Consider the following 266,075-nt stretch of genomic DNA (forward strand, 5'->3'; position numbering starts at 1 on the left):
TTTAGTTAATCACAATAATTTTAAAGCAATTTATCTCAAAAAGCAGAAGTCAGGATATCTGTTCAGATCCCTAGTCTACTGGAATAGAATCATCCTCAACATGATAAGGTATGATTATAGAAAGCTACTGTTTTATAGCACTGGTCTATGAACCACATTCATCATCTTGTCTATACAATGCCCTTAATAATGGATGCAAATTAAAGAGGAAGAAGGATATTCTAGAATACATGTTCCTAATCTGGTGCCCCCTGATTCCTTTCTTGGTGCCCACTAAATGTTTTTAGAAAGTGGGCAGGACCAGTTGGGCTTTTGCTCAGCAAAGAACTTATTTGCATAGTTTCTGAGCTTAATGCTGTAACTGATTTTATTATTATTTTAGCTGTTTTAATTGTTTGTTTTATTATCATATATTTGACATAGTCCGCTCTGAGCCCCCATGGGAGACTGGGTGGAATATAAATTAACTAATAATAATAATAATGATAATAATAGGTTTCTGATGGGCCATGGAAGACTTGGTTGGGTCTGCAGATTTTTAAAAACTGCTTTGGCAGCAGCTTTCACCACAGCACAAGGATCTTCAGAATGTGACTAAAGTTAAACTGTGGCAGCTATTTGTGGCTGGCTTCACTTCCTATGGCACCTGCTTTGTGGCAGCCATTTTGTGGATGTGACTGCCATGCTGTGTCAGAATTCCAAAGGTGCCCACAGGCTCAAAACTTTTTTTTAAAATCAGCACACACTTTATTTTGAAAAAATAATAAATACAATAAAAAATAAAGCAAACTGCAATTATCAAAATTGTATTGTACCATTACAATATTTGAAATATTCAGGAGATACACTGCAACTAATACCAAGTGGAGGGGGAGGTATATATATAAATATATGTTAGTGGTATGTATCAATCAGAGGTGGGTTTTTCAGGTTGTATATAAATTTAAAAAGTAACCAAGAGAGATTCTGGCTCAAAATTCACTTTAGAACAGATCCTAACAGTCTTCTTGATTGTATGAAAAGAGACCCATATATTTATCCTGGTCAGCAGTTCTTATGTCCAGACTTAACCAGTTGGGGATAGAGGTTGACGATTTTTTTTATTTCTGATGAGTCATATATCTTCAGATGTATTAAACTGAGATTGTTGGAGCTGGAGGAAACAAAACTACATCCAACAGACCCTTATATTTGCTCCCCTGCTTCCTTAGGTCTTTATGCTTTCTGCGGCAAAATGCCCAATTATCTATCAGACTTAACCATCCCAAGTCATCGCAGGGCATTTATGTTGACTAGACTAAATGCCTTTCCCTCCAAGGTTTTACAAGGGAGATATCATTGAATCCGTTTAGGCGACAGACTCTGTTCCTATGGAGCGAATATTCCCAACTTAATTCAGCATATATTGCTTGATTGTTCCTTTTATCATAATCTCTGTAAAGATTTATTTTGCAAATCTCCCCAGATTTGTCTGTTCTGCCTCCCTGTTATTATTTATTGAATGATACTGAGGGGGAGGTTAGTGAGGCTGTGGCAAAATTTTTGGCTGACATCCTTAAATTTAAAACTGACCATGTATGAATGTATCTGTAAGCTTGGTTTCATTTTGATTTTATCTCCAATGTTTAAATTTTTATATTCTGTGTATTTTTATTCGCAACTGCTATGCCATTAAAGGTTTGGTATGGTAAATAACCAAGAATGATAGGAACGGTAAGAAGGAAGGATGTTTGTTCCCCAGTGCTCTCATAGTTGACCCGTCCATCTGTTCAAATTGGATGGGTCAACTATGAGAGGGGAACCCTGTACCCTAGAAACCCAAGCTACCCCCGTAGGGACGGAGGAGCACTGGGGAATAGAAACCTTCGTCATAGCCCCGTCTTCCTCCTTTGACGTGGTGGTGGGAGCAGGGTGGCTGGCCAGGCACCAACCGGACATTCGATGGGCCGAGCAAATTGTACGATTCCCGGACTGGCGGTGCGAACACCACCACTGGAGAACTGAATGGGGCCCGAAGGCACCTCCCCAGAACGAGAGACTCTGCCTCACCCTTGAGGAGATAGGGTCGATCCCCAAAGAGTACAGGGACTTGAGGAAAGCCTTTAGTGAGCGGGAAGCAGACGAGCTCCCTCCACACCGCCCTACAGACTGTGCCATCGAACTGATCCCAGGGCAGGCGCTACCCAAGGCAAAGCTGTACTCCATGGGGTGGGCAGAGAAAGCCGAACTGAGAAAATTCATTGACAAAAATTTGAAATGGGGTTTCATCCAACCGGCCACAGCCCCCCACGCCGCCCCGGTCCTATTCCGCAAGAAAAAGGACGGGGGGCTTAGACTTTGCACAGATTTTCGCGGGATAAACGGGATTTTCATGTCTAATGCTTATCCGATCCCACTGATAAGAGATCTATTGAACACCGTGGCCGAGGGTAAAATATTCACCAAACTCGATCTCCGAGACGCGTACTTTCGCGTACGGATTAAGAAGAAGAAGAAGAAGAATTGCAGATTTATACCCCGCCCTTCTCTCTGAATCAGAGACTCAGAGCGACTTACAATCTCCCATGTCTTCTCCCCCCACAACAGACACCCTGTGAGGTGGGTGGGGCTGAGAGGCTCTCACAGCAGCTGCCCTTTCAAGGACAACCTCTGCCAGAGCTATGGCTGACCCAAGGCCATGCCAGCAGGTGCAAGTGGAGGAGTGGGGAATCAAACCCGGTTCTCCCAGATAAGAGTCTGTGCACTTAACCACTACACCAAACTGGTGACGAGTGGAAAACGGCATTCAACACACCCATGGGACAATTTGAGTATTTGGTGATGCCTTTCGGGCTTCAGGGGGTGCCGGGGGTTTTCATGAATTTCATTAATGAAGTACTGAGGGAATTTTTGTACAAGGGGGTGGTGGTGTACCTTGATGACATCATTATCTATTCTAAAGATCTTGAATCACATGTGCCCCTGGTGAGAAAAGTGTTGACCACCTTGTGCAAGAACAAACTGTATGCTAAACTGTCCAAATGTGAGTTCCATAAGACAGAACTAGACTACTTGGGATTTCGAGTGTCCGGGGAGGGACTAGCGATGGATCCCGCCAAAATTCAAGCGGTTCTAGATTGGGAACCCCCTCGAACCCGACGGCAGTTACAATCATTTCTCGGGTTCGCAAATTTTTACCGCGGATTTATTAAGGGGTTCGCCCGGGTAATGCTCCCCCTCACGGAACTCCTCAAAACGAAGGGAAAAGGAGATGAGGTGAAAAAATCCGGTGCGCGCCTAACGTGGACGCCGGAGTGCCACCGAGCTTTCAAAGAGCTCAAACAACTCTTCACCTCTGAACCAATACTGGCTCACCCCAATGAATTAAAACCCTTCGTGGTGCAATGCGACGCCTCCGACGTCGCCGTAGGAGCCATATTGATGCAGAGGAACGAGGAGGGGGAACTCCGTCCCTGCGCCTACATCTCACACAAATTCTCAAATGAACAGAGGAACTGGTCGGTCTGGGACAAGGAGGCTTTTGCAGTAATGTTTGCTCTCAAAACATGGAGATCCTGGTTGGAGGGAGCCCAAGTCCCTTTCGAAATTTGGACCGATCACAAAAACCTGGAGGCCCTCACCGGCCGATGCAAACTGACTGCAAAACAGATCCGGTGGGCGGGATTCTTTGCTAAATTCGACTTCGTGCTGAAACATATCCCCGGCACTAAAAATTTTTTGGCTGACACACTATCGCGCATGCCTCAGCACGAGAGTCAGAGGGAGGAAGTGATTGATTCCCTCATTCCTCCCTCCGCCATCGCGCGGGGGGGGTCACCACCCGTTCAGAAAAACAGACCGGGGCCCCTGACCTGCAACAAAAGGAACGTTTCGCAACAGAAGCCGAATTAGAGGGAACGGAATGACCAGAGGGGCTTGAAAAGGGGGAAGGGGGGCTTTGGTTTCACAAAGGGAAAATCTACGTGCCTAAGTCCTTAAGAAAAGAGGTCTTGGAGCAAAGCCACTCTAGCCGCCTAGCCGGCCACTTCGGGTATGTTAAGACCCTCAATTTAATCACCCGACAATTCTGGTGGCCCAATCTAAAAAAGGATATCTCTGAATTCGTGCTCGCCTGCCCCACTTGCATTATGTCTAAACGGAGGGGGGGGAAAGCCACCTGGCCACTTAGTTCCCCTCCCCACAGCGAGCCGCCCATGGGCAGTAGTGTCAATGGACTTCATAGTAGAGCTCCCCCCTTCGCAAGGGAAGACAGTGATATTGGTAGTGGTGGACACGTTCTCCAAACAAGCCCACTTCATCCCCTGCAAGAAACTCCCCACAGCCAAGAAATTGGCCCAGCTCTTTTTTAATCACGTGGTCCGCCTACACTCATTCCCAGAGAAGGTCATTAGCGACCGCGGCCCACAGTTCGTTGCCAACTTCTGGCGGGAGTTTTGCAAACTGGCCGGAATTGAGCAGGGGCTTAGCTCCGCGTACCATCCGCAGACGGACGGACAGACGGAGAGAGTGAACGGGCTTCTCGAGCAGTACTTGCGATGCTATATCAACTACCAGCAAACGAATTGGGTGGAACTCCTCCCCTTCGCAGAATATGGGTACAATAACAGTCTCCATAGTTCCACCAAAACCTCCCCTTTCCAAATAGTCAATGGCTACGAAGGAAAGCCATTCCCCAATCTCCCTCTGCCATCCGGATCCCCGGAGCCCACTTCATGCCAACAATGGTGGGAAGGAATATGGGAGGGGTGGAGGGTGATTCAAGAAAACCTGGAGGAGGCGAAAAAGGAGTACAAAAGGCACTTTGACAAAAAGCATGCCCCTCAATGGGAATTGAAAGAGAGAGAGACAGTGTTCCTGTCCACAAAGAACCTGCCCCTCCCGCAGGGGTGTTGCAAACTCGCTCTGAAATATCTGGGTCCATTCAAAATAAAAAAGGTTATCAACAAAGTGACTGTGGAGTTAGAGCTACCCAAATCTTTGAGTAAGATCCACCCTGTTTTTCATTGCAGCCTTCTTCGCAAAGATCCTGGAGCTACATCATTCCATCCTCGCCCCCCGGAGCCGCCTCCGACACTAGTGAAGGGTCAGAGTCACCATGAAGTGCAGGAAATTCTGGACTCCAAAGTCCAAAGGGGTGTGTTGTACTACCTTATCAGGTGGAAATACTTCCCCCCGAGCTGTGATGAATGGGTAAAAGCTAGCGATGTGTCTGCTCCGCAACTGCTCAAAAGGTTTCACCTACTGTACCCACACAAGCCCAAGCCGAAGAGCTTAGGGGGGGCAGTATGTCAGAACTTGTAACTTTTGCTTTATTTGCCTTGACCAAACCGACTCCATGCTGTACCTCAGTAATAACATAGAGTGCCTGACCACTGCAATTAACCCTGGCCCCTGTGCTATGCCAAATATTTAGGGCAGTAGGGCAGGCGACAGATAGTCTCTGCTTAACATCCACAGGTGCCCTTTGAAGACAGGCCGTTTGGCCTTCACAACAGGGGAGCATCCTCCCTTCTGATAACGGAGGCTGGGAAGAAGAAATGTTTGTTTGAGACCGTGTGAATGATTGCTTTATTGTGCTTTGCTGATGGCATAAAATGTAACCAACTGTCAGGAATTGGCATTACTGTTATTTCGTTGCTCTAGTACTGTAGTTCTTCAATAAAGATCCTAACTTGTAACAAGTATTGGACTCGTCTGAAGTTCATCCAAGTTCTGACAGTTCCGACATGAAATTTAATACAGCCCCCCCCAAAAAATAAATTTGTTGTAAATTCTTTCCAAATCAGTGAAGTTGAGATGTAAACTTGTTATTTTTATACAATAAGGTAAAATCAAAATACTTCCCCCCACTTACTCCACTGGAAAAGATTGCTTAAATATGATGGGTTTCTGTTGGATGCTGCTTGCCAGGGCCAGATCTAGGGGGAGGGGCAGAGGTGGGTGCTTGCCTCGGGTGCCGACGGAGAGGGGCACCAAATTTGGCATGGAGTCAATTGTATTCTATGGGACCATAAGACAGAATGGCCCATAAGGGGGAGTCATTTTTTAATTTTGCCCCCCCCCTCAAAAAGCATGTAGATCTGGTCTTGCTGCTTGCACTCAATGATCTACGGTTGTTTGAGGGAGGAGATAACTCAAGACTTCGGTTAATTGCCTAGCTGCTTTATCTCCATGTGAGAAGCTTCACTTGCTTCATTTCTGTATGTCCTGCTGTTGTGAAAGGCAAAGGGACTGGGCCCATTCAGTTCCATTCAAACTTATTCTTCTGGCATTTTTTCTGAACAGGGCTGGCTGTCATCATAATAATGTTAGAATCATTTAATAATGTGGGATTGAATGAAAGCAGGAGAAAGATCCAAATCAATTCCTATTGATCATTAGTGGCTTCCACCTGGGGACAGACTTTTGTGGTTTCCTTGTTGCTGGTGTAGCTGGCAACAGAGAGCAGTACAGTGGCAATAGGGCTTCCATGTAGCAAATTTCTCCACCATTTCCCTGCTATAATCCTTCAGCAGTGACCATTTCCCTTCCCCTGTGCCATTCCCCCCTCCATTTCTAAACCTGAAGATTTCCTGGGATTATAACTGATCTCCAGACTATGGAGATCAGTTCCCTTGGAGTAAATGGCTGCCTTTGAGGGTGGACTCTATGACATTAGATGAAGCTGAGGTCCATCTCCTCCCCAAACCCTGCCTGTAATGGTTCATGCAGACCCCACCCTTTTCCAGAAAGTCACAAAGGCCAGAAACTTGGACCGATTTTGCACTCGGCTTACCCCGCGGTCACAGTCCTCTTCTGTGCAGTGTCTGTCAGATTTCCCACTATCTGTGCCAGAGTTACAAGAGGTGTTGCGGCTTTCACGCAGCACACGGAAACTGGTTTTTAGTGGTTTCCATGTGTGCGAAGGCGTGACACTTCCTGTAACTCCAGCGCAGATAGTGGGAAATCCAACTGATGCTGCGCAGAGAAGAGGACCGTGACTGCAGGGTAAGCTGAGTGCGAAATCGGTCCAAGTTTCTGGCCTTTGTGACTTTCTAGAAAAGGGTGGGGTCTGCATGAACCATTACAGGCAGGGTTTGGGGAGGAGATGGACCTCAGCTTCATCTAATGTCATAGAGTCCACCCTCAAAGGCAGCCATTTACTCCAAGGGAACTGATTTCCATAGTTGATCTTGACTAGAAATCAGTCTTGAAGTACTACAGTTCAGGTGCTGTTTTAATTAGTCACTCTCTGTTCTCACCACAAGGTGTCTCTCCAAGATCAACAAAACCTCCACTGCTAAAAAGCTGTGCAAGCACCAGTCATTTTCAACGCTGGGGTGATGTTGCTTTCACATTTTCATGGCAGACTTTTTACGGGGTGGTTTGCCATTGCCTTCCCCAGTTATCTACACTTTGCCCCCAGCAAGCTTTGTACTCATTTTACCGACCTCAGAAGGATGGAAGGCTGAGTCATCCTCAAGCCGGCTACCTGAACCAGCTTCCACTGGGATCGAACTCAGGTTATGAGCAGAGAGCTCAGACTGCAGTACTGCAGCTTTACCACTTTATCCACAAAGCCTCCACTGCTACTCTACTGCAAATTACTCAGTTTGTCTGTTCACCAGAGTCTCTCACCGGAGTTGCCTTTCTGTTTACAATTGTCTCAGTCCTCGTGACCCTTTGACATCCTCTCCCTTGATGCCAGTTCCTTCTCCTGCAGGAAGACTGATGGCTATCTTCTTGGCTGGGAAAAGTCTGAGACCAGTGGCACCTTTAAGACCAACGAAGTTTTATTCAAGGTATACGCTTTCATGTGCAAGCACGCTTGCCCATCTGGATCTATCTTCTTGGTTGGGAGGCATATTTTAATTAGGCCTTCTCTGATAATGCCAAGATCTGAGCTTTTCCAGCACCAGGCTCCTGGCTATTACTGCTGCATTCAAGATTCCTGTCACCTCCTGGACCTTAATCAGCTATCCCGTCTCTCTCTTGCATGGTCTTGTCTCCTAGCAGATAGACTCCAGCCCCATCTTCCTGCTCCCCACATGTTTGACACTCCTGCCCTTTACCATTATAACAACATGGTAACTCCTTAGATACAGGTGGACAGCCATGTTTGTCTGAAACTATAGACCAAAGCTGGAGTCCAGTAGCGCCTTTAAGATACAGGATAGCTCCTTGTATCTCCTCAAAGGAACTTACTTTAAAGAAAATGAAAGGTGGGAATATATGTTACATATATGTTATAACAGTATGTTGACTTAATGATATTCAACAGCCAACAACAACTACCTCCCAAAACAAAATAACCTCCTGGTGGCATTAGGTGGAAACAGCTGCCATGTGGAAAGGGTCAGGAGGAAAATCTGCCATCCATGCTTTACTGTGATCTTTCCCAAAACATCACAGCAAAGCAGGTTTGACCAAGTTTGGAGGAAACCTTAGGAAATCCCAAAAGGTGCATGAATGCACTGTGATGCTGAAATTAACACTGAAGGAAATCTGGACTTGTCAGCTTTCTTGCCATTTTCCAAGTAGGCAAAAAGCAGTTTGGTTTCTTGCAAGTTTTTCCAGTGAAGATAAAAACAACTAATGGATGGCTTTTTTCAGCAGGAAAAAACAAAAGGAAGGAAGAGGTAAGGATATTACCTCCCTTGGAATGGTTCTCCCCCTCAAAAAAAGCAGCCTCAGCAGCTGCATTTGAAAAAAAAAAAATTGCTTCACACTGCCAGATCTCTTTTGATACTAAAGACGCAGTTTGTAGAAGAGAAGAAGAATTGCATATTTATACCCCGCCCTTCTCTCTGAATCAAAGACTCAGAGCGGCTTACAATCTCCTATATCTTCTCCCCCCACAACAGGCACCCTGTGAGGTGGGTGGGGCTGAGAGGGCTCTCACAGCAGCTGCTCTTTCAAGGGCAATCTCTGCCAGAGCTATGGCTGACCCTAGGCCATTCCAGCAGGTGCAAGTGGAGGAATGAGGAATCAAACCTGGTTCTCCCAGATAAGAGTCCACGCACTTAACCACTACACCAAACTGGCTCTTCCTACTTCTATTACCCTAAAAGTACCGGGGATTCTGTAATAATGATTATGACATTCCTGATAGCATTAAAAGGAACTTCATGGTGTAGAGTGGTAAGCTGCAGTACTGCAGTCCAAAGCTCTGCTCACGACCTGAGTTCGATCCTGGCAGAAGCTGAGTTTAGGTAGCTGGCTCAAGGTTGACTCAGTCTTCCATCCTTCCGAGGTCGGTAAAATGAGTACCCAGCTTGTTGGGGGGAAAGTGTAGATGACTGGGGAAAGCAATGGCAAACCACCTCATAAAAAGTCTGCTGTGAAAACGTTGTGATATGATGTCATCCCAGAGTCGGAAATGACTGGTGCTTGCACAGGGAACTACCTTTACCTTTTAATAGCATTGGTGGTTTATATTTTCCACACTATATACGACTCTGTTCAGCACCATGTACACTAACAGAGATAAATAAGCAGGGAACACATGTGGATTCCCCCTCCCCACACTCTTTTTGCTTTCTCTCCCCTGGCAGTCCCCTCCCATTCCTCTGCTTCTTTCTCAGTCTCTCTCTCTCTCACACCAATCACACCTTTTATCTTCCCAGCCAATGTTCAGTGTTCCCTCTTTTCCTCCCCCTGGCAATTTCTGCCCACTTCATCAGCCCAACTACATCCTTCTGTTCTCCTCCCTTCAATTTCACCTTCTAGCCTTCCTTTCCGCTGCTTCCTTCTCTCCTTTCCATCTTTTGCCTTTTTTCAGTCTCTCCCACTACCTACCTTTGATGAACAGAAACAAAGACTTGGAAAGCGTGGCAATATTGTTGTGGTTGTCTAACAACCCTCAAAATGGCCAACAAGATCTCAGTATGTAGTCTTGGGAGGGTGGGGGGAGGCTTCATCTTTTAAAACTACAGATGTTTCATCTATTTATGAGGGTGGGTGGGTTATACTCCAATATATTTTTTTAAGGTTACAGATTTTTCTACAAACCTGACTTCCTGCTGATTTTTATAATCCTTCCCATCTGCCCCCGGCTTCATTGTGTGGATTGTTTTATCTACATTCTATGGTCCAGTTCAGAATTATATATAACTAGTAATAAAGTCCATTGTGAAGAGAAATACAGTGGGCTCTAAAAATTTGCTGTGGGTGAATGTCATGGTGTTGGGTGGGGTTGGGGAGAGGAGGGGAAGGAAAGATAGAGGGAGGCAATGTATGTTGAGAAGGCAGCTGTTGGGAAGGGAAATGAGAAAGTGGGGGAATGTAGGATACATTATCAGAGAAGGGGGTAGACTGAGAAAGAAGGGATGGGGGTAAAGAGATAGGGGTAGATTGCTTTCCATCTCCTCTCACCTCTCTGCAGCCTCTACCTAGGAAAAGAACAGTATTTCTCTGCAGTGGGGACCAAAGTAACTTACATCATTTTCCTCTCCCCCTTTTGATCTGCACAATAACCCTGTAAGGCAGGTTAGGCTGAAAGTATGTGACTGGTCTGAAATCACCCAATCAGTTTCCCCAGCAAGAAGCTGGATATGGCAGACATGGCCAACTGCCATGTCACACTGGCAGTCATAGGGGGATGACTTCAGCAGGATATAATGACTCAAAGTATACCATTTCTCCAGGGGAACCAATATCTGCCCATCTGGAGAGCAGTTGTAATTCTGAGTGATCTGCAGGCCCCACCTGGAGATTGGCAACAATGGTTCCACAGGAGGAAATGGTTGGTTTGGAGGGTGGAATCTATGGCATTGTACCTGTATGAGTTCCCACTCCTCCTCAAACCCCACCCTATCCTTGCTCCACACCTCAAATCTCCAGAAATTTCCCAACCTGGAGTTGGTAACCCTCTCTCCTTCCCAGCCAACCATCAACCTATCTTTATCTGCCCCTCTGACTTCAACTTTCCATCTTCTCCCCTCTCCCTGCAATCTCTACTTAGTTAAAGGACAGTCTTTCTCTGCAGTGGGGACCAAAGCAGCTTATATAATTTTCCTCTCCCCCTTTTGATCCGCACAACAACCTTGTGAGATAGATTAGACTGAAAGAATGTGGGTGGTCCAAAATCATCCAGTCAGCTTCCACAATAGGAACCTGAGTCTGGCAGACCCTGCTCTGAAACACTGACTGCCACATAACAGTGGCTGTCATAGGGGGGCTGCTGCTGAACAGGAGCAAGCAGCCAGGTCTAGTTAAATCATGCAGTCAGGTGGCATCAAGTCACCCAGAGGGTGCTGCCAGGCCTAGGGTAGGAAACTTTGGTGATGGCTGAAGATCTCCTGGCATCAAAACTTAACTCCAGACAACAGATCTCTTCCCCCCACAGAAAACAACTGCTTTCGAGGGCGGACTCAATAGCAATATATTCAGCTGGGGACTCTCCTCTCCCCAAAATCTGGCTGCCATAGACTCTACCACAAAATCTCCAGGAATTTCCCAAACTGGAGCTGGCAACCCTAGTCAGGACTGGCTCCAATGAGTTCTCCCTCAAAGGCCAAAAGAGGTGTCCCCCCCGCTGCCTTTTACTGACAGAACCAAGCTTGGTTGTAGGATTGCCAGGTCCAACACAGAAAACACCTGGGGACTTTGGGGGTAGAGTTAGGAGACTTTCCCATTCCCTAAAACAAACAAATAAAAATACAGCAGTGCAGTTCCCCTAAATACAATCTTCATTTCCCCATTCCCCAGCAGATGGCTGCACTTCCACTAAATGAAAGTGAACACACCCACACTGTCACAAGGCAGGCAAAATAAACACAGTTTGCAAGTACACCCTTCTGTGATCTCACTGGGGCAATTTACTCACTGAAGCTGGTGAATGTAACCATCCGTTGTATTTCAATCAACTTCTTCAGACTAACAGGAAAATGAAAGCAGGGCAGCCTAGGGGGTGGGATTTTCTGCCAAACAAATAGAGGGACTCTGCTTGTTTGTCTTCCTTTTACACACTCACCAGGAAGACCCAGGTGGCTCTGCCTACTCACCCTACCCATTCAGCTTTTCTCTTGGTCTCCTATCCAACTACTAACCACAGGATTTAAAGGCAGACACTGTCCAAAACACAGTGTCCTGCTGAGATATAAAGACACATGGTGTCTGTTGGGGGCAGGGCTTCCCCCCACCAGCCAGCTGTCTGGTGATGGGAGGAGCCTGCAAAACTGGCAAGCCTACTTGGTTGGCTAGCAACAGGTACTGAGGGGAAAAAGAAGAAGAATTGCAGATTTATCTCTTGTCCTTCTCTCTGAATCAGACTCAGAGCGGCTTTCATGGAAGCTGCCTTTTCAAGGACAACTCCTACGAGAGCTATGGCTAACCCAAGGCCATTCCAGCAGCTGCAAGTGGAGGAGTGGGAAATCAAACCTGGTTCTCCCAGATAAGAGTCCACACACTTAACCACTACACCAAACTGGCTCTGGAAAGCAAAGGCAGCTTTCTCAGTGGCCCAGTTTTAAACACAGGACTCCATATTCTCTCTCTCCCTCTCCCTCTCTCTGTATGTAGAATAAAACATTCTACGTTGTTCTGCTGCCAAGGGATGCCATTTTTTTTGTCAATGTCTCTCTGGCTGTTTGGTTTCCCCAGGGGAAGGAGCCCTCAGCCAACTGAGGGAAGGCTTTCTGTGACTGTTTCCTGTGTCCTCCCTCCCTCAGCCAACTGCTCTGTAAAGCAGTTCCAATTGAGGGAAGGCGTTCTGTGGCAGTTTCCCTCCTCCCTGAGAGAAGCTTTCTTTCTGTCCTCTGTGAAGCAGTGCCTCAGTCCTTAGCCAATGGAATGCAACAAACCTTCATAGGCAGAATGTTTCAAAGGTTGATGGAGTGCGCACCACAGTCAATGGAAGAGCTGGAAAGTGTCACTACCATAGGGCTTTTATATATGTAGGATAATTGGATGATATTGTTATTTCATAGAATCATAGAGTTGGAAGGGACCTCCAGGGTCATTTAGACCAACCCCCTGCACAATGCAGGAAACTCACAAATACCTCCCCCTAAATTCACAGGATCTTCATCGCTGTCAGATGGCCACCTAGCCTCTGTTTAAAAATTTGGAATGGCTGTTCTGAGTCTTTGACATCACTGGAGGATTTTTCAGCTTGATAGACAATTAAATTTTAGATGTCACTTTATAACACTAAGGTTAATTTTCTGGATGTTGAAGTTAGGAGAGTAGGTTTGTTACCCAAAATACCTCTGCCTGCTGCAGGCATGCAAAGGGCACTCATGTAAATTAGGTTCTTTTACTCCTATATATACATATATATGAAAGCAACGTCACCCCAGAGTCGAAAACGACTGGTGCTTACACAGGGGACTATTTTTACCTTTTTTATATACAGAGGTCAGACCCAGAGAGCTTACTAGCAGGAAGGAAAGAGGTATTTGAATAAAATCAAGGGTATTTTTATTGGGTATAGAAGAAAGCACAGAAACAGCATTCAATAAAACAATAAAAATAGAGAATCAAACTCACAGTACTAAGAAATAAAGGATGATCAATAGTGACAAGAAGAGGGTTGGTTTGCAATTAGGGTGACATTCACCTGACCCTGAAGCCTGGAATCCACATGAAAGAAGGAGCGGGGGAGACATGGCTGGCCAGCAGTTCATGTCAAAGGCTCAGACAGAGTCTTAGGGTACACTCTTATGGTCCCCAAGAGATTTACAAAGTTGGGGTAAAATATGCTTTGGAGGGTTAGGGGTGGGCTAGCCTGAGGTGTCATGGGTAGCCAGATTAAAAGTTGTGTATGCATAGGATGCTTGGCAGGAACTTCCGAGGTCTGGAAATCTGCCAGTGTTTGGTGTTTCTATGTGTCAGTGGCTCAATGTTGAGTGGAGGGAGGTGCTAGACCTCTGAAATTACTTCAAAGCTGACAGTACAGTTTGCCAGTCAGGGAAGATGGGATCATGGATTAGTAGGAAAACAAGGCTGGCTGTCTCTGTTGATTGTAGCAGTCATGAGATGCTATGTACCTGCTTGCTCTTAGCAGTTCCTTTTGGTTCACCTTCTCCTGGGTCTGTGAGGCTGGTTCAAAGATGCAGTCTGTGTTGGCTCCACATAGTCTGACTTTGACAGACCGCTATGAAATGGGAGGCCTGTTCTTACTGCCTTTCTGGCTGCCAGGTCCCTTCACAGCTTGGGGAGAGTGAGCTTGATGCAGATATATTTGGGAGAGGGTAATAGGTTCATGGATCCGTACTAACTCTTACAGAAAACCTACAGCTATCAACTCTGTTTAAACTGGAGTTCGTTTTTATCCTTATCATTTGAAGAAAAATATCCCTTTCTCTCAGTTACTGAGGTTGAGAAGGAACTGTAATCAGGATTCAGATTTTTACAAATATCTTGATGGGACAGTTTAAGACTAGAGGATATTATTCTAGAATCTTAAAGTAGCCATTTTTAAGGTTAGAAATACTAACAGGATGTTTCTTCTAACACCAAAAGAAAGATGCAATAACAGTGTACACATAATGGTTGGGTTTTTGACATATAATGGGGCATTTAGTTACTTTCTGAAATCTGACAAGATTGGGCTAACCTATTTATTTATATAATCGAGAGTTATTGAACTACAGCCTATTTCTTCAAATGTAAGAAGTGTGTCCTGTACAGAAGAAGAAGACCGCAGATTTATACCCCATCCTTCTCTCTGAATTAGTCACAAAGTGGCTTACAATCTCCTTTATCTTCTTCCCCTACAACAGACACCCTGAGAGGTAGGTGGGGCTGAGAGAGCTCTCACAGAAAGCTGCCCTTTCAAGGACAACTCTGCAAGAGCCATGGCTGACCTAAAGCCATTCCAGCAGGTGCAAGTGGAGGAGTGGGGAATCAAACCTGGTTCTCCCAGATAAGAGTCCGCATACTTTAACCACTACACCAAACTGGCTCTCTGCTACGTGTGTGTGTACAAATATAAGATTTTTTAAAATATATATACATATCAGGATTATTTGTCTGGGATCTACAGTTATCTTGTTTAGTCAAACTGAAACCTGCTGCTTTTGCTAGATTTAACTTTGAAGCCACTATGAAGAGGATGACAACAAACAATTGCATCATTGCCATCAGAGTTTTAAAAGATTTTCTGGGATCTTGCCAAGTAAAGACTATACACAAATGAACACATTTGTACTAGGAGGATAACCAGGACATTTTTTTTTGTAGAAAAAGCCCAGCAGGAACTCATTTGCATTTTAAGCCACACACCCTGGTATCACCATTGTCTTGCACAGGACTTTTTAATGGGAAAAGCCCAGCAGGGACTCATTCGCATATTAGGCCACACACCCCTACACCACACCAGCTGGAGCTGTGTTCCTGTGCGTTCCTGCTAAAAAAAAAAAAAAAAAGCCCAGAAGATAACATTATTCCAGGATTGCATTTTCCTGTCTTATTTTTTGCCCCCAGTTTCAATATATGTGTTGAAAAACAGTTTCACCCTTGTCAGACTGCTTGATGTAACTCAAAATACAATTAAAAATCATCAAGAAACAGCAAGATGGGAAGCCATGGCAGTCAGTCTGTAGTCTGTAGTCTGTAGCAGTAGAAAAAAGCAAGAGTCCAGTAGCACCTTAAAAACTAACAAAATCTGCGGCAGGTTAGGAGCTTTTGTGAGTCAGAGCTCACTTCACTGACTCACAAAAGCCCATACCCTGCCACAAATCAAGAAACAGTTTAGCATTGGGTACCTCATAGATCAAATCCCCATGATTACAAAATGTTATCTTCAATCTGGAAGCCATCAATACGTCTTTTATAAATGTCCAGTTGATCATATCGGATACTTTTTCAGCATTTGCACTGTTTGTATACTTACAAAATTCTTATCCTGCTTCCCTCCCTCACTGGGGCTCAAAACAGCTTTCAAAATGAAGCTAACGTAAAAATATAAATTACAAAAATATATAGCCATCTCAAGAAGCCCCCCCCCCCGCCCAAAATGCAAACCCCAAGCAGGTAATGGACCACAAGAACACCCCATTGTGGTTCCGGTTCTGACAGCAAGGCACACAGATGACCACAGGCTATAAACCAGTGACCAACAGTCTTTTGGCTTGCCCAATCTCTAAATTAGCTGCAGAAAGGGAAGTGCAAATGTTCAGGCCAGGTCTAATTTAGCTAGTTCACTGATCCTGCCCCTGATTTCTTTTCCAAGATAATAAGGTTACTCAATTCTCAGAATGCCAGTTTAATTAATGTCCTTTTAAAAAATGATAATGACTCAATCAGATTATTATCTTCTCCTACTATGTAATTTTTGCTTTTATATAATGTTAATACTTACACTGTGCTTCAACTCTGGGTGGTTTTCCAAAACTCTACAAGTCAAATGCCCATTGCATTGTCTTTTGGATAGCCCACTCTGTTGATGGCACTGGTTTTTTCTATGTATTCTAACTTTTAAAAAGGTAAAGGTAGTCCCCTATGCAAGCGCGAGTCATTTTTGACTCTGGGGTGACGTTGCTTTCACATTTTCACGGCAGACTTTTTTTTTTTTACAGGGTGGTTTGCCATTGCCTTCCCCAGTCATCTACACGTTCCCCCCAGTAAGCTGGGTACTCATTTTACCGACCTCAGAAGGATGGAAAGCTGAGTCAACCTCGAGCCAGCTTCCGCTGGGATCAAACTCAGGTTGTGAGCAGAGGGCTCCGACTGCAGTACTGCAGCTTTACCACTCTGCGCCATGGAGGTCTTATTCTAACTTTAGTCCCACCAAAAAAGGCCAACTATAAATAATGTAAATAAATAAATACCATAGAGTTTGAAGAAATTCCTAGAACATCACGGAGGATGTGACATTGCATCCCATAAATTCCACCCTCCCCAGGCACTGCCCCAAAATTTCCTGGAATTTGACAGGGCTTTATTAACAATTAGTGTGATAAATAAACCTCTATAATCCATTTGACAGACAAACTCCTACTAGCAGTAGCTAAAGAAAAATGGCCTTCCTGAAAATCACATAAAAATTGGTATGGAACTAGGTAGCTGAGCTTACCTAGAAGTTCCATAAGGTGGGTGCCACTAACAGGGGTGTCGAACTCATTGGTTATGAGGGCCAGACTGACATAAATGAGACCTTGTTGGGCTGGGCCGGGCTGGGTTGGGCCGGGCCATGTGTGTACCTATTTAAGATTAGGCAGCTGAGATATAAACTTTTTAAAGAATATAGACAAACATGACTAATATATATATATTTAATCTTAAATCATGTTTAAAACATTAGCACTTGTTGGCCTTAAAAGTGCTTTCTTTGTATTTCTCCCATGGGGTCCTGGGAACTGGGTGAAGGAAGCTCTGACTCTTTCCCTCCCTCCCCAGGGGACCAGAAGAAGAAGGAGCTTCAACCAATGGAGAAAATAGAGGCTTTGCTCTGTAGCTCCTGTGCAAAGCAAGCTGAGATGCAGAAGGAAGCAAGAGAGAGGGAGAAGGAAGCACACAAGAGCCAGTTGCTCAGGGATCTGATAGGAGCTTTCTGGGGGCCTGATTCAGTCCCCAGGCCACATGTTTGACACCCCAGTCTTGTAGCCATCCAAGAGACTCTGGATGATGGAGTTCTTATATTTGAGTCTCAAGGAGTATAAAAAAGTAAGAGAGAGCTTACCAGAGCAGTGTATATGGTATCCTCTCTCACATGATTTAGGATATTATATAAGAACATCTGTTCCATTGTGCTTTTGGGGATCAATCTCCCGTTTACACAATTATTACAGCCTTGGTTTGTGTTATTAGTTTCCTCATAGGGTTTATGAGTCGACTTGAGTTCAAGTATTTGTTGACTTTGAAGGCTAGTTCTTTTGTGTGATCAACAGTCAAACGCTGAGAGAAGCGTATCTAGCTAGACACAATATGGACCTTAAAAATAAAGTTTGGTGTGGAGAGCCAGTTTGGTGTAGTGGTTAAGTGTGCGGACTCTTATCTGGGAGTACCGGGTTTGATTCCCCACTTCTCCACTTGCACCTGCTAGTATAGCCTTGGGTCAGCCATAGCTCTGGCAGAGGTTGTCCTTGAAAGGGCAGCTGCTGTGAGAGCCCTCTCCAGCCCCACCCACCTCACAGGGTGTCTGTTATGGGGGAGGAAGGTAAAGGAGATTGTGAGCCGCTCTGAGACTCTTCGAAGTGGAGGGCAGGATATAAATCCAATATCTTCTTCTTCTACTACTATTGTAGCTCTAGTATGGTCACCAGTTGTGAACAATACAGTTGATCTTTGGACAAACTCATTTGATGAACATGTTAATGTCTGAACATTTGCAATTGCACCCCCCCCCCCCAAGTGAGTGTGTAATCCTTTCCCCATTAAGCCCTGGTGGGTATATTTTTTTAATTTGTTAACAAACTTTAATTCAGTAACTTTGCACTGGGTTCTTTCTTTGAAGTTCCTTTGTAAGAAAACAGTAAGAGTACAGTGATGAGAAGTCATTTCACCACAACACTCTTTGTCAATAACCTCATGAGAGCACTTCCGGCTTTCATATATGAAATACATGGAAATAATGCCTTGTAATTATATTTTAAATGTCTGCAGTCCTGCCCTGATAATCGCAATATGGTGGGTGTTCCGACATAAAACATAATTAGCAGGTAATAATTTTGCTCAAGTAAAGAGATGCCATTATCTCCAGTCATAGAAATCATAGCTTTTATTTCAAGGAAAAGATTTTAAACTGCTTATGTTAAACAGATGGGACTGGATGGTAGGGCTATACTGGCAGGGAATTTTCCCTGCAGTAGGTGATCTGTCTGTGATCTACTACTGCACACTGATTGTTGTTATGACTCTGCTAAAACAAAGTACTCCTTGGCTGTGGTCAGATGAGCAGTTTGATCCAATGTTGTTGCTGTTCCCTTTTGGATTTAAAGTACATGATCAGACAGCGACATCTGCCTCCTGTCCCCCAGTCATTAGCACCCTGGTCCAACCTGTCTTCGAATTGGAGTTATTAGGCACCAGGGAAAGTATGGTTTTTATGGATGTCAGCGCTTTCACCTCACATTTCTGGCTGTCTGAACTCTCCTATTGCAAAGTCAATTCATGTGAGAAGTCTGAACTTTCATTTCTATTTTTGCCTCCTTTAAAAAAAAAAATCAGTTCGCAATGGACACATATGCCCCAATGGGGCACAATGCCCCAGGGTTTTGAATCACCACTTGCATATTTCTGCACCCAAACACTCTGTCAGGCTTGGGAGCCCCCAAGGGAGTTGTTTTTGAGTGACAACCTCCCCCCCCCAAACCCCCCTCTCTACTGTTTCTTGGGGTTGGAAAGCTATGGAAATGGTCTATAGTTAGGTTCCCATTTTTTCCATCTTAAAAGTTTCTGTTTGAGAACATGATTGACACAAGAGTAAATATACTGAAGTCAATGGGGCTACTGTCATGTAAATCTGCATGATGCTTACACTTTCCCCCAAGTATTCCAAGGAAAAGAGGCACAGGGAAGGAGGCTGAGAAGGGCTGCAGTGCTTGATTGAGGGATCATGGAGCTGTTAAAAATGAGATAGTGCTTCAGCTCTGTGCTTATGTGCATGCATAAAAGGCAAACAAACAAAAAGGATGCCACCTGCCTGGCTGCTCTGTGGTTGAAGCTCAGCAATAATCTGAATGATTGACCAAAGAGTTGAAGCTGGTTCAGACTGAGATATCTGACCAAAACTTCCCATTACAAACCAAAGTGGTGTTTATCAGAGGTGTGGCGAGACTGTGTCAAGCCTGCCGTTTGACCCCAGCCCATCAGAGCCTTCTTTAATTATAATTCAAAATCAGTCATTTATGCCATAAAATGTTGCTGTTACCTGGGGTGTACATCTAGGCATGTTAAGATTAGAATTGTGCAGCATGGGAGTTGCATCTGTTTTAGGAAGAAAAATGCTCTGTTGGTTGGTGTGCTTTTTTGGGCCCATTTATCAGTATAATTAGCTTTGTATAATATTTGCTGTGCTGTTTATTTTTATTTTATTTTATTGAATTTATATATCACCCTTCCTGTGAGTAGGCTCAGGGTGAGTTCCAGCATATATGTACAACACTAAAAACACAACATTAAAAGTTCCACTTCAAAACTTTAAGAAAATTCAGCAACTGTAGTTTATGCTTCGACAGATACAGTTACAGTTTATCATTTAGGGCCCTGGGGCCTAGGGGATGCCTAACAACAAGGAGATGCCCACTGCCTCAACTGAAGGCCTGACAGAAGAGCTCCATTTTGCAGGCTCTGCAGAACTGTAATAGTCCCACGGGGCCCTGATCTTTAATGGAAGCTCATTCCACCAGGCAGGGGCCAGGGTCAAAAAGGGCCTGGCCCTAGTTGAGGCAAATCAGACATCCCTGGAGCCAGGGACCACCAGAAGATTCTGGGCCCCTGATCGTAGGGTCCTATGGGGTTCATATGGGGAGAGACGATCCCAGAGATATGCTGGCCTTTGGCCATCAGGGCTGCCCCTAGGGTGCATGATGCCCCAGGCAGATCAGTCACCCGCCGCCCCCTCCATGGCACCGCCCCCTCCATGGCTGCCCTCACCCCTCTTGTACTTTGGCCCCTGCCATCAGAGAGGGGTGGAGAGGGCTCCTGGCTGGTGTGCAGCCTCAGTATCACTCCCTGAGTGTCCGAGGATGCTCAGGGAGTGATACAGAGGCTGTGTGCCAGCCAGTACCCCTTGCAGGGCAAAATTTGGGCATTTGCCTATGGTGCCGGGCCAGGAGGGCCCAATTTGGCACCCTCCCCAGCCCGGTGCCCTAGGCAAATACCTAATTTGCCTAGTGGGAGGGGCTACCCTGCTGGCCATGTAGGGCTTTAAAGGTAAGCCCCAGCACCTTGAACCTGATCCAGTAAGCGATAGGTAGCCAGTGCAGTTTGTGCAGCACAGGATGGACCCATGTCCTCATAAATGATGATGTCAACAACTGCACTGCTGCACTCTGCATCTGCTGCAATTTCTGGAGCAGTATCATGGGTAGCCCAATGTAGAGAGAGTTACAGTAATCCAGTATGGAAGTGACCATTGCATGGGACAGTGCAACCAGGTCACTGGGAAGGGTGGGGGGGGGGGTGAGATATGGAATCAGCTGCCTGATCTACCTGAGATGGAAAAAGGTAGATCTGGTAGTGGTGGTGACCTGGACCTCCATAGTCAGTGGGAAATCCAAGAGTTTCCCCAGGCTCTTCATCCCCACTGCTGGCACCAATGGAGCCTCATCAAAGGCTGGTAGCTTGATTCCTGATCCCAACCCCCTGCAGCCTAGGCGCAGGATCTCCATCTTTGATGGATTCAATTTCAATTGGCTATGTTTCAACCATCAAGCGACATCTTGTAATGCTCCACTCAACTCTTCTGGGGAAGAGTCTGGGCAGCCATCAATCAGTAGATAGAGCTGGGTGTCATCCACATATTGGTGAAAGCCCAGCCCATACTTCCAGATAATATGTTTGAGAGGGTGCATATAGATGATGAATAAGATGAATAAGATTTGTCAGTTAGCATTATCCATTTAAATTCCTGCTACCATGACATTGCATCATTTTTTTTGCCTCTCACCTTGAGTGTAGCATCAGGATTGCATCATCTATCATATATAAGCTAATGACATCAGGCTTATCGTACTGCTCAGTACTGAAGGGACATTGGCTCTCATAAGGTGTTCTACACCTAGACTTTCTGGACCAAAATTGGAAGGTATTTTCCTTATATTGAATTTTACCCTGTTAAGGTATAATTTATTTGACATTTGGCACAAGTTAATATTAGAAAACTTTCCCCCCTCTTATTTCTAGTCACACAATAGCAATATTATTCAACTTGTGAGCATCTTTATTTGACATTATTAGGCTAGATCCTAGGAGGCCTCATATGAAATATTTGTCTTGTGTTTTTTTATTTCGTCCTTGAAGTAAGTGAAATAATTTTGGCTTTTTACATAATATATATCATAATTAGACATAACGTTTCAAATATTATCCTTTTCTTCCTTAACAGCACTCCTGTTTTGGTACTATACCTACTTCTGCATTGGCTTTTTGTTGTAACAGGAACCTTTTTGTACCTTCCATTTTTTGACCTCTGAGGAAGGCTCTATTGGGTTGAAACATGTTAGGCCACTTTTATTTTCTCTTCGACACATGTTACTTTTAGCTGTATTATGAGGCTTGTGTTGGACCCTGATATGCTTTTAAATGTTTTTGTAATAAATACATGCATTTTAATGTACAACTAGGGTGATACCAGATGGACATTTAAAGCTGCCCAGGGGACGGGAGGCAGGCAGACCAAAAAAGCGTGGCCACATGCGCACATCTGCCTGCCGTCCCCGTCTTGCCCCAGTCCCATCCCAGGCTTGCTGGGAGCCAGCTCGAAAAGGCACCACTTTCAAAGTGGTACCTTTTCACTGGGGTGCCTCTGAGGTGCTTCCCCGGCCATCTGGAAAGCCAGGAGGGACCTGGAGAGTGCCCAAAGAGCCGCGGACAGGAAGCAAGAGTGTTCCAGACGCTCCCTGGTCGCCCACGGCCTGCCCCTTTTCTGTGCGCCATCCGGAATCTCCAGGGCACTCCATTTCCGACCGACTCTCTTTGGGATGGCTTAAAGCCGACCCAAACCGGCTGTCTGGTATCACCCCTAGTTTATTTATTTATTTCATTTCATTTAGTTCATATTTAGTCTTAACTTTTGGCCCTGCTTTTGCTTTCTAACTTACCTTCCAGGTTCTTGATTCAATTTTGTTGGGTTGGTTAGGGTTGCCAGCCTCCAGTTAGGGCCTGGAGATCTCCCCCTTTTACAACTGATCTCCAGCTGGCAGAGATCAGCTCCCCTGGAGAAAATGACTGCTTTAAAGGGTGGACTCTGTGGCATTGTACCATGCTGAGGCCCCTCCCCTCCCCAAACCCTGCCCTTTCCGAGATCCACTCCCAAAGCCTTCTGGTATTTTTCAACACTGACCTGGCAACTCTAGTTAAGTTTTCTATTCCCTTTTTTCTATCGTTGGCTACAGCTATGGTGAATGAGGGGAACCTCCATGTTCAGAGTTAGTCAACCTCTGAATCCTAGTGCCAGGAGGCAGCATCAGTAGACGGTCTTGGCATCTGTACCCCATTGCTGGTCCTCTTAAGGAACTGGTTGGCTACTGTGTGAGACAAGATGCTGGACAAGATGGATCATTGGTCTGATTCAGCAGGGCTCTTCTATGGTCTTAAGTTTGCTGAAAGATGTCTAGTGTGGTTTTTTTTAATAAAAAAATGTGGAGAATATCTCCCTCGCCAAGTGGGCAACACTAGCTTGAGCCTGCAAACCTTTTTGTCCTGCAGGTTTCTTCTCTGCAATCCTAAGAGTTCACCTTCTTCCAATTCATCATCATCTGATTTTTTAGAAAAATATGCGCAGACAGGAAAGAACTTAACAAGAAAGCATGGACTTCATTTTGCTTGAACTGCTTCTGATATGCACAGGCATTTTATTGATTATTTTTCTCACAATTTACTTCCTGTGGCCTTCAGCTCTGCTTAAGTTTGGGATATGGTAAGTGATTATCTAGGATAGGACCTGGGCATTTTTTCAGGCCTTGTTTATGGGCTGAAAGCTCCTTTATAAAATAGTGCTATAAATATGTTCTGAATATGTGATTATTGGTACATGTGCAAAATTGTGGGCCATGCTGCAGTCATGAAGTTTGGTTATTTGATCTTTGTGTCTGTTACTTCTAATGATGTTACCAAGTTTGGTGTAGTGGTTAAGTGTTTGGACTCTTATCTGGGAGAACCGGGTTTGATTCTGCACTCCTCCACTTGTAGCTGCTGGAATGGCCTTGGGTTAGCTGTAGCTCTCACAAGAGTTGTCCTTGAAAAGGCAACTTCTGGGAGAGCTCTCTCAGCCCCACTCACTTCACAGGGTGTCTGTTGTGGAGGAAGAGGATAAAGGAGATTGTAAGCCGCTCTGAGACTCTGATTCAGAGAGAAGGGTGAGGTATAAGTCTTCTTCTACTACTACATCTGTCCCTGTGAGGCCTGTTGAGATATATTTGCCTAAATAATATATCTGCAAGCAAGCTGCAGCATTTTGTTTTGGCTGAACCTTCTAAAACATCTTCATAGATGTCATAACTAAGCCTTCAGAAGCAGCTGTTGCAGTGCCTAGCTGCTGTGTCCCCTAACATGCACCATCAAAACACCAGACCAGGAGTATACACCTGATGTATACACAACTCACCATTTTGGCAAAGTACATCTCAGACAAAGAAAAGATAGAAGACAGCTAGAACATTCATTTGCTTTGATTAAGAAGCCTTCCTTTCAATGTGAAAAGTCATGCATTTTGCTTCACATCTGACATCTTGAGGCCAAACATTGTTGAGGTATTTTATCTCTACATTCCTGGAATTCTTGAAGTCAAGAGCTTGGGAGGATGCTGTCCCATTCCTCTGGTCCAAGGGAACTCAAACAATTTTGGGGGTGAACTCATAGGTAATATTAATGAGGGTCAGGGGATACATAACAGTGTTGGGAAGGCAATGATTGATGGGGAGTACCCTGGCCTCCTGACATACAGGACTTTATGGGTGTTGCACCAGTACTTGGACTTTAGCTTGCAAACAGACTGAGAAACCAGTGTGGAGTTTAAAAAAACTTGGGATATATCTGCCTAAATGATACATCTACAAACAAGCTGCAGCATCTTGCTTCAGCTGAACCTTCTAACATCTTTATAGATTTCATAACTAAGACTCCAGAAGCAGCCGTTGCAGTGCCTAGTTGCTGTGATCAAGCAGATGCAGCAGATCAAGCTGGGACTAACTCCAGATAGGATGTTTGTTGGGAAGGCTGATGTCTTGGAATGGATTTGACTTACCAACTTGAGATCAAGAGTATGGCTCTCTTTTGCAAGTGATACTACGAGCTTAGGGTTTGGATCAGTTACTAGGCGTGACTTTTTCATCTTTACCAAGTTGCTAACTTGCTCTCCTTCTGGACCCAGCTTATCTGGTCACACTGATACATTCTTGAAAATCCTCTAGACTAGAGATTCCAAATGTGGCTGCCCTTCAAAAAAAACTTGGAAGGGTAGCATGCAGCTGCCTTAGTTTTGACTGGGATGATATGCATATTATGTTAGTTTTAGTGCCAGTATAACATGCTCTGGCTACTTTTATGCTTCCAGGCTCAATTCCAGGTGCTCTTTCTTGCCTATAAAGCTCTTAATGGCCAGGGCCAGCTGAAGGTTGTCCTGAACACCCTCCTCCATTTCACCTCAAGGTGAGCACAGGAACTAGCCATGGCCATTGCTTCCCTCACACCCATTCTGCCTCTTGGGTTACTTGGGTGGCAAACCGGTCTAGATCAAGGACAGGGGCTGACATATCTGACAGGCTGCTTCTCCTTACTTGTTCCCATTTACCAGTTTTGGCCTGTGAAGCAATTCCTGCTCATGATGCCATCTTTTGGATGCCACATGTTTTAGATGCTCAGTCAGGGGCTTTTCTAGCATACCACCCAGGTTAGGATTGAGCTCCCAGAACCCATCTGGAGGGCATCCTGATTATCAGCATACTTTATGCCTGCATTAGGGGTGTGCAATCAGATTATGCTGACTTTATATAATCCTTGATATTTGCAGCATTGGATTGGATCAGCAGTATTTGACAGCACTAAAGCTCTTCCCAATATTCCAAGTTCTGGTATTTCACACCTGATAAATTTGAGCAATGAGAGTAGTGTCACAAAAGCTGCATGAATGACTGGAGGAGTGAGCACATCCCAGCTGGTCCACATTTCATTGGCCTTTCAGATTGTAAAGGGTCATTATTTTCAACAGGTTGTAGACCTGGCTTCACTCTCTCTTCCTGCTTCCACTGCCTCTTGAAGGTAGGGTTGCCAAGTCCTAGCGTTGTCCAGCGGGGGATCTTCTCGCACGCGTGACGCAATGACATCACCCACAAGTGACCTCATCGTTGGCAGCCCTACTTGGAGGGGGGACTTCAAAAATTACCATTTAAATTTATTTTAGCAAGTTCAGAAAGTGCATGATTACTGTTTTCACTGAGTTGAAAGCAGTTCTTCCAACATTTTTAAAAATGCATTTCCCCCCTAGGCACAACTTTCTAGAATGTTAATACTCCTAATATTTAATGAAAACGATAATGATGCCCTTCTCAACCTTCTGATATGGAACTAAAATAATTTTTGAGGTGCACACCGTTAGTCCATATAGCTGGGTAGTTTCAAGGTTACAGCCAGCCACTTTGGGTAATCAAGGTTCTGCAGTGTTTTATTTGGGTTTTTTTGTACTTTTTGAAACCTTGATAGTGGCATCTGCTGAAACTGCTGAGTTTGTAATATAATTTTTCTTGGAATTTGCCTTGACCTCTGAGGAAAAAGCAGGTCAGAAATAAACAATCAAATTAAATAGGGCAAGTGTGAACCAGGGCCAGGTTGAACTTCAAGTGCTTCTTTGGTGGCGGGAGTGTGTGTGGGAGGGATAAACACAGGAAGATGATGCTTGGAATAGGAAAATGCCCTGAGCCTTTGACTCCTATGACTGATGACTCTGCACAGAAAATTAGGTGTCAGTGTGAAAAGAGTCATGGCCGCGGTCACACTCACCATTAAATCCATCCCTAACCCGTCACCATTATACCCCGCAGCTTTTTTACAACGAATTTCCTGATCAGACATGCCTCCATCCTACAGTTCTAAGCAGTGTTGGTCCCGTCGTTGGTTGATCAGAGGTCTCAACTGGACCTCATTTTTTGAGATGGCATTCCACACTCGCACAAGCACAGTCCCGTGGGATATCGTGCTTGGCTTTTTCTTTTAAAAGGTGCCAGGAAAGGTGGGCGATCTGCTCCCCCCCCCCATTTAAACACCCGGAAAGGAAGGGGAAGCCCAGGAGTTCTCTTTGCTGTCTCTCCGTCTGGTGGGGAGACAGCAAAGGTGGATCATCTTCCTCCCCACCCCCATTTAAACACCCCGCCGTGGTGTTTAAATGGGGGGAGCAGAGCAACTCTCTTTGCTGTCTCCCCAACTGGCGGGGAGACAGTAAAGGTGGGTGATCTTCCTCCCCCCCCATTTAAACACCCCGACGTGGTGTTTAAATGGGGGGGGAGCATGGCAACTCTCTTTGCTGTCTCTTTGCCTGGTGGGGAGACAGCAAAGGTGGGGGATCTTCCTCCCTCCCCATTTAAACACCCCGCTGCGGTGTTTAAATGGGGGGGAGCACAGCAACTCTCTTTGCTGTCTCTCTGCCTGGCGGGGAGACGGCAAAGGTGGGTCATCTTCCTCCCCTGGCAGGGAGACAGCAAAGGTGGGCAATCTGCCTTCCGCCCCATTTAGGAAAGGTCCCCTGTGCAAGCACCAGTCGTTTTCGACTCTGGGGTGATGCTGCTTTCACAAAGTTTTCACAGCAGACCTTTTATGGGATGGTTTGCCATTGCCTTCCCCGGTCATTACACTCCCCCCCCCCCCCAGCAAGCTGAGTACATATTTTACTGACCTCGGAAGGTTGGAAGGCTGAGTCAACAACTGCTGGTGCAATGATATCATTTGGAGTGGGCTCTCGTAGGGAAGCGGATGTGTGCTTGCGACGAGTCGGCTAAAATGGAACATTCAAACATAGAAAGTACACGCGGGAGTTGTCGGAAGCATTCTTATTCCGGATTTAATGTACTATCAAAAAAGTCCACGTCTCAGTCGTGGCAGTTTGGGACACGAATGAGTCAATGACCATTGCCAGATGCTGATGTTTGGACAACCGCATAAAATCCGACATGCATCTGGCTTTCATCCATTTTTTTTTATTTTTTATTTTTATATCCCGCCCTCCCCCGCCAAATCTCCATGCCCATCTCGTCAGTTTATGTGCGTCTGACCTTGGCCCTAATTTAGCATAGTATTTTTAAAAAAATATTTATAACATTTTAATGTCACCTTCTCAACCAGCCAGGGACCCCAAAGTGGTGAACAGAAAAACATTAAAATGTTAAAACAATTAAAAACAGCATTCAAAATGATAAAATAATTCAATAAAATAAAAGCACCCAAACAAACAGCACCAAAACCAGGGAGGAGGAGCAGTAGCTATTACAAGGGGTAGATTATAGCAAACAAAAAACGATGGCCAGGATGAGATCTTGTCCATTTATCCTGTCCTCTTTGCTTTTAGGTTTGGTCGAGAGATAAATGGGTTGCAAGTGAGATATGCTGAGCATAATGGCTACAGGTTCTGCTACTTGTCCTGTGGGAAGCCTGGCCTTCAGCCCTCCATGCTGTTGCTTCACGGGCTCACACTCAACAAAGACATGTGGTTAATTACCCTCACGGTAGGTTTAAACTTTTGTTGGGGGAGGATCATTGTTGAGGACAGTGCCAGTGGTCAAGGAGAGGTTCACCTAGGCAATTAGCCATTTGCTTTCTCCGCTGTGTTAAGGACCTGCATTCAGAGGTGTTCAGAGTTGAAAGCATTTTGCCTGTTCATGACTTCACCCTACAAACACATTTTTAACCTTCAACAACCAGCAGGTATCAGTTCTAGTGGTTGGGGGGCATCAGTTCCTGTCCTTACTTGGGTATTTTTTCCTTGACTTCTGCCTTGCTCATCTGCTCCTACGGCCATGCACTGCCTTCCTCCTCAGCTTCAACATTAAATGATATCATGAATGGTTACCAGAAAGTTCTCACAGACATAGGACTAAATTAGAAGTGAAATTTAAGCTTTCATTATATCACTACAGTGTAGAAAGTGTGTGATCATAGGGTTGCCAACTTCTATAAGAACATAAGAGAAGCCATGTTGGATCAGCCCAATGGCCCATCCAGTCCAACACTCTGTGTCACACAATGGCTAAAAAACCCAGGTGCCATCAGGAAGTCCACCAGTGGGGCAATGTTCCCTCTAAGCAGTTAGTGTGAGCTAGTTTACGATTTTTTAGCCTCCAGCTCACACATTTTTGTCTCAGCTCAGGAAAAATGGCCCCAGAGCAAACTAATTTATACAGTAACTCACAACTTTAATGCCAGTAGCTCACAAAGTAGAATTTTTGCTCACAAGACTCCACAGTTTAGAGGGAACATTATGGTGGGTCCAGGACACTAGAAGCCCTCACACTGTTGCCCCAGACAGACAGTTTCAACAATACGCTGTGGCTAATAGCCACTGATGGACTGATGGTGGTGGCTGGAGATCTTGGAATTGCAACTGATCTCCAGGCAAGAGAGATCAGTTTTTTTGATGAAATGGTAGATTTGGAGGGCAGACTCTATGGAATCTCCCCTCCCCAAATTCTACCTTCCACGGACTCCACCCCTCCAAATCTTCATGAATTTCCCAAGACAGAGGTAGCAACCCTAGATCATCATAATATATGCTTCTTGCTTATCTTCTTGCAACATGCTTTGAACTTTGAAAATGTCTCCTGTTTTATAACATAACTTAAACATTCTTTTGATTGTGAAAGGGAAATTATCTGGAATCAGTCTCCACCCCAGTATTATTAGATTTGCATGGGAATCAGTGCAGTGTAGTGTTTAGACTGTTGGATTATGATGTAGGAAACTCAGGTTTAAATCCCTGCTCTGCCATGAAAGCTTGCTGGGTGAGGTTGGGCTAGTCGTGTACTCTCAGCCTACCCTACCTCACAGGATTGTTGTGAGGATAAAATGGAGAAGAGGAGAATGATGAAAGCTGCTTTGGTGAGAAAGACAGGGTACAAATTATGTAAACAAATAAATAAAAATAAACAGCCCCCTTGGAAATGTGATATTTTATACGTATGTTCAACCCTCCCTCGCCCAAGTTAAAAAGTCTTATTAGTGAAGATTCCTAAGCCTTTAGAAGTACAAAAAACTAATAAGTGAAAAACCCAGATGCAGGTGGAGGCAGTGACCAAGGGATGTAAAACGTTCCAGCAATTTCATGATAATGAGGTTGATATGTATCACCTGTGTTTTCATTTCTTGAGACCCATATTTCTGGTGATGTTATTTTTCCCCTTAAGTTTTTTCCTAAGAACATCCATGTGGTTGCTGTTGATATGCCTGGTCATGGGGATACCACTTGCTTGCCAGGAGATAGCTACACTACGATTGATCATGTGACAAGGCTACACCAGGTAAGGCCTCCCTTTGGATCAGTGATTCCTCAAAATGGTACTTGTGGGCATTGTGACACCCACTGAAAGGTTTCTTGGAGCCCATTTGCTTCTTCCCCAGAACATCTCTTCTCCAAAGCAAATAGCTGTTGCTGCCTGTCCTCTACCTCATTGTAGCAGGAAGTGTTTCAGAAGAGCCCAGAAGGTGACATTGCCTTTATCTCTGCAGGGAGCAAGTATTAGAAATAGTTGTCCCCATCATAAGATGAGGCTGGCTGGAATCTTCCAACATTTTATGATTGGTTCCATTACCCTGTGGCAGCCAATTTATGATTTGGGTCTGATACCCAAAATAGCCATTTTATTGTGCACTCAGTTCACATTCTCAAAGTTCCAGAAGTGTCCACAGTCTCAACAAAATTGAGGACCTCTGCTCCGTAAATGTATGCAGATGTTTCCACATTAGGTAGAGTGCTTGCTTTTTGGCCAGAGATTTTGTCAGATCAGCTAAAGGTTGAAATTATTATGGCTTTCGGTGAAGATGTAATGGCAGGGTGACACCTTCACGGGAATGTGAAGAGACAACACAGCTAATTACTGACAAGGAGTGCTCTCTGTTTGGAAAAAAATTTCCCTGGATTAAAAGGGAAGATCTAAGAGATTATCCACGTGTAATTGATCACTACTTCCTGGGTGTTTTCCGCTGAAGCGGATGCTTTGCGTCTTAGCTAATGGAATTTGCAACTTAGAAACTCCATTTTTTTTTTTTTTTGAGATTATCCACGTGTAATGGCAAAGAACTTGCAAGGTATTTGGACTTTATGGATGTGAGAGAAATGCAATATTTTTCTGAGACTAAAAGCTATCGAAGAAGAAACTGACAAAAAGACATCAGAAAGAGGATCACACTACTTTTAGCAAACTTTCTACAAAGAGAGGAGATGGATATGCAGAGGGTTTTTTTCTGCCAGAGCCCACAAGAGCGGAGCTCTGCTTGGACTGGCCAGGGCTCTGGCTGGCCCAATCTGCCATGCAGCAGCCACACGCTTCCAGGCTAAGTGGTGTGACCTAATATGCAAATGAACTCCTGCTGGGCTTTTTCTACAAAAAAAAAGCACAGTGGATGTGGAATTTGTAGAAGATTCTATAGACTAAATTATAGCTGTAATCTGAGTCTGTTATGTTAGATTTAATGGAGAATCACCTGGAAAGAATGATTTTGACCATGGCAATGGAAATGATCCATGCATAGAAATGAAAAAAAAAATTCCCACAATAGGCATAGTAGAAAATGGTTGGAGAAGTTGTGAAACTTGGTAATTATGATTAAACTTATAATTAAGAAAAATATAATTATTTTATTTATTAGAGATTAGACTGAGAAACTTAAGGATGATTTTGATTTGGTTTTTAAAGTTAGGAGTTTTTAAAGCTTTCATTAAATAAGAAGTTTGCTTAAGGGGAAATAAAAAGAGAGAGGATTCTTACTCTTAATATATAAGGAAGGAAACCTTTGTAATCAAAATTATATTATAGAGAAAACTGGAAGTCTTTTGTGATCTTTCTTTTTTACCCTTTTTATATTTTTATTTTTTTCCTCTTTATATTTTTTATTTTTTAACCTTTGTATGCTTCTTGCTTTTATTTCTTTAATAAAATTAAAATATAACACCAATAAGAGAGAAATTATTATGTCTATTGTTGCATGAACCCACATTAAAGGAGTTGCTAAGCAGAACCCTGTTATCCATTTCTGCAATAGTTTTTAAAGCACTTGCTTTTCTGCTAGTCCTATGGATAATAAAATCTTGGATAAAGCTGTTTGTAGATCCAACTGTGATTAAATAACTATCTCTCTGCAGCAATTACCTCATTTAGGAGACAGATACTTGAATGAATCATTGCTGTACATCTTCTCCAGAGTACTGGACCGAGTTGAATTTGGATTAATCTCAGTTTCAAAATGGAAGCTACTTTGGTCTCCTTTTAAATGACTGGTGCTGGTGACATGCATGGGGATGGAATCCTTTTTGAGTCTCCTTGGCTGCTTAGACACTCATAAAATAATCAAGTGCGGTATCCTTCTGGACTGACTAGCTGAAATAAATATTTTGGGAACTTCCACTCAGGTGGCTTAATTCTTACCTGGCTGATTGGTTCCAAAGGTGGTCCTGGGGGGTGCAGATGAATGGTTCCATTTATATTAATATTATTATAAGTAAATCCACAAGGCAGCCTAAGGTTTAATCACCCACACTAAAACTCTATTCAGTGTCCCTCTTTGGGCATCAAAATCGCAACATTTTGTCCTGGTGGGACCCACCTTGCGACCAGTTCTGGTGTGAATAAGTCTCTTGTGTTGTCTTGTGGCCAATCCACCTCCTTACATGGCTATCTCAGGTATACAGAGCCAAGATATTTCCTCTGTTAATTGTTTGCATATGATGTCATGGCTCCTCACTCCGAAGTGAGGTGGTATATACTGGGTAAAATGTTTAAAATATATCATTTGTTAACCCCACAAAAACTGGCACACGTTAGTTCAGTAAGTCCATACTGCTAGAAGGAATGTGGACAACGTGGAGATTATCTGCACTGTTGGCTCACCTGTTCTTATATTTGCTCTTTTTGGAAGTTCTTAAACAAATGGACACAATAACTGGTACTGAAATTCTACTTAATCCTGAACATCTTTTCCTCAATGGTTGGAAGTCTGATTCTTGCCCCTCATTTAGATCTGAAGCTATCTCAGTTCTTTTATTCACACTAGAAAGTCAAAGCTCCCCAGATTAATCACTACAGTGCAAGAAGGTATGGGACACATATAGTATGGCTGAACTCTGACAATTTATCATTTTTCATTTCTCAAAAAATTTCATCCAATTTTGAGGCAACCTGGTTTCCCATAATGGAATATTTACCAAAATATGATACCATGATATTCTCAATTGGATTGATATACTCTGTTTATGGTAAACTTTACAAAATTTTAAATTTCATAGACTATAGTCTCTTTATTGAGAGAGAGTGTTTGAAACAGCTAAATATTGCAAATTTCCAGTATATGTTTAAAAGAGAAATATCTTAGTTAAAATGCTATATTTTTATTACTGTCTGAGTATTAATTTATAACTGTTGTACTGTATTTTGTTATGTTTATGTTGTGAAAATACAATGCATTGTGTATATATGTGTATGTATGTGTGCACATACAATTTGCCTTGGAAGCACAGGAGCTTTATGTAGTATCCCTAACCCCCCACATTGTTTAGTTAAGGGGAAAATGGTGTTCAAACAAATTACAAAGATGATCTGACTCCGGTGGTAAAAAGGGAAAGGAATTTTTCTTACAAAAATAGAAGCACATCTTACACGACATATTCATGTAGGTACATTTAACTTGCTGTGAATGGATTAACTTCAAAAAGTTAACTTGCTACAGCTCCAAGCCCATGTAAGAGAGGAAAGGAGAGGAAGAGAGGTCCCGAGTGAGAGAATTCCCTTAACCTTTCCCTCTCAGATCCTCTTGCATGCAGAGTTACAATATCCACCTGTTTAATGTATGCCCTGCTTTACAGATATTCTGGGAGCCTCTGGTTGGCCACTGTTTGATGCAGGATGCTGGGTGAGATGGACTTATTTGTCTGTTACATAAGGTTCTTATGTTTCCCTTGTTCATGCTGCTTATTTCAGTTTGTTGAGTGCACTGGCCTGAACAGAAAGCCTTTTCACTTGGTTGGCATCTCCATGGGTGGACTGTTTGCTGGGGTTTATGCTGCTAACTATCCATCTGAAGTCTGTGGCCTGTCTCTCCTTTCTCCAGTTGGTGAGTATCTAAATTCACTTAATTAAAGAGAAATCCTAAAGCCAGCCACCCATGATTTTTTTCAGCTGTTGAAAAGATATGTGGATGGCAGGGAACAAGAGGAGCTAGAGCTCTGGACTGGGACATCATTACAGGGTTTTTTTAAACTACAGCTGCTTCTAAAATGGCAATGGTGGCCATCTCATGGCCACCAGAACATTTAGTTGTGCCCTCAGAATGAAGTTGCCAGGCTATCTGGTTCAGTCTAGATAGGTCTGCTAGCTTCAGATTGGGAAATACTTGGAGAAAAGTTGGGACAAGTCAACAACTTTGTGCAACTCCTTCCATCTTCCCAATCTAGTCTCTGGCATGTACAGAGCTCTCCCTTCCCCATAGCCACGGTGCTGATCCTTCTCAACTGTGCTGATCCTTCTCCTTAGGCGTGAGGTGTCCAACAGAAACAGAGATCATGAAGCACTTGAAGGAGCTGTGTAGAAACCATGTCACGGAGAACATTCTTTTCATTCCTTGGACTATCCCACAAGGAGAAGAATTGCTCAGAATCGGTGCATACAATCGCATCAAGATACCTAAACAGGTGAAAAAGTGAAAAGTGGGAAAGTGTCACTGAAAACTCAAACAGGGAAATAGATCCAAGTGGGCAGCCATGTTGGTCTGAAGTAGTTGAACAAAGCAGGAGTCAAGTGGCACCTTTAAGACCAATCAAGTTTTATTCAGAATGTAAGCTTTTGTATGTTCTCTAAGCACACTTCATCAGATGAGGAGATCAGGTACGGTACAATAGGTACTACAGAGTTTTCCACTCCCAAAAGGTAGAGCGTCCAGGAAACCATAGAGTTTTCCCAGAATCGCCTAGAGCAGTCACTGCATGACATTACTGGTGTGATGGCGTCACTTCTGGGTGACGTCATCGTGCCGTGCATGCTGGTGCGCACATGAGGAAAGTCCCCCGTTGGGGACGATTTTTATTCCAGCACAACCTCTTATAGACTAAACCCCACTTTTTCTGATACATTGAGTGGGCCCTCACTACACTGTGATTTTTATGTATTAAGTGACTCCATAGTGAAAACCCAGTCAGTGAGCTCTAGTCCATGAAAGTTTTTGTTGGAACAATAATAGTAAAAATGATTAGACTTTACGGTACTGGAAGACTCCTGCTTAATTTTGCTACAACAGATTGAGCACGGCTACCTCTCTGGAACCCTGAATGAACAAAGAGAGACAGTGTACCACTCAAGCTCAATATCATCCTATTCTGCTTCTTGATTAGAAATGTTAACTTATGCATGCCATCACCCTCTAACTACCTTGCACTTCCTGTGACCTGAAAGAGATTCTTCTTTTTTCTCTTAGTTCACAAAGGGAATTTTAGAAATGCGGTTGCCAAACAATGATTTTTTCCTGAAATGTAAGTGATTTATTTATTTATTTAGACTTATATTCCACACTTCCTGCAAGCAGGCTCAAGGCAGATCACAAAAACCATTTTACAAGATCATTAAAAACAATTACAGTAGTTAAATAGTCAAAACAATTAAAAACAAAACCGCCAAGGCAGAAACCAGACTGGGTCAAGGACAGATGCGTCATCCAAGAAGGCCTGTAATTGTTCAGCCACTGTCCTCTCAACTACCTTGCATTCTCCATCCTGTTTTCTGCCTTGGCTTGGAGAAGTGATTTAAAGAGAGAAATGCCTTTTCCAAGTCAGCCAAGGGGGCAATTGGGGCTTTGAGAGCCACACAATATGTGTAAAAGAGCCAAGTGTGGCTCCCAAGCTGCTGTTTGGCCACCCCTGGGCTAGGCTGAGTGGGGCTCAAATAGTTTAAAGGTACCATTTGAAGAAGGTGGGCTTTCCAATAGTGCCTTAAGGGTCTGAGATTGATGGGTATGAAAAGGTATGCCAGAAACAACTGTATGTCTGTTTCTTTTATTATTGAAAAGATTTCTTCGACACGTTCAGTGATGAGTCCTTGTACAGCCTTCATGACAACATAAGCAAGATCAAAGCTCCAACACAGATAATCTGGGGGAAAAATGACCAGGCAAGTACACTTCGGATATCTATATTTCTAGTCTTTGGAAATGGAGATGAGAGCAGTGGGCAGCTGCAGCTGCTGCATCCCCCCTTCTCCTGGCTGAAACACTCCCCGGACTCTTCCCCAGCCTCACCTGAAATGCCAAAGGAAAGGACACTGCCAAAGGAGAGGGGTAGAAAGCAGCAGCACTTTGGTAAGCCCAGAGAGGCAGGTGCAGGAGGGGGGACTGTGATGGGGACCCAGCCTGGCTTTGCCCATGGATGGTGAGGCCTCACCTAGGGAGCCAAAAAGCCTGGTGCCAGCCCTGATTCCACCATCAAAATCCTTGTTCTGTTCCTTGTAGGCGAGGATCATAAGGGTTGCTAACTAATCATTTCTTGCAACCTTTAAACTCCTGTAAATATGATTAGGCTACTTCAACATGGTGACGTTATCCATGTAACAATCATTACCCTTCTCAAGTGCAGAGGCAATTGCGGTGGCAATAGAATATTTCCATAAGAACATAAGAGAAGCCATGTTGGATCAGGCCAGTGGCCCATTCAGTCCAACACTCCGTCACAAAGTGGCCAAAAAATCCATGTGCCATCAGGAAGTCCATAAGTGGGGCCAGGACACTAGAAACCCTCCCACTGTTGCCCTCCAAGCACCAAGAATATAGAGCATCACTTGCCCCAGACAGAGAGTGCCATCTATACCTTGTGGCTAATAGCCACTGAGGGACCTCTGCTCCAAATGTTTATCCAGTCTCCTCTTGAAGTTGTCTAAGCTTGTAGCTGCCACCACTTCCTGTGGCAGTGAATTCCATGTGTTAATCACCCTTTGGGTGAAGAAGTACCTCCTTTTATCAGTTCTAACCTGACTGCTGAGCAATTTCATTGAGTGCCCATGAGTTCTTGTATTGTGAGAAAGAGAGAAAAGTACTTCTTTCTCTATCTTCTCTGTCCCATGCATAATCTTGTAAACATCTATCATGTCACCCCTCAGTCATTGTTTCTCCAAGCGAAAGAGCCCCAAGCACTTTAACCTTTCTTCAAAGAGAAAGTGTTCCAATCCTTTAATCATTCTAGTAGCCCTTTTCTGTACTTTTTCCAATGCTATAGTATCTTTTTTGAGGTGTAGTGACCAGAATCTAACACAGTACTCCAAATGATGCTGCGCCATTGATTTATACAGGGGCATTGTGATACTGGCTGATTTGTTTTCAATTCCCTTCCTAATAATTCCCAGTATAGCGTTGGCCTTTTTTATTACAGTCACACACTGCTTTGGCATATTCAGTGAGTTATCTACCACAATTCCAAGATCTCTCTCTTGGTCAGTCTCACCAGTTCAAAGTCCATCAACATGTATTTGTAGTTAGGAGTTTTGGCCCCAATGTGCATTACTTTGCACTTGGCCACGTTGAACCTCATTTGCCACATTGACACCCACTCTCCCAGTCTCAACAGTTCCCTTTGGAGTGCTTCACAATCCTCCCTGGTTCTTACCACCGTGAACAATTTAGTGTCATCCGCAAACTTAGCCACTTCACTGTTTACTCTCAACTCCAAATCATTACTGCATATGGACCCCATGGCAATTTCCTCTATATTTTCCTTGCCTCAGCTCCCTGTGGCTGTCACCCTCCCCCTAGTGTTGAGCACAGGGGTCCCCACCCTTTTTGAGCCTGCGTGCACCTTTGGAATTCTGACATAGCATGGTGGGTGCAGCCACGAAATGGCTGCTGCAGAAGGCAGAGCCAGCTAGTGTGGTGTTGTGGTTAAGAGTAGTACACTCTAATTTGGAGAACCAGGTTTGATTCCCCACTCTTCCTCCTTCTAGGTGACCTTGAGCCAGTCTCTCAAAACTCTCTCAGACCCACCTACCTCACAAGACTGTGAGGAGAGGAAGGGGAGGTGATTGTAAGAGCCTTTGAGACTTCTTAGGGTAGAGAAAAGCAGGGTATTAAAAAGTTTATTCTTTTTCAGCCATGAAATGATTGCCATAGGTTTACTTCAGTCCCACAGTGAAGACTCTTGTGCTGTAGTACAGCTGTTTCCAAAGAAACTTTAAAAAAAATCTTCACAGCCAATCAGATTTTCAGTAGCCATTCATAAGGCTTGCTGGACAGAAGCCCTACCTGGCCCCACCCACTTCCTAAAAACTTTTTACGGGTTCCAGAAAATATGTTGGCGGGCCCCAAGGTGCTCACAGGCACTATGTTGGTGACTCCTGATCTAGTAATTGCTGATTTTTTTTAAAAGCCTGAACAAAATCCCTGGGATGGATTGGTTTGGGATAAAATGGTGGCCATGGGGGAGAAGGAGGAAAGGAAAAAGATGCTAATGTGTGTGTGTGTGTGTGTGTGTGTGTGAAACCCTAACAAATGTGCACTTCCTAGTCCACAAAGCATACAAAGGCCTTTTGACTACAGTCTTTCAAAAAAAGATCATATGAAAATAGGTTAGGGAAAGATCAAATTAGAGCAGGGGAAAACCCAGAAAGTGGGTGATTAGAGGATGACATAGTGTGAATGGTCCAAAAAATGCCCACTTCAGCTTGGATGCCAAACTGGAGCAAAACCTACATGTGGAAGCAGTGATGGATATGGTATATATATTTTTTTCTGTACAGGTCCTGGATTCATCTGGAGCAGCAATTTTAGCTGCAGGCATTCCTCATTCCCAAGTTCATATGCTGGAGAAATGTGGACATGCCATACCATTAGATTACCCCAAATCATCTGCACAGCTCCTGCTGGACTTCCATGAGTCAATTTCGTGTGTGAAGAATAAGAAACTGGCATAAACTGAAAACTACACACTAGAATATTTTCCTCCATTTGATCTTGTTACCTTGGGTATAGAAATACTTGCTTATGTCTTTCTTTCTGTCCATGAAAACTAATGCTACAAGAAATAATCACCACTTTATTTATGTTTTCAGTTTCTAGCCTGCCCTTCCCACAAGTGGGTTTGAGCATAGGTTTCTTCCTCAAGCTCCTAAACTTGTTCCAGCTATGTTTTCAGTCCCACGGGACTTCTTTTTGACAAAAAGAAAGTCATGAATCGTGGAACAATCTGACATAGCTTTAAGAAGGACAGGCTAATAGTTCATTTACTCTCACCATGAACATTTTCTTGAAGTTTCCTGTTTTTTTTTTTAAAGGTAAGGGTAGTCCCCTGTGCAAGCACCAGTTGTTTTAGATTCTGGGGTGACGTTGCTTTCACTACGTTTTCATGGCAGACTTTTTATGGGTTGGTTTGCCATTGCCTTCCCCAGTCATCTACAATTTCCCTACAAATTATAAGGCTTTAAATAGGGCTTGTTAACATTTCTAAGCAACCCTAGTTTCTAATGTGCATCCCACAGCTGCAATTTTTAGAATGTATTCAGAGGGTTTGAATCTTCTCCAGGGCTTTTTTTGTAGCAGGAACTCCTTTGCATATTAGGCCACACACCCCTGATGTAGCCAATCCTCTAAGAGTTTACAGTAGGCCCTGAGGGTGTGGATGGCAGGGTGGGCACCGTGAAAGAGTGCTGTGGGCAGAGGGGTGGTGGGGTGGGGCTTTGCGTAAGGTACCCTGCACCCTAGGGCTGCCCCTGCTCTGGAGACTATTGAATGTTTGGAAAATGGTGCATGGGGTTGAGTCTCCCTCTCTGTAGCCCCAAATCTTCTTCACTGCATAGGTGCAAAGTGGCAAATACAAGGATGCTCAAATTTTGAAAAGCACTGGTCTTGTGGATATGAAATCTGAATATCATTCCCAAGTGACTTTCAATGTCATTCCCAAGAGTTTTCTGCTACAAGCCAACTTTATATTAGCATCAAATTTAAAAGACACAAACCAATCCTTTTTATGCAATATAGTCAGATTGAAGAACTTATTCCACTTCAAGCACTGTACACTTCATTCTAGCCACAGCTTTGCAAACATATCAAAAGAGAAAACCTGATTAATCTGTCCACATATTTTTTTTTTGTTTTACTTTGGGCCTTGAATATAGCAGATACTCCACATTAAGTAGGAAAATCAGTGAAATAATATCCCCCAGCATGTTTTTCTTGTGGAAAAAATGGTGAGGAGGGAGGGAGGTGCCCTTCCTCCCCTTGAGGTACTGTTCCAAGCCTGTTTGGGCTCTCATTTTTAAAGGCTAGAGGGAGCATGGGAAATAGTGACACAAATAGGCAAGGCAAGTAGCCTGGGGAAGGGGAAAATGAGGGAGGGGGGTGGAGCAAATAGTAGTGTTGCCAATCTCTGCTCAGGGCCCAGAATTATAAGTGACCTTCAGACTAAAGAGATCAGTTCCTCTAGAGAAAATGTCTGCTTTGGAGGGTGGACCCTATGACATTACATTTCTGTAGTGGCTCTCCCCTCCCCAAACATGCTCTCCCCAGGCTCCACCCCAAAATCACAGCAAAAAAGTTGACAACCCTAGAGGACAGGGAAAAGAAATTCTGGTGGGTGGGTGATCAGGAGGGGGGGAAAGACGCTCTGTGGTGCGAAGTGATCTGGGGGATTAGCCTTTTCTCTTAGGTCAGAGTAAAAGGTAAAATGAAGTTATCAGCACTCTGCCACCAGGTACCAAAAGGATGAATTGAATCAGGTGTCTGCACTGCCCTCTAGTGACCCATTCAAGAATAGAAAACTATTCTTGTCCCTGGATGGAGAAAAGAAGGGAAAGATACACATGCAGACAGGGGAGATTAACTCATCAGCCTGCCATTCTGGGTAGCTTGCCTATGTGGTTTCTGCACACATTTCTGTGTCCAAAAGAAAAGCAAAACCCACACCATGGAGAAATGCTGCTAAGATATATGAATTTACTATAAATTTAATCACATTTAATACCTAATAGATATTACCATAGAACTCACTAATGTATAAGAGAAAAATTAATAAATACTTAATATTATGTAAAACAATATATCAGCTTATCCACATGGTTAAGAATAGTTCATGTGTTTGCAAATTTACAATCTCATTGGTACTTCAAATAAGCAAATTCAGACACCATAAATGTAATGGGACTTTATACAGTCAGCTGTAAAGCTGTGTATGACCCAATCTTCAAATAAATCCCAATATGATCCAACAGATAGCCGGTTCTGTTGTGTCCATTTCAAATAATGTCCTTACTGACTGGTGTGTGGGGGGGGGGAGGAATGGAATTTCCTTTCCACTGTGACTGTATGTGGGTCATCCTGTAATACTTACTAGTTATCATGTAGGTAGAAATGTGAGATGAAATCCAATCTCACATAAAATATAAAGAATAATAGTGCTCAGGTTTGGAGCTAGATGTCTGAACACTAAAACTCCTGAAATTCAGGGTTAAGTGAACAGGTAGTCTTTTCTAGTCACCCACCCTGCACCATTGTACTAGGTGGTGGAGGAGAATAATTTCCAATTATTTCTGCATCATTTCCCATGACTACTGACAGGTCACCAATTTGAGTCACTCATAGAAGGATGTTGCTGCCACACAAACCAACATCAAGGGCTGAATTACAGTGCATGCCTGAATCAGAAACAAGTAAGTGGAGGAAAGCAGCACAAGAAGAAATGGACACACTGCATGAGAATGGTACATGGAGCCTCACAGAAGAGTAAGAATGCTGTGGGTGTAAGTGGATCTTTAAGACTAAGCAGGATGCAAATGATGATGTTGAGAGATACAAAGCCAGAGAAATGGCAAAGGGATTATTTTAAATTTATGGATCAGATTACCGTATGACCAAACTTTTGGACCAGTTCTACAATATTCCATAATTAAGATGCTACTAAGCATCGCAGCTTCCAGAAACATGCAAACAGAACACTTATATGTTAAGACTGCCTTTTTACATGGTGAAATGGAGAAAGATCTATACATGCAACACCCACCAGAGATTACAGATGAAAAGAATAAACATCAAATTGGTAACCTTAAAAAAGGGCTTTATGGGTTTAAACAAACGGCAAAATCATGGTAGGACAAGCTGAAGAAGAGATTAGATTTAAACTGAGACTGCCAACCACTTATAATCCCAGATGATTGGGATATTTACTACTCAAAGGAGTTTCCTAGGCCAGTGCATGGGAGTAGGCAGCTGCCTAGGGTGCTACCCTACCCTTGGGGGTGCTGCCAGGTGCCCCCTTACTCCCCCTTCACCTTGCAGAGCGCTCCTCTGAGCATGCCTTGAAGGCAGGATTGGAGCAGCGCTACACAGTGCAGTATGCTCTTTGGAGGTTTCCATCAAAGTCTCTAAAGAGTGCACTGTTTTAGCTGTGCTTGGCCGCTTTCAGGTTTAAAACGGCCAAGTGGTGCCTTCCCATTGTGCATCAGTGCAATGGGAAGGCTCCCCTTGGCTGCTTTCAACCAAGAAGTGGTCAGGCACTGCTAAAACAGTGTGCTCTTTGGAGACTTCCAAGGAAGCCTCTGATGAACGTACTGCAGGGGAAAGCAGCACTCTTGTGCACCGCCCGTCGCTCCCTCATCCCCTGCTAGCCCAGCCTGCACAATGATGTCACTTTCGGTGATGTCATCGTGCCACGCGTGCATGATGATTTCAAAGGAGGGAGCTTCCAAGGGCAGAACCCCTAGCCCTGGGGCTGGGAGTCTCAGAGAGTTTACAATCTCCTTTCCTTTCCTCTCTCCACAACAGACACCTTGTGGGGTAGATGGAGCTGAGAGAGCTCTCCCAGAATTTCTCTTGAGCAGAACAGTTCTGAGAGAACTTGTGACTGACTCAAGGTCACATCAACAGGTGCATGTGGAGGAGTGGGGAATCAAACCTGGTTCTCCCAGATAAGACTCCGGGCACTTAACCGCTACACCAAACTGACAAAAATGCTACTCAATCAGGTCTTCAGACAAGGCAATGCTGACCCTTGTCTTTACAGTAGACATAAAAGTGGAAGATGGACATTTATTCTGACGTATGTTGATGGTCTGACTATTTCCCTTGAAAATCAAAACAACTGTGCAGAGATTCTATGCCAACTAAACAAAGAAGTAGAAGCCAAACACCAAGGCAATGTTAACTTTTACTTGGGAATTCTGATTGAATGGGATTCATATGGAAGGTATCTTCTTAATCAAAAGCAGAAGATACTGGAGCTATTGCAAACCCTGGGCCTGGAAGGTGTTACTCTAATGCCCACACCAATAGAGTTAGTCTTCTACAAAAAACCTCAATGAACTATTGCCAGAGAACGATAACTACAGAGCTGTCATAGGCAAGCTTCTATACTTAGCTATGACAACAAGACCCGACATTGCAACAGCTCTAAGTATATTATCCAGATGCGTTAGCACACCCACCACAAAGAACTGGACTGCAATTAAAAGGGTGATGAGGTAATTCAAGGTATTGCAGACTTTAAACTGAGACTGCCAACCACTTATAATCCCAGACTATTGGGATATTCTGATGCAGACTGAGCTGGAGAAAGATATTAACCCAATATCACAATATGAAGTCCATCCCCTCCACACACACCACCCACTTCAGGCTCCACACCCATAATCTCCAGGTATTTCCCAACCCAGGACTGGCAAACCAACTGAGATTCAAAGTGGATTACACCATATAAATCCATTCAATAGGGCTGTCAGCTCTGGGATGTGAAATACCTGGAGATCTGGGGAGTGGAGTCTAAAAAGGAAGAAGAAGAATTGGTTTTTATACCCCACTTTTTTTCACCCTAAGGAGTCTTGGAGTGTTTTACAATCCCTTCCTGTTCCCACCAAAAGCACCTTGTGTGAGGTAGGTGGTGTGTGAGAAACAGGCCTAGTGGATTCTTTCAGGTCAGCCTGGGACGAATTTCTGACTGGTGATAGCAGGGCTTTTTTTTGAGCAAGAACGCAGTCCCGGCTGGCTTAGTGTCAGGGAGTGTGGCCTAATATGCAAATCAGTTTATGCTGGGCTTTTTCTATCAAAAAGTCCTGGGCATTAGTAAGCAGGCCATCTCAGCAGCACAGGTACCCAGGATGAGATGCTGAAATGCATTCCATTCTTATTGGTAATGAGATTGTTTATGGTAATAGCTTGGTGTGAGAAGAGGGGGTTTCATTTCCCTCTACAGCTGGTTTTGGCTGGTCATAAATCTGCACACGTGCATTCAATTTCATAGTGCCCCAACATTTGTTAACCAATGAAATTATGCTACTGAGGCCTTACCCTATAGGAGAGCTTCATGTCAGGCAGGTATCATGCAGATGCTTTTTGCAATGCCATTGTTATGAATAATATATCCAATTGTCTTGTCTATATGCCAACATGTACCAAGATGTCATTTAACGTACATAAGGCCATGACCTCCTGGAAACAGGGTGGCAGCTTGGTATGCAAGCTTTGGCTTAGCTCTGCTGTCTGCCTTTATTGCTCAATAAATTCTATTTCCTTCCTCCTCCACTGGACTTCACTGAGCCTTTTTATTGGTCAAGAACACTTGGAACACAGCATTTGTGCTACAGGGCTGAGAGAGTTTTGAGAGAGCTGTGACTGGCCCAAGGTCACCCAGCTGGCTTCATGTGGAGAATCAGGGAATCAAACGTGGTTCTCCAGATTAGAGTCCACTGCTCTAATGGCCTGGAGTCTACAATCCAAAGGGGTCATTTTTGCCAGGTGAACTCACCTCTGTCACCTGGAGATCAGTTATCATAGTCGGAGATCTCCAGCCATCACCTGGAAATTGACAGTCCTCAAATACAATCAGTATGAAGAGACATAATGGATAAAAGGATAAACGGATAAAATGGATAAACGGATAAAAGGAAGTACTTCTTCACCCAAAGGGTGATTAACATGTGGAATTTACTGCCACAGGAGGTGCTGGCAGCTACAAGCATAGACAGCTTCAAGAGGGGATTGGAGATAGATAGATAGATAGATAGATAGATAGATAGATAGATAGATAGATAGATAGATAGATAGATATAGATATAGATATAGATATATATTTTTGGCCACTGTGTGACACAGAGTGTTGGACTGGATGGGTCATTGGCCTGATCCAACATGGCTTCTCTTATGTTATGTTCTTACGTCTAATAAGCATTGTGCTATGACTAGGATTACAGAAAGCTGAATAAGACTAGCATATTAGACATGACACAGACTGAAAACATATTGAATAAAACAGTATTATATCAGAAGAAAACTATGCAGTGACAACTGGGTAATATGTGCAGCAAAGAGATAACACATCCTGTATGGGAAGAGTCCCTAATTTTGAGCTTAATGGCACCTTTAACAAATGAGAAAACCAACCCTGCAATATTGAGCCATATGCCTGCTGTTTCTAAGCTATCTTCTGCGCCTTACCTAGGCATTTTCTGCTGTCGAGATCATAGACATGTTAGAATCATCTGCCTTCTCTGCTTTTCCTAGAGACAGCCTGCCTCTCTGGGGAAAAATGTATCTAATTGTGTCAGCAAAAGATAGCAAGTGGATTGGCTTATCACCACTGAAGGTCACTTCTTTGCAGTCCGGATCTAGGGGGAAGCAGAGGGAGCACTTGCCCTGGGCACTGCTGGAGGGGTGGCACCAAATTGGATATGGAGTCCATTCCATTCTATGGGCCCATAAAATAGAATGGGCCTATAAGGGGGTTTCATTTTTTAATTTTGCCCCCCCTCAAAAAAACATGTAGATCCGGTCCTGCTTCTTTGTTACAGAAGAGTAAGGGTGAGATCACATGAGATTACACATTGAGCAACTGCTGTTGACACGTGATTCCATGAATTAGTCCATTAACCAGTAATTTGCAGATCATGCGAAGAGTATTCATGTTGTAAAGACAGATAAGCATTTAAGGCTGCATGTGATGCAAGTTGAATGCTGCAGCAATGAGGCTTGCTTCTGGTAACGAGGGTTTGTTTGTTTTCCCAACTTGCCAAGAAAGAAGACATCATATCAAAGATTCACGGTCACCAGGGCTTTTTATTTGTTTGTTCGTAGAAAAAGCTCAGCAGGATCTCATTTGTGTATTAGGCCACATCCCCTGACACCAAGCCAGCTGGAACTGCATTCCTGCTAAAAAAAACCCCAAAACCCTGATGGTCACCCAGCTGTGGTGCCTGCCTGGCACCTTCGTAGACCTACAATTTAATTGATGGATGTACATAGGAGAATTCAAAGAGTTCACCCTTACCCCTGCACTCACAGCCCCGTCTTGATTCTGGAGGGTTACCAGTGTGACACTGGAGCCACTACTTGCTATCCTATCCTATGCTTGCTTTCTAGAGAGGGAATTAATGACAGAAACATCCCTCAGCAATGCACTGAGGGTATGGCAACTGAACCAGAGTAGTAGCCCCACCAGTGTCCACCAATCACAGAGCAGTGTGTCACAAATTTCTTCATGAGTGGTACACAGGAAGCAGTCAACTAATATAGGCTGATGTGTTCATGACACCCTGATGTCAGGCAGCTGCCACTGTACACAAGGCACAACAAGGGAGAGAAGAGCTCACTTCTCCTGGAGATGTGAAAATTCAGAAAAAGTGGAATTGAATGAATGAAAGACTGAGGGTTCTGTTATTGTACCAATCATCTTGGCAAGTTTAGCTAAGCCAACATAGTTGTTATGGATAGGCACGAACCAGCTGATAAACTAAAGTTTGTCACAAATTTTGGCCAGTTTGTGGTTCGCAAAATGATGTTCGTGAATTGAAGAACCGCAATGAACTTCCATGACCTTTGATGCAGTTTGTAGTGGTTCACGGTGGTTCTTCACTTTCTGCTCTTCACAAAAAAAAGCTGAGCAGCAGGGAAAATTAGATCCCTGCCTCTCCTAGCTAGATAAATCATGCCAGAAGAAACTGGGGACTTCTCTTGGCAGGACTGTAAATTCTTCCTTGGTGGAGTTTTGAAAAAAGATGATGAATTTAAGACATTGCTCTAATCTGCCCATTTGGAAGTAACTGTCAAATGGGGGTGTGAGGTGTGGTTTTCCAGGAAGTTGTTAAGCTGGCCATCTGCAGATGGGGTAGAGAGCCACCATCAATTTAAGGTTCTAAGAAGAGAAAAATGGATCTAGCTGATGGATAAAATTAGGGTAACAAGCAGTGCGGGTAGATCCCGAGTGGTTTTCTCTGCCAATGAAGCTTAGCCATAGGAAGGGAAAATTATCTAGGGAATCTAGCTTAGATAGGAAGGTGGGAGCCACCCACAGCAAGTCCAGAGCACTGTGTGCATGCAGCTCTGAAACAAGGCAAATAACTCTCTTCATGGCCATTTTGATTTGGGAAAACAGCATGGGAGGAAGGCAGGAGACTCTCCTCCCTCTAGACCACGGTCCTAAGCAGTGTTCCCTCTAAGCTGAGTTAGTGTGAGCTAGCTCACAGATTTTAAGCCTCCAGCTCACACATTTCTGTCTTAGCTCAGGAAGGATGGCCCCAGAGCACACTAAGTTATGCAGTAGCTCACAAATTTAATGCCAGTAGCTCACAAAGTAGAATTTTTGCTCACAAGACTCTGCAGCTTAGAGGGAACATTGGTCCTAAGGTGAATTGAGCTCCTACAGACTTTTACTGATTCCTCACTTGCAGCCGATCTGCCCTGGGCCTCTGCTTTCCTTGGAGCAATCAATCAATTCCCCCACTAGTCACTGCAGCTCCCTCCAATTTTCCCCACAGTGACTAGGTCTTGTTTTTTGGATATCCTGAAGCCACAAGGAAAATTGGAGGTAGCCGCAAGTCAAAATGCAGCCACACAGCAACTAGTGGGAAATCAGTTGCTTGCTCTGAGGAAAGCAGAAGCTTGGGGGCAGTGTGACTGCTAGCGAGGAACAGGTATTTAAAAATGACATTCTCCTCAGCGGCTATACTACTGTGGCAAATGTACTGCATCCAGAAATCCAGGACTCATATCATTAGAAGATGTATTGTATAATTTGGCCCTAACTGGCAAACTGCTGAATTCAGCCCAGGCAACACTGTGACGTTGGCCTAGCAACCTCTCATTGTGGCTGAGCTTTGATCATACCTTTCCATTTAGTTGGGAACAGAAACCAAGCAACACCTCTTTCCCCAGCCAAAGATCCAATGCAGGTTTTTCTCCGCCTCCATTGTCCTGGTGGTGCTTCAGAGGAATGTAAGAAACATCACCTTTGTGTCTGTCCAGACAGAACAGCTGGCCTGGCTTGGAACCTCCCAGCATTATGTGACTGACCTTCCCTCCATCTTTTTAAGATGGCCTCCGCTGAATGCTGAGCTAATGATAGATTCGCTGCTGTTGTATTCCGCCATCAATTTATTAAAAACCTGTAACTTAGCACCATAACTGTCAATTTTAATTGGAATGTTGTTTTAAATGATGGTTTTATAACATAGTATTTATTGAATTATGTGATTGTATTGTATTGTATTGTATTATATCGTATCGTACTGTATTGAACTAAAATGTTGTGAGCCGCCCTGAGCGTGCTTTGGCGGGGAGGGCGGGATATAAATAAAAAGTATTATTATTATTATGAGTAGTAGTAGTAGCCATTTTGTTGTAGACCCCGTTATTCTCTCACTACCTTCCAAAGCACTTTGAGGCTGAAGATCAGTGTCTCCTCTCACCCTTCAAGGACAATCATCCACCCACTTATGTGCTGTGTTGATGGCCAGCATGTCCCAGTAGGCCAGATGGACGGCTGCTTAGGATGCCAGTTGGCCACAGGGGAGGGCCACACTGACCCACCACGCCAGCCTCCGAGTACTTGCACCACCTGGCACTCTTGTCTGCCTGGGTCTGTGCAGACCTGGGCAGGTGAAAGCAGTAGAGCAGCCATGTGTGCTCTGCTCGGTGCCTGCCTTCTGCACAGACACGGACAGGCAAAAGTGGCTGGACAGAAACATGTGCTCGCCCACAGGAGTGGGGTGGGGCTAGCGGCCTGGGGCACCAACAACCCTGGCACCAGCCCTTGCTATGTTATCGTCTCTTGGTAGGTTTTTTTTCATTTGAAAGCAGACCATGCACAGCCCCGCTTCACAGCCACATGACCTATGCTTTTTGTCCTGCCAGGCAGGGCAGGGTAAAGTTGTCCTCAGAGCATTAACAGAGTGCATACTAAACATCATTCCACCCAATCTGCAACTTTGACTTTGTTTGCCTTTGGGATGAGAAGTTATTTCACCACAAGCCTCTCTGCTATTAACCCCATGAGAGGCTGGTGAAAGACCTGCTTCTTGTTGCACCTGGAAGGGTTAAACTGGAGCCATCCTTTTGCATGTGTACAGATCTTCAGTTCTCATATACAGCACAGCATTGTTCATGTCAAGTTTAATCAGAAGATAACACTTCCGGCTCAGATAAAACTTCCCATTGCCTTATCATAGCAATAGGAATTAGATTACTAGTTTGATGGCCCAGTCTCAATCACAGTTTTGATCGATGATCCATACCAAATTTAACCACATCATATATAAGCAAACCGGCTGCCTATGTGCGTAAGTGGCAGTGCTCGAAGGAGAACAGTCACAGGTAAGTGGCTTTCATCTTCTATTAAAAATTCAAATCCAATGTATTATTTATTTCATTTTATTTATTTATTTTCTACCTTGCCTTTCTTACCAATGGGGACCTAAAGAGGCTTACATCACTCTCCTCTCTTTCATTTTATCTTCAATATAACCTTGAAAGGAAGGATAGGCAGAGGTTTTGTGACTGGGCTAGCCAGCTTCCATGGCAGAGTGGGGATTTGAACTTGCATCTCCTGGATCCTGCTCTGGCACTCTACACCACAATACCCCACTGATACTAAAAAAAACAGAAATAGAACAAAACCAGCAATTACCAACATTAAGCATCAATAGCAGGTACAAAATAAACATTAAAAGAATCAGTAGTGAAACCAATACAAAATCACTGGAATTTTTTTTTTGAGACACATGTCATTGAAAGGTAGCTTTACAGTACACTTGTTGGTAGACTGTGTCCAAAGAGCCCTGTTGATTCACAGATTTCTTTCACGGGTATCACTGGATGCAACTTACGTTCAAATGAGTAAGGTCAGAGTGAGATAAGGTCTAGGGATGGGCATAGATGGGCTCACAAACTAAAGTTCATTACGAATTTTGGCTGGTTCGTGGTTCACAAAGAGAAATTTGTGGCAGGGTGACCAGCATGAATTTCCCACAAACTTTCAAGCTGTTTGTGGCAGTTCGTAAAAGGATACATTTCCAGACAATCTCTGCTCAATTAAAATGTTTACCAAACTTCAAAGCAACGGGGGTGGGGGGTAGAATTATCCAGCCTTGGAAACACCAACAGGGGCCCTCCAAAGTGTAACAGGCACTGTTGACAGCCAATAACAGAGTTCCGATACCCTCAGCTCAGCTCCACACCCTCTCGTCTATCGGCAGTTAGACAGAGAGGCAGGGAACTCGTCAAAAGCAGAGCACGTTCATCATTTATTCCTGATTGTGAACTCCTCTCCCCTGCTGGGGATTGGGTATTAGGTGGACTCAGGGCTCTGAGGCACCCCATCTCTCTGCTCATGCCAAACAATAGGCAGTGTTCCCTCTAAGGTGAGTTAGCGTGAGCTACCTCACAGATTTTTAGCCTCCAGCTCACACATTTTTGTCTTAGCTCAGGGGAAATGGCCCCAGAGCACAATAATTTGTGCACTAGCTCAGAACTTTAATGCCAGCAGCTCACAACTTTCATACCAGTAGCCCACAAAGTAGAATTTTTGCTCACAAGACTCTGCAGCTTAGAGGGAACATTGACGATAGGGCTTAGTTACTGGATGCCTTGGCTGAGGACCCACATTTTATACTTTCCTGATTGTGAACTCCTCTCCCCTGCTGTGGTTTGGGTGTTAGATGGACTCAGGGCTCTGAGCCACCCCATCTCTCTGCTCACATTGAGTGGTGGGGGCTGAGAATATCTCTAGACACTGGTGAGAGGGCAGGAGAAGACATGCATGGCCACCCAAGAGAGGTCAGGCCAGGTGACAGCTTGAATGACCAGTACTCTAGGGGATCATCAGAGGCAGGTTCAAAGGACTTGGCAAGGTATTCCCTCTCCATCATCTCTGCCAAATCCTCTGCCATTGCATGCTTGGTATCCTGGCACTGCTGACCTCTCAGTTCACCACTGACAACCAGTAGTGGGGCTTCTTGGCTGGGCTCTTTGAGAAAGAGGTGCTGGACTGAGACTCCTCTTCTTCTTCAGCCTCTTCCACCCACTGTTTCCTCTGACCACATCTGTTGGCATGTAGCCTTCATACTTTTTTTGCAGATCTCATGCTTCCATTGCATGAGCTCTGCATTCAGAAGAGCAATGCTGCCTTTTATTCGGGGGTCACAGATATAGGCCAACTTCTGCTTCCCTTTCTTGCAACCTGGTGGTGATGCCTACCTGCAATCTCTCTGCTAAGCCCTTAACCCATGGGAGAACAGCCGTCCCCTCGGGACCTGGTTCTGGTGCAAAGACCAGCACCTCATCTAGCCCCAAGCTGGCCATAGGGGCTCAGAGCATGTCAGTGGTGTCCTAGGAAGGCCTGAGGACATGCACCATTTGGGAGAGGGTCAGCCAGTCATTGGAGTTGATGCTGAGCTCCTCTTCCCTATGAAGGATGGTCATGGAGGATGCTTCTGCTTCACCAAACGCACAATCATGGCGTAGGTGGAATACCTCATCCCTCTCCCCCTGCCTCTCACACAGCTGCACAAGAAGTGGGCAGTGTCACATTCAGGGCCAAGCCTGGCACTATTGCTCATTCCAGGATATACAAATGCAGTACCAATAAGGCACAATAATAGATACAGAGGCAAGGTCTACAAACCAGTCTGGAGTCAGAGATCACAGATCCAGTTGCACTCCAAGACTCAGAGCAAGGAGGGTCAAGGGTCCAAAGGTCCAGTTCCAGGGCTGGGGAACAGGTGCGGGATGCAAGGTCTGGGCTCCAGGCTGTATGAGCAAGAACAAGTTACCAGCAACAAGGTACAAGTCAGAGTGGAGCTCTGTGCCAAGCAGGTCAGCTTTACAGAGGTGTGGCAAGCAAAGCTGCTTCCATGCCAAGCCTTGAACAATGTGTTCCTTTTATCTCTCTCTTTTACTAGTTCATTTCCTCTGAACATGGGTGTGGCACACTTGGTCCACTCCCACACAAGGGTCACTGGGGAGGGTGTGGAAATGTTTCCAAGCTGTGGAAATGGGACCCAAGGATTGGAGAAGGTGGGAAGCACAGCTGCTTTCTGGTGCTGGGCTGAGAGAGGCCACGAAGAGGGGGTACTCAAGGCAGGAGCAGTAATAGGGAGTTGGGATGTGGAAGGGCAGGATGCGCCCCCCCCCCCCTCTGAATCACTGCTGTCAGAGTCTTCCTCTCCAAAGAGGGTTAGCAACTGTTGGTATCTCTGGGCTGCACTAACAACATTTTTGCCTCTGTGGAGAGCCCCAGGAACAGATTGGAGTAAGAGGTTCCAAGATCCCTAATGATGCCCTGCTAAGGCTGGGCTCTGGTGGGCTGGCAGGATAGGTTTGGTGCCCAGGGACAGGAGGTGGAGGTCTTCCCCCCCCCCCACAACAAGCATGCTTTGCACCCACTTTCACCTTCATGGCACACAGAGGTGTTCACACTCAGGAGGGGGGGGCGGTATAAGTGTGGGAGACATTTTTGGAAGGTCTATAACTGGGACCCCAGAAAGGTAATTCACCCCCAACTTGGAGATATTGTAGAGGAGTAGGCAGAATGGCGAAGTTCCCTGTGTGGTCTGCATCCCTCCCCTGCACATGGAGCAGAACCACTTTTGTAGCCCATTGGCAGGACTGTCAACTCCTGGGGCACAGGGAACCTTGCAGGGGGTCCATTCTATACACTTTTTGAACCTGTACCTGATATTTCCCCCAAAAGCACTTTCCTGGGAGTATAACCAGGGGTGGAATTCTAGCAGGAGTTCCTTTGCATATAGGCCACACACCCCTGATGTAGTCAATTCTCCAAGAGCTTACAGGAAAAAAGCCTTGTAAGCTCTTGGAGGATTGGCCACATCAGGGATGTGTGGCCTAATATGCAAAGGAGCTCCTGCTAGAGTTCCATCCCTGGGCATAACTCAGACCTCTCCAAGTCCAATTTGCACATAAATTGGAGGGCATGTAGAGGAGCATCAGGGGGAGCTCCCCTGCAAGTTTGATGTCTCTAGCTTGCACAAAGTCCACTCTATACACTCCTAAACCTTCTGAACCTACACCCGTCATTTCCTCAGAAATGCTCTTTCCTGGGGGTACCATATCCAGGTGGGGAAACTCCCAGAGATTTGGAGATGGAGCCTGGGGAGGACCAGAACCTCAGCGGGGTACAGTGCCACACAGTCCATGCTCCAAATCAATTTTCTCCAGGGGAACTGATGTCTGTAGCTATAATTCCAGAGGATCCCCAGGTCCCACCTAGAGTTTGGCACTCCTGCTCCTGCCCCTCTGGAACTCCCTTCCCCTTAAGTATTTCTGACCATGGGATGTTACCCAGCATAAATTTAAGTCTGTTAAAAATAGCTTTTCTGAAATCCAACCTATGTCTGACTGCATTTTCTCTTCCCAAAAAACTTGAATTCCAAAACCACATGGCCATTACTACCCACTACTTTCACCTCACCAACCAGTTCTTCCCTGCTGGTGAGAGTCAAGTCCAAGGTAACACACCCCCTTGTTTCCTTCCTCGCCTCCTGGAAAATAAAGTCAGCAAGACAAATCAGGAATTTTATTAGACCTTTCATTTTTAGCAGAGTTTGACTTCCAACAGATAGTACGGTAATTGAGATGTGTAAAATAATGAGGTTGCTGAAATGCACTTTTTTCCTTGTATGAATTCCATTTTGTAATAGTATTTTTCACAGAGTTGTTTGTTTTATTTGGTTGCAATCCTCAGGTGGGGGCAGGGGATCCCTCAGTTTGGAGGCCCTTCCCCCACTTCAGGGTCATCAGAAAGTGGGGGCAGGGGGAGGGAAATGTCTGCTGGACACTCTATTATTCCCTATGGAGACTGATTCCCATAGGGTATAATGGAGAATTGATCTGCGGTTATCTGGGACTCTGGGGTATGTGTGTGTGTTTTGAGGTAAAAGCACCAAATTATCAGCATAGCATCCAGTAAACACCCTTCAAATGGATTGGTCCAGGGGTCCAATTTTATGAGCCCCAAATGAAGATGCCCCTATCCTTCATTATTTCCAGTGAAGGGAAGGCATTTAAAATGTGTGTGGTCCCTTTAAATGTGATGGCCAGAACTCCCTTTGGAGTTCAGTTATGCTTGTCACACCCTTGCTCCTGGCTGCACCCCCAAAGTTCCCAGATATTTCTTGAATTGGACTTGGTAGCCCTAAAACAACCCCCCCCCCCCGATAAAAATAGGGTGTAGTGTGGAATGTCAGTTTGGGACAGTATTGAACCAGGATTAAACTCTAGAGTGGACAGGGCCTATGAGTATAAGCCAGTGGCTATGTGTGATCCCTTGGTGTCTAGTAGTTCTGTCCTCAGTTACACACCGATCACCAACTATGCCCAGACTGATATACACTGATAAAGAATTGGCTTTCACTGAAGGAATTTCTCAATAATGTGTAAACCTTTATTATACAACATGTATCTTCTTTTCTTTAATCCTGAGTATTCTCCTTGTTCCAAGTTACCATTGTCTGTTCTGTGTATTTGCTATATATAGGTGGGAAAGAACGTAACAGGCAAAGATGGATTTCATCTTGCTCAAGACACCTCTGATATTCATAGGCTTCTTGTTGATCACTTTTCTCATAATCTACTTCCTGTGGCCTGAAGCACTGGTTAGGTTTGGGCGGTGGTAAGTCATATATACCTAGGAATGTATCTGGCAAGGTTTCAAAGCCTTATTTTTAACAGGCACGTTTGTGAACAAGAAACATTTATGTTGTGAAAACATGCTTGGTATTGAATCTGTAATTCTGGGCTGTACTTAAGTAATGGAATTTGGTTGTTTGATTTCTATTGGTGATGCTAGCTTGTGGGGAGCAGGGATGCAGAACAAACTGGTCAAAAACTCCTGATTGTAAATTATGAGAAGACCAAACAACCTTCTAGCTATAAATGGTCTGTGCAAGGACAAGATATCAAACATATTTTAAACAGTTGGAAGACATGTTCAACTAAGCATGTAAGAAAGGGCCACGAAAACTAAGCACAGATGCAACCCTTCCTGCCCTCCTTCTCATGATCTGCCTAAGTTCACAGAATCAGCATTGCTGTCAGATGGCCATCTAGATTCTGTTTAAAAAGTCCAAATAAGGAGAGCCCACCACCTCCCAAGGAAGCCTGTTCCACTCTGTCAGGAATTTCTTCCTAATGTTTAGTTAAAAACTCTTTCGATTTAATTTCAACCCATTGGTTCTGGGGCAACAGAAAACAACTCTGCACCATCCTCTGTATGACAGCCCTTCAAGTACTTGAAGATGGTGATCATATCACCTCTCAGTTGTCTCATCTCCATGTTAAACATACCCAGCACTTTCAAACTTTCCTCTTAGACCCCTCATCATCTTCATTGCCCTCCGCTGGACACATTCCAGCTTGTTTATAAGTTTCTTAAATGGTGATGCCCCAAACTGAACTCTAGGTGAGGTCTAACTAGAACAGAGTAAAGCCATACTGTCAGTTCACACAATCTGGACACTTTACTTCTATTAATACAGCCCCAAATGGCATTTGCCTGTTTAGCTACTACATCACACTGCTGACTCATGTTCAGTGTATGGTTCACTAAGACCCCTAGATCCTTTTTACACATATTACTGCCAAGACAAGTCTCCCCCATCCTATAATTATGCATTTGATTTTCCCAACCTAAATGCCAAACTTTATATTTATCCCCATTAAATCCATTGTATTTGTTTTAGCTCAGTTTTCTAGTCTGTCAAGATCTTCCTGTATCCTGACTGTTTTCTACCATATTTACTACCCTTCCCAATTTAGTATCATCTGCAAATTTAATAAAAATTCCCTCTGTTCCTTCATCCAAATAATTTATAAAGATGTTGAACGTAACAGTGAGGCACTCCACTTGTCATTCCTCTCCAAGAGGATGAGGAACCACTCACAAGCACTCTTTGGGTGCAATCTGTCAACAAGTTATAGATCCACCTAATAGTAACAAGATCTAAACCACATTTTATCAACTTGTCAACAAGAATTGTATGTGGAACCTTATCAAAAGCCTTACTGAAATCAAGATAAATTATGTCTACAGCATTCCCCTGATCCAGCAAGTAGTAACTTTCTCAAAAAAAGAGAGAAAAGGTTAGCCTAACATGACGTCTTCATGAGAAACCCATGCTGGCTCTCAGTAATCACAGCCGACCTTTCTAAATGCTCAAAGGCTGACTGTTTGATTATTAGTTTAAAGCTTTTCCAGGTATAAATGTCAAGGTAAGGGCAGTAGGTACCCAGATCCTCTTTTTCTCCCTTCTTGAAGATGGGGACAACAGTTGCCTGGCACCAGTCTTCTGGCACCTTACCTATTATCCAAGAATTCTCAAAAATAATGGCCAGAGTCTCAAATTATGTCCATGAGTTCCTTTAGTACCCTTGGATGCTGTTCATCTGTCTCTGAGAACTTAGCTTCATTTAAAGAAACTAGGTGTTTATATACTACCCCGATGTTGATCCTGGGCTGCAACTCCCTTCCTTCATCATGTGTTCTGGTTTTGCTATGTTGGGCACCTTTTCCCTCACAAGAGAAACCTGAGGAAAAGTAGGAATTAAGCAGTTCTGCCTTCTCTTCACCAGTTACAATGTCACTTTCCTGCCCCTGCAATGGGCCTACCATGTCCTTGCTCTTTTTCTTACTCTGAACATAAGAAAAGAGCCCCTTTTTGTCATTTTTTGCATCTCTTGCTAGCCTAAGTTCATATCATGCTTTTGGTTTTCTAACAATCTCCCTGGTTATTTGTTTATATACATCCTTGTTTATAAGGCCCTACTTCCATTTCCTGAATGAGTTTTTTTTTATTTCTCAGGTCTTTAGAAAGCTGTTTATGGAGCCACATTGGCTTATTTAGGCTCTTCTCATATTTCCTTCTCATAGGAATCATTTGTGATTGTACCTTCAATCATTTGTTTTTAAGAAACTCCCATTCCTCTTGAACTCCCTTCTCCTTGAGTATTCCTGATCATGGAATTCTACCCGGCATAACTTTGTCAAAATTTGCTTTCCTGAAGTCCAACCTATATGTCTGACTACATACAGCTTTTCTCTTCCCCAGGACTATAAATTCCAAAATTGTATGGTCACTACTACCCAGGGTGCTCACTACTTTCATCTCGTCAACCACTTCTTCCCTGTTGGTGAGAATCAAGTTCAAGATAGCAGATCCCCTTATTTCCCTCTTCACTTCTTAGAAGATGAAGTTGTCAGCAAGACAAGTCAGGAATTTGTTTGACCTTCTGCTTTTAGCAGAGGTGGACTTCCGACAGATATCCAAGTAATTGAAACCTCCCATGACTACTGTGTCCCTTCTCTTTGAAAACCTTGTAATCTGCTTTAGAAGTACTTCATCCAAGTCCTTTGCCTAGCTTGGTGGTCTATAGCAGACCATCAGGGTTTTGTTTTTTTGTAGAAAAAGCCCAGCAGGAACTCATTAGTATGTGAGGCCACACCTCTGACATCACCATCGTTTGCATACTAGGCCACACCTCTGACATCACCAAAAGTGCTATAATATCTTTTTTGAGATGTGGTAACCAGAATTGTAGTATAATTCTGTAGTATAATTGTAGTATAATTGTACAATTCTGGTCACCACACCTCAAAAAAGATATTCTAGCATTGGAAAAAGTCCACAGATATATAGCCATATATATATATATATATATATATATATATATATATATATATATATATATATAGCCATCCCAGAAAAAAAAAAATCAAATTCCAACACACTACTTGATCACAAGAGCCAGCATGGAGTAGTGCTTAAAGAAAGAAAGAGAAATGAAGCAAATAGAGAAAAAGACTGACTGACAGAAAGAGGGAGGGAGGGAGGGAGGGAGGAGAGGGGTGGGAAATAAGGCAAACAGAGAAAAAGAAATATTTACAGAAAGACTGACAGAAAGAAAGAAAGAAAGAGTAGGGGGCGGGGTGGAAAATAAAGCAAATAGACAGAGAAAAAGAAAGACTGACAGAAGAATGAATGAATGAGGGAGAGAGTTGGAAAGAAAGAGAGAGAGAGAGAGAGAGAGAGAGATGGGGGAGTGAGAAATAAGCCAAACAGAGAAAAAGAAATATTGACAGAAAGAAAGAAAGAGTGGGGGAGTGGAAAATAAAGCAAATAGACAGAGAGAAAGAAAAAATGACAGAAAAATGAAAGAAAGAAATAAGGAAAGGGAGGGAAGAAAGAGAGGGAAGAAAGGGGATGGGAACAACTTACCTGAACTCAGTGCAGCTTTGCCTCCTGAACCCTGCTGTTGTTGGGAGGCTGCCGCATTAGTGTGGCTGGGCCTCCTGACCCCCGCTGGCCCCCGAAGCTCCCTGGTCATGCTGGTCATGCCGGCCAGAATGGCATTCTGGTGCGTTCCGGCTCAAAAAAAAAGCCCTGCCCACCATCATATCACTATTATTTCTTACTCTTTATTTTTACCCAGGGATTCTCAACTGAACTTCCATGCTCAGATTAGGGTTGCCAAATCCAATTCAAGAAATATCTAAGGACTTTGGGGGTGGAGCCAGGAGATTTTGGGGGCAGAGTCAGGAGACATTGTGAGTGGAGCCAGGAGCAAGGGTGTGACAAGCATCATTGAACTCCAAAGGGAGTTCTGGCCATCACATTTAAAGAGACTGCACACCTGTTAAATGCCTTCCTTCCATAGGAAATAATAGATAGGGGCACCTTCTTTTGGGGCACATAGAATTGGACTCCCTGGTCCAATCTTTTTGAAACTTGGAGGGTATTTTGGAGAGAGGCACCAGATGCTATGCTGTGAATTTGGGGCCTCTACCTCAAACAACAGCCTCCCCAGAGCCCCAGACACCCACCAACCCATTCTCCATTATTTCCTATGGGAATACATCTCCATAGGGAACAACAGAGTTCCCAGCAGACATTCCCCTCCCCTCCCCACACTTTCTGATGACCCTGAAGCGGGGGGAGGGCCTCCAATCCGGGGGATCCCCTGCCCCCACCTGGGGATTGGCAACCCTAGCTCAGATTGACATATTTCCTCATTATATCCTTTAGATATAATGCTGCAACTCCCCTGTCCTTCCTTATTTGTCTATCCCCTTTAGATAAATTGTATCCCTCAGTCCTAACATTCTATTTGTGAGTGTCATCCCACTAAGTTTCAATAATGCTTATTAGGTCATAGTCCCCTTCCTGTATTAGGACTTCAAGTTCCTCCTGCTTGTTTCCCATACTCTGTGCATTACTGTAGAGACATCAAAATCCATGTTTTACACTCCCTGAAGCTTTTGTTTCTGTATTTACCTGCAAATTAATTTGTCACTCCCTTCAAAACGTTAGCATTCTTACCACGATCTCCTGATAGAAAACCATCTCCTTATAGAAGAGCTTAATCTCAAAAAATCCATACCTTTCCTGAGGACGCCATCTACATAGCAAGTCATTTATTTGCAGTATTCTTCTTTCCCTTCCTAAGCCACAGCCTTTGACAGGAAGAAATGACGAAAACACAACCTGTGCTCCCAGATCCTTCACCTTCTTACCCAAAGCCACATAGTCTCTTTTAATTTGTTCTGGGCTGTGCCAGGCAGTATAATTTGTTCCCACATGTACCAGCAAGAAAGGAGAATAATCTGTGGGTTTGATGAGCCTTCTAATCCTTTGTTACATCCTGGATGAATGTACCTGGTAGACAGCATACCTCTCAAGATGACAAGTCCAATCAGCAGAGCTTTTTTTTTTTTAGAAGGAATGCAGCTCCAGCTGGCTTGGCATAATATGCAAATGTGTGGCCTAATATGCAAATGAGTTCCTGCAGGACTTTTTCTACCAAAAAAGCCCTGTGTGAAACAATTGTGTCATTAGGGGTGTGTGGCCTAGAATACAAATGAGTTCCTGTCATTTGGTACACATTAGCCTCTACCCCTCTCTGTAAGGAATCCCCAGTTACAGCACATGCCTTCTCCTATATTGGGAAGGAGAAGCTGGAGTCCTCTCATCCATGGAGGCCTGAGACATTTCCTTCAAGCTTTGTGGAGGCTGGGTAAGTAGCCCTTGTTGCAGTGGTCCAGAATCAATATCTATGGGAAGATCCTGGAACCAATTGCTTAGCAATGGAGGCTCAGAATGTCTCCTGACTGTCCTGCTTCTGTAGGAATGCCAGAAAAGCCACCCTGAGCCTGCTTCGGCGGGGAGGGTGGGATATAAATTTAAAAATTATTATTATTATTATTATTTCCCATGTGCCCTTCTTCTGTGCTGGGTGTTCTTTCATTTGCTGAGGTACCTTTTCCTCCTTCTCCTGTTGCCCTCTCAAGAGCACTTTATGTGTTCCATTATAAACTTAAGTGTGGACAAGCATGCCTCAGGTTTCAGTATCTTCTCCTCCAGTAGGGCTACCAATTTACACTTGCTGCAAGTGTAATTTCTGTTACCCTTGGGTAAGAATACAACTTGCCATAGACATTGCATGCCACTGCCTCTGCTCCTTCACCAGCCATGCTGCTACAATCCATTTCAGATTCCAAATGCAATCCAAATTAGTTCTGTTTATCATGTACCTCCCTGATAATTGCACTGCCAAACTGCCTCCCAAGACTAATTGTGAATAACTACTCACCTTCCTACAGTGCCCCCGGGCCAGACCCCCAGCCTAAGAACCACAGGGCAAGAGCCCTTGAGCTCTTGCCCTTCAGATTGTGCCTCTGGCAAGGAGGAACCTTACACAATAGAAGCCTCACCCAGCAGAGGGTGGGGCCAGCAGTCAATCAAATCACACTCAGGCAATCAAATTTCAGTCAGTGAAATTACACCCAGGCAACAGAGACTAACAGAAACCACACTTACTTGAACAGGTGTCACTCTCCAACAAACTATACACACCCACACTCCCTCAGATACTCTCCTCCCACACAGTAACCTCAGCTAAATCTTCTCAGCAGTCAAGGAAAAGCAAATAAATTGATAAATTCTTATCCCCCTAAGCAATATTTGCATTTATGAGGGAAGAGGCAATGTTGTATCCTATATATTATACTGACCATTATATGATGGCCCAAGAACAAGACCTGAGGTGTGCTTCTGGTGGTAAGAGATCACATGATTGTCAGTGAGAAGACTGTTAATGTAGCAGTTAATGAATGCCAGAAAAGTAAAATAATGATGGCAATGAATTCTTGTAAATTGATCTTGTCCTTTTTGCTTGTAGGGCTCTCCCAAAGATTCTTGGCTTACAAGTGAGATACGCTGAGCATAAAGGCTACAGATTCTGTTACTACTCCCGAGGAAAGCCTGGTCTTCAGCCCTCCATCTTAATGCTTCATGGGTATTCATTTGATAAAGACATGTGGTTCTTCATTGTCAATGTAAGTTTTGGCTTTTTCAGATAACAGTAGTTACTGATGGAGGGTGTTGATGTGCTAGTGAGTACAGACAGGTTCAACTATGTCTGTTACCTCTCTGTTCCTTCCCAATTACTTTAAGAACCTCCTCTTCAGCTTCAGCACCAAGCTACTTCTTGAAAGGCTACCCTTATTGAGTCAATTGGTTGCATAGTAGGTCTTCCACTTTTCCTACTGCCTTCAGCTCTTTGCACCATTATTGTCTTTTAAAGTAAGTCTAGATCTTGGGCTCCAGCAACATATGCTTACATTTAAAAATATATTTTCTTGTTCCTTCATGGCTGCCCTTCCAAGTCTCAGTCTTTCTTGTTTCTTGGTTGCAGTCTCCCTTTTAGGTGATGATTGAGCTTAGTGATAGAAAACCTTTAACAATTTCAACTTCTTCATTATCAGTATTAGTCATTCTGTTTTGCCATATTCTGTCCATATTCTGTATTGGCTAAGTGTGTGGACTCTTATATGGGAGAACCAGGTTTGATTCCCCACTTCTCCACATGTACCTGCTGATGTGACTTTAGGGTAGCCATAGAGCTGTTCTGTCCAAGAGCAGTTCTGGGAGAGCTCTCTCAGCCACACCTACCTCTAGTCACAGGGTGTCAGTTGTGGGAAGGGGAAGGGAAAGGAGATTATAAGCCACTCTGAGACTCCTTCAGGTAGGAGGGTGAGGTACAAATCCAATCTCTTCTCTTCATCAAAAAATCAGATTTTGCATAAAACTTATTTCTTTCAAAACTATCCATAGCTTTTAATGAGCCACATGGTCAAAAGCTTTGCTGTTATCTATAAAACACAAACTGATTTTCTTCTGAAATTATCTGGTATGCTCCAGTTATCAGTGTCAATTTGCAATATGACCTCTAGAGCCTTTTTCTGAATCCAGCTTGAACATCTAGCATTTCTTGCTTCATATATGGTAAGGTCCTTTGTTGTAAAATGTTGTGCATTACTTTGGTTGTGTGAACAATTAATGTGCTGGTCCAATACTTGCTGCAATGTTTGACTTCTCCCTTTTTTCAGCATTGGAATGTAGATCAAGTGTTTCCAGTCTGTGTGCCAATATTCTATTTGCATATTTTTGGCATATTCTTGTTGAGATTTTTATGGATTCAGTTCCTGTAGCTTGAAATAGCTCTATTGATATCCCATCTACTCCTGGTGAATTTTCTTCCAGTGTATTGTTTGCATCTTTTTTTGTTATGTTGTCCTGATCAGATAATTTATTTTCATGTTGATCTTTCAGCATCCTTAGCTATGGTATGAATTTCCCTTTGTTTTTCTGGATCCTGTGGAATCTTGTTCTTCCTTTTTTGTTGTTTTCTTCTATTTCTTTGCACTGGTTGTTATAATAGTTCTCTTTCATAAAATCATAGAGTTGGAAGGGACCTCCAGGGTCATCTAGTCCAACCCCCTGCATAATGCAGGAAACTCACAAACACCTCCCCTTAAATTCACAGGATCCTCATTGCTGTCAGATGGCCATCTAGCCTCTGTTTAAAAACCTCCAAGGAAGGAGAACCCACCACCTCCCAAGGAAGCCTGTTCCACTGAGGAATCACTCTAACTGTCAGGAAGTTCTTCCTAATGTTGAGCTGGAAACTCTTTTCATTTAATTTCAACCCATTGGTTCTGGTCCTACCTTCCAGGGCCACGGAAAACAATTCCACACCATTCTCTATATGACAGCCCTTCAAGTACCTGAAGATGGTGATCATATCACCTCTCAGCCGCCTCCTCTCTAGGCTAAACATCCCCAGCTCCTTCAACCTTTGTGTGCAAGTTATTGAAAAGCAGCATTTTGAGTTCTGTTTCTATTTTCATTTTGTTTTACTTTTGCTTCTCATCTAGCCTTAGCAATTTTAAGAGTCTCATCAAACATTTACTGAAGGGTTTTCTTTCTTTTGGCTACATGAATAGTCTTTCTGCATTCTTCCCTGATAATGTCTCTAGTTTAGGCTTCCCAATTCCCCCGCCTTGGCGGGGGACCCCCGAATTTGCAGCCTCCTCCCCCGCTCTCCAAAAATCCAGAAGCGGGGGGGGGGAGAACATGCGTGTAGGCATCATGTAGTTGTAGAGCTTCTGATCCGTTTGTAAAATGTGTGCCTTTAAGGCTGCACAGGAAACAGGAAACAGGAAGGGCTTCATTGGAAAGGGTCAGTAATAGTTTCCTTGGAGAACGGCCCCTCCCTTTCTTTTGCTTTCGTTTTCACATCAAGTAAAGTTCAGCAGGAACAAGACCCAGTAAGTATTTGTGTGTGTGAGAGAGGGATGGGGCAGGGGATTCCCTGGTTTGGAGGCCCTTCCCCCTGCTTTAGAAAGCGTGGGGGGAAGGGAAATGTCAACTGGGCACTCTAATATTCCCTATGGAGAACAATTCCCGTAGGGAATAATGGGGAATTGATCCATGGGTATTGGGGGCTCTGGGGGGGCTATTTTTTGAGGTAGAGGCACCAAATTTTTAGTATAGCATCTAGTGCCTCTCCCCAAAATACCCCCAAGTTTCAAAACGATTGGACCAGAGGGTCCAATTCTATGAGCCCCCAAAATGGTGCCCCTATCCTTAATTATTTCCTATGGAAGAAAGGCATTTAAAAAGGTGTGCTGTCCCTTTAAATGTGATGGCCAGAACTCCCTTGGAGTTCAATTATGCTTGTCACACCCTTGTTCCTGGCTCCACCCCCAAAGTCTCCTGGCTCCGCCCCCAAAGTCCCCAGATTTTTCTTTAATTGGACTTGGCAACCCTACTCTAGTTTCAACCCACATTTCTTTGCTGTTTATGACTTAGGATGTGAAAACATTAAGAAGTTAATGTAAAGTAAAAGTAATCCACATTTCTTCTAGTTCATGCTCAACTGAATTTAGTAATGCATATCTGCTCTTTACAAGTTCGTTAAATTCTCAGGATTGTTATCTGGATTATAATATGATTTTTTTTACTGTTTTTCTTCAGCTTTATTCTGGTTTTTGTTATTAACAATTCATGGCCTGAATTCAGATGGCCAATTTGGGCAAGCACAGGCACTCTCCATGGCTGGATTAAAATGGTGCATTCAAATGCACACATCTGGGCCCCAGGCGGCCCTACCTCATACTCTGGTGCCTCTATGCCACTCCAGAAAGCCACCAGTTACTAACAGGTGGCAAATCTCTGAGGCTCTTCCCTTTTGTCTTTCCTGGCCATCTAAACAGCCCAGGAGTAGTAGGGTAGTGCCTCCCAGGTGCACAACCTGTGTGACATCTCCTCAGGGGTGTGCACAGCCCGTCCCTCTTCCAGTAGTGGAGCGCACACTGTCTGACCACTCTGTAGTGCCTCTAACTATTTCAGCTTTTTCCTGAGCCAGAAGGCTGCCGATTCCAAGCTGCCCATATGTACCCAGCCATGGTCTGTTCCACAGTCAGCTCCTGGTCTTGTTTAAGCAAGTGACCGGAGGTTCTCCATCTTCTCTATCCAGTTATGCGATCTATTTGATTTCTCTATTCCCCATCCAGTGATGTCCATGTGTTTAGTTATGTATTCAGTTGCCTGAAAGATCTGTTTGCAATGAACAAAATTGTTGGCTTCACAAAATTCTGAGTCTCTCTCCTGCTTCATTTCACAATCCTAGTTCAAATCTTCCAGCAATATTTTATTCTGCTTTATTTCAAGAAGGCACCCTCTTTGTATATGCTTCCTTTTTCTGTCACATCTTTGGCACCCTTTTGATTTAGAGTGAGAGTTAATGATACTTTTAATTCCCATCAGATTAGCACACAGCCACTCATCAAAAATATATGGACATTTTCACACAATCATGTTATTTTAAATATTTTATTTTAAATAAATATTTTAAAACAGAAATATAGATGGAGACAGTGGCATGGGTTGTAAAATGTAGATAAATGGATATGGTAGTGAGATTGGTACGTAACATCTGAGCTTTTACTTAATGTAAATCTTTGCTTTCTAAGAGCCTCAAAACCTCAAAACCAGCTGTTTTTCCTCCCTTCTAAGTTCCTTCCTAAGAATATCCATATGGTTTGTCTTGATCTGCCTGGTCATGGGGGAACCACTTGCTTGCCAGGAGATAGCTACAGTACGTATGATCAGGTGAAAAGGCTACACCAGGTAAGGCCTCTTCCTACATGTACTCAGATGTTTTCCATTTCCTGCATTGTACCCCTGTGTTGACCCTGAGGTGAAGGTTGTCTGTCAAGGCAACCAAGACAGTTTCAGTTCCAAGCTGCATTGTAATGCGTATAGATATCCTGTATAATCTAAGAATGTCTGGAATTGTCTGGCTACTGTTCAAGAAGCATCCCCATTGTTTATTGAATTGAATCAAATAAATAAATAAATTTATCTAACAATCGAATGAATGAATGAATGAATGAATGAATGAATGAATGAATGGTAGTTGTTAAACTCATTCGATTCCAGGCATTGCTTTTTCAATCTCAATAGCAGTTAACAGCGATTGCCTGCTCTTGTATCTTTCATATCATCCTCAGATGCTGCATACATTAAAGGTCTTCCTTTAGGAAATAGCTCAAGTCAGTATGGTAACACACGCCACACTCTCTCTCACGTCATTCACACCTCTTTTTCTAGTTTGTCCAGTGCACTGGTCTGAACAGGAAGCCTTTCCACCTAGTTGGTATCTCCATGGGTGGAATGATTGCTGGGGTCTATGCTGCTCAATATCCATCTGATGTCTGCTGCCTATCCCTCCTTTGTCCAATTGGTGAGTATTAAAATGTAGTCAAGGGGAGCTCTGAAGCAGCTTATGTCAAAATTAAGAAGTCAGGGTATCTGTTCCATTATCCACAGTATGGGGTTAGAAACATGATCTGAGTATCATAGTTGATTGCAACTACCCAAGATAATTAAACAGAACCTCCATTTCCAGAGGAGTTGCATTTAGAGTTGCAACAGAAGCACTCTCTAAAAGCAAGGGCTGAGTGACAACATGAGGAGAAGGCCATGACCTCTGTGTCCCGTTGATCAGTCCTCCAGAGCACAGAGTGTGAAACAGGATACTGGGGTAATGTGATCCAGCAGGGTACCTCTTATTTATTAACTCATTTCACTATGTTTTTGTCCACTGTTTTCTACAAGGAGCTTGACATATGTTGTTTATTGTTCTCCATCCATTTTATGGTCACAACAACAGCCTTTGTTTGGAGCCAGCTGTGATTGGGCCAGTAGAGATGCCAACTCCAGGCTGAGAAGTTCCTGGAGATTTAGGGGATGAAGCCTGGGGAAGGTGGAGTTTGTGGAATGAAGGGCCTTGGTGGGTTATAAAGCCATAGGATCCCCCCTCCAAAGTAGCCATTCTCTCCAGGGGAATTGATCTCTGTAGTCTGGAGATTATGTGTAATTCCTGGAGATCTCCAGGCCTCATCTGTGTTGCACAAATAGACAGTCTCCATTTAATTTGAGGAAATCAGTTTGGAGACAGAGTGAAAGGTGGGTAATTGGGATCTCTACCGATGTATACCAGGATTTTTCCCTTTAAGAGAACTGTCAAAATAAACCAGACAGATGTTCAACTGGAAAGATTTTTTAATTAAAGGAATGTTTTGTCCAGGGATTTGGAATACTGTGTGCAATTCTGGTCACCGTACCTCAAAAAGGATATTATAGCATTGGGAAAAGTCCAGAAAAGGGCAACTAGAATAATTAAAGTGTTGGAACACTTTCCCTATGAAGAAAGGTTAAAACGCTTGGGGCTCTTTAGCTTGGAGAAACGTCGACTGCAGGGTGACATGATAGAGGTTTACAAGATTATGCATGGGATGGAGAAAGTAGAGAAAGAAGTACTTTTCTCCCTTTCTCACAATACAAGAACTCGTGGGCATTCGATGAAATTGCTGAGCAGTCAGGTTAAAATGGATAACAGGAGGTACTTCTTCACCCAAAGGGTGATTAACTTGTGGAATTCACTGTCACAGGAGGTGGTGGCGGCTATAGATATGGCCACTGTGTGACACAGAGTGTTGGACTGGATGGGCCATTGGCCTGATCCAACATGGCTTCTCTTGTGTTCTTATGATCCTGGAGGGTTTTTGCCATTTTCCGGGCGTGGTCACTGGAGGTGTGGGGGAGAAGGTATTTGTGAATTTCCTACATTGTCCAGGAGGTTGGACTAGAGGACCTTGGATGCTCTGTATTTTTGGTGCTTGGGAGGGGCAACACTGTGAGGACTTCGTGTCCTGCCCCACTGATAGACCTCCTGATGGCACCTGGTTTTTGGTCACTGTTCGACACAGAGTGTTGGACTGAATGGGCCATTGGCCTGATCCAAGATGGCTTCTCTTATGTTCTTAAATGCATTCTGTTCTCCTAATCCTTAGGCTTGAAGTGCCCAAAAGACACTGACCTCATGAAGCGTCTGAAGGAGAATCGAAAAAACCATGATGTTTCTCTTGTTCCTTCGAATATACAGGAGGGACTACAGATGCTCAGACTTGGTTTTTTCTGTCCCTGCAGAGTTCCAAAACAGGTAAAAAAGTGGCATTGTAAACATGGGAAGATTGTGATAATCTGATTCAGGTTAATACTTGTGTTCATATTGCAATGTAAAGTCCTAAGAAACACAGATCGAAAGACCATCTACATTATGAACGCCCTTTCCAGGGATTATGTTTGAACATGCATATGATGAGAATACTCTAAACACATTCCTTTTAACAAACTCAATTGTATTTCCTCTTTAAGAAGCAATGCATATGTATTCTAGCTAAAGAGCATATGTTCTCTAGTATGCATGTCCCGTGTCTTAAAATAACAAGTGTTGCTTGTTTCAGACAAAATGATCACACATATCAGGAGAACTACAAGCAGCACATTTTCTCTTTAACAACCAGAAAGGGCTCTTCCTTTCCTTTCCATCGCATTCGTCAGTATGGAAAATACTTTATTGTTCTTAGTTTTGTTTAATCTGTGAGTTGAATTAAGTTTTGTTGAAGTTCATGCAAAAAATGCCATGATGAATCATGGCTATGAACTTTGGCTTCTCGCTGCTCTCTTACTAGTGAATCACATCCAGTCTGTGAGGCACTTCTGTATTAATTTAACCCAACCAGATTAAGAATCATTTACACATGACGTTTTGTGTCTCCAGTATGGTCTCTCTCCTGTTTCAAGTTTGAAAATTCAAGGAAACCGGCAAGGAAATGTCTGTCTGTTCCAAGGACCGTCCCAGGCCCAGTGGAATAATAACAAACATTTCATGGGGAAACAGCCATCAGAGAGGTTCTAAACATTTTCCCCAAAAATGCTTTCTAGTATATTTTCCCTGTGGAGCAAATAGAAACTCCTGGAAACACTGTATGTGGGAGGAAAGGGTTAAATCTTCTCTTATATTCATGGTAGGGGTGCCATCAAATCACAGCTGACTTATGGTGACCTTGAAGGGTTTTCAAGGCAAAAAACATTTAGATGTGGTTTACCACTATCTGCTTCTACATAAAGACCTGGACTTCCTTGGTGGTCTCCCGTCCAGGCTGATCCTGCTTAGCTTCTGAGATCTGACAAGATCAGGCTAGCTTGGGCTATCCAGGTCAGGGCATATTATTGCCGTGCCGCCAATGGCTGTTCTCTGTCTCTTAAATCCACACAGGGTTTTGTTCATACATCTTCTGTTATTACATCTAGTTTGTCTTCTGGGGCTTCCGGCTTGGTGTCATGGAGGATTGACATGCTTCTCATAGAGGAGCAGACCAGAGTCTCTGTTATGGGCAGAGAAGGTGATTTAAATGCCTGCTGCCAACATCTTCTAGGCAAGGAGATGGCCAAGACATGCTTATAAAATTCTGAGAGGATTTACTTTGGCTAACGAGGGATCCCAGTGGGGTTCCTTTTTGGCTTTGAAGAGTCCTTGGAGAAGAATTGCATTCCAACGTCTACAGAGGATTTCTGGGGTCGTTAAACCGACTTAAATTCATCATGATCCAAGACTTCTTTGGGACTAATTAATTTCTACTTTGGAGAAGAACGGTGCTCAAAAGGATCATGATCTTTAAAGGTAAAGATCTTTATCCATCACTCTGGGACTAAAATAAGATTTATTTGGAGAAAAAACAAAGCTGTACTTATCTATATTATCTTAAAGTAAAGAAGAAGAAGGAGGGGGTAAATCTGAGACTAAGAAAATTAGAGAACAAGGTTAAAAAAAAGAATTAATATTGTTTTGCATACCTGCGGCTAAGCAGCCCCCTCCGAAATAGAACAGAACTGCAGATCAACAAGACGTCACAGGAAGTGGCGTCACTGAAGTAATGCAAGACTTCTCAACTATAGAAAATGAGACTTCGTGGCAAGAAAGGAAGGAAGCGGCCATTAAGAGAAGGGAAAATTGTTAGCCTTCTAGCCCTCTCTAGGACTATAATCATAGAGAAACATTGGTGGCCATTGAAAGAAGGTTAAAACTTTAAAAATTGTTAAAAAGAGAACGGGACTTTAAAAATTAGCAGAGCTGGCAAATATCATCATTAGAAGCCTAAATTTACTGGACTATATGACTTGTATTAATTTTGGAGCCTTATAAAAGAAAAAGGAAATTTTTTTTAAAAGGGGGCAGAAAAGTCACGGACGCCATTTTGGACAGAATAAAACTTTAAAAAATTAATATCTCAAGCTAGGAGTATCAGGGAAAAGCAATTTTAGGCTCATTGGAAAGGGCAAGCTTTAAACTATAAGACAGTATAATTAAAAACTGATTTGGTGAGGTCAACTTTAAAGGCTATTTTTATAATGGAAAGGCAGTGATGTCTATCCATAAACCAGGTGAAAAGCATAGTCATACGAGGGCTAGGACACTGAAGGAAGTGAAAAGGTCTAAAATGCAAGAACAAATGGATGCCATGGAGGCAAGATTGATTAAAGTGATTAAAGAGTCAATAACTGAATGCAAGAAGGAACTTTAAAAAGATATAGAAGTGCTCAGAAAAGACTCTCAAACAGTGTTAAAGAAAATGCAGGAGGTTGAAGATAAAGTGAAAGACCATGATGTAAGAATTAATACAGTGGATTCCACTATTAAAAAAAATGCAGGAGAAAGCAGTACTACAAGATTGCAAATTAATGGAAAACCAGATATGTCTGAGAGGGGTGCCTGAATCTGAGGGAACTGATTTAAGGACATATAATAAAAATCATTGCTGAATTTTTGGGAGATGACCGTGATGAAACTAGTTATTTTTATGGATATATTTATAGGGTTAACTCAGACCATGCAAAGAGAAATAAACTACCCAGGGATGTGGTAGTGAGATTTGTGACAAGAGATTTAGTGGGCATGATTTTAACAAACAATTTGAAAAAAAAATTGGAGGTGGACGGCAGTAGTGTCAGAATCATGAAAGAATTGCCAAGGAAAGTCATAAGTGACAGAAGATTGTATAGAAAAACTGACTGACAAGTTGAGAGAAAGTGAAATGAGATACAGATGGATACTTCCAGAGAGCTTGGGTTTTGAATTTACCATCACAAGTACACAAGATATGGAGGAACATAAAGAATTTGGGGGTACAGATTAAAATCAGAAAACTATGATGGATTACAAATTAATATCTTAGAATGTAAACGGACTTAATTCACCACAAAAACGGGCAATTTTTCATTGGATTGGGAAGCAAAAATGTAATATAATTTGCCTACAAGAAGTACACATCAAACAAATGGATGATAAATTTTTATGGAATAAACAACTTGGTGTGGAATTTTGTTCATTGGTTAAAGAGAAAAAAGGGGTGTGGTTTTTTATGTGAAGCAAGAACTAGACCCTAAATTGATTATTTTAAAGATGATGATGGTAGATTTATTGTGGTAGAAGTAATGTTGAATCATAAAAGAACTTTGTTATTGGGATTGTATGCCCCAAATGGAGCAAAAGATTCTTTTTTAAAGGACATTAGATCAAGTGACATATGAGCAAATTATGTTAATGGGAGATTTTAATTGAACAGTTAAGAATATTTTGGATAGATCTGGGGAAAAAAATAATGAAGGAAAACTTCCAATGTCTTTTTTTGAACTAGTCAAACAAGAAAGTTTGGAGGACTTATGGAGGAAATTCGACCCTAAAGAACGGGACTACACTTTCTTTTCAGCAAGACATAATTCTTTCTCAAGAATTGATATGTTATGGACCACAAACAATTTGAGACTTATAACGAAAAAAATAGAGATCCTTCCTAAAATAGGGGCAGACCACAATCCATTAATGTGGTCTGCAAAACCCACAAAAAAGACTTTAAGATGGCGGATAAATGAAGATTTGCTGCAGAAAAGGGTGGTAGTAGAGTCTCTGGAAAAGGAGACTAAATCTTTCTTTCAAATAAAATAAAATGAGGGCATTCAATTTCAAATGGTATGGGATGCATATAAAGCGGTAATGAGGGGCATTCTAATTACGCTGAACAATAAAGATAAAAGAGCCAAGGAGAAACAAATGATAGACTTACAAAAAGAGATTGGAAAGAAGGAGAAGGAGCTTAAAAAGAGGCCTGGAAAAAAGAAAAATATAAGGGAGATTACAATACTACAAAATCAATTAAGACATTTGTTAAACAAAGATGTGAAATGGAATTTAAAAAGGCTTCAACAAAAATCTTTTGAAGGAGCGAATAAGCCTGGAAAATACCTGGCCTGGCAAATGAAAAGAAAAAGGAAGAATAAAATTATTAATAAAATTATTTCTGGAGGTAAGGAAATTGTTGATCAGGAAGGAATCAAAAGAGAATTTTATAAATATTATGCCAAGTTGTTTAAAGGTCATGTGGTGGAAAAGGAAAAGATTGATGTATATTTGCAGAAAATTAATGTAAATCCCTTAACTGAAAATATGGAGAAGGTATTAAATGAACCAATTGGAAAGGAGGAAGTTGAGGTGGCAATTAAATCAATGAAACTGGGAAAAGCACCCAGACCGGATGGTTTCATAGCAAAATTTTATAAAGTCCTCATGGAGCCTCTACTACCAAAACTTTAGAAGTTGATGAATACTCTAAGAAAAAATGGGAAAATACCTAATACTTGGAAAGAAGCAGTAATTTCGTTGATACAGAAAGAACATAGAGACGCCACGAATGTAAAAGATTATAGGCCAATTTCACTACTTAACAATGACTATAAAATATATGCTAGAATATTAGCAGAATGCCTGAAACAGCATTTGAATAATTTTATTAAAGAACAGTAAACAGGATTTCTTCCCAGGAGGCAAATTAGAGATAACATCAGAACGGTGATAGACATTATTGAATATTATGAGAAACATCCTGAAAAAGAAGTAGCACTATTTTTTGCGGATGCAGAGAAAGCATTTGATAATGTACATTGGGACTTTGTTTGCAGTGATGGAGAGATTGAGATTGGGTGAAGATTTTATAAGAATGGTGAAGGTGATTTATATTGAACAACAAGCAAGACTCTGTATAAATGCAGACTTGACAGAAAAAAATGATACTCAGCAAAGGAACAAGACAAGGCTGCCCTCTATCAACATTGATATTTATAATGACCTTAGAGGTATTGCTTATGCGAATTCAAGAAGATAAGGAGATAGAGGGACTGAAATGGAAAGGTTTTTCCTATAAATACAGAGTGTTTGCTGATGATGTAATGTTTATAAATGAAAACCCAACCCAAGTTATACCATTGCTGCTTTGTAAGATACAAGAATATGGTGAGCTGGCAGGCTTCTATATAAATAAAGAAAAGTCAAAAATTTTGTGCAAAAACATGTCAAAGAATAAACAGGAAAAACTACAAAGCTTAACAGATTGTGAAGTGACTTCTAAAGTAAAGTATTTAGATGTAGAAATAACAACAAAAAACATTGACTTATATAAAAAACAATTAGGAGACGCTCTGGCAGAAAATTGATGGCAATTTATTAAAATGGAATAGGTTGAACTTGTCTATACTGGGCAGAATTTCTGCAATTAAAATGAATGTGCTACCAAGAATTATGTTCTTGTTTCAATTCCAATAGTGAAGGATGACAAACAATTTAATAAGTGGCAAAGGAAACTTTCAGAATTTATATGGGCTGGCAAGAAACCAAGAATTAAAATGAAAATTTTAATCGATGCAAAAGAGAGGGGAGGCTTCCAAGTGCTGGATTTAAAATTATACCATGATGCAGTATGCTTGGTGTGGATTAAGGAATGGATAAGTTATTAAATAGAAAATTATTAACATTAGAAGGCCATGGAAATGTTTTTGGTTGGCATGCATATCTGTGTTATGGGAAAAGTAAGATGGATGGCTTTTTCTTACATCATTATATAAGAAGTAATTTGTTAAAAACCTGGTCAAAATATAAAAGATATGGGGATGAGAGGAAACTGTTTTGGATTGTGCCAACAGAAGTAATAAAGTTATACTCAGATATTAATGAAGAGAAATGGTTATCATATAAACAACTGTTAAAAATACACGGCGGTAAGGTGGAATTGAAAACGGCGTAAGAATTGGAATATAAGTATAATTGGTTTCAATTGCAACAAATTAAAAGTTTGCTTGAACAGGATGTCAGAAATGATGGATAAGACAAGATCAAACAGAACTGGAGAGAATGCTGTTTGGCGATAATGATAAATTGATTTCAAGAATCTATAAACTATTATTGAAATGGTCTACAGAAAATGAAGTGGTTAAGTCTCAAATGATAAAATGGGCGATAAATATAAATAAAGAAATACAGATGGAACAATGGGAGTACTTATGGAAGAACTCTATGAAAATATCAACATGTAATAATATTAAAGAAAACTGTTTTAAAATGCTTTACAGGTGGTACATGACTCCTAAGAAACTGTCGAAAATGAACAATCAGGTGTCGGATAGATGTTGGAAATGTAAAAAACATGAGGGATCTTTCTACCACATGTCATGGACTTGTGAATTGGCAAAACAGTTTTGGCAAATGATTCAGCAAGAGATTTCAAAGATTCTGGGTTATAACATAAAGAAGGCACCAGAAATCTTTTTGTTGGGATTACAAATGGAAAGCTTTCCGAAACAAGATAGAACAATACTTTGGTACATGCTTTCAGCTGCACGGACACTATATGCACAGATGTGGAAGCAGGACAAAATACCAGAAAAGTGGGACTGGATTATGAAAATTATGCATTGGAGTGAAATGGACAAACTGACAAGAATCTTAAAAGAATATGATTTAGAAAAGTTCAAAAATGAGTGGGGGAAATTTCAGAAGTATGTTGAAAAACAATGGAAGGTGAAAGCACATTTAGTGATTTTTGACAATAGTTAAATGCTAGAGGAAACATAAATGGACTATAGTTAAAAATGTGATTATGGGACTATACCCTTTCTTATTTGTTTTCAACCTATATTTATAAGGATTATAGTTAAAGTGAGATTATGGGAATTTATATTTCTTCAATTTTATTTTTATTTAAAAGATTGAGGACTAAAGGAGTATAATGAAGATGGATAATAATCATAGTTAATGGTTTTTTCCTTATTTTTAATTTACTATAGCTATAAGGGTTTTTTTTTAATAAAGATTCTTAAAATGTTAAACTACCTTTTATTTCTTTTTAGTACTTTAAGTAAAATGCACCGGTGGAGGTCACGAAAAGGGGGGGGAGGGAGGTGGAAAATGTGATGCAATGTATTGGTACTAAACATTTAATAACAGTTGAATGTTACTATAATATGCTGCAGAATAATAAAAATTTGTTTTACAAAAAAAATCTAGTTTGTCTTCTCTACTCTAGGTTGTAGAGTAAGTAACTGGGGGGGGGGCACTCTAGGAAGGAGCATCAGACTCCTACAGGATCAAAATTGCTCCCAAAGTTGCTGAGAGCTGTGTATCCTCTCTCATTGCCACTATCTCCTGTGGCCTGTGCTGTTGGTATCAAGAGAACGCATGAGCTGGGAAGAGGTTGTTTAACTCCTACTTACCAGAACCACCTTGCCTTCCTGTTCTCTGCCACATGCAGCAGTCCAGATATTTCTCTTTGATATGGGGTCCCTGGGAAAGAAGAATGCAGCACAGACTCATCTCCATCTCTTTTGTTTTATGTGTGCCATGATCTTGTCATGTACTTTTTGTGATCAGATTCTTGTTTTTCCTTGTAGATCATAAAGGGTTTCGCGGTAGACTGGCTGACAGACAACAATTTTTTCAGAAAATGTAAGTGCTGCTGTAAGAACTGCTTATGTGCCTATATGCAAAGCTGAGAGGGGTTTGTGGACACTGTGTAGGGCTGCTGAGGTTCTGAGCTCAGATTCAGCCTCTGCAGTGAACTCCAGGTTGTTTCATCTTCAGGAATTCCATCTGTTCTTATAATCATGTCCCACAGTACTTCTCTGGCTTCCTTCACACATAATCCCAGCATCACAAAAAGTGCTTCTACATCGTACACTGCAGAAGTGCATATGTGAATATACAATCAGGGGTCATTTTGTAGAAAAAGAGGTGCCAGAGCTCATTAGCACAACTCATTTGCATATGCCACACACCCCTGTCATTACCGAAAGATGTACTAAATTACACCAGCTCAGCATCTACCTTTAAATGCTTCTTGAATTAAAATTTCCATAATAAAACCTTACTCCCATCATACTTTTTAAATGTCTTCCTCCTATGTGGCCACAGTGGCACAATAAAGATTTCCATCTGTTTGCTTTATATGTTTTGTTTATTTTCCCTTTTTTTGTGGGGGGAAAATATTAGAAAGCTTGTCAAATCTTATTCAGCAAAATACTCACAGAGAATGGAGCCCAGAAGTAAGTATTCGACGGGAGGGGGGTAAGAAAGAAAGAATATAATAAAAATCAGAGGTTCCAGAGCTCTGCTCCTGTGATCTCCTGCCCAAAATGAGGCCTGAATACAATCAAATTGGGAGGGCAGCATAGTATGTTTCATTCTCAAATGTGTAGCACCAGGGGTAGAGGGAGGTACCCACATCAGAAGAAAAACTGTATTATTTAATGCGGAATTTTATATGCCTCCTCACAGAAGACTTGCTTAAGGTCAATCACAGTGGGAAAACAATACAAACAACAATCATTAAAACATATTATTGTCTTTGCCCACATAGCTTTGCTACTCACACAGATTTCTTTATTTTAAAGGCTACTTAGACATCTTCAATGATGAGTCCTTGTACAGCCTTCAAGACAACATGAGTAAGATCAAGGTTCCAACACAGGTCATCTGGGGAAAGGATGACAGAGTAAGTACACTTTTCATTTATGTGCACCCCATTTCTCCAAATGTTTTGGCCATGAAAACATAGTAATCAGGGGTGGAATTCTAGCAGGAGCTCCTTTGCATATTAGGCCACACCCCTATGATGTAGCCAGTCCTCCAAAAGCTTGCAAAAAATGTCCTTGTAAGCTCTTGGAGGATTAACTACATCAGGGGTGTGTGGCCTAATATGCAAAGGAGTTCCTGCTAGAATTCCACCCGATAATAATGATCTCACAACGTTTTCACATGTCTGTTTGAGTATCCAAGACTTTCCACAAAACCCCTTACTCAGTGAGTGTTCTCTCTTGCAGCATTTCCAAGAAAACATATGATAATGTAGCAGCACAGTTGCTTTGATATCGATGGCTCCACTTAGAAATCCCTCCAAGGAATGCAATATATTGGGCTTTTCCTCATTCTAGTATTTTTTGCTTATGTATTTCTGCTGCTTCAGGTTTCTTTGCTTTTTCTTTGTGGTCTACATGTCTTGCTCCCTTTAGTGGTCAATTCAGTATTACTCCACTTTGTTGGGCATATCTCCCTACAGATTTAAACTGCAGGATTTTTTGCTGAACATAAAGTTATGTGGCCACTAGAGGGAGCAAAACACATACAGAACAGAACACCCTGCCAAGCAACAGGAACACATAAACAAGGAATGTAAGAAAGCCAAGGATCAGCACTGGGGTAGTCATGGCTTTTTTTTGTAGCTGGAACTCATTTGCACATTAGGCCACACACTCCTGATGTAGCCAATCCTCCAAGAACTTACAGTAGGCCCTGTAATAAGAGCCCTGTAAACTCTTGGAGGATTGGCTGCATAAGAGGGGTGTAGCCTAACATGCAAATGAGTTCCTGCTACAAAAATCCCTGTGCATAACCCTAAAAACACAAGTACCAGCTTTGAGTGATCACAGTTCTGCTTCTAGTGTGACAGTTTTTCTGTTTTGTTTTGATGCACCCAAGAAAGCCAAATTCTGTATGATTTCTAAGCAAATTGAAATGGGAGAGGGTGTAATGAAGAAAGGGTAGAGCTGAAGGGGAGAGGCCAAATGGAAGAGGGTGTGGTTAGAGGAGAAAGGGGCCATAACAAAAGGGAATGGGGACCTGGTTCTGCTCTATCACCCAGGGTCCACAAGCACCTGGAACTGCTGTTGATCAGATCTGTTGTTGTAACACAAAGAATAGGTGTAAAATAAACTGCAACATATTTTGTGTCCTAAATGAAACTCTGATGCAGGACTTTTTTTGTAGCAGGAACTCCTTTACATATTAGGCCACACACCCCTGATGTAGCCAATCCTCCAAGAGCTTACAGGGCCTACTGTAAGCTCTTAGAGGACTGGCCACATCAGGGGTGTGTGGCCTAATATGCAAAGGAGTCCCTGCTACAAAAAAAGCCCTGGATGTAGGCATGTCTTGTTTTCCACCCTTTACATCCTTGATCTAGTTGTTATAAGGTGGGAGTTAGAATTGTCAAGTGCTCTGTTCCCTTTATCTTCTCTGCAGCCTATTTATATATTTAAAATATTTATGAACCACCTTTGCCCAACAAGTTAGCCTAATGTAGTTTTAAAAAAACAACAACAACCAGATATCATATATGTATATGTTAAAATTTAATTTTTTGTTCTATAGTATATAGATGTATCTGGGGCAGAAGTTTTAGCCAAAGGTATTCCTCATGCCCTGGTGCATCTGATCGAGAAATGTGGACACTTCCAACCAACTGACGCCCCCAAAGAAATTTCTCAGCTCCTCATGGACTTGCACACTTCTTACGTGAAGAATAAAAAACCTGAATAACTCAAGAACCCAAAACAGCAAGGGTGTTTCATGTGACTTTGGGAAATAAGATTTTTTTCCCCTTTAATGGCTTTGTAGATGTCTGTGGTGGAACAGTACGGCTCTTCAGCCTTTCCTCATAATCCAAATGAGGCCACACCATAAATCTATACCAGCTGGGTGTTACAGTTTTGGTCATTTTATTCTTAATCACTTTCCTAATAACCCCTAACATAGAGTTTGTCTTTTTTCACTGCTGCAGCACACTAGGTTGACACTTTCACTAACTATCCACTATGTTCCCAAGATCTTTTCTCCTTTCCATCTCAGCAAGTTCAGACCACATAAGCCTATACCTGAAGCTGGGATTTTTTTTTGTCCCGATGTGCATCACCTTACACTTAACAACACTGAACTTCATTTGCCACATTGTCGCCCATTTACCCAATTTGTGGAGTTCTTCTTGGCGCTTTTCACAGTCAGCCTGGGTTTTCACTATCCTGAATAATTTTGTGTCACCTGCAAGTGTGGCCACTACACTACTCACTCCTAGCTCCAAATCATTTATGAATAAATTAAATAGTACTGGCCCTAAGGCTAATCCTTGTGGGACCCCACTGCTTACCTCCCTCCATTATGAGCACTGTCCATTGGTTCCTGCTCTTTGTTTCTTGTCATTTAACAAGGTTTTTTAATCTGTAAGATTTTTATGTCATGACTGCTAAATTTACTCATGAGTCTTTGGTGAGATACCTTGTCAAAAGTCTTTTGAAAGTTCAGATGTATAATGTCTACTGGGTCACCATGGTCTACAGCGCTGGCACTAGAGTGCATGGCGCCCCAGGCAGGCTCCCTGCCCGGTGCCCCCCTGCCACCTCCCTCCACCGCACCACACTCTGTTGAGCACGCCCTCCCCCGAAGCTTGCTGCAATGAGGCTGGGCCCTATCGGCTTTGAGGCAGCTGCATGTTTTTTTAAGCCAGTGCAGGAGGAGCCTTCTCCCCCCTCCTTTGTCCCTCTATTATTGTTGTTGTTGGTGGTGATGGTGGTTAAATTTATAGACTGCCCTTCCCTGAAGGGCTCAGGGTGGTGCACAACAGGTTAAACTACAAATAAATTAATTTCCATTTACATACTTAACAATTCTATCTTTGATCACAGTTTCTACTGATTTGCCTGGGGCAGATGTTAGGCTGACTGGTTATTTCCTGGTTCCTCTCTGGATCCCTTCTTAAAAATGGGAGTCACATCTCCAGTCTTCTGACACAGAAGCTGAATTTAGTGATAGGTTATATAGATGGGCTAGTAGATCAACTATCTCGCATCTGAATTCCTTAAGAAGTTTTGGATGTGTGCCATGAGGACCTGGAGACTTATCAGTTTTTAATTTCCCCATGAGGTCTAGAACTTCATCTCTGCTCACCTCAATTTGGTTCAGTTCCTCAAACTCCCTTCCTGAAAAAAGGGGCTGTGGCATGGGTACATGCCCCACACTTTCCACAGTAAACACAGAAGAAAAAAAGTCATTGAGCTTCTCTGCCATCTCCCCATCTTCCTTTAGCAATCCCTTTATTCCTTTGTCATCCAAAGGCCCCACTGCTTCTCTGGCTGGTTTCATGCAGGGTGGTGCACACTGCATGAAATGATCAGACACAGAATTAATCTAACACCTTTGAAATTCTGACACAGCGTGGTGGGCACAGCCACAAAATGGCTTCCCTTCAGTCACACCAGTCACACCATGGTGTCACACCAGTCACACCATGAAGATCTGTGTGCTAAGGAGGCAGCTGTTCCTGAAGATTTGCACAGCCAATTAAGTCTCGAAAGGCCAATCAGAAGCCTTGCTGGGCCAAAACCCAATCTTGCTCCACCCACTTTCTAAAAACACTTGGCAGGTACTGTGGCACCCGTGGACACTAACACATAATCTGCCCTTTGTAAAGTGCCTTCCTGAAGCATTCTGTGATTGCAATCAGCTCAAGCTTCTGTGGGTGCCAATCTGCAAATGGGCAAAATCAACAACTATTTGTACACATGTTTTCTCCATTGTGGTTCCCACCATATAGAAGGCAAACAGTAGTAGTATCTCCTGGCCCTACCCTTATGTATTTGACAGTAGTAGGTAGAAAAACAAGCAGTACACAGTAGAAAAATCACCATACAAATACAAACTGTGTATAAACACTTAAAAGTGAATTTATCAAAATAGAAAAATACTAGAGCGCACACACAAAAGGACAATAGCTCAAAAAGCAAACAAGAAGTCTCTAATGGTGCAAAATTCACAACTGGGCAAGTGGCTTACAAGTCCGTGTTCTCACTCCGTTTAAAATGTCTGTATAGATGTCTTCTTGAGGATGCAATCCTTCACTGATAAGCCCACAGAAGAGGCACAAAATTCAATTTCCAGTGCAATAAATGATGACGGAATAATCTCCTTCTCTATGTGCTTGCCAGATAATTACTTATCGCATTTCGGGGTAAGCAATTTCCCTCTCCATTCTGTTCTTGAAGTTCCTTTGCAGCAAAACAGCACTGAGCTGAATCTTCTGTGTGGATTTGGTGGGGCAGAATGAGAGTCCACGTGATAGAAATGAGCTCTCTGAAGGGCTGTGTTGTGACAGGTTAACAATATTCTTGGAGGAGTCCTTGTAGTTGTGTTAAGCAGTCTGCAGGTTAGAGAGTTTTTTATTTTTCAATGTTTCAGCAGTTCCAATTGGGAGTAGTAGATGGCTTGTCTTTTTTTGTAGAAATTTTGGCAAGTAGGCTGATTCCTTGTTAAAATATCCAGTTCAGATAGTTTATCCTTGATCCAATATTATATATGCCATTAAATGCCAACAATGCTCTTTAATTCTCTACATAGGGCAAACAGGACAAACACTATGACAAAGGATAAATGAACATAAAACTGACATCAGGAATCACAAAACTGAGAAACCCATAGGAGAACATTTTAACCTTTCAGAACATTCAGTGGGTGACCTCAAAGTTGCTGTTTTGCTGCAAAGGAACTTCAAGAACAGAATGGAGAGGGGAAGGTATGATGGTGGGAATAGACAGAAGTGTAATAGAAGGAGGCGGAGACAAAACAGTGCTCAGCCCCCTTCCAGTCTACTTCTCATCCCAACAGTGACAGGTAGTGGGGCCAAGAGGAAGTGCCCGTCTCCGTCATTGGTGTTATGCAATGTCAGGTCCGTGAATAATAAGACCTCAACCCTCAGGGAGTTCCTGCTTCGGCAGGACGTGGACCTGGCTTGTGTGACCGAGACCTGGGTGCGAGATGGGGAGACAGTGGCTCTTTCCCAGATGACCCCCCCCCAGGTTACTCGGTCTTTCATCAATCGTGGACTAGCGGGCGGGGGGAGGGGTGGCGTTATTCATACGGGAGGGTTACTCCTTCTGGGCTCTCCCGGCCCCAACGATCGAGGGTATTGAATGTGCTGGTCTAGCATGGGATGTCGGAGAGGGGTTGGCGATTTGGCTGGTGTACCATCCGCCTAATGCACCAGCCAACGCCTTACCATTCCTGATGGAGGTGGTGGCAGGCTGGGCATTGGAGTACCCAGGGCTTATGGTCCTGGGTGATTTCAACGTCCCCACTGATGACACAGCCTCCAATCAGGCGATGGATCTGGTGTCGTCCATGGTGACTCTGGGACTCTCTCAATTTATCACAACACCCACGCATCAGGCTGGACACACGTTAGACCTGATCTTTGCATCCAGGATTTTGGTGAACGATATCGTGGTAGAAGCGGTACCATGGTCGGATCACCTAGCCCTCAAGGCCCATATGGAGACACTGCCTCAACCCTGTATGGGCGGAGAGCCTATTTTGGCTCACCCGCGGAGCCTAATGGACCCGGAACGGTTCCAAATGGCCCTGCAGGATCCCTGGCCCCCTGGTGATTCCCTTGATGACCTGGAGGAGGCCTGGCAAAACTGGCTATCCAGGGCAATCAACGAGATCGCACCTCGACATCCTCTACACCCTCGCATGAGGCTGGCACCATGGTACACCTTGGAGTTACGCCAGCTGAAACAAGGGCTCAGACGACTAGAGAGGCAGTGGCGGCATACTTGTGACGAAGCGACGAGAACATCCTATAGAACATTTATGAGGTCTTATGAGATGGCAGTCAAGGCCGTGAAGAAAGCTTACTTTGCGGCAAGGATTGCGTCTGCAAATTCGCGCTCAGCTCAATTGTTTAAAATAATTGGAAGTCTTACTACACTGCCTCAAGGCAGACCAAATGTGAGAGAATTATAGATAGGCTGTGAGGCTTTTGCGAAATATTTTGCAGATAAAATCATGTCGCTTCGCCAGGACCTGCTTATCACATTGAATACAGTACAGGAACTTGAGGCTTCGTGACTGTCTTCTGATTTTGTTCTGGATCACTTCGACCCACTCAGCCTGGAGGAAGTTGACAGAATTCTCTCTTCTGCACACCCAATAACTTGCGATTTGGACCCTTGCCCCTCTTAGCTGATTAAATCTTGCCAAAGGGAACTTAGATGTCCTCTACAGGACATCATAAATAGATCTTTCTCTGAGGGGTGCTTTCCAACACCCTTGAAAGAGGCCATGGTCCACCCCCTCCTGAAAAAAAGTACAGCAGACCCGGCCAAATTGGCAAATTACCGACCGGTCGCCAATTTACCATTTCTTGGTAAAATTATTGAGAAGGCAGTGACGTTGCAGTTGCAAGGTTTTCTGGATGACGCTTCCATCCTAGCCCCTTGCCAGTCCGGCTTTTGCCCAGTTGATGGGACGGAGACAGTGCTGGTTGCCTTAGTAGATGACCTCCAGCGGCATCTGGATCGAGGCGGCATGGCGGTGCTGATGCTACTAGATCTGTCGGCCACATTCGATACGGTCGACCATCAGCTACTGACCCGCCGCCTCGCCGACATAGGGGTTAGGGGGCTAGCCCTGCAATGGCTTTCCTCCTTCCTCAAGGGACGGGGACAAAGGGTGGCAATCGGGGGTGAGCTGTCCCAGAGGCACACACTATATTGTGGGGTGCCGCAGGGAGCAGTTCTCTCCCCGATGCTATTTAACATCTATATGCGCCCCCTTGCCCAGATTGCCCGGAGGTATGGGCTTGGGTGTCACCAATATGCAGATGACACCCAGCTCTATCTGCTAATGGATGGCCGGCCTGACTGTGTTCCAGGGAATTTGGACCTGGCATTGCAGGCCATGGCAACCTGGCTTAGGCTGAGTGGGCTGAAGCTGAACCCGATGAAGACAGAGGTCCTTTGCATGGGCCGCGGCGCCCTAGGGAGAGAAATACCTCTCCCGGTTTTTGATGGTGTGCCGCTGAAAGAGGCGCACTGGGTCAAGAGCTTGGGAGTCCTACTGGAGCCTTCATTATCAATGGAGGCCCAGATAGCAGCCACTGCCAAGTCTGCGTTCTTCCACCTGAGGCGGGCAAGGCAGTTGGCTCTCTTCCTGGAGCGCCGGGACCTAGCAACAGTGATCCATGCAACGGTCACCTCAAGATTGGGTTACTGTAATGCCCTCTACATGGGGCTGCCTCTGTGCCGAACCTGGAAGTTGCAGCTGGTACAGAACATGGCAGCTAGACTGCTATTGGGGCTCCTGAAGTTGGAGCACATACAGCCGGGGCTACGCGGACTGCACTGGTTGCCAGTTACTTACCGGGTTCATTACAAAGTGCTGGTTATAACCTTTAAAGCCCTATATGGCTGAGGACCTGCCTACCTGAGGGACCGTCTTTCCCCATACGAACCCCAGAGAGCACTGAGGTCAGCAGGGAAGAACCAGATGACTATCCCCGGACCAAAAGAGGCCAAACTGCAAAATACTCGCACACGGGCCTTCTCTATTGCAGCTCCACACCTATGGAACCAGCTCCCGGAAGAAGTGGGAGCCCTGAGGAGTCTTGACCAGGATGGCCTTTGCCGGTTGAGCGACTGATGTTGGGTGACTTTTGTCAGCACTATTTTATGAATGGAATTAGCACCTGAAATTTTTGTATTGTATTAGTTAAATTGGAATGTTTTAAAACTAATGTGATTTTAAACCTTTGTATAATCATATGAATATGTTGTTAGCCGCCCTGAGCCCGCTTCGGCGGGGAGGGCGGGATATAAATAAAATTTTATTATTATTAAATTGTTGAATTACAAATTATTATGAAACTTGGAACAAACACCTCCCCAGGACTGAACAGGGATATTGGTTTTTTATCTCATTACGTAGATCCCAGAAATCAATGGTATTGAATGTGCCGGTCTGGCGTGGGACATTGGGGAGGGGTTGGCAATTTGGCTGGTGTACCATCCGCCTAACGCACCAGCCAGCGCCTTACCATCCCTGATTGAGGCCGCAACAGGCTGGGCATGTCGGAGCGGGTGCGTGCAGAGTGAGCGGTGTGATGTGTACAACAGTGAGCTCCAGTACAGAAGTAAGCCAGACACCTGCAGCTAGTGCTAAAACAGTGTATTTACAGATTATATACAACGTGCTCACTAGTGCAGAGATATACATCAACTACAGGACCAAAGTGCTCCGCCAGCATGTGACTCCTCGAAGAGAGACCTGTGCATTGCTAGCACAGTCCATATATAGTTCCATCAGCCAATCCTGGCAGTCCACAGTCATGCTGACTCAGCAGGTACTTTCCACCTGTCCCTTACCGGCTAGAACCGGCTTGTAGATAAGGTCACTGTGACCTAGCTTGCCAGCTAGATCACCTGCTGTCACATTAGAGCTGTCAGACTGTGTAAAGGTAGATTCAATACTGACACACCTCCTAATCTACCGTACACAGTAAACCTAAATATTGTACATAGTTTTCATAAACACTTGACAACTTTACATCATACACAATGTTATGCAGTGTTCACTCACATGCCTGTACATTGTTCTCTGGACAGCAGTATCACATTTGCATCAAACATTTGCACTTTGGTATTTACACTTCACAATTTCCAATCCAGGCTTTCATCATCACTGTCCTGGTCAGCCATTTTCCTCTGGCGTTTGGCCTCAGCCTCCTTGTTACGTGCCTCACACTCTGTAACCCAGACCTTCCATGCTTCAGCTTTTTTTCTCAGCGTTTCTTGAAACCCTGGTGGATCTGGTTTAGTTATCAGTGTCACATATGCCACTTTATACCTAGCTGGAGGGATACCCTTAGTGGCTTTGGCAGATACTCTAGGCCTTGCACTAGCACTGGGCTCGTCTTCTCCAGACTGACTGCTTGCCACCTCCTGGGCTGGCTCCACCTCCTGGCTTAGAGGTTCCTCCTCCTGACTCGGCACTTGAGGCTCTGTGCCAGCATTGGGCTCACCTTCCACTGCCTCCTTTGGTGCTATCTTTGGGCCGGGAGATTTTGGTTCCTGCTTAATCTCCCTTGGCAGGACTCCAGCACTGTTATCAGTACTTGGCAGCAACACAATTTCCCTTTCAGTACCATGTAATACAGGCCAGCTTGTATGCTCGTTAAACCTTGCTGTCTGACTGAAAGTCAGCTTGGCCCTCTTATCACAAAAGCGATAAGACCTGGTTTCTGGCTTGTAGCCCAGAAAAGTTAGGCGTACTGCCCGGCCAGCTCCCTCCCTTCTGTTATCCGAGGGGACATTAACCCATGCCTGCGTCCCAAAGACCTTTAAAAATCTTAAGTCAGGGACTTTGCCATATAGCCTTCTATAAGGCATGTCATGCACAGCCTTGCTCCAAATTCTGTTATACAGATACACTGCGGAGTAAATGGCCTCGGCCCAATATGCAATTGGCAATCTGGCATCCTCTAACATACTATACATCAAGTTCTGCAAGATAGCTCCATGCCGCTCAGCCATCCCATTCTCCTGGGGCGTGGCCGGGCTTGCTAATCTGTGAGCAATGCCTTGGCTCTCCAGCCAACGTTTATTTATTTATTTATTTGTATCCCGCCCTTCCCACAAGTGGCTCAGGGCGGCTTCCAGAAATTAATCAAACATACAATTAAACAATATAAATATATAAGCAAACTGTTTAAACTCATTTGAAAGAAACTCACCCCCGCGGTCAGTTTGGATTGCTTTGATATGCAAGTCCAACTCCCTTTCAACCGCTGTGGCCCATTTAGTAAACAGCCAACCGCTGTGGCCCATTTAGTAAACAATTTGTACACCTCGGACTTGTGCTTCATGGCAAACACCCAGGAATACCTTGTATAGTCGTCGGTAGCCACTAGGCAATACTGTCTCCCTGACAGACTCTTGGGAAATGGGCCAATAACATCGAGGTGAATCAGCTCTAAAGCACGCTTACTCTCTCTGGTGCTTTTCCTAGCCACTGCACAAGCCCTGCTCTTGGTCTTTTTGCAGACCTGGCAGTCTAAGTAACACCTGCAGGGCTTCACCTTCAGACTTGGCACCATCTGCAGGGTCTTTTTCAGTGCGTGAAACCCACAGTGCCCAAGTCTTCTATGTAACAGATGGATGCATTGGTCGTGCACTGGCACATTAGACACTTGTGCAGCCTGGGCACAATCACTCTGGACCACATACACATTTCCATCTCTTTTACCAGTAGCAAACAGCTTCCCCCCACCTCCTAAGATCTTACAACAGGTTTTCTTAAATATCACCTCATAGCCATCATCAATTAGCATGCTGACACTTAGTAAATTAGATCTTAACGAGGGGACACATAATGCATGCTGGAATGTACAATTCAAAACAGGAAAATTTACATTCCCAGTACATGTTACAGTCGTGGTAGAACCGTCGGCTAATCTCACATGAGTGAGTTCAGGAATGTCAACATCTCTCAGCAGCTCCTTGTCGCAGCAGAGATGGCTTGTTGCACCAGAGTCTAATATCCACAAAGACCCGGTACTTTCTCCTGAAGAAGTGACCAGCCGGGCTTCTTCCTCACATCTGCTGGTGGTCCTCTGCCCTCGCTGCCTCCGTCCACGCCGCTTCCCTTTCTCTGGGCAAACGCGCAAAAGGTGCGAGGATGAGCCACAACCAAAGCAACGCCTGACCGACAGTGCAGTCGGCTCCTCTTCAGCCTTTGGTTGCCTGCTAGCAGCACAAGCCGGCTCCTGCTTGGACGCCTTCCCAGACGAGCCGATAGCCACACGCTCTCCAGCCGACACTCCCGGATGGCTCACAGCTGCAATCCTCTCCTGGAAATCATGCAGGTGGGCACACACATACTCCATAGTCAGAGTAGCCACATCAACCATTTCCAAAGAGGTAATTAGTGGTGTAAACTCCAGTGGCAACGAAGACAACAAAATATACACTCTGTCATCAGGAGCGACAGTTTTGCCCCGAGCTTCAAGCTCCACGAAGCAGTCTGTCAGCTTCTTGATGCGCTGCCTCACACACCCTCCAGCCGGCAATAAAGTGCGGAACATTTTCCTGGTCAAGGCCATTAGGGAGCCTGCAGTGGTACTAACGTATACCCCACTGAGTGCGTCCCAGGTAGCCTTGGCAGTGTCCTTCCCACGCACATATATCAACTGGTCATCTCCCAGTGCTAGCACAATATTTGCCAGCGCCTTCTTGGCCAACACAGTCTCGGCAGGAGATAACACGGCAGGGGGATTACTTACAAACAGCCATTGACCCTCACGCTTGAAATAGTGTTCCATTCGTAGGCTCCACACCGCGTAGTTGGCTGAGTTAAGCTTCTCGATGGCCACTGCAAGCTGCTGGTGAGCCATGACGCCGACTCCTCCAAACAGCTGGCTGCCGTCCTCCCTCTGGCTCTCAGATTGAGATAGCTGGTACTCTTTGTCCTCCAACGGCATTCCTCGCCTCCGGCTCCTTCACAACTCTCGGTCAGCTCAACACTCACGTTGCTCCTCCGCGCAGCGGAACCGCGGGTGTGTGCGGAGTGAGCGGTGTGATGTGTACAACGGTGAGCCCCAGTACAGAAGTAAGCCAGACACCTGCAGCTAGTGCTAAAACAGTGTATTTACAGATTATATACAACGTGCTCACTAGTGCAGAGATATACATCAACTACAGGACCAAAGTGCTCCGCCAGCATGTGACTCCTCGAAGAGAGACCTGTGCATTGCTAGCACAGTCCATATATAGTTCCATCAGCCAATCCTGGCAGTCCACAGTCATGCTGACTCAGCAGGTACTTTCCACCTGTTCCTTACCGGCTAGAACCGGCTTGTAGATAAGGTCACTGTGACCTAGCTTGCCAGCTAGATCACCTGCTGTCACATTAGAGCTGTCAGACTGTGTAAAGGTAGATTCAATACTGACAGGGCATTGGAGTACCCAAGGCTTGTGATCCTGGGTGACTTCAATGTCCATGCTGATGACGCGGCCTCTAGTCAGGCGATGGACCTAGTGTCATCCATGGCGACACTGGGACTCTCCCAATTTGCTACATTGCCCACTCACCAGGCAGGGCACATGATAGACTTGATCTTTGCAGCCGGGGTTATGGTGGACAATATAACTGCAGAGGCGGTGCCATGGTCGGACCACTTTGCCCTCAAGGCTCGTGTGGATGCTCCACTCCAAACCCGTTTGGGTGGCGAGCTTATTATGGCTTGCCCGCAGAGTCAGATAGACCCTGAGCAGTTCCAAATGGCTTTATGGGATCCCTGCCCCCCTGGCGATTCTCTCGATGATCTGGTTGACTCCTGGCATGGTCAGCTTTCCAGAGCCATTGATGAGATCGTGATTCGACGGCCTCTGCACCCCCGCATTAAGCTGGCACCATGGTACATCCCGGAGCTGCAACAGCTGAAACGAGGACTCAGACGGTTAGAGAGGCAATGGCGGCGTACTCGGGACGAAGCAACTAGAACATCTTATAGAGAGTTTATGAGGTCCTATGAGATGGCAGTCAAAGCCACAAAGAAGATTTACTTTGCGGCTTAGATTGCGTCTGCAAATTCACGCCCGGCGCAATTGTTTAGGACAATTCGGAATCTTACAACACTGCCACAAGGCAGGCCAAATGTTAAGGAATTAGAGATAGGCTGTGAGGCTTTTGCGAAATTTTTTGCAGACAAGGTCATGTCGCTCCGCCACAACCTCCCCGCCACATTGGATACAGTATGTGAACTCGAGGTCCCGTGCCTATCTTCTGGTTCAATCCTGGATCAATTGACACACTCAGCTTGGAGGAAGTTGACAGAATTCTCTCTACTGTACGCCCAACAAATTGTGATCTGGACTCATGCTAATTAAAGCTTGCCAGAGGGAGCTAAGATGTCCTATATGGGACATCGTAAATAGATCCCTCTTGGAGGATCTTTTTCCAACACCTCTTAAAGAGGCTGTGGTCTGCCCCCTCCTGAAAAAGGTTACATCAGACCCGACCGAATTGGCACATTACCGGCTGGTCTCAAATTTGCCCTTTTGGGGCAAAATTATTGAGAGAGCAGTGGCGTCACAATTGCAGAATTTTCTGGATGACGCTTCCATCCTAGATCCACACCAGTCCGGCTTCCGCCTGGGCCATGGGACGGAGACAGTGCTTGTTGCCCTCATTGATGATCTCCAGCGGCATCTGGATCAAGGTGGTTCGGTGGTGCTGTTGTTGTTAGACCTATTGGCTGCGTTCGATACGGTCGACCACCAGTTACTGACCTGCTGCCTCGCCTTGCAGTGGCTTTCCTCTTTCCTTGATGGTCGGGGACAAAGGGTGGCGATTGGGGGAGAACTGTCCCAAAGGCACCTACTTAATTGTGGGGTGCCTCAAGGGGCAGTTCTCTCCCTGATGTTGTTTAACATTTATATGCGCCCCCTTGCCCAGATTGCCTGGAGGTATGGGCTGGGTTGCTACCAGTATGCTGATGACACCCAGCTCTATCTACTGATGGACAGCCAGACTGACGATGTCCTGGAAAATCTGGACCTGGCGCTGCAAGCCGTGGCAGGTTGGCTTAGGTTGAGTAAGTTGAAGTTGAATCCAGCGAAGACAGAGGTCCTTTGCCTGAGCTATGGCGGCCTAGGAAGGGAAATTCCCCTACCAGCTTTTGATGGTGCACCACTGAAAACAGTGCACAGGGTCAGGAGCCTGAGGGTGCTACTGGAATCTTCTTTGTCAATGGAAGCCCAGATAGCAGCCACTGCTAAATCTGCCTTTTTTTCATCTTAGGCGGGCGAGGCAGTTGGCTCCCTTCCTGGAGCTTGAGGACCTGGCAACAGTGATCCATGCAATGGTCACCTCGAGGTTAGACTACTGTAATGTCCTCTACATGGGGCTGCCCCTGTGCTGAACCCGGAAACTGCAGCTAGTGCAGAACACAGCAGCCAGACTGTTAATGGGACTCCCTAAGTGGGAACATATACAGCCTAGGCTACGGGAACTGCACTGGCTGTCAATTGTGTACCGGGTTCATTACAAGGTGCTGGTTATCACCTTTAAAGCCCTATACGGCCGAGGACTTGCCTACCTTAGGAATCGTCTCTCCCCATATGTTCCCCAGAGAGTACTGAGATCTAGCTCGCAAAATCTACTGACCATCCCTGGGCTGAAGGAGGCCAAATTGAAAGCTACGAGGGAGAGGGCCTTCTCAATTACAGCTCCCCACTGGTGGAACCAGCTACTAGAAGAGGTACAGGCCTTGCAGAGCCTCAATCAATTCTGCCGGGCCTGCAAGTCCATCCTCTTCCAGCTGGCTTTTTAATGTGGAATTATTGTGCCATTGCCATGAAAACTATGTTTTATATCAAGATCGTAGCACCAAATCAAATTGTGGTTTTAAATTGTTAGTTTAATTGCTGTTTTAAATGTAATTGTATATTTAATTAACTGTTATGAAATCGGGGTATTTTATTGTTGTATTACTGTAACATTGTATTTCATGCTATGTAAGCTGCCCTGAGCCTGCTTCGGCGGGGAGGGTGGGATATAAATTAAAAATAATAATTATTATTATTATTATTATTATTATTATTATTATTATTATTATTATTATTATTATTATTATTATTATTATTATTATTATTATATACTAAACCCACTTTCACCAAGTATAGCTATATATTCATAGTAGTCCAATGTATTTCTCTTTTGGAATAGTGTATCAGAATATTTTTTTTTTTGTATTGACATACTCAAATAAGGGATATTGGCTGTTTATCTCATTACATAGACTAACCAATCTTCCGCTATATTTTAATGTATTCTTTTTTCTAATGGCAAACTAGAATTATGTTTCTATGTTTGTTTCATGTTTAAATTTAATCTCTGAGAAACCGATGCCCTCATAAATAGATCATAGATAGAATGAAAGCTTATATTCTAAATAAAAATTGGTTGGTCCTAAAGGTGCACTTTACTCCTGCTATGTCCTCATTTTAACCCAGAGCTAACATTACAACAGACTCTTATTTATTGCATTTCACACCCAGGATATTTAATGACATAGACATCAACCTGTTATTTTGACGTATATTACCCTTCGTTGTTTCAGCCCAGTCAACACAAAATAACAAACACCAGACCCCAATTTATGATTCTTTTAATCTGCTAAAAAATATTTCCATGACTTTGCATACTAACTCACTGCCCACTTTCTCTATATTTAGGACTGCTTGCCATTCCATACTATTGTCTGATGAAGTGTGCTTCTAGCACATGAAAGCTTACATTCTGAATAAAACTTTGTTGGTCTTAAAGGTGCAACTTGACTCCTTCTTTGTTCTATAAGTCACAAGATGTTAGCATTCCAAAGTTGTTCAGCAAGCAAAGTCCAACTCTCTCCAGAGTTTGCAGGAGTCTGACTCATGTCAAGCAGGTTTCAAAGAATGCATCCAAAATCAAAGGGCAAGAGGCTACTCATGCCTTGCCAGTTGCTAATTGCTAGTTAGAAAGGACACTTAAGACCAGAGGATCCAAGGTGGTTTGGGCCCATAAACTGATCAGAACCGTGGCTCATGAGCAATGTTCCCTCAAAGTTGAGTTTGTGTGAGCTAGCTCACAGTTTTTTGGCCTCTGGCTCACATGTTTTTATCTTAGCTCAGGAAGGACGGCCCAGAGCAAACTAATTTATCCAGTAGCTCACAACCTTAATGCCAGCAGCTCACAAAGCAGAATTTTTGCTCACAAAACTCCACAGCTTAGAGGGAGTATTGCTCATAAGGTCAGTGCTAGTATGACCTGTTACTAAGGATGTAGCCTAAGGATAGGGTTGCCAAGTCCAATTTAAGAAATATCTGGGGACTTTGGGGATGGAGCCAGGAGACTTTGGGGGTGGAGCCAGGAGACATTAGGGGTGGAGCCAAGATCAAGGCTGTGACAAGCATAATTGAACTCCAAAGGGAGTTCTAGCCATCACATTTAAAGGGACAGTACACCTTTTCAATGCCTTCCTTCCATAGGAAATAATGAAGGATAGGGGCACCTTCTTTCAGGGCTCATATAATTGGACCCCCTGGTCCAATCATTTTGAAACTTGTGGGGTATTTTGGGGAGAGGCACTAGATGCTATACTGAAAATTTGTTGCCTCTACCTCAAAAAACAGCCCCCCCCCAGAGCCCCAGATATCTGCGGATCAATTCTCCATTATTTTCTATGGGAATAAATCTCCCTAGGGAATAAGAGTTCCCAGCAGACATTTCCCTCCCCTCCCCCCGCTTTCTGACGATCCTGAAGTGGGGGAAGGGCCTCCAAACCAGGGGATCCCCTGCCCCCACCTGGGGATTGGCAACCCTACCTAAGGATGATGGTGGAGGGGGGGGCTATCTGCAAGCTAGTCTGACCATTTCTCACAGGTGCCAATTATGTCTAATTGAATGGAATGTGGCTAATTGGTTACCATGGTGTCAGGGTTTCATCCTTGGGATGGAGTTGGAGATAGAAGTGTTCTTCCCTGCTCTTATCTAGTCATGAGGTCAGCTTTGCTGAATCATCCCAGCAACAGTTATTTTCCCACAAAGTTTTCACTACAATTTGAGGCCTAGAGTCAGAACTAAACCTGAACCCCAATGTTTGAAAGAACAAGGAATGAGGCAAGGGTCTCAGTTCCTTGACAGGCATTAGCAACAATTTCCAGGAGTTTGCCCGCCATTTGTGGGCACCTGGTAAGCCTACCTCTACCCTTTACATGAACTGTAATAAAGTGTTAATCTGCCCCAGTGGTTATAAATGTGGGACAGAAGTTAGAATTCCTTATTTCCCTTACCATTCCTTCCCATTCTTTCATTACCATTCATTTTAAACACTGTTCAAGTAATAAGTTCTTATTGTTGTTGTATTGGCAGGGCATGTAAATATTTTTAAATGCTACTGTGCTACTGCAGGAATTAATTGATGCAGGCGTCTTATATGGCAAATTCCACAAACTTTAAAAAATATATATATCAGCAAAAACTATCCCAATATTCTCGTTACTTCTCACCTACCCCCACTACATAACCCATTTTGGCCCTGCTTTTGTTCTAGGTAAAGGTACAAGGCTAAACAGGAACAGTTCATACTGATTTACATACTAAAGATGTATTCTTAATTGTATTGTGACATGAAGCTTTTGTGAACCAGAGCTCACGTCATCATTTGTAAGACGTGTATCCTATATTGTAAGACCTATATATAAAATTAGAAAGCCCCGTGGCGTGGAGTGGTAAAGTTGCAGTGCTGCAGTCGGAGCCCTCTGCTCACGACCTGAGTTCGATCCCAGTGGAAACTGGTTTAGGTAGCCGGCTCCAGGTTGACTCAGCCTTTCATCCTTCCGAGGTCGGTAAAATGAGTACCCAGCTTGCTGGGGGGAATGTGTAGATGACTGGGGAAGGCAATGGCAAACCAGCCCGTAAAAAGTCTGCCGTGAAAACGTTGTGAAAGCAACGTCACCCCAGAGTCGAAAACGACTGATGCTTGCACAGGGGACTACCATTTATATATATATAAAATTACAAAATTAGATAGATGACTATACAGTAGGGTTGCTACTTCCATGCTACTTAACTGGCTTCCTGTGGGAGGGCTCCTGGGTCCATTCTGGGATGCTCCTGTGAGCATGTGGCATGATGACATCACCTGAAAGTGACATCATCACACTGGGTAAATTGCATGTGGACGCTCTAGCATTTCAGCCAATAAAATTGGCCATAGAGTTTTAGCCTAAACATTAGAGCAACCACAGGCAACGTGACTGATATGATGACATCATTTCCAAGTGAAATCATCACATCAGCAACTTCAATGTGAGAGGAGCTGTTTAGGGGTGGGTTCCCCTCACTAGTTAGCTGGCAAGTGTCAGGTTCGAGCCCCTAAAATTGGAGGAAACCTTTCCTGGGTCAAGAGGCTGGCAAACCTACTATATTGAGAGGCTGTGCAAACACTTGTGAGATGTTTTAAACAGTGAGATGAGGAAGACCTTTTTGGTAGGAAGAGCTTAGCTAGAAAGAGGTGAGGAAAGCTAGTCTTGCTTCTTTTAGCAGTTATGGATAAAAATACTAGGCACGTACGTGCTCACAGTATTTAAAAGCTGTTTGAATGCTACGTGAGCAATTCTTCCTCCCGCCAAGAGTTACAGCAATACTTGATGAAGGAACAGCAAAAGTGATAATCCTCTTTTGGTGAACTAGGAGCAAAATTAGTTTTGTCATGTACCACCTTTTCCCTAGTGGGGACTCACAGCAGCTTTCACTGTTCCCCTGTCCTCCATTTTATCCTCACAACAGCACTGTGAGGTAGGTCTGGATTAGAGTCTGTGTCTGGTACCAGGTGACCAAGCAAGCATCCTTCCAAGGCAGAGTGGGGATTCAGGTATTAGAGACAAGCGACAAGTTGCTTCAAAGCTCTTTTATTATATGTCACCTATGACAGACATAACCATATTCAGGTGAATAGCTGTGTTAGTCTGAAGCAACAGAACAAACCTTGAGTGCAGTGGCACCTTTAAGAGTAACTGTTTTATTGCAAAGGAATTTCAGAAGTTGACTAGCATGGGAGATTGCTGAATTACACGTTATTACAACACTCAGGACAATGAAACCCCCAGGGCTTAACAGGGATATCAGGTTCTTGTCTCATTACACATGCTAAGTCATTTAGTTCTCACATATCTGTGTTAACTCTTTTATTAACTGTATGCTGATTTGCTGCTATTCACAGGTCTTACAAACTGCTTCAATCCAACCTTATCTCAGTATCTTGACTTCCTGGCAACTTACCTCCTCCTCACCTATATGTAACAGTTGGTTAAGTCTGTTTCAATGTATTTGAAGAAGTGTGTATGCACATGAAAACTTATTCCCAGAATTAAACTTTGTTGGTCGTAAAGATGCCACTGGACTCAAACTTTGTTCTATAACCTGGTTAGGATATTCCAGTTCCCTTTGGTTTTGACTCTAAAAAGGTAAAGGTAGTCCCCTATGCAAGCACCAGTAATTTTCAACTCTGGGCTGACGTCGCATCATGACGTTTTCACAGCAGACTTTTTTTTACGGGCTGGTTTGCCATTGCCTTCCCCAGTCATCTACATTTCCCCCCCAAAAAACCTGGATACTCATTTTACCAACCTCAGAAGGATGGACGGCTGAGTCAACCATGAGCTGGCTACCTGAACCCAGCTTCCGTCGGGATCTAACTCAAGTTGTGAGCCGAGTTTAGGACTGCAGTACTGCAGCTTTACCACTCTATAACTCACATAAACAAATAAAAAGTTAAAAGCCTGTCAAAAGAACCTTAGCTTTTATTGCAAATAGCACCAGAGAGATGGGTCTGGAGACCTGGACCAATATATTCAAGTTCCCTTCCAATGTTCCCTCTAAGCTGCAGAGTCTTGTGTGCAAAAATTCTACTTTGTGAGCTGCTGGCATTAAAGTTGTGAGCTACTAGCACTGAAGTTGTGAGCTATTGCATAAATTAGCGTGCTCTGTAGTCAAAAGACTAAGACAAAAATGTGTAAGCTGGAGGCAAAAGAGCTAAGACAAAAATGTGTGAACTGGAGGCTAAAAATCTGTGAGCTAGCTCACACTAACTCAGCTTAGAAGAAACACTGTTCCCTTAATTTTTGACCCTGGAACTCCCACAGTCACCCTGGGGTTGATGTCCAGTTTTTAAGTCTCCTAGCTTTATTTTCCAATGAGTTATGTCTGCCACAAATGGACAGATTCATATTCGCAACAAACCAAGTGATTTGTTTGTTGTGACATTTGGTTGGGATCACATGGAGATGTCCCGATTAAATCCTTGTCTGGAGCCCCATGGTGGCTTTCATCAGCCCTGGGAAGTAGGGTTGCCAGACCGCCCTGGCCACTGGTGGAGATGGGGTGGGAAGGGGCCCCCTCAAGAGATCATATGATAGGAGAGAAAAAGCATGAGCACTTGTATGCCTTTGGATCAGCATTATATTTTATACAATATGGGTTTTATATTATAATACAGGGGGCAAAAATTCTCAGATCTGTGCTTCTTCCCTTTAAGGTGGTCAGGAGTCTGACCTATTCATTCTACCATAATGAACTTCCACAAACTTTTAAAGAAGCTTGTGGGTAATTCATGGTGCTTCATGGATAGGGCAGAAAGCAGGGGTTAAAAGTGACTTTCTGTCCCCCGCAAAAACAGCAGAGTAGTAGGGAGCCAGGACCGAATCTACATGTTTTTTGAGGGGGGGAATTAAAAAATGACACCCCCTTATGGGCCCATTCTATCTTATGGGCCCATAGAATAGAGTGGACCCCATTCCCAATTTGGTGCCCCCCCTCTAGCGGTGCCCACGGCAAGTGTCCTCTCTGCTCCCTGCTAGATCTGGTCCTGCAGAGAGCTGGTGTTCTTTGCTACTCAGCTGTTTTTTGGGCTTTCTTGCGTACTACCTTTAAACTTTACAAGAACTCCACAAGACAGCCTGAAACAGCTGACTGGTTTTTCGGGCTTTCTGCAAACCCCATTTAAAGGAATTGTGGTCCCTTTCAATGGGATTTGTGGGGCCACAAACTGATTCAGTTCGTGAATGAACCTTCCAGTTTGATTTGGTTTGTGGTTTGCCTATTACATCATGTTCCTCTATTCAGATTAGAAACTCAAGGTCCTCCTGCTTATTTCCCATAGTATGGGCATTAGTATACAAATACCACAAGTCTCACACCTCAGGGGACTGACATCACCTGACATCATTTTTGGGTTCTCCATTTGCTTCCCATTTGTATCCCTCTTATAAAATCCCCCTCTAAATCCAAAGCCCCCAACAGCCATCTCCATTCCCCTCCAATTCATGCTACACTAGACAGAAACATGCCTTAGAACTTTGGTGTTGACAATGACAAAGCAGGCTTTCTCTGGCACTGTCATTAAAGCAGCTGAATTACATCATGTGGTTTAGGTGTGATTTGGAACACTTATCTGTGATGCCTTAGCTGATAAAATCTCTCTGGTCCAGTCAGACTGGTGTCTTTGACCCTGTGGATCATGTATCAGAAGTTGTGAAGCACTCATGAGATGTTTAAAAATAGCTTGGGGTTGATCTCCCTGATGTAGAATGGATTCTTGGTGCTATGACAACCATTGCCTAGATTAGATCCTTGCTATTCCTGGCTAGATAAATCATACCAGGAGAAACTTGGGGCTTCTCTTGACAGGACATTGGAAAAAGATTTTGTGAACCTTAGATGTATTTCTAATCTGCCCTTTCAAAGTAACTTGGTCAAACGGGTGCGTGAGGTGTGGTTTTCCAGGAAGCTGCTAAGATGGCCATCTACAGGTGTGATAGAGAGCCACCTGCCACTTGAGGTTCTAAGAAGAAGGGAACAGGTCGTGCTGATGGATAACAATTAGGGTAACAAACAATGTGGGTAGATCTCAAGTGGCTGTCTGTACCCAAGAAGGCTCAGCCCTAGGAAGGGCAAGCTATCTAGGGAACTCAGCCTGTCAGAGTAGGAAGGCAAGAGACACAAAGCAGGTCCAGAGCATTGTGTGCATGCAGCTCTGAAACAGGACAAATAACTCCCCCACGCATGGCCATTTTGATTTGGAAAAACAGCATGGGAGGAAGGAAGGCCCCTTTCCTCCCCCTGCACCATGGTCCCATGGTGAATTGAGTTCCCACAGACTTTACATATAACATTCTCCTCAGCTGCTGTATGGCTGCAGCAAATGTGCTGGCTCCAAAAATCCAGGACCTGACTCATTATAAAATGTTTAATGTAGTTTGGCCCTAACTGGCCAACTGCCAAGTTCAGCCTAGGCAATGTTATGTGACTTTGGCCTGGCAACTTCTCTTTGTGGCTGGGCATTGATCATACCTTTCTCTTTTATTAGGAACAGAAACCAAACAGCATCTCTTTCTAATGTATTTCTAATCTGCCCTTTCAAAGTAACTTGGGGCGTTTTCGCACTGACCTTACTCCGGAGCGATGTCCCTCTTCACCGCGCAGCGTCTGTGCGGATTTCGCACCAATTGCTCCGCAGAACCTGGAAGAGCCACAAAGTCCCGTGGCTTTTGCGTCGCAAATGTAAACCGCCAAAACCCAGTTTACATTTGCAACGCAAAAGCTGCGGGACTTTGCGGTTCTTCCGGGTTCTGCGGAGCAACTGGTGCGAAATCCGCGCAGACGCTGCGCGGTGAAGAGGGACGTCGCTCCGGAGTAAGGTCAGTACGAAAACACCCTTGGTCAAATGGGTGTGTGAGAAATGGTTTTCCAGGAAGCGGTTGAGAGCCTGTTTGATGTAGTGGTTAAGTGCGTGGACTCTTATCTGGGAGAACCGGGTTTGATTCCCCACTCCTCCACTTGCACCTGCTGAAATGGCTTTGGGTCAGCCATACCTCTGGCAGAGGTTGTCCTTGAAAGGGCAGCTGCTGTGAGAGTCCTTTCAGCCCCACCCACCTCACAGGGTGTCTGTTGTGGGGGAGGGAGATAAAGGAGATTGTGAGCCGCTCTGAGATTCGGAGTGGAGGGCGGAATATAAATCCAATTTCTTCTTCTTCCCCAGCCAAAGATCCAATGTAGGTTTTTCTCCACCTCCATTGTCCTGGAGGGATTTCAGAAGAATTTAAGAAACATCACCTTTGTGTCTGTCCAGAGAGAATAGCTGGCCTGGCTTGGAACCTCCCAGCATTATGTGACTGACCTTCCCTCCACAGTAGCCATTTTGTTGTAGACCTGCTATTCTTTCACTATCTTCCAAAAGCACTTTGAAGCTGAAGAAGATCAGAGCTCCCTTCTCAGGAAAACCCTTCAAGGACAGCCATCCACTTTAATTTCATTGTTCTCTGCTCTTAGCAGTTTTTCATTGAAAATCAGAGCATGTACACATGAAACAGAGCATGTACAGAAGCTCTGTTTCACAGGCACACATCCTATGCTTTTTGCCCTGCCAAGTGGGAAAGGGTAAAGCTGTCCTTGGAGCATTAACAGAGTGCAAACTAGGGTTGCCAAGTCCAATTCAAGAAATATCTGGGGACTTTGGGGGTGGAGCCAGGAGACTTTGGGGACAGAGCCAGGATACATTGGGGCGGAGCCAGGAACAAGGGTGTGACAAGCATAATTGAACTCCAAGAGAGTTCTGGCCATCACATTTAAAGGGACAGCACACCTTTTTAAATGACTTCCTTCCATAGGAAATAATGAAGGATAGGGGCACCTTTGTTTGGGGCTCATAGAATTAGACCCTCTGGTCCAATCGTTTTGAAACTTTGGGGGTACTTTGGGGAGAGGCACTAGATACTATACTGAAAATTTGGTGCCTCTACCTCAAAAAACAGCTCCCCCAGAGCCCCCAAAACCTCCAGATCAATTCCCCATTATACCCTATGAGAAACGATATCCACATAGGGAATAATGAAGTGCTCAGCAGACATTCTCCCCCCCCCCCCCCCAGTTTCTGGTGACTCTGAAGAGTTGCAGCCAGTACATGTCAAAAGCAATAGCCTACTCACGAGTTGCAGCCAGCTTCTTCCAAGTAATACAGACACCCCATCCCAAGAGAAGCCTTTCCAATCGGAGACTGAAGCCTCTGGAGGGGGATAGTCACATGGTGGCTTTGGGGGCGGGGCTTCCCCCCACCGGCCAGCTGACTGGGGGCGGGAAGCAGCCTGGGAAAGCGGAAGAACCCCCGCTGGGACCTGGGGATTGGCTAGCCTACTGCAAACTAAACATAATTTCACCCAATATGCAACTTTGACTTTGACTTTGTTTGCCTGTGAGATGAGAAGTTATTTCACCACACCCCCTCTGCTGTCAACTCCATGAGAGGCTGAGGGAAGAACTGTTTCCTGTTGCACCTGGAAGGGTTAAACTGGAACCATCCTTCTGTGGGATTTGTACAACACTTCTGCATATGTACAGTTTTTCAGTTCTCATTGCATTGGTCATGCCAAGTTTAATCAGCAGATACTGCTTCCGCTCAAGTCTAGAGGTGTCATTACCTTGTCAAGAGGTGTCATTACCTTATCATAGCAATAGCAATTAGATTGTTATTATTAGTTTGAATTTTACCATCTCATATATAAGCAAACCTCTATGTGTGAATGTAAGTGGCGCTGCTCAAAGGAGAACAGTTGCAGGTAAGCATTTCATTTGACGTATTAATTTCTTTTTCATTGAGTTCCAGGCCTGGCTTTGGGACAGAGGCTGCTCAAGCATTTAAGGTCAAAGTGAGATAAGCTCAATACATCTCAGTTGATTCTGCCTGACTTCTCCAGTCCTTCTGACATGGTAGACCACTCAGTTTCACTGGAAATGTACTGTGGGTATTCAGGGTATTGTGTCAAAGTGGTCCCAGGCATATTTATCCAAGTGAACTCAAAGAGTTTGTGAATGACTCAGAGTCAGTGGTGTACATGGGCAGAATTTAATTTTTGGATTTTAAATCCTTTAGATCAGGGCCCCCAATCTTTTTGGCACCAGAGACCGATTTTGTGGGAAATTTTTTTTCCATGGACCAGTGGGGGTGCTGGGTTTTTTGCTGCCCCAGGCTGCCTACATGCCCACACCTCATCCCTGCCCCCCTTCCTTGGGGGTCTTTAAATGAGGAGCAGGTGAAGGTCTCTGCCTCACTCTGCGGCCCAGTTGCTAACAGGCCACAGACTGGTACTGGTCCACGGCCCGAGGGTTGGGGACCCCTGCTTTAAATCACCAGGATGTTTTTCTGGTGGGGGAAAGCTGTGTTCTGCTTTGATCCGGCCATCCTGGTAGCACTGTGGAAGTTAGGCACTGTTCGCTTCCTACATAAAAATTCAGCAGCTGGTTCAACCAGAGTATAATAGATGGTTCAATACACACTGTGGCTGCATGGCTTTTGTGGTCACCAGCAGCATGCGGGGAGGGGCAGAGGTATGCATACCAGGCAAGTACGCACAGTTCATAAATGTGCCTTAAAGCCATTTGTGTGGGAAGCAGCCTTCTGATCATGCCCTTAACTGGGGATCCCCTGCCCTTAACTAGGGAATTCTGTTCAGGTTTGCATTGGTGAATGGAATGTATGTGATTTTGCTCTACAGTCCAACAGTGAGCTGCTGTGAATATTGAATAAAAAAGAGAGAGAGATGAAAGACAGAGGGAGATGGGGAGGGACTGCTTTGTATGCCAGAAAGATGCAGGTTCAATCCTTGGCATCTCTAGTTAATCAGGGCTTTTCTTCTGGGGGAATGTGGTGGAATGGAGTTCCAGAACCTTATCATCATTTCTCCCAGCTTGGGGCTATCTCGATAGGGTTGCCCGGTCCAACTCAAGAAATATCTGGGGACTTTAGGGGTGGAGCCAGGAGCAAGGTTGTGACAAGCATGATTGAACTCCAAAGGGAGTTCTGATTATCACATTTGTAGGGACCATGTGCCCTTTAAATGCTGTCCCTCCATTTGGAAATAATGGAGGGTAGGGGCACCTTCTTTTGGGTCTCATAGAATTGTACCCCTGGTCCAATCTTTTTTAAACTTGGGAGGTTTTTTTGAAGTGAGGCACCAGATGCTATGCTGAAAATTTGGTGCCTCTACCTCATAAAACAACCTCCCCGAGCCCCAGACACCCACAGATCAATTCTCCATTGTACCCTATGGGAACTGGTCTTCAGAAGGTATAATGGAGTGTTTAGTGGACATTTCCTCCCCACCCCTGCTTTCTGATAACCCTGAAGCAGGAGGAAGGCCTCCAAACTGCGGAATCCCCTGCCCTTAACTGGGGAATTCTGTTCATGTGTCTGTATTGGGAGTACCATGAAAATGGTCAAGACACTTGTGTTGGAACACAGATCGAGATTGAGGAATTCTATAGCTGATGCTCCCCTTGTGAAACATTATTTCTAAATTTGGGCATACTCCTGACTCTCTTAGATTCTTTGTTCTTCAAAGGTTGCAAGTGTGTGATGTTAATCAGATGACAAATGCCACCAAATTACTTGCACAGAAAGAGATGAGGTGGATCTTTTACTTAAAGGCTTTAGAACCTGTTGGTCTTAATAATGAATGGGATTTATTGTCCTTTTTGTAAAATTATCATGCCTGTTGTACAATAGTCATCTGATTGATAGTGTTTAGTGAAACATTACTTTAACGGGTTGGAATGCTGCAGTTACAGCTGCCGTTATGCTGCTGTTACAGCTGTATGCTGCAATATACTTGCACATAGCTTTGAAAGAATTGTGAATCACCAGTTGTAAAGAAACGGACTGTTCTGTGAAAAGCTGGTTTGTGATTTGCACTATTAATCAGGGAGAAAACTGTGTCTATACCCACTTTTAGCTTTGTGCTATCAGTAAAGAGACTGGAAACGATTGAAGTCGTGTTTATCGCTTTATTGGAAGATACAGATTTAGTGATTTATCAAAGCAAAAGAGGCAGTAATTACATGAAGCCTTGTGCCTTTTCTCCAGTCCTTACTGGGGATTGGCAGCCTTATAACCCCAGGACCGCGTGTTTGCTTTTTAGTGAGGTATATCAAGCACCCCAATGGCAAGGTTGAAGAAAGGCTGCAGAAGGAGTGCCTCTCTGTTTATCTTGCCTTGAGTGTATCTGAGGTGATGGCAGTGACATAACAGAAGGAGTGTACCTCCTCTTTTTTCTTCTTTTTTCTTTTATTTAGTTTTTTTCAATAATTAAAGTCCCAAACAGGAAAGAAATAAAAAAAATAATATTAATGGTGGCAAGTCTACATCTAAGCATCTTTAAAAGGTTTCCAAAATATGTCCACACACAATTGTTGTCTGAATGTTACAGCTGTATGCTGCAATATACTTGCACACAGCTTTGAAAGAATTGTGAATCACCAGTTGTAAGAAAATGGACTGTGCCTGTGAAAAGCTGATTTGTGATTTGTACTATTAACCAGGGAGAAAACTGTGTCTATGCCCACTTTTATTATCAAATACTGATTAGGTTGTGAGATCCTCCATCCACTGAGTTATGGGTGGGCATTTTTCTTTCCAGTGTTTTAACCTAAGTCTTCTAGCAACAGTATGGGAACAGAGAATCCATTTTTGTTGACCATCAGCTTTCAACAGACAGGCAAATTGTTTTAAAGTACATGAGCATCCTCAATGATCAATGACTATTCTAATACAAAATAAATATGAGTAATTGCTTCCTCCCAAAAAGACCAAATAACCGAACAGGCCCAAATCATATACTTAAGAGATGCATCTTGTAAGTTAAAACATCAATAATTACAATTCACTTAGTCCTTTACTAATAAATTGCTGCAGGTATAAAGCTTAGGGTCATATTCCACTACTTTGGCAAAATAGGGCAGTCTTGCTCCTCCCTCCCTGCCTCCCAATTTTTATATCTGGATTGGCCCCTAATGTTAATGCAACGTTAAAGGAGTACATCTCTCCTCTTGTGTTCAGATCTGACCACCCACTCACAGTGACTACTCGTGTGCTAAATTGGTGGCAGGGCAATGACATTGCATTGAAGAAGTCAAACAAACACAAGCCTTTATTGGCATATATAAACAAGGCAAAAAAAGAGATACAGAAATAACAAAATAAACCAGTCATATACAGCTATACATTGAACAATTGATCCTTGATTACCATACTCAGGAATAAAGCAACCTTTTCAGTTATTTCAGATGACAAATCATTCAGAAGCCGGCATTGAAGAAGTCAATGTATTAGTATATACTCCTTTTATCTGTGATCTGCACAACTATCCTGGCAAACCTTTATCAGGGAATTGCTCATCTAAGAAGATGAGTAAGGCAGGAGAATAAGTAGCAATAGGCTACTTTACATGATTTAATTTTGTTAATGAGGTACAATGGCTAGCAAGTTTGTTTGATGGTGGTGTGCTCCTGATATTTAAAAAAGCCCAGCTAGGAACGACTCAGTCAAGCATTTCCAGTTCTGTGACCCTTATTCTATGCATTTTGGTCCAAGCAACATGTGCCAGGCTTTAAGCACAAGACTCACCATTGACTTGTCTAACCAAAGAACCCTTGGTCAGGGTCGGATCTAGGGGGGAACAGGGGGGGCACTTGCCCCAGGTGCCACTGGAGGGGGGCCGCCAAATTGGGTATGGAGTCTATTCTATTCTATGGGCCCATAAGGGGGCATCATTTTTAATTTTGCCCCCCCTCATAAAACATGTAGATCTGGCCCTACCCTTGGTGACTTCACCTTCCAATTTGAAAATTTTTGCACCTTGCTTATCTCTAAGCCCTCTCCTTCCTGCTTCCCTTATTTAGAAAATGTTATGTATGTGCCTTAAAATATGTACTTCCTACCAACTCATTGGAGCCAGGAAAGCAGAGCTTGGGGACCGGATAACAATGGGTAGTGGGATCCAAATTGCCGCCCTGCGCCAATCACAGACCCCTGCCTGTTTGAATGAACCAATGGCAGGCTAGCGCGGGAGATTAGAGTTGTACATAGGTTTGGCCCACAGGCCCTTAGTCAGTCTTTGTTGGAAGCAACCTTCACCATGCTTTCCGTAATAAAGAGCTGTCCTCACTATGAACTTGTCTCTGCAATGCTTTGAACCCAGCAACTGGCAATGCACTGCGCCTTGCAGCAAGCTCCAGCTCTGCACATCTCACCATCATGGCTCACAAGGGTCGCCGCGCCAGGACAGGAGATGAGTCAGAGCCAAGCTTCCAGCTCTGCCAGCGCTGGGGAAACAGCTTCTCTGAGGGCCAACCCCAACCAGGCCGCGATGCCCGGCCCCCATGGGCAACTGCTGGAGTTCAACCCCAATGAACCTGAAAGGTGGGACCAATGGGTGAAGCGATTCAACTTCTACCTCCTCTACCACGACGTAGAAAACGAGCGGAAGCAGAAACATCTTTTGCTTTTTCTCTCTGCGGAGAAGACACGCTAGCGCTGGTAGAGAACCTGATGTTGCCAGTGCAGCGGACCGATGATGCTGCCACAAGGTCATCTTGGAGAGGCTCACTGAGCATTTCTCACCCAGGCCGACACTCACGGCCCTGCTACTAGAATACCACAAGAGGGTACAGAAAACCGGCAAGACCGCTTCGACCTTCTTAGTGGAGCTGCGCCACCTGGCCCGAGATTATGATTTCGTGAGCCTTGACAAAGCGCTGCTGTGCCATTTCGTGGTGGGTCTCTGTGATGAGAAACTACAGGCCAAACTGACGAGGCACAAGAAGCTTACACTGGTGAACACCCTGGACGAGGCGGCCACCTACAAGAAGTTACATAAGGAGCGGCGTACGACTGCAATGAACCAGGTCGCCAGTGGGTCCAACTCGGAAGACTCCGGTGACTTCAGACATGCCAGGCCCCGAAGCGCTCACAGCCACATGCCACTGACCCTACCTTTACAGGAGGATGCGCCAGCTGCGGGGAAGCCCACGAGCACCATTCCTGCAATTTCCGGAACGTCGTCTGCCACACTTGTGGAAAACCAGGGCATCTCACATGGGTGTGTCAGTCGAAGTCATAGTGACCTGGCGGAAAACCGCGACAGAAAGATGGCCTCTGCCATGAGGTCACATTTGTGGAGAACACCCAGGCGCTCACTGAGGTGAGGGACCAGGTATGACAGCTTCCCATGCCTTCCCCAGGCAAGTTCAAGGTGACTGTGCTCATAGTGGGCAGGCCCTGCCAGATGGAAGTAGATTCGGGGGCAGGCCAGCCGGTAATATCGGCCCGGACATTCAGGAAACTTCCTTGCGGGGTACCAATACGGCCTGTGCTACCGACCAGGGAAGGCGATGAGCCACGCAGACATGTTGAGCCAACTGCCGCTGCCTTCCATGGACCCAGATCCTGCCCTGGCTTACCAGATCATGTTGTTGGACTCCCTTCCGGACTGCCAGGTACACTCTACGGACATTGCTCAATGCTCCAGGAAAGACAAGACCCTCTTGCGGGTCCTGGACTAGGTGTGGAGGGGATGGCCGGTGGGCCAGGTGGGGTTGGAATTTTCTGTGTTTGTATCCCGCTGGGATGAATTGTCGGTACACAAGGGGCGGTACACCCCTTGTGTACTGACAATTCGTCCCGGCAGGATACAAACGCAGAAAATTCCAACCCCACCTGGCCCACCGGCCATTCCCTCCACACCCAGTCCAGGACCCGCGAGAGGGTCTTGTCTTTCCTTGTTGAGTTGGCGTTGTGGGGAAACAGGGTAGTGGCACCCCCAGTTTTAAGGCAGCGGGCCCTCAATGCACTACACGAGACATACCTTGGTATTGTGCACATGAAGGCGCTAGCCCGCAGTTATGTCTGGTGGCCAGGGATCAATGATGCCATTGAGTCCTGGGTAGCTTGTTGCCAGCCATGCCAGGAGGTGCAGCCAGTTCTGCCTAGAGCCCCAGGTCAAAAGTGGGAACGCACACGAAACCTCTGGTCCCGCCTGCATTTAGATTTTGCGGGGCCCTTCCAGGGACAAGTATTCTTCTTGATCATAGATTTCCACTCCCAGTGGCTAGAGGTAATCCTGGTAGCATCCGCTTCCACCAGGGCGGCACTAGGGGCACTCCGAAGGGTTTTCGCCACACACGGGTTGCCAGACACCCTTGTTTCGGACAATGGGACAGCATTCACTTCGGCCGAGTTCCAAGACTTTTATGGCCTAAATATAATAAAGCCTATAAGGTCTGCTCCCTTCCATCCCGCCACAAACGGCCAAGTGGAGAGGATGATGCGGGCTATCAAAGAATTGCTCTGCCTCATTGTCCAGGGCAACTGGGAAGCCCGCATAGCCGAATGCCTGCTTGCCTAACACTACACACCTAGTACGGTAACTGGCCGAAGCCCAGGAGAACTGCTCATGAGTAGGAGGCTTAACACATTACTAGACCTCATGCACCCGGACCGAGCCCCAAACCTACACAAGGTACTGGAGACGGTCCGGGCATCTAGAGGGTTCGACACAGGGGCCTGGTGTTCACTAAAAACTTTGAAGGGGGAGCAGCATGGATACCGGCCTGAGTCTCCAGAGTACTGGGGGTCATAATGTATGAGGTCACCTCAGAAGAGGGATTCATAATGAGGCGTCACATAGACCAGTTACGGACCTGCGAGGCACCAGGGAGCAGGGTAGCAAGCCCCAATGCCTTCCTGGCCGGCGGTCCAAAGGTGGAGATGGAGGAAGTGACTGTCCCAGCGGCCGTGGCTCAACAGACACCTGTGCCGCAAAAGGAAGCAGAACATCCAGCTAGGGTCGAGCATCAGGAAGACCCCAAACCATTGGCTGAGGCTACAATGCTACTGGGCCCCCAGCCTGCTGCAACCAAGGCCGCAACCTCCCCACCTGCAGCCCCGGAACTCAGAAGGTCAACACGCGAGCGGCACAAGCCAGCGTACCTACAGGACTATGTACAATAGGGCTTGCCAACTTAGAGGGGAAGGATGTTATGTATGTGCCTTAAAATATGTATTTCCTACCGGCTCATTGGAGCCAGGAAAGTCGAGCTTGGGGACTGTATAACAACGGGTAGTGGGATCCAAATACCTGCTGCCCTGCACCAATCACAGACCCTTGCCTGTTTGAATGAACCAATGGCAGGCTAGCGTGGGAGATTAGAGTTGTATATAGGTTTGGCCCACAGGCATTTAGTCAGTTGGAAGCAGCCTTCACCATGTTTTCCGTAATAAAGAGCAGTCATCACTATGATCTTGTCTCTGCAATGCTTTGAACCCACTATATTATAGAAAACCACCATGAAGTCTGTTCTTGGACATGCTTCCTCCATGCCTGAACACTTCCCCCTGACCTGTCAGAAGACTTGGTCCAGATTTTATCTGGACTTCCTCACCTCTCTCCTAATCCAGGAAAATCAAACTTTTAAAAACTTTTGCTCTCTAGCTCGGCCTATAACAAGAGCTGCCTCCAACTTGCACTCAGCAGGCATCATAACCGTAGGTCTAGCTTGCTTCCTGACTAGGGATGGACATGAACCAGCTCATGAAATGAAGTTCATGATGACTTTTGGGCAGTTCATGGTTTGCGAACAGACGTTCATGGCAGGTCAACGGGTACAAACTTTCCACAGACTTTTAAGCAGTCCATGGAGGTTCATGCCGGTTCAGGAATGGATACATTTCCAGTCTCCACTCAAACAAAATGTTTGCAAAACTTCAAAGCAATAGGAGCCTTGGCATTCTCCACCCTTGGTTGTTAGTTAAAAATTAGTCAGGTCAGCTTCAAGAGTGTCCTTATCCCCTTGCTTCCTTTGTGCTCACTTCCAATTTTCTTGCACAGAGTTTACAAATCCCACCCACCCCTTTGCTTGGATTTGTGTCTCCATGCTTTGAGATCAGTCCTTTTGAGCTTGCAATGCCAGTGGCAATGGGTTCTGCTGGGCATTCCATGATTGTACTGGCACTGTTGGGCACTCTGTACATTGTACTGGTTCTGCTCGGCTTGCAAAAATGCCCCCCTTGCTTGAACTTTGATTGAACTGGCATTGCCACATTGGCATTGTGTTCTGCTGGGCACTAATACATTGCACTAGTTCTGCTGGGCTGGCTTGCAAACAACAACAACCTTTGCTCAAATTGTGATTCTGTGCTTGACATCAGTCTTGTTGAGTTGGCATTGCCACATTGGCTTTGGGTTCTACTGGGCAGTAGTACATTGCACTGGTTCTTGCAAAACTGCCCCTCATCTTCAGTTTCCACTGCAGAGATTCTCTTATTTGACCTTTGTCCTGTTCAGTTTGCACTGCCGCAGTGACGTTGGTCTTGCTGGACTTGCAAAATTGCTATACACCTTCAGTTTCTACTGCAGAGATTATCTGCAACTTTGATTCTGTACTGCTGGGCTTCTATTGCCCTTGCTTTTTTGGGTTTTTTTCCTCCATTGGAAACAATGGAGGATGGGGGCACCTTCTTGGGAGGGGGTGTAAATTGGAACCCGTAAATCCAATCCTCACCAAACTTTGAGGGCAAGTAGAGGAGTTATCTGGACATGTTTGGGCTAGATGACCCTGGAAGTCCCTTCCAACTCTATGATTCTATGTTTGGTATCTCTAGCATGCCAGAGGGTCATTCTACCATGTCACAAACTGAACAAGTTCATTTAGCTCTTTAAAGTTTGTGATGGTTCATGGCTCATGAACCAGCCACACCATGAACTGAAATGAACTGCATTTTCCTGGTTCATGCCTTCTCCCTGTTGCTGATCCCAGTCTTAAATCACAAACTTTCCCTTTTGGTGTCCTACAAACACCTCCCCATACTTTTGGCTGTTCGAGTGACAAGTGGAAGAAGTTTCTCAGCTCTCAGATATATTAAGAACAGACTGAGAGGTACTGCAGGTGCTGAATAATTATAAGTAATCTTGCCCACAAGTGGAAAGGATTAGTAGCAATTATTAATTCACTGAATGAAAACGTGAAACAGAAAAGTAGTACTTATAAAGACAGGCAAGGAAAAGACCAGTCAATGAGCATATGAGAAAAGTTGTGTATTAGTTTACATGAAGAAGTTTTTTTAAAAAAAATTAGCAAATGTTGGATATAAAGGAGAATAAATTTTAAACCATGTAGGGATGGTATCTCAATTTGGACAGGCTAGTTAAATTTTTAACGTCAGTCAAGTCATTTATCTTATACCAGCTGGGGAATGTATGGGAGGAGTGGAGGCAACTGATGCCACCAACTGCAGAATTAGTTTGTTTTTAGATTGTTATATTGTTTTTAGATTGTTTCATTATGTGAATCTTATTTTAACTGTGTATTATTGATTGTTGTTACCTGCTCAGGACTAATAATAATAATAATAATAATAATAATAATAAGTGCTGGAGGTGCAACAAGCAATCAGCATATTCTCACCAATGAGAAACTCAAACGATCTCCATTTGCTGGTCCTTTGATCAGAACAAACTTGATAAGAAATGATTTCCATTTAATCCTGCAGATTAGAATTCTTTATAATTGATTTGAAGTTCTGAATCAACCTTTTCCTGTGAATTTGCTTGCACTGTTTTTAAAATACACATACTCCTGTATTTCTGTTTTAAGAAACAGAGAGTCATTATATAGTCTATCCTCAATCCCAGTGTTCTAGAGAAGAAGATAGTAATCCTGAAGTCAAAACAGGGAAGCATGTCATGGATACAAAAGTATATTGATCTACAAGATCACCTGTTTACATTCCACTTTCAAATAGGTATTTCAATATCAGTTCATAACTGGAAATGTCCATCATATTTATTTATCTATATATGCTTTAATTAGGTAGCACTCAGAATGATGTTTGGAAATGAGTTATATTACAATCTGATGACAGACCTGGAGCACTGAAGTCCAGCAAAGTCCAGGGAGGAGTCCAGGGGAGGGACGGTGGCTCAGTGATAGAGCATCTGCTTGGGAAGCAGAAGGTCCCAGGTTCAATCCCTAGCATCTCCAAAAAAGGGTCCAGGCAAATAGGTGTGAAAAACCTCAGCTTGAGACCCTGGAGAGCCGCTGCCAGTCTGAGAAGACAATACTGACTTTGATGGACCAAGGGTCTGATTCAGTATAAGGCAGCTTCACATGTTCATATGTTTAAATGAATATAGGGATCTGAAATTCACAGGGAAATGTTCCTAGCATTTCTTCTCATCTCAGCCTAAATCCCTGACTAAAAAGGCTTTTGTTTTTTTCGGAGTAATGAAAACACTAGGCTTTTCTGCATTCTCATTTTCCATACTTGTAAATTCCTGTTTATTTTTTTTTGGGGGGGGGAGGGAGGTGTCTGTTCTTCATGTGTTTTATTCCTTCTAGTGACTGATTTAATATTACCACGGTTTATGTCCAGCACAAAAATGTGCAGTTTATATCTGCAGGGAAATATGCCTGACATAAAGAGTGGCCCAATCGAGACATACGCGGCGGAATTCAAATTGGCTTACAATAAAAGCAAAACATTATTAAAACAAAATTAAAAACAACTGTTATAAACCCTATTGCAGAAGTTGCAAAACCTGATTAGCTGGGTTCTTGTGCACACACCACTAGTACACAGAGGCAGCAGTCTTAAGGATACTTTCCTGGAAATAAGTTCCATTGAAAAAAGTAGGGCATCCTTCTTAGTAGATCTATTTAGGATTGCTACCAGAAGCTCATTAAGTCTCAACTGAAAAAAACAAGAATTGAAAAAGGCAACAGCAGACAGTTTGCAGAAGATGACAGGTGTGAGAAAATTGTGACATTATGTGAGAAAGCCATGTGATGATGCAAATCAGATGCATCTGAATTAAGTTGGAGGCATCTCAACAGCTTGCCAAATAATCAATCAACTTCCTGCTTGTAATCAATGGGTTGGACATCAGCTGAACCAGCATGATGATTTAAAATCCACGACTCTTCTCTGACTAACCTCACTAATGACTTCAGAGTGTAGGTAGAAAATGTAGCCCTGCAATTATTTTTATTCTACTTCCAGAAACATTTATCACTGTCCTTGAATTGCTTGCTGAAGGAAATGATGGATACATCCTCATAGGTGCATTAATGGTTTCCAAGGGCCCTTGTAAATGTATTTACCTGAAGGCTTTTCTTGGGAACATAACTGGCCTCCCTTGAAACAGGTAGCATGTTTTATTTATCACTGCTTAAAACAGATCAATGAATTGGCTCCTCAGATCTGGAATATCATAAATATGAACATTTAAACCTGTATATTTGACATGCCACCTGGATCTATGCCTAGTAAAATATGCCTAATGAAGTATGCTCCAGATCAATATCACAAGCTATATCTGATGTCACTCTTAGGGCAAAGAATGTAAGAACATAAGATAGGCCATGTTGGATCAGGCCAGAGGCCCATCTGGTCCAACACTCTGTCACACAGTGGTCAAAACCCAATGGACCCACACCCACCAGAAGAATTCATGAGGAAATTTTAGAATAGATATCTGCTTATCTGCTGTTTGACTATGGAAAGGAAATGTCCCCTGTGCAAGCACCAGTCCTTTTTGACTCTGGGGTGACATTGCTTTCACAACGTTTTCATGGCAGACTTTTTACGGGGTGGTTTGGCATTGCCTTCCCCAGTCAATTACACTTCCCCCGCAGCAAGCTGGGTACTCATTTTACTGACCTCGGAAGGATAGAAGGTTGAGTCAGCCTCGAGCTGGCTATCTCAAAACCCAGCTACTGCTGGGGATTGAACTCAGGTCATGAGCAGAGCTTAGGACTGCAGTACTGCAGCTTTAACACTCTGCGCCACGGGGCTCTTCTTGTTTGACTATACTGAAAAGTTGCATTTGGAATTCTGATTCTATTTCTGTCACATTTTACTTTTGCTTGTTGTCTATCAAGCAATCTTAAGAGTTGCGCCAGTTACCCATTGAGCCTTTTCATTTCTTTTGGGAACAGGAGTGGTCTTTGTAGATTCTTGCCATTGGGCGTTTTCACACTGACCTTAATCGGCAGCGACGTCCCTCTTCACCTCGCAGGATCTGCGCGGATTTCGCACCAATTGCTGCGGAGCACCCGGAAGAGCCGCAAAGTCCCGCGGCTTTTGCGGCGCAAATGGAAACCGCCAAAAACCAGTTTCCATTTGCGCTGCAAAAGCCGCGGGACTTTGCGGCTCTTCCGAGTGCTCCGCAGCAATTGGTGCGAAATCCGCACAGATCCTGCGCGGTGAAGAGGGATGTCGCTGCCGATTAAGGTCAGTGCGAAAACGCCCAATATCTCTAGTTTCGGGATAATATGTCTATTTCAACTCATATTTCTCTGAGCTCCATAAAAAAGGGCACAAAGGAGGACAAAAATCCTACTGGAGGAATGTCCAATTACCACAAGATAAAGTAATTATCCCCTGTAATAACTAATTAAACAGAGATGTTAACAGCAATGCTATATCCTGTAAAGCTGGCAAAACGGGTAACACCTGATGGCACACCATCATCCCCACACTGACTTTTTCCAACAGGAGTTTGCTTACTTTGAAGGCTCCTAGGCTGGAGCAAAAGAGGCATAAATAGCCTGCTGGCAAAAAGTGTCTACCCAGCAATCATACAACCAGATCACACAATTATGAAACTCCAAATGGGACCTACTGTCAACTGCAAAAAAGTGAACCAGGGCCCAAAAGCATGAAATGAGGACCTTATTGTCAAAAAGTGGGATACAAATTGAATACAAACAAATGCATCAATATGTTTTGATGAAAATATGACCATCATCATCCCACATATCTTTCTGCATCTCTCCAGTATTAGTTAGATGAAAGAGGTCTATGGCATTGCTTAGCCTGTATAATGTTTCCTGGCTCCTTCACTATTTAAATGGCCATCACCCATGAGAGACAGAGAATTGTGGGGTGTGATGATAGGGGTTGCATCCTCCATCTTGTTCACCTCTTCTTGGTGAGTGCACAGTGGGATGATGACAACCATGGATAGTTTGGACTTGCGTGAATGGCCTGCAGCTAATGTTCTGGTTCAAACAGCTTCTCTGTTCTGAACAGCAGGGGGGGGGGGGGACTGGAAAAGCAATGTAAAATGAAATAGTTTGCATCAGGGGGAAAGGCTTTGCTTCCTTTGCTTCCTTTTTTTGATGTCAGGCTGCAGCTGACTTATGGCAACCCTGTAAGGTTTTTAAGGCAAGAGATGTTCAGAGGTGGTCTGCCGTTGCCTGCCTCCGTTTTGCTTGTATTCCTTGGTGGTCTCCCATTCACACAGAGACAATCCGGCAATCAGGAACTATCTCTGGGGCATGGGGATTATTGTGGCAAATCTTCTCATTCCCAAATATGGCACCACTGCAATATTTGTTTATGCTACAGGGACAGGTTGTTGCAACTTGCAGTTGCTTTGCCTGATATGAGAACTAAATCATCTCATTTATCAGAGAAGAGGCAGTATTCCCTGTGGTCATGGCTGGGTCATTGAACTAACTGACTAGTATTGTGAAGGACAGAATTGTTTGCAGTGTATCTCTTTGTACCTGCACAGTTGGTTTAAACCTTTACTATATTGCACGCATCTTCTTTTCTTTAATCCTGAGTGTTCACCTTAAGGAGTCAGTTTGGTGTAGTGGTTAAGTTTGCCGGCTCTTATCTGGGAGAACCGGCTTTGATTCCCCACTCCTCCACTTGCACCTGCTGAGATGGCCTTGGGTCAGCCATAGCTTTCATAGAAGCTGTCCTTGAAAGGGCAGCTACTGTAAAAGCACTCTCAACCCCACCTACCTCGCAGGGTGTTTGTTGTGTGTGTGTGTGTGTGGGGGAAGATAAAGAAGATTATGACCACTCTGAGACTCTGAGATTCAGAGTATAGGGCGGGATATAAATCTAAAATCTTCTTCATATCTTCTTTTCCCATGTTATCATTGTCTATTCTGTGTTTTTGCTATGTATAGGTGGAAAAGAACTTTACAGGCAGACATGGACTCCATTTCACTCAAGACTCCTCTAACATTCCTAGGCTTCTTATTGATCAGTTTTCTCATAATCTACTTCCTGTGGCCTGCAGCACTGGTTAGGTTGATGCGGTGGTAAGTGGTGAATACCTAGGAATATATCTGGGAAAGTTACTAAACCTTTTTGCTAACAGGCATGTTTGTAAACAAGAATTATGAATATGTGAACCCATGTCTACAAAGCTATCTTCAATCCTGGGATGTACTTGAATAATGGAATTTGAATTTGAATATTTGATTTCTATCATGTTTGGCAAACAACCTTCTAGAAATAAATGGTCTATGCAAGGACAAGATTTTTAAAAATATATCTTTTTATTTTAAGAATAAATAAAAGGTACAGAAAAAAGAAAGTAAAGAGGGAGTTGAAAAAGATCTTCAATATTTACAATGATCAAGGATTTTCAAGGGTATGGTTAATGTATAATATAAAAAGCATATATGTCAAATATAACCTTATTCAAAAATATTTTGTTCCCTAATTTTTTATATTCTTATCATTGTAGCTATAACAAAAAATAGAGAGAAGGAAATGGAATATAGTAAAAAAAAATTAATTCTGTTTCCATACACTGTGCCCGTTTATTTAAAATAAAATTATTAAATTAAAACTAGAGGTTCTATAATCTTCAGATATTAAGTATATAATCTTAACATTATATTCATACTACTTTCTTCTAAATTAAACCACATCAATTCTTAGATGATTTTAAAGCATTATTTTAAACTATAATTGTAAAACCATACAAAATGCATCAATGAAGCATTTTAATAAAATAAACATATAGGGAATATTGAATATATTGACACATATAGATTTGCCTGACAAATTAGCAACAATGTTTTAGTTGCTTCTTAGGAATCAGACCCAATTTGATAGTAGCTTATATCTTCTCTCTTCAAGGTTTATCTAAGGTAGGCATAATAGGCTTTCTATCTTTCCTCAAATTAATTAATCATTTTTTAAATTTATATAGTTTGTTAATCTTGCCATTACCGCATATTCAGCCATTTTGTCTTTCCAGTTCTCAGAGTTCGGGAATTCTTCTGTTTTCCATTTTGTTGTCAAAGCTACTCTAGCTGAAGTTAACATATATTTAAATACTTGTGAAATTATTTCGGTATTGTCTGGTAAAATTCCCAACATAGTCTCTGGTTTCATAGTAAATTTAATTTATTAAAAAAATTTTCAGTTTCTTAACGCAGGTCTTTCCAGAATCTTCTTGCTTTTTACATGTCCACCACATATGGTAAAAGACACCATCTGCCACTTGACACTTCCAACAAGTCCCTTTGTAATACTTATCCATCTTCTCAATTTATTTCATGGTGATGTACCACTGAAAAAATAGGGGGATCTGCAGGACTCATGATGAAGGCAAAATCCACTCTTCTCCCTCTCTGTGGTGATAGCCTGCTATGGGGAGGGGGGCATCAGGCTTTCAACTGAAAATTTATAGCACACCCTTTCAGCTCCAAGACTCCTCTGATTGTTGGCCAATGCTGGCTTGTGCAGGGGAAGTTAAATCTGAAATCCTATTACACTTTCCTCTACATACCTCCTATACTGACCCTACTTACTCTCCATGCCACCAATGCCTCCTCCAACCCATCATCACCAACACTACCATCATTGTATTCCCTCCCAAGAATACAAACTGGGAAGCCAGTTTGGTATGGTGGTCAAGTGCGTGGACTCTTATCTGGGAGAACCGGGTTTGATTCCCCACTCCTCCACTTGCACCTGCTGGAATGCCCTTGGGTTAGCCATAACTATTGCAGGAGTTGTCCTTGAAAGGGCAGCTGCTGTGAGAGTCCTCTCAGCCCCACCCACCTCACAGGGTGTCTGCTCTGGGGGGATAAGATATAGGAGATTGTAAGCCGCTCAGAGTCTATGTTTCAGAGAAAAGGGTGGGGTATAAATCTGAAGTCTTCTTCTTCTTCCCATTACCTCCTCCATTACCTTCATCACCATCACCTGCCTTTTTCCATCATCAACATTGCCACCAACTGTGCCTTCCATTGCTACCACAGCTTATCATCACCACCATTGCCACTTCTCCTTCTCCTCTCCTCCCCCCATCTCCTCTGCCACCTCCTCTCATCTTGCCATTGCCTTGTTCCCACCTACCAGTCATTCTGCCATTTTCTCCCCTTCTCCTTGGATGTGCCTTCATTTTTTTCCTTAAGTGCCCAGTTATGCTAATCATGATCTCATGAGATGTTGGCTGGCATTTATTTTTAAGTCACCATGTATGCACATGTACATATACTGCTTCTCCTGTTTCTGAGGCTTGTAAAGCCTCTCCATCTTAATTTACTTTTTGGATTTTTCTGCAAACCTTGGGTTATCCTCAAATTTTTAGAAATATCCCTGCTTTCTGAGCTTAACCCTAGTATTTTAATTTTGTGATCAACAGAGCAAGGTTCTGTATTAAATATATGATTTTGCTTACAATCACAAGAACACCTTCCTGGGAGTAAGCTCTAGAAATAAGTAGGGTTTACTTCTGAATCGACTTGCTTAGGAAAGAATGTTCAATTTAACATAGAAATTATGTCTAACTCTTAGGTTTTTTTCTCTCTGATGCCATAACAATAAGGCTGACCATTCCCAATAGAATATGTACCAGATTTTGATTCCATTCTCTAAGACTGGCTTTCATGAGGCTACGTTTCCATACTATATATCATCTGTGTTTCTTGATGATAAATGATTACCCTCCTAAGCAACATTTGCTTCTATGTGGGAAGGGAGGATGTCGTACATTGTTTATTATATTGACTATTGTATGATGACTCAAGAACTATGTAAAATGAGGCTTGAGGTGCGCTTCTGGCAGTAAGAGCTCACGTTATTGTCAGTGAGAAGAGTGTTAATGTAGCAGTTAATGAATACCAGAAAAGTAAAATAATGATGGCAATGAATTCTTGCAAATTTATCTTATCCTCTTTGCTTGTAGGGTTTCCCCAAAGATACTTGGCTTACAAGTGAGATACGCTGAGCATAATGGCTACAGATTCTGTTACTACTCCCGAGGAAAGCCTGGACTTCAGCCCTCCATGTTGATGCTTCATGGGTATGCATTTGATAAAGACACCTGGTTAACAAACATGAATGTAAGTTTCTGCTTTTCCAGAGAACAGTGATTACTGATGGTGTTGATGTGCTAGTGTGTACAGATAAATTCACCTAGGCCTGTTATCTGTACATGCCTCCCCCATTACTTTAAGAACCCCCTCTTCAGCTTCAGCACCAAGCTACTTCATTAAAAGCTACCTTTACTGAGTCAACAAATTGCATGGTGGGTCTTCCACTTTTCCTACCACCTTTGTACCATTTTGTCTTTTTCAATAAATCTCCACCTTGGACTCTAGCAACATTTGCTTATGCTTAAAAATCTTTCTAGTTCCTTCATGGCTGCCCTTCCAAGTCTCAGTCTTTCTCATTTCTTGGTTGCAGTCTCCCTTTTGGGTGATGATTGAGTCAAAGGATAGAAAATATTTAACAATTTCAATTTCTCCATTGTCAGCCATAGTCATTGCTTTTGTCTTCTTGATGTTCAGCTGCAATCCTGATGTGGCACTTTCTCATTCAGCTGTAAACTATAACTGTTTCGAGTCTTCACTATATTCTGCCAATAAAGTGGTGTCATCTGTGCATCTCAGATTGTTCATGTGCCTTTCACCAATTTTCACTTTACCTTAATCTAAATTTAATCCAGCTTTCTTTATGATATGTGCTGCATACAGATAGAAGAGATAGGGAATTAAAACACATCTTTGTCTGATACCTTTGCCAATTGAATTTCCCTTTGATTTCTTAGATGTCATTGACTAGATCTCTTGTTCTTCTTTTTTGGTTTATTATTGTTGTTGTTGTTTTTATTGTTGTTGAATTTATTTATTTATTTTATTTATTGAATTTGTTTAATCGCCCATCCCAGCCAAGGCCAGGCACTGGACAATGTATGACAGAATAAACAATACAAAATCAATAAAAATTCTAATTAAAACATTTTCAAAAAGTTAAGCCAATAAAACTCTAAAAGCCCATGATGGTGTCCCACTGGTTAGATTCTCCTTCCAGACTATCAGAACATAGGGTTGCCAAGTCCAATTCAAGAAATATCTGGGGAGTTTGGGGGTGGAGCCAGGAGACTTTGTGGGTGGAGCCAGGAGACATTGGGGGCAGAGCCAGGAGCAAGGGTGTGATAAGCAAAATTGAACTCCAACGGAGTTCTGGCCATCACATTTAAAGGGACAGCACACCTTTTAAAATGCCTTCCTTCCATAGAAAATAATGAAAGATAGGGGCACCTTCTTTTGGGGCTCGTAGAATTGGACCCCCTGGTCCAATCCTTTTGAAACTTGGGGGGTATTTTGGGGAGAGGCACTAGATGCTATACTGAAAATTTGACATCTCTACCTCAAAAAACAGCCCCCCCAGAGCCCCTGATACCCGCAGATCAATTCCCCATCATTCCCTATGGGAATTGTTCATGGAGGTGCATAATGGCTGTGGGGGTGGGGCTTCCCCCGCTGGCCAGCTGGCTGGGGGAGGGGGGCAACCTGTAAAACCGGGGGATCCCCCGCTGGGACCTGGGGATTGGGAAGCCTATCAGAACATACTGTGGGGGGGGGAGGATGGAGTAAAATTTCTTAAGGGGGTGGCAGAGAAGAAGGGAGGTGCCAGCCATTGTTGTCCGTAATCAAAAGTCTGGTGGAACATTGTTATTGTTATTAACATTTCTATACCACCCATAGCCAAAGCTCTCTGGTCATTAATAACAATATGAAACAATAAATTGTAACGAATAAAAACATTAAGAATTAAAAATTGCATTAGATAATATAAATATTAATAGAAAATAAACCAGTAAAAAAAAAGTTTGCAAAGGCACTTGCTTAATTGTGCCAGGTCCCTGAATGATGGTGGATTTCTTTAAAGGCCTCTATAAAGTGGGCTATCTTAACCTGTTGCTGAAAAGATGGCAGATTTGGTGCCAGTCAGGCTGCAGTAGGGAGGTTGTTTCAGAGATTGGGGGGGGGGGGGAAATGCCATGGATATGGCCCTTCCCCTAGTTGTTATTGTCTGATCCTCTCAAGGAGTTGGCACCTGGAGGAAGGCCCCAGAGGTTGAGAGTAGCATCTGGGTAAATTGCAGCTGAGAGAGGCGTTCCAACAGGCATTGAGGTCCTAAGCTGTGTAGGGTTTTATAGGTTAAAACCAGGACCTTGAAATGAGATCAGAAACATACAGGCAGCCAGTGCAGGTGTGGCAGAACTGCTCTTATATGTTCAGACCTCTGGGTCCTGGGTCCCTGTAAGTAATCTGGCCGTCGCATTTTGCACCTGCTGCAGCTTCCGAATCATCTTCAAAGGCAGCCTCATGTACAGTGCATTGCAGTAATTTAGTCTGGAGATTACCAGAGCATAAATTACTGAATCCAGGCTATCCTTGTCCAGGTAGGGTCACAGCTGGGCCACCAACCAAAGCTGTTAGACAGCATTCAGAGCCACTGATGTCACCTGAGCCTCAAGTGACAAAAAAGGATCAAGAAGCATCCCCAAGCTATGAACCTGCTCCTTTGGGGGAGTGTGACCCTGTCTAGAACAGGTTGAACACTTCCCATCTGGTCAAGGGAATCCACCAACAGTCTTGTCTCCCAGAGCATGCAGCCTTCTATTTCTTTGCACTAGTTATTATAATAGTTCTCTTTTTCTCTGTGTGCAGGTAGCTGAAAAGCTGCATTTAGAATTCAGTTGCTGTTTCCTTTTACTTTTCATCGATCCTTAGCAGAATCGCAGAATCTATCCTTAGGAAGAATCGCACTGCTACAGCACCAATCCCAAATCAGACTTTTCCCTGCAGCCACTGTGGCCGGACCTGCCTGTCCCGCATTGGGCTTGTCAGCCACCAGCGAGCCTGCAGCAGACGTGGACTACTGCACCTTTCTTAAATCTTCGTTGGCGAAGTCAAGCCGAGAGATCCTTAGCAATTTTAAGAGCTCTGTCAGTCATCCACTAATGCATTTTCTTTCTTTTGGCTACATGAATAGTCTTTATACATTCTTCCTTGATAATGTCTCTGGTTTCAACCCACATTTCTTCTGGTTCACATTCAACTGAACTTAGTAATGCAAATCTGTTCTTTGTATGTTCTTTAAAATATTCAGGAAGGTTATTTGGATTGTACTTTGGCAATGTGATTGTTTTACTGGTTTTTTTCCTCAGCTTTATTTTGATGTTTTGGAATTAACAATTCATGATCTGTTCCACAATCAGTTCCTGGTCCTGTTTTAGCAGAGGCCAGAGGTTCTTTATCCAATTATGTGATCTATTTGATTTCTCTGTTGCCCATCCAGTGATGTCCACATGTGCAACTGTCTGTTCAGTTGCCTGAAAGATCTGTTTGCAATGAGCAAAATTGTTGGCTTCACAGAATTCTGAGTCTCTCTCTTGCTTCATTTCAAATCTTCTAGTTCAAATCTTTCAGCAATGTTTTATTCTGCTTTATTTCAAGAAGGCATCCTCTTTGTATATGCTTCCTTTTTCTGTAATATCTTTGGCACCCTTTTGATTTAGAGTGAGAGTTTATGATAGTTTTAATTCCCACCAGATTAGCACACAGCCACTCATCAAAGATATATGGACATGTTCACACAATCATGTTAACAATTCAAATATATCAAAACAGAAATATAGATGGAGAAAGTGGCATGGGTTGTCAAATGTAGATAAATGGACATGCTAGTGAGATTGGTACATAACATCTGAGTTTTTACTTAAAACCAACTGTTTTTTCTCCCTTCTAAGTTCCTTCCTAAGAATATCCATGTGGTCTGTCTTGATCTGCCTGGTCATGGGGGAACCACTTGCTTGCCAGGAGATAGCTACACTACATATGATCAGGTGAAAAGGCTACATCAGGTAAGGCCTCTTCCTACATGTACTCAGATGTTTTCCAACCTGAAGACTGACAAGTGAAAGGTTCTACTAAAAATGCTTCTTTGAGGGCCAGAGATTCATATCGATCACCTATGTCATGGTAGTCACTGCGTAAATGGGTTGTTAAGAGGAACCCACTTACATATTTCTCCAATGACTTGTTGGCCCTTTGCCTTTGGCAGCTCAGAGGAGATTTCAGGCTTCAGATGTAACCAAGGAGATATAAGTGTTCCAGATGACCTCTGAGTCCAACAACCTACTTGAACATCTGATAGTAAAGAACAAAAGAAGCAGGGCTTTTTTTATAGCAGGAACTCGTTTGCATATTAGGCCACACCCCATGATGTAATCAAACCTCCTGGAGCTTACAGTAGGCCTTGTACTAAGAACCCTGTAAACTCTTGGAGGATTGGCTACATCAAGGGTGTGTGGCCTAATATGCAAAGGAGTTCCTCCTACAAAAAGCCTTGAAAAGCTATACTACAAGGGACAGAGTCTCAAAAGAATCATAAAGTTCTTAAAATAATATTTTTAAAAAATTGTCTCTAATTTAAAAATGGGCTTCAAACCCTGAAAAAGTTTTAAGATTTTCCTTGTGGAGTGCAAACAGAAACAAAGAACAAATAAAAATTTACATAACTATCACACTTCTAGAGCCAGAATAGCTATAACAATACCGGCGGTGAGGGTGGGAGGAGACAAAGAGAGATTTTTTTTAAAAAAAAAACTGGGATGGATTCACCAGACTTGTAGGTGATGTAAAACTGCAAACTTTTATCAGCTATCCATTCAGATAAGATTCAATAACCTGATTAATCAGGTTGAAATACTTTCTGAACTGCCCTGCTAGTAGCCAGTTGTAGCTACGTGAACACTCAGTATCCTGGAAGCTAGATTAACTTCTTTTCCTTTCAAACTAAACAACCAAAAAGACCCATTAGACCAAACTTATTTTTCTACAAAACCATCTATCTGGGTAATATATAGCTGCAGACTAACAAATCAATGCTGAATAGAGTTCCAAAGGATAAAATTTAGCTAGGTGATTGAGAAAGACACCATGCTTGATGGTACCAGGGCTTTTTTTGTAGAAATAGCCCAGCAGGAACTCATTTGACAGCAAGCCAGTCGGAAATGTATTCCTGTGTGGTCCTGGTCAAAAAAAGCTCTTGGTGGTACTATAAGCTTCTAAGAGGCACAGAAGAATCAACAATGAGGTATACTGCTACTTCTCTTTAGAGAAGGTTGTCTATCAAGGCAACCAAGGCAAATTCAGTACCAAAACTGGGTCTGAAACCACATTGACATGAGTATAGGTAAACTGTATCATCTAAGAAAGAATGAAATTGTCTAGCTACCACTCAAGTATCATCCCCAAATAAGGAGAATTTGTTACTAGATGGCAATAGATTCAATGCACTGGATTTCAGGCACTGCTTTTTCAATCTCAATAGCAGTTACAATTGCCTGCTCATGATCTTTTATATCCTCTTCAGATGCTGCGTACATCCAAGATCTTCCTTTAGGAAATAGCTCAAGCCAGTACTGTAATAAATGCCGAATACTCTCTCACTTCAATCACATCTCTTTTTCTAGTTTGTTGAGTGCACTGGTCTGAACAGGAAACCTTTCCACCTGGTTGGTATCTCCATGGGTGGAATGGTGGCTGGGGTCTATGCTGCTCAATATCCATCTGATGTCTGCTGCGTATCCCTCCTTTGTCCAACTGGTGAGTGTTAACATGCAGTCAAGCCAAGGAGAGCTCTGAAGCAGCTTATGCCAGAATGAAGAAGTCAGGGTATCTGCTCCACTATCCATAGAAACATAATCCGATTATCAGGGTCAATTGCAACTACCTGAGATATTTTTTATTTTATTTTATTTTATTTGTATCCCGCCCTCCCTGCCGAAGCAGGCTGTAAATTGAAGAGAACCTCCATTTCCAGAGGAGTTGTATTAAGAGTTGCAACAGAAAAACTCTCTGAATGCCAGAGCTTTTTTTGTAAAAAAAAAAACTTCTTGTAAAAAGAACTTCTCTGTATATTAGGCCGCACATCCCTGATGTAGCCAATCCTCCAAGAACTTACAAGGATCCTCCAAGCCCCCTCCCCATCACCCAGTCACGGTCTCCCCCCTCCTAGAAATACTTCTGCTCTGACCTTGCACAACTCAGTTGTTAGGAAAAGGAGCGCGTCGTGGGAAGTTCTGCCTGCGAGTTCCTGGCCATACAGACTTAGAGTGAGGGACAGGCAGGCATGTTGGTGACAGGGTTTACACCTCGCGGTTGCTTTGACAGTATCTTTGACTTGCGAGGGAAGAGAGAGGTCTCTCCCCGGGGGCAAACTGCTCTGGTTTCCAGGTCTCCACAGGTTCTGGGCTCCAGGAGGCTCTGCATGTGAGAACTGTCACCCATAGCTGGGTAAGCTCCACTGTTCCCCCCCCCCCCGCCTCCCCCTCCCCTCACTCTCAGCTGCTCGGTGTGCGAGCGTCTCTGGCACTTGAAGCAGGCAGTGGGCTCCGGCAGGGGGCATTTGCTGATCCCGCTCCCTGTGCTGCCGCCTGCTCCCTTCCCTTGGTCTGCCCTCTGCCACATTCCCAACCCCTGGCAGGGCATGGTGTGTGTGTGTGTGGCAGCTGCCCCATTGCGGGGAGGTGGGTCAGAGACTGTCCCTTTAAGAGAGCGCCCAGCTGAAACGCAGCCTGCTATTCCAGCCGCCGCCCCTGCAGGTGCTCTTGATCTCTGTCTCCATTTTGCAGGTGGGACTTCAACACAGATGCTGCTGCATGTGTTGCTCCACCCCCCCCCCCACTCCCTCAGCTGCTTCTGCCCGCCGCTTGGAGCAGAGCCCTGCCCACGGCGAGACTGTTCAGCACGCACCAGGGAACCTATTGCACTCTGTTCCAGAAAAATAAAGTCTGAGCTGTGCCCTCTGTTGTCTCTCCTGCATGGCATATGCTGCACATTCCTGGGACAATGCCCCCCCTCTGTCAGTGGCCTCTCTGAGGGAGTGCCTGGGAGGGGGGCAGACTTTGTTCTTGGGGATGGGGATTGGGCTATGAGCCACCACGCTTCCCCCCGCGTGACTGGACAGGAGAGGGGGGGGGTGCTGCCTCTCAGCCTGCCCGGGCTGACGGCCTACCCGACCACAGGGCTGCTTTGTGCTGGGCACATGGGGGGGCGTTGCTGAAGTGGATGCATGCCCAGTGGCTCGCACTCTGAGTTTTGCGGTGGTGGTGGGTAAGTTCCACTGGAGTGAGGGACAGGAGGTGTTCCTTGCACATAGCGGGGGGCGGCAGCAGGTCAACACGGGGGGGGGGCTCTGGGTGGTGGTGTCTTTTGGACTTGGTATGGCCACTCCGAGACCCACATTCCAGCTGCTGTCTAGGACAGGGAACTCCTGCACTTGGCACTTCCTGCTTCTCCGCGCATGCCCCTGGGTGCCAGCCTGCCATTGGCAGAGTCTCTGACAGCGGAGGGAGTGGGGGGATTGACAGCCTCTCAGGCGCAGCTTTCCGCCCCCTCAACTGGTCAAATGCAATGGGCTGGCCAATCCCGTGGTCCCCTGTGAGCCTGCACCTCCCCCACCCCTGCCTTGGCAGTGGGCCAATGGTGTGCGCCTGGGTGGAATCGCCATAGTGACGATTTCTCTCTCGCTTGTCGGGCCCCTCTCCCAGTCTGGCGTACCGACTTTTCTTTGGAAGACAACGAGCAGTGCCGTAGATCCGCCCATGCCCGAGCGCCCACCCACCACGGATGTCTGGATTGGGCTGCCCAGGTGTAACAGTATTTTTTTTAATTGTTAAGAGTAATTGAGAATGCTCATTTCATTAATCTCCTCTGAAGCATGGAGTTAACTGACAGTATCCTTTGCTTTGAGGTGGGGTGCTGTATTGTGTCAGAAGAACACTAATACATTACATTCACTATTCCAAAAAAGAAATACACTAAAATACAGAGGATGTTTAGCCTTTGGTGAGAATACAGATGTAAGAACTGGATGAGTTTAACATGTATAATAGGATAAGAAATCAATATCCCTGTTAATTCCTGGGGACATTCTTGTTCTGAGTTTTGTAATAACGTGAAGTTCAGCAATTTCCCTTCCCATTCTGTTCCTGAAGTTCTTTTGCAATAAAACAGGTACTTTGAGGTCACCCATTGACTGTCCTGGAAAGCTGAAGTGTTCTCCTACAGGTTTCTCGTGATTCCTGGTGTCAAATTTGTGTGCATTTATCCTTTTGCATAAGGTTTGTCCTGTTTGTCCTATGTAGAGAACTGAAGGGCACTGTTGGCATTTAATGGCATATACTATAGTTTTCCCCATAATTAAATCCAAACATATTGTGACCTGTAAACTTACCTTGTTATTGCTATTTAGTCTTTGCATATGTCCAAACATCTTCATTAAGCAGTATCCGGGCTTTTTTAATAACAGGACCTCTTTTGCATATTAGGCTACACACCCCTGATGTAGCCAATCCTCCAAGAGCTTACAGGGCTTTTAGTACATGGCCTACTGTAAACTCCAGGAGGATTGGCTACATCAAGGGTGTGGCCTAACATGCAAGAGTTCCTGCTACAAAAAAAGGACTTGAGTTTTATGCTAATTTTCTGTTCCCCTATGTAGAGGCATCTGCCTATATATATGAAGCATTAGCTTCCATTTCTATGTATCTGAAGAAGTGTGTGTGTACGCAAAAGTTCATACCTTGAATAAACTTTTGTTGGTCTTAAAAGTGCCACTAGACTCAAAATGTGTTCTGTTGCTTCAGACCAACACGGCTGCCCACCTGGATCTATTTTCCTGAAAAGTGAATAACGTGATGGCAAATTTTTCAAATGTTCTGTATTTAGTTTGCCATTTTCCATGATGCAATAGAAATGATTGGAGGTGGTTTCCGGGTTTTGGCGACACGGCGTTGAGAGCGGCTCAGACTATCGTGTCCTGAGCTGCCCTCAAATCAGCACTTCAGAAGGGTCACCCACGAAGGACGACCCGATTCTGGGGGTCAGGACGACCTCCAGAAGGTGTGTGGATCGAGCGGTAGATCGGGGAGACCAGCAGAGGCGGCTACTCCCACGATCCTGCTTTCCTCAGCCTCTCGGTGACGATCGCCATTTTTAAATGGCACAAGAGTCAGCCACCTGTTTCTCTTTTTACTTTCTCCCACTCTACATTCCGGATCTTCAAGTGTCACAAAGACAGAAACTTCTTACTGATGTAAGTGTGGTTTTTTTTAACCTCATTTTAATATTACTTAGGACTGGCATTGGCAGCGAAAAAGAAAATCAGGAGCAGATTTTAAGTAAAGCAAGAGACTGAGGGGCGGGGGGAACGCTGCCTCTTTCTCTTACAAGGCTTGAAAAAGTTTGCACAACCTGATATTTGGAGAGTACCTGCATGTAAGAGATCTCATCAATTTACAATGGATGTTTGAACTTGAATGGTTTCCTTTAAACACTTGTGGGCTAAGAAAGTTTTTGGCTTCTGGGGAAGAGATCTATGCTGACAGATCTGTGAGCTGGAGGATCTAGATGTGCTTTGAAGAATCAGTGCAAGTGTTTCGATGCAATTCAGAAGCATGTAAAGAAATATTAAAAAACTGTTGGGGATCTGATACTGTCTATAAGATAAAATAAGATCTCTGGTGACAACAAGAGTACTTTGGAAAAATTTTTTCTTGGTTTTTGGATTTTTTTCTTAATTGATTATTTGATCTTTTCTGTGGATACAAAGCATCATTTGGTATTTTAAACTTTTTTTTCTTTTTTGGTACTTTACATATCTGTGGCTGGATTATTTTTTTGTTTGGATATAGTTGCAAAGTTTTTTGGTTTGGGTTTTTATTTTTGGGCACCTGTGTGCTTTTATTGTTGGATTTTCTTCTTTTCTAGCTGTGGATTTCCTTTTGGACATCTGTTTGGATTACAAATAGGGCATTCAGCCTTGGATTACAGTAACAGGGTTTTTTTCGTTATCTGGTTTATAGAATTTTTATTGGATATATCCATTTTGCTTTTGTTCTGTTTTTTTTTTCCTGGGTGTTGGTGCATCCTGGACCTGGTTTGGCTTATTATAACACAATTTAGGTCTCATTCTTGGATTACAAATAGGGTATTTTACCAATTTATGTTTTGCATCTTTTTATATATGAATACCAGTTGGAAGTGTGGTCGGTGTCTTGGATTACAATTGAATAACTCTAGCTTCTTAAAGCAGGCAAAGGCTACATATGCAAAGAACTGAGCTGAACGGAATTGTTTTCCTTACTGACTATCTGTTGTGTTGAACTGAAAAGAGGTTTTTTTAGTATTGTTTTGACTGGCACAAATTGTTGATAGAGACCAGAAAATTGTTTTCTTTTGTGAGCTGTCTGATAGCAAGTATACTCTAGGACATAGTTTAATTTATTTGGCTTAAACAAGAACAAAGAGTTCCAAAACAAAAGTAGAAGTGGTGTTGGTTTTCTCGCTTGGTGTGTGTTTTCATTTTCAACAGAAATGAGTGGACCTAAGGATTTTGTAAGGGAAAAAGATAATAAGGAAGGAAAATAAATATTTTCTTCACCTAATCCACCAGCTGGGCCAGGAAAATTTACACCTACGCAAGGAGACATGAAAGAAGTGCCAGCTGCTTTAATGAATGCTATAGCACAGCTAACTAGCAAAGTAGACAACATAGGTGAGCAGATGATAGAGATTAAAAAAGAGCTTGTAGAAATTACCAGACAGACAACTGAGACTAATAAGGTCTTAAAAACATGGGCGGGCCAAATAACAGAGACTACCCAGAAGGCAGAGTGCATAGAAAGAGTACAGAGTATACAAGACTCCAGACTTTTACAATTGGAAGTAAGAGCTGCTTATATGTTGAGGTTCCAGAATGTACCAGAGGAAAAAAAATGATCTACAGAAAATTTTAAGTGAGGCTTTGGCTGAAATATTACAGGTGACTCCTGAGAAGATGGAAGAGGAATTTGACCTAGTTAGACGGGTACCCTCAAGTTACACAAGGCGAAATAAATTGCCCAGCAAAGTACATTTGAAATTCACAAGGAAGAGGATTAAAGATGAAATTCTAAAACAATTAAGAGATAGCCCAGTGACGATAGCCGGAAATATGGTAAAAATTTTGAGAGGGGTTCCATGGCCTGTGAGGCAAAAGAGGAGAGAGTATCAAGAGTTAACAGATTTTTTGAGGAGAAGAGAAATACCATATATGTGGTTAATGCCAGAGGGCCTACTTTTTACATATCAGGAGACCAGATACAGGATTAACTCCATTTTTAAAGTGCAACATTTTCTGGAAAGAATGAATGGAAAAGAAGGCAACGAAAAGAAAGATGAAGAAGAGGAAGAGGGTGAAGTTTCTGGGGAAGAAAATCCAAATGAACCATGGAGATACCATACAAGGCAGCATCTCAAAAAAGATAAGGATAATGTAAATCCATAATGGCCTCAATAGTCTCGATTAATGTAAATGGACAATTCTCCTGCAAAAAGGAGGAAGACATTTAGATATTTGGCAAAATTGGAAATGGATATAATTTGTCTGCAAGAAACACATATTTTAACAAAAGATCAACATTTCTTGAAAAACAAAAAATTAGGTAACCTATTTGCAGCAACAGACAACAATAAGAAAAAAGGGGAGTGGCAGCATATATCAAAGACAAATTTAATCCACAATTGAAATTTGCTTCGGAAGATGGAAGAATCTTGTTAGTAGAAATTACTGTGGACAATTAAAAAAAATCTTATTGGCAAATGTTTATGCTCCAAACGACAATCAAGAGAAATTTTTCCAAATCTTACATTCCAAACTAGTAAACTTGGATTATACAGAATATTGTTTAATAGGAGACCTTAATGCTGTTCCAGATAGACAGTTGGATAAAAAAAAATGTCCAAACAGATGAAATGTAAAGGTTCTCAGTTGCCAGAAAGTTTTTGGAAATTAGCAGAAGAAATGGATCTGGTAGATGTATGGAGAACAAGATACCCTAATTCTAAAGACTATACCTACTATTCAGCTAGACACCAATCCTAGTCAAGAATTGATATGTGTTGGCTTTCAGCAAGCCTGATTAAAGATTTAGTTGACACAGAAATTCAAACAAGAGTTATTTCAGATCATAGTCCTGTAATGATAAAGTTAAAAGGCCCATGGAAGAGAAAAGTATGGAATTTAAACATTTCCATTTTGAAAGATGAAAAATTTCTTAAAGAATCCAAGGTTGAAATGGAATACTTCTTTAGACAGAATATAACACAAGAAGTGAAAATGCACGTAGTCTGGGACACTACCAAGGCTTATTATAGGGGTCTTGCAATTAGATATAGTAGCAAGAAAAGAAAAGAGAGATCTGAAAACTTTAAAAAGTTAATATCACAGGCCAAAGAAGTGGAAAGGAACCTTAAAAAACAACCAACAAAAGGTGAATTTCAAAAAGAAGGTGAAAGAAATGCAACATAAATTGAATCTAGTTTTTATGGAAGAGATGGAGATTAAACTGAGATACACTAGACAAAATTTCTTCGAATGTGCTAACAAACCCGGAAGGTAGTTAGCTTATAAGATTAGAAAAGAGAAGGCCAAAAGAATAATTGCATAATTGAAAGATGAGAATAATGAAGAGAAAAGTCAAAAACAGAAAATATCTCAAATTGTGGAGCAGTTTTATAAAAAACTATATGAAGAGAAGCAAGTCCAGAAAATAGAACTAGAAGAATACATCAAACAAAATAATCTTAATAAATTTACAGAGGAACAACAAAAAAAATTAAATGAACCAATAACAGTAAGAGAAATTGGAGAGGCAATGACATCTCAAAAGAAAGGCAAAGCTCCGGGTCCAGATGGTCTACCTGCAGAATTTTATAAAGTTTATGAAGATTCTCTATTTTTACCATTTAAACGCCTCATAGAAAGATTCAAGAAGAAGGTCAAATACCAGTATCATGGCAAGAAGCTACAATATCCTTGATTCCAAAAGAAAACAATGATCTGAAAGATATTAAGAATTACTGTCCAATCTTGCTATTAAATGTGGATTACAATTTTTTTGCTGCAATATTGGCACAACATTTGAAGAAAGCCTTACAATCTATAGTACACCATGGTAAAAGCAGGATTTTTCCCTAAAAGATATTTAAAAGACAATGTAAGAACAGTTTGTAACATTTTGGAATATTATGAGAAACATCCAGAGAAACAACTGGCATTAATTTGTTTGGATGCTGAGAAAGCTTTTGACAATGTTTCCTTGCATTTTATGTTACAACAATTGAAAGATATGGAGTGTGGTGATAATTTTCTGAGAGTAGTAAAAGCAATACATTATTCACAAAATACAAGGGTGACAGTGAATGGCGAATTAACAGATGTTATCAAAATTCAAAAAGGTGCAAAACAAGGCTGTCCACTGTCTCCTCTACTTTTCATTTTATCTCTAGAAATACTGAATAATCAAATAAGGAAAGATTCAAATGTAAAGGGAGCTGTCATAAAAAATGAACAATATAAACTTAGTCTTTATATTAGAACAACCAATGGACTCAATAAGCAAGATTAATCAATTTGGCCAATATGCAGGATTAAAGATTAATTATCATAAAACAAAATTTTTGGCAAAGAACATGATGGAACAAATTCAATCTTTTCAGCAGAAATCAGGATTTTTACATGAAAAAAAATTGAATACTTAGGCATCATTTTAGAGTCAGATTGAGGTGACAAAAGAGGAGGTCCTACAACTAATAGACAAATTAAAAACTAATAAGTCACCGGGTCCGGATGGCATACATCCGAGAGTTCTGAAAGAACTCAAAGTTGAACTTGTGGATCTTCTAACAAAAATCTGTAATCTTTCATTGAAATCTGCCTCCGTTCCTGAGGACTGGAAGGTAGCAAATGTCACCCCCATCTTTTAAAAGGGTTCCAGAGGAGAGCCAGGAAATTACAGGCCAGTCAGTCTGACTTCAATACCGGGGAAGTTGGTAGAAACCATTATCAAGGACAGAATGAGTAGGCACATTGATGAACACGAGTTATTGAGGAAGACTCAGCATGGGTTCTGTAGGGGAAGATCATGCCTCACTAACCTGCTACATTTCTTTGAGGGGGTGAACAAACATGTGGACAAAAGAGACCCGATAGATGTTGTTTACCTTGACTTCCAGAAAGCTTTTGATAAAGTTCCTCATCAAAGGCTCCTTAGAAAGCTTGAGAGTCATGGAGTAAAAGGACAGGTCCTCTTGTGGATCAAAAACTGGCTGAGTAATAGGAAGCAGAGAGTGAGTATAAATGGGCAGTCTTCGCAGTGGAGGATGGTAAGCAGTGGGGTGCCGCAGGGCTCAGTACTGGGTCCCATGCTCTTTAACTTGTTCATAAATGATTTAGAGTTGAGAGTGAGCAGTGAAGTGGCCAAGTTTGCGGATGACACTAAATTGTTCAGGGTGGTGAGAACCAGAGAGGATTGTGAGGAACTCCAAAGGGATCTGTTAAGGCTGGGTGAGTGGGCGTCAATGTGGCAGATGCGGTTCAATGTGGCCAAGTGCAAAGTAATGCACATTGGGGCCAAGAATCCCAGCTACAAATACAAGTTGATGGGGTGTGAACTGGCAGAGACTGACCAAGAAAAAGATCTTGGGGTCGTGGTAGATAATTCACTGAAAATGTCAAGACAGTGTGCGTTTGCAATAAAAAAGGCCAACACCATGCTGGGAATTATTAGGAAGGGAATTGAAAACAAATCAGCCAGTATCATAATGCCCCTGTATAAATCAATGGTGCGGTCTCATTTGGAGTACTGTGTGCAGTTCTGGTCGCCGCACCTCAAAAAGGATATTATAGCATTGGAGAAAGTACAGAAAAGGGCAACTAGAATGATTAAAGGGCTGGAACACTTTCCCTATGAAGAAAGGTTGAAACGCTTAGGGCTCTTTAGCTTGGAGAAACGTCGACTGCGGGGTGACATGATAGAGATTTACAAGATAATGCATGGGATGGAGAAAGTAGAGAAAGAAATACTTTTCTCCCTTTCTCACAATACAAGAACTCGTGGGCATTCCATGAAATTGCTGAGCAGAAAAGTTAAAACGGATAAAAGGAAGTACTTCTTCACCCAAAGGGTGATTAACATGTGGAATTCACTGCCACAGGAGGTGGTGGCGGCCACAAGCATAGCCACCTTCAAGAGGAGGTTAGATAAAAATATGGAGCAGAGGTCCATCAGTGGCTATTAGCCACAGTGTGTGTGTGTGTGTATATATATATATATATATATATATATATATATATATATATATATATATATATATATATATATATATATATATTTGGCCGCTGTGTGACACAGAGTGTTGGACTGGATGGGCCAATGGCCTGATCTAACATGGCTTTTCTTATGTTCTTATGTTCTTATCATTATTTCAAATAAATGCAGCAGCTTAAAAGCAGACAACTATGACAACCTACTCAAAGAAATCAAAAAAGACTTGGAAAAATGGCAAACTTATCTTTACTGGGAAGAATAGCTCTAATAAAGATGAATATTTTACCAAGATTATTGTTTGTATTTCAAACTATTCCAATATTGTTAAATAGTGGATTTTTTCAAGAGCTGAACAGGATGATTGCCAAATATATTTGGCAAGGCAAAAAACCTAGGATTAAATTTAAAGATTCTAAATTAAGAGCAGGCTTGGGTTTACCAGACTGGCAGTTATATTATAAAGCATCTGCACTGCTATGGATAAGAGACTGGATGCTCCTGAATGACAGGGGACAATTGTTATTAGAAGGACATGATTTGACTATGGGATGGCATGCATATGTGTGGTATCAAAGACTTGAAGGACACACGTATTTTAAAAATCATTGGTTTAGAAAATCTTTGTATCATACTTGGTCGTGGTTAAAGACAAGAATTTATCAAAAAATTCCAAGATGGGTCTCACCAGTAGAAGCATTTACCCACCCAAACCTTTTAAAAATAAACCAGAATTACATGTATGATGATTTGTTGGGAAAAGATAACCAATTGAAAACTAAAGAAGAACTGGAAAATATGGATATTAAAATGAACTGGTGGTTGAGAATGCAAGTCGAATCGAGATATGCCAAAGACAAGAGGATAGGTTTTAATACAGAACAATATGTATTTGATAAAATTCTGTTGGGCCCACAAGAAAAGATAATTTCCAAATTATATGCATTACTGCTTCAAATGAAGACACAAGACGAAGTTATAAAGGATTGTATGATCCAATGGGCAAAAAATTTTGGCTATAATATTGCATTAGAAGATTGGGAGAGACTTTGGAAACTGAATGTGAAGTTAACTAGGTCAGTGACTTTTAAAGAAAATCTGTACAAGATGTTTTACAGCTGGTATCTGACACCACAGAAGCTGTGCAAAATTTACAGTAATATGTCTAACAAATGCTGGAAATGTACCAAACATACTGGCTCCTTTTTTCATATGTTGTGGACATGTGAGACTGTGAAAGGTTATTGGAAAATGATTCATGAATTGGTGCAGAAGATTACAAAGACACAGATTCACTTTAAACCAGAACTGTTTTTATTGAATATATTTCCAGAGGACTATTCCAAAGAGATGAGACATTTGTTGGCACATTTTAACACAGCAGCTAGGATTCTTCTGGCGCAAAGATGGAAATCTCAGGAGATTCCCACAAAAAATGGACGTAGTGGAAAAACTCTTGGAAACAGCAGAGCTGGACTTTTTATCTCAGCTGTTAACTGGGAAGTCTAAAGAAGTAGCAGGAAAATATTGGAATAAATTTTATGCCTGGTTAGATAATTAAGACGTCTAAGATTCTCTGATGTGAATTTATCTTTCTTTTTTCCTGTACTTTAAAGTATAAAATTTGTTTTTATTGAATTTTAAAAGTTAGAAAAATTTAACAAAAAGAATATATTATAAAATGCAAAATGGAATTGGTGCAGTTGTGATAAAATAATAGGGGACAAGCTATGATAACAAGTTAATGTAGACTTACAAGTTTAGAAAGAATTTCTAGTTCAAATAATAACGGAATGTATGGTGTCTTTTATCTTTAAAATCCCAATCCCCTATCCCTATTTTGTCTTTCTTTCTGAAACTAATAAAACTTTTTGAAAATGAGAAATGATCGGAGGCCTTGCAGGGAAAAGTCCATAACCATGAATACTTCCCAGCTCCTCCTTCTCACTGATCTAGTTTCTGCCTCCTTCTCCTCTCCCGTAACCAAGGGCAAATCTGAATCCAGTCTTCGAATTCCGCCAGAATCCTACTAAACTGCGCATTCTGTTCTCTTCTAATCCTTAGGCTTGAAGTCCCCAAAAGATTCTGACATCATGAAGCAAATGAAGGAGAAGAGAAAAAAACATGACGTTTCTCTTGTTCCTTCGAATATACAGGAGGGAATAGAGATGTTCAGACTTGGTTTATCCAATCCCTGCAGCATTCCAAAACAGGTGAAAAAGTGGCATCGTAAACATGGGAAGACTGTGGTGTTCTTATCCAACTTAATACTTGTGTTCACATTACAATGTAAAGTAGTAAGGAACATAGATCTAAAGCTGTGACAATAAGTCCAGTGTTGGCAGTGCAGCAGGCTGGGAGGCACGCTGGGCTTGGCGGCAGAGTAGGCTGGGAGCCACACTGCTCCAGGTTGCATATGGCCTCTCTCCTGTCTCACATTTGAAGATTCAAGGAAACAGCAAGGAAATGTCTGTCTGTTCCAGGAACAGTGGAATAATCACAAAACTATTTCATGCGGAAGAAGTGGTTCTCATGAAGAGCCATCCTTTTGGCCATTAAATAGTGTTGTTTCTTAAAGAAATAAAAAGTGGAGTTTGACGAAACAGCCCTGGTTTGCCTAACAGACCCCGTTCCCCTTTTTGGAGGGAGCTATTTCTCCTCCGGCCACTTGGGCTTGCTGCCACAAACCAGGGCCGTTCCGTCACATGGAGTATCACCAGTTTACTGCCGATACCTCACTCTGTAGTTACAGATGATCTAGCATGGGGCCACATATAAATATTACACTGTTATTAATATGCGCAGGGCTTTTTTTTGTAACAGGAACTCCTCTGCATATTAGGCCGCACACCCCTGATGTAGCCAATCCTCCAAGAACTTACAAGGCTTTTAGTGCAGGGCCTACTGTAAACGCCAGGAGGACTGGCTACATCAAGGGTGTGTGGCCTAATATGCAAAGAAGTTCCTGCTACAAAAAAGTGAAAGGGAATGTGAGCCTCTGAAAGAGAGAGAGAGAGAGAGAGACTCCATAAACAGATCTCCTGTACTTTGAGAAAAAATTATAACCATGGTCTCTTTTATTCAGATCAGCTATGGCACAGACTGGGAGGAGTTCTAAACATTTCGCCCCCAGAGTGCTTTCCAATATATTTCCCCTGTGGAGCAAACAGAAGTTCCTATTGGTGGGCCATTGCATGTGGGAGGAAAGGGTCAAACCTCCTTCCTCTATATTCATGGTGAAGGTGGAAAGTGCCATCAGTTTGCAGCTGACTTATGGCAACCCTGTAGGGTTTTCAAGCAAGAGATGTTCAGAAGTAGTTTGACATTGCCTGCCTCAACATAAAGACCCTGGACCTCCTTGGTGTTATCCCATCCAAATACTAATCAAGGCTGACCCTGCTTAGGTTCTCAATCTGATAAGATTAGGTTAGCCTGGGCCATCCTGATCAGGACATATTGTTAGAATAGATTTTGAGTCCAGTGGCACCTTTAAGGCCAGCACAAGTTGGTTTTAAAGGTGCTACTAGACTTGAAATCTGTTCTATGGCTTCAGACCAACACAGCTGCCTCCCCTCCTGGATCCAGGGCATATTATTGCTGTGCCACTTCCCAATGTCTGCCCTCTGTTTCTTCAGTCCACATGGGGTTTGGTTCATGCATGTTCTCTTATCACATCTTCTCTTACCCTAGGTTGAAGGGTAGGTAACTGGGGGGCACTCTATGAAGGAACATCAGACTTCTAGAGGATTTAAGTTGCTCCCAAAGTTGCTGAGACCTGTGTGTCCTCTCCCATGGCCAATGTTTCCTGTGGTATCATGCTGGTTATCAGCACTGCTTCCTGTGGTTTCCTGTTTGTATCAGCAGTAATCCTACTATGTACAGAATGTTCTCGCTAGGAGGAGGTTGTTCCACTCCTGCTCTTACCAGAATTCCACCCCCCTCCTGTTCTCTGCCACATGCAGCACTCCAGATACTTCTCTTTGATGTGAGGTTCCTGAGAAAGTAGAACATAGCACAGACTCTTCTCCATCTCCTTTTCAAACTCTGACTATAAGGAAAGGATTGCTTGCTCAGTCTCTGTGAGCAGGCATTACAATTGCAGAGCAGGGGTGGGGAACCTTTTTTCTGCCTTTGGATACTTATAATATCATTCATGGGCCACAGAAAACTATCAACTTAAAAAGCAGTGCTCTGCTGAGGGAGAACGATTCAGGCCAGCAAAATTAATGTAAATAATTGTTTTTCTATTTGAAGTCATTTGGGGAGAGCCTAATTTGGCACACACACACAAACACATGGCCCACTGTCCTAGGCAAATGCCTAGATCCAGGGCTTTTTTTGTAGAAAAAGTCGAGAGAGAGAGAGGGAGAGAGGGAGGAAGAAAGGGAGAAAGGAGAACAAAGGGCAAGAAAGGAATGGGAGGAAGAAAGGGAAATGAAATGGAGGGAAGAAAAAATAATAAAGGAAAATAAAGAAATGGGGGGAAGAAAGGGAAATAAATGGAAATAAAGAAATGAGGGGAAGAAAGGAGCCAGCAATCCCCAAGGGCCAGGCCAAGTGATCTCGAGGGCCGTTAACGGCTCTCAGGCCAGACGTTCCCCACCCCTGTCATAGAGTAATACCTCATCCAGATTACTGATAATACTGTTTTATGTGTACCATGATTTTGCCATGTACGTTCTGTGATCATATTCTTATTTTTCCTCATGTACGTTCTGTGATCATATTCTTATTTTTCCTCATAGCTCATAAAGGGATTAACTGTTGACTGGCTGGCAGACAACAATTTTTTCAGAAAATGTAAGTGCAGCTGTAAGAACAGCTTATGTGCCTATATGCAAAGGTGAGAGGGGCTTGCTGAGGTTCTGAGTTCAGGTTTCCTCTCTGCAGTGACTTCTATGTTGTTTCATCTCCAGGAATTCCATCTGTTCTTATAATCATGTTCCACAGTATCTCTCTGGCTTCCTTCATACATAATCCCAGCATCACAGAAAGTCCTTCAGCATTGTACATTACAGCACTGCAGAAATGCATATGTGAATAATGCAATCAAATTGGGAGGGCCATATAGTATGTTTCTTTCCCAAATGTTAGCACCAGGGATGAAGGGAGGTACCCACATCAGACAAAAAACTATTATTTAATGGGGAAATTTATATGCCTCCTCTTAGAGACCTGCTTAAGGCTACTCACAGTGGGGAAACAACACACTTAACAAGCATAAAAACATACAATTGCCCTTGCCCACATAGCTGTGTCACTCATACAGATTTCTTTATTTTAAAGGCTACTTAGACATCTTCAATGATGAGTCCTTGTACAGCCTTCAAGACAACATAAGTAAGATCAAGGTTCCAACACAGGTCATCTGGGGAAAGGATGACAGAGTAAGTATGTTATTCATTTATGTGCACGCTGTTTCTCCAAATTTTGGAGGCATGGAAAACATAGTAGTGATCCCACAACACGCTGTCACATGTCCTTTTGAACAGCCAAGATTTTCAAAAGCCAGTTTGGTCTAGTGGTTAAGTGTGCGGACTCTTATCCAGGAGAACTGGGTTTGATTCCCCACTCCTTCACTTGCAGCTGCTGGAATGACCTTGTGTCAGCCATAGCTCTCGCAGGTCCTTGAAAAGGAAGCTTCTGTGAGAGCTCTCTCAGCCCCACCTACAGCACAGGGTGTCTGTTATGGGGGGGGGTGAGGTACAGGAGATTATGACCGTTCTGAGACTCTGAGATTCAGAGTACAGGGCGGGATATAAATCTCCTCCTCCTCTTCCTCAAAACTTCTTACTCAGTGAGCTTCCTCTTTTGCAGCATTTCCAGAGAGCCAGTTTGGTGTAGTGGTTAAGTGCTTGTGTGTTCATGTTCCGGGTGGGGAGGGGGCGTGTTTCTGGTTTATATGTTTTGCTCCCTCTAGTAGTCAATTTGATATTACTTCACTTTATGTCCAGCATACCTCCCTGCAGATTTTAAACTGTGGGTTTGTATGCCGGACATGAAGTGCTGTAACATTGAATCAACCACTAGAGGGAGCAAAACATGTGCAGAACAGAAATGCCGCACACACACATACCACTCAAGCAAGAGGAACACAGAAGCAGGGAAAATGAGAATGTGGAAAGGACCAATTGTCTTTGGATACAGGGAGGAACAGTCGGTGGCAACTGAATCGATCTATCCATTTAAAGTTCAACTTAATTTATTTATATTAATTAATTATATGATACAGAGCTAGTGTCAGCAATGTAGGGCAGATACCAAAGCTTGAGAGCTTCCACTGTGCCCAGCTGCTGTGAAATAATTCTATTTCTTTAATTAAACAAAAAAGTCCAGTGACACTTTAAAGACTAACAACTGCCATTTGCCATTGCAAGCTACAATAAAGGGCAAAATTTCAGGTTTCAGATTGCAGCAGATCAGAACCCATAAAAGCAAGAGGTAACAAAAAATTAAATTGCATACCAACAATTCACACCAAACCTTGGCCCTCACACACACACTTTCTCCATAAGATTTCCCAGTCTGATCTTCCTTCACCTATTTGTAGGAATGCAAGGCTTTGCTGCTAGTCTATAGTTCAACATGTAAGAGGTACAGCTGGGAACAGTAATGTAAAGACTAATTTGCTTTGGCTGCTGTGTTGACTGTGTCAATTCATGGGTCAGTCAGATGTACAATGATCCACGCCTTAGTTACATCTAGATTGGACTACTGCATTGAGTTCTGCTTGGGGCTACCCTTGCAGAAAGAATTTTATTTTGGACTGCATTTGGTTAAGTCTACTAGAGTTCAAAGTTGTAGTTTTAAATTTTAGTTTTTAATGTATTTTGTGTATTTCATCCATTGTAAGCTGCATTGAATTCCATGAGGAAGAAGGATAGCTAATCATTTTTAATATATATAATAATATAAATTATTTAATTTTAATAAATAATGATTTATTTTAATATAAATAACAGCCACTGTACTTTTAAGAAGCTTAGGAATTCCGTACAAACAGCTGAAGGACTGTGAAGGGTTAATTCTTCACAGAAGCAGAGAGCCTTGAGTGACAGGCTGCTCTAAGCAATTTGTTGGGTTAGCATCAACTGAGCAGAGAAGGACTTCTGAATTATATGCTGAGGAGGACTGAGTCTGATTTCAGCCCTCATTGAGAAGAGTTGAGTACTGGCAGTTTTGGAATTCAGCCCCGATTGAGAGCAGCTTGACACAGACAGGAGAATTGAGGGAAAGTTAGCAAGAAAGTTTGGAAAGTAGGCAAGGACTCCCATTCAGGCCAAGGAAAGGGGATAGATCTTCTAGTGAGAGGAGAATGTCCCTACCCAGTCAAACAGGGAGTGCAGACATCCCTGGTCTGATGTGGTTAGCACATCTTATGACTCTATGTTATGAATCAGAATGGGAGTGATTAAGGAACAAAAAGCTATTTTTTCTTAAGTGTCTTGGATTAGTTATGTGAAATTTTAAACATTCTGCACTTGACAAACTGTGGGACCCACCTCATTTAGGAAGCATGAGCTCTTTTTCCATGTTAATTGTAGAGGGTAGTAATACACTAAACCGCTTTTCTATTGAAATCCAAGCATTGACATTTATGGATGCATCTACAGGGTGATGGCTTTCTTTTTAAAAAAAGTAATTAAAATTGCATTAAAACTAAAACAATAACAGAAAGAGATGGAATGAACAAAAACATGCCAAGTAAGTACGTTTTGGAAAACTGTATCCATTACATACTGTCCACATAACCATAAGAACCGGGGTGGTGGTGGTGGTGTTTGAGCAGGAACACACAGGAATGTAGTTCCAGCTGGCTTGGTGTCAGGGGTGTGTGGCCTAATATGCAAATGAGTTCCTGCTGAGCTTTTTCTACAAAAAAGCCCTGTGTGAAACAGTAGTGATGTCAGGGGTGGGCCTAATATGCAAATGAGTTCACGTTAGGCCTTTTCTACAAAAAAAGCCCTGATAAGAACATACGTATCAGCATTGAGTGATCACGATACTGCTTCTAAGCAAGCAAGCAAAACACTGTATGATTTCAGAACAAATAGAAATAGAAAAGAGTGAAGTTAAAGAAGAGAAGGTAGAGCCAAATGGAAGAGGGTATAGTAGTTAGAGAAGAAAGGGGCTGTACCAAAGGGAAAAAGGGATCAAGGGCCCACAGAAACCTGAAACTGGTCTTGATCAGATATGTAACACAAAGGATAGGTGTAAAATACATTAAATACATTTTTTTTTAGTGTCCTCTTGTCCTAATGAAAATCTGATATAGGCAGGTCTTCCTTTCCACCCTTTAAACCCTTGTTCTAGTTCTTTAAAAGAGGAAACTTGTACTGTAAAGTGGTCTCTTCTCTTTGCCTTCTCTGCCAATTCTTTATTTTTTAAAGTATTTATGAACCTCCTTTCCCCCACGAGTGAGCCCTATGCAGTTTTTAAAACACAGACATCATACATGGATATGCTATTTTTCAATTTTTTTTCTACAGATGGTGGATGTATCTGGGGCAGAAGTTTTAGCCAAAGATATTCCTCATGCCCAGGTGCATCTGCTGGAGAAATGTGGACACTTCCAACCAATGGATTCCCCCAAGGAAACCTCTCAGCTCCTCTTGGACTTCCACACTTCTTACATGAAGAATTTTAAAAAGGCATGAACTAAGGATAGAAAATAGCTAGGGTATTAAACGTGACTTCAGAAAAGACAGGGCTTTTTTTTTAGCAGGAACGCAGTTCTGACTGTTTTGGTATCATTGGGTGTGGCCTAATATGCAAATGAGTTCCTACTGGGCTTTTTTGTAGAAGCAATGGTGTGAAACAATGGTGATGTCAGGGGTGTGTGGCCTGTTGGTTATTTATTTATATATATTTTCTTTAATGGCTTTGAAGATATCTGATTTGTCAAGGTGGTTATATATTTTATTTTATTAGATTATTATTTTACTAGATTTCTATTCCACCCTCCATGCGAATGGGCTCAGGGTGGAGTACAACAAATAAAACGATAAATTGCAATAAAACAATTAAAACCACTCAATTTCAGGCATGTTTTAAATTAATCAAATAGGATTGCCACGTCCAATTCAAGAAATATCTGGGGACTTTGGGGGTGGAGCCAGGAGAGTTTGGGGTGGAGCCAGGAGACTCTGGGGGTGGAGCCAGGAGCAAGGTTGTGACAAGCATAATTGAACTCCAAAGGAAGTTCTGACCATAACATTTAAAGGGACCGCACACCTTTTAAATGCCTTCCTGCCATTGGAAATAATGATGGATAGGGGCACCTTCTTTTGGGGCTCATAGAATTGGACCCCCTAGTCCAATCTTTTTGAAACTTAGAGGGTATTTGGGGAAGAGGCACTGAAAGCTATGCTGCAAATGTGGTGCCTCTACCTCAAACAACAGCCTCCCCAGAGCCCCAGATACCCACAAATCAATTCTCCATTATACCCTATGGGAATCAATCTTCATAGGGAACAATGGAGTGTCTCCCCCATGCTTTCTGATGACCCTGAAATGGGGGGAGAGCCTCCAAACTGGGGGATCCCCTGCCCCCACCTGGGGATTGAGCAACTGAAAGAGCAACATGGAAAAGTGAAGCAGGGGTAAAGCACAAAAGCCTCCACGAACAACCAAGAACTTTGGGAAAGTTGTGCAATAATATATAATATATTTGTAACAAAAACACTTGCAATAAATACAAAATAGCATATAAACACAACAACACGTTCCTCAAGACACAGTCTTATCTTTCAAGTGCTAAATTCATCAATAAAGTGAATGTCCGGGGAAATAGCCTTGAGAAGCGGTGAGCAGGAATTCCAAGAGTATTCTTTTCCGTCAAAATGGATATAAAGTGTTATTCCACTAAGGTGACACAGCGCAATTTAGTAATTTTTGAAGCGGCAGAATATAAACTGAAAGCGCTAAATCGCTATTTAGTAAAAGCAGCAGAGCACATTTGAGCGACAGGGAAGCGCATATAGCCCTGTTTCACCGGAGGCTTTAGCAAGCTGCATAAGAAACATAATAAAGTGTCACCAACAAGATGAAACAGCCAAACTTAATGCAGAACAAGTAAAAGTATATACAAACCTTCAATCATCCTTAAAATTCATAGAAAGCAATCGCTTAGTACATTTTCTGCAGAACAAGGAGACTACCATACGGCCACACCTCAAGCAATATATATGAGCAGGTGTCAGGTATTGCTTACATTCTTAAAGTTACAGTACAAGTTAATTTCTTTAAAAGTACAGACAAAAAAACACAGATGTCCACAGCAAAAATTGTTACCATTTACAAACAGAAGATGAACATTCCTTAAAAAACAAGAGAGATCCCAGTCATTATTCAAACCATTAGGGGTCAAGGAGTTCAATTTAAAGATCCACCTCATTTCCTGCCTAAGTAACCATTTTTGAGGATCTACTTTATCCTGAAGTCGTAAAGGAAATTTTTCCAAAACAAAAAACCTCAAATCATTAGAGGCAAGAGCAAGTTGTCGAAAATGCTCAGTGAGAGGAGCCTCAGAAATGAATTTTTTAACGCGAGACTTATGTTCAAAGATGCGTGTTCTAACAGCACGCCTTGTACTGCCACAATATTTTTTTAAACAAGGACACAAAATAATATAAATGTAAGCTTCTGTAGAACAGGTGGTAGTGTCATGCAAACTGACCTGAAAACCTGTAGTAAGATGTTTAAAAACTTTTACATCTAGAGATCAGGGGCAGGCGGAACACGCTCTGCATTTATGATGTCCTCCAGTCCTATGAACTACAGATTTTTTATTATTATTAAAATCAGAACGAATCAAAAAATCTGATAGATTCCTAGTTCTCCTAATACCTATTTTAGGAAATTCATCACAACCTGGTAAATCTCTCACTAAGAACCAGAATTTTTGGAGAGCACTCTGGATAGAATAGGATAAATGGGAAAATTGGAAGGCACATGTAAGCCTGTTATCTACCCCAACCTTATGGAAATTACCCGTTTGTTTGGAAAACATAATATTTCTTGACATATTACCCACCTTTTTACATGCTGACGTGAGTACATGTCTGGGGTATCCACGTGAAACAAATTGGGTACAAATGTGGGTTTTCTCCCTCTCATAATCTCCTCTATTAGTAGAATTACGTTTGGCCCTGATAAGCTGTGAAATGGGCAAACTCTTTTTCAAATGAGTAGGATGGCAGCTGTCATATTTTAGTGAAAGAGATTTATCAATGCATTTACAGTAAGGTCATACAACTAGAGAGTTATTCTCAGACTTGAAAACTACAGTATCCAAAAAGGATATAGATTGATTGTCAGTCTTGTAACTGAATACCATTCATCCATTCTATCCAATAACTTACTTTATCAGCATCAGAAAAAATGGCCATGATATCATCAATGTACCGCCAAAACCATACCACAGAAAAGAAAAATGGATTGACTAACGCGTTACAATAAAATTCCTTCTCCAGGTAATCCATAAACAAACAGGCAACACTAAGAACATAAGAGAAGCCATGTTGGATCAGACCAATGGCCTATCCAGTCCAACACTCTGTGTCACATAGTGGCCAAAAAATTTCCAACACCACTTAAAGAGGCGGTGGCCCGTCCCCTCTTGAAAAAAACATCATTAGACCCGGCCCAATTGGCACATTATCGGCCGGTCTCAAATTTGCCCTTTTTGGGCAAATTTATCGAGAGGGCAGTGGTGATGCAGCTACAGACCTTCCTGGATGATGCTTCTGTCCTTGATCCCCTTCAGTCCGGCTTTCGCCCGAGCCATGGGACGGAGATGGTGTTGGTTGCCCTGGTAGATGACCTGCAACGGCATCTGGATCGGGGCGGCTCGGCGGTGCTGATGTTGTTGGACCTATCGGCAGCGTTCGATACGGTCGACCATTGGCTACTGGCCCACCGTGCCAACGCGGGGATTCAGGGGTTGGCCTTGCAATGGCTTTCCTCTTTCCTTGAAGGTCAGGGACAGAGGGTCGCTATTGGGGACGAGCTGTCCCAGAGGCACACGCTTGATTGCGGAGTGCCTCAGGGTGCGGTTCTTTCCCCGATGTTATTTAACATCTATATGCGTCCCCTCGCCCAGATTGCCCGAAGGTATGGGCTGGGTTGTCACCAGTATGCTGATGACACCCAGCTCTATCTGCTTATGGACGACCGGCCGGTCTGTGCCCCAGAAAATCTGGACCGGGCGTTACAAGCCGTGGCTAGGTGGCTCAGGCTGAGCGGGCTGAGGCTAAATCCGGCGAAGACAGAGGTCCTTTGCTTGGGCTGTCGGGGTCCGGGAAGGGAAATCCCCCTGCCAGTTTTTGACGGTGCGCCGCTGATAGCGACGCATAGGGTCAACAGCTTGGGGGTACTACTGGAGGCTCCTTAACAATGGAGGCTCAGATAGCAGCCACTGCCAAGTCCGCATTTTTCCATCTTAGGCGGGCAAGGCAGCTGGCTCCCTTCCTGGAGCGTGACGATCTAGCAACAGTGATCCATGCAACGGACACCTCTAGGTTGGACTACTGCAATACCCTCTACATGGGGCTGCCCCTGTGCCGAACCCGGAAATTGCAGTTGGTGCAGAACGCCGCCGCGCAGTTGTTATTGGGGCTCCCAAGACGGGAGCACATTCAGCCGGGGCTTCAGGTTCTGCACTGGCTGCCAATACTTTATCGAGTTCGGTACAAGGTGCTGGTCATTACCTTTATGGCCTAGGACCTGCCTACCTGAGGGACCGTCTCTCCCCACACGTTCCCCAGAGAGTACTGAGATTGGGAACTCAAAACCTTCTCGTTGTCCCCGGGCCAAAGGAAGCCCGTTTGAAATCTACTAGGGATAGGGCCTTCTCCGTAATGGCCCCTTCCTGGTGGAACCAGCTGCCGGAAGAGGTAAGGGCCCTGCGGGATCTCGCTCAATTCCGCAGGGCCTGTAAGACAGTCCTCTTCCGGCTGGCTTACAACTAACCGGCACCTGAAACTTGAAACTGAGTGTGGTTTTTATAAGACTGTTGTATGTTTTTAATGTTTTAACTGTGTAAACTGTGTAAAATGCTTAAATTTTTATATTCTTATGTTAGATTTTATATGCTGTAAGCCGCCCTGAGCCACCTGGTGGGAAGGGCGGGATATAAATCACAAATAAACATAAACATATATATATATATATATATATATATATATATATATATATATATATATATATATATATATATATATATATATATATATACACACACACACACACACACATATACTCTCTCTCTCTCTCTCTCGGCTTGGTGGCTAATAGCCACTGATGGACCTCTGCTCCATAACCCCCTCTTGAAGCTGGCTATGCTTGTAGCTGCTACCACCTCCTGTGGCAGTGAATTCCACATGTTAATCACCCTTTGGGTGAAGAAGTACCTCCTTTTATCCGTTCAAACCCGACTGCTCAGCAATTTCATCGAATACCCACGAGTTCTTGTATTGTGAGAAAGGGAGAAAAGTACTTCTTTCTCAACCTTCTCCATCCCATGCATAACCTTGTAAACCTCTATCATGTCACCCTGCAGTCGGCGTTTCTCCAAGCTAAAGAGCCCCATAGGGAAAGTGTTCCAAACCTTTAATCATTCTAGTTGCCCTTTTCTGCACTTTTTCCAATGCTATAATATCCTTTTTGAGGTGCGGTGACCAGAATTGCACACAGTATTCCAAATGAGACCGCACCATCAATTTATACAGGGGCATTATGATACTGGCTGATTTGTTTTCAATTCCCTTCCTAATAATTCCCAGCATGGCATTGGCCTTTTTTATTGCAGTCGCACACCGTCTTGACATTTTCAGTGAGTTATCTACCATGACCCCAAGATCTCTCTTGGTCAGTCTCTGCCAGTTCACACCCCATCAACTTGTATTTGTAGCTGGGATTCTTGGCCCCAATGTGCATTACTTTGCACTTGTCCACATTGAACCTCATCTGCCACGTTGACGCCCACTCACCCAGCCTCAACAGATCCCTTTGGAGTTCCTCACAATCCTCTCTGGTTCTCACTACCCTGAACAATTTAGTGTCATCTGCAAACTTGGCCACTTCACTGCTTACTCTCAACTCCAAATCATTTATGAACAAGTTAAGGAGAAAAGGGGAGAAAAAGAGAAAAGGGGCTCCCCATGGAAACCCCTTTGACTTGTACATAGAGTCATCAAATCGAAAAAAGTTGTGTTCAAAAATGATGTCTATTAGTTCCAAAAGAAAATGAGTGGGAGAAAAACAGTCATTTCTAGAATCCAAGATATTTTCAAGGACCAATCTCACCTCAAAACCGGAGTGCGTGGATATTGGTTACAAAGCCATTGTTTAAGTTGGTCAGAAACTCCTGTACCTGACCAAATTACCTGAGTAAAACTACCAGACCTGATATCACAGCTGCTGTCGGAATACTGAGCAGAAAAGTAAGTTCGCCTCATCACCATGACTGGAATGCAGTAAAGAAACTTGCCAGATACTTAAAAAGCACTATGGACTTAAGACTGATCATTGAACCTTCTGAGAATCCCAGACTAGTTGGATACATGGATGCCAACTATGCAGAAGAATCATGCAATTACAGATCAACCAGTGTATACTTGTTCTTCTATCGGAATGGACTTGTAGAATGGACTAGCAGAAAACAGACTATAGTGACACAATCTACAGCAGAAGTTGAGTATGTGTCAGCAGCCAGTGCCTGCAGTGAACTTGAATAGATTTTTCATCAGCTGAAAGACTTCAAGATAAAAGAACCTGTACCTATTGTAATGTTTTAAGATAATCAAGCTTGTATTGCTATATGCAAAGGAAAAGTAGAACAGCCAGAAGTAGATCTATTGGTATTAAATGTGAGCTAGTGAAAGATCTACACCAGAAGGGGCTGATTAAAATAGAATATTGTTGTACAGAAGTTATGGTAGCTGATATACTTACAAAGCCATTACCTTGTGCTAGATTTGAATGTTTACGTGAAATGATGAATCTAGTTGATGTGAATGTTACAGTGAATAATGAGTAATGACTATTGAATGTATAATGACTTGTACATTAGGCATTGAGAAGGGGTGTTGGAAACATGTATCTGTTCTGTATGTCCTTTGCAGTGTTCAAAAGCAGGGGTAGCCAACAGTAGATCTCCAGATGTTTTTTGCCTACAACTCCCATCAGTCCCAGCCATTGGCCATGCTGGCTGGGGCTGATTGGAGTTGTAGGCAAAAAACATCTGGAGAGCTACCATTGGCCACCCCTGTTCTAAAGTTCCAGTCATTATAGGGTTAACACTGTGCCTGATTCCCTATTGTCTGCATGACCTAGGAAGAAGATACTTCCCCCTAGAAGCGGGAAAACCTGTTTTGTTTGTTTGGTCAGTTAGTCAGATGACTTCCTTTGTTCAGGCAGAGAGTTCAAGAAGGAGGAAGTAGCCTCCATTAAGCACATGATCTAGTGTGAGGATGTCGTTCTATAGTGTTTGTTATTTTCACCTCCCAGTACTCTTTCCCTGTAGAAATAAATATAGTTTTGCTTTTTCATGTTAAATGCCTCTCATTGATTATTTGATCCAGTGATCCATTGCACTGTTTGAGGTAAAGAAATAGAATTTCAAACAGAATTCCCTAACAGGGAGGTGGGTGTGCCTTTGTGGGGGTGAGTCAGGGCCATGAATGGGTCAGGGCTGTCACCCGGAACAGCCACCCCATCTCTTCCAGCATCAAAACAAGAGAACAAAGTAGAAGTCAAGTGCACTTTTAAGACCAACAAAATTTTATTCAGAATGTAAGCTTTCATGTGCTCTAAGCACACTTCATCAGACAAGGAATCAGGTACAGTGAGCAGAGCTACATATAGCTGGTAGGCAGTGGGTAGCTGTACTGACATACTCAAATAGGGATATTGGCTGTTTATCTCATTACATATACTAAACCCATCTTCCACTATATTTTAATGTATTTTTCTTCTAATGGCATTGGCAAACTATATGTATGTTACATGTTAAAAGGTAAATTAGTTGGATGGGAAAAACTTTTGAGAAAGAAATGGCCCAGGCTTATAACAATAGAGTGATTAGCAGACATTCTCACATTTTGACGTTACTGTGTTATTGGTTTCTCACACTCATGCTACCCAGATCAAAGGTTTGCTCAATTTGTTAATTTTACTATTCTGTCATTGGATTTTAAATTTGTACCATTTTGCATTCTAAACCACTGCCTACCAGCTATATGTAGCTCTGCTCACTGTACCTGATTCCTCGTCTGAAGAAGTGTGCATGCACTCACAAAAGCTTACATTTTGAATAAAACTTTGTTGGTCTTAAAGGTGCACTTGACTCCTACTTTGTTCTACTGCTTCAGACCAACACGGCTGGCTGCCCCCTTGGATCATCCTACTTCCCTAATGAACACGACATCTAACTAATTTAGCAAACTCGCTACTGGACACTAGAGGGCGTGTGTGACCCCAGGCTCTGAGCTGCTTACAACGGCCTCCTTCCCGCCCTTAAGGCTGACTCGCGAGCTGCCATTGGGCAAGAGCGTTGATTGGTTGTTGTGGTGTGGGGGAAGTTCTGCGCCGCTGTTTCCTTTTTGCCTCGGTCGGCTTGTGTGCGGCTGCGTAGTCCGCGTGTATTTCCGGAGGTCAAAGTTTTAGGTCTGTGAGTACAACGCGTGTCGTCGCCGTCTCGTGTAATTGTCTCGCGCTGGCAGCGTGGCTGCCAGAGGCAGGTTCTGAACTTGCATGTCGAAAGAGCCTCTCCTTGGCCTGGTCAGGAGGGTTTAATCGGCTCCCATCCTTAGGTTACCTATGCCTGTGCCTTGGAAAAGAAGGGCACATTCAGAAGAAACGAGAAGGGAAGAAGCTGCTCTTGTCATTTTGTTCCTTTCCAAACGTCTCTCTTTCTTCCGCCTCCCAGTGACGTTCTCTAAGGGATCATCAGCAGGGAGGGAGGCCGATTGCGTTTTTTGCGATTTGCCTCCCCCCCCCCCTTTTGCTGTGTTTTGCACGACACTAATATCGGCAGAAATATACTTCAAGCTTTTTAAAAAGGTAAAGGCAGTCCCCTGTGCAAGCACCAGTCGTTTCCAACTCTGGGGTGACGTCGCATCACTACGTTTTCAGGGCAGACTTTCTACGGGGTGGTTTGCCATTGCCTTTCCCAGTCACCTCCACTATAAACACACTGACCGTTTTATTTAAGAAACTTGAATTAAATTTAGCATGAAGAAGAACTGCAGATTTATACCCCGCCCTTCTCTCTGAATCAGAGAGCGGCTTACAATCACCTGTATCTTCTCCCCCCATAACAGACACCCTGTGAGGTGGGTGGGGCTGAGAGAGCTCTCACAGAAGCTGCCCTTTCAAGGACGACTCTGTAATGGCTAATCCAAGGCCATTACAGCTGGTGCAAGTGGAGGAGTGGGGAATCAAACCCGGTTCTCCCAGATAAGAGTCCACGAACTTAACCACTACACCAAACTGAGCCTATCAGTTATGGGTGGATTCATCAGATATACTTGTGTGGGAAGGTTTAGCAGGTGTATTTACCCTGTGTGTACAGTTCCTGTGTGTGTATGTGTGAACGGACCACTTGATTTTTTTAAGGGTTTGTGTTCATGTGCGCTGAGGTTGTATGTAGGGGGTAGGTAAATATACATATTGCCTTTGCTGGCACAGCATGGTGGTGTCGAGTGATCCTGTTTGGTCTTGTGGTTAATGTTTCTAATTTGCAAAAGAGATCGTGGTAGGCAGGGCTGCTGGCTGTCTTCCACTTTTGTGGAACATCCCGGCCTTTCCCAGCTCTACCTCTTGCCCCAGTAACCATCTTCCAACCTTCTTTGCAGCTGTTATCTGTGGTTGTGCTTGACTTCCAATTCTCTGGAGTGAGAAAGCATACGTACTACTAGCTAATTGGCAAGTGGATTTGCTGGTGTGTTGGTTATGTTCGAGACAGTAATTTCGCACAAAAGGACCATGTCAACATACTTGTGCATGCTAGAATATATTCCAGAATCTTCTGCAGTGCACACAATGGACTCACTGCCAAAAAGTCAGCGCAGGAAGGGTTCCTTGAAGATATAGGCAGCTTGAAAGACCCTATGGTTGTAGCCCGGTGTCAGATAACAATCTGAAGTATATCCTTCCACACGCTTAGATGAATGATCAGTGTGAGGAGCTGAAAACAAATCCTTGTGTAATGACTTTCCTTAACTCTTCAAGCTAGTAACTGAAATCAAATATTGCCCACCTTTACCAAAGTGGATCAGTTCCATACCAGCCATTTACAAATCAAAACTTCAAAATCTGTCTATCAAATATATCTCCTTTAAAAAAAATCTCTAACTCTGTTTTGTTAAACGTCGCCTCCTTTTTATCACATTTATCACTCTAATGCTGTGGTTTTCAAACTGCATTTGATGCTAATCAGGGGTTCTTCAATGAGAGGATAAGTAGGTGTGATCAAGCTTCCCTGAAATACAACAAAGTGGCTTCCCATTTGGAGTGTGCTGCTGCTGGGCAGGAGATGAGCATGTTCTTGGTCATTTAGCCTTTGCCATTGTCACACTTCAAATGATCAGGCTCACCAGCATCCTGATTAATAGAACATCAACCTAATACAGGGGTTGCCAAACTTGCTTAATGTTAGCGCCACATAGACTAAATGTCAGATGTTTGAGAGCCACAAGACATGAATGTCAGATGCTTGAGAGCCACAAGATGAAAGGAAGGCAAATAGGGGAGGGAGGTGAAAAGAAAGCAACTTTAACTTTAAATGCATTTTCCAAGCTCCCTGCTGGCTTGGCTTGGCTTGGAGAAGTGATTTAAACTCCATTCCCATTTAATATCACCCTGGCAACTTTATGGCATTAACCGCATCTATTAAAATGAGGTTGCCAAGATGCAGTCCTTGCAGGGTGTATGTCTCTTTGCTCACAGGTTTTGCAGTAGCTGTTGCTGCTGCTCCTCTCCTGCCCTGATCCATTTACCCATTTCCCCTCCTTCCTGTGGTGGGGCAAAATGAGATGTTATGTTATGGAAGCAAAGTGAAGTTTCATTTTGTCATGTTCCAGACTGGAGATGAGGGAAGGAGTCAGTGGGTTTAAGTGAGTGTGATTTTGTTTAGGATTGCACTGTTAGAACCATAACATATTTTAAAAAAAATGCTAAATAAATTAAATCAGAAATGCCAGTTTGGGGGTGGAGGTCAGTCCTGTGTTCCATCCACTGGTGAGTGTTCTTCAAGAGCACCTGTTCTGGTCACAGTCCTGGTTGTTATATATGACGTTGCAATCTGCATGGGAGTTAAGCATACTTGAAGTTTTTTATATTTTTAATTGTAACCCCCCAACAGAAATAGATCATGTATTTATAAAAAAAATAAAAATAACAATGGTAGCGGTCTATAGATAAGCATCTATAAAAGATTTCCAAATACTAAAAATAAGTCTGTGCACAGTTTTGTATATGTGCTGTACGTTCTCATTTGGATAAGGTTGCAACGTCCTCAATCCGTTGCATTACTGGAGGTGGCATTTCCTACTCCAGAGTTGTAATGTGAGTCTGAGCAACAGTTAAGGGCACAGAAGGTTCATTTTCACTGACTATCAGTCAGCTTTCAGGATCAGACAAATAGTTTAGAAGTACAGGGACATCCTTAAAAAGAGGCCGAATAACTGGACAGGCCCAAGCCTTAAGAGATGTGTGTTGTAAGTCACAGTGGCAGAAGTTAGATGCTTCTGTCCTTTACTAAAAAGATGTTGTGTCCATTATATCCTAAACATGATTTTTTTGCTGAACAAATTGCTGCTGGAGGTCCATAGAAAAATCAGGTGTAAAATCTAGGGTCATATCCCATTGCTTTGGTAAAACAGGGTGATCTAGCTCCTTATTCAATTCATTTCTGAGATTTTGCATATCATATTTAAGTGTACTTGCAGATACTGATTTCAGTGAGTGTGCACTCACTCAATTTTCTAATGGATTGTGGCTTATTTATTATATTCAGTTTATAGGCCACCCTACCCTGTGACTGTTCCCTAAGCAGGATAATTTTATTGATGGCAATGACAACAAAATTGGGGGGGGGGGGGGGGGAATTGATGGCAACACTTACTGAAATCAGTATTCTCCATTGCCATCAATAAAATTATATCTGTATTTGAAGTGACTGTTTGCTAAAGGGAGGCGGGTTTAGTGAGGTCCAAAAGACTCTTGAATACCTTCAGGGTGACTTTTCAAATAGTTTTATTTTAAGCATTTGTGTGGTATTCTTTTTCTTTTGTACCTTATGAAGTACAGCCATTTTGGCTTTACTGAGAGCCTACCTTACTACACTACCTTTATACCTGTCTTTGGAAATAATGTGGTACTTATGGGTGTACTTCATGCATCTGGTTTTTAAAGTGCTTTTTATTGGCTATTTCATACAAGCAGATGATACTTCATTGTAATAATGTAATTGGCTGCTTGCTCTTTGTTTTTTGTTTAGAGTTTTGCTTACTAGTATGATTGAATCTGGAGATGGCAAGGACTCCAAGCCTCCTTCCTATGAAAAAATAGTTCTTAAGAATGCTTCTGAATACTACTATCTGAAGGTCCATTTGTAAGTTCAAACTCCCTGTCTTTTTCAATTTCTCCTCCACCATTTAAGAAATTTTGTACAGCGTATTTCTTTTATGGTAGCTGGGACATTCTAACAAGACTTGATATAAATATAATTTTCAGGGAGTTCCAGGAAGTGGGCATTAGCCTGAATGCTGCTGAGTTCAAACTACTTATTATCTCTGCTCTGAAACGGCTGCATGGTGAGGTATGTGGTTATTGGCTTTGGATGACAATTTGACTGTCCTAAGAACTTTGCATTTCTTGATTTATTTACACAAACTGGGCATAAGAATCCCCCTGCTGGATCAGACCAGTGTTCCATCTAGTCCAGCATCCTGTCTCATGCAGTGGCCAACTAGTTCCTCTGGAGGGCCAACATCAGGATGCAGAGGCTGAGGCCTTCCCCTGATGTTGCCTCATGGCTCTGGGATTCAGATTTCAGGATTCTTTTCCCCATATACCCAGGTCTACTGGTCTAGGATTCCATAAGCTTCCCAGAGCACGAGCAGGATAATTTCCCTTTCAATCTCCCCATCTTCATTTCATGTCAACATTCTATCTTCTGAAGCATTCTGAGTCCTCATCCAGCTGTTTCTGGAGTTGTTGCTATTGCCACACACATACACACATACCACCATTAACTTATAAAGTCAGATTTTTCTATGTACCTGGAGAGTTTGGCAAGTGTATAGGCACCCCAGATTTGTCTGTAGGTGGTCTTTTTTAAAAATTATTTTTATAAACTTCATGAGCCACCCAGATGTTGTAGGACTCACTTAGAACAGTGGGGTGCAGACCCTCATTTATGTTTAATTGGATCTTCGGCAGCAGTCCTGTAAAGGCATGGTCCACTAATTCTGGCCATTTAAGCATCGGGGAAGAGGAGAGAGAGCAGAGAGTAAAAGCAAAAGCACGTAGATGCATCTGCCGTAATCCAGTGATGCTCTTTCCCTCATCTTGGCATTCCTAGTTGCACCTGCCAGTTTAAAGGGTTGGGCCTGTGCAGTGGTGGCAAGAGAAATGCATGGACAGACCAAGGTGGGGCTAACTCAGGCAATTTAGGCACATGGGCAAGCCACTTCCCAGCAAAGAAGTGCCAGTCAATTTCCAATAAGCTTAAGAACAAGAGAAGCCATGTTGGATCAGGCCAATGGCCCATTGAGTCCAACACTCTGTGTCACACAGTGGCTAAAACCCAGGTGCCACCAGGAGGTCCACCAGCCTGGTAATGAAAGTGCTGATCTCTCTCCATATTTATACATGACCTTTTAAGGGAAAAAAGAGAAGACAATTCAGCTTGCCAGGGGAGTTTTCTTTTTACTTTTGTGCTAGGTGACTAAAAGGGTTGCTTAAAGAAAATGTTGTTGTTTAGGTTGGTGCTGCCCTGCCTGTGGATGTGTTGTCGTATGAAGAAAAAAACTTGTTTGCCATACTTCGAGTCCCTAACACGTAAGATGCTACTCAGAATATATAATCTTGCAAGTGCAGAAATAGATTATATTTCTTATTGGACTAAAGCAGGGAAGACGATCTTTTAAATTATTAGACAAGGTACTGTAAACTTGATCCAGGTGTCACTGCGGTACGCGAGGCCACCTTGTGGTGGTTTTGGTGTATGGTTGCTTGTTCGGAGCTTATTGGCATGCCGGTTGTAAGAGTTGAGGGGGAAGGCACCAGGTGTTACATTAGCTATGTTAAGAAGCAAACACAGTTCCTAGACAGTTTTCAGACTTGCAGCAACCCAAAACTTTGGATGCATCAGGTCACTGTTAGCTGTGCAGCCTCCAAAATTAAGTTTGTTGAATTGGTTCTGGCCTGCTGTGTTGAAGTGTTGGACTCTTCCTATATGTGGGGCTTTGTATCTTGCCTTTCAGCAACTCAGGTGCTTCCCATTTGGTCACACAATCGTATTTGTGAGACCAAACCCTGAGTTTGCCGTCCTTCATATTTAATTCATTTACACCATGCCTTTCTCCAAACAACTTTAATTGTTCTCTTTGCTGCCATTAATATCTCTACAACAATCCTGTGAAATAGTTTAGGTTGAGGGTGTGACTAGCCCCAGGGTCACCCAGCAAGCTGCCATAGCAGAGTGGGGATTCAAACCTGGGTCTCCCAGATGACAATCTAACTTCTACATTGTGCTGGATTTTCATATACTTATTATACTTTATATAATAACCCTATTTGTTTTGCATGAACTTTTGGGTATGGTTTTCATTTAATTTCATGTAATTTTCTTGTTTGCTCAGTGGCCTGGTAAAGTTGTGGAGTGCATTGACGCTGCTGGATTCCTACCAGAACAGAAAGTGTGCTTTTAGGGTTATACAGGTAAGACTTAAACTATACAGTGACCTTACTCCAGATCCCAGGGCCATTTAAAAACATGGATGCTGTACCCGGTTGCTTCAGTGGTTGCTTGATATTTGCTTGTGGAGTGCATGGATGTGCAACATTTAAGTCTACCTAATTAATTCTGTTTACATTAAGAAATGGCTGAAATTCAGTTTGACCTTTACAGGTTTTCTTACGTTGTTATAGTCCCCAACCCCTGAAATTTAGTCGGCTGTTTGGATAACATCTTAACTATTATTAACCAGAATTTTTCTCCATGATGCTTGTTTAAATATGGTTTCATGTCTTCAGTACATAAGAAGAGCCGTGCTGGATCAGACCAGTGGTCCCTCTAGTCCAGCATCCTGTCTCATACAGTGGCCAACCAGTTCTTCTGGATGACTGACAACAGGGCATAGAGGCCAAGGCCTTTCCCTGATGTTGCCTCCTGGGTCTGGGATTCAGAGGGTCAGCGCACTTAGTATATTTGTTAAATATCCTTGTATATAAGAGATAATGGTTGTTCTCGGAGGTTTTTAAATTGTAGAAATCAGTGTGCTGTGTACAGTCATGATAGGGTTTTTTAACATATTTATTTATTACATTTTTATCCTGCTCTTCCTCCAAAGGGCTCAGGGCAGCATACCTCAGTCTCCTCTCTTCCCTCACAACAACTCTGAGATAAGTTAAGCTGAGAGTGACTGGCCCAGAGTCACCCAAAGATTTTCCACAGCACAGTAGGGATTTCTCACATCTAGGCCAACGCTGTACAGCAAACTGATTGTGAGAAAAGTAGTACCTCTGTGTGTTCTGAAGAGGCACCCTTGTTACTTCTTGTATAAAGGTAACGGTAGTCCCCTGTGCAAGCACCAGTTGTTTTTGACTCTGGGGTGACATTGCTTTCATGTTTTCATGGCAGACTTTTTGTATAGTCACTCATAAAAGTTGGGTTCTGTGTGGACAACTTTATTTTTTATGGGGCTCAATTCGAACAAAACCAGAACATGATATAGACAAATCTGGTTTAATGTCAAGCCTGTGTACTCCTTTGTTTCTGTTCTTTGTACTGAGATTGAAGACAGAACACTTGCATAAACAAAAAATGTACTTAGTGTGAGGATTAGATAGGTCCCAAAGTAAGTCACATCAGTTTTTTTAAAAAGCAAAAAACCTTGGAGGTTTCATTGAGTGTGACATCAGCCACAAAGAAGAAAGAACTGTATTCCCCTTTGACAGTGTAGGAATAGGATAGTGGTAAAGACACCGGGGGGGGGGGGTGGATATTTTAAAAGGAGCCATGATGATTCCCCCAGGATCCCCTTATCTTCTTCTTGGCAGGGCAGCCCCTTTTCTTTCTTTGTTTCTCTTTCTGTCCCACCCTGTTGTCTAGATGTATATGAACATATTTATTTTATTTTATTTTTCACATTTATATCCCGCCCTCCCCGCCAAGGCAGGCTCAGGGCGGCCGACTCAGTCTAGGGATCTGAGGGGCCAACTAAAGTCCTTTTTAGTCTTTGTTGATAATGGCACACAAGAGACCGATGGTAATTCAAAACTAACAAACTTCTATTTAACTTATGAGCAGAAATGGTCAGGTAGGAATTGAGGGTAGGTCTTAGAATGTGAATAGGCAGCAGAAATAAGGTAACTTTGTCTAAATATAAAGATAGTTTGTCACAAACACATAGGTGTTTAGTTGTACAGATAGGTCTTTAAACATGGAAGAGAGAGATTTCTTGGCAGTCTCTGCTTAGATTCACAAGCTTATTCATCTCAAAGACACTTAAGTTGATGTAGGCAGGAACATTCACTTAAGGTCTGCTATCCCTTCTTAACCACTTAATAGGGATCAACCCCCCCCCCTTTACTAGAAACTATTTTCCTAAGGGTTGAATGGGGATCCTTCTTGATCCTCTCACTCCCTTAACCTTATTTCCTAGTTAACTTTTATTTCTTAACTCCCACACCTGACTTTCTCAACAGTGGAATTCTGTTTGAATCCGCTGTCACTCAGGGTTCTCAGACCGGGCTAAAGCATTAACCATATATTGTCTGTCACAGGACCATTTTGTCAGTTCCACTCTGTCTATTCCTTTCTGTTTCTCATTCAGTTCACTTGAGGTTAAAGTGACCCCAGCATCATCTGTCTGTGCTAGAGCTGATTCAAAAGAAGTGGAGGGGGGAGTGAAATACCAATTGGCATCATTGTGATTGAGGAATACATGAAGCTGTAGAAAACTGAAAACTAAGTTTTATCAGCAACACCCTGTCCCTTTTCTGGGTCAGTTTGACTTCACTGACTGGTAAAGGCAAAGTGCCTGCATTGGCACATCATGAAAATTTGACTTACTGCTTCCATTTTCAATCTTTTTGCATCTTACACTGGGAACAACAATGGAATGTGTGAGTCTGACAACTAACTCAGTTTATGCTCATTACCTATAAACTCTGGTTTGAGCATTACACAGACAGAGCCTAGATATATTTGTGCAAACTCTTTCCCCTTTTATATTCTTGGTCTTGCTCTGAATACAACTTATGTTAGTGGGTCAGCAGTAGCTGATTTTAGTTGCTACTGCAGCAACAACAAAAAAGCCACTTCCTTTCCTTTCTTCCCATTATAGTCATTGAAATGAGACCTTCAGCTTAGCTCTTGTGGCACTAGCTCCTAGGCTAGCAGTGCAGAGTTACACCCTTCTAAGTCCATCAAAGTCAATAGAAAAGTGCAACTCTTGCATAGGATTGCACCACAAGTTTGGTCTCCAAGAAGTGTGAGTACTCTTCCAGTTCATTTGGTTCACATTGCTCAGATTTTGCTCTACATAGAAGATACTGGTGTAGCTGTTAATAACTTTGTTTTTATAGTGTTGTGGGTTTTGTTTTCCCTTTTTCCCAGACCTCTCCATTTCTTCTAGCATTGGCTGGGAACAGCCGAGAGCTGGTGCTGGATCAAATACCCAAGAAACGCAGCTGACGGGATTTGCAGAAAGCCAAGCTGTCAAAGATGCTGATTGCCCTGTCTAAGTGCAGAATCTTGGGGGCAAGCTTCCATGGACTTTTTCCAACAAAAACAAAAGTTACTGTGCTGTTCCTCGTACAGTCCTCCGTTCTGCGATTACACATCCAAGTAGGAAACAAGGCAGAATTAACAAGGACTTTTACACAACAAGATGTTGACACGTTTTCTGATTTAACAGGAGACACGAACCGATTACACCTGGATGAAGAATATGCAAAGAGGACAAGGTTTGGAAGACCAGTGGTCCATGGTGTTCTGATCAATGGACTTATCTCTGCTGTACTGGGGACTAAAATGCCCGGCCATGGCTGTATCTTTCTGTCTCAGGAAATTAATTTTCCAGCTCCTCTGTATGTTGGAGAAGAGGTGTTGGCAGCAGCAGAAGTGAAGAGACTGAAGAGAGGTCTTGCATATATTTCTGTGTCCTGCACAGTTGCCAAAAGTGGCAAGACAGTTATGGAGGGGATGGTTAAAGCTATGGTGCCAGAAGATCAGAACCCCAAGTCCTGACTACGTATCAAATTTTTCTTCAGGACAAAACACACTGCCAGTTTTAATGCCAGTATGGCTTAAGACTGAAGAAATCCATGTGGCAAAAAAAGATAAATGTATCTTATACTTACCTAGTTGTAATTATATTGTGTGGGGTCTTAACGCATGTCATAAAAGTTTTTGAAGTTCAGAATTAACTGATGTTTAAATTTGTTGGAACTCAGAAGAGTTAGCAGTAAAATGGTTTGGCATGGCTCTCTCATTTAAAAGGCTACAAGAAAATTACACCTTTGTTTAGTCTGTCTTTTGATGAGAATAGAAGTGGATCCCAAATAGTGTTTCAGCTGATGCAAGGACTTCTTTCCATGCAGTACAATTTTCCTGTCTCCAACAGGAGTCTGAAATTCCTCTAGAGAACCTGTTCTTGTGACAGACATCTCCCAAGAACAGGATTTTGGAAAGCATTTTGGGCTGCCACAGGAGGGAGGATGTGGAGAAATGGTGTTGTATAAGCGGAAGTCCTTGCGCCTGCGCAAACGCTAATTGGCATCCAAACTATAGGATGCCAGCCACATAAGCCTGAAATTCAGGTAGAAATGAAGAACATAAAGTGTTGCGTTTCAGGAGGGTAGCTGTGTTGGTCTGCAGTAGGACAGCTAGATCTGAATCCAGTTGCACCTTAAGGACCAACAAGATTGTCAAGGTTAAAATGGCTTAAGCTGCACTGATAATTACAGAAAATAAGATCAGTCATACTGGGCTGGATCAGTGGCCAGCCAAATGACTCAGGGAGGTATTCAAGGAGGGGAGGCTGGTGAGGGCCAGTGTTCCCTCTAAGCTGAGTTAGTTCACAGATTTTTAGCCTTCAGCTCACACATTTTTGTCTTAACTCAGGAAGGATGACCCCTGAGCACAATAATTTATGCAATAGCTCACAATTTTAATGCCAGTAGCTCACAACTTTAATACTGGTACCTCACAAAGTAGAATCTTTGCTCACAAGACTCTTCAGTTTAGAGGGAACATTGGTGAGGACCCCTCCCCCCAGCTCCTGCTATCGTTTTGTGTGTGTGTAATTTTAATCTTTTATTGTATTTTTCAAAGTATTTCGACGTACACCACCCTGAGCCCTGTCCTACGGGGAAGAGTGGTTTAAAATTCGAATTATATAAAATAAATAACTAAGCTGTAGAACCAGATAGTTAGGAGCTGGGCTTTTTTTGTAGCAGGAACACCTTTGCATATTAGGCCACACACTCCTGATGTAGCCAATCCTCCTAGAGCTTACAGTAGGCCCTGTACGAAGAGCCCTGTAAACTCTTGGAGGATTGGCTACATCAGGGGTGTGTGGCTTAATACGAAAAGGTGTTCCTGCTACAAAAAAAGCCCTGGTTAGGAGCATGTAACTTACCTTCCTTGAGTTCATTTATTTATGGCAATGGTTATTGCAACATCCTGTGCACTGGATTTATGTGTTTTGTAAAGTTTTGCTTATCTTAATCCTGTTGACTACTGCTATCAGTGTGGAACCCTAGCTATTACATTGGTGAGAGTGTGACTACTTTTCCCTGAACCTCCACAATAGGTTTTATAAACCTAAGGACTGCAGCCTGCAATAAGTTTTATTCCTCCTTTTTATTGCCTTTATATCCTGGGATGCATCTGCACAAGAGAAAACTGCATAGTCCAAGCCTATGCAGCATTTTAATCTTTAATACAATCAGTATTTCTCTGCAACTGCTTACATAAAGTTGTGGCATCCAAGTAGTCCTTAAACTACATGTTAAATATGGGGATGATCTGTTTTATGGCCAATGCTGTTTAGGCGGGATGAACTTAAGCCTTACCCTTGTTCATCTGCATGTGAAATGCTTATCAAGAAAGTGTGTGACTAGGGTTGCCACAGATCTAGATCTGTCCTGTCCCTTTAACAGGCTGAGTGCGTAGAAATGGGCAGCTGAAGCTTTTCATGGCATTGGAATAAATAGCACCCAATTAATTCTCTCTCTAATTTAATTTTTCAATTTATACCACGCCCTATCCTGCAAGTGGGCTCTAGGTGGCTTGCAACATTAAAATGGACTGCTGTCCTAGACACTGGAAGAAATCTTGGCCTAAGTTCCACACTATAACTCCCATTATCAGTTCATTATCCATTCTGGACCAATGACAACTATGTGAAACATGAATGACATCCCTCATGAAATATGAATAACATCTCTCATATCTGATGAAGGGAGCTTTGACCCAGAATCATAGCGCTAGAAGGGGCATCCGGGGTCATCTAGTCCAACCCTCTGCACAATGCAGGAAATTCACAAACACCTCCCCCTAAATTCACAGGATCTTCATTGCTGTCAGATGGCCATCTAGCCTCTGTTTAAAAATCTCCAAGGAAGGAGAGCCCACCACCTCCTGAGGAAGCCTGTTCCACTGAGGAACCGCTCTAATGGTCAGGAAGTTCTTCCTAATGTTCAGCCGGAAACTCTTGATTTAATTTCAACTCATTGGTTCTGGTCCTACCTTCTGGGGCCACAGAAAACAATACCACACCATCCTCTATATGACAGCCCTTCATGTACTTGAAGATGGTGATCATATCACCTCTCAGCTGCCTCCTCTCCAGAAGCTTATTCCTGAAAATCTGTATAGTCTGTTAAGGTGCTGCTAGACTCAAACCTAGCTGTTCTACTGCAGACCAACATGGCTACTCTCTGAAACTATGAGCAACACATTCCAGTGCTAAGAAATCCTCTGGTGGTTTATAATAAATGTTAGTCCTGAAATTGGCAACTCCAGGAAGGATAGAATTACAAAAAAATACACTTTCCTGGGATAGTCTTGTCAGCTTCATCTCAAATATATCATTGATTGAATAGCCATTGACGAGGCATAGCAGAGAAAGGGGATAAGCAAAGTCCTTGTCTGAATTATCAGCAATACAATCCTCAGCAGAGTTGCACCTTTCTAAGACTGCAGAAACCAATGAGCTTAGAATGGTGTGGCTCAGGATGGTACTGCAATTAGAAACAGACTGCAGTTTAATAGCTTTGAAAAAGCAAGGTCATAATATCAAGATGTCCAGTATTTTTTTCTTGCATGTGTTATTCTTGAAAGCTAAGATAATGTTTCATGCTCTTACTATTACCTGAAAGATGCTCTAGAAAACCTTTGGCTTTACCCATAAAAGTAGGGCATGATGATAAAGCTAAGCCCTGAGGTCATGAATTTGCACAACATTTATGGGGTGGTGTGGGGAAATCCCGACTAATCTGAATGAGCAAACATTCCATTCAGTATAATTGTTCCTTCTCAAACAGTTTTATTTTGAAATCTTTGGGAACTAACAGTCATGAACATGGTAGGTGTAAAGGAGTTTCAATTTGATTGGTTTTAATCCAAGCCTTATAGAAAAACATGGTCTCCCTTTAAACATGACCAGCTCCTCTTTGTGTTGAAGACTGTGACTAAGACAGAAACTGCTTACGTAGCTGAAACACAGCCCAACACACATTCTTATTAAGGCTACAGTCTGTAATAAACTTGAGGCTAAAGTCCCACCAAACTCAATGGAACTATGTGTAGGACTGGGACTCATATCTGTAAATTGCTACAGTATACAGTTCTGTCTCTGAGACTAATTTGTTTTGCATAAAAGAGCAGACTAATGAATGATATAATTTTTCTGCTGTGTGTGTTGTGCTGTCAAGTTGGTTCCGACTTATGGCAATCTTGTGAATTAACATTCTCCAAAATGTCCTATCATTAGCAGCCATTCTCAGGTCTTGCAAACTGAGGACCATGGCTTCTTTTATTGAGTCAATCCATCTCATGTTGAGTTTTATTCTTTTCCTGCTGTCTTCAGCTTTTCTTAGCATTATTGTCTTTTCCCATGACCCTTGTCTTCTCCTAATGTGACCAAAGCATGATAGCCTCAGTTTAACCATTTTAGCTTCTACGGAGCGTTCAGGCTTGATTTGGTCTAGGACCCACTTATTTGCCTCTTAAAGTTCTCCTCCAGCACCATATTTCAAAGGAATGTACTATCTTTCTGTCAGCTTTCTTCATTGTCCGACTTGCATTCCCGTACATAGTAATGGGGAATTCTGTGGCATGAATTGACTTGCTTTTGGTTGCCAGGGACACATCATTACACATACGGATCTTTTCTAGTTCCTTAATGGTTGTCCTCCCCATTTTCAAGGTCCTTCTGACTTCTTACATCTCACATCTTAATAATGTACAATAAGCTTCCTCTGGTCTACCAGTGTGGGTTTGAGGCTACTGTGTGAGTGCAACAGAGTGATCCATTAATGTTCTGCTTTTTTAAATTGCAAACCCTCTGATTCCCAAATCCTTTGATTCTTAAGATGTCACTCAAAGCCATGTGAAAGTCCAATATGTACACTTTTCAGTTATTTTAATAGTAGCATGTTTTTCTCCTGAATAGCCTCTTTGATTTCTCTCTTTCTGAAAATGCGTGAATGACAGAGAAGGGATGGAACATGTGCAGAAACAAGCGTATTTCCCTTTCCGCAGCTCATAAGAATGAACCTTTGTAAAGCATTATGTCAGTTGACTACTCACTTGTTCACCAGTCATGTGAAAGCACTGTATTATATGGAGAAATGAGAAGGCCATCCACATTGTCTACCAGTTTGAAGCTGGTTAAATAACAGCTTTGTGGTGCCTAATTATTTATCATATGCCACCTCTCTAGAAAATTGTTCAAGGTGACTCAGAAAATAAACATAATGCAATAAAATCATAAAAACAGCCACCAAGGAAATAATATAATAAGCCATACAAACATCCAGCAGCCTAAAATGATATTCATAAAACAGGTCAGAAGCATACCATTAGAAACAGCAAGAACAAACAAACAACCCCCCCCCCTTAGTTAAAAGCCTGGGTTCAAAGTGTCCTGGCATGGTCCCTAAAAAGACAGTCCCCCTGTGCAAGCACCAGTCGTTTCTGACTCTGGGGTGACATTGCTTTCACAATGTTTTCACGGCAGACTTTTTACGGGGTAGTTTGCCATTGCCTTCCCCAGTCATCTACACTTCCCCCCCAGCAAGCTGGGCACTCATTTTACCGACTTCGGAAGGATGGAAGGCTGAGTCAACCTCGAGCCAGCTACCTGAAAACCCAGCTTCCATCGGGGATTGAACTCAGGTCGTGAGCAGAGCTTAGGACTGCAGTACTGCGGCTTTAACACTCTGCGCCACAGGGCTCTTAAAAGACAGTAGATATCAACAAATGTATTGTGGAATATGCTTTTGTGAACCAGAGCCAACTTAGGGTTGCATTTTGTGAGGTAAACAGTGCCAGCCTGAGCAGTTACCTGTTATAAATCCATGGGAAGTCAGTGGACTTCATGGTGACACTGTAATGCCCTTCAGTGCTGCTGTTATGGAGCAGAAAAAACATACCCAGAAAGGTTTGTCTAATTACTGAGATTTAAAGATAATTAAGTTGCAACTGACTTATGGTGATCCCTCATGGGGATTTTCAAGGCAAGAGATGAGCAGGTGATTTGCCATTGACTTCTGTGTAGCAACCCTCTTCCTCGGTGATCTCCCAGAAAGGCAATCACTACAGCAATTACTAATTAAGAACTTCAAAACCCTTCCGGTGGCAGGGCTGAGGAATATGTCTCAAACCAAAGAATGTATGCTGAAAATCTGTATGTTGATGCGCTGTTGCCAACACAAATACCTCTGCATTCGCCATAATGATAAAAGCAAAACAGACTTCTTACTGTGTGGATGCAGATTTCAAGTGTGATTGATTTACTGCAGCAGAACCACCTGTTCTCTCAATAGTCTTTATTTACCAGAGTTGCCTCGTTGTTTTAACTCTCCTGTTAAACTCTTCGTAGGATTGCCCTGTATGTCTATTTGTGCTTATCGGGTTTGCCTTAAGAAGGTTAAGTTGCTTGTGGTGTCATTCTTCAGGCTTCAGCATCTTTAGAAGTTGACATTTCTTAATGTGGGTTCATCATCCTTTGTTGCAGCACACATGCAAACGCTTACACACTAAGTGTGTAATGTGCACTGTCTGCTGTTTCAGATACTACAGATGCTGGGAAATTGTCATAGAACATCAACAGATTATTATTTTTAGTATATCTATGTACTAGGTAGGGAAAGAGCTGTAGTTCAGTGGCAGAGCATCTGCTTGGCATGCAGAAGGTCCCAGATTTAAACCCCAGCTAAAAGAACCAGGTGATGCGAAAGACGTCTTCCTGAGACCCTGGAGAGCCACTGACAGTCTAAGTAGACAATACTGACCGTGCTGGTTCAGTAGTTTGATTCAGTATAAGGCAAGTTCATGTTCAAAAAACAAATGATATTTTGGCTCCTGAATTGGATCTGTTGTGGAGTCGATGAATGCAGCATGAGATAGAGCTGTCAGCAATGTATAATGGAGAAAGTAGGCTTGGGCTTTTACAAATATAGACCTGTTTAAAATGCTCTAAATAATTAAGTGTAGCAGGCTAAATAGCCAGACTAGCCTGAGCTTGGAAGCCCAGCAGGATGGGCCATGCTCAGTACTTGGGTGAGAGACCACTAAGGAAGACCAGAGTTGCTATGCAGAGGAAGTCAGTGACAAACCACCTCGGCTCATGCCTTGCCTTGAAAAGCCCATGAGGTGAAACTTCACGGGGCTCCCATGAGTGAACTGCAACTTGAAGACACTTAATTATTAAATAGATAAATTTTTGGCAGTGAAATGTAGCATGGTCTGCAAGCAACATCCTATTTCAGTCTTAGAAGGGTAGCCATGTTGGTTGGCAGTAGAGGAGCAAGATTCACGTCCAATGGCATCTTAGAACCCAACAAGATTTTGAGTATAATCTTTTGAGAGTCAATGCTCTGAATGAGAGGAGCTTTGATTTTTGAAAACTTATACCTTGAAATTTTTGTTGGCCAAGACCTTAGCTACGGGACTGGAATTTAGCTCTTCTATTTTGGTTTGTTATGGAAGAATGTGGATCGACTTCCATTTCCAGCCTACCATATCTCATTGCAAGCAGACATATGGAGAGTGATATTTTTGTCACAGTAATGGAATTTGTAAACTGGAAGAAGGAGAATTGCAGTGACCTCTTGTTGGCAGGAGCTTTTCCTTTTCTCCTTTCCTGCTGGCAAGCGAGCACGGCTGGTAAACAGCGTCTTTTGTTTGTTCTGCCACCACAACACGTTGCCGTGGTTAATGATCTTAGTTAACAGGTAGGTAACACAAAGCAAAGGTTATTCGGGACAGGTATTGCTGAAGAAGAGACTACTGAGGACAGGGAAATAGTTTCAAAAATCAGAGAAGGGAGTCTGCCCTAAGCATAGGTAGAGGCCAAAAAACACACACTGGCAGGAGAAGTTGACACTTATCTTAGACTATGTTTAAATAGTAGAGGTGTGTTGTATGAATTCTAGAAAGAAACCACAAGATGAGGAACAGCTACAGATTTTTTCTCTGCCAGCCAAACATCTTCCTTTTACATATTATATTTTCCTTTTCAGCCTAAATTGGCTCAATCACAAGGATCAAAATTAATACAGATGAGTTATTTATTTTATTTTATTATATTTATATGCTGCCCTCCCCTATCGGGCTCAGGGCGGCTAACAAGTTAAAACACACAAGAGTAAATTTTTACAGTAAAATCATAAAAATCATTAAAACGTCTTAACATATACAACATTATGGGGAAGAGGTTTCCAAGGAACAGCTCTAATGAGCCCTTCCTGGCAACCAACACCCCCCTCTCTACCTATATGTATGGCTGGCAAAGTCTTTCAATGTATCTGAAGAAGTGTGCATGCACACAATAGCTTATACCCAGAATTAAACTTTGTCGGTGTCAAGCATGGTGAAATTCCATTGATAATTGATTGTTTTAGAGTCCTTCATAACACTGGTCTGTGAAGTATCATGGAGGGTCAAGCTTTGTTAGCTTTGTTATTCTTTCCCTCCCCCCTTCTTGCTTTATTGCTTGCAAAGTAGAATTAATGAGAAACGAAACTAACTTGAGAAGAAGTAATCAGCACCTTCCCATACATTCCCGGTAGGGAGTGCGACACATCTGGGGAAAGCAAGGACAGAGTCCTGATAACACTATGAGAATGTAGACGTTTATGATAGTTTATGTGTGAGAGCTACCCCTCGCCCCACCTTTTAGAATCCTTTTGAAGTAAGCCTTAAAAGTATTGTATCAATGTATTTGCAGCATCACTCTAAAGAATCTGTTATACTGAAAGTATCGGTTTAACAATAAACGTAGTTTTGTATCAACTTCAACTCGTCATTGAAACCGCATGCTTGACAGTCGGTCCACCTGAATTTATGTTATGATTGTGTTTATTTCAAATTTTTATTTTTTCAAATGTAGCTGTCAGGATTGCTTTATCAAGGAGAACGCTCTCTGTGTATTGGGAGGGGGGCACTTTAATTCTTCCCCTGTCATTTTCTCTCTGGAAAACAACACCTGCAAGCAGTGTTCCCTCTAAACAGAGTTAGTGTGACAGAGCTCACAGTTTTTAAGCCTCTGGCTCAAACATTTTTGTCTTAGCTCAGGAAAAATGGTCCCAGAGCAAACTAATTTATGCAGTAGCTCACAACTTTAATGCCAGTAGCTCACAAAGCAGAATTTTTGCTCACAAGACTCCACTGCTTAGAGGGACTATTGCCTGCAACCTGCTGTTGTCTTCTCTAGGAAACACTTTTTACCTCAGTGGGAGTACAGGCAACAGTGCATCTCTCTGTGTAGAGCTTTTAGAAAGAAAATTACAGGGGAGGAAATATTTAAAGTTCCCTCCTCTCCCCACCCATGCTATTTTTCTCTTTAATAAAGCAACTGTGGTAGTTAAATTGTAAAAGGGGAAAAAACCATTTAAAAAGAGAGGTGGTTACAATCTTAATATAAGCAAAGCAGAAGCAAGGGAGGCTGGGAACTTAAAATGACTCCAGGAGCAAACCAAGATGAGCAGCTCCTGCAGTGCCACAAACCAGCACTCCTAAGGGGCTGATCAGGACGAAACTACACAATATGTTCCCGTACCCAGTTTGAGTCCAGTGGCACTTTTAAGACCAACCAAGTTTTATTCAAGGAATGAGCTTTTGTGCACATGCACACTACCTCAAATACATGGAAAATAACCATTCAGACTTACAGAGGCTGAACAGCAAATTAGCATGTCACATGATGAAGATCTTTCCCATATCATCTTCATTTTCTCCTAGGCCATACAGCACCCACAGGGAACATCATTTAAAAAATTGTTGGGAGCTAGGCTTACCAGGCCCTCGCTGGAGGTGGGAAATACACTGGTGTGTGTGTGTGTGTGTGGGGGGGGAATGAGAGGGCATGGCAGTGTCCCAGCCTGCTGACATCACTCCCAATGTGCCTGGAAGCGATATCAGTTCATCATCAGGAAATTCTGGTGATGCTCTGGCATTTGGGCAAAACTTTGGATAAAACCACATCATTTTGCCCAACTGCCAGAGATCCATTAAGCCAGAAGTGGCCAAACTGCAGCTTGGGAGTCACATGTGGCTCTTTCACACATATGTTGTGGTTCTCAAAGCTCCCACCACTCCTCGGCTGGCTTGGAGAAGGCATTTGTCTCTTTAAATTACTTCTCCAAGTCAAGCCAGCGGGTGGCTCGGAGAATGCATTTAAAGTTGTTTTCTTTCCACCTCTCCCTCCATCTATTTGCTTTCCTCCCTCCCTGTCTTGTGGCTCTCAAACATTTTTTCTATGTAGCTCTTATATTAAGCAAGTTTGGCCAACCCTGCATTAGGCTCTGCCAGTCTGCTGATATCATTTCTGGGTGCAGAGCTTGTTGCCAGTGAAATCCCCCCACCTCTGGTAAGTCCCCTTGCCAGTAGATGGGCCCTATCTGGCAACGCTATCAGGAGCCCTATTGGGCTTGCAGCTGTGCTTGGGAAGAAGGGAGCTCCTGCTTTCCACCACATTGTTTTTTCTAAGCTGAAATGGCTATTTCCCCCATTCCCCGGGATAGTGTTATTCAGGGGAAAAGCAGGAGCGGCAACCCCTCCTCCCCCCACACCACAGTTGTGAACCAAATTGGGCTCCTGATAATTTTTAAAATGACATTCTGCAGCAGCTGCAGGGAAAGTGACTCACCAAAAATGCATTGTGCTGTTTGGCCCTCAGTTAAGTGGTACCAACAGTGGACATTGGCTCCACGGTTGTGTGTGTTTCATGGCACTGGCCTGTTTTTATTACTGTCTTTTAATGACTTCGTTTTTATGTTTGTCTTCTATTTTGTTTTTGAATAGGCATGCCATTGAAAAACAAAACCATTTAAAGACAATCATAAAAACAAACTTATTAATAGACAGTAATAAAAAATAGGCTGGCACTTTGAAACACAACCATTAAAAAACAGGCCAGTGCCATTAACACAGCCAGGGCTTAACAGCAACATAAAATACACACTGAACAGGCTAAAATGATGTAGATAAAATGAAGCAGACCACAAAATGTTTTAAAACATTTAAAACAGAAAAGAAGAATGCTTTCACCGAGTGCCTAAAAAAAAGTATGGTGTCAAGCGATCCTTATGGGAAGAGAGTATTTCAAAGGAGAAATTATGATGGTAAAGTTTAGGAAAAAATTAGAATATTTGTGGTGTTATTGTAGCCAGAGCTTTTTTTTACTTAAAAAAAGTCCAGCATGAACTTATTTGCATATTAGGCCACACCCCTGACATCACTATTGTTTCAGATTTTTTATAGAAAAAGCCGAGGCCTCATTTGCATATTAAGCCACACCCCTGGCACCAAGCCAGCCAGAACTGCATTCCTGTGGGTTCCTGCTCAAAGGTAGCCTTTTCTCCCTCTACCTCTTGTAAAAGCTTCTAACAGAGAGTAGACAAGCGTTGTTTATACTGCTCACTCTGCTGCACTGAAGATAAAATCCCACGTCTTCTCCACACTTTTAAAACAGTAACACACACAGCCAACAGGAATCAAACCTAGCATTATGGTATTGTCTGAATAGCCCTCAGTCACAAAGGTGATGGCATGCCCCAGAGCTGTGCATCATATAAATATAACATATAACTAGGGGTCGCAGGAATTCAGCCATGACTTACAGGCATGTGTGCGTGCACACACACACACACAAAAGTTCTTCCCTTGAACGCTTACTGGTATTTAGCATTCATCGCAACTCCATTCATAAAGATATGCTAAATGGAAAAGTGTCAAAACATTTCAGAATGCATATTTTATAACTAGTATGTCAAATGAGTTTTTTCTTCTCTATTTCCTTGTAAGTGTAAAAACAGGAACAGGTAACGTGTGGCAACAGATGATTAGAACATTATAATTAGAACATTATAATGCTACAGCAATCTAGCAATTACTGTTTGGTTTAAAAAAAACGAACCCTGATGGTGCTATGGGGGGAGGGTTGTGCAGGGTTGATGAAAGGAAAATAGTGCCGGTGTGGATGGGACCTTCAAAAATGTACACCTCCCCATATGGTGTATAAAAGCACTTTGATTGCAATCTTTCTAAAAAGATTGAATTAAACTGGGCTTGGAGAAGATCAAAGCAGAAGGGAAATGGAAAGTGGACAAATAGGGAATGTACCTATCCTCCATCAAATGGATGCTCCTCCAACCCCCACCTCGTTTCTTTGCCAAACCAGAGCAAACCTCCATGTGGTGGCAACCAATGTTGAGCTCTGAGGGTCAAATTTTCTCTCTACAAGCTTTTATATCAGGCTCAGCTTGAGGGAGTGGATACCATTAAGAGCCAGAACATTCGTTTGTAGTATGCTAACACTAGCTTAATTTACACACATGCAGTTCTCCTGCTTTCTGAATATATGTGAGGCTGTGATGCTACACACTGCATGCATGCAATAGTAGTTTGCACTACATAGCACATATAAAAGCATTACCCTACATGTAGCGTAATAATTTTGCAATGTGCATGCTGCACATGGTAGTGGTTGTGGGTGGAGTGTTCAAGGTCATTACCCCTGCATGTGGGATAGTAATTCTACTACATGTAGGAAGCAGTTAGTAGTATTAGTAGTTAGCATACACGGTTCACAACAGTTGTGCATGTGAGTCTGTGGCAGGATGTTACTGTGTGTATAGTATGTAATTCTACTACAAATACAAAGCATCCACCTTGTGTTTTGGATAAAAAAAAACCCCGACTACACCTACTCAGTATCTAGTAGCAACATGTGGCATGTAGTCTCTTGCACCTACATAATGTGTAAGTAGTTATGGTGACTATCTGGGCACAATGAATGGGGCAGGGCATAGAGCAGGCCTCACTGGGGGAGTGGAAGGGGGAGACCGTTTCAAATTTCCCATGTTATTCAGGTAGTTGGACTAGATGACCCTTGAAGACACTTCCAATTCTCTGCTTCTAAACTGCGGTGGAGCAAAGTTAAGAGTTCAGTAACACCTTTAAGCCCAACCGAGTTTTATTCTGCGTGCACACATCAGGGAAAGCTCATACCTGGAATCAAACTGGGTTGGTCTTAAAGGTGCCGCTGGCCTCTTAACTTTGTTCCGCTGCATCAGATCACGTGAACCTAGGCTTGCACAAGGGCGCTTACCCTGTGCGTAGCAAACTTATTCTACGGAGTATATAGCACTGGGTCTGCGGGTGGCGTGCTGAAGAGTGACTCCATCCTCTGCTGCGGGAGTCGCCAACGTGCGGCTTGTGAGTAAGACGAGGGCGGCCCCGCTCCTCCAAGGCCGCCCTTCTCTCCAACCGTGCGGGCTCCCTCGGCCCTCCCTGCCTTCCGTTCCCGGGCCTTGCTGCTGCTCGCTGAGGTCTGGCCGGCGTGGCCCACACAGCGCCCGGTGGAGGCAGAGCGGGAGCACAGAGACGCGACCCGCCGGGCTTTGAGACCCGGAGGAGGAGGCGGCCCCTGTGGCCTGCCCTGGTGAGGCTGCTCGACTGTTGACAGCGGGCAAAGCTGGAGGCAGCCGCCGGGTGAGGCACTGCGAGAGGCGCTGGGGCTGTCGCCGCCGCCGCTCCCGCCCCAGCTCGGCATGGCCTTCATGGAGAAGCCGCCGGCGGGGAAAGTGCTGCTCGACGACACCGTGCCGCTGACAGCCGTGATCGAAGCCAGCCAGAGCTTGCATTCGCACACGGTGAGGAAGGAGGGAGGCAGGCAGAGCCGGCGGGAATGCAAGGGGCTGGAGCAGGCCGGGCCCGGCTGGGCTAGGAAGGGCTGCCGGGGAAGCGGGAGCGAAGCGCTGGCGGGGCGCTGCATGGGCGGCTGCGTGTGTCTGTTTGCTGTGGGCGTGTGTGGGGAACTTGGGGCCCCTGAGGGCCCCACGGGGGCGTAGGGATTGGCTGGAAAATAACCCTGGGCTGAGTTGTCGGGCTTTGGGTTTGCGCGTTGAGCGGCTCCTCCTGGCTATGATTGGTTAGCTTTGGGGACGGATTTTGTTCCGACTGCGCCTTTAGTTGGTGGTGTCCGTTTGCGATGCCAGGGCTTAACCCTACGTGCTGTTGCCCCAATAGCAGGTGCAGAGCGCGCTTCCTTGATCCCAGAGAGTCCTCCCAGCCAATGTTCCCTTTAAGCTGAGTTCGTGTGAGCTAGCTCGCAGATTTTTGGCCTCCAGCTCACAGATTTTGGTCTTAGCTCAGGATAAATGGCCCCAGAGCGAAGTAATTTATGCAGTAGCTCACAGCTTCAATGCCAGTAGCTCACAAAATAGAATTTTCGTTCACAAGACTCCATGACTCCCAACAGACCCGGAATGGAGGGGAACAGAACACTAGATCGGAGGGAGAGTGCTGTTCCAGGCAGGCTTCAACCGTGGCACCATCTCCTCCCTCCCACATCTAGAAATTAAGCATTAGTGCAGGCTCTTCTGTGCCTTGTGTGCGTCCAGAGAATCCTTGGAGTTGGGGAAGGGGGTAAGTGGTAGCAGGCTAGTTTTATTGCATTACAAGGCCGTGTTGGGGAGGATTCGGGGAAAGTAAGTGGCTGTTTGATCAGGAGGTGAGTGAGCCCAATTATGGGGAGCTCACTGGAGGTAGTAGGCTGATATGTGGCATATTTGGAAAGGGGGAGGCTGGAGGAGGCTTGTTTGAGGTGTGGTAGGTTCTGATGGCGGGACTCTTGGGTTTTGGGATGAAACCCTCTTTGGCTGGGTCAGGCCAAAGGCTCATGTAATCCAGTTATCCGATGTTTCCGGAAAGCTCACAGCAGGCCATGAAAGCAGGAGCCTCCCTTGACTTTTTAACCCCATTATCTCAGAGATGTAATGATTCTTGAGTATGGCATGTGGAAAGGCACAAAGCGAGTAAGGGGCAAACTACCACCCAACCTAGTTTTATATGGACGTATGTTATTTATTGGCGCCCACTATCTAAATCCTGGTATGTCTTTTCTGAAAACTAAACTGGTCAGATGTCATAGTCAGCAAATCTGTATGTGTATAATATAGATGTAATCAGCCTTGAATCTCAATAAGAAAGGTGGACTATAAACATATATACACAAAACCATAACTTTGGTTGTGTAGATTTTATCAAACCTGAAAGTCATAGAAATGTACATTTGTTGCTCTCTTCTAAGGATGGTGAGGAAGTTAGGTTTTTGATTGTTGTATTCTACTGGAAGTGGCCTTACAGCTTGATTTATTCTTATTCTGTTGATGTTTGGACTCCTTGAATTGCTTCAGATAGTCTTAAGTCTTCTACATACTTACCTTTGGGGCTCCAGGAATAATTTAGAAAGTTGCCATGTTTGCTGTTTTGGTCCTGAGATAATAAAGGTGTTAAAGGTGATTTTCTGTAGGGAAAGGTTTGGATTTGAAACCGTTTTTAATTTATCTGTATTGTTCTGGCTGCTGGTTAACTACCCTTTGTTGGTTGATTACTGATAGTGAATGAACAGTCAGAGCTAGGTGACTGAATATAAATAGACAATTTATTTGTTGGCTGAGAGAGATCACTGTTCTGTAGGATGAGGTGAGTGGGAAAAGGAATGATTTGGAGACTGTTATAAGTTGTACGTTTGGAGTGCATTTGCTGACTTTGGGAATTTTAGCGGTTATGCTGTCTGCTGCAGGAATCTGCTTGCTTCCTTTGTGGTGTCCTGATGTGTTTGTAAATAAATGGAAGACTGTAACCAAGCCAGAAGTTGCACTCTCTTTGTGTGAAGGAAACAAAACTCTGGATGCTTCACTGCTTGGGGGAAACTGTGGGCATAACTTGTACATAACTTGTAAGCTCTGGCCTGGATAGCCCAGGCTAGCCTGATCTTGTCAGGTCTCAGCAACTTAACTATGGCTGGCCCTGGTTAGTATTTGGATGGGAGACCTTCAAGGAATACCAGGGTTGTGATGACGTGGAGGCAGGCAATGACAAACTGCTTCTGAACATCTCTTGCCTTGAAAACCTCACACAGTCACCATAAGTCAGGTGCGACTTGAAGGCAGTTTCCACCATCACCAACTTGTAAGAGAGCTAAGGAAAGCAACAAATTACAAAAATGTGGTGGAAAAGATGTAAAGTTTCAGCCTTGAATAGAGAGTTGAGAATTCTGAGGACAAGGAGGCTTCATGTGGTTGTTTGGAGCTTGGACACATTGTTTGAGAGCTGTAACTTGACTGTCCATGGTGTTCAGGTACACAAAGTATGTATACAAATTAACATTTGAGCTGTGTGAGGAAACCAGAAGGAACACTTATGGATTTTAGAAGGCACATCATGGTGAGTTGTTTATGAGGTCAGTGTTTCAGGTTTGTAAATAACTACTTACCTGTTTACCTGCAGCAAGTAAGAATTATCTCCAGGCAACTGTGCAAAGAGATTTTTGGAAACTTGAAGGAATTTTTATTTTTTAAATCTGGGTATTGGCATGTCTTTCAGACTCCTCAGTCTGAATGTCATTAACTCCGGAGTAAGCATCTTTTATGTCATTCAAACATACTTCAATTAAACAGGATAGTAAACTCTAATTGTTAAGCCTACTGGGCAACAATATGCCATGTGTTACGTTTACTGCCAGAGTGTTATGCTGATGTTTTGCAGTAGTCATAATTTTTCTCCTCAGTTGTAAAAAAGGCTAGGATTAAGAGTTTGCCCAGATGTCTATTTGTCACCAGGACCAGTTTGGTGCTTTTAGCACTAAATCAGGAGTAGGGGAGAGAGGGAAGCTACTGCAAGACAGATGGAGAGGATGTTTCTCTGCTTCGCAGTTCTGTCATAAAAGATCTGCTCAACAAATGCTTTAATCAAAGGCTGAAAACAAGGTGGTGTTAGGCTCCTGTCAGCAGCTGGCAATACTGTGCCTGGTACATAGTACAACTTATTCTTCAGTCTTACTAACTTCAGTGGGACTAAAAGGTAAAAGTAGTCCCCTGTGCAAGCACCAGTCGTTTCTGACTCTGGGGTGACGTTGCGTTCACAGCGTTTTCACGGCAGACTTTTTATGGGGTGGTTTGCCATTGCCTTCGCCAGTCATCTACACTTTCCCTCCAACAAGCTGGGTACTCATTTTTTTACCAACTACTTAGGGCCAAAACAAACATGGCAAAGATCATGTGCTCTGTTCCTCTAAATAAAGAGGCATTAGCAACCTCATGTGTCCTTGAGCCAGGTCCTGGAGAGATGTAAGGTTGCCAGCCTCCAGCTGGGGCCTGGAGAGCTCCTGCTTTTACAAGTGATCTCCAGCTGGCAGAGATCATCTACCCTGGATCAAATGGCTGCTTTAAAGGGTGGACTTTATGGCATTGTACCATGCTGAGGCCCCTCCCCTCCCCAAACACCACCTTTTCCCAGATCCATCCCCAAAGTCTCCAGGTGTTTTCCAACACAGACCTGGCAACCCTAGCAGAGCTGGTAACCTGTTAAGGGAAAAATTGCTTGTCTTTAAAAAAAAATTGTTTGTCTTTTTCTGTGTAAGTGCAAACAAAAGTGCTAGAGATCGAGAAGATTAGCAAACAGTGTGTGGAGACTGAAGAGTTAACCCCCTTCACTTTCCTGCATGACCATCAGAGCTCCAAGTGCTTGCAATTTGTCTTTTATACCAAATGCAAATGTGTAATCTTTGTCCTTTCTGATTTGATGCTTAAACACACATATGCCTGTAGATATTTGACAAGAAGTCACCAGATGAGAGTATTTCATGTATGTTTTTCATTGCTCTCTAAAATTTACTATTTTTCTGTTGGAGGGAGAGGAAATAAATCTTTTTTTTTTAAAGTGTTTTTTCTGTGCCTTTACATTTCCATAGAAAACTGAAATCAAATCCCCACCCCTTTATGCATGGCATGAGGAAGCAATATTTTAGGGCAACAGAGAGAGCAGCATCCAAGCTGAACTAAGAATTCTATTAAAAACATTTTATTTTACTTTATTTATACTCATCCTTTCTTGCTGGAGCTCAGGGATGGTTACAAGATTACAGGTTACAAGATATCAGACAGTCCAGAGAGACATCCAATGAACCCAAGACAACTAATGAACAATGCAATATCACATCATTCCACCCTTACTTCATAGTACCAAGGACACAACTCTTTTCGTTTTGTTTTTTGATGTAGTGAAATCTATATGTGATGTACCAGTTGTACCGTCAAGGTTTTATAAATTTAAAATGATTTCATGTGGCTTCTCTTGCCATATAAAACCTCAGTAGATCTAAGATCTGTTATAATGCATTTAGGCAAATTGTATGTATTTAAAATATACCTGCCTTTCTCCTGATCTCAGCACCAATGTGTAAATATGATAGACCTCCTCACAATAGGTTCTTTTCTAAGCTTCGCTGCTCTGAACACAGTTGCTGTTTCTTTACAATGCAAGTGATTAAGGGTGCTTTCCACATGGGGGCAGGTTAGTGTAGTTTTCCCATGCCAATACAACACATTGACAACACAGATTCCATGACACTTTTCCCCATAATTTCCTCCCCAGACGCCCAGTGGCCATTACCCATCCTGGTACCACCAGCTCTTTTTTAGTTTTTAAGGAACCTCCAATTGAATATAATATCAACAGGGGTCATTTTGTAGAAAAATAGGTGGTGGAGATCCTTCAGGGATTGTTATGCAGCTGTACCTACTATTCAGTGGAGAAGGTAGGTAGGTGGAGAGGAGGAGGGGGAGCTCTCAGAAAGGTTCAGGAGCTGTGCTCCTTTGAGCTGCTGAATTCAAGGCCTGCATATCAATATAACGTTATTACAATATGTGTAACAGGTTCTCTAAAATCCAGTTTTATTTTTTAAAGACCCTAGTTCCTTTCATTGCCTTTCCCCTTATATCTCCATAGTAAAAGGGGCCAGAGATGCACTTTTTCCAAAATGAAAGCTGGGAATTTAGATAACCAGTTATATATTGTCACGCTATTGTATTGCTTTTCAGTTGCCTTTTTAAAGAAAAGAAGAAGAAGAAGAAAATCTTAGTTTGCTGAGGGGTGGCTGTTGTGCAGAAAATGGCTCTTTTGTGGGCAGAAAGGTGAAAATCCAGACTTCCCTGCGGACCCTGCACATAGAGCAGCAATCCAGGCATTGGCGCAATCTTTCTCCAAGCTTCCGAGCAAATGAGGTTGAGAAAGATTAGGGGAAAACTGGGGGGGACGCTGGAAGGTGTATAAATGTACCACAGTGCTGTGGAGAAACAGGATCTACTGCATACACTTTGCAACACTGTCAAACCTGGGGCAAATAGTCTGCTTGGAAAACACCATGACCTCTGCAGGAGCAAAGCTGAACATTTTTTTACTGCTGTCAGGAGTGAGCTACTCTCTGTAGTTAGGCTGAAAGGCCAAACAGAATGGAATTGGTCTGAGAAAATAGTGTTTGTGCATCTTTGAACTGTGAATGTCAAGAGGAGACGCAAGTAGAGCTTTTAGTAGGCTTGTAAATAGTCATTCGCTTTCAAGTGTAGTGAATAAGACTGTCTAGGCAAGCAGGAAGAAACTTTCAAAATACTTTTTGAAAGGAAGAAAAGAGGTCATAAAAGGATAATCTATTTGCATGGGGAGATGGGTTAGTAGCTTTTTTGTTGTTGTTAAGGGCTAGCACCTTTTATGGGCTTATTTGCAAAGCTGGTATGTAGATTGAGGGGGTTGTGTCCATAACACAGTGTTCAAAATGAGCTGCTTGTCGTTTAAGATTGTTATAATTATAGGGCATTTTTTGCGAGGTACGAATTGAGGCTGACTCAGATTCATTTAAAATATTGTAGCAAGTGCTGATCTGGGCTGCTTGGTAAATTTAGGAATAGGGCCAAGAATTGCAGTAATGTAGCTTGTGTGTGTAAGTTTTTAAAGCTAGTTTTTTAATCTTATTGTGTTATTCCAGAGGAGACCTAAGACTTGTACTGATTGAGCGATATATGCTGAATTCCCTGTCATTCACCAAGCTTTTCTTTTGTAAAAATACAAGTTCCCTAATGTGGATTATGAGTGTGGAATTCTAAAAAGCTAAGGGTCAAATTCTAATTATGGTGTTGGGAGCTCTGTGACTGTCTAAATAACAATTTTAGGTTGTAAATAACAGCAAGGAAGAGACCCATTTGGAGTTGGGGGAGGGGCGTTTTAGCCCTTGCTCTGTGTAGTTTTCCCAATCTCAGCCCCCTGGGGCTGCTATTTATGTCATGGGGTGAGAGAACTTACAGATACTCATATGGGGCATGTTTGCCTTCTAAGATAAATAGCAGCAGGGGAGAGGAAGATGAGGTTGGGTAAAACAGCATGAGAAATCATTAATTCCCCTCCTCCATGAAGGCCCTGATCCATGGTCCTCCGTTTACACTTTAAAAAGAGCTATGGAAGACCCATTCACTGATCTTCTAGTGTCATTTTTAGTTATCAGTAATATTATATAATCATTAAAAACTGTGTATTTGCTGTGCACCTCTCGCCTAGACATAGCTACTGGCAGATGAATTAATCACGTGAAAAGCTTTCTGCACTCTTTAGCTTGTCTTTCTGTGCTTTGGAGCAGTCTGTTTTCAACATGACTGTTTAGGGCGAAAACACATTTATGGTTATCAGTTCTAAAAATGATGGATACCAGGGTTTGGGGTGTGTGTATCATGGGAATTTTCCATATATACACTCACACGCACTTACACTTACGTAATTCACATTACTGGTCAGTTAGTATGTATGGAAACCCAAAATGTTTCTTTGGCTGGTTGACATCATTTTTTTGGTATTGATTTTTAATTATCAGTAGGGTGGGAAGAGAGGGAAATTGACATAAAAAAGGAGTGTATATGCCTTGGTCTGGTTGTCTTAATAGATCACCCAACAAGACAGTTCATGCGATAATATTCACCATTACTATGCATGGGTGTGAAAATTGGACACTGAAGAGAATGTACAGAAAGAAATTCAGATTTGAGTCCAATCATGCCTTAGAGACCAACTAGAGTTTCAGGGTGTAAAATTTTAAGAGTCAGAGCTCCCTTTGTCATACATAGTAGAGTAGAAGAGGAGATCCCAGTCCTTTTATCCTAGTCAGAAGGTGGGAGGGGTGTCATAAAGAAAGGGATGGGAAGGTGCATTGTAATCAGCTTGATTAGACTGCAGGGGAAATGCTTGGGTGCAGAAAATTAGCATCAGTAGTGAGATGAGAATCTTATGTCCCTGATTCATATTATTATGGGACTCCCCTCATGCTCAAACAGTGAGAAGTTCTCATGGCTTATCTGGGTTGGTTCCCTTTGGAGGAGAGAGCCCTGGAAACTTATGGTGACTACAAATATGCAAATAGAACACAGGTGGAGGCAAGACATTGATGCAGGCAGAACCTTATTGAAGCCTTAGAAGAACCCTCCATCCCAAAGCACTTCATCTTCAGTCAGTGCTCAGCTGTTTCTGTCCCCAAACTCCTATCTGGTATTTCTTTTCAAACTGCCCCCCCCCCCCCCCGCCCAATCAGCCTGGCATAATGGCATCCTTCCCCACAGCCAATGTTGATAAAAAGTTCCAGAGGTAGCATTAATTTGTGGATTGTCTTGGGTGAAAGTGTACTAGGGATTTATGCTGTCCTCATAATAGTTGTTTTTTTAATCTAGTGTACAAGAAGAAAACAGGGAGAGGCAAAAATATTCTTGTATGGCATCAAATATGCTACCCCATGTTAGAATGAGTGGGAGAGACCCTGCATTTTGAGATGTTTTACTTTCTGTCATTTAGTAGCCATCTTTCAAAACTGCTCCGGCTGTTTCTTCATGCACTCTGGATTACCTGACCAATTAGCTGCAAGGTAATACTTCTCAGCCATGGTAGGTATCTTGCTAAAGAGCTTTCAGGAGCAGGGCTGGCAGTACCCAGTAGGCTGGATAGGTCACCACCTACCTGGCCCATTGGGTCCCTCACTGCTGCCTGTCTCTTCACCACTCTCCTCCATGTTGCCATCCAGTCTGGAGCCCTACCAGGAGTGATGTGGGCAGGTGGTGGGGGTAGCAGGGAAGGGGTTGAGAAGGGGCAGTGGTGTGGTGGTGCTCCCCCTCCCAGTGTTCCACCTTGGGCCCCCCTGTCAAGCTTGCTGTCTCTGCTGCCTGCCTCTCCACTGCCCTTCTTCACCTCGCTGTCCAGATAGCCTGGCAGCCTACCAGGAATGCTACGGGCAGGCAGCAGGGGCGGCAGCACCCCCCACACCAGCATGCCACTTGAGGGCAGAGTCAGGCAGGGGCGCCCTCAACTTGGGCCCGCTGCCATGCTTGCCATTGCTGCTGCCTACCACTCCACCGTCGTCCTCCACCTTGCACCAACAAGTTCCTCAACGAGGTCATCTGCGATGGTAACATGCTCATTGGCACCCTCCATGGTGAGTGAAGAGGTAGAGGCAGGGGGACCCAGTGCTTCCCTGCCTCTTCTTTGTCTTCTGCTGCCCCATGGTTCTGGTGGCCAGTCAATGAGCAGGGTGGGTGGCAGTGTCACTACAGGCTGACCAGCTTGGCGGCAGGTGATGACAATGGGGAAGATGTGTGCGGTGTGGTGGCATGGGTGCTCCCCCTCCCAGCATGCCACCTGAGGTCAGAGGCAGACAGGGGCACCCTCAGATTGGGCCCACCGCTGCCACACACACTCTCACCACCTCCAGCTGCTGTCACTCAGGCACTCTGGGGTAGGTTTTGGCTTTGCCAGCAGGTCTGGGGGGAGGAAGAGCGTGGGCAGCAGGGCACGAAGTCAGAGTGGGGGGCCTCACCTAGGATGCCAAAATACCTGGTACTGGCCCTGGTCAGGAGACCATCTCTTTACAATAAGCTTCCATCTGGAAAATATCCACAGCTATTGAAGAAATACTTCAATATGTATCTGTCAGAAGGAGCTTTGGCTCTTGAAAGCTTATACTCAGAAAATTGTGTTGGTTTCTAAGTTGTTACTAGACTCTAGCTGAAGAAAGGTGCCACTTGAGACAACACTTTACTGATAGACCCATTTATGGTAGTTGAATAGAACACCAGCATGCTTTCTGAAAAGCCATTCCTTGTCAGCGTGAAACACATTTGCATGTGGTGGTGGTCCAAATGTTTGTTTGAATTATTTGTAAGTGTGTTGCAATGTGGTGGCCAATTTGCATTTTCCTGCCAAATGGGTGACAATCAAAGAGGTGTTGGTACCTACCATGTAGCAGTGCAACAATACACGTTTCATGAGTATTCAGTGGTCTTGCTACCTTCTGCCATATCATATGGAATATGTTGCTCATATTGGGGATAAGCTCAATTCCTAATGGGATGCAGAAATTGACAAGTTTCTGTCTTCCATATTGACACATGAAGCTGCCTTACACTGAATCAGATACAACCAAAATGTCAAATCATACCAATATGACACTATGCAACAATAAAGATTATTTTTTTTAAAAAAAGGTAAGGCATATTGCTTTTATTAGACTTTCAACATACAGTTATACAATATACTATCAGAGAATCACTCCTATCACAGTGTTGTACCACAGAATCCTACTGTATGAAAAATCAGTTTATGTGTATATCTTTTAAAAAGTTCCAAAATTCTTCAGCATCATATTCAATAATACAGTTCAAATAGAAGGGCTCAAACTGAAAATTTAAACATTAATTAAAAAAACACAACTTGATTGTGTAGTCAAAGTCCAAAGTATCCCAATTGGAAAATTTAGAGTCCTGAATTCCAATGCCTAGACGAAGACTCTGGATTTATTCAGCTTAGTTTTGTACTGTCTTCCTCAGATCATGGACTGCTAGTATGACTATTCATTGTATATGCTGGATGCCACGATTATTAATCTTTGTTCTTATAATCCAACTTTCCAGAGTTCATACACTAAATAATTCTGCTTCCACTCTCTGATTTTCTGTGGATTTACTGCTCAGATTGCAATAGTTGCTTGAGGACTGCAATATTTTCCATTGAATATTTTGGACTTTGAATTAATACACCTAAGTTGTGTTTATTTAATGTTTAAATTTTCCATATGAGCTAATGTACCCTTCTGGGACTGGGTTTATATCTGAGTATATGGTCACTAACAGTTTCCCTGTTGAGGTTGTGTGCTGGCTTAATGTCCCTAATAGCAGGAGTAGGGTACTTGCCTTCCCTTTACTATGTAGGTGTTTTTAATTCTTTTGTTCACCTATTTTTCTCCTGATGGTATGTGTTTTGTTAATGAAATAAAATTATTTTAAAATTAATTGGAAAAAATTTCCATATGAGCCCCACTATTTGAATTGTGTTATTTAATATGATGCTGTAGAACCCTGGGACTTTGTGAAAGATATACACACAAACTGATTTTTTATACAATGTGATTCTCTGATATAATGATGTTATGAGAGTGATTCTCTGATAGTATATTGTATAATTGTGTGTTGAAATTCCAATGAAAGCAATATACCTTAGTGTTTTTTTTTTTAAAAATAGTCTTTATTGTACAGTATTACACTGGTACGGTTTGACAGTGTTTTGGTTGTATCTTATTGAACCGTGACACCTCCTGTGACTGAATTTTACACTGAATCAGACCATTGGTCCATCAGTCACTGTTTTCTAACCAGACTGGCAGTGTTTCTCCAGGTCTCAGGAAGAAGTCTTCTACATCACCTATGCTAGATCGTCTTAACTGGAGCTGTTGTTCATTGAATCTGGGACCTGCGTGCAAAGCGGATGCTCCACCACTGAGCAATGGCCCCTTCATGGCTCATAAGACAGCCTACAATATCTGTTATTCCGAGGCTTATAGGTTTATGACTTTATGGTTTTGAGACTTTAGAGGAAATAATTTGTTTTGGGTAGAGAGATCTAGCTTTGTATTTTATCTTCTGTGGCACTGTGTGTGCTCTAGAGATCGGTGTTTAAATTCTGAAATAAAGACAAATGAAACTGTGCAGCTTAGAGAGGCATGAGGTTAGGAGGACACTATAACTTGCAAAAATGGCTTACAGATTAGATCTCTGGTGATCACCCCTGAACACAGGAAGTTGTCTTATACCAAGTCAGATCACTGGCCTGTCTATTCTGACTGGCAGTGGGTCTCCAGGTGAGAGGTCTTACGCTGCATACTATCTTGGTAGATCAAGGTGGTCATCTGTGTTGCTTTAGTCTAGAGCAATAAAACATAGTTAGAATCTAGTGACACCTTTAAGACCAATCAAATTTTATTCAAGGTGTGAGCTTACAACAACCAGCTTTATTGGCATATCAACCATATTATTGACAGAGAGGGGGAAAGGAAAAAAAACCCAATACAGACCATCATGGTCCTATTTGCTTATACATTATTCTTCTTATAGATGCAAGGTACAAAAATTTGGCCACAGTTTCAGTCACCATTTGGTTCCGAGTAGATAATAGAAAAAGGGTTTTACATTCATCAGATTTCCCTGCTTGCTCTCTCAACAAGGGTTCAATAAGTGTGGAGTGAATATCAGGGTAATAAGAACAGTACAAAAAGACATGTCCAAGGCTTTCTGTGGCCCACTGACTACAAGCACATAGCCTATTAGCATATGGAGTTTTGTGAAATCTCCCGTAAAGTACCGCAGAGGGTAACACATTAAAATGGGCTAGCGAATCTCTCGGCTTGGCTTCGTGAACGAAGATTTAAGAAGGGTGCAATAGTCCACGTTTGCTGCAGGCTCGCTGGTGGCTGACAAGACCAATGTGGGACAGGCAGGTCCGGCCACAGCGGCTGCAGGGAAAAGTCTGATTTAGGGTTGGTCCTGTAGCAGTGTGATTCTTCCTCAATCTCCTTTTGTCCTCAAGACCAGCTATGCGTGTGTTCTCAAAGGAAGAGACAGCCTGGTGGATGGTGTGCCTCCATGCTTTGCGATCTGAGGCTAGGTCAGACCACTGGTGATGGTTGATGTGACAGGTGCTAAGGGATTTCTTCAAGGAGTCCTTGTACCTTTTCTTTGGTGCCCCTCTATTTCGATGGCCGGTGGAGAGTTCACCATACAGGGCAATCTTGGGAAGGCGGTGGTTTTCCATCCTAGAAATATGCCCTGCCCAGCGCAGCTGCGTCTTCAACAGCAGTGCCTCGATGCTGGTAACCTCTGCCCGCTAGCGAATAAGCTCTGTGGTAATGCTGTGCAATTAAACAAGTAAGATACTCTGCCTTATAGCCATATGGTAGAATCCCCAGACCCAAGAGTGAACATCTACCTTTAGCAAGGCTCCTAGGACCGTATATTTCAATGTCAGAGTCTTTGTTTGATCTGTGCAAAAGCTGATCTTTTTGGAAAAGAGGAGAAGTAAGCAATACTAATCCCTATTGAATTAATTTTTTTCTTCTCTATGGTTTAACCACTTAAATGACTGAGACTCCGATAAAGTATGCTTGCACACGAAAGCCCCTGCTTTGAATAAAGCTTTGTTGGTCTTAAAGGTGCCACTGGACTCTAACTTTGTATACTACCTGGTTCTTTTAAGTAGAAATGCTGGCAATTGAAACCTGAGAACTTCTGCATCAAAAGTAGATTCTTGACCACTGAACCGCGGCCCTTCTCCTGGTCTTCCCTTGCTGTTAGTGGCAGGGTACATAGTCTTTTGTAGCTTGATTTTGTAGCAAAATATTTCTTAGTGCCAATAGTAGGAATTTCCCACAGCCAAACTCAGAAGTGACATGATTGCTTAAAAGAGAGTAGCAGACTGGATGGGATTCCTTTTTTAGGAATTGGTATGCTAATGCAGTATACATATTTATTTATTTCATTTATGCCCCACCTTGTTCCCCAATGGGGACCCAAAGCAACTTACATAATTCTCCGCTTGTCCATTTTATCCTTAAAACAACCTTGTGGGGTAGGTGAGAATGAGAGGGTGTGGATGGTCCAAGTTCACCCAGCAAGCTTCTCTGGCAGAGTAGAGGTTAAAACCTGTGGTCTCCCAGATCATAGTTCAGCACTCTAACTATTGCACCAAACTGGCTTTTCTTGTATCTGGAAGAGGTGCTAGGCTTGTGCTGATCCTTATGCTGATAGTTCATTTGGCACACTGGGGTCCAGTGGGACTGGAATGAATGGAGTGAAATAATATTAAGAATTTAGTATAAAGTCTTCATGTTTATACTGTCCTTTCCTACACCCTTTGGTTTAGTGCTGTAGGTCTTATGAACCATGAGAGCATCATTGTCAAAGGTGAATCTGCATAGGAAACTTCTTTCCTGTGAGAGCCAGTTTGGTGGTGTGATTCAGTGTGCGGACTCTTCTCCGGGAGAACCGGGTTTGATTCCCTGCTCCTCCACTTGCACCTGCTGGAATGGCCTTGGGTCAGCCATAGCTCTGGCAGAGGTTGTTCTTGGAAGGGCAGCTGCTGTGAGAGTCCTTTCAGCCCCACCCACCTCACAGGGTTCTGTTGTGGGGGAGGAAGGTAAAGGAGATTGTGAAGCCACTCTGAGATTCGGAGTGGAGGGCAGGATATAAATCCAATTTCTTCTTTTTGATGATCATTTAAAACATCAGATCCACTTGTGCATCTTAAATTTACATTGTTGTCCTAAGCAGAATCATGCCCTTCTGAATTTAGGAGGGACGGTGGCTCAGTGGTAGAGCATCTGCTTGGGAAGCAGAAGGTCCCAGGTTCAATCCCTGGTATCTCCAAAAAAGGGTCGAGGCAAGTAGGCATGAAAAACCTCAGCTTGAGACCCTGGAGAGCCGCTGCCAGTCTGAGAAGACAATACTGACTTTGATGGACCGAGGGTCTGATTCAGTATAAGGCAGCTTCATATGTTCATATGTTCATATGTACTGAAGGACCTGACTCTGCTATGCATCACATTGGTAAGGAAGGGAGTTTAGCACTGCAATGAGGGTGCAACATGGAAAAAACTTCAGAGAGGAAAGGATGGGGGAGAGAAGAATGAGCCAGAGGCTTGTGCATACAACCCTGGAAGAACGGTAAAGCCCAAAAGGCAAAACTCATGTCTGAAAGCCTGCAGAGGCATTTTTGGACTACTTACTTGGGAAGAAGTGTGAATGTTTCATCTGGCACTTTATCTCTAACATGCTTTTTCTCCCTTCCTTGTTTCTAGGAGTACATAATTCGTGTACAAAGAGGGATTTCTATGGAAAATAACTGGCAGGTAACTTAACATTTGATATCTGTTGAGAAAATAACATTGGGGCAGTGGCAGTATAGCAAAAGGGTCCCTCTTGTCACCTGATAATCTGAGGCTGCTGGACTCAGTTCCCCAAGGACTGCTACCATACAGCTTCTGGTGCCCTTTAGGGAATCCTTTAGGGTGGTGCTTCCAGACAAAGCCCTTTTGAATGAAAAGCTGTGCAGCAACAGCACAGGGCCTGGTAGGTTGTTCCTGTGCATTTCTTGTTCACATCTCAGTCTGACTTGAGTCCAAAAAAGCTAGGGCCTGAAGAAAACGGACTGCAGGCTTTAAAAAAAAAAAAAAGACTCCAGGGCAATTCAGACCATTTAGGCAAAAAGTACATCGCAGTACTTCATACTTTCTCTAGACTCTCTGGACTAGAGTCAAGGAACAAATGCACATAAAATATATTCAGTTTTGCTTTGTTTATTAGTATTATATAGGGTATGCCTGGGGGGGGAATTGGTCCCCCCCCGATCTGCCAACAAAGCAGGATGCCAAGTTTGAAAGGGACGTAACAGATTATGAAGGCAAATGCTCTGCCTCAGGACACCGATACGTAAATGCCTAATCTCTTCATCAGTCTGTGTAGTCCAAACCAGAAAGTACTGCAAGCAGAGATAATAGAGCTGCAAGGTGCACGTGGAGCAGAAAGCTCCAGATTATTCAAGGCTGTGCCTCTCTGATCTAAAGTGCCATGCCTTGGTGCAGCCTGGAAGCAGATTTGCATACCAGACCAATGCCAGTTGTATACCTGACTCACCAGTTTTGAAACAAAGTGTGGCTTGGACATGATGTAGTATACACGGAACTGGCTTACACTGACTTTGTCTGTTGGTGTATCAGTATTCTGCCAGGCAGCAATTCTCCAGGGTCTCGGGTAGAGGACTCCTACTTAATCTGCTACCTATTAGATGGAGATGGCTGGAGTTTGAACCTTGGACCTTCCGTGTGCAAAGCAAATGGTCTACCACCAAGCTATTTTATGCTTCTCTGGAGAGCTTCCTCACAGTCCTACCCTTGTTTTATCTGTACCATCTGGCCCAGGAGGCTATTTTCTTCCTTTCACCTACTTATGTCCTTGGAAGCATGGGCTCTTGGATGTGTGCCATCTCTGTATACAAGGAGTCCTAATTGGTCTGCAACTTCTGATGTATGTGACTGATTTTGCACTCACCCTATGCCACTCTGATGTTCCTCTTTTCAGTGCAGCATCCTTCCGATTTCCCACTATCTTCCCCGGGGCTTCAACATGCGTGGCCATTTTTGCGCGGCAAAGAGAAACTGGTTTTTAGCGGTTTCTCTTTGCCTCACAAAAACGGCGACGCAAGCTGAAGTCCCAGGGCAGATAGTGGGAAATCAGAAGGATGCCCGCGCTGAACAGAGGAACGTCAGAGCAGTGTAGGGTGAGTGTGAAAGTCTGTGTTTTAAAAACTTACTCTTAGGCGGGTGGCCATATTCATCTTCAGTAGAACAGCAAGACTTGAGTCCAGTAACACATAAAACACCAATGGGATTTCCAGGATATGAGCTTTTGCAAGTCAAAGATCCGTTCATCAGATGTCTAATATTCATCATCAGATATCTGATGAAGTGAGCTTTTACTCTGGAAAAGCTAACACCCTGGAAATCCTGTTGGCCCTTAAGGTGTGACCAGACTTGAGTCTTGCTCTTTTAAATACATGTGACTGTTTGTACTTTGCATGTTTGATGCAGAGAATGGTGCTGTTTGGTTGCCATCACACACACTAAATAATGCACTTTCAATCCACTTTCAATGTACTTTCCAGCTGGATTTTGCCAGTTCACACAGTAAAATGCAGTTGGAAAGTGCATTGAAAGTGGGTTTAAGTGCATTATTTAGTGCGGGTGATTGCAGCCTTTGTTATTTATGACATTTTAAATCTGCCTTTTAAAGAAAGACTCAGTTCAGGTTACAGTGTTGTTGGCATTACCATGTTGTAATGCTGGTACATCTGCAAAAATCATGGTTGCAAGGTTTGGAAAACCTCTCTGATGTATCGGATGCCATGATGCAAAGATTTCTAGGCAGAGTAAAGCTTTTGAATGGATATCAATAATGTTCATAGCAGGAATGCTTTACATTAAGGCCATCATAAACATGAATTTTCTTATCCCCATTTTAGCTGGGAAACTGGACCTATAAAGTTAGTTGTAAGAATGCTTACCACAGTATAACGGGGAAAGTATAAGCCCATTTTGTTTTTACTGGCCTAGGCCAGCTGTAACATGCAGTGGCAGTGATTTCTCCATCCTTTATGTGATTCTCTTAGAAGGTTTTTGCATCTGAAACATAGTTGGCTTCTCTCCATCTAATTTTGTGTTTTTGCAGATTGTGAGAAGATATAGCGACTTTGACTTGCTGAATAATAGTTTGCAGGTAAGAAGTCTTTTCCCCCCTACTTACGATACAAAATTCTATTCTGAATATTTATGTGTTTCTAAAGCAACTTTTGCATACAAGGCAATGAAAAGGCAAATAAATCAGTCAACTGGCTGTTTTTCTCTGATCTTTATCTTATTTCTGTTGTTTTGCATGTATGCCTTCTGGTTTCATAGACATTGTTTGGATTTTGCAGTTAGTCTGTATTATCGCAATTTTTCTTTAGTTCATGGGCCATTTAGAAACTTTTAAAATGGAAAGGCAGCATATCCATACCTCAAGTAAAGTACAATAAAAGCAACTTGAAAGGAAAAGCAGGCTTCCTAATTTATTTTTGATTACCAGAAATATCTGTAAGCCCACCTTTCTCCCACTACACTGAGGAAGTTCAAAATGTCAGTATCAAGTTGTTCTTCTGGGAGAAGAATCTGTGTTTTGTGATTTTTTTTAATGAGAGCAGCTGAAAAGATGAATGTGGGGGAGTGGGAAATATTTACACTTGTCCAGTGATGGCATAACTTGATCTTTTTTTTTTAGTTCAAATACCTTCTTTTCTCTCCCCCCCCCCCCTTAGAAAAGCCAAAGTCATATTGATTCTTTTAAATGGAGGCCCGAGCTGCAGCATGTGTCTGTTTCTAAAACCACTTTCTAATGCTCTTCATTGTGTGATACATTTCTTTGTCGCTAGGTAATGTTTCTTTCTGGGCTTCCCCCCTGAACACTGCAGCTTCTGTTTATTTGTGTTCTTTCATGGACGTTCATTTCTCTTTAGTCGGAAAAAATACAGGGCTGTATGAGAGAAAAGCTCAGTGCTTGCAGAGAGAAAAGGGAACTGAGCCATTGTAGAGTTTCTTCAGAATTTATTTCGACAGGCCCTTTTGAACCTCCTCACAGTCTGTCTGATGCAGGCTATGTAAGAACTGTGTCTGAATGTGGTCTCTTTCAAGCTGATGCAGATATATTGTACTGCCCTCCATGTATGTGCACTGTCAAAGGCACAAAATAATAAAATGTTAAAGGTGGACAGATTCCTGCTTAGGGCATTTTAATGAGCTGTAGTAGCAAACAGCCTTGGCATTTTTTCTGCATTGCCATCAACAGATGATTTATCTTAAAAGTGCTGCCTCCTGGGCTACTTCCTCAGTTGCCCTTAAGTTCAAGGATCCTCCTGTATCCGCTTTCCCAATAGCTGTGCTGACTTGCATGTCCTGTCATGTTTAACACTGCATGATTCATCTGGCTTTCTGGAAGAAGGCCTTACCTGAATTGCATAATAATAGTGCAACGTTGCAATGGTGTTCTCTGCTCAGGCAGCATTAACAAAAGGCCCGAAGTGGGACGTTTAGTAAAGGCTGTGTGGTAAGGAAACTGTATATCCCTCCCCCCCTCCCCGGTTCATTTTTTTTAATGGACATCCTGGAAATTGGTCATCCTGGTATGGTCTAGGTTGAGGCAGACATGGAATCTGTAAGCACAGCAGAATTGTTCCCCTGAGAAAACAGGAAACTTGGTTGACTCTGGTAGGGGCAGAGGGATATTAAATCACTTTTTGGGAGAAATGAATGAGTTCAGCATGGGGTTTTCTAGGAAAAACATATCTCAGCATGATAGAAGAGGCAGTTCTGCTTTAGTTACAAATGCTGTGAACCTTCCTTCCTGTTTCCACCGTATGAACTGAGAATACATTTTCAGGAGAGAAAACAATGAAAGTTTTTCAAAGGAATGAAATAGCAGCATTGTTCCCCCCCCCCCCAAAAAAAACCCCTGTCAGTCTTACAAGATCCAGCAAATTTTCTCACGATTTTGATGTTAGTAAAGCATTTGATTATGTTTGTTTGTTTGTTTGTTTGTTTGTTTTTTAAAAAAATGCAGCTGAAGATATCACCACCCTACCCCTAAATATTAGAACTGGGTTACCTGCTGGAAAGATGTTTTTTCACCACTGTCTGCATCTCACTAGGATGGTATAGACAGAATTTCTCAGTGGTGTTCCAAATCTTAGGATCTGGGGCTGTTTGCCTCTAGTGTCATGAGTTAAAGTTGGAGAAAGGAGACTGTTCTCTATTTTTGTGATGGTGGTGTCCTGGAGAGGTGAAGGCCTGGAAAAATTCATTAGAGACCAATGTTCCCTCTAAATCTTGTGAACAGAAATTCTACTTCATGAGTTACAGGCATTTGATTTGTGAGCCACTGTGGAAATTAGTTTGCTCTGGGGCCATTTTTCCTGAGCTAAGACAAAAATGTACGAGCCAGAAGCTTAAAAACTGTGAGCTAGCTCACACTAACTCAGCTTAGAGGGGACACTGTTAGGGACCCTCCCCTTTCACTTTTTTCCTTTCTGAGGATTTCTTTCCCAAAGGAAAACTGGAAATGTTAAAGAACGTTGGGGGGGGGGGGACACTATGGAATAGTTTATTTCAGAATGAAGGGTTTTTTTAGATAAGAATTTTACTTTTCAGATGTTTTCTATGTAGTAACAAGGTTTTTAAGATAATTCATGTGTGAACTATAGTTATGTACAGCTCTCAGATTCAAGATGTATTTCTGCTTTTAGAGTTCACCGTCATTTTCATTTTATTGATTTAGATGCTTATTCCTTGCTTGTCTCCTTAGTGAGGACTGAGTGGCTTACAATATAATCCTCCTTCATTTTATCCTCACAACAACCCTGTAATGTAGCTTAACCTGAGAGAAGAGTGACTGACAGAGATCATCCAGTGAGCATCTATGGCAGAGTGTGCATGTGAACTGGGGAAGATGACCTGGTGTGTAACCATTACACCACTAGAACTGAGTCCAGTAGCACCTTAGAGATCAACGAGATTTTCAGGGTGTAAGAGTCCAACACCCTTTGTCAGACACAAATTGGAATGGAGATTTCTGAGTCCTCTATTCCAAATCTGATGACTTTCAAAAGCATTTACCTCAGAAGTCTTGTTGGTCTCTAATGTGCTACTGGACTCAGTTCTAGCTGTTCTACTGCAGACCAACACACCTATCTTCTGAAACATTACACCACTCTGGTCCCACTTATGAGAGGCATGTTATGGGTTTCTTGTGGTTTGCTGCTTTCCTCCTCCTGGTTTGGTGAAGATACTGTGAGTCAGATGGTACTTCCCAATGTACCTCCTGGCTTGGCCCTCTGCTGGCAGCCTTTTCACTTCCAAAGACTGCACACAGACACCTGCTAGAGGGCATCAAGCAGTTTATTCCCTTGCCTTGCTGGAGGATGGAAAAGTCAGAAGGAGGCATTGGGTTTTTTAAAAAATCTGGTTGTAAGCTGCTTCAAGTAAAGACAGAAACTGGATAATTTTTAAAAGAATAAATCCCATTTTATCATGGTCACAGAATTGTCACTGATCTTCAGTAGCCCCAGATTTCTGAAGCTTGTTCTGGTGATTTAAAGCAGCGCCAGAATACTGGGCCATCTCAAGCTATTGAGCCACCTCAAGTGTCCACTTCCTGTGTTGCTTGGCAGTGTGTGGGGTGGGACATGAAGGAAGTGCCTTGGACTTCAGTGGCGCCTATGCACTTCCTCTGTGACCTACCCTGCATTCTGTTTTCTCATGATTTACAATTGATTTACAGTCAGGGCTTTTTTTGTAGCAGGAACTCCTTTGCGTATTAAGCCACACACCCCATCATGTAGCCAATCCTCCAAGAGCTTACAGGGCTCTTAATACAGGGCCTACTGTAAGCTCCAGGAGGATTGGCTGCATCAGGGGTGTGTGGTCTATTATGCAAAGGAGTTCATGCTACAAAAAAAGCCCTGGCAGTAATGCCCATTACCCCATGAAAGAGGAGTGTGTGTCTGTTTCCTTTGGGTTATATGTGGTCCAGGCATGTAGACCCCTGCCTTTTGGATTTGGACTTTCTTTCAGACCTCTGCCTCCCTCACCCCACTTTACCTCTTGGTCTCTCACTGGTCCTGTTGAGTGGAAAAGCCTGCTCTGTGATGGAGTACTTGGAGTGACTGGCTCTTCAGTGGCCCTCCTATATTAGGTATTATTACTCTGATTGGTAATCCTCCAACTCAAACATCTGTATTATTCCCCTCAATAAGCTTGCTTCTAGTTTTATTCTATCTGGAATCAACATGTTCCTTCAGAACTTGTGGAGGTATCTTGGCCCTTGGTCAGCAATTCCTTATAGGCATTTCTGTGCGTCGCTGCCTAGATTGGGTACATTCCTTGAAGCCAGCGCTTCATCCACACATAGTTGAATATTGCACTGTCATTGCATTATAGAAATTTTAACTCAGTTGCCCTGTCTGCATAAGATACAAAGGACTGCTATAGCAGTAGCGTCCCTTCATGTGTCAATGCAACCCAGTAGTAGAACCTAAGCAAGCAGCTCTATTTATTATTATTTAGTTTATTTTTATTCCGCCCCTTCCCCCTTTTGGGGGGCTCAGAACGGAGTACAACAATTTAAATTAAGAGCACAATAAAATCATAATAAAATCAACTTCAGCAATCAGTAGAGTGCAATAGGTTAGTTCGCATGATGATATGAAGCAAGATAGTATAGCACCACAATACAGTGGTGCGGGGGAGGCCAACCGATCTAATAGGTGGATAGATGCCTGCTGCCTCATCCAAAGACCAGGCAGAACAGCTCCGTTTTACAGGCCCTATGAAAGGCCAACAAGCCAGGTAGGGCCTGGATCTCCATAGGGAGCTGATTCTACCAGGTTGGGGTCAGGATAGAAAAAGCTCTGGCCCTGGTAGAGGCAAGACGGGCATTCCTTGGACCGGGAACTGTCAGAAGATCTTGGGAGACGGAACAAAGCGACCTCTAGGGCGTATATGGAAGGAGACAGTCCCGTAGGTATGTTGGTCCCAGGCCCCGTAAGGCTTTAAAAGTCGAAACTAACACCTTGAAACGGATCTGGTACTCTATAGGCAGCCAGTGCAGGTGGCGGAGCGCTGGCCGTATGCTCACCCGTATAGGTGATGCAGTCAGCAGGTGAGCTGCTGCATTCTGCCCCTGCTGCAGTTCCCGGATCAGTTTCAGGGGCAAGCCAGCATAGAGCGAGTTACAGTAGTCCAGCCTGGAAGTGACCATTGCATGGATCACTGTAGCCAGATCTTGGGAGGATAGGTATGGTGCTAGCTGCCTGATCTGCCATAGATGGAAGAAGGCAGACCGTGCAGTTGTGTGATCTGGACCTCCATGGAGAGGGAGGCATCCAGAATCTGTTAATACATGAGTAAGAAGAGGTGGAAGGAGTGGGTTTTGCCTTTTGCTCAGTCTGTTGACTGTGGATTTGGGCTGTGATTGAAGAATGGGCCCCATTCACACTGACATGTGTCTTCCTGGCTACATCGCCTTTGTCTTTTAGGGAAGAGGACTGTTTATAGAGTGGGTTGGTAGATGTTGCCTGATGATTTATGATGTTACAGGAATGTGGGCTTTGTGCCAATTTGGGTACAGAGCTTGAAGCCTGGAAGAGTTAAAATCTTTAGTCCTGATTAGATCTTTGACAAGAGGCAGCTTGTCCTTCATGGTAGCAGCTGAGGAGTTTGCTTCTGGAGGCGGGTAGGCGTGAATCCGGTGGTTGTGCTGCACCCTTTTGTGCTTCCCTCTCTTCCCCTAATTCCCCTCACACCCTCCTGTAACAGTGTGTGCAGTGAGGACTTCAGAGGAGTTATAAATACCAAGTTCTGCTATGTTTATTGTAAGTGATTGGTTGTCTTGTAGTTTATTTAAGTAGGAGTGCAGAAGCAGTGGTACTGAGATTACTAAGCTTTGGCTATCAGTTATTTCATCAAACTAGTTTGAGCTCTGAGGCAAGAAGGTTATTTTCCACTTCTAGGTACTTTACTGACTTACTTAGTCAGACTGAAGATTGCGCTTAAGCTGTTTCCTTTCTCTATAGCAGACATTTCCCCAAAACGTGTCCCATGAATCTCAAACTGTGTTTTCAGCAACTTTGAATATTCACATTGAAGTGGGTGGATGGTGGGGGTGGTGAAAATGAGTAATACTTTTGGGGGGTGTTTATGGCATAAATTTTCTGTGATTGACCTTTTTTCTCTGAACCCAGCTTTTCCTCTCTGAATAGGCTTTTTTTAGATGGATTTATTGCTTTTCAGAAGTATTGCCTGAAAGGTTTGAAAAGCTGTACAGGAAGGTTTTGATGGTTCTGTCTTGTCCCCCTGCAATTGAAACAAAGTTCCTGATAACCTTAGGTTTTGAAAGCAAAAAGTAGGCTTTCTTAAAGAGGAGTAAGCATTGCTATGTAGGATGTGAACTCCTGTATTTGTTTCTTATAGATGCCAAGGGGAGATGTGCACCTTTGATTGCTGATAGGACTTTAGCTAGTGGGGCACAATCCTTTGTAAGCAACTTAGAGCATCTTGCATGCTCTGGATGTTCTGCTTCCATCATGTTTCAGTCTCTTTTCCTCTCAAGAGTCCAATAATTAGAGTCCCTACTTACCATGAGAAAGTTCAAACACTGTTGGCTTTTTTGTTTTTCTTCCTTAAACAGCTATCTGATTACATAGTTAGGGTTTGTAGAATCTTTCGGGCTCAAGTGCCGTGTTCTACTGGAGAAAGTTTTCCTTCCAGACATTTCGTTCCCAGCTGTGGAGAACATCCTCAGTGGCATCGCAGCCGGAGCAGGCGCTCTGACCTTCTTGGCTGCTGTGCATTGAGTGGGGCCAGGGCTGCTGAAGAGCTGCTATTTCTCCGCAGCTGAGAACGAAACGTCTGGAAGGAAAACTTTCTCCAGTAGAACACGGCACTTGAGCCCGAAAGATTCTACAAACCCTAATGATGTTACCAGCCGTGAAAACCTGAAATCTTTGATTACGTAGTATTTGTAAAAATGTGTATCCAGCAAGCGTAGATTGGCCATTAAACCAACCAAGAAAATTCTTGATGGGTCAGTGGCCAGGGAGGAATCCTTCTGCTGAGGCCTCCCCAGCCCAAAGAAGAGAAGTGGGCCAAAATCTCCATTGAGTCAAAATCACAGAAAAGAAGGTTGCCCAGTCAGACTCACCCTTCCCATCATAGGAGCAGCCCTGGTCTCACTGTAGCTGGTGGTTTGGCCATGCATGTCCTTGTGGTTGGGTGGGCATGTCTCCTTCCCCCTTTTGGGTGGTGGGGCAAGGGTGAGCTGGGGATGGGGCCCTTTTCCAGGACCATTTCCCCATTTCCCCTTCCCCAATCTACCTCGTTATTCAAATACTGACTTTCGCCTGGGTCAAAAACACCTGGAAGGGGTGATTTGGAGCAAAGAGTCTGGGGAAAGAATGGGTTAAGAAACTCACTCTCTGACTGGTTCTCTGCCTCAAAGCTGCTTCTTTTTTTCTTCCTTTCCCCACCCCAGCACTGGGGCTGCAATCGGTGCATTTGTAACTGGCTCCTTATAGAGGCTTGTGCAGATGTGACTTGGGACCCCCTGCCATGTATGCAGAATGCCTAATGAGAATAGTCTGTATTACATCTTGTGGACGTGGTTATGTGTGCCAGGAGCAAAAGTCAAGTCTGATAATGGTCTGAGGGCAATTGCCACAATGGTTTCTTTAGGACAGGGGTAGGGAACGTTTGTCCTGAGGGCCGTAATGGCCCTCAAGATCACTTGGTCTGGCCCTCTGGGATGGCTGGGCTGAGCTGAGCCATGTGGCAGCCTCCATGGGGCCATGCTGGCCAGCAAGGATCATGGAGCCCCACTGCACTGTGCAGCAGCCTCCCTGGGGCCTGGCTGGCTGGCAGGGATCATAGGGCCCAGCTGTGCTGCACAGCAGTCTCCATGGGGCCTGGCTAGCCAGCCAGGATCACTGCAGGGCCTGGAAAAGTCACTGTCACAGTTCAGGTAAGTTTTCCCTAATTTTTTTATTTCCCTTCCTATTTCTTCCTCCCATTTGTTTGTTTTCTGTAGTTCTCCTTTCTTCCCCCCTTTATGTCCCTTTTTCCCATTTCTATCCTCATTTCTTTCCCTTTCTTTCCCTTTCTTTATTTTCTTTTATTATCTTTTCTTTCCCCCCATTTCTTTCCCTTTCTTCCCATTTCTTCCCCACATTTCTTTATTTTCCTTTATTACCCTTTCTTCCCTCCATTTCATTTCAGTTTCTCCCATTTCTTTCTTTCCTTTTCTCTCCTTCCTTCCTTCCTCTCTTTCTGTGGAGCCTGGGTGGTGGGCATTGTGAAGGACTGCTGCTGGGATATGTGGGTGCCTTTAAAGGTCTGCTGGGAGCAGCTGCAGTTTTCACATGAAGGGAGGGAGGAAGGGGTGGCAGTGGTGGGGGGTGGGAGCCAGCTACCATCAGTTCAGTTTGCACTTGATTATCCCAGATGGTGTGGTCTAATATGCTAATGATTGTGTGACCTAATATGCTAATATTAGGAGATGTGGTCTAATATGCTAATAAGTTCCTGCTGGGGTTTTTCTACCAAAACCCCCTGGACCTAGTTATTTGCCTAGGGTGGTGGGACGGAGTGTGTGCGTGTGTGTGCACCAAATTAGGCTCCCCCTACATGACTTGAAACAGAAAAACAATTATTTGCATTAATTTTGCTGGCCTGACTCTTTCTCCCTTGGTGGAGCATTGTTTTTCAAGTTGATAATTTTGGATGGCCCATGAATGATGTTATAAATGTTCAAATGGCCCCTGGCAGAAAAAAATGTTCCCCACCCCTGCTTTAGGTAATGAATTTGCAAATGGCAGCTTTTGCTTATGAACATAACATGATGTTAGAAGCCACCGTTTTTATGTATCAAATACATGCTTCTAATGTAATAAGTCAATACCCCAAAATTTCACCCCAGGGATTTTGACTTGGTAAACTGGTCTTCTGAATGCTCTGATACTTGTATAAGTTTCCCATGGTGAAAGACTGAAGGATCCGGGACATTTTAGTCTAGAAAAAAGATGGCTAGCGGGGAGATATGATAGATGTTTATAAAATTATGCAGGGGTGGAAAAAGTGAATAGAGGGAGTTTTTTCTTCCATAATACTAGAAATCAAGGGCACCCCATAAAATTGTTGGCAAATAGATTTAGGGTAGACAAAAGAAGTACTACTTAACTCAAGTAGTTGTACCATGGAATTCACTGCCAGTGGAGGTAATGATGGACATAACGCTAGACAGTTCTGAAGGGGGGTTTGACAGATTCATGGAGAAGAGATTCATCAGTGGCCACCAGCCTAAGTGGCTGAAGAGAGGTTCCACATTCAGAGGCAGCAAACCTCTGAATTCCAGTGTCTGGAGGCAGCACTAGGTCACCCTAGGTCTCTATTATCCTGTTTGTTTGGCCTTGTAGAGGAACTGGTTGGTCAGTGTGTGAAATAATATGCTGAATTAGAGGGACCAGTGGTCTGATCCAGCAGGTTGTACTTAAGTGTACTGCCTGTTCCTGAATCAATACTAACAGGGAAATAGAAAGGTAGAAATAGAATGTTGGAAGTCCTTATACTGTATACTTGAAAGGGCCGCCCTGAGCCTGCCCTGGCGGGGAGGGCGGGATATAAATAAGAAGTATTATTATTATTATTATTAAACTGGCTTCAGCACATTAAATGCACAGAAACCTTTGGCGTAGCAAAAATGGAAACAACAAAGCTGAGTAATATTTGCATGTAACTCTTGAAGTATGTTAATTCAGTACTATTTACCAAATCTCTTGGCTGTTGCTTGCCTGTCAAGTCACGCAAGAATACACTAAACAGAATACCTGCTCTATCATTTTGACCTAATTGGACCTAACTACCCCTCAGGTTTATGGCCATGTAGTTAATGCAGATGTAATTGGTTCTCCACATGCAAACTGCTTTGCAGAAGTGATAAGCCTCCTTCTTACAACATTTATAGCATATTTTATTTGCTTCACTATTCCACTGTTTGAATCAACTGTGTGATGTGGTGGCTAAAAAGGCAAATGCAATTTGGGGCTGTATCAACAGAAGTAGAGTGTCCAGATCACGTGAAATGATAATATCGTTTTACTCTGCTCTGGTAAGACCTCACCTGGAGTATTGTGTTCAGTTTTGGGCACCACATTTTAAGAAGGATGCAGACAAGCTGGAATGGGTCTGGAGGAGGGGTGACCAAGATGGTGAGGGGTCTGGAGACCAAGTCCTATGAAGAAAGGTTGAAGGAGCTGGGCATGTTTAGCCTGGAGAGGAGGCGGCTGAGAGGCGATATGATCACCGTCTTCAAGTACTTGAAGGGCTGTTATCTAGAAGATGGTGTGGAATTGTTTTCTGTGGTCCCAGAAGATAGGATCAGAACCAATGGGTTGAAATTAAATCAAAAGAGTTTCCGGCTCAACATTAGGGAGAACTTCCTGACCTTTAGAGCGGTTCCTCAGTGAAACAGGTTTCCTTGAGAGGTGGTGGGCCCTCCTTCCTTGGAGGTTTTTAAACAAACAGAGGCTAGATGGCCATCTGACAGCGATGAAGATCCTGTGAATTTAGGGGGAGGTATTTGTGAGTTTCCTGCATTGCGCAGGAGGTTGGACTAGATGACCCTGGAGTTCCCTTCCAATTCTGTGTTCTATGATTCTATGATACCCCCCTGGAACTAAATCCAAACAGTGGTGACTTTATAAATTTAGCTTGTTATTCCTGTTTGCATCTGTTAAAACATCATCATTATGGTATATGCTAATTTGTTGTCCAACCTCTTCCTTATATGTATGGATTGGTAAATTATATTTCATTGTATCTCTGGAAGTGTTGGTGCACATGAAAGCTCACACCTTGAATAAAACTTTGATGGTCTTAAAGGTGTCACTGGACTCTATTCTATTACTCCTGGTGTAAAGAATGATTGGGCTTGCTTAACTTGGGGCAAATTTATGGCCTAGATCCAGCAATAATTTCCACTGCCAGAAGGAATTTCTGTCTGCAAAGTGTAATTTCTCACCTCCTTCCTCCTATACGGGATATTGTAAATAGATCCGTTGCAAAAAAGCGTTTTCCAACACCTCTTAAAGAGGCTGTGGTCCGCCCTTTTCTGAAAAAATCAATATTAGATCTGGCCGAATTGGCACATTACCGGCCAGTCTCGAATTTACTCTTTTGGGGTAAAATTATTGAGAGGGCAGTAGCGCTACAATTACAGAGCTTTCTGGATGACGCTTCTGTCCCAGACCCTCACAAGTCTGGCTTCCACCCAGGTCATGGGACGGAGACCGTGCTGGTCACCCTGGTGGATGACCTCCAGCGGCATCTAGATCAAGGCGACTTGGCGGTACTGATGTTGTTGGACCTATCGGTGGCGTTCAATACGGTCGACCATCGGTTGGTGACCCGCCATCTCGCCAACGCAGGGATTCAGGGGTTGGCCTAGCAATGGCTTTCCTCCTTCCTTGATGGTTGGGGACAAAGGGTGGCGATTGGGGGTGAACTGTCCCAGAGGCGCACACTTGACTGCGGGGTGCCTCAGGGGGCAGTGCTCTCCCCAATGTTGTTCATTGCCTGAAGTATGGGTTGGGTTGTCACCAGTACGCTGATGACACCCAGCTCTATCTACTGATGGGCAGCCGGCCTGACTGTGTCCCAGAAAATTTGGACCTGGCACTACAAGCCGTGGCTGGATGGCTTAGGCTGAGTAGATTGAAGCTCAATCCAACGAAGACAGAGGTCCTTTGCTTGAGTTGTGGCGGTCTGGGAAGGGAAATTCCCCTACCTGCATTTGACGGTGCGCCACTGGCAATGGCGCCCAAGGTCAAGAGCTTGGGGGTGCTACTGGAGCCTGCCTTGACAATGAAGGCCCAGATAGCAGCCACTGCTAAATCCGCATTTTTCCATCTTAGGTGGGCGAGGCAGTTGGTCCCCTTCCTGGAGCGTGGCGACCTGGCAACAGTGATCCATGCAACAGTCACCTTGAGGCTGGACTACTGTAATGCCCTCTACATGGGACTGCCCTTGTGCCGAACCCGGAAGCTGCAGCTAGTGCAGAACACGGCCGCTCGGCTGTTATTGGGGCTCCCCAAGTGAGAGCACATTCAGCCGGGACTGTGGGAACTGCACTGGCTGCCAGTAGTATACCGGATTCGTTCCAAGGTGCTAGTTATTACCTTTAAAGCCCTATATGGCCTAGGACCTGCCTACCTTAGGGACCGTCTCTCCCCACATATTTCCCAGGGAGTACTCAGATCGGGATCACAAAATCTATTAGTAATCCCTGGGCTGAAGGAGGCCCGATTGAAATCAACCAGAGACAGGGCCTTCTCGATTGTAGCCCCCTGTTGGTGGAACCAACTGCCAGATGAAGTGAGGGCCTTGCGGAACCTTGTGCAGTTCTGCAGGGCCTGCAAGACTGTCCACTTCCGGCTGGCATTCAATTGACTCGGCACCAGTATTTAAGAGAAGTGGAAGAAGGCCGTCGCCACCAGAATAGCACCAACTCAATATTCTGTTTTAACTGTTTTAATAATTGCATATCTGTTTTATTACTGAATGTGTAATTTTAATACTTATTAATTTAATTATTTGTGGGATAATTAGCCTGAGCCTGCTTTGGCGGGGAGGGCGGGATATAAATCAAATCAAATAAAAAAATAAATACTGCAGTTCCAAATGCCCTCCCAAGGACTACTTATGGGGAACCATGCAGGGGAGTCAAGTCTGCAGTGAGAGGGGGGGAAATTGGTAACAACCTCCACCCCCCTGAAATCCAAACCTGGATTCAGCCATAGATTGTCATATTTGCAAAGTGACAGTTACCCAGATTTTTTAAAAATAGTTTGTGTAATTCACATGTGCCATGTTGGTGATTAACACTGGACCTTGTCTGTTTTTTAAAAAAGATTTCTGCCCTTAGTCTACCTCTTCCACCCAAAAAGTTGATTGGAAATATGGATCGTGAATTCATAGCTGAAAGGCAGAAAGGACTCCAGAATTATCTCAATGTGATTACTTCCAACCATATACTGTCCAACTGTGAACTGGTGAAGAAATTTTTGGATCCAAACAACTACTCTGTAAACTACGTTGGTAAGTAAAAACTTTGAAATTCCTTTATTGTCCTTGAAGATAAAACACTGTGGAAGGGTACAAGTGGAGTGGATGGAGAGACCTTTATCCTTGACCTTGAAACGGAGGAACAGCTTGGCTTTATTACAGACCACATCTCATTACTGTGAGAAGGAATTCTAAAGAGAGGAGTTCAAATGCTTAAATGACTTCTGACTTAAATCTGTGCATTCTCTGCCAAAGAGGTAGGGACAAAAGGGTTGAGAGTGGCTGAAATTATAGTCTGCACTGTCCAGTATCCAGTTACTTACTTTGCACTGAAATAGGCAAAAATGGGTTCAGAGCTGTAGCTACAGAGGGTGTGGGGTTTAAGGCTGGCTGGCTATTGTGTGGAGGTATATAACAACATTGACTGTCAGCTGCTTCTAAGTGTGGAAGAGTGGTAAATCGGAAATGCTACATGATTCAGTCTATAATAACTTAGGTACATGAAAATGATGATGCATTTAAAGCAGAATTCGAAACACAACATAGAAGACCTCTGGTGGAGACCCTGGAGAGCTGAGGTCAGTCTGTATAAACAGTACTGACCTTGAATTATGATTATCTGATTCCGTGTAAGGCCACTTCTTGTGTGCTCGCATACGTCCAGTGTCAATTTGGTGTAGTGGTTAAGTGCACGGACTCTTATTTGGGAGAACTGGGTTTGATTCCCCACTCTTCCACTTGCAGCTGCTGGAAAGGCCTTGGGTTAGCCATAGCTCTGGCAGAGGTTGTCCTTGAAAGGGCAGCTACTGTGAGAGTCCTCTCAGCCCCTCCCACCTCACAGGGTTTCTGTTGTGGGAGGTGGAGATAGGTAAAGGAGATTGTAACCACTCTGAGATTGACTATAGGACAGGATATAAATCCAATATCATCATCATAATCATACATTATGTTGATTTTAGTGAAAGTCAAAATTATAACAATAAAACCATTGACCTTGTAACCAGGAGGTGTACTTTGGTCTCTTTTCCTGTTGAGAGAGGCTAAGACTGCCCGAGCAGGGTTGGTCCTGGTTGGTATATGGTTGAAAGATCTTCAAAGAAATCCAGGGTCTCTACACTTAGCCAGGTCAAGTCAAGTCAGCCTTTATTGGCATAAAAATAGCAGTACAAAATTAATATAGTGTAAAACAGGATAAAAGCACAACTTTCATGTACACTTGTATGAACAGAAATTATTACTGTGATATCCTCTGGCGCAACTTTAGAGCAGAGTAGAGAAACTTGGCTGACCTCTCAGTAACATTGATAGAAAAAATCGTGTCTATGGACCTTAAGTGCATCAGAGCAGTCAACCATACTGACTAAAACAGGGTATAAATACATAAAATATAGATCTGTATATAGATGGCAGTGCAGGAGAACATGAGTAATCGACTCTACACATTTTTGTTTACAAGGGCAATACCTAGCTGAATAGGCTATTTTATTGAATCTGCCACTCACTAGGGCTTAGCATTGCACCTAGTGAGAGAAAGCACTCTGCGTTGCTGTGGCACCTGCAAAGACGATAGGTAGGAAGCCATCTTCCCTGTGCTGAGAGGGATCTCAAAGTTCAAAGGGGAGCAGATTTTGTTAGCCAGACTATTTAACTTCTGGCACTCAGTGTCTAACATCCTGTTTTTGATCTGTTGGAATGCAGCAGTAAATGTAAGCATGGACAGTGATTCTATAGACAGGCCCGTCACTTTAATTTTATTCTCTATGTATGCTGACCAATTTGACACATTGAACTCAGCGAGCATTTGATATATAAAGCTCCCAGGTTCAAAACTATAATGTAGGCATAGCCAGAATTTGAATGTCATAAGCCATGCACTGGTTTCCATTAAGGACTGTCCAGTTTCTAAGCAGATGACTGCATATGAAACGCATTTTGGCATGCCCAAAATTTTTCTCAGGAATTTGGATTGGGCACATTCAATAGCACAGTCAAAGGACCTAATCCAGATTGGAATGCCATACAATAATTGTGTGGTCACTTTGGCCTTAAAAATTCTTATAGCTGGCACAAATTGGTTGCCTCTATTATAGAAAAAGTGTGTTATAGCTGAAGCACTGGTGTTAGCCAGGTAATGGCAAACCACTTCTGAATGTCTCTTGCCTTGAAAACCTAATGGGGTCTCCATAAGCTAGCTGTGACTTGATGGTACTTGTAGTGTATCCAGAAATGTCATGCGACCCGACGGGGGGGGCAACTGGGCAGTCCCAGGAGCCCCAGCGCCGGGAGCCTGTCCCCGCCTATCTACAGCTGTGGCGGGAAGTTTAAAGGGGCTGGATTGGCCCGACCAACCCAGTAGGCAGTACCCGGGATTGTATATAAGCGGGACCCGGCCCGCGTGCTCCCTCTCTTGCAACGTGCTCCTAATAAACCATGTTGCCCTACTCTCGTCTCCGCCTCGAGTACGTTACACTGGCGACGAAGGTGGGATTCTAGCCTCAGCGGCTACGACGGAGATCTGGGCAACAAGCGACCGCCGCCGCCATCATGGCCAACCAAGGCGGGATCACCGGCTACCTCGAGCCCTTCGACCCGACCAACCCAGAGGGATGGGAGTCCTACGCGGAGCGGGTCGAGTTCTACCTCCGGGCCAACAAGATCACTGACGCCGGAGCAAAGAGGGACGTTCTCATGAGCGTCTGCGGGCCTGCCACGTTTGAGATCGCCAAGGGTCTCTCGGCACCCGCCCGTCTGACAGAGAAATCCTACGACGAGATCATCCGACTCCTCACGGGACACTTCTCACCACAGCCGTCGCGGGTGGCTCGCAGGTTCCTGTTCCACAAACGGGACCAGATCGCGGGCGAGTCCGCCGCGGACTACCTGGCGGCCCTCCGCAAACTCGCCGGGAACTGCAACCTTCCCCAACTGGAGGAAGCCCTGGCGGACAGATTCACGTGGGGCCTCCGCGACGAGAGGCTCCAGCAGAAGCTCTTCGCCAAAGAAGAGCTCACTCTCCAGGCCGCCTTCAGCGAAGCGGTGGCATGGGAACGAACCGCACGAACGTTTCCCCGGGCCAAGATGGAGGCTGCCCACCACGGAGAGCTGGACCACGACGGCCCCGAGGAGGAGGAAGCCCATCAGCTACACCGCCCAGCCGGGCCACCCAACAGAGCGACCCAACGCCCCCGAGCGACCGACCGACCACCAGCGTCGGAGAGAGCCCCGGCCACCAAGTGCGCCAGCTGCGGCGGCCCCCACGAGCGGAGAGACTGCCAATACCGGACCTGGGACTGCAGGAGCTGCGGAAAGACCGGCCACATTGCCAGGGCTTGCCGAGCCAAGCCCAACCGCAGGAAGCCGACCACGTACCACGAGTCCGCGGAGTCCCACGCGGTAGACTCCACGTCCCTACAGGTACTGAACTTGCCCCACGATTCCCCCGATAAAATCAAAGTGGCGGTCCTTATAGAGGGGAACCCCTGCCAAATGGAGGTGGACTCAGGGTCCTCCATTTCCCTTATTGCGGAAGAAACCCTAAGAGAACTGTGTCCCCGCCAGCGGCTGCAACTTCGGCCGGCAGACTTCATACTCCGGGACTTCCAGAAGAACCCGGTGCAAATTGCGGGGTGGGCGCGGGTACAAGTCGAGCGGGGGTCCTTCCACGGCCCGCTGGACATCCTGGTGGTTAAGCGCCAGCTGGCCACCCTGCTAGGTCTGGCCTGGTTCAAACCCTTGGGAATCCGAGTGGAGGGGGTGGGCCAGACCATCACGCCCCGGGGGTTCGGGGAGATTTGCAAGGAATTCCCCGAGGTATTCGATGGGTCCCTAGGGAGCTACCGGGGGCCGCCCATCTCCTTGCCCCTAGATCCCGCGGTCAGACCGATTCGGCTCAAGGCCAGGAGGGTTCCATTCGCCTTGAAACCTAAGATTGAGGCAGAGTTAGACCGCCTCACGGCACAAGGCGTCCTCGAGCCGGTGGACTACGCCACCTGGGAAACCCCCATAGTTACCCCCATCAAGCCGAACGGGGAGGTGCGGATCTGTGCCGATTATAAATGCACCATAAACAAGGCACTACAGGACAACCCCTACCCAGTGCCGGTGGTGAGCCATGTCCTGGCCGCCCTAGCGGGGGCTAGGATATTTGGGAAGCTAGACCTGGCCCAGGCCTACCAGCAGCTCCCAGTAGACAATAAGACGGCGGAGGCCCAAACGATCGTGACCCACAGGGGGGCTTTCCGGGTAAAGAGACTTCAGTTCGGGGTTAGCGTCGCTCCGGGGATTTTCCAGAGCCTAATGGACGCTCTCCTTAAAGGGATCCCAGGAGTCCAGCCGTTTTTCGACGACGTTTTAGTCGCCGCCCCGGACCCCGATGAATTCGGCAACCGCCTTCGAGAGGTGCTCCGCCGGTTCCAGGCAGCGGGGCTCAAGGTCAAGAGAGAGAAATGCTTGCTGGGGGTTCCACGGGTGGAGTTTCTGGGGTTCGCCGTCGACGCAGCAGGCATCCACCCCACGGAAGAAAAGACCCGAGCCATAGTGCAAGCTCCGGCTCCCACTTGTAAAGCGGAGCTCCAAAGCTTCTTGGGGGTGCTCAACTTTTACCACTCCTTCCTCCCCCACAAGGCAGCCTTGGCGGAACCCCTTCACCGGCTGCTGGACAAAAAAGCCCCTTGGGTTTGGGGCAAGCGACAGGCCGCGGCGTTTCAGGCGGTCAAGGACGTCCTGGTGTCCAATGCGGTGCTCCACCATTTTGACGAGGCCCTCCCCGTCATCCTGGCCTGCGATGCATCGCCATATGGGGTGGGAGCAGTCCTGGGGCACCAGCTCCCGGACGGGAGGGAGGTACCGGTCGCATATTACTCCCGCACACTCACTTCAGCCGAGCGCAACTACGCGCAAATAGATAAAGAGGCCCTGGCAATCGTGGCAGGGGTCCGGAAGTTCCATGAGTATCTATATGGGAGAAGGTTCACCATTGCCACGGACCACAAGCCCCTCTTAGGTCTACTGGCCCCAGACCGACAAACCCCCCAAATACTCTCACAGCGCGTGTTGAGGTGGAACCAATTCCTCAACTCATACACGTACACACTGGTTCATAGGGCCGGCAAGGCTATGGGACACGCGGATGCGCTTAGCCGTTTGCCGCTGCCGGAGACGGGTCCGGACCCCGCACCCGCACACCAGGTCATGATGATAGAGAGCCTCCCTGAGCCGCCCCTCCACGCAGCGGAGGTGGCCAAGGCCACCCAGAAACACAGGACACTGGCACGGGTGCTCGACTGGGTGGTGAGGGGGTGGCCAGAGGGAAACATGGGGGAAGAATTCAAGCCTTACAAGGCGAGGAGGGAGGAATTAGCCGCACACAAGGGCTGCATACTTTGGGGCAGTAGGGTAGTGATTCCACCCCCGCTCCAAAAGCGTGTTCTAGAATCCCTACACGAGACTCATCCCGGCATAGTGCGGATGAAGGCTCTGGCCAGGAGCTACGTCTGGTGGCCGGGAATGGACGGGGAGATCGAGGGCTGGGTCCGCGGGTGCCAGACCTGCCAGGAATCACGGCCCGAGCCGCCCAGCGCCCCCGTCACTAGGTGGGAGTCCACCCGGAAACCATGGTCGAGGCTCCATATCGACTTTGCGGGCCCATTCCAGGGGCAGACCTTCATCATAATGGTGGACTCCTACACCAAATGGCTGGAGGTCATCCCCGTAGGGTCCACCTCGTCCACAGCCGCGATCAGAGCTCTGCGCAGGGTCCTATGCACACATGGCATCCCGGACACCATAGTCTCTGATAACGGGGCCGCCTTCACCTCAGCCGACTTCCAGGCGTTCCTGCAAAGATATCTGATCAGGCACATAAGGTCGGCTCCCTTCCATCCGGCCACCAACGGCCAGGCGGAGCGGATGGTCCGCACAACAAAGGAGGCCCTCGGCCGGATTGTACAGGGGGACTGGGACCACAGGCTGGCCGCGTTCCTCTTCGATAATCGGATCACCCCTAACCCGGTCACAGGAGTCAGCCCGGCTGAGCTCCTCATGGGACGCAAACTCATAACCCGGCTGGACCGGCTGCATCCCGACCGAGCTTCAGACACCCGCGGGAGCCCCGAAGTCCGAGACGCCGCCCGGGGCTTCTTCGCGGGCGACCCAGTTTTCGCCAGAAACTATGCTAGGGGCCCCGATTGGGTGGCGGGGCGGGTACTGAGGGTAACCGGGTCCCGCCCCTACGACATATCAACGGAGGGGGGCCAGGTACTACGGCGGCACATTGACCAGTTGAGGCGCCGCACCCTTCCGGAGGCCCCCACAGACACGGACGAGGCTATATCCAGCGAGGAGCCTAACGGTGACCGCCTAGAGGACGCGATCCCAACATCCGTGATGCGGGCGCCGGAGGGACCGGAACCGACTGAGCCCGAGGGATCCGCTGAACCGGACGGGCCGCCCCCGTCCACCCCAGGACCTACCGAGGCACCATCCTCGGCGGTCGTGCCGCCGACACCGGGACCCCCCCGACGGTCCACTCGGGAGCGCCGCCCCCCCGCATACTTACAGGACTTTGTACATTAACCAGGGGGGGAGGGGTGTAGTGTATCCAGAAATGTCATGCGACCCGACGGGGGGGGCAACTGGGCAGTCCCAGGAGCCCCAGCGCCGGGAGCCTGTCCCCGCCTATCTACAGCTGTGGCGGGAAGTTTAAAGGGGCTGGATTGGCCCGACCAACCCAGTAGGCAGTACCCGGGATTGTATATAAGCGGGACCCGGCCCGCGTGCTCCCTCTCTTGCAACGTGCTCCTAATAAACCATGTTGCCCTACTCTCGTCTCCGCCTCGAGTACGTTACAGTACTTTCCACTAGCAAGATTGCACAGAGTGTCTGCTGTGCTTATTCAACCAAGTGCTAATTATTTAGCCCCACTCAGTTGTCACATTTCTGGCTCTCCTGCTTTGCATACTGGGAGAATGCACTGTGTGTGGCTTCTGATTGCATGTACTAAAGGTGCAATATGTGTACGTTGCCTTTTTCAGACAAAATGGTAATCATATGTATTGAGGCAATCATGCATGGCACACTCTTGGTATTCGTGGTACAAAGGCTGGAAATATAACAGTTGAAAGGGGCTAGTGCTGCCCATGGATCTCAAGATTCAGAGTCACAGGCTTCATTGTTGCCACGGATTGGCCCAGGGATTGTTTATGACATCACATGAACTGCACCAATGGTAGTCAAGGACTGCAAATCCTTGGTCCTGCATGTGTCTCAAGTGCCTGGAAGTATAGGACCAGGCAGCTGAATCACATGCAGGAGTAACACAGGCTCACTGCCTCGTTGAAGTAAACCAACTAATTGCATTAAAAAGGATAAGAAGAAGCAGAGAGGACTAAGTGCCAGTTTGGAAAATGCATTGGTCCTCTATGTAATGGAGAGCAGGAGTCAGGAGCACAGCTTAGCTCCCTTCCTCTGATGTCAGGGAGCTTTTGTGTATTGCTGTGTCATCCAGTTTGTCAATAGAAACCAATAGGTATCTGTGACAGATTACTAAGCACAACTTCATGAAGAAATACTTTGTACTCGAACTAATATTCTGTATTTAAACTTATAACACAGTGTTATAAGTTTGGTGTAGTGGTTAAGTGCGTGGACTCTTATCTGTGGGAGAACTGGGTTTGATTCCGCACTCCTCCACTTGCACCTGCTGGAATGTCCTTGGGTCAGCCATAGCTCTGGCAGAGGTTGTCCTTGAAAGGGCAGCTGCTGTGAGAGCCCTCTCAGCCCCACCCACCTCACAGGGTGTCTGTTGTGGGGGGAGAAGATATAGGAGATTGTAAGCTGCTCTGAGTTCCTGATTCAGAGAAAAGGGCGAGGTATAAATCTGCAATTCTTTTTCAATTCTTCTTTTGTAAACTCACTAAAGATGAACAATGCAGTGCTGATGTGAAGTTCTTCAACGTGTTCTTGTAGCAAAATATACATTCACAAAGAACAATGAGTTCAAAAGTCACAAAGTTCAAGAATCAAAAAAATATATAGATGGTCCAAAGTCCCTGACTTGGGATAAAGACTCTTAACATAGAACCAATGTCTTCTCAATTCAGTGTTGCTAAAGGCCTGCAAATCCCTCGTAGGGTGTAAATGCCTCACAGTAGACAGTTGGTACCAGGCATCTTAACTCCAAAGACCATCTCTATTAAATTAACCGGTTTTAATTTCCACTGTAATGGTTCTCAGTGTAGCCTTTATACTAAAGCAAATGTCTAACTGCTACTGTGTGGAACAAAATTAAATGGAGAAGCACATGATCCTGGTTCTGGCATCATAACACAGTGCTAACAAATGCTGCTGACACATTTATAAAGCTGAAGAGAACTCAAAATTCAGAGACTTTAGTTGGCTCTGAACACAGCAGAGACTGCAGTGGGATGCAGGAACTGCCAGCAGTAGTTGTTCTTCAGTAAATTTAACTTCTCTTCCATTGAGGCAGTTTTGTGGAGGAATTCTGTTTTGCTCAATCAAGTGAAGTATTCTTATATCATGAGTCCCATTTCCTGAGAGATTATACCTCATTTCACTCCCACCTTCTGTGGGAGCTTATAAGCTCCAGGCACCTATAGCTTCTTGAATTTCTCAGTTAATTAGACAGGCTCTCTCAGCCCCCTCCCCTCACTCTTCTTATCTGAGAGAATATTAAAGCCTAAAGAGAGCCCTTCTGTGTCTTTGAAATCTAACATAATGAGCTGGAAAGTTGTATTAGACCCGCCAGCAACTGGAAATCAGCTGCTGTTTCCCTTGTTAAGCTGATGTGTTTAAATATTTTGTGGTTCAAGGTCTTATCTCCTACAGTGTGCCTGCTTTCATCCTTGGAGATGAAACACCTGAACGCAGCGGGATGACATGAGAAAAGAATGTTGTGGCCAGTGTTTGAATTTCCTGGCTTCTCTCTGCCTACTGTGAGGCAACTTTCAAAGTTGATTCAAGAATAGTTCTCCCCCCCCCCCAAAAAAAAATAAAGCATACTTTAGGCACACAGCCAGTTTTCATGTGTTTGTGCACATGTTAAAGGAAAGTTAATAAGCAGAAGCTAGCAGTTGGTAGTAATAATAATAATAATCAGGCAACCAACAAAGGGAAAATCCTTGGTGAGGGTGATTTGATTGCAAAACTACAGCACACTTGGTTCTTATTGCAATGGGTTAAAATGTATTCATTTACTTCATTTATACCTTGCCTTTCTCTCTAATGGGGGATCCAAAGGGGCTTGCATAATTTTCCTTGCCTCCATTCAGTTCTCGTAACAGCCATGTGAGATAGGAGAGGTTAAGAGTGTGACAGACCACAGGTTACCTAGCAAGCTTGCATGGCAGAGTGATGATTCGAACCTAGGTCTCCCAGATCCTTCTCTGACACTCTTAACTGCTACAGCACTGGACAATCCCCTGTATGCTACAGGTGTATGGAGGCCTTTGTCCTATAATTGTCCCTCAGCCACTGCTGCAGACATCTTGACCAATGGTCATCAGGTGAACTCACCAGGGCTGTGAAGTTGGCATGGCTCTTTTGTTTACTGGTGGGGAAAAGGAGGTCGCTTTTTCCCAAGGTGCTTCTTCAATAGTACATCAGAGTTCATCTTATATGTTTGGTCTCTTGTCATATACGTGCTTTGTTCTATAGTGGCAAACCTCATTTTGTTCTTGTGATTCATATTACTATTCTTTTCAGGCAGTACTTTATAATATCCTATGTTTCACTGGATTGGAAAAAAATCTCTTGTCATTTTACATATGAAGTGTAATTATTAATGGTTGTTAACTAACAAATGTTCCCTGAAATTTTCTCTTATAGAAATTGCCTTACAGCATGTTTCAATGTTCTTTCGGTCGGAGCCAAAGTGGGAAGTAGTAGAGCCATTAAAGGATATAGGTAAGAGCTTTACTTGTTTTTATATCTGGGAGGGTGTGCCATAAACCACAGAAGCATGATTTATGCCACACTTTATCAATGAAACAAATATTTAGATTTGGTAATAAGAAAAAAAATCCCTTCTTTAATTATTTGGGAAAAATATTGATCATCCAGCTCTGAAGTAACAGCTCTTCAGGACCTTTTCTAGATTTCTAGCTTGCAGTGTTTGTAAGTGGAAATGTCAAGGGTTGAACTTTGGCTCTTTTTAAAAAAAAAATTAAAATTCTTTGGCTCTTCTAACTTTGGCATACCCATGAATGTGCTGTGACCAGAGTCTGTGTGGCATACTAGTCTTGAGTGTCAGACTAGGTCTTGGTAGACCCACTCAGTTTCAAATCTCCACCCAACTATGAAGCTTGCTAGGTGATTTTCGGCCAGTCATACATCCTCAGCCTAACCTACCTCACAGGGTTGTTCTGAGGATAAAATGGAGGAGGGGAGAAACTAACATATACTACACTCCTTGGGAAAATGAGGGAATAGAAGCTAGTGTGATTAGAGTGGCAGAGTGTGACCAGAGATATCTGGGTTCAAATCGCTGCTTTGCCAACTTGGCTACCGTGGACCTAACCTATATCACAGGGTTGTTATGAGGATAGAATGGAAGAAAGGAGAATCATGTACACCAACCAGAACTCCTTGGAAGAAGGGTGGAATGAAAATGTAATAGAAAATGATGTTTTAATTTATAATAGAAGTATCAAAATCTTAACTTTAAGGAAGGTTTGCCTGTGGAGGAGGAAAAAAAATCCCCTTCTTGTTCATTTGAGGAAGCAGAGTGATGAAACAATGTCCAAACAAACAACTGAACTGAATTGCATTGAAATGAAATGGCAGGTTGCTGCAGGGGAATGTGGATCAGGTAGCACACCCTTAGTGGCCTAATTGTTTGAGTCTGGTCTGTGTAGAAAATGAAAACTTCTGCATGGTTTCTTGAGTGGTACAATGCAAACTCTTGGGCTGTTTGTCACCTTTCTAGGTTGGAGAATACGTAAGAAATATTTCTTAATGAAGATTAAGAATCAACCAAAGGAGCGGCTAGCATTGAGCTGGGTAAGTTTCTTTTCTTTAAGGATGAGTTTTTCAAAACTGTCTCATGGTTTAGCAATATTTTCTTGTGTGTGTGTTGGTGCCTAGCTATGTATCCACAGTCACTTTTGGTAAGCTCTGCCCATTATTCTGAGGTGATGCTGTGTGCATTTCCTGCCATAAACTGTTAGCTGCCCTCAGTCTGTTCTTCTCTATCTCATGGGACACCCAATGGGATGTATCCTACCAGCATTCTGCTGATGGAAGGGGAGGAGAGGTGATCTTGGATGTTTTTTCTCTTTGCTGTAGGCTCCACCCCCCAAACTTCCATGGTTTTGTCTGGGCTGATTCTGGTCCCTGGCTGTGCCTTTTCAGACAAGATAGGACTTTTGTGACAGGAGGCTGCTGGAAGAAGGGGAAGGTGGGAAAAAGATTAGCATCTGCATTCAGAACATCTTTAGGACATAACCAGTGCATAAATAGCACAGCCTGTGGATCCCTAAGCACTGTTGAACTGGAAATCACAGGTGTTATGTCTCTTCTGCTTAAGGAGAGGGAATGGTAAAGATAACAAGTGTTGGAGGAAGGCTTTGGGATGTATGACAGAGATGTTCTGTGCCCCTCAGAAGTTGATTTATGGTCACTTCGGCAATTTACCCCCTCAAATCAACTTCATAACTTGTCTTTTCAGACTGATCTTGGCCCTGACAAATATCTTTCAGACAAAGATCTTCAGTGTGCTGTGAAATTTCTTTCTTCATGTTCTGTGAGTATTTTGTTACACTAATCGTCCCCCAACACCAATACCATTTCACAAGCACCAAATTAGAGCACATAAAAGCTTCTTTTCAGATTATGCTCTTTTGATTATGCTGATTGGCTCTCAGGCATTCATGTGCTTGGCTCAAATAAATGTAAACTTAGTGAGGTTATTGAAGGGCTGCCTTACAGCAGTACACCTTGTTTTCAAAAAGAGCATTTTGTGGAAGGTTTTTAAAACATTAGTCCATCATGTGGCTCTCTAGGCATTGCACAACACTGCAGTCTTACTTTTCTCCTTCCTCCCCAATTGACATGTCTAAAGTTTCATCCCAGACTTTTAATGATCTAGTGGAGACTGAAAGATGTGTGTGAGGTTGGACCTATAAGAACCACAGGAGAGGAGAGCTGTGATGTAGATTATGTGGTGTGTAAGTTTCATTGGAAGCCGTGAAGGCAGTATCCTTGGGAGCCAGCATGATGTAGTGATTAAGAGTGGCAGACTCTAATCCAGAGAACCAGGTTTGATTCCCCACTCCTCCACATGAAGCTGAGTAACTTTGAGCCAGTCACACTTCTCTCAGAACTCTCTCAGCTGCACCTCCAAAGGTGACTGTTGTGAGGAGTGGAATGGAAGGTGATCATGAGCCACTTTGGGACTCCTTAGGGTAGAAGAAAGTGAGGGTATAAAAACGAACTCTTATTCTTCTGTTTGTGTACAATGTAATGTGTGCTTTTAAAAATAAGTATAAATAGTGACATTCCAAACTTGCCATACTTGAATGACTTTTAATTTTCAATATTTAAACAAAAAGTAAAGATGTCCACTGGGGATTGATCATCCTTGAACTATGAGCAAGCAGCCGTACACAAATATAAACAGAAAGCAGTATTTTCTCTTTCCAACTAGTTTGGATACTGTAAGCTTCCCCATGTGACTGGTTTGTCCTCATGTGGCAGTATTTTTGCTATGGTTTTTTGTCATGTGGCATCTGCTCTTATGAAGAAGTCTGTGTTTGGTTTATTGTCCCATAAATGATCAGCAGACCTGAAAAACAACATGTTGCTCAGTGTTGTACAGGAGCCAAATGTGTCGTAGCAGAACTATTATCTCCTTTATCCCTTTAACAAGATAAATTGTAATTCCCGTAATTACAGTAATTGAAGGGAATATGCTGCTTGATTGATTCAGTCTCAAATGGCTTTCTAGATTAAGTGAGAAGGCAAATAAATCATACTGCTAATGAAGAGAGACAGTAGTTTAAAGTCCTCATGCTAGGCTGATAGTTTATAATCCTGATAAATCAGGCTTCTGAATAAAAATGACGATGCCTTAGTCCAGTTATTTTGCAATATCAGCTGTTTAGAATCATTTGGGGCAGTTGACTGTTCTTGTGCAAACTCTATCCCTAATCCTCTACAGTTCACATAGCATCACTTGCTCTTGAAGTGCATAAAGTGTGCTGCTGTTTGCACTCCAAAGAATGCTCCAGATGGTCATGCATGCTTCTCATTTGTCATATTTGGAACTGCTGTGGGGAGTGGGCAGTTCAGTTTTTGTGCTGATGCCTAGCTTGTCTTATCTAATGCTGCTCAGCTTCACTTTATTATAGGTGTCTGTAACATCCCCAGAGGTACAGTAGAGCTAGCATTATGCATGCCTTTGTGCTGACTTGATTCTGAATTTTATGACTTTTTTAGTAGATGTAGTGCTTTACAATACAACTCAATTCTTTTTTTCAAAATAGCTTTCACTCTCCTTTTTGCATTACATTAAAAGCAATGTGTTTTGACAAATTAATTATAAACCTCTGAACAATTATAAGAATACCAAATAGCTCAGAAGCATTCTCCCGGAATAAAACTTAAGATTTATTTAGTAAATCATACTTTCAGGCATACAAAAAGAAAGTTACATTTTGTCTGGAACATCTGGTGTATGTTCATCACACTGTAGCTTATAACAATCCTTTGTGGTTGATTTGACCCACTCCAAACTGCCATTTATTTGTTGCATCTGAGGCTGAAACAAGATGTTTTGAGAGCCATGTCATTCCCTTCCAAAGGAGAATCCTGGCATCCACTCTTTTCTCCTGAAATGTCTTGTAATCCAGAATGAGTTGTTTGATTTTTCTACTTATGGTAATTGGCTTTCCACATGCAGTGGTAGGAAAACATGGGAGATGGGCAGCAATATCCCCTCATGCATGGGGTAGGAGGAATAGGAGGCGAGATTCAGAGCAGCTATTTGTAATAGCAACCATGTGACTTCATCCCAGCTTTGGGCTGAATACAAAATCTGGGTCCTCAGTGCATGTCCAAAATACTAGCTACCTTGTGATGGACAGGCTAGGTAGGTTCTAAGAACATAAGAGAAGCCATGTTAGATCAGGCCAATGGCCCATCCAGTCCAACATTCTGTGTCACACAGCGGCCAAATATATATATATATATATATATATATATATATATATATATATATATATATATATATACACACACACACATATATACACACACACACACACACACATACACACTGTGGCTAATAGCCACTGATGGACCTCTGCTCCATATTTTTATCTAACCCCCTCTTGAAGGTGGCCATGCTTGTGGCCGCCACCACCTCCTGTGGCAGTGAATTCCACATGTTAATCACCCTTTGGGTGAAGAAGTACTTCCTTTTATCCGTTTTAACCTGTCTGCTCAGCAATTTCATCGAATGCCCACGAGTTCTCGTATTGTGAGAAAGGGAGAAAAGTTCTGTCTTTCTCCAAGAGCAACCAGTGAGAGCTGATGGAATGTTAAGAGCAGGAGACTTGAAAACAGCAGTTCAAAAATAACAGTTTGGGGTTAGCAGCAGAGAGGGAAGCTGACAGCTTAAGGTCAGAGTAGAAAAGGGTTTTTCTGACTGAGTGGAACTGTATAGAAGAGCTGCTTGGAACTGGCTGAAAATAGTAAATGTGTAACTGAAAGATCCCCGTTGTAGGTTTAGGACTTCAGTGCAAAAATTCAATGGACGTGAAACATTATTTCTTGGAGTTTACTTTCCTCAGTGTTCTGTTCTTATAAATAAAAGCTTTTTGGTTTTGATTAACAGTGCTGGCTGTGTGTCTAAGGGGAAAATTTAATATCTTAGTCTACATGCATATATTCTAGGATATTAATGAAGGGTGGCAGCGAGTGATAGGAACAGTTTGAGCCAACTCCAATAGCTCTGTGTAAGTGAGGGCTGATTATAAAAGGAGCTGGATTGCCTTGTCTGTGGATGTCTCTGGGAGTGAGAGGACCTGAGGTGTGAGATAGTCACAGCTCTCTGTAGATTTTAAAAGAGACAAGAAGGGTGGGAAGTGTGATGTCCCGGCCTGCTTACAGCCCATAACCTGAATAAGAGAGGTTGTAGAGGGTGGTGGCCAAGGGAGATCTGCAGGGGAACCTAATAATCAGTAGTGTTTCAAGCCTGTGCAGGTTTAGAAAAATCTCTTGAAGCCTTTGGTGTAGTAGCAAAATAAATTATTAAATTTGGAGTATTTAGGGAGGATGTGGGAAATAGGCAGCAGCTAGTTGTGATTTTTGTTAATGACCCCGATTGGAAAAAAAGTACAATGTGATTTGAAGTGGAAGTTAAAGCGTAAAATGTTACCTGTTTCAACAGGCATCCTTCCTGGGATGGAAAGTTCACATTTCGACCTGCAGAGTTTTGTTAAAAACCACATCAGCTTGAAGGCCTTGAACCTTAGCCAAGCTTTTTTTCATATTAAGGAGCACAAAAAAACCACCTTAAATGGTCAACGTTAGCATACATTGATGCTTTTTTCAATATTTGTGACAGCTCCTTATCACTAAGTCTTGATTTATGTAAATGTCTCCAGAATCAAAAATTCACATGATGCTTAGTATTCTGATCTCCTGACTTTTGTTAGGAGTCTTGCCAGCTGAACCTTCCTCATTTGTGTCAGTGTAACACAACTCATATGCTTGAGATGTTTTGAGACAGGTCCAAATCCTGGAGATAAACTAGCTGAAGTTCTGGGGCACCAGCCTTAATCTTGGACAAAAGGAGAGCATGTCTAAACTTTTGAAGGGGATGCATGCACCAAGGCACCTGGTTTAAAACTGCCCATTGTCTTGGCAATCTTCCCTGCATTCCAAGGGACATGTTCAGTCACTTTCTTTCCCTCCGCTGCATGAAACATAGGCATAGCTGTGTAAAAGGGTGGAAGAAAAGGCTGAAATTAACAATGAGAAAGGGAAAAGTATTTTGGACAGCTCTTGGTGAGCTACTCAGCATATCGCACAAGACATAAGTGGGTTGAAGGGAAGCAACATATTAATTTTGTGTAGCAACAGAAACAAAAAAAGAACAATTTTGAGATGACCTTGTTTAAAAAGTAAACACAATGTACACCTCTTGGAGCTAGGATACTTTACCTGTATGGACTAAACTGGACACTGGGGTAGGTACGTGGCCTCAGTCAAAAAAGGCCACATTATGTCTAAGCTCCTCCCTCCTATTGAAGCTAGCCTTCTGTTGGGACATTCTGTGTTCTCATCTGGAATTGAGTGATACCTCTCTTCCTCTCTGCCCACTTTCCTACTCTCTGTAGATTTAAATACAGATCGAAGGAGGCCCTTGTTTTTAAAAACCAGATTATAAAACTGATCTAGCAGTTTGGGATCACTGCTTAACTTGTCTATTGAAAATTTTTTGTGTGTTGCTAAGGAAATTGAGAAAAACTGAGTTTAGTGATGCTCTGTAAGATGTTCATTTCTGATTGTACATGCATGTTCTTGAGAGTAAACCTACATAGGATGGTGCTGTCAGATAATAAAAAAATTCAATGTCTGTATGTCTCTATTTTTTGTACAGCATCCTTATATTTACAAAGTCACTTTTGCAACAGCTAGTGAATCTTCTGCACTGGTAATTAGACCGTTCAATGAAAAAGGAACATTAAAGGACCTGATATATAAGGTAGTGTAAGGTATGCTCTTGGGACATACCATATCATCTTTAGTATACATGTTAACTTTGGCCTCACCAAAATATTTTAAGATCACAACATGTATTTGCATTTTTTATGGGTTGTGGCTAGCTTGGAAGTAACATTCATTGTGGAAATTTATTTTTAAAAGGCAAAACCAAAAGATCCATTTTTGAAGAAATACTGCAACCCGAAGAAAATTCAAGGTCTTGAACTGCAGCAAATTAAAACATTTGGCAGGCAAATACTAGAGGTAAGGCTTCTTAAACGGTTCAAAATCTGCTTGTAGTCAAAGATGGCCAGTTCTCTTGAAGACACATTTTAGTTCAGCAGTAACTACAAAACACTATGTCCAAGGACAGTTGCAATTTTTCCATGCATGCTGGAAAATGAAGTTAGGAATGTTTTTTAAAAATAAATTTTGCAGAAAAGATACATGGATAGAGAGAATGTAGAATCATACTTGAATGCATTTTCTGCAAAATACATCCTAGGTGGACAACTAGTAACTTCCTACCATGTAACCATTACTAGTACCCTCTTGATCATCTGTCTGGGAAAATCTTTCAGTTGAATGAAAGAAAGTATGAAGCAGCCCCTCAGTCTATTGATGGACTCTTACAGACATTTGAAGTATACTGAGCACTGTACATAGCCAAAACAATCTAGAATAGAAGAGGTGCATCTTATGAATAGAAGTGGCTTTTAAGATTGGACTTAGCAGGTTGATTATAGCATTGCCTAAACAGGTTGATTATAATGTTAGTCAAAACAGAAATGTATTGTTGGACTGGAAAAGAAGTGGACACCAGATACTGAGTACTTGCATGAACAAAGCGTTGTGCAGGGGGAAGTCATGCAGTGGAGTGTGAGCACACTCAAACAAGCCTTGTAGCAGTCATTTGAATGAAAGCCCTAGCTGTGGGAGGGCTGGGAAGCAGTTTTGGAAAGGACGTTATGAGGGATGTTCATCCAAGCATGTTTTCTCAGTCAAACTGAAATCCCTTTGCTTGGTCTCTTAGGTCTTAAAGTTCTTGCACGAGAAAGGATTTCCATATGGTCATTTACATGCTTCCAATGTAATCTTGGAGGGGGATACGTGCAGGTTGCTGGACTTGGAGAATTCATTGCTGGGGCTCCCATCCTTCTATCGGTCATATTTTACACAGTTCCGTAAGATTAATGTAAGTTTGGGGACTTTTTTTTTTTGCTTAATGTATATGGATTATAAAAGTGTTACATTGCAGTGGACTAATCATTCCTTAAAACTTCTGATTACACTATGATGGATCAGGAAAAGGACTGGATAACAAAATACTCAGCCTTGCAATTGTTTCTGGCTTTTTCTTTGACAAGTGGCTGCATTTTAGAATACAGAGAAGAAATGGAGGGTAGCAAAGCAAGAAAACTTTGAGAGGGGATTCTTCCCTGTGAGAAAGAAAGCACAGAGCAATATGTTAATTCTGAATAGAAGTTTTACAATTGCAGTGTGCAGTTAACTTGTCCTGGTGAACATTGCATTGCGTTATAAAATGTGCAGTTGCCCCTCATTTGTTGAGGGATATCCAGGTGTCTTTTCCTCAAAAGAAGTGCTTCTGCTGATGGGTAGGATTCAGGAATCCATTGGTGGAAAGTACTGACACAGATTTTTCTCACTTCTCTCTCCCTGGCAGCTCCTTCAAGCTTCTCTAGGTTTGGCATAGCGATTATGTCACATGACTCCAGGGCTGGAAATGCTGTGGAGAGGGGTTTTTAATTAATATCGTCTAACATTTTGTTTTCATTGTTTTTGTAAGCGTCCTCAAGCAGGATCCTGGAGAAATATCATAAAGCTGTTTTAAATAAATAAATTCATCATCTGTTTCTGCTAAAATCCAGATCAGAGTTCTGTCCCTTGATAGCTCTGGGGGTTCTCTCTGAGCATCTCGCCATGGCCTTCATAAGGCTGCTTGCTTGGTGTAGTTGCAGGCTCTGAGTACAAGCTGTACCAGGCTGTTTACATTTTTGTTGCTTGCCTCATTTGCTGTCACTGGGAACTTTTACAACATAAGCAGTCAGTGTCAGCATTGTTTTGCATCTGCTGCTGAACATGATCCTTCAAACTAGTGAATCTTCTCAATTACATCAATGCGCTAGGAATTATTCATGCTAAGTCTTTTTGCTTAGAGACTCTGGTGGGTAGAAGTCATGCGAACAGAGCATCGATGATGCAAATGGAGGAGAAGTTCATGTGCTAGGATACAGAATGTTCTAGGAAGTGGTTCTGATCATTCCATACACCCTCACACCTCACTCTTCTTTGCAGAATTTAGAAGCTGTTGACGTGCACTGCTTTGGTCACTTACTTTATGAAATGACATATGGGAGACCTCCAGACTCTGTTCCAGTGGACAGCTTTCCTCCTGCACCATCCGCGTCTGTAGGTCAGTGAACTATGTGGAGTAATGTTTCACCTTAACCTGAACATCCTAACATCCTTAACCTGAATGTTCTCCAACCATTTTATAAATCCTGTATTTGGGTTGAAAAGCAAGTTCTTGAAGGATGATTGGGGGTGGGGGGGCTGCCATTGATGGCAACAGCAAGCATCACAGGACTGAGTGAGAATGGCATCTATGTGCCTCATTGCCACACTGCTTGCTGCTGTCACTCTCCCAGCCTTGTCCTCTTTTTTCCCCATTATGCCTAAGCAAGAGGACCCTCTGCTGTTATCCAGAGCTCCGCCCCCCATTTCCCTACCAAGTTGCAGTATAACACTATAACTTGGAGCGAGGGAGAATGCCACGTGGCAGAAAGTTGCCATTCGCAACTTCTGCAGTGGGGTTTAGCTCTGCTTTCTTATCCCTGTGGTGGGTATGGGTAGGGCATTTGGATGGACACTCAACCTACAGCTGCCCCACAGTTCCCCCCTTAAAACTGGCAAACTGTGCAAAGGCACAGATGACCACTTCAAGAACAAAAGTGGCATGTTAGGAAGATTTAAGAAACAACAACACAACTACAGAGAAATATTTCATGGTTATTCTCTGCAAAACGAGCGCTGCTGCTGAAGGACAACGATTCTTATTGAGAAAGGTGGCTGTCTTAGGATGTTTGACCAGCTTCTGGGCAATACCCAAAGCTGCTCCCTCTGTGCTCTCTTTTTTCTTTTGCCTGGTAGAGAACCAACTGCTCCCTATATGTTCTCCCTTCTCTTTTGCCTATTAGAAAACCCACAATCAGGATAGCTGTATGCCCTTCTCCTGTACTGGTTCACAGTGTTTTTGATCTTTCCTCAAATAGCACTTTGATCTTTCCCCAAATAGAATGTGTGCTTCTCAAGAGTCTTTTGCTCAGCCTTGAAACATACTCTATCCAGAGGTAAATCCAGCATTTGCAACTTGGGTCAAATGTAATATACCCATAGCAGTGTTTCCTCTAAGCTGAGTTAGTGTGAGCTAGCTCACAGATTTTTAGCCTCCAGCTCACACATTTTTGTCTTAGCTCAGGAAAAATGGCCCCGGAGCACAATAATTTGTGCAGTAGCTCACACAGTGGAATTTTTGCTCACAAGACTCTGCAGCTTAGAGGGAGCATTGACCCGTAGCCCCTTGAAGTACATGGCCTTGCACTGTTGTCCTCTTCCTTTGCAGACTTTTGCCAAAGCAGTACAAACCTGTGCTGAAAGCTCTGCTGCATGTCAGCTTTACATGCGCTGGTCAATTTAAGGTTTCTCTTGCTATCATTGGAAAGGCATTATCTGTGAAATGCCTGAAAGCTTTTGAAAAGTTATGAAAAGAAGTTGCATTGCCTATACCTGGAATTGGTGTTCTTTTTCTCAGTGTTGCTTATTTCCCCCCCTCTTCCTTTAGTGACTGTGCTGGAATCCATTCTTTCTCCTGAAGCCATGAAGAATGGCATGCCAACTGTCTCTCGGCTCTTACAAATGCCGTAAGTCCTCACTGGTAGAGCTAAGTCTTCCTTTTATTCATGGTGCAGACCAAAGTAGAAATGGAATGTGAATGGCACAGAATCCAGTGCTTGAACCTCCTCTAGCACAACTCAGACCTTGAATGTTTATCTGAATCCCAGTCTTGTAGGTGCGACACTGTGAAGTGTGAAGCAGCTCCTGCTGCAAAGTGAAGTTAAATTCACAGCACTTGCCATATGGGTTGTAGAAGACAGGATAAGGAACAGTAATGCTTGCTGTCTAATTTTGGTAAAAATATGTCTCCTTCCTTCCTTCAGGTTATTCAGTGATGTTCTCCTAACAAATTCAGAAAAAACACAGTTTAAGGTACAGTTGAATAATACTGGTCACCAGTTGCTGCCAACTGCATGTTTGTTCAGTGATTACCCTGTTAGAGTTAAACGTATCCCTATAAACTTGTCTTATACTGAGTCAGATCCTTGGTCTGTCTAGCTCAGTAGTGTCAGCTCTGATTAGCAACTCTGCAAGGCCTGTTAGAGCCTCAGCATCTGTTGCTTTTTTAATTGGGGGATGCTAGGAATTAAAGCTGGGACCATCTGCAGGCAAAGGCAGTGCTCCAGTACTAAACATTTTTAATAGGTTGCTGTCTAATGCTAGCTTCACTTTTATGGGTTGTTTGTTCAATATTTTGTTACCATCTCAAGGCTGAATATAGAGTGGTGAGCATTCCTCACACTTCCACCTAATTTTCTTTTCCTCTCGTTTTTTGTTCTTAGCATCTAAGTTTTGATGTATTTTTCATTCTTCCTGTTTCTTCACTTTTTTGCCCCACCCCTCAGCTGGCTAGTAATAAGTCTTGCTGCATCTCTCCCCTCCCCCCAAAGAAAGCTTTTATTTTCTCTCTCCCTTGCCTAAACTACTGCCAGCTTTCTTTCATTGACCTTTCTTTCTGTCATTTAAGGTTCTCTTGTGCTTTGCCTCTTGTTCTCTGTGCATGTTCCCATGCTTTCTTTATTCTGCTTATTCCCGGCAACTTCCTTTACTTGAAAGTGTTGCACCCAGCTGACACCTGTCCTTTACCAGATTTCACCTGTTTTTCAGTTTGCAATGAGTTTAATCTTCACATTGCTCTTCCAGCTTTGAACCTTTTAGTCTCTATTCCTTGTACACCTGCCTAGGCAGCAGGAATAGTTGAACTGTACTATTTATCTTAGTGGGGGGAAATGCAGGAAAAGGAAGGGAACAAGGGAAAATGACTGCATGAGTGTCTGCTACAGTCTTTGGGTTCTGTGACCTTTCTAGGTAACTTTTTTTCCTTTCGACTTATCAGATTCCCTCCAAATTAAAAGAGGCATTGAAGACTGCCAAAGAATGCATAGAGAAGAGGCTAGCAGAAGAACAGAAATTGGTAACTCTTTAACTTTTCTATTTTTGTGGATTATCTCTCAATCAAATTGTAAGAGCTACATTAAATAAGAAGCATACCCAATAAAACCTGAAAGCCATTGCTTGTACTTGGGGGCTGAGGCTAGAATACACATTGTTCAGTCTCCTCTTCTCCCTCAAGGATTGACAGTGGGAGCTAAGGTCCAGCTTTTGCCCTCTTTAGAAGCTGGGCCCTGCCAATCTTTGACAGAGAGGTTGTGCTTGAAGATCTCGTGTTTTGCTATTTCCCTTTGAGTACCTATCTGGGTCAGAAAGTGGAATCCTCAATAGCAGGACTTGCTGCCAGGGGAAAACTTGCCATTTTACTTAAGGGAAAGTTCCCAGTGGACCACTGCCTTAGAGAGGTACTGGGAGGTAAGAGCCAGCAGAGCAAAACCCCTGTAGCTCTACTAATGCTGTAGAGATGGCTCTCTTCTGAGATGGCTAGTAGTGCCACCTAGTGGTGGTGTACAGGCAGCCAGTAAACTGACAGCTGTTGTGACTGCAGATGGCCAAGTCTGGGATGAGTGGCCTCAGCAATGATGGGAGACTCAGCCTGATTTGCTTCTGGCCCATTTTACCTTTCCAGTTTGCCCCTGCCCTGCTTGCTGCCCAGGAGGAAAGGAGCAGAGCCCAACTTCTCCCTCAGGCCACTCAAACGTCCCCAGAGGGTTTCTTTTCTGAGACTCAGGGGCAGACAAGACCACGACTCTGGCAAAGTGAGATTCTTTTTGGTTAGATAAAAATCAACAATGGAAACAGTCAAAGACTTTATATTTCCCTTAGCCTCTGTGCCTTAGTTTTTCCGCTTATGGCGGTAGGTTTTGAGGCAAAGAAAGCATTCCTCCTCCACATTACATGTGTTCACATTTCAGGGAAATGCTGAGCTGTTGCTTTGCTCTTATTCTCAGGGTGCCCATCTGATAACATCCAGCCTGGAAGGATGCCTAGAGAAAGGGCTGAATTCTGCTCCCTAGCTGCCCTTCAAACTCTGGGATATATGTTTGGGGGAAGTGGGGGAGATGTTGTTTTGCACAAGGGGCCCCAAAACCTGATGCCATTTCTGCACATACCTGCATAAGGAAGCCTGCCTCAGTCAACCTATGGAACCCATAATGGAGCAGGGAACACATGATGGACCATCTCAGGCGTTTAAGAAGCTATCAAAAGAGAGAGCTGATGCTTGTTGAGGCCATTGTGGGAAGAACAACAGCAAAACTGCTGGATATTTGTTTCCTGGCTGCAAACGCCTGCGATGTGCCCTATTCTAAATCTCATTTCTTTTCCTTTTAATAAAAGATTCACCAGCACAGAAGACTGACAAGAGCTCAGTCTCATCATGGTTCAGAGGAAGAGAAAAAGAAGAGAAAGATCTTGGCACGAAAGGTGAGATGGACCAGGATGTACAACATGAATAAAACAACTCCCCCAAACTCTTGTTGTTCTCTCTCCCCACCCCCCAGTGTATATTTATTTAGTATTTAAGCTGGGATACACAGCTGCTTTTCAACATTCATTAAAATAGCCCTCCCCCTTCTGAAGGTTTTCTTTATGAAAAAAAAAATCCCACAGAGGAGCTTGTATTTTTGCTCTGATGCGGAATATCTTCTCCTTGCAGAGCCTATTATGTATTTGTGTTTTTGTACACTGCTTAGTCCTAGAATAGAAAGAGTAGATCAGGTTTTTTATCAAGCTATTTGAGACACCAATGATAATAAACCACACTTTTGCCCTATCATTTCTTCATGCAACTCAAAATGGAAATCTGGTTTCTTCCACTCAGCAGATTAGGTTGAGAGAAGATGACTGGCCAACAAGTCACTGTGTTGAAACGTTGTGGCTGAGTGGGATTTGAACCCAGTTCAGCACCCCACAATAATATCTGCATTAGATTTGAGAGGGGAGGGAGGGAGGCAAGAAAAGAGAGAGAGACAGACTGACCAACCAACCCTAAACTGTGGCTACTTGTATTTTTTTATCATCTGTAATTTGGCTGTATCAAGCCTGCATTGGTCCCCTGGCCATCTGCCCTGCACACAGGACCAACAAGGCAATTGGGAGGCAATTATGGCATGAAATTTGATTCCAAGACCAATTTGTTCCTGCTTTCAGAGGTACAGTTTCTCAGAGGAAAGTGAAAACAAGTAAGGGAAAGATTCGGCCTAGGAAGGGACTCTGTAAAGAAAAAATGCACAGGAACAACTCTGGTTCTGTATTCTAGCACCGAGGGCAAGTACTTGAATTATGCAGAGAGGCGATGGCCAAATTGCATTAAAGATGGGTACTGAGAGGAGTGTTTAACACTCAGAGTCAAGACTCATGCTGGTGGTTTTGTCCCTGCTGGTCTGGTCAACTAGTCAGCCCATGCTAATTCAGACTGGACTGAATATAGGACCGCTTTGAAACCAGAGGAGAAAAAAAAGAATGAATTGGCTGTTAACAAAGTATCAGGAAATGCTTCAATCCCTTCTTGTTCTGTTGTTTCTGTCTCTAAAGAAGTCCAAACGCTCTGCCTTCGAGAGTGGGGAAGAACAAACCATGAAATACAGCAACTCAAACAATTCAGGTAACCAACTATGCCCAGGGAGAACATGTGGTGCTCTTTTGTCTAGGTGTTCATGAATTGTTCAGAAAACACTGGAATCTGTTACTTGTGTTACCCTTGTTGAAAAGTTGTCAAACATTAAGTTGGAGGGACCTTTTCCTGGGCTACTGATTTGTGACATTATAAAAATTCTTCCTAAGTTTCTTCTGTCATGAGAAGTGCTTAATGGGGATCTGGGAAGAGAGAAACAGCTTGAGAAGAGTGACTTTAAAAAAAATCTGTAGTCTGTGGGAGAAATTTAAGTATGAAGATGATGATGATGATGATATGGGATTTATATCCTGCCCTATACTCTGAATCTCAGAGCGGTCACAATCTCCTTTACCTCCTTCCCCACAACAGACGCCCTGTGAGGTGGGTGGGGCTGAGAGAGCTCTTGCAGCAGCTGCCCTTTCAAGGACAACTCTTACGAGAGCTATTGCTGACCCAAGGCCATTCCAGCAGCTGCAAGTGGAGGAGTGGGGAATCAAACCCGGTTCTCCCAGATAAGAGTCCACACACTTAACCAGTACACCAAACTGGCTCTCTGCACACACATACCATCCAATCAAATTCATAGTCTGCCCCTGCTACATTTCAGGGCTTTTTTTACACATCTCTTCTGAATCTAGTTTGGTCCTCTCCTTGGAGTAGACAATAATTCAGTTCTTCTGAGCCGCCTTAGCGGGAATTCACCAACAGCATTTCATCTTGTTCAGATTTGTTTTCTGACCCCAGCGACTGATCCAGCAGAACCTGCCTGTCAATTTCTTCTTCTAGCCTGTCCCAGCACACACTGTAGGCTTGGGTGTAAAGCCAGTAAAAATTCTCTGTTGGAATTAAGACTCTTCTGCGCTTTATTGTTCATTGCTCTGCAGTCCACGTTCTGATAGTGCTTTTGTCTTCAGCAGAAACAGTGGATGAGCTGCATGGCAAAGGTGCTGCCCAATTGCATTGCTTGGCCCAAAAGGATTCCATGGTGCCCCTTCTGCTGCACTCTGCCTACCTTTTCCAGCTTTGATATAATCAGGGCTTTTTTTCTGGGGGAACACGGTGGAACAGAGTTCCAGAACCTCTTGTAAGAAGCACACATTTTAAAAAATGTTTAAAAGCTCATAAGGGGCACCCATGTGTTTCTCCTTCATTTTCCTCTCGAGAGTTCCAGCACCTCTTTTCCCAGGAAAAAAGCCCTGGATATAATCCCCTTCATGCCTGTGCTTGTTTGGTGGGTTTACTGTTCATTCCAATAAAGAATCTCATTTTAAACAGTGCAGCGCCAGCAACTGTTTGTATTTCTCCTTCAGCAGGCTCTGGGGCCAGTTCACCTATGACTTCGCCTTCCTCTCCTGTTCCACCCTCCATGACAGGTGAGTTACATTGTCGACATGCTACTTCCTCACCTCTGCCTTGGTTTTGTTGCTCAAAGTGAGATGGACAGCTTTTAAACTTTATAAGAGAGAAAACAGCTGCCTTTAAGAATCTACTTTCATTCTACAGCATAACCAGATAAAGAGTTCCAGTTCCAAGGTTTCTCAGTCATGCAGTAAACGGTTCCAGCTTCCTTGTTTCACGGCTTCTGTATTCATACTTGATAAGTCTTTGCTTCATAGTCTGTGCTACCCTAATCCTGCCTCCCTCCCTGCCTTTCTCAATAATCCATGAACCCTGTACTGTTTTGCAAACCACATTCACAGGACTTTACAGTGTGTTGACTGTCCATGCTCTCTGCTTTTGTCTTTCAACGACTCTTTTGTGCACACCTGGATTAATGCTCCACCTCTGTGTAAACAGTACACATGGCTGTTTGAGATGTCAGTGAAGGATCTTAGTCATTTGGGGGAACTGATGCAATTGACTTCTGGGAGTTGGAGCAACAATCACACCTGATAACAGAAGGAGTATTAATGTTGGGTAGTAACTAAGTAGCTGAGCTATGAATTTGGACATCTACTGCGCCTCTACTATGAAATCCCTGGGTGGCCATAGGCAAACTGCTGTCTCACTCTCACTGACGTACCTTTAAAGGGTCATTGTACAGGACTATGATGTATGTGAAATACATTGGATGTTCTAAAGTACTAGATAAATCAATTTCACATATGTCTTTTGTGCCAACCCCTCAGCTTGTGGTTAGTTGTTCTGAGCTTTCTGAAAATACAGAACCCAAAGGCTGGAATGTCAACAAAATAAAAATAGAGTTATCTTGGCATGGCTCTTCATGGAACTCTGTCGTAGCACTAGTAAGAAACATTCTCTGAAAAAGTAACTGTAGATATGGCACAGTGCCCTACACTCAGGGCCGGCGCGTGGGAGTAGGTTTAAGTAGGCAGCCGCCTCAGGCGCCACTTGGCCTAGGGGCACCATGAGTCATCCCCTCCACCTCTCCCTGCTGCCCTACTTTATTGTTGTTTGTATTTTTGGTGCATGTCTGCGCCTGGAAGTCATGCTGACCTCTGGTGACTGACCCCTATTGGAGACCTGGAGGATTTTCAGAGAGGTGGCTGAAAAAAACTTGCCCCATTGTCTCCACTTGGTATTTCAAGGAGATCTCCTATCCAAGTACTAACCAGAGTTGACTCTACTTAGCTTCTGATCTGACAAGATTGAGCTTGCTTGGATTATTCTGGTCAGAGCCAACAGCAAGCTGCTTTAGAAGGGTTCTGCCTGTCCTGAATTTACCATCCTGAAGTAGGCAATCCATTGATCTGAGAGTGTATTTATTATTTATTATTATTTATTTGGTTAATTTATATTCCGCCCTTTCCTAAACGGCGGTTTACATACAGATAAAACTAAGCAAATACAATACAATAAAACCAATAAAATACAGTTAAAACAGCAAAACACAGTACAGTATGAGAAAGGCGGGTGGGCTCATGGTACAGGTTGGAGTATAGTTAGTGGCCCAGATACAGTAGTTTAGATCACTGGGTGAGGATAGTCGATGGTATAGGCAATAGAGCAAAGGGCGTCTGCCTGCCTCAACCAAATGCCTGGTGGAACAGCTCCGTCTTACAGGCCCTCCGGAAAGGTAACAAATCCAGTAGGGTTCGTATCTCCACAGGTAGCTGATTCCACCAGGAATCTCCTCCTTAGTGCAGTGACATATGCTCATCAGAGCTCAGTCCCTTGTCTTCACTTAGCATGCCAAAATTGATAATGAAGAGCCAAGCTTATTTTTCTGGGTATTTCTGAAGAGTAGCCACACCTCTGTCCTGACCTTGATGTCCAATGCTAACATGATCTTGCCAGATCTCGGAAGCTAAGCAAGGTTGTCTTTGGTTGGGAAACCACCTAAGAAGTCCAGAGGTGCTATCTGGAGGCAGGCAAGGACAAACCACTTTTGAAGTCTCTTGCTGTGAAAATCCTAAGGGGTCACTGTAAGTCAGCTGTGACTTGACAGTACTTTACACACATACACACAAAGCTACAGTTCAATTACAAATCTAACTTCAGGGTATAACTAGATCTTAGCTGATGGGTGAGAAGATACCAGCCTTTTCAGAAGCATCACAGTCCCTTCCCTCATGGCTTCCCAGAAAAAGCAAACTTCCTAGCTGTGGGGCCTGCCTGCCTTTGCCCTCCTTATGGGGCTGCTTGATGGAATTGTTTAACTGTTTCTTTTAAAAATGAGGTTTGTGACTTTTTCATGTTTGAATTGGATTATAGAGCAAAAGCAATGAAGATCTATAGTAAGGATGTGATTTTGCCTCACCTCCCATTTCCTGGAGTAGGACGTACAGCAGAATGGAGTATTCACTTGCACAAGAGGATGATTTTGCCTCCCCCCCCCCACCCGCCCCGTAATACTGGCAAGTCATCTTGGCAATTTGTTCACAAGGTTCCTTTGACTCCCACCATCTGGTTTTAGAGGGTCTTATGGGGTTGCTCAGTGAAAGATAGTAAGGAAAGATCCCATTCTTACTGAGCAGTGCTGTTTGAACTGTGTAATTGTGGATGTGGCAGGCACCTTCAATGTTGTGTGGGTTCTACTGGACATAGTTCCTCCTATGAACCATGGAACATCCTAAAAGGGTTTGTAGGATAACTGCATAATCAGCATATGAAATGGCTAGGAGTATTTCCTTACCCTCAGAAGTTAGATTTTTTTAAAAATATATATCAGTGGTGGTAGATGTTGCTATACAATTTGATGTGGCTCTGGATCTGCAGTAAATCTAGCTTTTCATGCCTGTGTGTGTTTGGGGAGGGCAATAGGTATTGCTTCATGAATTTATTGTTTTCCCTTAAAAATCCATTCATTTTTGTGGCTTGGGACTGTCATTTGAGCCTAATGGAGAGGAACTTTTTTTTTTTGGCACAAGCAAAAAAGCTTAAAACAAGGTCCAGCTTTCTTCCATGGATATTTGCTGTTCCCTTCCCAGCCAGAAGTTCATCTCACAGCTGTATTTATGTAAACTCAGAGAACCTTGCATCAGGGGTGGGCAAAAGTAAACTTCGGCGGGGAGGGCAGGATATAAATTAAATATTATTATTATTATTATTATTATTATTAGTTGGATGCCTAGCCTATTTCAGGTGGACAACCTAGTGCCTGCTGCGTAGTCATCCAGCTAGCATTCCTTGGGGATTCTAAGCAATAGTGTATGCTCAAGGTCTCTTAATGCAGACCAGTTGTGTCCTAACTGCCAAGGGATACTGAGTCTCTACTCTTGATTTGGTCAAGATGGGAAATTTAACAATAATTTTAACATTTCAAGTCAGCCCCCTTCCTGTTTGTTACCAATGGAGGATACTTTGTGCTGCTCCAGATATTGTCATCTGCTCCCCAACTAAGCAGAGAATTGATCCAAGAGGGATTGAACAAAGATACCAACGTGGAAGAGAAGAAAAGACATAAGAGGAAGATTGGGATGGCTAACCTGTGGCACCTAGTTGGTAGAATCAGTGTGATGTAGTGGTTAAGCGTGCTGGACTAGTTTCTGGGAGACCAGGTTCAAATCCCCACTCATTGGGTGACATTGGGTCAGTCACATTCTCTCAGCCTAACCTATCTCACAGGGTGGCTGTGAGGATAAAATGGAGGAGAGGAGAACAATGCATGCCTCTTTTGGTCACCACTGGGGACAGAGGTGTCATACAAATAAATAAAATAAACCCATAAATGACTGTGTTGTAGTTGCTGTAGGATTTCAGTCCCATGTGTGCAGGCATTGCTGAAAGTTGAAATTCAGAGAAATGTTGCATGACCCAGACTGACCAAGCTGCCTGTTGCATCTGAAAAGATTTTGTTTTGTTTGAGGTTTCTTGTTGTTTGGCAGAGTATGGATCCTCTCATTTAGGAATGGGAGGGCCAAAAAGTATACTAAATGTACCTGGATAGGGCCTCCATGATCTGGTACATGAGAGGAAGCAAGCTTTTTACAAGCATGCCTCAGAATTGTGTACATAAAAGGGGCTCCCCGACTTGATCAGCTAGTGAGACCTCAACCTCGTTGCTCGAGTCAAATACTCTTAATGGTGTAGATCAGTTATTTGGGCCACTAGGCATAGCTGGTTCTGCTTTTTTATATTGTTGAGATGGAACTTGATGGCTCCAAACTAATTTTACACCTATGTAGTCCCAATTGAAACCCTCCCAGTAGCCCTCAAAACATTTAACCTTTAGCAGATCTCTGTCTTCTTGGCTTATTAATAGTCCTTCTGTGTCATAAGTGTGCTTTTGTAAGGATGAACGTTTGCATCCTGCCTATTGCAAAAGGGGGATAATCAGCCAAAACCATCCCCACCCCATGGCCCATGGAAATTTTAGGCGGGATCAAAGTCAAAACACAGAACTGAAACCCATTCTCTTTCCTAGAATATTTGAGATAAGCTGGAGATTCCCCTCTCCCCTGTTGAAGGCTATAAATGTTTTAGCTGGGGACATAATTCTTCAAGTGGTCTGTTCCCTATATCTAGAGTTACAGAAATTCCTTATTTTCCTCCCCCCCCCCCAGGGTTATGTTCCTTCCCAATATTGTGGCACCTTAATGGCAAACACAGTTTTAGTCCCATATAAATTTTCTTAGACGACAGCCCAAATGCAAATTAAATGGACAAACCAGACTTGGAATGGACCACAGCACTCTTGGTTTTTTAATCTGTTCATCTATTTCACAGGCAGGTTTTAAGATGGCAGCTTCAGTGCTTGATCCTCAAGCTCCCCTCAGGGCCATACTTTTTCAGTGTGTAGGGGTGGAAGGCCATTCAAATTTGCCTTCCTATGTTAGGAATTGGTACAACTCTGATAAGCACCATAGCATCTAAAAGACCTTTCCCAGAAACACTGTCTTCACAGGTAATACTGTCTGTTCGCTTTTTTAAACAGACTCTCCAGTTGGGAGTAATGGTAACTCAGGCTAAACTGCGAGAGGTAGTGAAATTATATATTACTTTTTTCAGTGCCCCCCCACACAAGCTAGTTCTTGTACCCCAGAAATCACTAAATACATATGTTTACTTTATCTAAGATGAAAAAGGTGGAGTGAATTAATGTGTGTTGGTGCAAAAGCACAAAGCTAATTGCTTGAGAGGCAGAGAGCTAGTGAGGTACTGTGTTTTTGAAGACATCTTCTGTACAAAAGGAATGGAATTTTGAAAGTGTGCTAGAGGGACTGACTCTCTTTCAACTTTGATTGGATGAAAGCATGCCTTGTTGAAAGCTTCTGATGCCCACATGACTCAAAATGGAGTCCCACAGCACAATGGTGTAGCCAGTGTTCTGGCTTGCAGAAGGCCCCAGGTTCAATCCCAGCCATCTCCAGTTAAAGGGATCTCTGCAGCAAGACTGGGAAAGCTTTCAGAGAATTGGAAAAGACAATGTTGGACTAAGCGGATCAATGTTCTAACCATTTAAGGGCAGCTTCATGTGTTGATAGAAAATCCTGGCTTTACAAAAGATGGATGAAACAAAGATGGTCTGTTGTACTATATGTTCAGCAATCTGAAAATTTGTCTCCAGATAGTTCTGAGCCACAGCAAAGCATGCTAGCCTATCAGTTTGTCTAACCAATGTGTCTGTGCAGCTAAATGTATTGAATTACTGATGTCTGCATTTTTTTCCTCCTTACTGTCATTCAATGGTCCTTTTAACACCAGAATAATGACTGTTGTGCTTTTTTTCTCCTGTCTCTCTCTCTCTCTCTTTCTCTCTCTCCTCTGCTGTCTTCAATAGAGCATGCACCATTTTGAACATGAATTCTCGGTAAAGTAACCTGCTGTTGATTTCCCCATAATTAGATTTTCAGGGTGTGGGAATGGTGACCACAAATCCTAAAACTGAAAAAGGGGGAAATATCACAAAGCATTCACTCAGATCCTTTTGGTAGGAAAAAATGATATTTGAAAGGAACCAAAACCACACATTCTACCCCTCTTATAAACCATCTCACACCTGTCATTGTTAAATATAGTAATTCATACTTGAAGATTTATTTTGTGACAGTGTTGTTATCTCCTGTTTGGGGCTTTGCCTCTCTCCTTGATAAATTTAATAGGGCTCTCAACCCAGCATAGATTATTGCTTGATAAATCATGCATCTTTTAATGTTCTTGATTTATTGATTAAATATGCATATTCCTGCAAACTGCAGTATAGATGCTTCTTTGGGAATAGCTGAGAGAGCAACATTTATCTTAATAAACAAAAGCTAACAGGGCCGTAGTCTATATTATCTTTTTTGGGGGGTGTAAAATAAAAGTACAGGTTGACTTGTAAGGAATTGTGAGGGGCAAAGAGAACAATCCACTTGAAAATATTTTTGAAGTCACAAAATAGCAGAGGTTGGGGAGAAGGAAGGGGAGAGGTTGTAGAAATGCTCCAATATATTTTCATATTTGAGGCAGAAAATCCAGGTTGTGCTACTGTGGTACAGTAATCTGTTTTTGAGAAACTAGTATAGCAGACCTGTCTTGAATCTCCTTGGGATCCAGTCTTTCTTCCTAACCTTTTCCACCAACTTCTTATGAGAATAAAATGGAGGTGTGGGGTGGGGGGGGGGGGAGAGAGAGTGTACTCCACCCTAAGTTCACTGGAGGAAAGGAAAGGATGTCCTTTCATGACATCCCGCTGTGGCATCTCCCATCAACCAGCAAAACTTGCCCTGATGGGCTGAGGATTTGCCTTCTCATGTTTCTTTCCAGTGTGGTGTAGTGGTTAAGAGCAGTGGACTCTAATCTGGAGAACTGGGTTTAATTCCCCTCTCCCCATGAAGCCTGATAAGAGTGCAGATAGAACTGTGACTGGCCCAAGGTTCACCCTGCCAGTTCCTACTATTCTGCTTTTAACCTATACAGAAGGAAAGGGTCAGGTAGAAGCACCAATACTTAATGTAATAACCCTTTAAAGCCAAAATGACCTGAAAAGTTGAATTCCATCTATTTTTGGTGGAGAATACAAATGAAAAGGGCGTATTGGCATCAGTTTCATCTAGTCAACTAATTGCAGTTATCGGCAACTCATAGTGCCAGATAAGAAAACAAGTTGTTTCACCCTGGAAAAAATACATGTTTACACCAGATCCAGAAGAAGGGGTAGGGGAAACCAGGAATGTGTTTCTTCCTCATCCAATTCCTCCCTAGGAGGATAGTGTGGGCGTGGCTGCTATTTATTTTATTTCATTCGATTTATATCCCGCCCTACCCCACCGAAGCGGGATATAAATCTATTTGACTATTAGCCCTTCTTTAGCTTGATTAGGCTATGGAGTGATGGAAACCAGCAAACTTTTAGCAATTAGTGAAGTTTTTGAAATAAGCAAATAACTGTGTCTTGTGGACGTAATAGGCCAGGAGGGAGCCTTCCACTAATCAGCCCGTGGCATGCTGTTTTCCTCTTTTTTTTTGTTAGCCAAAATAATTCTTCAACTGAAATGGTGTTTAGTACAGAAAAAAGAGGACCATGGAAACATTTCCATATTTAGCAGCAGAAGTGATTTGTCCACTCGTATGAATAATGTGATCTGAATGAGGAAAGAGATGGCGTGCAGGATTGTGATTCAGCTTTCAAGAGAAGGGTGTTGCATTAAAATCTCTGCTTGCAGAAGTCCAAGGGTAGGGATTTTCACAAACTCCCTTCTCATCCGTTTGCACTAGCATTGTGATGAATGAGTTATTTGAGATGCTCTTAAGGTGTGCAAATGCATCAATCAGTCCTCAGTTTTCTCTTGCTGCATCCGATTGATTCATTACCCTTGAACAGGAGCCCCTTAATTGTATTTCCTTGCTGTACTGGCACTAGTCCTGTTACATTTCTACCTTCTTTAATGGGGAATTGTGTGTCACTACTAGAGAGATGGGGCTTGTGGCTTCAGAAGAACTAAATGTCAAGAAATGAGGTTCGCAAAAGTGATCAGGCCATGCTGTGAGGAGTAGGTTTTGCAGGGCTTTGCAGGTTTTGGCTGTTTCTTGGGGTTTTTGCTCCAATATATTTGACTATTAGCTGTTAAATGTTAAAATCAAATTGGCTTTGAATTTGCTTCATGAATGAACTTTTCCCTGAATACTATTCCGGAGGAGTCCTCCAACAACATGGAAGTGAAGAATCATACAATGGCACATGTGTATGCATATAAGAGGGGCTGCTTCACTGTGTGTTAGCTGTGTTACGATACTTCTGAGGCTGCTGAAAGCACACATCATGCACAACTATCACATTGCATTTTCTAGCAATACAAATATTGTAGTTCCCTCCTTCCCATCAACTGCAGTAAAGATCCAAGTAACATCTGCTTTTTATTTGCGCAGTGAAAAGTCATCTAGAAAGGGACATTCAAAGCTAGCTGCTTAGCAGCTAGGAAAAATTAGCTTGTGCTTAGTAAATGATACCTAACAATGGAAGTCCGAGGACCGTACTGAGTGACTGAGGGTGGTAATATTGTGTCAGTTCTAAGTACCTTAAATATACCTGTCATTGGATTGTTTGTATTTTGATCTTTATTGTCTCTTGTTCTCCATATGTCCTAGCAACAGAGCTTTTTTTTTTAATCTTGTCTTCTGCTGCTTTCTTACCTTTTGCATTTGGCATCTCTGCTTCTGCCCTATTGTACACGTTGGGCTGAGGTTTCGCTTATTTAACTGCTCCACCTCATCTGAAAATACAGATTTAGATACATGCTTTTGTTCATTCATTTGATTTGTATATGCCAGTTGATCCCTGTCAGATAACTGACTGGTAATGCTGCCATTTCCTTGCACGTTCTGTGCTCCACCATGCATTTTTTGCTATGTGCTGCATTGTATTTTTCCACAGCTGTATTTGGTTTGTCATATTGTATCTGTTAGTAACAAAAGAGGGAGAAATTCTCCCTGGAATAAAAGTTTTGTTGGTATTTGGCTGGAAAGACTTGTTAAAAATCCATTAAAATGTTAACATGAAACAGTAATCTTCTGTCTAATTAGACATGCCAAGGCACAAAACCTTGCTATCTTAAAAATAATTTCATTACAACAATCAGTGAGGAGAAAAGAAGAATAAAAGTTATTAGATCTACCTGGATACTTGGGCATAATTGAGTGATGTACATTTTCCAAATATTCTGGTAATACTGGCAATGTAAAAGTACATGCTCAGTTGTTTCTACCAATCCTGAAGGATTGCCTTGTCCAGACAGGAACAACCAGATATGAATGAATGCTATAGCACAATGTCCAGCAATGTGTGGATAAAGCCCATGTTAAGGCAGAGATCAAACTTGATTTATCCAATTAAACTGTAAAAAGTATCAAATTGAGCTTGTCTCCTAAAAGATGGTGGGAAGTCCCTCTTTATAATAATGCTGTGATCTCACCTGTGAATTCAAGACTACAGTTGCGCAACTCCAGCCTAGGGTTTGGAGTTTGTGGTGAAAATGTATACATAATAGTAAGCATTAAAGCAGCCCTTTGGTTGGTATGATAAATTGCAGAAGGATGGATAGCCTACATGTGGACTGGGAGCTACATCCAGGCCACTAGACTTTTCCTTCCTGATAATACAATCCAGTCCTCCCACTGTGCGGTGACTTTTAAGAAAGGCTGTGGCTAGTAGGTTGCTTAGTCTAGCTCTGGTCGGGTGGGATCTCTTTTCACACTCTCAAGTACATAAAAACCTACTTAGTCAAAAACTGTGTCCACCTAACCAAAGATAGTTGGTAAAATTAAATGCTGACATGCCTGTGCAAAATAGTCCTTTTGCAATTTTCAATCTGTTGAAACTGCTAAAAGCCCTGGCCTGTATCCAGCCACATGCGCGTGGAAGGCATCCCTCTCCATTCCTGCAGCTTTGGTCCTTGGAAAGAGCATTTCTGGGGTTTTAGGATCCATATAGAGCAGGGGTGTTGAACTCATTTGTTATGAGGGCCGGTTCTGACATAAATGAGACCTTCTTGGGCCAGGCCATGTCTGTACCTATTTAAGATTAAGTAACAGCGATACGAATTTTATAAAGAACACAGACAATTTTTTTAAAAAAACCCTTAAAATATGCTTAAAATGTTAGCATTCACTGTTCCTAAAGATACTTTCTTTGTATTTTCCCCATGGGATCGAGGGAACTGGGCAAAGGAAGCTGAATCTTCCTTTCTTCCCTAGGGGACTGGGAAGAAATAGAAGGAAGAGAGGCTTGGCTCAGTAGCTCTACTGTGCAATTGAGAGAGCCTGGCAAAGCAAGCTATTCCTCTCCAAAGGAGGAGCCTCAGCCAATGGGGAAAATAGAGGCTTTGCTCTGTAGCTCCTGTGCGATTGAGCAAGCCTTGCAAAGCAAGCTGTTATGCAGGAGGGAGAAGAAAGCAGATGACAGCCAGTTGTTTGGGGGCCTGAAAGGAGCCCTGATTTGGCCCCCTAACTGCATGTTTGACACCCCTGATATAGAGGAACAGACCCCCCCCCTCCTCACTGCACACATTGCTTTTGTCCATGCAAGCTTCTCCACCTCCAGGCACCAACTTTCTGCTGGACTAAAAGGGCCACTGGCAGAAGGGGAACACTGGGAAATCAGTGTCTGCAAGCACTTTTCACTTGTGCTTGGTGCTTACTCTGTGGTAGTCCCAAGCTACTATAGGGGTCGACTTAGGCTTTCTCCATATAATATGAATGAATCCTTAGAAAAGGAGTTGTGAGACTAAAACAGTGAAGTGTTGCCTGGATTTTTCCCAACTGGAACCTTATCTGAGGCATGTCACAATGTTTTATCTACATAGTTTGTGCTCAGATTTCAATAAGGAGCTGTCTCCTAAATGTACTGTCATTAAGGAATGCCACTCTATATCTGCTTATGAAAGCTGATGCCCTACTGGCAACACCTAAGGAATCAATTTCAAAAAAATAACTTATTACTGTATATTATTAAAAGTGCACATTGGGCACAGTATTAGGCCTCTTAGTAACAAGATGTCACGGTGATTGTTGATGAATGGGTTAGAGAAGCCCATTCTGTGAACAGAAGAATATACCATGGAAGAGTCTTGCCACATCTGCACACTTCTGTCAAATTACACTCTTATACTGGACAGACTGATTCTAATTATGTCTAGCATAAGCTGTACCTCATAGGCAGTAGTTTGTGTGGTTCTAGTCAAACAGTGACAAGGCATAAGCCTTAGAACTTCTTGAGCTCACATGATCCTCTTGGAGTTATGCACAACTCAGACTATAGCCCTCTTCATTTGCAACAAATCATAGTTTGTCATAATGCCTGAATGAGAAGACATGACAACCTGTGGTTTGTTCTTTTATGTGAAACCCTGGTTTGTAAGCAGGGAAATGCCCCAGGTTGTTTTGGATGTCACAGCAAGCAAATATAGCTTGTTGCAAAATAGGACATTGTTCATCTTGGATCCCTGTGCTAAGGGAGACTTTGAAGCCTCTTTCCCACAACAGCAAAATATGATTTGTTATGACTGAGTCTGCACATGTGGAGCTAGTAGAGAATCCAAATAATTTAGAATTCTCGTATCACTTTTGTGCATGAATGTAGGAAAATGTATACACCATCTTGTGTGGTTATGCACATCCAACACACACTGCCAGTGTGCATAAATTACATGTATTGAGGGTGCATGTTTTTTCCTATACTGCAATAAAGAAAATTTAATGGTTCATCATAGTTTTGTATGGGAAATTGCTATCAGCTTTCACATATAACTACAATATATGAGTTTTTACTAAGTTTCCAGTGGAATGCACTGGCTTTGAGCACGTGATAATAAAGAGTAGGCACCTCTTGCCGGGCTGCTTCACTTGGTCAAAGCCTGAAAAGCTGACATCTTGTTTACACACCCTGTGTTCATCTCTGTAGCTGCTTGTCTTGCGTATTTCAATTCTTGAGCATTTTGGCTTCCAGCTGCATGCGGGTTTCCTGGGGGCAGCCTGTGGCTCAAGAATGAAAATCCCAGCTTTTTTTCTTTCTCTAGTTGCTAACTCTCTTTGACTACATATGCCTATATCATCATATGTCTGCCTGTGTGTGTACTCATCCTCCTCCCATAGGCCTGCAGTTTTATTAATGAAAAAAAATCACTTTGGCTTCTTTATGTTGCATGATTTCTTCTCTTAGTTTTTCTTTTCTGTGCATTTGGCCCATCTCACTCAGCCCAGCTTCAGCTGTCTTAACTGTTGTATTTTTCTCCTTAGCAGGGGCCTCAACAATTCCATCACCGCCGCCGCCACCAGCAGCTCCTCCCCCTCCTCCTAATTTGGATGTGCCAATGCAGTCTGACTCACAACCTGTTAATGGCACAAGCCGGGGCGCCTTACTCAGTTCCATCCAGAATTTTCAGAAAGGAACCTTGAAGAAAACAGAAACATGTGACTACAGTGCTCCTAAAATCAGCTGAAACTGTTTACATCAACCCAGCTTTGGATATACTTTGTGTATTCTAGGAACAATGATTTCTCTGAAAATTTTATTTAACCACAGCCTTGTGGTTTCTTTTTACAGCTGCTTATTTAGAGACATTTCAAGCTTTTTCTAGACAAATCTTTTCAGTGAATAGTAACACTATTGCAGATTGCATTGGAATGGGGGAGAGATGTGAAAAGTGTCAATTCCAGTTTAAAGGAACTCTTTTTTTAAGGGAATACTGTTTTGTGGTAGACAGTAAATTTCCTTCTAAATGAATTAAAATAAGTTGGTCATCAATGACACTTTCTTGGCCCTGGTTTTTAAGGGCTTTTAAAAATCTAAGCCTGGTATTTTGATTTTTGATCTAAAAATCTAAGCCTGGTATTTTGATTTTTGATCTAAAAATCTAAGCCTTGTATTTTGATTTTTGATCTAAAATTCACTTAATTTGAAAGTTATAACACTGATAAGGAAGTTAGATCTGCTTCTTTCCCTACGATATATTGTTAGCCGATAGATTATACTCTTAACACTTTTGAATCCCCCTATTAAAAGTGACAATACTTGGAAGATTGTACAGTCCTAGAATTAGTTTAGTATTGAGCTATTCTGCATTTATTCAAAATGTGGGGCACAGTGGGTTTTCCAACAGACCAGAATTTTACAAGACAAATTTGTTGAGCTGGGAATTGAAGGAGCTATATAATAAAAATGTTTTTGGTTTTACTCAAACCCTTAAAATTGCACTTTAAAGGATTGTTGGGAATCCATTTTTTAAAGTCAAGTATACATCATTGTGTGTTACTATGCAGAGAATGTCATTGTGTATAGGAGTTCATGTAACCTGTGATATATTCAGTCATATTTTTATTAAAATAAATGTCAATGGAGTTTCATTGGTCTTAAGAGGGATAATGCAGCAGTTTTATGCTTTGTAGCAGATAAGTAGCAGTGAAACATGAATGCCTTTAAGTTCTGGAATTCTACTTGTCTAAAAATGACAAATACAGTACCAAAGTTTGCTTTAATATAGATTCATTACTTTAAACATCATACTTCAGCCAGCATGTTTTTAATAATTTTGAAATGGGATCATTGGAATCCTGCAGCTCCAGTACAAGCTGTCTCCCTTACCCAAGCCAGTAAAGTGTACTCCAATTTTGGAAAACTGTTTTTGTTCATGTTATTTATTTCATGCTTTTCAGATTACAAAATGAGCATAAAGAGTCTTGATGATATATTTAGGGATGTCGCTTAGAATGAGACTGATTCAGTTGTGCAATGATAAACAAGAACATTGTCTTACAATGAGAGTTCTTTACATAAAATACAAATTACAAAAGGTTAAGTCTGTCAATTCTCCCTTTGTATTTTCTTCTTCGAAGTAGGATGGGAGGCACTATATAGGCCCTCCACCCTTTTCCAGCTTACAATATAATAAATGCATTCCATAAATATTTTTACAGACTTAAGTCCAGAAGAAGCACTTAAATATATACACCAAACCTAGATATTTAGGGTTTTCTTCGCTGCTAGTATTATATCCTTTACTTGAGGTAGGCAGTTCTCCTCCAAAGTCTTTGCGTAAGGCATAGGAACGTCTGCACCAGTGACACGAACAACTGGAGCGTCCAAGTGGTTGAAAGCAGGACCTGGAATCAGAACAAAATGTAAAGATTCCCTTCTCAAATTAAAGGGGCTGGATAGGGTCCAGGCATGGAGGAAAGAAGCTCTGATCCTTGTGGAACAGCTGTGGTTTGTATGTATCTAAAAAGGGACATATGGAAAGAGCTGAGAAATTGACACACCAGCTCAAAGTCTCACCCAGTGAAGACTGTACTGCTGCTTTTTAGGCAGCCAGGAAGGCAAGCTGAAAATCCTTGGCTTCCTTTTATATAAAAGAACAAAATTCAAGGACTCCAATGCCTCCCTTTATTGCTGTTTCCCACAATTTAATCTCTAGTCAGATAAATAGTAGTAGAAATACTGCCTGCAATTTAGGATTTCAGTTAGAAACATCACTAGCATTAAAGGTCAAGTGCAGTTTGTAAGCCAGAGATCAACAGGTGTAATGAAAGATTTTCCCATTTGAAAGTATGAGATGGTTCCTACCTACTACAGCTGATAGCCTATACAATGCAGGTATATTTACTGGAAAGGCAAATTAGAGACCTTTTGCTTTCCTGTCAAGGATTGAGATAAACACAGCTGGGAAACAATTTCCCTTAATGTGTGACTCTCCTCCCCACCCATCCTAAAAAAGGCCACAGGGATAGTTAGCATAAATTTAAAAGAACATCCAAAATACCTTCCATAATCCTGGCACATATCTCAGCTCCCACTCCAAACTGTGGCCAGCCCCCTTCAACTGTTACAAGATGATTTGTCTTCACAACACTGGCTTCAATGGTATCAATATCTATAGGTCTAATAGTACGAAGATTTATTACCTGAAAAAGAAAAAAGAGCCAAAGGCTTGTATTCCACCTTGTTGTGTAAAATGGTTGCATATTAGTACAGAGATACCAAGCCATCTGTTGCACACAATGGCTGGGTAATCAGTATGTTTCCCCATTGGAGGGCAAAAAAGCACTTTCCCAGCCATACTCTATTACAGGTATACAAAGCTTTTGTCCTCTCACTTAAGCCTTGCTGGGGTCATTGGGAATCTGAACGGCAAGCACAAAAGCTTGACTGACATGGAATTTACATGCTGAGAATCAAAGCTTTTAAACAAATTACACAGTCCATGGTAGCGGGGAGCTTAATTCCTTCTCTTCTGCCACAGAATTTATGGCTGTGAAGTCATTCAAAGCATGGTAATGCTCTGTGGTCTCCAAAAGCAGACGGCTGCTTGTGCATGGGTGAGGGGAGACTGAGTAGGGTTCATAATAGGGTGGAACATTGGTCCCTACACAGAAAATACGCAAGGGAAGTATATAAAATGGACTTTCTTTAAACAAGCAACAGCTCTTAAGGTCACGAGTTTTAAACTGATTTCTAAATCTGTATGAATTTTTCTATAAAGAGACTTATTCAGAGTTGGGTTTCAATTAAGTTGGTGCCTTCCTACCATGAGGTATATCCACAAAAGCAGTATTTCTTCCCCAGAGGTGGATGTTCCTTAGGTAACTCAATCAGTAGAGAACGTGTAAATGACTCAGATCTAATCTCTTGACATTTCCAATGAAAATCTCAGCAGGTCTTGGACAGACCTCTGCTTGAAACTCTGGCTGGCTGTTCCCAACCGAGCTAGATGCAGCGGAAGGGAGAATAAGGCTGATGCAGTATCACTTTTCATCTAAATGATTGGTCAAATAGCCATTGAAAGCTTAGGGTTGGATCCAGCCTAAATTTTCCACTCAAAGGCCCTTCCGACAGTGGAACAAAATGTTCCCCACTCACTCTTCTCTTCAAAATGCTGGCTCTAGGTGACAGGAGACCCTCAGGAACAGCATGAAAGGCAAAGCAGGGATCTGCAGCAGGAAGGGGGAAACTGGTGGAAATTACCCATTACATTAACACAGTTCTAAAACAGATTTCTTCACTGCGGACTTTGCCTTGAAATGACAGCATACCTCACATTCCACCCCATCTTTGGCAAGAACAGCGGCTGCTTCCATACAGTGGCCAACACATCGAGAATGAGACACTAAAGTAAGGTGGGTTCCTGAAACAGAAAGTCCCAACAATGCTAATAAGAGGATGCACATGTTTCAGCCCACATTCCTAGAAGTTAAAGATCATTACTGGCCACCACCCAGCCCCCCCCCCCAATTTTTTAAATTACATTTTATTATTCAAATTTGTTCTTTCATTTATTTTATTTATTTATTTTAGTATATTTCTATTCTGCCCATTCCCCGTAGGGCTCAGGGCGGAGTACAACATATGATAAAACAATAAAATACAATAAAAACATTTTAAAAACAGACAGCTCAACAGCACTCAGAGAAGTTTACTGTATCACGTATTGCCCAGCCTGGCCGTCTCACATCATGATATCTCATAGAGATAGCAGATATTAATCCATTTTGTAACACAGGTGATAGTACCGATAGGGGAGGCCAACCAGATCAAGAATAGATGACCACAGCCTCAACTAAAGGCCTGGCAGAACAGCTCCGTTTTACAGGCCCTACGGAAGGCTAATAAGCCAGGTAGGGCCCGGTTCTCTGTAGGGAGCTGATTCCACCAGGTTGGGGCCAGGACTGAAAAAGCCCTGGCCCTAGTTGAGGTAAGGCGGGCGTCTCTTGGGCCGGGGATGGCCAACAGATGTTGGGAGTTTCCTTGTTAAACTACACATTCTGTGCTGACACCAGATAAAGGGTACACACACACAGTGTCCCATATACCATGCCAAAAACCAATACTGTTACTGGAAAGCAAAACTGATGGGCCTGAAAAAAATCTTTTTTGGTACTGAGGGAAATATTCTCATTGAAGCCCAGCATATGCAGAAGGACATGCTTTTACAGAGCATGGGCAAAGTATATTTTCAAACAGCATGGGCCTTTTAAAGTGCATCAACTATGTAAGGAGGGAAGAGTTTTTTAGAGTGACCCTGGAGTTGAGAACACCATCACAGTGCAAAGCTTGGCTTACCTTGTTTTTCTACCTTAGCCTTTCCAATAGGAATAAGAAAGTCCTTTGACAGAGCTTCCTCAGACATTTCAAAGGGAACACCATACATCAGTTCATTTTCCAGCATTACAACTGTAAAGAAAATAAGAATATGCATTGGAATGTTCTGATGAAATTATCTGCATGTGTCATAAGTGTGCAGATCAGCAGTGGGGGGCACTTTGGATCAGTACTATGGCATGGGGTGAATATAACTGCTCTCCCCCTGCACCATTTAACTCAGTAAAATTACCACTACCCTACACAGCTAGAAGATGATGATGATGATGATGATGATGATGATGATGATATTGGATTTACATCCCACCCTATACTCTGAATCTGAGTCTCAGAGCGGTCACAATCTCCTTTACCTTTCCCCCCCGCAACAGACACCCTGTGAGGTGGGTGTGGCTGAGAGAGCTCTTGCAGCAGCTGCCCTTTCAAGGACTACTCCTATGCAAGCTATGGCTGACCCAAGGCCATTCCAGCAGCTGCAAGTGGAGGAGTGGGGAATCAAACCTGGTTCTCCCAGATAACAGTCCACACACTTAGCCACTACACCAAACTGGCTCTCAAACTGAGCTATAAGCCTCAATAGGGAAAACAGACATGTATTATAAATTGCCATGTTTATTTTCTTATTGGCTTCTAAAAGCAGCTCAGAAGATGATGATTTCTACTTGTAACATAGCTTGGGGAGGGGGAAGAGCTTAACCCAGGGGTGGCCAAATTTGCTTAACATAAGAGCCTCATAGAATAAATGTCAGATGTCTGAGAGCTGCAAGACATGAATGTAAAATGTCTGAAAGCTGCAAGACATGAACATCAGATGTTTGAGAGCTGTGAGACAAGGGAGGAAGGAAGGAAGGCAAATAGCTGGGGATGGGACGAAGGAGACAGGTGGAAAGAAAGCAACTTTAACTCTAAATGCATTCTCCAAGCTGCCAGTAGGCTTGGCTTGGAGAAGTGATTTAAAGAGATAAATGCCTTCTCCAAGCCAGCTGATAGGGCAGTGGGGGCTTTAAGAGCCACACAATATGTCTGAAAGACATATTGGCCACAGTTTGGCCACTCCTGGCTTAACCTCATCCTCCAGCCACTTCCCCAACACTGAACAGATCCTACTACTGCTGTTTTTTTGTAATTATGTTAGTGGATTTAACCATAGCTCCTGCTTCATGTTTAACTCATTTTGGTATGGAGGATCTTATTTTGGTACTATGGAACAAAACTAGAAGTGAAAAAGTACGTTGTTGAAAAAGCAGATGAATTTAGAGAGGGGCTGTATTTGTGAATTTCCTGCATTGTGAAAGGGGTTGGACTAGATGACCCTGGATGTCCCTTCCAACTCTATGATTCTATGAGATCATACAGATGAACCACACAATTTATATTACAGATTTAGGTTTGTGCCCATCCCTATCTAGTGCTTGGCTGGTTCAGGATAAAAAAAATACAGTCACAGTTCATTTTTTGCTATTCCTCAAGAGGAGCACCTAGTTAGTCTAGTTAAATTGTTTCAATTCATTTCTAAAAAGCCTACCTCTTAAATAAAACTGCTCAAATATGTGTCTAAAATCTTGCAGAGTACATGACCTATTTGCTTTGTCTGAGTAACGGATATCATTCTAAACCTTTGGGTAGCAGCAGAATACTTGAAAAAATTCTGAATATTGAGCAGATACTGCTTGGAGGAACTCTAGGTGGGACTTCCACTAATCAACACTATCTATCACCTCCCTATCCTAGCAGTCTATATGGCCCAATGTCTGAAGTTCATATCTGTCTCTTTTTCAGAGTTCCAAATTCTTATTCAAACCATCTACAACTTTTCCAACAAAGTCCTCTCAATTGTTTTCCACCAAAAAAACTCCAAACTTTACAGGTGCCCAAGCCAAAAACATTCCAATCAGAAGAAATTATGGGCTGTACCCTAAAGAACTATGAACATAGCAAATTAGTAGAAAGGTTGCTGACTCGGTGAACTTAGGGAAATCATGAAAAGGAGGGCAGGAAGGGCTGCATCAGTGCTTAGTTCTTGTGGCCCTTTCTTACATGAGCAGGGAAATGCTGTTTGCCACCTTGCGGTCAGACAGCAATTTTTCTCCAGGCCAGTTTGGCCAGGGATCCTGGAAGAGTCTCTTTTTTTGCTGTCTTCTGGATGTGGAGCGGGGGGGTCACTGGGTGTGTGTGGGGGGGGTGGTGTTTGTGAATTTCCTGCACTATACAGAAGGCTGGACTAGATGACCCTGGAGGTCCCTTCCAAATCTATGATTCTATTATTTTTGCTCTCCTCTCCCATCCCACTGTTGCCCTTTCCACGTTTCCCAAATCTATTCAAAAGGGCTGGGGGATCTTCAGGAATGGTGAGCAGTGCAATGCATGGAGGCTGCAGCTGAAGGCAGAATCAGTAATTGTGGCCCCATCCTTATGTGTGAGCTGTGAAACTATTCATGTAAGAAGCAGGAGGCAGCAAAAAAAATCCCTTCCACAAGGTCATGGGCTGTTGTTGGGTTTTTTTTGTTTTGTTTTGAATACAACTCTATGAAAATTATATTCATGTAAGCATATTAAATGCAGATGTGCCCAACTGTATCTGCTTGGACTCCAAAGATCTGCATGAGTTCATGCTAGCCCAGAAGAATCTTTGCCTTTTTCCTTTTTGGACAGGTGACCCCATTCACTCAACTCCTTGCTGTACTACAAATGGCAGTTAAAATTTCCCTCGGTTTCCAGAACTGTTGGCCAAGTTGCCTCAGAGGCAATGTTCCCTCTAAGCTGCAGAATCTTGTGAGCAAAAAATTCTACTTTGTGAGCTACTGGTATTAAAGATGTGAGCTACTAGCATTAAAATTATGAGCTACTGCATAAATTATTGTGCTCTGGGATCATCTTTCCTGAGCTAAAACAAAAATGTGTGAGCTTGCTCACGCTAACTCAGCTTACAGGGAACACTGCCCAGAGGCTGCGAATATTATCTAAAGCTCACAAAACTAGAACCCAGACCTAAAATTTAAGCAATTTAGTACACAATTGGAAAATGTTCTATTGAATTATCTATCCAATAGTAACAACTTAGTCCCACTCTGGTTCAAGCACAAGGAATAACATTGGAATGAATGGATCTTATCAAGACAGTGGTAGTGTGTTCACAAGATGATACTGCACTTATTTCTCATTCATACCCAGAACAGTTTAAGCACAACGCACATTCCACAAGACAAGGTCACCTGCGAAATGCTACTGAGCAAGAGAACCTACCCAAGAAACTAACACTTTAGCATTACAGAGAGAGAGAGAGAGAGAGAGAGAGAGAGAGAGAGAACTCGCGGCTTCATTCACCTGGATTATCATCCCGGACCGATGATTTAAGGAGACCTTTTGCATCCTCTGAACTCCAAGGACTCACTACTTTCAATCCGGGACAGTGCCCGTACCAAGCTGCAAAGCACTGCGAATGCTGGGCTGCTACTCCTGCCGAGGCTCCGTTGGGACCCCTGAAGACAATGGGCACAGGCACCAACCCTGCAGACATGTAGTGGGTTTTGGCAGCCGAGTTTATGATCTGGTCAATGGCTTGCATTGAGAAGTTGAAGGTCATGAATTCACAAATGGGCCTCAAGCCAGCCTGTGAAAATAAAGTAGCTGTTTTGATCGTTCTCACTAGCATTTTTTAAAATACAAGAATTAATTGTTTTATTCTTTTCTTCATATTCTTTCCTTTACTTAAAAAACCCTAAAGGGGGCAACATACCATAGCAGCACCTACAGCAATTCCAGTAAATCCCATCTAAAAAATTAATAAAGAAAAATATATGATAAAGATCTTAGTATCGCAATGACTGAAAAAGAAGTTTTGCTGAATGCATTGGCAGGAAAATCTTTTTAAGATGAAGTATTCAAACATAACAATCAAAATGTACTCAGAATGCATACCTCTGATATAGGAGTGTCAATTACCCTCTTATCACCGAATTTCTTCCAGAGTCCTCTGCTAATCTATAGATGTAAAGAACAAACAAAGAAGGCTTTTAAGTTGTTACATTATGTTGCCATTCTATTATACTGACCTTTCTAAGTACTCTTACCTTGTATGCACCATCATACTGAGCCACTTCCTCCCCAAGCAAGAAAACTTTCTCGTCCCTCTCTAGTTCCTCATCCAAGGCCTGATTTAAAGCATCGCGGACAGTCATCTGTTGATGAAGAGACATACTGAGGCCACAATCCAACTATTTACAGTAATCACACTGAAATCTTACCATAGATGAATAATATTTTGGCTGCAAGTTTAGCAGGGAACTCCTCTGTCTTAAGAGTGTCTGATGGGATCTCTGTCTCAGATGAGCATAAAAGGGCTAGGAGAGAATGGCAAAGGTGTTTTTCAAGACATTGAGAAAAGCCAGGTCTATTCTAAAGGTCTTATTCTCAAGCAAGTGTTCTCGCACCAACTGTTGTAACAGTGGGTAACTTGTCCATTATGCTCAGCAATGTGAATCTGTGAGGGAGAAGCAAGACAGGCAGTGTGCCAGTCAGATTTGGAGGAGGAGAGTTGGATTTATACCTTGCCCTTCACTACCCAAAGGGGTCTCAGAGTGGCTCACAATATCCTTCTCTTCTTCTCCCCACAACAGATGCCCTGTGAGGTAGGTGGGATTGAGAGACCTCTGAGAGAACTATGACTGACCCGAGGTCACCCAACTGGCTGCATGTGGAGGAGTGGGGAATCAAACCTGGCTTTCCAGATTAGAGTCCACCACTCTTAACCACTACACCACAGCTGGCTCAGGAAGAGGAATGGGCTTAAAGACAGTTCATTAGGTTTTAATCTGGCCAAGTTCACATAATAATAATAATATTTAATTTATATCCCGCCCTCCCCGCCGAAGCAGGCTCAGGGCGGCTTACATATCATAATATAAAATGCAAACATTACAATGATACAATAATACAATAATAAAAGTACACTGATTACATAACAAATTATATATTACACTTTCCTATATATTATAGTTCAATTATGTATTATTACATTAAAACCATCACATTTAAAAACCAACAAATTAGTTTGGTGCTACAGTCTCGATGTTACTCATCTTACAATTTTACGTGACGAAAGTACAATAGATTCCACATTAAGAAAAAGCCAGTTGAAAGAGGGTAGTCTTGCAGGCCCTGCGGAACTGGGTAAGGCTCCGCAAGGCCCGCACCTCTTCTGGTAATTGGTTCCACCAGTGGGTGGAATGAGTGGGTGGAATGAGAAAGATCTTTAAGCAGCAACAGTCATGACAAGTTTCTACTTGGATGTGTATGCCTTTCTTCCTGGTGCCTAACATTCAGTTTTGTGTTGAAATGAAAAAAATTAGTTCCCTTAGGCTATCAACAGTGTCAAGATCTTTCAGACCAATAACAGCCACTAAACAAGACTCTGGGAGATCTGACATTGAGACACAAGACCACACCCAGTAATATCATTGTTCTATCCTCCCACAGCCTATGCTCAAAAAAACAGTAAGTGATGATCCTGCAAACGTTATTTCACAAGGCACTAAGGACCTAGGCTGTCAGTCTTCTGCCAGCAGTCTTGCAATCCCACAGAGGGCTCTCATACGACTTGCTACAGAGTTAGCAATTTAATGGATGCTTTCTACAACAGCATTACAGAGTCTTTGCCTTGTTGGGCAAAATTATGCCCCCAAGGCACCAGGTATGCATACATAAAAATCCCTTCTGCCACCTTTAGAAAAGCAGATCTTCACATTATCACAGCATATTAAAAATGCGACATTAGTTAAAACATTTTAGCAAAGATTCATCCCCTCGGTTATCAAGGACAGCCACTGCCAAATTTTGATCTTTGGTACACTTTTGCTCTTGTCAGGCAGTTGCCCTAACTTAACCTCTCCTGACCTAAGCAATCCCCAAGAGCCCTCAATCACTAGTGAACCCTGAGTGACGGAGCAGATCTAAGAGCTCAGTGCATGACAACTGCATGACAGCCACAGCACAGTGAGGCATCTGAAATGCATGTACATGTCAACACGGGGTAATTAACCCTTAAATACATATTCATATTGCATATACAACATTAGCATGCATATACAACATTAGCATGAGGTTGAAAAACACCCTCATCTCCTTTAAAAATAGGGAAAAAGGCAATCTGAGCTCATAGATTCAAATAAGGGAATAACAATACAAACAGCTTTCTAGAAAGGTCACACATTTTATTTACCTAACTCATTTTTTCTTAATCTTGCCCTTTCCTCCAAGGAGCTCAGTGGCTTACATGACATGAGTCTTCCTTCCTCATTTTATCCTTATAGCAATCCTGTGAGGTAGGTCTGGCTGAGGCAGAGTGACTGGTCCAAGCGTCAAAGCAAGAACGAAAATTTGAACCTGGGTCTCTCAAACCCTAGTCCAACACTCTAATCCTTTAAAAAAAAATCCACAGAGCACTTAGAATCATAGACTTGGAAGCGACATCCAGGGTCATCTAGTCCTTCCTTTAGTTCAAATTCTGCCTATTTTCTGCTTCCAGAACCTAACTCTAGAATAGGGGTGGCCAAACTTGCTCAATGTAAGAGCCACATAAAATAAAGTCAAATGTTTGAGAGCTGCAAGACATGAGCATTAGATGTTTGAGTGCAGGAAGGAAAGGAAGGCAGGCAGGCAAATAGATGGGGGAGGGAGAGATAAAGAGAGGTGGAAAGAAAGCAATTTTATCTTTAAATGCATTTTCCAAGCTGCTGGCTGACTTGGAGAAGTGGTTTAAAGAGAGAAATGCTTTTTTCCATGCCAGCCAACAGGGCAGTGGGGGCTCTGAGAGCCGCAATATGTATGAAAGAGCCACATGTGGCTCTGGAGTCACTTTGGTCACCCATATTCTAGAAGCTGGTCACACAGACTCTACAGCTCATGCCAACGCTAAGCCCTAAAACCCACTTTTCTACAAGGCAAACTAAGCCTGACCGAAGCTGCCCAGGGCTCACTGGCACAGGAAGCTGGGGGACAACGGTCAAAAGGAGTGTGAACATCTTATCCTCCGCCCAAAGTATCCTAGAGCCCCAGCACCTTCAGGGTCAGAAACACAAATACTGAGGCGGAGGGATGAGTTCCCACCCTAGATAGAGCCAAGTGGGCAGCCGTGTTGGTCTGAAGCAGTAGAACAAAGCAGGAGTCAAGTATACCTTTAAGACCAACAAAGTTTTATTCAGAATGTAAACTTTTGTGTGCTCTAAGCACACTTTATCAGGTATCTGATTCCTCGTCTGATGAAGTGTGCTTAGAGCACACCAAAGCTTACATTCTGAATAAAACTTTGTTGGTCTTAAAGGTGCACTTGACTCCTACTGAGTTCCCACCCTATTCAGCAACCTCATCTTCGGCGCCTTCCCCGGCAAGAGCTCCAAGGGGACCCCGACCTCCACCTGCAGTGTTTCCTCTGTTCAATTTCGCCCCGAAGGGCAGCCCGGCTCCAGCCTCCTTTACCTGAGCAGCAGCGGACACTGAGGCGTGGAAGGCCCGCCGCGGGGGTCCGGGAAGGCGCCCGGCTACCACCAGCTGGTTGCACCGGACCAAACACCTCAATGTCCCTGCTGCTGTCGCCATCTTGGATGTGCCCTCAACCTGAACGTCTCGGCGTAACCCTCACACCCCGCCCCGGGGTCTCTTGTTGCCTGGCAACCAGCGGGAAAAGAGAGTGGGCAGGACTACAAGTTAGAACGATGGGGATCCCACTTGACGCTGTACAGGGCTCACTTCCGCCCTTATTTTAACGCATTGGTCGAGGTGACAGGAAAAGCATTGTAGGCTTAACCCTCATTTCCCGGGCGGTGTAGGAAGCCCAGTGCGCATGCCTGAAAGTGGGTGGTGCTTACGAGAGAGTAGTTAGTAGCCGGGTAGGTCCGAAAATAATAATAAAAAACCGCACTAAAAACATGTGTAGAGTTGCCAATCTCCAGGTGGAGGCAGGGGACCCGGAGTTTGGACCTGCCCTCCCCCCCCCCCCCGCCGCTGCAGGGTCATCAGAAAGCGGGGGTGGGGTGGGGTGGGAGGGAAATGTCTGCTGGGCACCCCATTGTTCCCTATGGAGACAAATTCCCATAGGGTATATTGGAGAATGATCTGTGGCTATCTGGGGCCCCCCCTGTTTTTTGAGGTAAGAGACACCAAATTTTCAGCATAGCATCCGATGCCGCTGCTGAAACACCCTCCAAGTTTCAAAAAGATTGGACCAGGGGATCCAATTCTTTCAGCCCCAAGAGAAGGTGCCCCTATCCATTATTTCCAATGCAGGGAAGGTCTTTAAATGTGATGGCCAGAATTCCCTTTGGAGTTCAATTATGCTTGTTACAAATTTGCTCCTAGTTCCACTCCCAAGGTCCCCAGATATTTCTTGAATTGGACCTGGCAACCCTGAACAGGGCTTTTGTTTGGACTAACCGAAAAATCACATAATCATTTAAGTAAAGGTAGTCCCCTGTGCAAGGTATCTTGTTACAGTGTTGTGTCCTGCCAGTATTCACTTCATCAGGGTTTTTTTTTTGTTTACAACAAACTAAAAGTTTCACAATGTTTTGTGTCAGTTCAAAATTATTACATGGATTCTGTGTGCGCCAGAACAGCTTTTGCCAACTTTTTCCTGGTTACACAGTACCACTGGGCTACCCTGGAGCGCTGTCATAAATCACTCTCACTAAGCCCCCGTCACCAACTTGCAATAGAAACAATGTGCTAACTTCTGGGTTGACATATTTGAAGAAGGGGAGGAGGAGATGTTATCCTTCATCCCTAGACAATAATTGCCAGTCGTGATTTTTAGCTGAATACTGGAAGTTCTGGTTTCATGTAAAGCTGGGGTTCTTTTTCTACGAGCAACACTTAAAAACATTATCAGGCTGTTTCCCACCTCTGTTCAACTAGTCTGTTTAGAAGTAACTGATAAGGAATTTTTTTGCTATCTCTGGTTCAACAGACTTTCCAATCAAGGTGAGATTGATTAGAATGTGGGTAAGCGCATTTTGAGTTGCAGCCTTATAGAATTAACTACATTCTGAGGTCATGAAGGGAAAAAATATTTTTTTCTTAAGATTGCTTTAAAGCGTGTCTGGTATGGGTCACACTATTATTCTGAGAACATAAGGAAGTAAAAAACTTCATAGAGTACATGTGTCTGTGGGGGAAATGCCAGCAAGAGAGGAAGGAGGGCTCATGGGTCCATGAAAATTTTAAAAATCAAAATGGGGATCTAAGGTGCACAGCCAGTCTCACGAAACAATGTGTTTTAATTGTCCAGAATGTGTTCTACATGCTTAATGCTTCATTCTTTAACAATATTATCCATATATATGTAGAAATTACAGGGTTCTCACCTGTGTGCGTTATATGAAATTCTTGGTAACAAGAGTCCATAGGGTTCATTTTTTCTTAATTGTTTTTCCAGATTAAAGGGAGCGAATAAGCTTGGCAAGCATCCACTCAGAGCGGACAATCTCCTAGGGAAGGGAACCTCCCTCCAGCCCTTTCATGATAGGCCAGTGGGAGAAACAGTGATGGAGTGGAAATTATATGGGGCTACATGCTGATGTCATGTCAGGGCAAAAACCTGTATGTGTCATCAGTACATTGACTAACACTGTAGAAACTCTGTGGTACTCACCCCCAGCACATAACGTTCAGAGATTATGAATATAAATTTCATTTAGCAAATATCATATTTAATAGCAGTTGATAGACATATTTCCTATATATTTGTTACATGCAATCAAAGACAGAAAACATTGCTCCATCCTTTGTCTGTAAATTAACAGCACCATGAAATGCGTTTTAAGTATTGTTGTTTTAATTGTTTTAAATTGTATTCTTGAATTGTTTTAAACACTGTTAGCTGCCCTGAGTCTGCTTGTGGAGAGGGCGGAATATAAAATTAAAGTAATAATAATAAAATAATAATTTTACTCTATGGAAAGAACATTTGTATCACACATAAATATAGGCTTTAATAGCAAAGCTTGTTCACTTAGTAGTCTTGAGCAAGCCTCACCTGCACACCAACCAGCTTCCTATGACTGTGGCCTTAAGATCACAGTTTAGGAGAACCCTCTCTCCCCTTTTAAACATCTAGTCTGACAAAGAGTCCTGATGTACATGAAAGTTTGCATACTATGTTGGCGTTAAAATCCACACAACTTTTGTGTTTGGATATGACTACGAATTACCTTAAGCAACATCTGTTTAGACACTGAATTATTCGGGAGAATTCTGGCAGCTGCTGAATTATGTCTGGATTGACTTTCTCTTCTGCCTGTAGGTACTTATGCCTGGGTGTAGCCAGAAGCTCCAGCTGAAGCCTCAGATCTGTGACAGCCAGCCCAGTGAATGAGAACTTCCCCAGGCTATATTTGTTTGTCTTGCTTGTTTAAATTATGATATTAATTTCGTTTGGAAATCTCTGTAAGCCACTCTAAGTCCTGTTACAGAGAAAAGAGACATATAAATGCCCCAATAAATCTATGAAATTAAAACTATGTATTTGGGCCAGGTCCCCAGACCTTTTTATCATAATCAGGCCTCATTTTGGGCAGGAGCAGAGCTCGGGAACCTCTAAATTTTATTGTGCTCACTCTTTCTTACACACACACACACACACATACCATAATTGCTTCTGGGCACCACTGGTCAAACCCCCTGTGAGAATCTTGCTGAACTATTAAGATCTGACAAACTTTCTAATATTTTTCCCCACAAAAAATGGGGAAATGACCAAAACTTATAAAGCAGACAGATGGAAATCTTCATCATGCTACTATGGCCAAATAGGAGAAAGTAATTTAAAATATAGGAGTAAGGTTTTATTATGACCATTATAATTCAAGGAGCATTTTAAGGTAGATGCTGAGATGATATAATTTAGTACACCTTCCAGTGATGTCAGGGGTATGTGGCATATGCAAATAAGTTGTGCTAGTGAGCTTGAGCACCTCTTTTCCTACCAAATGACCCCTGATCATAATAGATAGTTTACTGCAGGAGAGATCTATTCTCTTGGTTCTTATTCACTAAAATAATTGATTTGATCAATCTGAGTTTCACAAATATTGTTAATGTGTATATTTGTACATTATCCAACTGAAAGGACCAGTTATTTGATTCTGATCTGCCAGATTTAGAATTGTATCTTGAGAAGGGCAAGGGGACAAATGGAAAGAAGAAAGCATCTAAAATAACATTTGAGGGTTGTAATTTAAAAGACTGTGCACAAATAGCCGGTGATTAGATTATTCTAGCTGGCTCATTAACACAGCTATTAATCAGTTATTTGTGTACTGATGCAAAGTATACTCAACGAGCCTATTTCAAAGACCATACTGGAGAGGCTATGGGCATTAACTAAATATAAACCCACATCTTGACAGAAGCAGTTGTCATTTATTCCCTATTTGCAGAATTATAATATTCATAGCAACCCAAACTATAAAGCCCAAGCGAGCTTATGATCCTTTTCACTTGTGTAAAAGCTTAGCCAGCTGGTGACGCTGACACTGGCTTGAAAACAAAAGTCATGTAATAGCTTTAGGACCACCCAAAATAGCACAAAAGTTCACAAGTTTTCATGTTCACCAGAACTCTTTGTCAGGCTGGATGTTAATTTTTTTTTTTAACATCTGTCTCAATGATGATGAGTTCTGGAGAACATGAAAGTTTTTAGTTTTAGTTTAGTTTATTTGTAATTTGTATCCCACCCTTCCCACCAGGTGGCTCAGGGCGGCTTACAGCAAATAAAATCTAACATAAGAATATAAAAATTTAAACATTTCACACAGTTTACATAGTTAAAACATTAAAAACATACAGCAATCTTATAAAAACTACACTCAGTTTCAAGTTTCAAGTGCCTGTTAGTTGTAAGCCAGCCAGAAGAGGACTGTCTTACAGGCCCTGCGGAATTGAGCGAGATCCCGCAGGGCCCTTACCTCTTCCGGCAGCTGGTTCCACCAGGAAGGGGCCATTACGGAGAAGGCCCTATCCCTAGTAGATTTCAAATGGGCTTCCTTTGGTCTGGGGACAACAAGGAGATTTTGAGTTCCCGATCTCAGTACTCTCTGGGGAACATGTGGGGAGAGACAGTCCCTCAGGTAGGCAAGTCCTAGGCCATATAGGGCTTTAAAGGTAATGACCAGCACCTTGTACCGAACTCGATAAAGTATTGGCAGCCAGTGCAGAACCCGAAGTCCCGGCTGAATGTGCTCCCGTCTTGGGAGCCCCAGTAACAACCGGGTGGCAGCGTTCTGCACCAACTACAATTTCTGGGTTCGGCACAGGGGCAGCCCCATGTAGAGGGCATTGCAGTAGTCCAACCTCGAGGTGACAGTTGCATGGATCACCGTTGCTAGATCGTCATGCTCCAGGAAGGGAGCCAGCTGCCTTGCCCGCCTAAGATGGAAAAATGCGGACTTGGCAGTGGCTGCTATCTGGGCCTCCATCGTTAAGGAAGGCTCCAGTAGTACCCCTAAGCTCTTGACCCTATGCGTTGCAATCAGCGGCGCACTGTCAAAAACCGGCAGGGGGATTTCCCTTCCTGGACCCCGACGACCCAAGCAAAGGACCTCTGTCTTCGCCGGATTTAGCCTCAGTCCGCTCAGCCTGAGCCACCCAGCCACGGCCTGTAATGCCCGGTCCAGATTTTCTGGGGCGCAGACCGGCCGGTCGTCCATAAGCTGATAGAGCTGGGTGTCATCAGCATACTGGTGACAACCCAGCCCATACCTTCGGGCAATCTGGGTGAGGGGACGCATATAGATGTTAAATAACATCGGGGAAAGAACCGCACCCTGAAGCACTCCGCAGTCAAGCGTGTGCCTCCGGGAGAGAGATCTTGGGGTCATGATAGATAACTCACTGAAAGTGTCAAGACAGTGTGCGTTTGCAATAAAAAAGGCCAATGCCATGCTGGGAATTATTAGGAAGGGAATTGAAAACAAATCAGCCAGTATCATAATGCCCCTGTATAAATCGATGGTGCGGTCTCATTTGGAGTACTGTGTGCAGTTTGGTCGCCGCACCTCAAAAAGGATATTATAGCTTTAGAGAAGGTGCAGAGAAGGGCAACTAGAATGATTAAAGGGCTGGAGCACTTTCCCTATGAAGAAAGGTTGAAACGCTTGGGACTCTTTAGCTTGGAGAAACGTCGACTGCGGGGTGACATGATAGAGGTTTACAAGATAATGCATGGAATGGAGAAAGTAGAGAAAGAAGTACTTTTCTCCCTTTCTCACAATACAGGAACTCGTGGGCATTCGATGAAATTGCTGAGCAGACAGGTTAAAACGGATAAAAGGAAGTACTTCTTCACCCAAAGGGTGATTAACATGTGGAATTCACTGCCACAGGAGGTGGTGGCGGCCACAAGTATAGCCACCTTCAAGAGGGGTTTAGATAAAAATATGGAGCACAGGTCCATCAGTGGCTATTAGCCACAGTGTATGTGTGTATATAACATTTTTTGCCACTGTGTGACACAGAGTGTTGGACTTGATGGGCCGTTGGCCTGATCCAACATGGCTTCTCTTATGTTCTTATGACAGCTCGTCCCCAATAGCGACCCTCTGTCCCCGACCTTCAAGGAAAGAGGAAAGCCATTGCAAGGCCAACCCCTGAATCCCCGCGTCGGCGAGGCGGCGGGCCATTGCACCATTGTACGTTTTTTTTTGTTTGTCCTAATAAAAAGGTGTCACAGAGCTTCTGCTTTTAGATTTAATTTTGGATCCAACATAGTTACTTCTGTCCCTGGTTCGTGGTTCTCAAGCTCTGCCCTCGTGAGACTTAGAAAAAAACTCAATTGGTGCCTTCCTAAGGTTTAACAAAGGTAGTTTCGAGCTTGCTCAAAAACATCTGAATGGCTTGTTCCCCATGAAAGAAGTGCCTTTGTTTAGCTTGCACCCATTCCAACTCCACTGGTGCAAGAGAACAGATGGATTGTATTCTGTGGATCAGATCTGGCTCCTGCTCTGCTGCCCTTTTTGTCCTAAAAACTGCTGCCTGAGCAAACTGTCTCTCTTCATCAAACAGCTGCCTCAATGCAGTATTTGCACAGGCTGGAGTTTCTATCCAAGACAGGAACAAGCATTATCAAAGGAAGAAGGAGGCTTATAATGTGGGAATTAATGTGTGGGTGGCTGGGCATGTTTGCAACTATATGGTTCTTAAGTCATTTGCTTGTTGAAGGCAATCAAGCTCCTTAGTGGTCAATAACGCCTGAAGTATGGTGTTTACTTCTGCAGGCTATTGCCCTCCTGTGGCAAATACTTATGAATGTTTTGGTAAACGGGAAGCTTTCCATAGAAAACTAGGTCATATTTTCTCTAAGGCACCCCCCCACCACCACCCAGTTTACTATTTCACACACATACATGTCATACCCTGAACGTCAGGACAGTGGAGAAATAATGAAATGGTGTTCTGACACACAAAGTACCCTGTAGGGGACCAGGCAAAGCCCAAGGGATTCAGGGATCAGAGACTGAACATGGAACCTGCCTTGAGATGGGGTTGCTTCCTAGAACTGTGACAATATTGCAAAACAAATGAGAATACAACTCTCCCACTTTTCAGAGCAGAAGAGAATTGTATACGCTTGAAAGTAAAGATCACACTAATCTGAAGTTTAGCGAAACTTTAAGATTGGAATTTCATGCATGTTCAAACTGAGATTCAGTTTTGAGATATTTTTGCTTTTTTCGCCAATGAGAGGAAATCTCAGACAACATTCAAGACAAAAAGTAAAAAACTTGCCAAATTCACTATTTTTAGTTTCTTTCCCTTCTCCTTCATCTCTTCCAATATTTCATTTCTCATAGTGGGAATATTTATGGAAGAACTCTATGAAACTTTCAACATGTCAGAGTATTAAAGAGAACTGTTTTAAAATGATGTATAGATGGTATATGACTCCTAAAAAATTGGCAAAGATGAATAACAAGATGCCAGACAGATGTTGGAAATGCAAAAAAAATGAAGGTTCTTTCTACCATATGTGGTGGACTTGTGAAAGAGCGATAAAGTATTGGCAGATGATCCAACAAGAAATTTCTAGGATCTTGGGATATGAATTCAAGAAAGCTGCAGAGACTTTTCTGTTGGGATTACAAATGGAAAAATTTCCAAAAGAAGATAGAACTATAATTTGGTACTTGTTTTCAGCTGCTAGGACACTATATGCGCAGTTGTGGAAGCAAGAAAAAAATACCAGAAAAATGGGATTGTATTGTAAAAGTTATGACATGGAGTGAGATGGACACATTAACAAGAACTTTAAGAGACTATGATTTAGAAGATTTTAAAAGGGAGTGGAAAAAAATTAGAAGTTATGTTGAAGACAAGTGGAAAGTAAAAGGACTTTGGACAATTTTTGATATTGATTAAACTTTAGAAGAAAGAAGAATATTAATTTTAGTTCTTAGTAATTAAGGGTACCTTTTAATGTTAGTATTTTCAGTATATAACACTGGCGGGGGTCAAGTAACGGGGGGAGGAGTGATTAGAAAGAAGCATATGGGATAGATGAAAAGAAGTTATTAACAGAAATTGTTACCATATGTTATCAATAAAATTGTTTAAACAATATTTCATTTCTCATAGAGAGGGCCCCCTCCTTCATTTCTGGTGCTGGAAATGGCAAAGTACTTTTAAGAAAAAATATTAATGATCTATATATCTAATAGTTATGTGTGCCTCCCATTTGGGGATATCTAAATCTGCAGATTGAGGCCACACTGACATGAAACAGATTTTCCAGCAAACTTTGGGCACCTCCCCCCAGGTTTGCAGAAAAATATGACATCTTTAAATGCACTAGGGGTTTAAATTCCCCTTCAGATAACAGAATCTTAATTCTGGAAGGCTGTCAGCAGGGCTGGTGCTGGGGTTTTTCCTGCCCCAGACAGGCTCCGCCCCTGTGCCCTTCAGTGGGGGAGGGCCCCCAGCACCAGCCCAAATTGGATCCAATTTGCATGGAGGATGCCCCCCCCCCCGCTCAACCTTCCCACAGGACAGGAAAGCTGATAGGGGACCCCTTAAAGCCAAGAAAAAAAGCGGGTTGGTTTTACTCTGCATCGCTGATGGAGTTCGGTGGGCACTGCAGAGGCTCAGGGACTCCAGAAGGGTGTGAGAGGAGAGGGGGCACCCGCCCCTCACCCCTGCTGGGAGCTGGTGCCCTAGGCATTTGCCTAGTTTGCCTACTCCCACACGCTAGCCATATCTGTTCTTGGCCTGGCAATGGTGGTGGATGCTAGGAGACATTTCAGTTCCAGCCAATCACATACCATCAACCTATCCTTGGAGACAGGAATGTTTCTGGAGGGCCTCAAGGAGGCCATGATTGTATGGCTCTTGAAAAAAACCATCTTTGGATCCTATAGATCCAGCCAATTACCCCCCCCTCCCCCCAGTTTCAAACTTGTTGTTTCTGGGTAAAGTATTTGAGAGAGTGGTAGCTGAACAGCTCTAGGGTTTCCTGGACGACACATTGATGTTAGATCTGTTCCAGTCTGGCTTCCACCCTGGCCATGGAATGGAAACTATGCTGGTTGCCCTGACAGACAGTCTCCATAGACAGCTGGATTGAGGCAGGTTAGTACTGGTGTTGTTGCTTGACCTCAAAGCGGCGTTCGACAGTCGATTATGATCTTCTGACTCATTGCCTCACCGATGTGGGCGTTTGTGGGTTGGCCCTTCAGTCGCTCTCATTTCTCCTTGGTCAAGGACAAAGGGTGAGGATATGTCCTCTAGGTGACCTCTCCCCAATGTTATTTAACATCTACATGCACTCTGTTATTGAGTGGCTGGCTTGCTGTTGCCACTGTCCCTCAAAACCTGGCTGAGGATCAGGAGGCTGTGATGGGGTGGCTAAGAAAGAGCAGACTGAAGCTGAATCCAGCAAAGACGGAGGTTCTAAGGCCGGAGTGGGGAGGCCAGGATTGGGGTGCAGGCTTCCAGCTCCTGAAGAAGAAGAATTGCAGATTTATACTCTGCCCTTCTCTCTGAATCAGAGACTCAGAGCAGCTTACAATCTCCTATATCTTCTCCCCCCACAACAGACACCCTGTGAGGTGGGTGGGGCTGAGAGGGCTCCCATAGCAGCTGCCCTTTCAAGGACAACCTCTGCCAGAGCTATGGCTAACCCGTTCCAGCAGGTGCAAGTGGAGGAGTGGGGAATCAAACCTGGTTCTCCCAGATAAGAGTCCACACACTTAACCACTACACTAAACTGGGAGTACCACTGACCTGGTCCTTCATAGGAAGGGAAGTATCTATATCACAATGAAGGATAGATAAAAAAATGTTTTATCTTCTAAGAATTTTTAAATTAAAAAGCGAATAACAAATAATAAAGAATAACAAAACAAGGAGAGGATAAAAGAAAAACTATATAACTATAAAAGGATACAAGACTTCTGATTTTCTCTGTGACAAAAGTATGCATGATTACAAATTTTTTAAACTCTATGTTTACAAAAAACCCTCTCTTTTTTCCTATTGTCTAAGTTTCTTATTCATCAAAGCCACAAATCAAGTCATTATCTGTTTCATGCAAAAAGTCTATAAGGGGTTTCCAGTCAGGAATAAATAAACTTAATGCCTTTTGTCTAATCAGTGAAGTAAGTTTAGCCATCCCTGCAAGTTCCAACATCTTCACCAACCATTCCTTTATTGTATTGGACTCTTCCACTTTTGCACATATAATTTCGCTGCCATTGCCATAAAGAAAAACAAAAGTTCTGTTGCTTCTTTCCAGCTGAGTGTTTATTAGTCTCAAAAGACTCTTATTTCAACTGTATATATTATTCTTTTAAATCTTCTGAATTAATAAATGTATTTGTATCCAACTTTTAAAAACCTTTCTTACCTGTCTACCAGAAATGGTTAAATGCTTCTTCATGTTCTTCACATTTCCAACATAGATCTGAAGTATCCTTTATACATTTTGGCCAATTTCTCTGGAGACATGTACCAACAATACAGGATGATAAAATGTTTTGTGGATATTGTCTATGTTAAGAACTCAAGAGTTATGCTTTAATATAAACCTTAAAATGGAAGGTTTTAGCAGTTAAATGACCTGATAAAGGTAAAGGTAGTCCCCTGTGCAAGTACCAGTTGTTTCCGACTCTGGGGTGACATTGCTTTCACAACATTTTCACAGCAGATTTTTTATGAGGTGGTTTGCCATTGCCTTCCCCAGTCATCTACACTTTCCCTCCAGCAAGCTGGGTATTCATTTTACCGACCTCGGAAGGATGGAAGGCTGAGTCAACCTGAGCCGGCTACCTGAAAACCCAGCTTCCACCGAGGATTGAACTCAGGTCATGAGTAAATAGTTCAGACTGCAGTATTGCAGCTTTACCACTCTGCGCCACGGGGCTCTTAAATGACCTGATACAAGAAAGCTAACTAGACATCTAGGGTTTCTTAAGTGTATACCTGTATTTGAATCAAGCCTGACAAGAGTCATCTGGAACAATATTGTTTGAAATATCTTCTCACATATGCACAGGTTATCTTCGGCCACACAGTGTATATCCTTGTGCTGTGCTAGCAGCTGCTCCTGAAGCAACATTACAAAAAAAAAATCTGCACAGCCAGTCAGAAACCCAGCTTGGCAAAAACCCTACCCACTTTCTAAAAACACTTGGCAGGTGTCAGCAAGTACCATGGCACCCAAGAGTACTACATTGGAGACCCCTGGTCTGGAGGTTCAGGATTGGGAGCTATCAATATGCAGTATGCATATACAATATGCAGGTGACACCCAGTTCTGTATTTCAAGGTATCCATCTTGGCTCTAAGCCAATGCTTTGGAACTGTAGTCAAGTCACTAGGACAGAATAAACAGAAGCTAAATCCAGAGAAGGCAGAGCTGATTCTAGTCAGGAAGACTGATGATTCAGAGATATTGGATTCACTTGTTTTGGATGGAGTTTGCTTTTGCGGAGCAGGTTAAGGGCCTGCGGGTATTCATGAACCCAGCCTTGCTATTCAAAAAGCAACTTGGTATAGTGACCAAGAATGCTTTCTAATGTCTAAACTCTCTTTTTAGCTGATCTGGTCATGTGGATCCAAGCCTTTGTATCCTCATTATTGTAATGCACTCTGTATGGAGCCACCCCTTTGAGACAACCTAGACATTGCCACTCATTCAGAATGCAGTAGCCTAATTACTGTCAGGGGCAAGCCAATTTTTTGCTCATCACAAAAGAGCTATCTTGGCTTTTTTTTAGTCCAATTCAAAGTGCTGGTTATGACCTTTAAAGCCCTTCAAGGCCAAGGACCAACATATTTCAACAACTATCTCTTCCCATAAATCCTTGTGCACCAGGATTGTGTTCAGATACTATCTATCGCCTACTGGCTGTTCTCCCACTTAAGGTGGCATGCCTGGCATCAACCACAGTCCCTTTTCATCACAGATCCCACTTTGTGGTACGAACTCCCTGAGGAGGTGTGCAGAGCATGATTCATTAGAAATCTTCAGGAAGTACTGCATGACTGTCTTTTGCCAGGGCTTTAAACAAGGTATAGACTATAAAAATCATTCAGGGAGACAAGAGCAGCTGGGATTTTAATCTATTGGTTTTAAATTGAAATCTTTTAACCAAGGGTCCCCAACCTTTTTGATATAGTATGGTGGGCGCAGCCACAAAATGGCTGTTGCAGGAGGTGGAGCCAGTCATAAAATGGCTGTCCCAGAGTACCTTCAGTAACACAGCAAAGATTCTTGTACTTTGATGGCAGATTTTGATGGCATAATTTTTTTTTTTAAATCTGCAAAGTCAATTAAATCTTCAGTGGCCAATCAGAAGCCTTGCTGGGCAAAAGCCCCACCTGGCCCCACCCACTTTCAAAAAACACTTGGCTGGCACCAGGAAAGGCATTAATAGACAGGTGCCATAGTGCCCATGGACATCATGTTGGAGACCCCAGGTTTTAACTATGACTTGTAAACTGCCATGAATCATGGCAGAATATAAATATTTTAATAATATATAAAAATAAATACACTGTGAATTTTCCACTGAGAAGTCAGTGGTCAGATTCAGATCAAGGCCACAAACAGAGAGCGTTTATGCCTTTCTCCAACCTGAAACAGCCCTAGGGAAGTACCGTTTGCTTTGTTGAAGAAACCTTTATATATTTCATTGATATATATTCTGGGTACTCAATAAGGCAAACAG

General features: G+C 43.3%; 5 protein-coding genes across 14 annotated transcripts; 4 read left to right on the top strand and 1 right to left on the bottom strand.

Moving 5' to 3' along the window:
* Nucleotides 1-23,396: 23,396 nt before the first annotated feature.
* LOC132571469 (monoacylglycerol lipase ABHD6-like) lies at nt 23,397-38,759 on the top strand. The gene is made up of 8 exons (XM_060238265.1): nt 23,397-23,506; nt 28,142-28,298; nt 29,973-30,086; nt 33,759-33,891; nt 34,311-34,468; nt 35,248-35,302; nt 35,836-35,936; nt 38,547-38,759. Exons 1-8 carry the CDS (start codon nt 23,397-23,399, stop codon nt 38,718-38,720), a joined length of 1,002 nt encoding a protein of 333 aa, XP_060094248.1. The 3' UTR covers nt 38,721-38,759.
* A 15,795-nt stretch (nt 38,760-54,554) lies between these two features.
* On the top strand, nt 54,555-142,081 carry LOC132572421 (monoacylglycerol lipase ABHD6-like). Its single transcript, XM_060239398.1, has 8 exons — nt 54,555-54,688; nt 118,122-118,278; nt 121,977-122,090; nt 123,705-123,837; nt 135,447-135,595; nt 138,128-138,182; nt 138,669-138,769; nt 141,872-142,081. The coding sequence occupies exons 1-8, from the start codon at nt 54,579-54,581 to the stop codon at nt 142,037-142,039; spliced, it is 987 nt and encodes a 328-aa protein (XP_060095381.1). The 5' UTR covers nt 54,555-54,578; the 3' UTR covers nt 142,040-142,081.
* A 7,823-nt stretch (nt 142,082-149,904) lies between these two features.
* RPP14 (ribonuclease P/MRP subunit p14) lies at nt 149,905-160,042 on the top strand. 3 transcript variants are annotated; one of them, XM_060239400.1, is made up of 6 exons: nt 149,905-150,050; nt 153,886-153,999; nt 154,122-154,206; nt 155,374-155,450; nt 156,254-156,332; nt 159,235-160,042. In XM_060239400.1, the coding sequence occupies exons 2-6, from the start codon at nt 153,902-153,904 to the stop codon at nt 159,310-159,312; spliced, it is 417 nt and encodes a 138-aa protein (XP_060095383.1). In that variant the 5' UTR covers nt 149,905-150,050; nt 153,886-153,901; the 3' UTR covers nt 159,313-160,042. The 3 variants fall into 3 exon arrangements, with proteins under 3 accessions (XP_060095383.1, XP_060095384.1, XP_060095382.1); XM_060239401.1 differs by having other exon boundaries at nt 150,007-150,446; XM_060239399.1 differs by having other exon boundaries at nt 150,033-150,196.
* A 12,370-nt stretch (nt 160,043-172,412) lies between these two features.
* PXK (PX domain containing serine/threonine kinase like) lies at nt 172,413-242,114 on the top strand. Of its 8 annotated transcripts, none has more exons than XM_060239406.1 (19): nt 172,487-173,006; nt 187,346-187,396; nt 189,771-189,818; nt 202,588-202,774; nt 212,585-212,662; nt 213,684-213,757; nt 214,425-214,499; nt 219,363-219,467; nt 219,629-219,730; nt 220,500-220,661; nt 221,783-221,900; nt 223,329-223,407; nt 223,705-223,753; nt 224,718-224,795; nt 226,112-226,198; nt 227,309-227,378; nt 228,701-228,763; nt 234,574-234,603; nt 241,008-241,068. In XM_060239406.1, exons 1-18 carry the CDS (start codon nt 172,905-172,907, stop codon nt 234,588-234,590), a joined length of 1,545 nt encoding a protein of 514 aa, XP_060095389.1. In that variant the 5' UTR covers nt 172,487-172,904; the 3' UTR covers nt 234,591-234,603; nt 241,008-241,068. The 8 variants fall into 8 exon arrangements, with proteins under 8 accessions (XP_060095385.1, XP_060095389.1, XP_060095390.1 ...); XM_060239407.1 differs by having other exon boundaries at nt 241,011-241,068; XM_060239408.1 differs by having other exon boundaries at nt 228,704-228,763.
* Nucleotides 242,115-242,389: 275 nt separating this feature from the next.
* PDHB (pyruvate dehydrogenase E1 subunit beta) lies at nt 242,390-253,697 on the bottom strand. The gene is made up of 9 exons (XM_060239411.1): nt 253,336-253,697; nt 249,933-250,040; nt 249,781-249,843; nt 249,599-249,634; nt 249,187-249,472; nt 245,824-245,934; nt 244,797-244,888; nt 243,527-243,668; nt 242,390-242,870 (listed from the first exon to the last, which is right to left on the bottom strand). Exons 1-9 carry the CDS (start codon nt 253,453-253,455, stop codon nt 242,725-242,727), a joined length of 1,104 nt encoding a protein of 367 aa, XP_060095394.1. The 5' UTR covers nt 253,456-253,697; the 3' UTR covers nt 242,390-242,724.
* Between the last annotated feature and the right edge of the window lie 12,378 nt (nt 253,698-266,075).

This window comes from Heteronotia binoei, chromosome 5 (assembly GCF_032191835.1).
Source record: "Heteronotia binoei isolate CCM8104 ecotype False Entrance Well chromosome 5, APGP_CSIRO_Hbin_v1, whole genome shotgun sequence".
Classification (NCBI taxonomy): Eukaryota; Metazoa; Chordata; class Lepidosauria; order Squamata; family Gekkonidae; genus Heteronotia; species Heteronotia binoei.

Bases quoted from the DNA above. Each gene is read 5' to 3' on its own strand.
- RPP14 (XM_060239400.1), top strand. From the start codon at position 153,902: ATGATTGAATCTGGAGATGGCAAGGACTCCAAGCCTCCTTCCTATGAA. The intron at 154,000-154,121 runs GTAAGTTCAAAC...TATAATTTTCAG, and splicing joins TACTATCTGAAGGTCCATTT to GGAGTTCCAGGAAGTGGGCA. The intron at 154,207-155,373 runs GTATGTGGTTAT...GTTGTTGTTTAG, and splicing joins TGAAACGGCTGCATGGTGAG to GTTGGTGCTGCCCTGCCTGT.
- LOC132571469 (XM_060238265.1), top strand. From the start codon at position 23,397: ATGGACTTCATTTTGCTTGAACTGCTTCTGATATGCACAGGCATTTTA. The intron at 28,299-29,972 runs GTAGGTTTAAAC...TTTCCCCTTAAG, and splicing joins TGTGGTTAATTACCCTCACG to TTTTTTCCTAAGAACATCCA. The intron at 30,087-33,758 runs GTAAGGCCTCCC...TGCTTATTTCAG, and splicing joins ATGTGACAAGGCTACACCAG to TTTGTTGAGTGCACTGGCCT.
- PDHB (XM_060239411.1), bottom strand. From the start codon at position 253,455: ATGGCGACAGCAGCAGGGACATTGAGGTGTTTGGTCCGGTGCAACCAG. The intron at 250,041-253,335 runs GTAAAGGAGGCT...CTTCATCAACAG, and splicing joins CAGTGTCCGCTGCTGCTCAG to ATGACTGTCCGCGATGCTTT. The intron at 244,889-245,823 runs GTAAGCCAAGCT...TTTCTGTTTCAG, and splicing joins GGCTAAGGTAGAAAAACAAG to GAACCCACCTTACTTTAGTG.
- PXK (XM_060239402.1), top strand. From the start codon at position 172,905: ATGGCCTTCATGGAGAAGCCGCCGGCGGGGAAAGTGCTGCTCGACGAC. The intron at 173,007-187,345 runs GTGAGGAAGGAG...CCTTGTTTCTAG, and splicing joins AGAGCTTGCATTCGCACACG to GAGTACATAATTCGTGTACA. The intron at 189,819-202,587 runs GTAAGAAGTCTT...TTTTTAAAAAAG, and splicing joins TGCTGAATAATAGTTTGCAG to ATTTCTGCCCTTAGTCTACC.
- LOC132572421 (XM_060239398.1), top strand. From the start codon at position 54,579: ATGGATTTCATCTTGCTCAAGACACCTCTGATATTCATAGGCTTCTTG. The intron at 123,838-135,446 runs GTGAGTGTTAAC...TCTAATCCTTAG, and splicing joins ATCCCTCCTTTGTCCAACTG to GCTTGAAGTCCCCAAAAGAT. The intron at 138,770-141,871 runs GTAAGTATGTTA...TTTTTTCTACAG, and splicing joins TCTGGGGAAAGGATGACAGA to ATGGTGGATGTATCTGGGGC.